Consider the following 261,504-nt stretch of genomic DNA (forward strand, 5'->3'; position numbering starts at 1 on the left):
GGGATAATAAGGCTTGCTGCTGGGTAATGCATATAAATTGCTCCGAGCAGCTCAGAGAAAGGTAGGCTTCTCCTGGGGAAAGCTGTCAGCATATTTTTTTTCCCTGATCTCCAGATATTTTCAGTATCTGGTACCCCTCGTTAGAGCATCAGGCCCTTTTTCAGAGAACTTAGACAAAAGCCAGAATAAATGGAGCAGAGAGGATCCCTTCTCTTGCATCTGCTGTAAAAGTGATATGTCAAGTTGAGTGATGAAGGATTACTGTTCTGTACTCCCTAACACTTTGTATCCTATTTTCAAATTAAGGAGCACATTGTTGGCATGCCTGAAAGGTTAAACACTCCCACTTCATGCCACAGCCACTAATCGGTGCTTTATCACCATTTTGGTGCAGGGAACGTTTTGTCTGCAGACTTTTCCCCCCACAGAGCAGGATGAGATTTCGAGAGCATCTTGAGATTCTAAAGTTAGATCATAAATCATCCTCCTGCTTGTAGGGAGGCATTACACCCAAAAAGACTCCAGCTGATCTTGAACTTCATCAAAATGAAATGATGTTAATATGTTATTTAAAAATTCCCTTTTTAATTTTATGGGAGTCTTTTCTCCCTCTACTTGTTTTATTTTTTGGACACAATGCAATCAATTTTATTAAAGAAATAATTCAAAGTAGTTACTGTGTAATATGTTCTCTGTGCTCTTACTGCCAAGTTATCATTGTGCACTGAGTTTTGAAAGTGGTCAAGTATGGGAGGGGAATGGGTTGTGAAAATTGGCCACATGAGGTCCCAGGTGGAAAATGGAAAGATGCTGTCCGTGACTTCTTGGGGAAAGTCTTCTATCTGACTCAGAATTCTTCTAATCATTTCCTAATGTTTCAGGAGAAAAAAATGTCTTCTCAAGACAAGACAAAGGCACCGTTGATCTTGGATGTCTGTAACTCTACCACCATGGGAAAATGCCTAAAAAAGACTTTGCGTTTTTAAATATATGAGTGTTTGTTTTTTTATTGACAAGCACACCCAAATTCTGATAGGTTTTAGGTACATGTTTATTTGGTACTGAAAATGGGAAGAGAATGACAAAATTTCTTGCACTATAATTTCCATAAAAGAATAAAAGTCAACTTCTAGAAAATAGAAAATCTAGAAATGTATCTTCTTCTAACAATTTTGCTTTAGCCAAAGTAAACCGTTGAGTTTACATGTTTTCTTTTTTCTTTTTGCTCTTTTCTTCAAAATGTTGGTTTTGAGTCAGATCGCACCATCGACCGCAGTGTTCTAAAACATGTGTGTCTTCCTTCTTCTAGGTGTCAGTGACTGAAATGGGACTGCACACTTGTAGTGAGGCTTGCGAACTCATTACACAGCTTACACATAATTTCTATCAAGCTATGAAAGAAAGACAGAGACAATGGGAAAGAAATAACTTGCTTCACCATAATGTTATGTTAGGACAATTTAAAACTTATCCTGTCTCTTTCCACAGAGAAGCACTTTAAGTAAGCTCAGTTTCATTCCTAATTTATAGGTAGGAAGGAACCATATCAGGATGACACCAGTTGCTGATAGAATTCTCTGGAAAATGTCCGGATTCTTCGCTACAATTTGCCATTCACCACTGTAGTGTTCAAAATGACTCTGCCTGTGATACAGACACGTTCAACTTACATCTCCTGATGGCTGACCCCATCTCCCAGCATGTCAGGAAGAAATATCTTTTGCTTTCTTTTCAAGCATCTCATGTGAGACACTTGACTGGAAGTTGTTTTCCTCTTTGGAATCTCAGGAACTTATTTCTGCTAAAATGGGAATTTCCTGATCTGCAGCTTCTGCTAGGACACCTGCTTTCCTCTCCTGCCGGAGCACCTCTTGACAGTCTTGTTGGACCAACCACTCGGAGAGAGAACAGGGGAAGTGCCTCGGGGCTGGGGGTCAAGTAGCTGGCTCCCTGTATGAGGAATTCTAAGAGGAAAGGAAGGAATGCTCTGTACTTCCTTCTTTATTAACATGTGATTCAAAAGTTGAGCTGAAAGCAGAATCTGTGATTACTACAGTTTGGGAGCTGGGCAGGAGGGGAGATCTTGGGGTAACAGAGGCTGAAACCCAGGGAGATGGCAGAAACAGCCAGGGGCCCTGCAGCACCGTGGGGTCACTATAGTTCACAACAATTTAGGATACATTTTATGAAGAACTAGCAGAGAGGAGCTCAAAGCTCCAAACGCAGAGGAAAGAAAAGGAGATGGAATGCTGATTACCCTAATTGCCGGAGTGCACGCTGTGTGCATGCAGGAATGCTTCCCATCTACATAGTGGGGGCTTCTGCCCTTTCCAAAATACTAGGAGGCAAAGAGGGGGTGATGTTCTCACAGCGCTCCAGTGAGAGGACCAAAGGGTTCCACTCTGGAAAACAGGCTTAGGGATAAAAGTCGCTGGACACTTTTGCTGGATTTATTTCCTGAAGCGGCAACACTGGGCTATGAAGACTATTTCTAGAAGTATGTCCAAGAGAAGCACCTACGCATTTTCATAAAAGAAGATATTAGAACGTTCTCAGTTCTCTAAATATAGAGCAAGGAAAGTCAGACAAAGAGCCCATCCAGCCCCTAGGGGGAGTGGTGACTCTGATTCTTGGGTAATAGTTACATGGTGTTTTAAATTTGTAAAAATATATCGATATATTTTATATATAATTTCTGGAATCCTGAAAAGTGGAGCACAAGTTAACAAATGAAATTCCCGTGTTCATTTTTAAAGAGGCAGAGGGTATGTGAACTGGGCAATTCAGCATGAATGCATCCTACTCCAGGCCCGGTCCAGTTACTGTCCCGCTTAGCACCAAGGAAAGGTGGAGCAGTGCTGGGCTCCTTGCACTGAATGACCAACCACGCCCTCCATCTCCCTCGCCCACACATCCCTGTGGACACAGCACTAGGCCCAATTTCTTGTTAAAAGATCCTGATATTAGCACCTGCCTGACAAGCATGAGGGCCTGAGTTTGATACCTGGCACCAAAAACAAACAAACAAAAAATGTCCTGATACTGAACACCAAGGATGTTTCTAGATGTTGGAAATAATACAGAGGCTCAGAAGGTAAAATAAGAACATTCCCAGTAGATGAAAAAGTGAAGTCTGGGTCCTGCAGTCTATTCCAACCCTGCGGTTGTAATTTTTGGCTGGCATGCAAGCTGAAATCTCCTTTTAGCTCTGAAACAGGTTTTGGGAGTTGGAAAGGAAGGGGACAGAACATAGTTTATTCACAGAGAGCTGTCAATGGTTTCCAAGGAGCGCAGTCTCCTGAACTGATAAGAATTCCACCAAGACTGTTAATTAACTGTGAACCATATGCCTCTTGTCTTTGAATGTGCTTCTTAATTCCAGACGAAATGATGACACAATTATGGGTGGGTGCAGAGACTGAACATCTATCCCAGGGCTTCTTTACTCCTGTCTCCTTCCCCATTCAGATTACAGCCTAACAATGGGAAGAAACTTATCCAGGACCAACCACAACACAGCTCCATCCACACAACACCCACTGCCAGAGGAGAGAACAGGAGTGATTCATGGAGCGAAGGTCACAGGTACAGGTGGTGTTTCTAGTTCAAATCCACAACACCTCAAGAGAGGGACTTCCCTCTGCTCTTTATCTGTAACTATGTGTGTTGACAAAAATGCTTTTTATTGCAATGCAAGGCCCCTATAAGCCTCTATGTGTGTGTGTATGTGTATGTAATTTGTCCCTTACATGAAGACACATTTTGATACTGAAACATCTTTTTAAGTGTTATATGTATATCCATAAAGGATTTGCAAACCAGATAAAAGCTGGCAAGAATCTAAGGCAGTCTGCACACTCCTCACCTGCTGATGGAAGAACCAAATGGTACAGACCTTTCCCTCAGACAGCCTGTTGCCCCAAACTTATGGCATAGCAGTCAGGAAACTAGGGAGTGCTTGCACCAGGCAGGTGCTCAGTTGCAGACAATAGACTCCACTCAAGTTTGAACAGATGATCAGAACAACCATTGAGAAATCTGAGGAGACTGGTGAGATGAGACAGGCTCCTCCAGATTGCTCTGTCTTTGGGGATCCCTAAAATCCGACCACAAGGGTGGTGTTGCCATTGATATCTCTCTGTGGAAATTTGAGGCCATCAAATATTAAGTGACCATCACTGATGCCCCAGGACACATGATGATAGGCACAGCTCTGGGTGACTGCTGTCCTGACTATAGCTGTCATTTGTGAATTTGAAGCTGATATCTCTAAGCACAGGTAGACCTGTGAGGTAACCTTCCAATTTATACAATGGGTATGTGATGGTTTGTGTTTGGATGTCTCCAAAAACCTCACGCAGTCATGGGGAGGGGGAGGTTTCAGAGGTGGCTGAATCTAGAGACTATGATTAATTCATGGTCCAATGCTGGAGTTAAGACTGTGAGTGCTGCACATGCTCTAGGGAAGGTGGCCTGCATACACTGTAAGGCACGGAAAGAGGCTTGCTCTCCCCTTCTCTCTGATTCATTTTTCTGTCTTCCACTGCCATGAACTGTTGCCCCTCAGTGATGCCATCCTGCCTTGCTGAGTGTGGACTGAAACCTCTACGAACTGTGAGCTAAACAAACCTTTCCTCCTTCAACTTTGGGTGTCAGGTATTTTGACTCAGCAATGAGAAAAATAGCTAAGACAGTGAGAAACAAGATGGGCCACCCTGCAGCTAGACAAGAGGTGAGGAAACTGTTAAGGAAGTCAGTATCTGCGTTAAGCAACTGGCTCCCACCCCAAGGCTGGAACACTCTTGCCAGTTCCTCTTTGGAACAGTGCTGCCCCACTGGCACTGAGTGCTAACACACCTTGGCTCGAGGGATGGAAAGTCACCGAGAAGATAGCAGTGCTGTGGAGCCACACTGCTGCAGCTCAGATTGTGTCCTCTGGTTGACGAGCCCTCTGTATGTCCCCAAGAGGATGACAGCACTGCAGGTGCTGGCATTGGCCCTGTGAGTCATGTGGAGCTGTTCCCAACCCAGCACGGTGGCTCTTTTCTCCTGCTCCCCAGGGTCTCAGCTGAAGCAATGTCTGTCTGTTGAACTGATGCATGAAGAGCTGGGTGAAGCTCTTCATGGGGACACGGTGAGCTTCAACATCAAGAATTTTCCTGTCAAAAATATTCATCACGGCAACATGGTTGGTGACAGGAAAATGACCCACCACCACCAGTGAAGGCAGGTAGTTCACTGCTCAGGTGACTATCCAGAACCATCCAGGCCAAATCAGTGCCAACTACATCCTTCCCTTTACTGGGATTTTGTGTGGCTCACTTTGCTTGCAGATTTACTGAGTAAAGGAGACAACTGACCACCACTCTACTAAGAAGCTGGAAGGTCACCTGAAATTCCTAAAAGCTGGTGACATTGTCATTGATATGACTCCTGGCAAGATCATGGGTGTTGGGAACTTCTCTGACTATCTTCCTCTAGGTCATTGTGCTGTTCCTGACATGATCCAGTTGTCCTGGCTGTCAACAAAATGTAGACGAGCAGGCTGTTGGAGCTGGCAAGGTCACCAAATCTGCCCAGATGTGTCAGGGGCTGTGAACATTACCTGCCACCCAGGCTGGAGGAAGAATAGTCTGAAGATTTTGTTTCCATTGGCCATTTAAGTTTAGTAATAAAAAGCTCATTAATGACAACAGTGCATGGAAAGCATTCAGAAGAAAAAGAGACCATTTTTTGGACCATTCGGGGTTTTTGTATGTGTGTGAGTGTGTATATATATGTGTGTGAGTTTTAAGTCATCAATTTTTATGCTCAGTGTTTTTTAGTGAGAACTATATGACCAAAAACCTGTCACAGAATTTTAAGGTCTATTAAAACAAAATTTATGAAAAAAATAATTGAAAAAAAGTAAGGCCCAGCATGACAAAGATTATCTAAGATTACATTTTGGATAAAGGAAGGAAGAAACCTGTAATGATTGTTTTTGTTCGGGGAAATGTAGAGGCATTGAGAAAGAATAGTGTTATTTATTTGTAAATTGGTTTCAGACCCAAAAGATTCAGATAAGTGACATCTTTGCCTGCCTAGCACCTCCCCCAGTTCTTATGACAGTACCTTGCTTTTCCTCTGAGGTACTGCTTTGTCCTCCCCGTGTACTCCTAGTAATCAAGATCCTGCCCCACAGCTGGGCCAGGCAGTGGGAACATGCCCTGAGGCAGGGCAGAGCTCCCCCTACCCAGAACCTAAATCTTAAGGCAAATGATACAAGATCAAAGAAAGAAGAGGAAAGAGAGAAGGAAAGAAAGAAAAAGAATCAGCTAGAACTAAATCATTCCCATATTAGTTCCATTAAAAGGCTGACATCAATCCTTGCTTCTGAGAGCCCCAGAGTTACCCGTTTCTGTCACTCTTGAACGCTTATTACAAAGCCACCCCATCCAGCCTGTGGGCTTTCTAATGCCTTTTACAGGATGCTGTCTACATTGTCCAGAATCTGTTTCTGCTGTCTGCCACCAAAGCACACTAGTGGATGCGCTGTAGAAGGAGGCTCAGTTTTCCCACTGGGGACACAACCTGGCTGATTCTTGTTCACCAGATTATAGGTTATAGGGACAGGTCCTCATAATAATGGTCCACAAGAATTCCATTCCCTTCTGCAAAGTAACATTGCTGTTCCTCACATCAAGACTCCATCCTGGGAGCTGTTTCTTCACCCTCGTGAATCTGGGGTGACTTTGGAGTTATTTTAGTCAGTAGAGTCTGGTTGAAGTGATATCATGTGGCGACATGAGGCTAGGTCCCAGGAGCTCTGGAGACTGCCAAGATAGAGGAAGCCATGCTGGAGGACTGAAAGGCCACTTAGGAGCACAGAGGTGCCCTCAGTAGCCAGGCATGTGAGAGGACATCTTGTATTCTTCAGCCCCAGCCTGGTCATCAGATGACCACAGCCCAAGCGAGACTGGCAGAAAAACCACCCAACTGGTGATCTCCAGAAATACAAGGAGAAATAAAGGGCTTTGTTTTAAGCCCTATGATCTTTTCAAAATTTAATTTTATTAATATCATCATCGTTATAGTTACACACATTAATGAGGTACAAATATATATTATATATGGGATAGATAGACCTATATGGATGATCAAGTTGAGCTAATTGACTCTGACCTTTGGTTAGCTATTGCCAGAAGTGACTTTCTCTTGCAGTCCCTCAAAGTTCGCTTCATTCTCTTTGACAACTGTCTTCTTACTGCTGGCCTCGTGTTTGGCTTAGCCTGGGGAGGCCCTGCCTTTAGGAACTGCTGAATGACCACCCTTTACTCATAACCTTGGGCAAACCTAATCCTCATCTCTTCTTCTTTCTCTTCTGTCCAGTTTGGATGCAATTATATGATTTTCTCAACTTCTCTGGGGATTACAATGGATCTTCAATGTCAGTAGAAAGATGGTGTGGGAAGAGCCAACCCGAAGTTCCTCAGCAACACTCTGTCACGCCACCACCAGCACTGCTGTGCGGCAGTTATTTGTAATGTAAAGCTCTGGCCTCTGTCATCTGATTAGAAATTCTAGTTGGCCTGGCTTGTGCACATGGGTGGGGGATGGAAGTGTCTGACCCATACTGCATTGAAGTTTATGTCACTTTCTGCCAGGCAAATGAAACTATTCTCTCACGTGCGAGTGTGGTGGTTTTAAAATGCAGCACTAAAATCCTTCTGTACGCCCTTTGTCAAGAGTGGGCTCTGTTTTCCCTCTATGGTGTAGACTTTGCAGCTGCTTTGAAGAGCAGAAGCAAGAGAGTGTGCCTTCTATGGCTGGGTTCAACAGGGCTGTGCGTCTTCTACCTGATTCACCAACACACCACCTCCAGGAGCCTGAACGAGCTTGAAGGAAATCCGTCCAACTGTGCAGACCCAGCTAGTGGCCTGCTAGGTATCTTCCTGAGAGAGTCAAAGACACCCTACTGCAGTGGTCCAAGCACTCATGTTTATAGTGATCACAATAGCCAAATCTTAGAAGCAGCCTATCTGTCCAACAACAGATCAACAGGCAAAGAAAGCATGGCATTTACATGCAATAGTGAAAAGGAAATTAAAATTTTAAATAAAAATCTGCGAAGGATGCTCACCATAGTCAGGCAGACATGTCCATGTCTGGATAAGCCTGGTAACAGAACATTCCTTCCTTTGAACAAACCCGTGCTTGTTTAACTGATAACTTTGTAATGTAATTTGAAATGTTTAAACTCCCTTGGAACTCACGATAATACACGTATCAAAACTAGCTAAATAACAGACAGATAACAGGAAACAGGAAGATCATTCTTCAGGAAAAGGGAAGGTAATCAAGACACGAGAGAGCAAGGGGAAGGAGAGGGGAAGGGGATGAAAAAGAACGAACTCGCGTTTGTATGTGTACCAACACCCCACAATGAATGGGATCATACTAACAAGAATTTTAGAAAGGCCACGCAGTTGGGAGGAAGCCCAGGTACACAGGAAGCCATGGGTGGGTTCAGTCCTGGTCTTTAGGTCTTCCCGCCCAAGCACTGGACAGGCACAGGAGGGGCATTTTGATAGCTCCAGCTCCCAGCTGTGGAACGGCCCCAGCAGTGCCACCGTCCGGCTGAGCACCGGAAGCAGAGATGTCACGATGGTGTGACTGTGGGACTGAATCCAGCAAGCATAATAAGCCGATTTAAGCAGCCACACCTGTGACTGCAGATGCGGACAGCGTGAGAGCTGCGTAAGTGAGCATGCGTGGAGAGCTGGTTCGGCAGCCGGGAACCTTGGAGGTCTCAAGGGGTGGCGCCAGTCCCTGGAAACACTGTCATGGAAGTATTTGGCCTGGGCTGGGGCTGGGCCTGGGAATTGGTACCCAAAAAAGGAAGCCGTCTCTGAGTGCACTGCCAAGCGAAATAAATGGTCAGCGTTTCCCAGACAGAGCTACAAATCGCTGAGGACATGCTCAGCCCCAAGGACTGTGGGGAGTGCAAGGGAAGGAGCCCTGTTCCTTTCGTTGTCTGGGGCCTCTGTGCTCTGACCCATCAGATACAAAGTCTGGGGCCTCCAGAGGGGAACTACTTTGTACTTCAGAAGACAATATGAACACTTAAGGCTTCTCTTAGGGTGAAAACATGCAGCAAAAATTCAGGCAGCTCTCTTTCAACTGGAGATGATGTGGCTAAAAAATAATATGATTTTTTAAAATGACAACTAATACATAGTTTGGGGATTTGCAACAAGATGCCAAAAAAACCAGTTCATACATGCAAAACTAATGCATAGGACCATGAGTTGCCATGCAAAATTAGATGGTTGACATGTAGTGAGAGTGATTCCAAAGGCTGTCTCATTTGGGTAATGGTTCTAGTGTCCAATTTTGCTGTGATATCCCTGGCTCAAATAAATTCTGAATCCTTCGTTAGAGCACCTAGAATCTGCTACGTGTGTATGTGCATGTGTGTGTGTGTGTGTGCACATCCACATGCATTCGAGGTCCTAGGGATTGAGCCCATGGTCTTCACCCTGAACTGCATTGCCAGGCCTTGTTAATTATTTTTGTTTTCCTTTAACATAGGGTCTCTCTAAGTTGCCCCAGGCTAGCCTTGAACTTTCGAGCCTCCTGCCTCAGCCTGACTCATAACTATGAATAGGTCCTGATCTATAAGTCAGGAACGAGACTGATTTACATCCAGGTACCCACTGGGCTCTGACGGTCCTTTCTTCCCTCTTCCTGCTTACTGGCGGGGACAGCTTCCCCTGCTGCAGGCAGGTTTCTGGTCCTCACCCCATGTCTGTGGTCTTGAGTCTTTATCATTTCCATAAGAGGTTCTTTTGTGGAAGTCCCCTGATTTAGTAAGATAGATTCGGCTTCTTGGCTACTGCTGTGGGTAAACCATATCTTTGGTCAGAGCAGATTTTAGAAAGCCTGATGGTTTTTCTGACAAAGTCCTCTACAAGCTTCCATGTCACTAGGTGACTTGGTTCTTCAAGAATCAATGTTCTTTGGATTAGGCTCATACACTTTCTCTAAGGGCCACATGAACTAAGCCCACAAACATTCAAAACAGCGACTGTGACTGTTTCAATAAAACTTTATAAAAACAGGCCACCAGGCCATGCCAGTCCTGGGCTGTTTTTCCTCACACACCAGGAAAGCTGCAGTGCGTGGTCATGGTGGTGTGGCAGCCTGCTGGCTGGTGCTATGTCACCTGCAGGCACAGCGGACAGGATGTGCCATTAGTTCGTACTGTCCCCAGTTCCTCTCCCCAGGGGCTGCCTGAGTGCCCTCCCCCAAGAAGCCATTCAGGAGCAAAAAGTCAAAGTTGCAATGCCTTCTCTGCCCTGCTCTGCAACTTCCATGCCATTTATGCTCCTGTGTCCTTGTGACCACAAAGGTCAGCACTGGTCCAGGGACAGGGGAAACTCAAGACCTGAATACCAGGAAATGACAGTCACCAGGAGGAGCCACCCGCAATGTCTGTTGGATGTGGGTTACAGGTCATGCCTCACTCTGGACAGCAAGTGAAAAGATAGGTAGGAGGAGACCCAACATCAGTAAAGGGTATGTGATGGATCACCTCCAAATACTTTCCTAACCACCCCTGTAACCCCCCAGCCCCAGTCCCAGACTCCTCTGGGGGTGGCCAGGAACACTTCCATGGGGAAGGTTCCTGCAGCCTGTAGGGCAGACAGTTAAGCGCTCTCTTAAGGCTACAAGCAGGGTGACAGTACTGTGACACATCCTGGGACAGAGAAGGCTAATACTCTGCCGTGAGCCAGGCTGACCCTGAGTGGCCAGGTCCCTCCTTGCTTCCAGTCTGATATGTGGAACCACCTGGGCTTCACTTCTGTGCCAGCTGCTACCTACCTTCAAGAGCACATTCCCAGCCCACCAGTCAGCTCCTCCGAGGAATCTGAAATCTGTAAAGGATGAGGGCACCTGGCACAGCCCTCAGACAGCACCACCCACCAGCATGGTAGAGACAGAATGAGACATTATGACAGCTGCCTCTTCTGCCACTCCTGGTCACAGCCTCCTTCCTACCCAGGGCCTCTCGGCCTGTGGTCGGCAAGCTCTGATGAATCCAAATCACTCATTTCAACACAGGCTCTCTGCTGCTGTCCTTGAGACTCTTTGCAGTGTGCCAGAGGAGCTCGCCTTCGTCCCAGCTGCAGATAAACTGGGGAGACACCTCAGCAGCATCCCACAAGGACTTCCTGCAGAAAATTCACCTGCCACAAATATCCTGGCAGTATCCCTATCTGATTTCCCATATTGTAATGACTGCTCCTCCAGGTTCAGAGAGCATCCGTACTTCTTGCTCAAGCCAGGGTGAAACCTTAGGCCTCTCCCTGCCTGTTGTGCATTGCCAGCCTCATAAATTCTTCCAGAAGGCCAAGCAGGGTCCTCCCGGGAAGAGAGAGGACAGAGTGTCTCTGTCCCATTGGAACCAGAATGCTGCATTGCAATCCTGGCTTCTCCCTTCCTCCCTGTGTGCCCTGAGGCTAGGTCCTAAGTAGAACCACACCTCAGTGTCTCATCTGTGAAACGGGGACCCCGATAGGGCTTTGCTTATAGGCCATCATAACCACAGAGCATGAGGACACTGAACAGGACAGAGAGCACCTGGACAGGTGACCCATCATCACAGGAGAGCTACTTTTGTGGGACAAACTGCATATATTTTTAATTTTTTCTTCTGCTTTAGGTTTAAGTTGCCCTTCCCTTTTCAGTTTGCTAAAATGTACACTTATCCATTTTACCTCTTCTAATCTGCTCATGGATTGCTATGCATTTCCCACTAAGTACGACTTTCACTCTACCCCACAAAATTTATTGTTATATTTCCATTTTCACAGAGCTCAATATATATAAAAATTCCTGCCAAGAACTCTTCTTTGACCCATGGATTATTTAGCAAGGTGTCTTTGGATCTTCAAATATTTGGGAATTTGCCAAATGTTCTTCTATTATTGATCCTAGATTAATTTCCTTTGCGATCTGAGAGCAGACTTTGTGTGAATACTATCATTTTTAATTTGTTAAGATACACTCAGCAACTCAGAACATGGTCGTCTTAGTGAATACACGTTTGAAGAGCACCTGTGGGTGTGGTCAGAGCCCCCTGCTGGCCCGAGATGCTCAGGTCAGCTGTGCGCATCCTGGTTGTCTTCCTGCCTCCTCTCCCAGCTGTTCGCAGGAGGCTGAAGTCTCAGTGGACACATCTATTTCTCTTTTCATTTCTATCGGGTTTTGACACTGTGCTATTGGACAGCTGTGTGGCCATGTCTCCTTGAAGAACCAATGGATTTATCACCTTGTGGCACCCACTTTACCCACTATAATTGTGTCTGTTCTTGTGTCTGCTATGAACACAGATCCTTCAACTTTCTCCCAGTCAGTGTGTGTGTGAGATGTGTTTCTCCACCTCTTTACTTTCAAGCCATCCAAGTCTTCCCATTCCAACTGGGTTTCTTGGGCCTGAGCCTCGCTCCATGGTGAGTCTTCTTCCCAGCCCATGCAAGACCCAGAAGCACAGTGAGTTTCTTACAGGAGATGCAGCTGCTGCCCTAGAGTGAAAACATACATTTTATACTCAGCGAAGTAACCTTTGAGTAACACTGTGCCACAGAGCGTGCTGGCTGCTCCAGGTGACAGCACGTCAGGGATGGGAAGAACACGAGGACACGCCACCATCGCCATTGTGACAGCTGCAGTTACCCGTGAGTGTCTTTAGAGACCAGGGAAAGGCCTTTAGCTTTGTCCCCAAAATCAGGATCCTGTTTGAAAGGCAGACTTGGTGCAGGCCACTGTAACCTCCACTGCAGCAGAGGAGAAAACCGTGGCTCAGGGCAGGGAGGAAACTCCTCCTAGGCCGATCCAAAGCAGCGAGGCAGCTGGATTTGTCACTGGATCCTGGACTCAAGGATAAAAATGCTTTACAAAAACACCATGGTGATAACTGACAAAATTAGAATACAGACAATCAAAGAAAAGTAAGTAAAGTTTCTGAGGTCGACAACGGAGAGGTGGTTATACACAAGGAGATGTTCCCTCTTAGGGAAGACACAGGGGTATTTCAAGGCAGAGGGTTATGAGCTCTATAACCCACCGTGGAATGTGACAGTGGAGAGGGGTCAGGAAAGGTGCCACCTAGGTGAAGAGGGAGGGGAGAAGCACAAGCACAAGGGTCCTGTGGGACCACCAATGACCCTGGGTCTGCACTTGGCTTGAAAGCAGGAGACGATGCACAGAGCAAAGCCTATTTTTTTCTGGGTGTTCTGGTTTCCATCAAAAACATCCTTCGCAAAGGCACCTGTGTTCAGAGTCCAGGTTTCCAGCAGGTCACAGGGTCACAAGGGTGCCAGTCTCACTTATGGATTCACCTACTCCAAGCTAAATGGGCTTCTGGGGGCAGGGGCAAGGTTGGATAGGTGGTGACCTGGGTAGTGGGCAGGGCTGGTGGGGAGGAGCCTGGATATCAGGCGTTTAGGTAGAGGCCACAAAGCTGACTGGCACACTTGAATACCACACTAACAGCCCAGAATGTGGCAAGATGCATCGCCCTGCAGGCTCAGAGGACCTCCTGGCCACAGAGGGCAGCAACTGGATGCTGGTCATACAGCAGGAAAACGGGTGACATTGCAAGGGGTGGAGCTGCAGCCAACCAGGAAAGGTGGCTGCCGCTGCTCAGGACCTTCCTGCAGCACGACTTGGTCCTTGGTGTCGCCAGTGTGGGGAAGGGTATTCGCACTCGTACTGCTGTGCTGGGAGTGACAAGGCCCATCCTGGCCCTGACTCAGTGCCTCCTGCTTTCTGCCAGCAGCAGGCACCTGCAGCCGGCCTGGTCACTTGGTCACCAGGGAAGATGTCCCATCCTCCGCGGCTACTGTCCTCCCTTTCTGAAGCTTGAGCCAGCTGGGAGAGCTGACGCAAGTGCAGGGCTCAGACTGGCTCTGGGGCAGGGTTATGTGCTGGAGCAAGCTGCTTGCTGGACCTACTTTGGTGAAACAGGCAAAATTAAGTATCACAGAAGGGTACTTAAAGCCCGAGGTAAGTGACAAGATCTACAAGAGTCTCTCACGATGTGATCTTAGAACACAGTTACCACTGAGACTTTGAAAAATATTTGCCAGAGGGGGTTAGGAAACTAAACATGTCTCAAAATCCCAGTTTCGATAAAATGGGCTGCAGATTCAGCCAACAGCCTAGTGAGATGTGGGTCCCCGAAAACATTCTGGAATAGATGGGTGGAAAGATGGCATGAAAGCCTGTGGAAAAGAACACAGTGATTGTGGGAAGCCAGATGAGTTCACAACGCCTCGTGCCATACTAATATTTTATGACAAGATTACTGAATTATCACCAACATGCTGTGAAATGGTGTGGTTTAGTTTCAGCAGGATGGGCACCGTGGGAAAGAAGAATGTGGGTTGGATGAGAGGTAATGCAGCTACTGATCCGAGGGCGACTGGTAATGCAGGACCAGCCCAATGCGCACTGTGTTCAGCAAGACAAAAAGACAGAGAAAAGCAGTCCAGGGATGCGTGCCAGGCGGCGATGTCTCATCAAAACAGTTCAGTGGGACGGACCATGCCAAGCCCATCAGGAAGACCATGAGGAACAGGGGTTCAGGAAGTGAACTGGGGGAATCCATTCCTGCCGGCTATGGGAAGGGTATGGTGGACACTCAGCACACACCCATCCAGTGCCAAGCCTGGCATGCTCTCAAGTGACCCACATAGCTGGGGATGTCCCCACTGGATGAGAGGGGGCAGGGAGTAGAAGCTCAGAGGATGAGGAAGTAAACAGTCCTGAATTCTTACAGCAGGTCAGCAGCATGGCCAGGATTCAGTCCAAGTCCAGACAGCCTGGTGACCTGCAGAGACATGACACCGCTGTCCTTGTCCAGGGGCCATGGTCACAGCACAATGGGACAGCTGCATCAACCCTTGAGCATCACAGTGAGAAGGACAACCTGCTGGACAGGGCAGCCTGGAGCAGACGGGAGGGGACAGGACAAAACCGAAGGGTGTTAGCAGGACTGGCCACACCTCTGCAGTCCAGTGCCACCTCCCTCCAAAGTCCCACTGGTCCCTGCCCCCTCCCCTGGGCCTCCTCTCTCCCTAGACCCAGGTCAGCTAGTCTCCCAGCAGTCATCTGAATGTCGCTTCTCACATACTCTGAAGCAGCTGTACCTGCCACTTCCTCCTTGGCCTCCTGGCCACCTCTGCCCTGTGGAGGGCACCTGTGTCTCCACTGCAGGTGGCCCCTTGTCAGGCTTCTCCAATTGCTTACTGCCTGTGTCACCAAGCCTTTAGGTCACACACCCTTGAGGGGAAACTCAAAAGCAAATTGTTGTAAGGCCCCTAAAAATAGCAACAAACTGCACAAGTTAAGGTATTAATTTAGATTTAAAATCTAAAATACTATCACTAATAGATAATTTCACAATGCTTAAATTTAAGGATGGCTTTCAAGACCTCCAAAAACTGAACACCTTAACCCTGGACTCCAGGTCAGGGTAAAAACAGAACCTTACTTTTTTTTTTTTTTTTTTTTTTTTTTGTCTTTAGGCAGAGTCTTGCTATGTAGTTCAGGCCAGCCTTGAACTCACTTTGTAGCCTGAGCTGGCTTTGAACTCATGGCAATCTTCCTGCCTCAGTCTTCTAAGTGGTGGGATTACAGGTGTGCACCACCACGCCTGTAATATAACCAAGTGGAGGTTCCATGAGTTGAGGTCCTTTAACTCTATTTTAAAAGGCTCCAGTTAGCAATGAGTTGCAAATGAATTATGAAAGTACCTGACTGAAAAAGGCAGAAAATGACCCATTAGTGTTAGAAAAGATTATCTCTCTGGCTTTAAATTACTATTAAGACAGAGGAATCAGAGTGTGGGTGGAAGTATTTGTTCTTTACATTGGAATTGGCAAAACCCCACCCTCTCTGTGTGCCAGCCAGTGCCCATCTATGGCTGGGCTAGCCTGGCAGGGCAGACTCCCTCCCTGGACCACCAGCCTGAAGCCTAGCCCCAGGTGATGCCTTTATTTGGTCTATGTTGTGTGTGGCCACAGAGCCTGGTCTCCTATAAAGTAAACCAGGAAAGGCAAGATTAAACGGAGCCTGCTCTCCAAAGTCATGGGCTCCACGCTCTGTTTTAAGTGCTGGGCCTAAACACAGCCAAGGCTTCTCAGAAAAGCCATACATGGTAGGGTTCTCTTCTCCCGTCCTCGTTCAAATGATGTTTTACTGGACAATAAACAGCAAGCTTTATAAACAAGCAGAATCAGGAGTCAGGGATGTTGGGAGGGATGTACAGACAGCACATTTTATGCTCTGCACACAGAACCCAGCTCTAATTTTAGCCATATTCCCACAGTAACAATTGGGAATGACCCATGAAAGGAGGCCACAGCAGGGTGGAAATTCCCCATGTTTTTGATGCCACTTAAATGCTGTATGCTCTCCTCTGACCCACTCGAGTCAGGCTAGAGGTTCTTCCTGCTGCTTCTCTGATTATGCTTCGTTCAATCCAGTGCCACCCAAGTAGTGAGCATTCTCTGACACTTGCCATGTTCTCTGGATACTCCCAGGATGGATTCTTAAACCAATTAATTACAAAAGATCTCCTTTTACAACAGATGTCACTGAAGTTCCGGCTAATACCACAAGCTCCCAGCATTGAAGCCAGTGTGTGTCAGTGCTAATCACACCCACTGCTCCTACTGCTGTTTCTGACCCTTTGTCTCTTCTACATTTTCAAATAGTCAGAAATATTCTCCCTGAGATAAAGAGCTCCAGCTCTCTTAGCTTTCCACTTGGCCCCGGACTGCTATCCACACTGAGTTTGGTTTGCATCTCTTTAAAATGGGATCTAGGCACAGGGCTGTGGGCAATGAGATGCAGGTCTCCCTGCACCAGGCAAGCGTCCAGCACAGTACTCATTGCTATGCAACCCCATCACTCCAGACGGCAGGAATAGGCTGCAGCTGCCCAGCAAGCGTAACTGGTGGTGCTAAAAAGTGGCGGCAGGAAAATGTAGGGCAGATCTGCTCAGCAAGTCCCAACGCTGTGGCTTCCAAAAAGGTTTAGGTAACTTGAAAGCAAGTTTGAATTCACTCTATGGAATGTAAGTTATTTAGGTAACTTACACAGGAGAACTTCCTGAGGCCCAGGCACCCCGGGGCTGGGGAGCTGACCAGATCTGCACTGCGATGCAACGCTTTCTAACCAGGAGATTCAAACTACGATCAGTTACACTGAACTACGGCACTGGCTTCGAACAAGGCAATCTGGAAAATCTTCCAACATCATGTTCCAAGTACTTGTTTTCTCTAGAAGGGCAGTTGGAATTTGAATCCAAGACCTTTACACTGAGTTACACCCCAGTCCTGTGTATTTATCTATTCATTCATTCATTTAGGGACAGCGTCTAAGTTGCTGAGTTGCCCCAGCCTCCCAAAGGACTAGGATTAGAGACATGTGCCACCACACTCAGCTATGTCAAGTATTTGAGTGTACCTTGGGGATGTCATTTGAGATTTTTCTCACGCTTTCTAATATGTTTCATGGGAAGCACATTACTGGGTCAGCCTAGAGGGACTTGAGTTATTATAAAGGCCATGGGTAGACAGCGCCAGCATTACTGACATGCCAGAGACGCCTCCTGTGTAGTTAGGCAAACATTTCGAGAGAGGACAACTCTGCAGATATCTTAATATATCAAAAATGCCCGCTCTTGATGTGCTGCCAGCAGGTGAACAGTAACCTGAGAACCACAGCAGTACCCTGTCCTCCTCCACACCATGCACAGTGGCACAGGTACGGGGAGAAGGGCGCATGTGCAGCGCAACAGGTGCTGTTCTTTGTCTTCAGGAGGAGGTGTGGCGGCTGCACTTGGTCTCAGGAAACATGGTTGAGCCATTCTGAAGTTGGATTCTCCGCCCAGCAGCACCCCCACTTTCTGTGGCCCCATTTCCAAGTAAGGGGGGGGAGACATGAATTGCTACAGACAGGTTCGCACCCAAAGGCCTGCAGGCCACGCGTAGCCAGCCTCCTGCATGACAGTCCTCTGAACAGCTATGTGTGGAGCAAAGGGGGCACCTCAAAACTGCTGATAATGCTCAGCGGGATTTGTTGGGTGATAGAGTGGTTTATGAGATTTAGGGTTTTATTATTTATTTTTAGAAAAAAGAGAAAATTTACAAGATGCAAACAAAGGTCTCGCGTGACACAGGAATGCTGAGGACTGCTCTCCTCGTGCCTGCCAGGGCCCTGGCTGCACCATATGGGAGGGATGTGGGCAGCGAGGGTGTGTTGGAGGCCACCTTGGACACGCAGAGCACACCACAGGGGACGCGATGACAGGCAATGGTGGGCTGGCTTGTTCTGAAGTCACACCAAGACACACTGCAAGCCAGGGAGGCCATCAGTGGGAGCCAGGGGAGCCCCCTCCACACATCCCACCCTGGATTAACCTCCAGCCACGGCAGCTGTGGGAAGTGCGGGGTCCTTTGGTGCTTCCACAGGGCTCCTCGGGCTCTCAGGTTCTAAGCTCTGTGTTCCAGTTCCCAGTCCTTAAAGCAGTGTAGGCGCTCGACTTCTTGAGTTTTTCGGAATCCAGTTCTGCCCAGTGGCAATGCTCTAGAAGCAACAAGGAGACATTTCTAAGAAGCTTTCCAAAATCTTCCTATCCCAGATTATCAGATCCTTGTCATGTAGGGTATCAGCTTTTAAAGTCAGTTGAAGATTTTAAAATTGTGCTCAGACGACAATGCCAGCTGACCACATTTCACTTTATTATGCAAAATCTGCTCGCTGCCATGTGTAACCCCAATACCTGCGTGCTACAGAGTCTCCAATTCACTCCACCGTTACTTAGGGTTCAAAAAGACAAAAAGCAAAGTATTTGAACATATTTCTATATGACCTTTGCATCGCAGAGAACTGCATCAGAGGCAAATCAGAAAACATTTTGAAGTAAATGAAAACACAACCTTTTACAATTTTTAGTATTTATTTAAGGCAGTATTTGCGGCAATTCATAGTATTTTGTATTTATATTAGAAAAAAGCTTTAAAGGCTGAAAGAATAAAAGCCAAATCTCCAATTAAGCAGGAGGCAGAGAATAAATATAGAAGCAGAAAACAATAAAATTTCAAACAGAAAGGGGGAAGAGAAAGGAAAAGATCAATAAAATTAATAACTCTCTTGCCAGACTTACCAAGAAAAAGAGAAAATGCAAATTGTTAATACGAAAAATCAAAGAAGTAACAACAGTACAGATCTTATAGACATTAAAACAATAAATGCTGTATCAACTTGATGCTAAAAGTTAGATGACAAAGATGTACGGGATAAAACCTTTCAGCTTCATTTCCAAAGCCTGTTACAGGGGCACTAAGGAAAGTACAGGCACAGACACTAAACTAGAAGCTAGTTCCTGGGGTAATTTTTAATCTGCTCCGAGAATGGCTGCTTCCTGGTTAAAATGTGCAAGGGTCTCTTGTTTCTCTTTGTAATTTGGAGGTTACAACAAAAACCAGCTGATAGTACCACATGTGTGATGTTGGTGACTGTCACTCAAGGAGTCACACTAAACCCCAAGGTTCAACCCAGCAGTTCTGTCCCTTGTATCTGCCCCCCGCCCGGACAGACTTTGTTTAGTCAGAGCCAAAGATTCTGAGGACAGTGGGGCTCCCTCGGGGACACCACTCCTGATACACAATGCTGGCTGTGGCTTCCAGAGTGGTATCAAGGTCCCACGCCCACGCAGGTAAGGCCAGGTGGAGCCACGCCTGGTCCCTGCAACCATTTAGGGACTGACCTCTCCCCCATCTCACCCTCCAGAGCATCCCTCCGCTGCCTTGATCAACTTCCCAAGAGACACCTGACACACTTGTGGGTGGACAGCAGGCAATGCCATGGCTGGGACAAATGACTTCCAGTTCTCTGGAAACATCCTGCTGGGCCCTGGTGGTGTACAGGAGATACTGGCTCAAACCTAAGAGCCTGGGACCTATTAATACCTCTGCCCACCCACAATACCAACAAACCAAACTCTGAATTTTTGTCCCACATTGGGCTTGGGGAACTTATCTTGGTGGCACAGATTAAAATCAAAATTTTGGCTGGGTGGGTGGCACATGCCTATAATCCCAGCACTCAAGAGGCTGAGGCAGGAAAATCACTGCAAATTCAAAACCAGCCTGGGCTACAAAGTGAGACTCTGTCTCAAAAAGATACACACAGTTAATAAGTAAATGAAAAATAAATTTTAAAAAATCTTTGTTTCTGAATGTAAGATGAGCTTTGCAATCCTTGTTGAATGTATCTTTTACATTTACTTCCATTATATATTCTACAACATTCTATATTCTTTATGCTTTGGGATAATGAATTTATGTTTCAAATGTCTGATGTACAGATGGAAATTATAAAGTTTAGAAGAATGAATTACTTGTAAAAATATTCATGATATTCTGTTAAATGAAAAAACAAGGTGACACGTGTACAGTATGTTCTAAACTATGGAAAATTCGATGAAAAGACACAAAGCTATCTGCTTAGACAAAATGTTACAAAAGCATTGTGTTAACAATGATTACGTAGAACAATGGACAGCCAATCGTGTTTATTTTCTTCTCTTAGTATTTTTGCATTTCTGAAATTTTCTATAGATTCTATAATTTAGAAATGGCTTTCAAAAGTAATTCCATATGAAAAGGATGGTTTAGGACCCCCAACTCCTTGCTAAATAAACACAGAATAGGATCTTGAGAGGTTGTGGCCCAGGGATTCCCAAAGTTTAAGGCAGCCCACGGGGAAGACAGACTCGGTACAGGGATGAGGCCCCCTCCTGAGTGAGAATCTGCCACGCTGCTGTGGGTGCCCAAGGGCCAGGCCGCAAACTGGGCCAATGCCGGTGTCATGAACGATGATGTTCCCGCTGCACGGGGCATCTCGGGCACTGGGCGCTGTGCCAGCCGCAAGCGCAGCCTTCACAACCCAGGCTGGTGCTGCTGTTCTCTGCCTCCATCTCACCCTGCTCTTGGATGTTGGGGTGCTGGCCAGAGGAGAGGCCCCAAGCAGAGGTCTGGCTCAAGCTGCTGAACACAGGATTCTCTGCAAAGGGTGGACTGCTGAGGCTTGAAATCTGGAACTCTGAGTGGGGGTACTGTGCCAGCCTGGGAGCTGCAGGGAAGATGACTTCACCTCAGATGCTTAGGGCCCAGGCCTGACACACTGCCCACACCACAGCCTTGCGGCCCAGGAAAGACACCAGGGCCCACTGGCTTCCTCCAGCTGCCTCAGGGATGCTCTTTCCCTGCCTGCAAGCTTCAGAGACTGCTGCGGTAGGGCAGCCTGGGACCAGAAACAAGGGAGCCCTCACAGCCCACGTCAACACTGAGACTCAAACACATCAACTTCAGCAACCCTGCTTCGTGCTGCAGGCACACAACTCCAGACACACAGCACACCAGGCCCAAGAGCCCAGCTCGGGCCATTCCAAGTCCCAGGCAGGAATCTTGTCAGGGGCTGGGAGAATGAGACTACCCTGTGGAAAGCTGGGGTGCCCATGCCGTCAGGAGGGACCCACTCTGACCTGAGCCCCACGCTGGGCCCTGGGCAGATGCCACCCTCCAGCACACATGCCCGTGGCCCTCATGTGACTGCAAGGAACAGGAAGAGTGATTTGAGCCCCTAGGTAAGAATGCAAAGATTGACATGATGTAGCCAGAAAAGAAGCAGAGAGGAAACAGATGTTACCGAGAGCAGAAGGAAAAAGCCAGATGGCAACTGGGTTTTATTTATGGTTGGACTTTGCTGCTTATCTCTCCATCTTGAATATTTGTATGTACTTGGCTATGTCAGTCTTACACAATTGAGAGTGGTTCAGGTACTGTCTCAATCGTAACATGCTCCCTCTGTCCAACAGGACTTCCTGCGGCAACAGAATTCTTCTGCACCAGGGCGGCCCAGTAAGGCAGCCACTAGCCAAAGGCAGAAATGTGATACTATTCACTTTATGTTTTATTTAACTTTAGTTAACTGACATTTAAATGCCCACATAAAGCTGGTGGCCACTGTCAGAGGCACACTGTGAGTCACCTTGTGAGCTTAGCTCTATACCGCAGTAAAAGGATCGCCACTGGTGGCCAGCGACCCGCCAATGTATTTTCTGATAAATAAGGCACAAGAGGTGAAGCCAAGTACGCCTGTAGAGAAAAGCCAGTGCCACTGCTGGTACAGACACAATATGCCTTCTCCGGACCACTGAGGAAGCAGCTTGACCTCATGCTTAACAAAAGGACAGCGTGATACACACTCAAGGCTCGGGAAGAGGAGCCCTCTCCAGGTAAGGGAAAGAGAATGGGCAGGAAGGTAGGTAGACAGGCAAACAGACAGAAGATGCATGCACAGATGGGTAGATGAGTGGATGGATGCACAGATGGACAGACAGATGGGGATGGGTGGATGGATGGACAGACACGGATGGATGGATGGGTGAATGGACAGATAGCTAGATAATTTATAGATTTAAAGATCTCAGTAATCTGAAATCTGTCATCAGAAAAAAACTCAGATCTCCGACACAGATGTTGAAACTACCAGACAGGAATTTACAATAATTATGGTTAATATGTTAAGAGTTTTAGTGAAAAAAGTAAACAATATGCAAGAACAGGAGGGTAATGTAAGTAGAGAAATAGAAACCTCCAGGAAAAAAGTCAAAAGAAAATAACAAAAATAAAAAACATTGTGAAAGAAACGTGCAGTGTCTTTGACGGGCTAATCAGTATCAATGCACTGCACAAAGCTGGAGGGAAAATGGGTAGGCCTGGAGACAGCTCAATACGAACTTCCCAAACCAGAGGGCCAAGAGAAAACTGATGCCCAAAACCAGGCTGCAGCAGAGACACCTGCCACAGCATTGCTCACTCACTGGCTGGACGCCGGTAATGGGACCGTTTTCCTAAAGCGAACCGCCCTCCTCTGCTTTGCACAGCCATGGGGAAGCCCCGTGACGCTCGCCTTGGTCCTCCGTGGGAAACGTGGGCTCTCTCTTCCCTGCCCCTTGACCCTGGCTTCTTTTTCATGTCAAAAGTACTATTTTCAAAATGTCAAGTATGAATTTCATACAAATACACAGTGAATCAGATTGATGTAACTCATCAATGAGAAAAGAAGATGATAAAGCCACTTCGAAGGAAGACACAACAGGCTGAGACCATGCACACACGGATATTATACATATATATTCAGTGACAGAGACATTGCTGGAATAAAATCGCAATGTTAGATCAATACCAGGGAACATCCGACAGGCAACAAAACTGTCATCTCTGGAGCTGTCTCTACTATTGGGAAGAAATTACTTGCAATGTACCGATTTTCTTTGTGTTTGCTTCCAGAGTCTAAGTAAAAGAATACGAAAAAGTCACACTCTCCACACACACCAGCTGCCCCTGAAGACACTCCTGCAGGATGTCTTTGTTTTTGTTTTTGTCTTTTTGATACAGTATCTCACTACCTGGCTCAGGCTGGCCTTGAGCTCACTTTGTAGCCCAGGCTGGTCTCAAACTTGCAACACCCTTCTGCCTCAGCCTCCCAACTGCCAGGATTACAGGCATGAGCCACCATGACTGGCTGCCCAGGCTGATCTTGAACTCACAATGACCCTCCTGCCTCCGCCTCCCAACTGCCAGGATTACAGGCATGAGCCACCATGACTGGCTGCCCAGGCTGATCTTGAACTCACAATGACCCTCCTGCCTCAGCCTCCCAAATGCTAGGATTACAGGCATGAGCTACCATGACTGGCTGCCCAGGCTGATCTTGCACTCACAATGACTCTCCTGCCTCAGCCTCCCAACTGCCAGGATTACAGGTGTGTGCCATCATACCCAGCTTAATACAGTATGTCTTTGAATGGGACGAATTGTGCCTTTTGGGTTTTGGATTTTACTCAGTAGTAGGTTCGGCTCTGTTCTGTTCTGTTTTGAATCTGTAAACTACAACCATATGGAACAAACCAAGTCAAGCACACTGAATCCACTGGGGAATGAGAAACATCTCCAAAGCTTTCTAGGGCCCTTGTGTACAATCTCATTGGTGGGCCTGGCCCCTTCAATTTTCAGGTGTATTCCAACCTCTGCAGTTCAGAGAAGAAAGGTTCCAGGAGCCCCAGGGAATCCTGATCAGATCCAGGCCTAGAGGCCAGGCCAGACCTTGGAGACAAGGCATTCATGGTGCCACCACGGCACCACCACAGTGCCACCACCACCACTGCCACCTCTCAAGCTGTGGATACTCGAGCAGTCCACAAACCCAAGGCAAGCTGAGGGGACCAGAGGCAAGCACTCTGCTTCACAGAGGAGGAAACTGAGGACCAAGATCACCTGCCTAGGAAGGTGGCAGAACCCAAGCCGTGTACACACGGCCTGGCTTTATTTAAAATTTCCTGCAGTCTGGATGGGATACGCCTGGGTATGCACCGAGCTTCCTGGGTTTGTGTTTTGTTTGGTATCTGTCAAGTTTGGAGAGTTCTTCTTGGCCATCACTACTCATCTTATGGCACCTTTTCCAGCTGCCTTGCAATTACTGGACAGCCTTCCTTCCTTCCTCCTTTCCTTCTTCCATTCTTTTCCCTCTCTGCCTCTGCCTCCATGCCTGCCTGCCGCTCTCTCTCTCACATTTCTTTTTTTTTCCTCATACTTCTCTCTTTGCTTTTTGTTGTAGGAAGTTTGTAGTTCTAGTTTCTGTTGCTGTTGTTACAGGATCTCACTATGTTGCCCTGAAATTCTCAAGCTCGCCTCCCTGATAGCCAGGATTATCTCTAGTTATTCCCAATAGCTAAGCTGTGCAAGCAGCAGATGAATAAAAAATGTGGCATATCAACACATCAGAATATTATTCTGCCACAAAAAGAATGAAATCCTTTCATCTGCAGTGACGTGGATGGAACTAAAGGGCATTCTGTTAAGAGAAATGAGCCAGGCAGGGAAAGACAAATACCAAATATTCTCACTTAATACTGTACGGGGAAGCTCAGAATGATCTCAAAGAAGCAGAGAACTGAATGGCATTCCCAGAGCCTAAGAAGGATATAGAGTAGTGAGAGCTGCACAGGTACAGCTGGGCAGGAGGGATGGCTACCCAGGTTGTACAGCACAGGAGGACGCTACTCACTGACTGCACTGCTGGGCGTAGGCGCATGCCTGAAATCCCACCACTCGGAGGCTGAGGCAGGAGGACTGCTGTGAGTTCAGAGTCAGCCTCGGCTATCTGGTAAGTTTAAGGGCAGCCTGAATGACCTCGCAAGATCCTGAACAAAACAAAACACCTGACTGAATATTTCACTAGTAAAGAGGATTTTGAATGTTTCCAGCACACACAAAAAAATAAAATAACACCTGCCTGAGGTGATAGATACACAATGACCTAGATGTGATCACTCCACACTGCCTGCAGGTCACATTGTGCCCTATAAATTTGTAAAGTTAGGCACAGTTAGAAACCAAAACGTATTTAAAATAAAATAGAATAAATGAAGAATAGCATATTTAAGTATTGAAGGGAAAAAACAGCTTAGAATTCAATACCAATGAAATTATTCTTCAAAAACAAAGACAAAATATAAAAATTTCCTCAACTATGTACTGCAAGAAACACAGAAAGAAGGTCTCTGGGCAGCATGGCACAGTAGGGAACCAGGACAGGGGACAAATGAAGGCCAAACCATGTCTTTACTTTTTCTTAACCTTAATTCATCTTGAAAATAACCATGTAAGATGGTGGTGACAGTAAGTCTCAATGACTGGGAAGTGACTCTAGAGACCCCGCTTCCCCAGAATGGGAGGGGAAGGGGCTGCCAGCATGGTGTCGGGGGTGCACCATGACTCCAGGGTGGACTCGGACAAGTTCAAGGTGTGTTTAACAAACTCCAGACAAGGCCTGAGAAACAACTGTTCTCAGCTGAAATACAAAAATATTTGTATTTCACCACCACCTTAGAGGCCTGGCTAGGGTTACAACACTCAGGACCAGCAGGCAGGTGTGGGAAAGTTGTCTGAATGGCCACACGGGACCAGCCCGACCCACACGGGCTGGGGGCAGTGACTGGGCCCTTTCAACAGAACATGCACACACATGTACACATGCACATGCATGCACACGCAGCTGGTCTGCTCTAGGGGAGTGATCTGATACAGGAATGATCTGGGACCTCCACATGACATAAGGGAAATACAGCTTCCAACCCGCCAGCTCTCTGATGCACTAAGTTCACATTCCCCACATCAAGAATGAATTCTAAGAACAGGAGAAACTGTTGAGGGAAAGACAGCTTCTCTCCAGGACAGTCAGAAGGGGACCTGAAAAGTGGGTCACCCAGGACCCCATTTCCCAGGGGAAATTTTACAGAGCAAAATCACGAGGCAGATATAAGGGGGACAAAACTATGATCAACCAGTAAGACTACAAGGATAGTCACTTAAGTAAACTGTCCAGCGGGAAGCAGTTCCTGAGGAAGTGAACATGGAAAGAACAAAGAATGTTTCAGGAAGACAGAAGGCCAGGGGTCTCAGTCACCGCCCCCCACCAGGTGACTGATGTCTATCGAGGCTTTATTAGACCAAGCGCTACCACTTATCTTAGGCCTGACCCCTTCATGTTTATCTTGCAGCTCAGCCTCCAGTAGCTGCCACATTTGTCATGAGTTTTTGTCTTTGCATTGACTCTCAAGGGCCCAGCCCTACCTGACAGCCTACAATACTCCTACCCACTCAGCTGTCTGGGATATTACACAACGTGTCTTGCTATTTAAGGTCAAGTTGAAAAAGCAGGCAGGTGGCAGCTCCCCAAACATGCCCCTTGCTTGGTTCTGAATGTGCTGATGTTTGAGAACAGAGAGGGCAGGTGCTGGTCCTCAGTTCCAGCAGCTAAGTAAACACTCAGAGGTGGCAGCCCTGGACCTGCAGCCAAAGCAGGACCTCGCGCTTGGCACAAGGCGAGGGCAGCAAGCATCGGGCTGCAGCTCTTAGGGAATCCTGAGCCCCCACAAAGGGAGGAGCCAGAGGCACTGAGGCAGAGGCTGAAACCACAGCTAACTCTAGCTTGTGTCCACTGGATAAAGAAGGGGCGCTTACAACATGATCAGAAGATGATGATTATCCGGATGGCCTCTGAGCCGTGGTGGTTTCTGACTCATTTTCAAAGACAAACAGGTCCCAGATAGGGTGGTTTCTCATTCTGTGTTCTTCTGCCTCTTCAGGCCTCTCATACCCTGCAAATGCAAAGTTGTTGCCCTAGGCCTGCCAGGCCCCAGGAGCTCTTTCTGTCTTTCAAGAAAAGCGCTGTGTCCTCTCTGGAATGGGCAGCTATGTTCCCACCAAGCACAGCCAATACCAACGTCACCTCCTGGCTGTCACCACCTTGCTCAGCTCTCATGGCTAGCTGAGCATCTGGGTGACACACTTCATCAGAAGGGGAGACAAACAATGTAGACCTGCGGCTGGAGCACCAGGCATCCTGCATCCACCCTGTTAGGGTCCTCGGCTGGATCTGGGAGGAGGGGGCACCGGAGCTGACAAAGGTGTTTCAGAGGTCACCAGGGGGCTCACAGGCCCCTTCACACCCTGCCACCATCCTGCCCTGGCTCTGCATCAGTGACTGCTGGAGAAGGTACTGCCTCTCGGTGCTGCACCCTGGCATCGCACCTGTCACAGCAGCACTGCTGAGGACTGGGAGCTTTGGTGGCATAAAGGGAAGAAACACCAAGGACACAGAAACCCTGTCACCTGGCCAACCTCACACAGAGACCACAGGGTGGGGATCAGGCCTCCTTGAACCTGTGTGGCTGCTCAGCTCCCTTAGCAAGCCCGAGAGCCACTCCAGCTCCTCATGCTTGGTCCCTGGGTGCCACATCCCTCTCTGCATTAAGGATTCCCCAGTAGATGGTGACAAAACCAACTGCTGACAGGCACAGTCTCTGTGAGGTTTTGGAAGGGCTGGGACTAAACACTACTCTGTAAGTTACCATGCCTTTGTGAATATGCAACACTGTTTGGACACCAAATGCCACCTCCTGATGGGTCTCCCTAACCCTAACCCACACCTGCGATTTCAGCCCATGAACACAAATGAACAACCTCAGGACTGAGCATCAAGGCTGAGGAAAAGCTAGACTCGTGGCTGTGACCCCACCATGAGGTCAGCACACGACTTCCCAGACCTGCGCATCAGCCTCCTCAGTGTGTGATAAGAGAGCATGGTCACACAGAGCTGTCACCTCCCTGAGGTCATATTGTGAGAAGCACAGTTCTCAGAGATGGGAGGGCCTACTCATTAGGCAGCACCAAAACTGTTAGGGTTGAGCTCCCATGTCCTGAGTGGGCACCATCATGACTGTGACTCACTGGCCGCAGTATCTGCCATGTGCACCTCGGAAGTCCCACCACACACACGCAGCCCCACTCCCTCAAAGAAGGCACAAAGTGGGGAGGCTCCTTGCTGGCACCCTCCTCTCTCAGGCCAGTACCTCCAGGATGAGCCTGGCTCTGCCCTGGTTTTTTGTTGCTGTTATTTTGGTTTTGGTGTCTTTTATAGGATTTTGTTATGCGGTTCAGGCTGACATTGGGCTCACTTTGTAGCCTAGGCTGGTCTCAAACTTACAATGATCCTCCCATCCCAGTCTCCCAAGTGTTGAGATTATAGGCCTGTGTCATCACACCAGCTTTCTGCCCTGGTTTGAACCTGATGTCTATGAGCTAAAGGCTTCAGAGTGCCTAAGACCTCACTCCTCAGCTCTCAACCTGGACTCCACTCACCAGTAACGCTGCCTTGGCTGCCAGTGGCCACCTCAACATACCATGACTCAGACGGGTACCACCAGCATCCCCCACTTGGCATGTGTCCTCTCTGTCCCCAACCATGCTATCCTCCTCCCACCCCCACCCCTGCACCTAAGTAGTCACTGAGCTGAAACAATGCCATCTCCTGTACATCTTTTATCTGCCTTTCCCCTCTACTCCCACCGTGACTTCCCCTGGGGACTCCCTCAGTGGCCAGCCACCCTTCAGCCCTGCCCAGGGACTGCTGGGTCCAACTGGGTGCAGGGAGTGGGGCTCACTGTTACAGCAAACCCCAGAACGGCCTGGGCATGGAAGGGAGGAAGAACAAGGCATCATTTCAGGAGTACAGTGGCCATGCCATGCAGGAGGAAGGCAGTGACAATAGTGTCAGGGGCCATGGATTATAAACTGATTCCAAGGGTGTCCAACACTGTCCTTGTCCTGCCCTGGGAATCAGAGTGCAATGAGGAAATCCGCCACTTTCTCCTGCTCATGGCTGAAGCCCAATGTGAGTGACACTGCAGTGCTCACAGGGTGAAATAAGACCTGCTGAGAACGACGAAGGTCTTTAAAGCAGTGGTAAAAAGTGTCACCTGGAGAAACTACAGTTCCCCTGTTGGCCCTGTCTCATCCTTGCAAGAATGCTTGGTGTTTCACAACAGCCCACAGTACTCACCACTGCTGTTTCCAGAATCACTGGCCACCCCTCCTGCGCACTGGCTGATATAATAGGGGTCAGGGGAGAGTCTTAGGCTTTGCCCATCCAAAGGCTCTGCCCTCTTGGCCCCCTTGACGCATCACTAAATCTGTCTCTAGTTCTTCGTTCACCCTTTCACCATATCCCTCACACAGGCAGCCGGCCTGTGACCGCTCCATCCTTGACGGATGGATACCAGGGCCCAGCCAATGGCCTCTTGCCTCCAAGGGCAGCCAGCCCGTTCCCCTCCCCGGACCCCCACCTTCGGCCTGAGCACCGTGGCTATGGCTCCCGCTCGGAGGATACATCACCCTCCGCCCCACTGCTGGCGCTGCAGTCTTCCTTCCGGGGGGCAGTGCGCTCCTTGCTGGATTCCGAGGGCCCCTTGGCTCTGATCTTCTCTTTCCTCTGCTGCTGCTTCTCCAATTTCGACAGCTGATTTAAAAACAGAGAAAGAAAAGCATTTACGTGTGTGAACACACACCTGTACGTCCAGCATATCAGTTACCACCCAGGAGGGACCCACTGATGTGGCCTTGCTGGATACCTAGCACAGCAGCTGGTCAGCCACACCAAGGACACAGAGGACGCTGACTGCATGGACACCTGAGCCACGAGCAAACTGCCACACACACATGTTCCCTCTGACTGCGCCAGGTTTAGCAGACTGGACAACACTGCCCGTGCTTGGTCTGTCACTGTCTAGTCCCCGCCCTGGTCCATTCAGTAGAGGGACAACATGGTGATCAGCTGGCACAGAAGAGCTCTGTCCACAGCAAAGCACTGAGCCCATCACTGTCTCCTTGACAGCTCTGTAGCTTATCCTCATCAAGTTGCCTTCCTACTTACTGCTTTCTAAAGAATGTTCCAAACATCCCACTATGTGCTGAAGAAAACACAGAAGGCCACGAAATGAGACACAGTAAACTCACTTCATGTCTTAGTTGTTTGTTATTTGAGGCCAAAGCCTGGCTCACCTGGGTCCCCGTTCCCAGCAGGCAAGTGGCACCCACACCCAGGGTGCCACAGGGACCTGCTCAGACTCCCGCCAGCCATCCAGAGATGCACCCACAGAGCCAGGGCCCATTTCTTCCCTGGACAAGTTCCCCTTCCTTCCACTTGTCTTGGTGTTTTGATTTTTGAGGCAAGGTCTCACTATGCAGCCCAAGCTTGCCTTGAGTTCACTATGTAGCCCAGGCTGGCCTTGTACTCCAGAAATCCTCTTGCCTCAGCTTTCTGAGTGCTGGGGTTATAGGTGTGCACCACCATGCCTGGCTCTTCCTGTTGGTGTTGAACCCTCTGTCTCTCAGGAAATGGAGAGTATCGGTGGGGTCCCTCTGTCTTTTCTTGTAAAATGACCTCAGATTGTATAGTGTGAAAATACCTAACACTATAGAGCCTATACACCAATAAAATGGCTTACATGGTGAATTTATGTGTAGTTTACTAAAATTTTTAAACGATTTTGGAAAACGAGTTGGTGATTCATTCTGAACTCTGTACTTTCTTTTTATTTTAAACCTAAAACTTCAGGAGTCAGTGTTCTGCAGTGAACTGCATGTGTTTTTGCCCATGAATATTTATTAAATGTGTGTAGCTGTAAACACACGTGTGTAAATAATCGTGAATGTGTTCCAAGGCAGATGCTGAGAAAGATGCCCTCTTCATTCTGCTTCTCCTCACTAGGTGGTTCACCTTCCTCTCACACTCGGACACTGGAGGACACGGCCTTCCTGGGGCTTCTCAGCCCCATACCACGCCCGCATAGCACAACACTGACTTGGTCACCACCGCACTCAGACGTGGCTCTGAACACCCTTCTCCTCCCCAAACCCAGCTTTCAAATCCTAACTCGTAACGACAGGTTTGCCCCACTTCCACCAGCTCTGCAAAGCCAACCCTTCTGCATCTTTGCCTTAAAACAACCTCACCCCCAGGGCTCCAGGCTATCACATCAGGCTCCCTGTGAGGATGCTGCAAATCAAACTGGGAAAGTGAGGCCTTTCTCAGAACACTGGGAAGCCAGAGGAGCAAGATGGTAGGATTTACACCATGAGGCAAGAAAGAAGCTGGACTTTTTTTTTTTTTTCCTTTGAGAAAACAAATGAAAAAGGAAGAAAGAAAAGGCAAACAAAACAAACACACAAGACAAAAAAACTGGCACAAGGTCTGGACTCACACAAAATGCCCACAGCTTTCAAAGTAATAGGAAATGCCCATTAAAGACAATAAAGAGTAGGAAACTCTACACCTGTGAACGCATGATGGGTGGACACAGTAACAAGGTCTTTTAGGGTCTGTTTGCTCTTTTCAGTCTACTGCCCTGATTCCACATGCACAGAGACGCCCATGCTGCAGACGTGGGTGTCTGGTGGCCTGGGGACTGACCTCCAGCCAGCCCATGCCTCTCCCGCTGCAGCCCTGGAAGGCAGTGGCTGATCCCAGGAAGACTGGCAGACCCATAGCCAACCCCAACTCACTGTTAGACTCACCGAGAAAACAAAGGGCTCTCTCTACTGAAGATGCCCAGGTTCTAACTACATGGCAAAAGCTTCAGCCAGTGGAGCAGGGTGTGCCACAGTGCTCAGCTGCAGGGCTCCATGCATTGAGGCATACCAGGCAGGTAGGGAAATGAACCTGATACCTACACAGCAGGCAACAGGGTATGGGGGAGACTGCAGCACACTAGAGGCACCCACATTTACTGCCAGACCTGCGTCTGGGCAGACACAATGTTAATGGGTGGATGAGTCACTTGCATGGTGACACTTCCCATTTCCACTATGAGATCCCAATGGTTCTTAAAATCCCGCTAAGAGCTGTGTCATCCACACCCCACAAGGAAGCCACTGTCAGCATCCTGTGCCACAGCCCAGTCTCCTCCCTGCTCCTTCCTCCCTGCTGCAGGCTCAAGCAGCGTGGTCCTCCTGTCATACATCACAGCCAACAGGATATTAGGGGGCTGTAGGAGCTCCAAAGAAAGGCACCCCTCCTAACACACACAGGTGCAAGGAGACACTACCCCTTCCAGACCTGGGTAAGGTCAAGGACAGGAGCTTCAGAATGGTGAGAAGGGGCCTCTCTGGTGCCCCAGACACTTCCAGAGTGCCCTGCAGGGCAGGGGAATCAGCTTCCTGCTGGGGGAGGCGATCGAGTCCCTAAGTGTTTAAGGCTATGGCACTCACAGCTGAACCCCCACTGCACTGAAAGAGAACACAACAGGCGGCAAGGTGGGGTGGCTTGCTTAGGGCTCTGCATAGCATGAGTGGGTAGAGTCACCAGGGCCCTGGATGAAGAACCCGCACTCTTTCCAGTGAGCCACGTGACCTCCCCACCCCATTAACTGCATTTCACAGCTACACCGAGCACCTCTCCAGTGCAGCTGCACTAAGGACACAGTATGGAGCCAGACAGTGCCCTGCCTTCTGGGCTGCCAGTCCACCAAGAAAGTAAATTGCAGCCTGCTCACCACAAGCCAGGCCTGTTTTGCGCACCCAAGGAGTCTTACGAATCCTGTCACAGTGCCATCTTCACACAGAGGAACTCTCCCTGCTCTCCCAGGACATATGCCTCGCTACCAGGCCCACAAGGGAGAGAGTAAAATGACAAGCAGAAGAGGCAGGCGACAAGACAGTTGGGGCCACAGGGAGAGGCCAAGGAACTGCAGGCCCAGACCAGGGCCAGAGCCCTGTGCCTTCACACACCCAGGGGTGCATGGCCACACACTGTGGCAACTACAGAGCACAGGACGGCTAAGTGAAGACCCGAAAAGGCTGGCGCTGTGTGAACAGCAGGCAGGGCCGTCAGCTAGGAGGGTGGGGTGCTGGCTTTGGGGACCTACAGAGCATGGGATATACACAGCACTACTGACAGATGAGGGCCCTGCTTTGGGAAGGTCTCGCTTTTAGGGGGCAGCAGTTCACTAGAAAGAGAAAGGGTGGCTCCAGGGCAGGACTCTGATGCCTCAGCTCCACTTGGATTCCAGTAAATGCTGTGTGGAGGGATGGTGGGGAGCAACTGAGAGACCTGTGAGGCTGGGATAAGTGCGAATCACCGTCATCTGTCCCAGTCTCCACACACACAACGTCACTCCTGGCATCTTACACACTGACCCCTTCACACTGCGGGACGATCCAGTGTGGCAATGACAGGTAAAGTGAGATGAATAGCTCCAGGCTTGCTTAGACAGCGACGAACACAGGGAACAGCACAGCGAATGAAAGGGGAGCTCAGCCCTGCAAGTGCAGTTGAGCTCCAGGCTTGGAGAAGATCGGACAGGCTCTGAGCACCTTGCCCTGCTGTCCCGTCTCCCACCAACCTCTCTGAGGGTGCCCGACCTAGCACATCATCAGACACAGACTGAGCTCTGAAGAGACCCACAGAACCAAATCCTTTGGGGCCTACTCTTAGAGTGCAATGGGGCTGTGCCTTAAAACTTGCTTCCAAGTGACTGGAAGGATGGTGAAGATTACAGCTGCCCACGACAACTCATGGTACACCACTGTGATCAGTCTCATAAAACCCAACTCAGGCCCTATCTTTTCTCTAATTTGAGTCTCCAATATAGAAAAAGAGCACCACTGTCCTCAAACAGCCCACGTGTATCACTTGAAATTTTAATTTCAGCTTTCTGGAGTCCATCTTCACACCTAGGAAATAAATGATCCTTGGATTCTGATAAAAAAAAAAACTTTTTCTCCTTGGGATTCTGGGAAATTTAGAGCAGACAGATTATTCCCATTTAGCTTCTGAGTGAGATGAAGTCAGTAGAGAGACCCACCAAGGCCACATTCAGGCCGTGTCAGTCTGGGCACAAGACAGGGCTGAGACTCCTGGCCACACCTCCAGGCAGCCTGCATGGGAGATTCCGGGGCCATCCAGGCCCCTGTTCTTGCTCTTGGAGACACCTGACTGAGTTGCTTTAGCGCTAATCACTCCCTGCCAGGTTTTTCCACCCTGCATCTGATCAAACTCTCTAACAAAGCAAAGAACAAAAGAAAAACTCAAGCCCATGAAGCCAGTGACTGATTTTTACAGACCGAAGTGCAGCTGGGGAAACTCTGTTTCAACCAATCCCTTGCAGAGATCCCAAGCAAGTCTCCTGGCACAAGTCATGAAGATCAAACACCTCCTCTGCAATTTGTTCTTAAAATACAATGAAGTAAAATAAATAAATAAATAAAATAATAAAATAAAATATAATGGGATGTGGTCACCTAGAGGGCACAGCCCACACCAGGGTATCTCGGATGGCAGGGGGGTCAGTGGGCCATAATGAGGGTCCAGAAGGAGGTGCAAGACGGAAGGCTGGGAACGGGAACGAGGTCTGAGCAAGGCGGAGCCAATGCAGAGTTTGCAGCAGGACTGCAAGAATAGAGGCAACCACACATTCCCGGGAAGTAAAAGACTGGCCAGCAATTAAAATCATAGGCTATAACTTGGCTTGCTGGTGACCATCGGAGTCAGGACAATATACATACTGAGAATTGCTTCAGTGACAAATAATAACAAAGTAACATTGGGAAGATAGAGGGCGATGGGAATAAACTGCTAAATTCTCATCTAGAATGGCATGAAAATGAGTGTCAAAGTTTAATAAAGAAATAGTAAGTTTGTTATTTAGGGGAGTGAGAAGCAAGGATCCAAAGCAATAGTTTGGAATATGTTAAAGATGGCTGCTTATGGGAAAGAGGAAAAGGGCAGAGGAACTGGCAGAGGTTAATTTTCATTATAAACCTTCAAGTACTGCAGACCTTTAATTATGTGCATTAAAGAGACAATGCATGCAGTGGATATAGCTAATGGAATCAATGCTATGGAAAAAGTAAATGACTGACAAATAGCAGTTCATGTGATTCTTCTAATATTCAGAGCAAAATGTGCTAAATGAAGAACAGACACTTGGAAATTCAATGCAGGAAATCCATAGGACAGGAACTGCAAATGGACGGGTCACAGCCTATGCAGGAAAAGCAATAAACAAATATATTATTGCAGGACATTCCATGCCCCTCCCCCACCAAAAAAAAGCCTCAGGTATACACTGAACCCAACTGCAAGGGATTTCAGAAAAGATCTGCACTGAGGTCTCACCTTTCTCTTCCACATCACTTCTCTTCCAGCACCAATACACAACCAGGTGACAGTGAAACACTGATCAACTACACCACTGCATGGACAGAAGAACAATTGCACAATGACAGATGAGTGAACAGGCAGAAGAATGTAATGAGGCCAAGCAATCATCCAGACACAGCCTGAGTTCTGGTAGTGACCCCAGCACTCTGGGTCAACCAAGACCCTCTCAAGCATGCAGGTACTGGAGAGAATACACCAGTTCCCTCCCTTGAAAAGTACATGAGTAGGGCAGCAGTGGAGCTTATGGGAAGAGCCCTTGCTTAGCATGCACGAGGCACTGATTCTCAGCATCACACCCCAAAATAAAGAAAAGCAAATTAATAAATTATGTATTCACAAAAGAACACCAGCCTCTTGAGAGAGTATAAGGAAAATTATGTTAAGAAATAGAACTGGTAAAATGAGTTAAAGCCTAAAACGAACTCTTAAATGAGAAAGTAACAAATTCCAATAAAAAGTAATCAAACATGTGTCTCAAATCCAAATGCATAAGAAATGCTACAAATGTGAAGAAATGCAAATACCTAGGGAGCTTACGAAAGAGAGTTTAGCTTCACTAGCCAATAAACTAATACAAACAGAAACAATGAGATATGATTTATGACTCATCAAACTGAAAAGGACACAAACAGTGATAACTTGGAGCCTCTATGGGGTTGAGGATGCAAACCTCACATTAAATGACGAGAAGTGTAACTTTAGATCTTCAGAAACACAATCGGGTCATATATACTTCAGGGCACCATGACTATACACGTTAGGACCCAGTCAGCTCACACCGAAGGCTTATCTCAGCAGAGCTGACTGGGTACCAAGCACAAAGACACAAGCAAATGAATGTTCACTGCATTAGCTTTTATAAAAGGGAAAAAAATGTGTGGCAATCTAAATGACCATAAAAAGAAGACTTTAAATAAATTATGAGACATTTCAAACAGACCGATGTGCTGTGTGAGGTCCCACTATGGGAAATACATGATACCGGTAATTAAAACTGGAATTCATGTCTCTTCATCATGAAAAGAAACAGCAGTGCCAGGCATGGTGGCACATGCCTGTAATCATGAGGACTCACGAGCACTCATGAGACTGAAGGAGGATCTCTGTGAGTTCAAGGTCAGCCTGCACTACATAGTGAGACTCTGCCTAAAAAAAGAGAAAGAAAAGAGAAAAGAGTGGTGTTTGGGGAAGCAGGTGAAGTCAGCACTGGCTGCCAAACGGGCCGGTCTGGCAGAGAGGACACAGTACTGACACAGATGAGCACAAGAAGGAGGGAGCAACATGGCAGATTTCTGACCTCGAAAAAAGGCACAGGAGTGAGGACAAGGCGAGAGCAGGAACAGGACCCACTTCTCCAAGACATCCTCTCAGTGGCCAAAGGATTGGGGGTCCCTTTGGAGCCCAAATTCTGACAAGGACAATTCCTGGCCACTCCAGCAGGGTGCCCTCAAACACCCCAGGATTTTTTAGTCTCTTCATGTCCACTGCAAGGCACTTGAATATCGTGACAACAGCTGACATTTACACAGATGTGTAACCAACTGGCTGAATTATGTTACAACCTGATAAGAAGAATCCCTCCTTCTCTGCGAAATTTATGGTGTTAGATTACTTTGTCCAGTCCAATACTGTGATAAGAATTAATGTCAATACTGAGCTCAGAGGCCAACAAATAAATTGCATGATTTTCAATTATTAAATCATAATCAGAAACATTTCTGGACAAATAGATGAAGAATGAGCTTGACAAAGCATGAAAAGAAAATGCCTTTGCTGTCACTAGGAAGGTCAGATTGTCAAGATGAATGTTTAAATTTCAGGTTCAATCAACTATGCACAGAACAGCTACACCAGTGGCCTCCCCACTACATACCTGAACGTTCAGATACATCCCTGAACCTGCGAGAGAATCTCAAACAAGTGACATGGGGACAATCCAATTACCCTGGCACACGCAAACACATGCAAAGATGCCAGCTGTCTAGAATAGCCTACAGTGTACAAATGGCCTGGGAAGACCAAAAATGAGAGTGGAAAAGAAGGGTGGCTCCCAGTACTGCTCAATGTCTATTCTAACCACCCAGAAGGTGACTGGGCACTTTGCCCATTGCTGGACAATACCTGATACCCACCACTTGCAGCAGGAAAAGTTTAATTTGGCTCATGGTTTCACAGTTTCAGTCCATGGTCAGCTGGCTCCACCATGGCAGAAGGTAATGGTTGAGTGAGGCTGCTTAGTTCAAGGCATCCAAGAAGAAAAGCACAGGGAAAGAGGGCTGGCAAGAGATACCTCCTCCAAAGGTGAGTTTCCACGGCCCCACTTTCTCACAATGCATCACTATGGAAATCAGTGGGTTAGTCCACTGAGGTGAACAGCACCCCCATGATGCAATCACCCCTCTAGGGGGCCCTTAATCCAGGGAGTTGACAACCAAGCTCAATCAGCACAAAGGTCCATTTGAATTCCAAGGATGAAGAACCATGCCAGACACAGACCAAGATGCAGCACAGAGAAAATGCTGCCAATCTCTTAAAGGTTTTTGTGAGGCAGCTGGTAAAATGCAATGAAAACTGGGAGGCTGAGTCTGTGGAAATACCAGCAAGCTAAGATGAGGGCACCAATGTCACTCAGAGGAGTTTTTTGAAGAGTGTCACCTGCACTGGGCTTTAAGAGTAACCTAAACCAGAAGCAACTCAGAGGGTTTAAAGTGAAGCTACGGTAGCACTGAACCCCAAAACACCAAGGCATCTTACAGAATGAATGCCACTGTCAGATTAGGGAAGCAAGCCAGAGCTGCCCAACAAAAACGAGCTAAGAAACCTCTGATGTCAGAACAGAGGCTAGGGACTGTGTTGGGTGATCAAAATATAAAGTGAATCTTTATTTTTTTAAATTTATTGCAGTAATAGACACATTACCATTGACTCCCCCCTCAAAACATGCTACCCCCCACTTAGGACACATTTATCCCATCATACCATCATACTTTGCCACTTTCTGAAGCAGTTCTGGAAATCCTCTTTCCTGAATGTCTTTAAAAGTTGTAGTAAAAATATGATGAATGCTGCTGCTGCGTGCCATCCAACAGAAAGGCAGGCTAGCAAAAACACAACAGTTCAGGAGGCTGAGGCAGGAGGACCATTGTAAATTAAAGGTCAGCCTGGGATCAGTGAGTTTAGTCCATAGGGAGTTCAGGGATAGTCTGAGCTACATATTGAGATTTTGTCTCAAAAAAAAAAAAAAAAAAAAAAAAAAACCAAAGAACAAAATACAAAAAAACCCACAACAGTGTGCACCTTAGTCACTGGGTCTAGCACCATGCAACTCCTGGCTCCCCTCCAAAGCTAAGCACCATGAGAGGGGAATGTTTTGAATCCATTTGAGACATCAAGCCGGCTGCAACAGCACAACTAATAGGAACAAATGAAGACTTCCAGAGCTGCTTCAGAAAGCAGCAAGAGCCATGGGCTGGGTGTTTGAAGCAAGGGGATTCGCAGCAATGTCTCATGTTGTAATACATTTTTAAAATGTGGACACATACCATATTTCTCAATCACATCTCACGGCTTCATAACTATACTGGTGCCTCTGTTAACAAATTTAATTCTTTCCATGATTCTGGTCACAAACCAAATGGGATGAGAACCAAATTAAATTTCTCTATAAGGCCGGGGATTTAGCTCAGTGGTTGAAGCACTTGCCTGGTAAGTGCAAAGTCATGAGCTCGAGCCCTGGTATCAAAAAAAAAAATCAAGTCACAGATGGCATAAATTTTCCCATAAGGTCAACACTGAACCTAACCACTGAAGATGACTTGGTTCTCATCCAATTTGGTTTGCAACCAGAATCATGGAAAGAATTAAGTTCGTGAATTGAGGGGCCATGTATTTTCCCATAAACAATAAATTAAAATATAAGCCCATATGTGGTCCAGTCCAGGATGAGAAGAACAAGCACTGGGCCTGCTGGGCCCAGCCAGCTTGGAGGTGAGAGAGGGCCCAGCCGGCTGGGAAGACCTGTACCAGGCTGCTGGCAGCTCAAGGCTGCCCTCCTTGGAAATCTCACCCAGAAATGAAACTGACCCCCATCATCTGGACCAACACAAAACTTCCTGACATTTGAAATCAGGCCAGGAGAGGGAGGACCCCAACTCTTTGGGCCAATATGAAGACAAATGAAAGTATATGTCATATTTCATGTCTGATATCCCAAGTCATTCTGGGTTTACATGTCATGTAAATGGTGGCTGACTTGCAAGGTGATGGTCACATATTATATGATTTTTATAATGAATAATTTACCAGTGGGATCTGCCTTTTTTGTTATTAAAGATGTTAAACTCAAGCGATCTTAGATCATGCCATTCAGATCAATTCATAAAACACCAGCTTGCATCATGGTGGGAGAACTAAGGTCTTGACTGTAGAATTTTCAAAGACTGAAGACAGTAAACATTACCACTCCTCACCTTTGAATCATACACAAAATACAAAAATGTGGCGAACACAGGCTATGCACCCTCTGCCCAGTCTCTACCCAGTGTGTTTTCCGAGCACACATAGGACTCCTGACCACTGAGCAGCCGCCTGAGCAGCAGGGCTGAGGCGGCTTTGCCACCAGGTATCTCCATGATCTGCCTCCTAATGCAGCCCCTGCTTCTCTCTGGCAGGTGAGGCCTAGGGCAGACAGGAGCAGTGCCCAAGGTGATGCACAGAAGCACGTCACCCCAAACACGGTCCACTTTCAAACTCACATCACCTTAGCCCAGCATTCCCATGTGAAGGCTGCCTGGACACGGAGTGTCTGCCTCCCACTCACCCTGCTGCTCCACCTCTCAACCAGAATCACCCAGATGTCACCAGAGCTGGTGGTGCGCACAGAAGTGCAGGGCTGGCGTCCATCGGCTTGCCTTGCATTCTCCCTCCTGTGCTTCTCCCCAGGCAAAAGGAATGCAGTCAGTCCAAAGTCCAACCTCTTCCTTGGACCCAGTTTCTAATAGAAAGGCTCACTGAGTACAGGAAAGACACTCACTGGCATGGGTCTCTCTGACCCCTCTTCCTTCTTTCATCCTCCACACAGTTTGGAGAGGTGCCAATGTGGGTTCCTCACTGAGTAACTACATCTTCTGTGTTTATTTAGATGTCATTACTGTGTGTTTCAGGCTCAGACACATGAAACCATCACTATGGTTCATATCTGGCGATCTCCCCAAAGCCTCCTGTGCTCCCAGGTGGGCTTCTGGAAGCTGATTGGATCATGGGTGTTGTGGCTGGCTTGCTGTTAAGAGTAGGGCCTGGTCTGAAGGGGAGGTCACTGGAGACATGGCTAGGGTTTATCCCTTTCCTGCTCCACTCTTCATCTCTCTGTTTCTTGCTGCCTGCCATGAGCTCTTTCTCTTCTGCCATGGAGCCGGCTGACTATGGACTGAAACCCCAATCCACTGTGAGCCAAAATTAAACCTTTTCTCCTTTACATTGTGAGTGTAGGTACTGTGTTCCAGAGGTGAGATGAACAGTGGGCAGTGAGCAAAGGTTTGTATTTACAGCCACTTGCATTACTTGCTTGCTTCACTTCCTGACAGATCAGCAGTGGTGGTATATTCTCCTAGGAGAGAGAACCCTACAGCTGTGCATGTAGAAATCTAGGAACACTCTCCTTGTGAGAACCTAATTCTGACAAGCTGAGGTGGAACTGAGGCAGTGCTGATAGCCCTGGGGAGTAGCTGCAAATCCAGATGAACATTAGCAGAGGGGTCTGGCTGTGCAGAGACTATAACATATCGCTGCTTGCACACTTGAATCAAAACCCCATTAATCTGGCCCTGAATCAAGGCCAGCACTTCCTGATGCCATTGGTTTCACGCAGGAGCCTAAAGAGATGTCTTTCTATGATCTGTTGGCTATTTCAGAACTTGGGTAGTGAAATGGTCAATTCATTAGAAAGAAACAGCTTGAAGCAAGCCCCCCCTCCCCCGCCACTCCCGTGAGCAGCTGTGAGCGGCTGTGAGTGTGGCAGGCTCCAGTGGCCTAGGACAGGAGCCACCAGTGTTTACTGGGACCTGTGCCATGCTGGGACCTGGAGAGCCGGGAAACCAAGCAACCCATCCCCACTGCCTGTTTTGTTTTGTTGAACTTCAATATACATGAAAATATGGACAGCTATTTTGAAGAGAAGGAGAGACTCTACAACAGCCATTAGTGACTTCCATGTTGTCTGGTTTTGAAGGCCTAAATTACCTTCCTCATTCTGTTCGGATCAGTTTTATGCTATGTTGTTTTGTATGAATTCTCTATATGCGAAGACATGGACAATATTTGGAAGAAAATAGCAGGCAATATGATAAGACAGTGAAGATCTCAGGTCATCTAGCTTATATGTCTTACATTGCTTTCTTATGTCCTATTTTGTTGTTTTGTTGTGTTTAATTTTATCCCCTTTAAAATTAAAAATTAAAAAATTAAATTTTAAAAAATCATTAATGAGCAGCTAGTGACAACTAAGCTGCAACTGGTGGCAGGCTGTATAGTGATGAGTGAGTTGTTGTACTTCAATTACACAGTTGCATCTAATGGCAGCTTTAAGTCAATATCCAACACTTATTTTAATCTGCCTATCATCATCCATGTTTTTTTCTCACACTGTGCACCTGACTTGTAAACACACAGTTAACGCTCACCAGAATGAGTAAAACATAAATGTTACTGGAAAGCTTCTTCAGAGAAGGGTAAAGGCCCAGTGATGAGACAGCAGAAGACTCTCAGATGCAGCCCTTCACATAATGTATGGTATTACTTCATATAATATATGGTATTACTTCATATAATATACGATAATCAGCTCCCCAGCAATGAAACTTTCAACACTGCTCCACCACATGGAAACCAAGCACCTCCCTTGAAAGGCAAGCTGTTGGGATTTTTTTAAAGACAAAAAAGTAAACATGAGCAATAGAAGGAAGTAATCAAGGCCACCACTTCCTCAAATGTGTCTGCACTGAGAGCACCATTCTCAGTGGCCAACTGCACTGCTAAAGCAGCTCTTGTTAAAGAAGAAGCAACCTGCCTGCTGCCAGGAAATCTGTCCTGAACTTTCAGGAGAGGCTGCAGCTCAAAAGGGGCATACATTCTTCTTTTGGCTAGCACCATAACTAGAGAAATTACGAAACTAGCAAAGGACACTGAGGCACAATTGTTCAAGGGAATTAATGACTTGCTGCAGTATATAATTGAGGGTGGTGAGTCTACCAATACTGGGAATAAAGATTGTTTTCACATACTAAATTTTTCAGGAGGATGTACACATGGGTATGCACACTCTTTTGCAGCCAACCAACACCACTGCTGAAGAGCTATTCAGGTCTTTGAATGATTACATATCAAGAAAACTGAATTGGTCATTTTGTGTCAGTACATGATGGGTGGCGTGCACAGCTTTCTGGTTTCATTAATCAGTCAAAAAGATGCTACTCAATGTGAGTCCACACAGCATGCCATCCACAGAGAAATGCAGGATGGGATGAAAGTATCAACAACATCAATCTGTTCACCCTTAACTCTCTTCTGTTCATGCAGCCCTGGGAGAAGACAGAGGCAAGCATACACATCTTTTCTATACACAGAAGTCAGTTAAATGGCTCTTTAGAGGTAGACTGCTGGCCAGAGTTGTTGAGTAACAAGATCCACTGCAGAGATTTCTTTTAGAAAAATAGTCATCCCTGACAGCAATTTCAGTGACACAGAATGGGTTGCAAAACTTGCTTACTCATGTGACATATTCAACCTGCTCAATGAACTCAATCTGTCACTTCAGGAGAATATAAGAACTGTGTTCAAGCTGGCAGATAAAATGCATGCATTCAAAGCCAAACTGGAATTATGGGGGCGGGAGGTGACTTGTAATTTGTGACATGCTTCAAACACTCACAGAGATTTTGAGAGACAGAGCCAAGACATTTCTTTCTCCCAGCTGGTGCAAAACCATCTATCTCAGCTTTCCAGAGGGTCTGAGCATTGCTTCCTAACTACGGAAGATGCCGGAACCAGGAAGGGATGATTCTATGAGCGTTTTGTGAATAAGCCAGGTGAATCAAGCTGGTGCATGCTGGGAGATCGGCTGTTTGAAATCACAAGAGATGGTGGCCTTAAAAGTACATCTGAACCAACTTGAAACCTCCACGCCTTCTGGATTAGACAGGGAAGAATATCCTGCAATTTTCATCAAGCACTGAAAGACCCGGTTCTATTTCCAGCATCCTATCTTGTGCAGCAGGGTTTTCCACAGCAACAGCAACCAAAGCGAGATTACAGACCGGACTGGACATAAGCGACACTCTGTAGTCTTGAAGGCAGCTCTGTATTCCAATTTTTCAAACTGTAAACACTTCCCCCTAAATCCTTTCTTCTCACTCTGGAACCATGGACTCTGCCACGTGTCAGCACATTTGGCAACTACAACCTCAGGGCTGTCACACTGGCCCTTCAGGGCATGCTGCCATCATGTGCCACCACACCTGATAATTTCATGGCCCACAGAGTTCAGAAATAGGAACAGGGTCTCCAGTTAACTCTGCCAAGTTTTGGCCAATTCCAGCTTCTCATCCAAAATAACTGTATTCAGCATTACTGCACATTAACATTACGGGACCCTCCAGAGCTCACTGTTCTTTCTGAATATTTTTAAAGAAATCAATCCAAGACTGTGTGGCATAAACTGTTAACAACTGATAAAGAAAAATCTAACTCTAGTCCTAAACTAAGTCCCCAATGCTTCTTGCCATATGGTTTTCTTTGACTGCTTCCCGAGAGGCTTCCAAACATGAGTCCTTGCTCATCCTAGATAAATTCTGACTTTTGTCTACATCCTTTTAGCCCTTTTGACTTTCTACATCAGATCCTGGATCATCAAATATTGCATTTTCTTCCCAGTTTAAAGGAGGTTTTTAACAACATGCAGTGACAACTTATTTAAAATTTTTAGATTACATTTAGCCTAAGCCCTAAGTTTTCAGAGGGGAGTGTCTGAATGATTAAAATAACAAGAACTCCGAAAATTGCAAGCCCAAAAGGAAATAAGCTGGTTTCATTATAGCAAATGAACTATTCTTTTACCTAAATTGAAATTTACAAATATACAGATTGGCTTTTCAGATTATTTTAAAAAATACTGTAAAATCTCTTTTCTAAAAACCTTTTAAAAGAAAGAAAGGCCCAAATATCTCCAGCAGGTTAGAGCTACACCTCCCAGGGTTGGAAAGAGGCCACAGGTCTACCAGCAAGCCCAGGTTGGTCAGAGACCCATGGGAGGTGGTGTGGGTCACAGGGAGAAGGGCGTGGAGGATGGCACCCTGCCCCGGTGAACCCACGATTCCACAGGTCTCCAAAATCTGGGTGCATTTCAGAGCTCAAACTCCTTCCCCACCTCCTCGCCTGGGAAATAGGGAAATGTTAGCTGACCTCTTCTTGAGGAGAGAATCCAAATGCTTCTGGGGTGTGGAAGGTTCAGACCCTGCATCAACATCTGGGTGGACTTGGGTTGTGTGTGCTTGAAAACACATCTGGTTCTGAACTTGGATGGAGAAGGTGCCATGGTCCATGCTGGTTTCAGTGAATGCCAAACGCCTGCAAAGCAGTCTGAACACCCTGAGAGCCGAGGGCACAGCGACACCAGCCTTTCCTCAGCACAGACTCTACTCTAGGAGCTCCAACCCTGAATCTCCCAGCTTGTTTCAAACACAACAGCTAAGAATTGGCACTGACAATAGGCTCCAGAGACACCCAGGATCATTGCACTCCGAGACCTGCACCAGAATCCCCCAAGGAAAGCAGTGAGGTTGGCTGAGCCCTGCTGTTTGCATGGAACAGAAGGCCTCAAATCACAACCAACACAAGCCTTGAGTGGATGGGGGACTTTTTCAATTTCAGAGTTCAAAGAATTTGTGACCAAGGAGGGATCAAAAAAATCTTTGCCAACTTTTGATTAGTCATAGTTTTATAGATTGTAGCTGCAGAAAACCCGTTTCAATTTAATGGTTTCCACGTCTTCCCCCACTAAAATGCCTACTTTATTCTGTGCCCCAGTAAGATGTAGCCTCCTCTGAAGTTTCTCTACCTGTCACACTGTATCCCGGTGCATGACCAGGGATGACTATTGCAACAGCTGGGCCTGCAAGAAGCAGAGGTGCAGAGGGGATCCCCACATCTAAAGCCAGACACTCCATGGCGTTGGCAGCAGCCTTTGAGAAAGAGTCAGACCATCCTTGAGAGAAAGTTCAGTCCCAAAGAGAAGGAATGAAAGACCAGGATGAGAGTGGGAGGGTCCAGGGCAGCCCGTGCAGAACCATTGAGGCTTGCATGGAGGAGGAGGAATGTGGTCAATGATGAGATAGGGATGGAGATGGACCCCAGGCAGAGACTCTCAGGCCTGAGTCCTGCCCCAGGGACCAGCCAGTCCCTCTGGACCCGAGAACTGGGTGACTCGACTGACCCTCCACCCTGAGGCCCTGTGACCCACCAGGCCTGTCCAGAGGGACACATTTCCAGGGGAAGTGTGGTGACTGCCAGGGCCCCTCATCCGTACCACTGCAAAATCAAGGCCCCACTGCATCGGAACCCCAGGAAGGTTGAGCAAGAGGACATTTCTGGGGGAGTAAAAAGGGTTGGGAAAGAAGACGGCTGTCTAAAAATAAAGCTTTTCATCATCGTTCAGTACACACCTACAAAGGCAGACACCACATGACACAGTTCCGGAAATGCCAAGGTCAGCCGCTCAAATGGAAGAGCAATTGGCAGAGGAACCCAAGCTGGCATTGATCAGAGAGTGACCCTGCAACTGGCTGGGCTGGCTGCAGGAGCCCAGGTGGCTCCTTGGGAAGGAGCTAGGGGAGGCCAAGGAGCAGGGGGAGCACTGGGAAAAAAGGGATCCGAGTCTGGAGAGGAGAGAGAACAGGTCCCTGTCATCAAGAGACCCAGTGGACAGCAAAAGCAGTCTCACGTGGCTTTGGCTGGGGTGAGGCAGGGGTCCCTAGAGCCTAAGCCTAGCAGCTGTCAGAGACCAGCCTCAGGGCAGGAGGTAAGTAATAGCAGCCATGCAAATTGCTCCCACCACTCCATCACTGCCCAGACTCCATTTGCCATCAGACAGCAGCGGCACTAATTCTCCTGGGGGGGAGCATGGGCCCTGCCATGAGCCAAGCAGGCAAGGGACCCAGGTATGTGCTTCTTAAGAGGCTCCAGCCCTGAAGCCACAGGGAGCCCCATGCTAAAGGCCTGGGAGGTGGGTCCCAGGGGCCACCACCCCTCAAGAATTACAGGCCTGGCATCTTACTAGGACCAAAGCTCAGTGAGTCCAGCCTCTGTTCCCTCTCCCACCTCCTCTCTCTTCCACTCCCGATACTGCCATACTTGCAAACGCTCCCACTGTGTGATGCCACCACCACGTTGCAACACAGCCAGGGGCCCTCCCCAGAGGCCAGGTGGCCACTCAACACTAGACTTTCAGCTTCCCAAACTGTGAGCTAAGTAAACCTTTTTCCTTATAAAGCATCCAGCCCCAGGTATTTTGTCGTAGTAATATACAACAGACTAAGATAGAGACTTATCAGAGGGATGTCCCATGTATCCTTTGGCCACAAAGTCAAGTACTCCCTCAAGCATCTGCTAGTACTTTATGGGCTTCTTATAGTACTAATCACGATGATCACTGAAAGTATAAACAAAAGCTCAAGAAGTTTGGGAACTGAAGACTTCTTGCTGTAAAACACAGATGAATCACTGCCAGACATTTCTCCCACTCACTGCTAATCTCTAAGTGCTCTAAAAAAGGAAAACCCAGGTGAACTCAAGTTGGTGGAGAAAGACTTGCAATGGGTGCTGGATCTGGGCCGTTTCCTCATCCTCACGAAGGTCTAGACCAGAGGGAGGCGCGCATTGCAGAAGGGAGGTGTGCACTGCAGGAGGGAGGATGCCCAGGCAACCAAGTGCACCCTCAGCTGGAGAGGAGGTTGACCCCAAAGACTCTGAGGAAGGAAGTGACACTGAATCGTGGTCTTTTTAGATGATGTCCTGAGACTTCTGCTTCCGCTCAAATGCAACAATAGGAAGATTTACCTCGCGCCAAACTAAAAGCCAAATAAAGCAAACATAACCTATCCAAGCACTGGACATCAGGCAGCAAAGCCCAGGGAGTGAGCAGGTGAGGCCTGTGGTCTGGAAAGAGTTTACAGTGGCAGCACGGAAAAGAAAATGAGACAGTGGCTGGAGGATTCATGAGCTGGGGAAATGGAGCAGGAGTTCTTGCATTCTGGAGCGGAGAGGGGTGAGCAATCTGCCCAAGGTAGAGAACAAAGCACTCAGAAGGGTCAGGGCTTCCAGTGCCTGGGGTTCAGACAGGGCCAGGAACAGGGCCTGTCCCCACCAGCCAGTTACAGATCCTCACAAGCCTCCCTGACAATGGTCAGGGAGCCCAGGCAGGACCCATGTCACTGGTGGAAAATAACCAGCCCCTCTGAGCATCGCTCTGGACCAAGCTCACAAGTCAGCCCCAAGAATCTAACTGACTCCATGTTGCATCACTAAAAGCTCCAATATGTTGACAGTAATATAAAATATCCAGTTCTTCACAGAGGGAAACCTGTTAGTCTGATATATTTAACCCTGAAATGGGCCAGGCAGGAGTACAGAGAAAACAGGACCATGACCCTCAACTTCCAGGGCACCTTCCTGATTCTGCACAGGAGATGCATGGCTTCAGTGGCATTGCTTTCACATCACAATCCAGCTCATGCTCTACCCTCATGAAAGAGCATCACTGCAAAAGCAGCACAAGGAGCGTTTTTCCTACTCATTGGAATAAGCCATTGGCAAATCTAAATTATGCAGTCTTTGCTAAGGCTAATTCTGTTAGATTAAGGTACTGACTTTTCCTTTTACATCTTACAAAGCTTATTGTATTATTGGATACAATTGTTTCATGTGGTAAAATTTTATTAGAAATACCAGTCTTACATAATAAGTTGACTATTAAAGATTGTAGTGAAATTAATTAACCTCAGAGATAGTTTTCAATGTGTGGCTTATTTTATATGTGAGTCTTTAACAAAATATAGACAATACTTATCTTCAAACACCATCCATAAAAAGAAACTTATCAAATATGTTTAAAAGATTCTGAAAACACAGTGCCATTTTTACTTTCTCAAAAGTTGTTAATTTTTAAGAATGACTGATGTTCTAGTTTAGATCTAAAAATATCCCCCTTAGAGCTTTAGGAAGATGACTGGGTCAAGGGGGCTCCAGTGCCCCAATCCATTGTTGAGTTCATGGTTGAATGTGCTGTTGGGAGGCGGGGCCTAGTTGGAGGTGGTCCCTGGGGTGTAACCTGGAAGGGTGTGTCCTTGTCTCTGGGTCCTCTCTTCCCTCTCTGCTTCCTGGTTGCCATGAGGTGAGCTTCCTTCCTCCAACAGGCTTTTCCATCATGCTTTCTGTGCCTTGGAGCCAGCCAACCACAGACTGAGTCCTCTGTAACTGTAAGCCAAAATAAATTTCTCCTTCTTTAAGCTGTGAGTATTGGGTACTATGTCTCCATGATCGGAAAGCTTAGGTATAGCTTTATTCCATGAGACTGAATCTACCTAGTTTAAATAGAAAGACATTGTACCTAATCTCTCAGTTCCGGCAAGGCTGCTGACTTTAGGATGAACGATCTAAACCAATCCTCGTGACCAAGGTTATCACGTGTTCTGTTTTCCCAGGACAACTGCAGTTCACATCTATTGTCTCCTCCACGCTCAAAAGTGCCTCAAATTTGGGCATACAGGGCTGCCCCATTTGTGATGGAAGTGAGCACACTGTACCTTCAAAAGCAATCAAATCCTCAAATAGAAGAGGAGTATTTGCCCCTAATAATGTCTAGAATAAAAAAACAAAACTAAAGCCTAAAGTTTCTAGATTGTCCATTTCCTATATGTATTTTCAGGCATTACACACACACACACACACACACACACACACACACACACACACACACAAATTAAATCATCTCACCATCCCAACCCCTAACTCTTGGGTGTAAGACAAATTGTCAAATCCTCTCCACTGCTCTGACCCCATTTTGTCAACTCTCAGGTTCCCCCCAGGAAACCTTGAAGAAAATTTATACCCATTTATACCAGCACTACAAATTGCATCATAGTACACAGGCTACAGCACATGGAAATTGACTAGGTTTTGGAAAATGCGTTTTCAAACTTATAGGATGGGGCAGGGGTCTTTGTTTTTGGCACCATCTTTTTTTTTGGGGGGGGGCGGTACCAGGGATCAAACTCACGACTTCATGCTTGCCAGGCAGACACTTATGCCACTGAGCTAAATCCCCGGCCCAAGAGGTCTTTGTTTTTGAAGTGAGTCCATTTTCATGACATGACTCGGGGAAGCTGGTGGCACATGGGCATCACACATGTACAATTCATTCATTCCTAGTAGCACAAAAGTGAATGAATGAATGAAGTAATAAGCCAGTCATCATTAAAATCACCTTCCTGCATTTAAAAACATATTTATACAAAATTTTAAGTAAACATAAGTTTCTTGCTCTCTTGCAATCAAAACATTTTATGATCGCAATGAATTTCCATAGTTTTTCTATAACATGCTCTATGAAGACAAAGAGAAAGAGGGGGAAGAGGAGAGCATACAGTTGGCAATTCAGATGGGACTCACTGTACGCTCAATCCTGCCAGCCCACCGCGTGTCCTCACCCCCACACACCTCCCCACATTCTCACCCTTTCCCTCAGTAGTCTTTCTGCTAAGAGTCCTGTTATGAGGCTGAGAGGCCAGCATGTGTGGCTGTGTCCACGCACCCTGCTCACAGGCTCTCCCGGTGCACAGCTAAAGCCCTTGGGCCTCAGACCAACACTGTCTGACGTAACACGAGCCACAGGTTAGGGCAATGTGTGGGACTGAAAGTGTCCTAGTGGGCATGTTAGACAAAGGGTCACATTTTAATATGCCACATTAGACAAAAATGAATAACCTGCCATTTCAGCTTCTTGTATACCAAGTCACTGAAATCCAGTGCATGCTTTATATCACCAGTACATCAAAGTGGGAGCCAGGCAGGGACACAGCCTCCTCCACAGGCTCCTGACCACCCTGGGATATGCAGGCCACAGCCCCAATCCTGCCCAGAGCCTGTGACACGGCTGGGACTGTGCCCACACCTGCATGCCAGAGCTGAGGGATGCTCACAGGAAAGCCCTGCCCCAGGAGGCCTGCAGGCCACTGGGACTGGCACAGGGCTGCAAGTCTTGACCTGGGCCCTGCTGGACAGCAGTTTCCTGGGGAACAGCAGCTTCCTGGGGGCCAGCAGTTCACAGCTCTGAGAAGCTGCCTTTCCGGGCCCTGTGCCTCAGCTAAGGCAGCCCTGAGAGAGTGTGTGTGTGTGTGTGTGTGTGTGACCTCACATACTGTAAACTTTTCTGTGCCAAAATCCATTTGCAGAAAAAGAAGCCGGCTCCGAGATTCGCCCCCCACAGAGGATAAGGTGGCTCTGGCTCGTGATGCCTGGGGTCCTTCTGGGAACCTGGTCACTGTCCCACCTGGAGAAGCGCTGCCAGCCACCAGACAACCAGGGCTCGCTGCCCTCAAAGCCCCAGTGCTGCCTGCTGCCCCAGTGGCCCAGGCTGCAGGGCCTCTGTTTCCCAGAGCTGTGCGGCTGGGAGAGGCAGGCAGATGCCTCTGGGGCAGAGAATAAAGGCATCAGAGCCACCTCTGTGACCCCCTGTGAGTTTAAACAGTATTTATAGGTTTACAGTTTGCTTGAAGGGAAAGAGGTTGTTTAAACTAAAGAACCTGACAGAGACCAAGCAGGTCTTGGTTTCCCCAACCACCTGACTGGCCAACAACTCGCTGTCCCTCTATAGGCAGCTGCAGTGCTGTACCAGGGCAGGGAGCACAGACAGGACCAGTGCAATGCTGCCTCCCCTTCCTCTGAACGATCAGGCAGAGCTGCCCAGAGGCCAGCAACACCCGGGTGAAAGCAACAAGCTGGGCTCCAGTCCAGTGCTAGCTCACACTGCAGTCAGCGCCTCACACCTGGGTCTCCCCAAAGCACCTGAGGGAGCCACCACTCAAAAATGCATCCCCTGCCAGGTTCTGAACACTCAATTAAAATGCAGAAATGCAAGGCTAAGAGGACTAAAAAGAACTCAATTACCAGGGCAGCACCTCCATGGGGGGCTGCACCAATTACAGACATGAGTCACGCCACATCCTGGGTGTCACCGGCACACAGTGCTGTTCGCACACAGTGCTGTTCTGCCAGAAACGTACCCCACTTAATCTGCCTCAGAGAACAGGCAGAAAAGTCGATTTTATTTTAATCTGTGTTACTTTCTCAAGAGATTAGTTACTAACTGGCCTCTGTGGAGGTAACTCCTTCGTTGTGGACAGTGCGGTACCTCTCAGTCCAGCACAGCAGTCATACCTGTAATCCCAGCTCTCTGGGAGACTGAGGCAGCAGGACCACAAATTTAAGTCCTGCCTGGGTAATTTAGCTACTTAGCGAGACTCCATCTCAAAACAAAAAAAAATAAGAAAAGGGATGGAGATGTAGCTAAATGCAAACGTCATGGGTTGTATGCAAATCACAGTAATTTTTTTAAAATGTTTACTTTTACCTTGCTGGGATTCGAACCTAGAGCCTCATGCTTGCAAGGCAAGCGCTCTCTGCTGAGTTACAGCCCCAGCCCAAAAGAAGGTACTTCTATTCCAAATGAAGAAAATCAAGAAGAAAATCTTAGCAGCAGCAGAGATTTCTGAGTTTTAATGTTTGTGCGGCCCTCCAGCTACAATGACGCTCCCATAAGGATTTTCCAGAGACCGACGCTCAACAATGCCCTGAGTAAACTTCCGCCAGAGAAGGCAAAGGCGGCACCAGGGGCGCAGCATGGCCAGCAATGCCATCCTCCACACGAGAAGCTGTCTGTCTTCCCCATGTCATAGGGGAAGGGCTGCAGTCTCATGCGCTAGTCACAACCCTAGGCCTGCCCATTCCGTGCCACCCACTCCTAGGTCTTCTGCACAAACCACACCTAGTGACAGCCATCCCCACATCGCTGACCCTCCATTCACAACTAAGGAAAGAGACACTGCATAAGCCAGCCACCCCCTCCCAGTAGCATCTCCTCTACAGGCTGCATCATCCATGTCCACCCTGAGCACAGCCGGGGAGCCAACTGAATGAAGTGTGCAAACTCCATGCCCCACAAACACAGGCTAAGGACACACCGAGCCACAGGAGCACAGTGAAATAAGTTAACCTTGGATAAAGTGAGAGATGATCTCTTCCTCCTCACCAGCTGCAGATGGGAGGTAGCTGCCCCAACAAATGGCCACAGGAATAGAAATGGTCAACAGCTGCACTCCAGTAGAATTACTGGACATCAGAAGCCAATTCATTACCTCTGCCACTTACAAAAAAGCAGCATGGAATCTGAAAACATCCAACTCCTGTCCTAGGCATTGTGCTACCCTTAACTACACATGAAGAGGGGAAGCGTCAACTAAGTCCTCGCACTGGCCCAGGTGCACCTTGAAGGCTAAGCGAGGGGGGCAGCACAGTCTGGAGTCAGGCTCACACTTCATGGTGTACACACGTATGCAGCCACACTTCTCCCTCTCTATCACTGGGCTTTATGAGGATACTGATTCTGATGCAGACACACCGTCATCTACCTTCCTCGCCACCCATGCATGACATTGGTGCCGAAAGGAACATGGTAGCCTAACCCTAGGTCTAGGTTAAAGACTCGAGACCCCAACACCGGGGCCATGGACGGGGATGGGTGTTGCCACACCCCCATTTAAATTCAAACTTAGTAAAACTGAGTTTCAAGTTCCACAGTCCCAACTGCACTTAAGAGTGCTCTGCAGTCACACGAGGTTGGGAGTCACTCACTGGACAGGGTGGGTACAGGACACAGTGGTGCCTCAGTTCACAAATGCTTCTGTTTACAAATAATTTAGTTTGCAAATAGAAGCATTTGGCAAAATTTTATATTTGTTTGCAGACTTCAAACATGTCTAAGCCATCTTTCCTGCACAAACACAATCTTTTCCAAAGTTGTAGAACAAATTAAGTTCATGAACCAAGATACCTCTGTATTTCCAACTCCACAGAAAATTCTGTTGGCCACTGCGGTCCAGATAAGTTTTGAAACAAAAAGAAAACTGACTCAAAGTCATTCTGGTTTTTACTGGAAATTGAAAATACTATCAATGACCAAGACTCCTGCACACCCCATGGCCCTGTCCAAGTAAACCTGTGCAGTGGTGGAGAAAGACTTTCCTCAAGTAGTACGCTAACATGGCAGATGCATCACCGCTGAAATGAATGCTAAAAAGGAAAGTTAATAAGGACAAAAAGACAAACACATAGTTCACTCTCTTTCTGTCCCTAGCAGAGATCCAGTTGATTCTATGAATATCTGGTATAAGAATCTATAAATACCAAGTTGCATATAACCCCTGAGAATTACACATAACAAATACACAAAAGGGGGTTAGAGCCAGGTCATCAAGAGCAAGCACTTTTTTGTTCTGCTGGGTTGTTTTGGGGGCAACACTGGGGACTCAACCCAGGGCCTTGTGTCCACCAGGCAAGTACTGTACCTCTGAGCTGCACAGCCAGGGTAGAGCACATGGCTCTTCACTTGATGCCCTTGTGCACAGAGGTCAAAGACATTTCTGACCTTGGGGGTCTCAGTCCTGATAGGGTCCACTTCCCCCACATTGGCCTAAAATAGAACCCCACTTCTGGAAGAAAAGCACAGGAAAAACCAGGCCACGGAGAGCAGTTCAGCTCTCTATTACAATGCATGCATTAAACATTAAAGGCTACGATCTTGTTCCTAGCAGAAATATTAAAAATGCATACAATGTTCTAATTTCAATTCCCATAATAGTCTGCAGTGCTTTCAGAGTTTCTGATTTCTCAGTCAGTCAGCCCCTCCCAGCCCTGCTAGCTCCACAGGCCACCCATCCTGACCCAGCCCCATCTTCTGGTCCCCCACACCCTCTCACCCATTGTATCTCCTCCCACTGCATGAGCTTCCCAGCAGGCACCACTTTCTCAGGAAGGAAACCTATCCTGTGTTGAGATCCCTTCCATAAAAGGCTTCCTACTGAAAGACCAAGTGCAAGAAAATGAAACAGGAGCAGCCCCACAAACAGCACACAGCACTCTGGCCTCATAGGGTAGACTTTCCTGGGCAGGGGCCCTCTGGACACACTCCAGAGGTAACGGCTCACACCCCAGAGAGGATGCGGCTATGCCTGAAGACCAGTACCGATTCCCTGACTTGATGTGAGGCAACCCAGTACCATCCTGTCCTTCTGTCTCAGGACCCTTGTATGGCTGCTTCTTCTCCCTGGAATGTCCATCCCATTCCACTTCCCCTCTTAGATGCCCCTCACACTTTAGCTCAATCTCCCTTCCAAGGACGCATTCCCAACACCCCAGCCAAGGCAACACTCGTCCCCTTGTGACACTCACAGGGCTGGCACAACTCAGATTGTAAGGATGTGTGGCAAGATGTCGTGCAGGTTTGCCCACCTCAAGCCCAAGCACTCCATGAGAAGCACTCTGAATAGTGCAACAGCCACCAACAATACTCGGCAAGGAATACCTTTGGAGGACAGGGAAATATTTTCTCAAGCTAATATAACTTTAGGTTCACTATAGATACCTGATACATTGCAGGCTTTCCCAAGTTTTTTTATTTTTAGATTTTATTTTGGGTTTTGTTTTGAGACATGTTCTCACTATGTATTCTAGACTGGCCTTGAACTCACTATGTATCCAAGCCCAACCTTGAGCTCATGACAGTCCTCCTGCTTCAGTTTTCTGAGTTTTGGGATTATAGATGTGTGCCACCAAACCTAGCAAGTTTTCTAATTTTAAAAGATGCTCTGTTTTACTCTTTTTGTTACCAGCTCCCAGTATCACATTTCTTGGTAAGCAGAAATAACTAACAGAACAATCTAAGAATCTAACAAGATAACACCTTGTTTAAAGATTGAGGAGGCAGAAATCTAATCAGCCTTCTATGATGAGCTTCCTCAAATTCCAGGAAACAAGCTGAGCATGGTGGCACATAACTGTAATTCTAGCATTCTGGAAGGCTGAGGAAACTTACTGACAGCAATAATCTGTTTCAAAACTTTAAATGTTGGCCAAGAAGGAACCATGTTGGGGTCAAAGGAGGGGTAGCTGCTAAAGAGACTGGCAACATTAAAAAAAAAAAAAAAAAAGCAAGTACTTTTATAGTGGGACTACTTCAGGGCATCTCAGGAATCAGCAATGCCCATGCACTGCAGGCTCAAGCGTGGAAAGTGTAAACCTTTCATTTGAGAAGAGAATCCCCATAGGCCTGCTCAAGAAGGGTCTCCTAAAGAATTAGTTCCCTGAGATTAATTTCACTATGCTCAGTCATCCTGGCACACAGAGGCTGCTGTAGCTGTGGTCCAAGTGGGCCCTGCCACTGCCCAAGCTGGCAGCCAAACTTGGCATCATCCACATGACACTGTTTTTACTGGCATGAAAGAACTATAGAGTCAGAAGACTTTCATCCAGGTTTCCAAGGAAGGTCTGGGGAGCCAGGCAAGGAACCTATATGAGCGCAGTGCTGAAAGCTGTGGGAATAAACCCACAAATGTGGGAATAAAAGTGCAGAGACAAAAAATGTCAGGAACATGGAATGTCTGCAGAGGAAAGCTGCAGCCTAGGAGTGGGGCAGCCAAGAGAAGGCCATGTAGGCTGCAGTAAGCAAGGCCATGCCACAGGGCTGCTCAAACCTCTGGAACTCATGTCTCACCACCAGTGCCATGGATACAGGGCGTGGAGGTGAAGAAACTAATGTTTGCCCTGCTGCTTTTCTATCTTATTTTTGTCCAGTTCCTTTCTCTTTCTCTAGTCTTCCCTATTGCAAAGACAATGTCTACCCTCATTCATTGTTCTTGAGATTATGTAGCTTTTTTTTTTTTATTTTTACAGAGATTCATTGCTAAGCATTTGTCTTGAGTCTCAGAAAAGACTCAGACTTCTAAAAAATGCTGGAACTCTGGGGAAGGCACTGTTGCATTTGCAGCTTTGTGCAAGACAGTTGTATTATGATAGGATGAACTATAAATTTCCTAATGTCCTTATTTGGAAATTAAGTATGGTTCATGCAGATGTGTTGGGGTGTGAAGGTGGCAAGGGGTGGACTGCATCCTTCAGTCCCAATATGCCACCTGCACTGGATTGTCTAGCAGATTAGGAAAGTATGCTCCTGGGTATGTCTGCGAAATATGAGCTAAAGGAGACTAGTACCCAGTGATGTTTTTGCAAATGATTTTTCCCTATCTCAAAAAAGAGTCAACTCAGCTTGCCTTCTCCAAGATAAGATCCTAATTTACATTTGCTGTGTTGCTGCAGAGTTCTGTGAATTGATCAGCTCACTATTCCGATTTGGTTAGGAAAGATGTGTGCTAAAGGCAGGATCCAAGTATGGGAATACTCTGCAAATAAGCCCTGCCTGTACCATCAGAAACTGAGAAGCATGCTGGGGCTGAATGAAGTGCAGTGGTCACACAGAACTCACAGAGGCCAGCTGAATAACCCAGAAAACACATGCAAAAGGCCAAACAAGTGGTAAAGTTCTCAGGAATGACTTTAGCAGGAGCCACCTGTGACATTCCACAGGCAACAAAAATAAAGTGCCTATCTTGGGACCCAAGTAAGAAGCCCAGCACCTCATCAAGTTGCTCAAATTCTGGAGAATGCAGAGCCCCACTCCCTGGAACACCACTAGCTCATAACAGTAAAACTAAAAAGAAGGTGACATTTGAATGGGAATCTGAGCCCCATCGGACTATGTCCAAATGACAAGCAGAAGCAGCTCAATCAAAGCCTTGAAGCCCTGTGCTCCACATGAAGATGACTTAGAGATGCCCTCGCCCCTCACTCACACAGGCTGACGCCTATGGCAGATGCCCATGGCCATCCAGCAACATCCAGTGGAGTTGTGGAGGAATGGCATGTTTCCTTTGAGAGACAATTACTGCCTTGCTATTGGGCATTCATGAAAATTGCCCCGTGACTACAGGACAAAAAATAACCTTGCAAGTTGAAATATCAAGAATTTCTTAGATAATGTCAAAGAAACACTCAAGTAAGGATGGCAGGTCCCAGAAGAGGCCCCTAGTGGAATGGACATGGTTTACACATGAATATGCTAATGGGGATGAAGCAGTTATTCCACCTGCTCAGGACCTAGGTTTTCCTCTAGGGCCAATGCTGTCACCAGCTGAAGAGCTTCCAGGCCCAATTTCCACACAAGCAGCACCCCAGAAACAGCTCTCTACTGCCCAGTAAAAAGCTGCCCACAATGTGCAAGCATTCATGATGGACCAACAGCCATCCGCCAGAAGGCCACTCCCTCCACTGCCTGATGGAGAAGCTCTCCTCAGAAGGAAGGGCCAGACCCTTGGCTCAGGGGCCTGGACCACTGCTCTTCCTCACAGACCAGCACCACCCTACAATGGTCATCTTTTTTTTTTCTTTTTAACTTCATTATGATGCAAAAGTGATATTCAACAAAAACCATACTTCAAATTTTAAACTTTGATATTTTCCCTAGGCTACTGATATGCAGTGCAATACTCTCTGTGATGCTAGATGGCAGCCACTCCAATCAGCCACATGGTCAGGAAGGGAAACGTCTGACAGATACCCGACTGCAATGTTCAGCAGGTCACGTGCACCGAGAACATCTCCCACTTACACTATTTCCAACTTATGGCTGAGATGTAATCCCATCACAAGCTGAGTAACATCTGTGAGGATGCTAGCACTAGACTCCTGAAGTTTGGCTGTAGACACACTGGCAGGCAGCACTCACAGCTTGTCATGAGGCCAGGCAGATGGAAAGCCAGGCTTTGGAAGGGCTGGTCACATAGGCACCGACCTGTGCAAGATACTACAGGAACTCGAAGGGTTTAAGAAACATACAGATGCCCACAAAAACCCTCCTTTAGGACAGAACAAGTGCATATCCTGGGATGCTCACCAGGCAGCCACCTGTGTCAATGAACCAAAGGGTACAGGGGAGCTGCAGACAGCAGAGATGTGCAGACTCCTGGGATGTCCATCCTGCAATCTCTGAGGCACAAAATGTCAACAGCACTGCCCTGCCTGCCAGCTAGAAACTGTCACAGGTGGCTCCAGTGCAGACTGGCAGGCAGACCCAGGAGGCCACATGCTGGGCCCAGAAAGACCCTAGGTCTGCACTGGCTGGTAGACAGCTAGCTCAAAATTCGGCTCTAGGGCTGAGCAGTGTGCCAGCAGTTGATGTTTCTTCAAACCAGGGATACACCTGACACACACTGAGTCTGACAGGGACCACAGAAATACCACTGAAGGGACACACATCATGTCACTCATTGCCCCTGGAGCAGGGGTGTGATCTAGAATTAAAAGAGGCAATGGAAGCATTTATTACCTAAAATGGCAGGAAATCAGCACACAAAGGGCTGGCCTGCACAGTTGCATAGACGCTTGCTTGCTCTATCAGTGGGTGGTGCTTCTTCCTAAGTTTTAGTAGACAGGCATGATGGTGCATGCCTCTAATCCCAGCACTCAGGAGGCTGAGGCAGGAGGATTGTTGCAAGTTCGAGGCCAGCCTGGGCTACAAAGTGAGCCCAAGGTCAGCCTGAACTGCATAACAAGACCCTGTCTCAGACAAAAAAAAAGTTTCAGTGATTGCAATATGTGTGTATGTAAATATATATACATATCACATGCCTATACCAGTACAGTATTGTGTTACACCTGGTAAATCCATTCTAGCAGCAACACCATACATGGAAAAGGCATGCAATGCACAAAAGCTACAGAGCACAGAGGCTTGGCAACACAGTGCACTGCAGGGGTCTCGGTGGGTTCCCCATGTGATCCCCTGGCTGGTTGGGAGCTGGAGCTTGGGGCTGCTGCCCTGCATGGAGAGAGAAAGCAAATCACAGCACATCACTAACTACTGGCCAGGAAAACGCCAAAGCTCAACACTCAGATCACTGAAGTGTGGTCTCCACTGGACCCATGGCGCTTCTACTCTGTCAGTAGTAACCAGGCTGTCAACTGGGGACATTCTGCGCTGCCCCCTCCTCCTCCCAGCCGTGACACTGCTGTCGGGCATCTCGCTCACCGACACACAGTGGTCGCCACGACAGCTTCCCTGGAACTGGGTTAAACAGTTAACTTCTGGGCCAACTAAGCATAAGAAAAATAGACCCTGTTAGGGCTGGGGATTTAGCTCAGTGGCATAAGTGTCTGCTTGGCAAGCATGAGGTCATGAGTTCGATCCCCAGTACCGGAAAAAAAATAAATGGACCCTGTTGCTTTACCTTCGTCTACTCCTTCTCTGAGCCTCTGCCTTTCGCTGTGTAGACCCAACTCTCCAACCTCACCACCTGCTACCTCTCAACATTTTCTACAGAACAGGTCTGCTGCCATGATTTCCCTCAGTTTTTGTTTTCCTGACAGTTAGTTCCTTTTCTTTTTCCCCAGTACTGAAGAGTAAATCGAGGGCCTTCATGCTGGATTAAACCCCCAGCTCTTTTTGCATTTTTTTATTTTGAAACAAATTCTCACTAAGTCACTAAATTCTCTAGGATGGACTGGAACTTGTGATCCTCCTGCCTTGTGGGTATTACAGGCATGCACCACCATGCCATCTTTCACTTTTCAAACGTAACGTCTTTGGAGTCACAGTTCTAAAATGGTGGGGTCTGGAGTTTTGTTTTATTTTGTTTTGTTTTTCTTTCAGTGCTTAAACTATTCTCCTCAACTTTCCGCTTGCTTATACGGTTTTCTGACAAGAAGCCTGTTCTCATCTTTCCCTGATTCCTCTCTAGGTAATAATGCTTCATTTCCATATTTTAAAACTTTGCAGCAAAATATCCTGCTTCCAAAAAACACTCTTTATGGATTCCTAAAGCCCCCAGTGAGGCAAACCTGAATCCAGGCCAATTAATGACGGCCCAGACAGACAGCATCTTCTTATAAATATGCACGTGAAAGGCCACCTCTGATTTTCATATTAAAATACTCAAAATAATTGCACACCTTGTCAGCAAGCCAGACTGTAAATGAATCTGACTGCTTATAAAATGTCCCAAATCTCTCAGCAGCTCAGCATGCCCAGCTGGCACTGGACCCCAGAACTGACAGACACCCTCACACACACCGCCTCCACTGCTTCCACCTGCCTCCTGCCCCATCAAGAATCTGAGTAAGAGCATGTGGCTCAGTCCTTGGGCTGGACAACTCTTGAATAATGCAAAGAAGTAACTAAAGAGAATCCTTGTGATACAGAGGAAGAACACTCAATACAACTGGTTATTTATTGATTTTATAGAAAAAGGCTGTCAAAACTTATCGTGAGTTGGGTGCAGTGATATATACCTGCAATCCCAGCTATGCGGGAGGCTGAGTCAAGAGGATCACAAGGTGGAGGTCAGCCTGGATGATCTAGTGAGACACTGTCTCAAAATAAAAGGAAGCCAGGCATAGTGGTACACTTCTGTAATCCCAGCACTCAGGAGGCTGAGGCAAGAAGATCCTCACAAATTCAAGGACAGCCTGAACTACAGAGAGACTCAGCAGCAAAAAGCCAAATAAATAAATTTCAAAAATAAAAAGGTTTGGGAGTGCAACTCAGTAGTAGAACACTTGCCTAACAAGTTCAAGGCCCCAGGTTCCACGCCCAGCATCTCAAGCAAAAATCACCAATAGCCCCGTTACAATCCCAGCAGGTGCCTGTCTGTACCAGTGTCTGAGGCTCAGGAGCCAACTGCAAATGTCCACAGTGCAGGAAACTGTGCCTGTGAGATAGATCAAATTGACAATCCAGGGAAGCATTTAACAGATACTGGCAAGGGCTGCAGTGCCACTCAGCAGCACAGCTCGGCCCTGAGTTCAGTCCCAGGTCTGTCACTACTCTTTGCCCCCAAGAGATGACACCACAGAAGTCCAATCCATCCCCCAGCACCACCCAGGTTCACTTCTGACCTTGGAGGGTCTCAGCCTCAGCAAGAAGGCAGCTCTGGGGTTGTTTTGCTGTCTCCCCTGCAGCAGAGACCCTGAGGCCTTGATCATCGCTCTGAAGGAGGGGCAGCCTGGGCTTTAATCAGGAGGCTATGCTCCAGGCAGTGATGCCAGCACCTGCAGTTACCCACAGTGTGGCAAGAAGCCACACTACAACAAAATGAGAGCTCGAAGTGGGCACTCAGGAGTAAAATTAATGCTTTGCAAAATCATGGAGCACTGTAAGAAATGGGTTCCCAGCGGTGAAATTAGCAGCACTGAGAAAATGCAACCTGGCTCCCCTCCCTGAAGCAGCTGCCAGTTCCTGCCTACATCCGAGACCCCACTCTCCAGGGAAGGTATCAATGGTTTAACTCCAAAGGATGCTAAACATACCAATCCTAGAGTAGTATTTCGAGGGCCAGACATTCATTCCGGAGTAACCACTCCTACCCATCTGTCTGTTCAACTTCTCATTGCTAGGACTCAGCCCCTGATACAAACAAACTAAAGAAGAAATTTATTTTGGTTCAAGGTTTTTAGAGGTATTGGCCCAGAGCTGGCTGGTTCTGGGGCAGCACTGTGGAAAAGCCTGGTAGAGATCAGGAAGCAGAGAGCCAGAGGAGAGGGGAGCAGTCACACTTTTCTGGCCATGCCCTCCACCCCGGCCAACCAGCCCCTCCTCCTAGAGCTGCATCCTGCCAGGATTCAAGCACTTTCCAAACGGCCCTGCTTGTGACTGCAGAGGGCTCTAGGGGGACATCTGGATATACACCCTAACGGCCTCGGTCTACAAGACAGAGCGGACCCGCTTTGCACCCTTTGGCTTGTACCTGCTTTATTAATGTCTCTCTCTAACCAACCCGCACTGGAGCCCAGGACCCCAAACTTTCTGGTAGAGATCCTAATCCTTACCAACCAGACCAACCGGAGTGAAGCACAAAGCACAGCACAGCCAATCTAGTCAGGCCAGGTCCCAAAGCAGCACGTTTTTACTCTTCCCCTACCCACCAGCCAGGTCAGGTCATACAGAAACCATATCAAAAGGGGTCATTATTTGAAATCTCATCTTTATTATCTACTCCTCAAAAAAAAAAAAAAAAACCAGTATCTCATGTTCCAAGACTGCCTAGAAAATGAAAGGCAAATTAAAATCACTAGCACCATCTGGGTGCGTCTTGCAGACCCTGATGACAATGATGGAGAGGAGAACAGACTGGTGCCCACCACCTGCAGAAGAGAAGTCATCCCATTACATGGCACCCAACAACACTAACCACAGGTGTCACTGCCATAGCAATGGTCAGCAGGCAAGTGGCCTTTCCGCGCAATCAAAGAAAATGTAAACCAAGCAAGGGTTTATACCCCTAAAGGGTGGTCTTAGGAAAACCAGGAATAAGTTGCTGGCTCCCTGGATGCCTTTTAGGTAAGGCTGTGGCTCACTGTGGGTTTAACTCTGAATGCTAAGAAATGGCAAATTCTCCACCAAAAGCCCTGACAGGTAGCCCAGAACCTCACCATTTTTTCTTCCATTCCTCACAAGCCATGGATGACCAGATAAACATGGTGGATGAAAGGAGGCCCAAACGGCTAAGGTGCCAGCCAGCGAGGAAAAGATACCACTCTGGAATAATCACTTACTAACCCAGCCCAAAACAGACTGGAAAGAAAATCACTTCTCTCTCATGGAATCTGGGGTGAGCAGGAAGAGAGGAAAAAAGGACACGAGGCAGTATAGGAAAAGGCGACAGGTGAGACGAGGGGCAGGACAGGAAATCAGGGGAGCGAAACAGGAAACTCTGCCTTCCCAGAGGGTACACACTGGGCACCTGCTTCTCTGCTTCCAGAGTTTGATGACCCTCTTTTAAACACTAAAACTTACTGCTGATACGCTTTACAGGCCTCTTTCAGCACAGGGCAGTTATAATATGGTCTCCAGTATAATCGAGTTTCAAAATGGGAACTCCTCAAAAGACAGTACAGCTGGGCGTGGTGGCTCACGCCTGTAATCCCAGCACTCGGGAGGCTGAGGTGGGAGGATCTTGCAAGTTCAAGACCAGCCTGGACTACAAAGTGAGCTCAAGGCCAGCCTCAACTGCGTAACGAGACCTCGTCTCAAAAAAAGACAGTACAGTGAGATCCCAGAAATGGCAAATGGCCAGACTCAGAGGCTACCATGTCACTGATGGCACACAGGAAAGCAGGCAGTGGTTCACCCCAAGATGCAAGAAATAGCCAACAGGGATCTGATTTACCAGTGGGGATGATAACTGTCCATCCTTCACAGAGAAGCCTTCTGAAACCAGCTCTGTCTTCCTGTCTGGGTACATGGGGTTAGTGCATGAGTGGACAAACAGCTGAGTGATTCCAGGCCACCAACCCACAATCTGTCCTTGTCAGGCCCCTTCCACACCACATGGTGCTAGCTTTTTGTCTTGACTGCTGTCCTTCCTGCTCTGTTGTCTTTGGGGCCAGCAGCTCTTGGCTTCCAATTACTTTTCAGGCCTTCCTTCTACACTGCTACTTAGAAGGTCCCCACGTGCATAGGTCTGAGGGCTGTATTTACAATTCATTCCCCTAAAACCGGAGAACCACGCATCAGTGCTGCAGTGGCTCCTTCAAAATCACACCCGTGTGTCCCCAGAGAAAAGCTGAGTTTCAATTTAACAGCAATCCTGTTTCTCACATCATGGCATAAAACTTGGGTAGAGAGATGCTCCTGACTTTTAATTTTTAGACATATTTGGATAAGATCTCAATCAGGTCTGAGAAAAGAGAGAAAATTCAGGCTCTGGTTATCTATCGGGCTCAGACTCAGTGACCCCTGCCCTCCCTGTAGTGAGGCAGAAGCAGGTGACCTTTGGGATAGGTCTGTGGGAAGTTCCGGACACCCTGGAAAGTAAGGCATCTTTATTCATCAGCCTTTGCTGGACCTCTAGAGCGAGGCCTCTGGAGAAGCATTTCCTGTGGGCAGGTGTCCACCCGGGCACCAACCCGGCCCAGCTCTACTGGGCCCAGGGCAGGTACTGTGGCATGATGGCCAGTTCCACTGCCCTCCCCGGTTCCACATCCACCCCAATTCCATGTTGCAACTGTATTCACGAACAAGAGGAACTGCTCTGGGAAGAGAAACAGCCAGCAAGATAACTCAGAGGCGCCTTTTCACTGAAAGGCTCCCTAAATAAGAGCGCCACACACAGCGCCGCACAGAGACAGCCTACAGTGTTCAGCCCCAGGGTCAGCAGGCAGGGCTCCAGGCCACAAAAAAAAAGAAGCCACATGCCACGCTATCTTGCCACAGTGGAAAAGTCCGTGTGTTTTCTTAGGGTTTACAGAAACAACACCCTGAAACCTCAAACCATTTATGATGCACATGGGCTGTGAAGAGCTGTAAAGGTCACAGCAGAGAAAACAAACACGCCAAGGAAAAAATATCCCCGGGCTCCCAAATTTCACATGGAAGAGAAAGTTTTAAGAAAATAGTACGTATAAAATGCCTCTTTCTTTTCTTTTTTTCGGGGTGGAGGAAATAATAAACAGAGAGCACCAGCGAGGAGGGCCTGGGTGTGGGTGAATGTCAGTCCCTGAGGAGACTCCAGTCCTCCCCTTTAGGCCATAGATGGGGTCTCCTCGAGGGCTCCAAGGACTTGGCCTATGCACGTGGGCTGAGATCCCAGGCTGGGATCCATAGACCTGGGATCCACAGCCTGAGACCCCAGGCTGGCCAGCCTCGGACCCCACAGCCAGCTGTGGGGACAAACAGGACCGTGATGCCACCGTCACAGGCAGCAGCAGCAGCAACAGCAGCAGCAGCAGCAGTGCAGGCGGCCAGAACACCTGCTTCCCTCAAGCTGAAACCAGACCGACCCTGTCCAGACATAAGACCCCTTGCCTCTGTGCTGGCCAATTCTGCTGCTTGGCAGAACCTGCAGATTCCAGGTAGGCTGAGGGGAATGAGGGCTAAGGCACAACACAATTTTCCAATCTGCTGGCTGTAGCCCGGGGTGGAGAACACAGCTTCATGCCAAAGAGCCGCTTGCATTTCTGTTTGAATCACCTGGCAGCTACCACACGGTCTGCACCCTCTCCTTCCTTGCCCCTCCCATTTCCTGGGCAAATAGAAAATAGCTGGCTTTCTTTTTAAAAAATGAAGCATACTCTAGAAGGGCAAAGTCTGCTTTATGACTCCAAGTTTTTCATTATCAAACTGGTAGAGACTCAAAATGATGCAATACATTTGAGCTGGAGACGGGAACATGGTAATTTTTGCCAATGGTGCAGTGGCAATGGCACTAACATCCTGTCAGGTATGGCAGCACATGCCTGGCAAGCCCAGAGTGCTGGAAGCTGATACAGGAGGATCGACACGAGTTCAAGGCCAACCTGAACTACATGGTAAATTCAAAGCCACACTACAGAACAAGATCTCTTCTCAAAAAAGAAAATAGTACAAGTGGCACTTGAGCTGTCTGTGTTCACTGCCCAGCAGTGGCAGGTCTGGGGTTTAAGCTTTCTGGGCCATACCACAAGACAGAACACCTCTGCTTCGCTGTAGCCCTGCTCTTAAGAGGAAGAGCCAGCACCCAACCCAAAATCCCGGCCACAATGAAATCTGCAACTGCAGGCTGCCATTACAACCAAGGCTCGAAAAGATCAGTTGATGATAAGCAAAAGTGTCCATGATGTCATACAGAGGAAGTAGGTTATAAAACAGTGTGGTGTGAGCCCCTCTTATGAATATATCCACAGATACAAAAGGGCATAAATGATATGTAAGGCCTAGAAATAAAGAAGTACACCAAGGAGAGATTACACACATTTTGGTACTGTGGAAAGTAGAATTAAAGATGATCCTGTTTTGTCCTTTGTAAAAACCATACTGCTGTCATCAATTTAAAGATAGCAAGTCTGAATTAAAAATCTGTCTCCAGCCTGAGCAGCCACTGATTGGAACTCAAAAAATCTGTGCCCAGCCAGCACTGTGTCGGTCTCTCATCTTACAGAGACAACGGCAGGACAGGCAATGCCACTGAGAGCTGTGTGGAAAGGGGTGCAGGAGCCCAACTGTGGTCTGGGGAGTCACTGCTCTGCAGTGATGTGCATGGTCTGACCAGAGGGCCCATGCTGGACACACTTCCCAGAGCTTCAGGCCTGGGAGCCTGGGAGCTCGGGAGCAGAGAGGACAGTGCCCCTACTGTCTGGGGTTCCTCGGAGCCCATAAGTGGTGAAGGAGGGCGCCCTGTGCCCCGGGGGCCCAGCATCAGACCCTACCCGCAGGGGCACTGGCAAACAACCTGGGGTCACAGATCACACAGGGCCCAGGGTGGAGACAAAACTGCAAAACCAACGACCTCCTGCAAAGGAGCATCTGCAACTAAGCATGCAGCCCACGATCTTCTAATGTACTTTTCAGTTTACTCAGACTTTCGGATAGTTGTTCCTGAAGTCCTCTCCAAGTAACACTATTTTTAACTCTCAGTATTATGACCATATATTAAGTGACCTCGGTTAACCGCCCTCTATAGGGCTGCCACAGGCAGCTTGTAATTTAAACTGCATTGTTTCCATTCCACACTCTCCCTCTTCCTTTCCTTCTTTAAATCATAAACTCTTGGTAATCATCTCAGGGTTGCTGCTTACTTTAAATGCTGGGAGCAACCATTGGGAGTCAAGCAGCCGTGCTTGCAAGGCAATAAAGTCACCTCTGCCAGATCTCAACCAAGACAGTTCCTGTGTGTATTTATATCCTTGAGTAAGTCAGTAAATTGAGGGGGGGAATCACCAAAGTACCTCATACAAGTCTACATAAAAATACACAACTCTGGCAATACAATTATGAAAAAAACAGAAACTAGTTTAATTTGATAATTTAAAAAGAAGGAAAATCAAGCATCACTTCCTATTCAAGGCCAATTTGTTGCTGCCACTGATGTTACTGTTTTATTTTATGCTGTTTTGTTTTTGAGCCAGTCTCACTAATTAGCCCGGGCTGGCCTCAAACTTCTAGTGATCCTCCTGCCTCAGCCTCCTGAATACTGGGACTACAGGTACATACCAGCATTCCTGGCCCAAGGCCAATATTTTTGAAAAGTCACTCTAAAATGGTTTGTTTCACAACAGAATGATCATATTAGAATTTTAAAACTGAATTTCAAATATAAAATATCTTAATGGAGGGTTTTATTTCATTTTAAGTACAAAGGTGTTTTGTTTTTTTTTTTTTTCTCACAGAATAAAACTAATGAGATAAATGTTGCTGGGGTGGCTTAGCAAGATGCGTGGTTGACAGCCATCAGCCTCTCACAGAAAGAGATGTCTGTCCCTGCACCTTATCGGAAACCAGAAGCACCTCTCCTCCACACTGGGGGTTTCAGTGTTGCTTTAGAGATGAATGGGCTTTAAAGAGTTAAAGTTCTTTCAAAGGTGAGGAGTGACAGTATTTCAAAGAAACTACTGTTTTTCCAACAATACTATTCTAAAAAAGCTAACTCAGCACTATTCTAAATAGGTCAAGAATCACAAACCTGACAAGGGAAGCATTCATCCCCCTAGACTGCTCCTTCATTTTACAAAGAACCTGGTAAGAATTAAGCCCCTCCCAGCAGCTCCCTCCCTGAAATGTAAGTAAGTAACAGAGTCAGGAAAGAAAATGTGATTCATGGATACATCCTGCCATGTGCTTGCATTTGTAGCACTCTTCCTGCCAGAAAAGTTCAGCATTTTATTCACTGTAAGGTTTTAGGTGGGAACAGAACACAAGAAAGCAGGAAAAGATTGATCAGTTGCTCTCAGACAGTTTAAGGTATCAAAGGTGAACAAGTCACAGGAAGATCGGAGAAAACCCAAGTGCTTCAGCTCAGGCAAACACACTGGACAGACAGAGCGGCTCTCCGTCAGCACTGGGGACACTGAGAGGGAGCCAGACCCCTCCCTTGAGGAGGAACCATCCCTGTGCAGGCCCTGACCACAGCCCAGAGCTCAAGGTGCTGGGACCCACAACAAAAGCAGGCAGCAGCCCAGCAGTGGGTCAACACACGGAAGCAGCAGCAGCGCTATGGGTGAGAGACTGTGGGAGGGAGGGAGGCTCATCCCTGACACCGCAGGCTCTCTCCAGTTCACCAGAACAAGCATTTGCTACACAATCACAATGGCCAGCTCCAACTTGGCTAATTTATCCGTTAACCAGCAGGGAGTGTGGGGACAGTCGTTTCCGGGGACTGGCGCTCTGCTGGCTTAGGGCTCTTCCGCCCCTCTGCTTGGTGAACTCTTGAGAGCTTCTAAAAAGGAAGCCGATGGGCTGGGTGTTACTCCAGCCACACGACTTCTTCATCCTGAGGCTTTCTGCAGGACTGATGGGATGCACCTATCTGTCAGCTGCCCACTGTGTGCACCGCAGTAAGTGCTGCACTGTGTTTGAGTTCTGCTTCTCCGGGCAGCAGCTGGTAATATAACTGCAGAGCATGGGATGAGCTCAAGATGTCAGATGGAAATGACACTGAGCGACACTAGAGCGCTCACAAATAGCTGCACCTATGAGCAGGACCCAGCTGGCCCAGGCTGCCCCTCGCACCCCAAAGCCGACTCCGCCAGGGGCAGGGCAGGCATGCTCCCTGTACCCCGACGGGCAAGGAGGGTGAGCGCAGGCTCAGGGGAGGACTCCCAGGTGAAGCGGCAGGGAATCTGCATCTGCAGTGATATCTGATCGAAACCCCAAGGATCAGGAGCTGCTGCAGATGTGCAGAGAGACAGCTGTGCTCATTGGGCACACACGAAGCAGGTGACACATGAAGCAGCCAGGTACAGTTGCCCTGGCGCGCAGACCTGGAGCCACCAGAGCAGCACAGAACTGAAGGTGCAAGGACTCAAGTGTGGCAGTAACACGATGGTCAGAAATACAGACACAGAAAGAAGGGCCAGGCCGGGCAAAGCACAGAAAAGCTGTTCCACTAGGCACATGAGCAACTACATGAGCCTGCATGTTTTGTCGTCTCTGACATGTTGACAACCAGGCTCGGTCACAGAGAAGGTAGGGCCCAGGGAGCAGGGATTCCAGGAGTCCAAGCCATGGTAGAGCCCTACTCCTGCTGGGGAGAAGGGGAACTTACTCGGCAAAAGAACCACAAAGACTAAGGTCAAGCAGTGCTATGACTTTACTGCAGGTCAAAAGAGACCTCTGAGAGGGGAGCAGCACCCAGGGCAGCCCAGACATCCAACTCCTGTGCTGCAGCCCCGCACTGCATCCAGGGCTCCTGGGGGCCGGGAGACCCCCTGCAACACACTCACACAGACACAGCTTGGCACCCTCTCTGCCTGTTACTCCAGATGCCACACCAAACCCATGCTAGCCCCGGTGTCTGGACAGAATTACACCTGTAGCAAAGTGTGGGACAGGAGCTCTGTGGAGACCCAAAGTGGTGACCCCTGCGGACAACAGAAGGAAATTCCTCTGAAGTACACCTTCCAGAACATGGCCACAGACATCGGAAACAGGAGGGCACAGCTGCAAAGTGCTCAACTCAACAACCTCTTGCTCATTGTAGGAAACCAAAGCAGGACGATCCACCAGAGGGTCAGGGAGGCTGCCTGAGTTTCCTTGAAAGAGAAGAGCAAGCAGATGGTGCCCAGGTGACAAGGACCCTTGCCACCCGCTTCATTCAGAGACTCTGTGTCCAGAGGGGACCCTGCACCAGCACTCCTGGGGGCTCCGGTCCTGTCCCCACCAGGCGCAGCAGCAGGCACAGCCACTATAGGCCATGCTCAAGATGAACAGGTGTGCTCAGGGAACACAGTGACCATGTAGGACAGCAAACAGTGCCCTGCCCCACAGCTCAGCTTCCTCCCCCTGCACAAGGGCCAAGCTGTTGTTCTTCCTGATGTTGCTTTCACAGGCCACCTTGTTTAGTCCACGAATCAGACTCTAACTTCCTGAAGCAGAAAACCCAGACAACAGACACCACCACCCCCATCCCACCTTACCCTCTCCCAGACACACAACACCACCCCACAGACTCCACTAGGATCAGGTAGCCTCCCACACTCATTTCTGCAGCAATAGCCCATATGTGCTAAGTTTCAAAACACAATTCAAAAATAGATAATAAAAACTGGTACTGCAGACAACGGGGGCCTTAGAAACAGAAACACATGGACAAACACATATGTTATTCTGTTCCACAGCATTCCAAGAGCCAAACACAGCCATGAGGACACCTTCCTTGAGTTGTGCTCAGAGTAACGCTTCATTTTTCTAGAAGAAAGAACAGGAGGCCCCAGCCTGAATGACTGACGACGCTGCTGTGCAGCTTTCCAGCCTCGGCCCTGGGCGTCCTGGTACCTCTGAGCACTCCTCACGCAGCATTCACAGGTTATTCCGAGCTGAGGCAGGGATGCATTTGTTCCCCATGGATGGGACAGGACAGATCAGGTGGCAAGTCACACACTGGAGACACAGCAGTGAGAGCACCCTAGGCAGAGCAGGGAGGAGAGGGCATCGGATGCCCTGGGGCACAATGGAGGTTTCCTGTGGAGCCCAGCTCAGGTAAGAAATGACAAGAATCCTGGCTGTGAGCGCACAGGGCAGGGGTTGGTCCAGGGAGGGTCAGCAGATCTGAGTCACAGTCACTGAGGTTGCTGAACATGTGGCAGGGTAGAAAATGAATGTCCTCATTCCAGTGACAAGCAATAAAGTGCCCACTGTGTGCCAGGCAGGCTCTCAGACCCAGGACACGAGCTCTCTCAAGTGAGCAGGGAAGAAGGCAAGAGGCAGAGGCCTCCCCTCTGCTGCCCATCATCAGGCCTCTGCCCTGGACAGGCCCATGGGGCCCTTCTGCCTGCTCCTCCCCGCCCCCCAGGAGGACCTCAGCTTCTGACAGGTACCAGCTGCCGGCCAAGAACAAGCAGCCAGCATAACTGTGGCTGCTAAGCTGCTACACTAATGAAAGGAAATGCTATCGGACGGGCTTCCAGGACATGAGATGTCTGGTTTTCCTTTCAGAGCAAGCTTCAGGGCTCCCCCAGCAAGCTCCTTCCCCAGCCCTCCTTCACTTTCACGTTCACTTAGCCACACTCGCACCTGCTGCAAGGCAGGGCCTTAAGCCATCCCCAGCTCTCGCCCTGCCAAGTCCAGGGGAGCCGTTTGCTAGCTGCTGCTGCTGTGCCCACGGCCACCGGGACCACCTCCAGGACCCTCTGCATCCCTCTCCCCTGCCCCTCCTGCAATCTGTGCCTGGAAATTGGGCACGAATCTCTTGTTTCCTTCAACTCGAGGTTTCATTTATTGGGGTTGGAAACTAATGTGCCTTTTGGCTCATGTAATGAGAAAATCCTCTGGCTAAAACACACACAAACAAATTCCTTTTCTCTTGAATCAAACAAAACAAAATTATTTTCCATGTTGCTCTGAAAGAAAATTAAGTAGACAAAATATCATCACTAAAGTATATCAAACTCTACTAGAGATGACAGAAATTGGGAAGAAAATTGTACCAAGATCATGGTGAAACCACACTGAAAATCAAATGAGGAGGGGAAGAGCCTAATCTTTCTCACAGGAGAACTCCAAACAATTAGGGTAGCAGGAGTGGACAAAATACAGATGCCCAGGGAGAGTTGAGATTCAGATATTATAAGAGACCTACACTCAGAAAGTATCCCTTGTTGGGCTATAGCAGGTCGCAGCTCATGCGGGACACTTGCCTAGCATGTAGGAGGCCCTGGATTTATCTCCAGCATTGCAAGGAAAAGAGTCTTTGTTTATCTGAAAATCAATTTTGCATACTCTACCACCATACAAATAAGATATGTAGGTATGTGGTATCACTGAAAACTCTGGTGTATGTTTATATTTTTTAAAAGTATTATAGAAGACATATTGTCATGAAACTCCTCAAAATCTTCCCCCTCGCTTCAAACATACTCATCCCGTGGTTCTTGCCACTTTCTGAAGCAGCTCTGGAGTCCTTTTTCTTGAGTGTCTTTAGTTGCACTGTGTGGCTGCCTTGATGTTCTGACCTAGGTGGAAATGCTTCCCTTTTATGGTCATTTTTGGGGAGGAGCCAGGAGTCACACAGTGCCAGATCCCGTGACTAAGGTGGGTGAGGATGTGGTATCATGTTTTTATGAGCTGCCTTCCTGCAGGATACGGGTAGCTCAGAGCAGTTTTCACCTATTTTCAACCACATCTCATAAAGACATAAAAATGGACTCCTGGAACTGGTTAAGTGCTTGAAGTAAGGGGGCATATTTTGAGGGGACGCATGGCAGCATGTTTTTCACTATAATGATTCCAAACATTCACTGTATTTTTTTTTTTCAGATCACCCCTTGTACTTCTCTCTCCAGGAAACAGGGCTTTATCCTCAGAGTCTCTCGGAGGCTGCGCTGTGCTCAGTGACTCACCTGGAAGCACAGAGGTGGGAAAGGGAACCCTGCAGCTTCACAGTGGAGGGACATAGCCAGCACCAGATTAGCCAGTGATTGAGGTTAACATCATCAGTGGAGTCATGAAGAAGTGGGGAGGGCTCCACCTTTGGGGTACTCTCTTCCAAAACCCAGACCCCCATCTGACAGCAAGAGAAGCCAAGACACCGTTCAGGGCATCTGGCCAGCTTGAGGCTGCAAGCGTCATGAAAAGCAAGGGAAGACCAAGAAACCCACAGGCGATGGGGTGCAGTGTGGCACCCTCAGTGGGTCCTGGGACAAAGGCAGGCATGGACGCAGACCATGGTGAAATTCAAACCAGGTCTAATTAACAAGGGGACACCCAAGATCCATTATGGAGTTTTTACAATGTGCTATGAAAATACAAAACAGTAATGAAGGGGAAAGCAAGTTGGGGGTATATGGGAACTCTATACTGTGGACAACATTTCTGTGCATTTAAAATTACCTCAGAATAAGGTTTTCCTAATTAAATGTAAGCAAATTAGAGGTTATGAGAATATCAAACAACTGCTTCAAAATTCTCCTGCAAAATGCAGGGAGAGAGCTGGTAAGACAAGTGCTGATAACCATAACTTTTAATGCAAGTATTTTTTAAAGGCACATGAGCAAATGACAGAAGACCAAGGCCAGGAACGTCACCCGAGGAACTTTCCAGGCCTCCCAAGTCCCCTTCATCTTTTGGCCCCACCAGGCTCCAGATCAGCCACCGCCCCATTTGTCTGGATGCAGAGGTCAGTGCTGGAAGTCCAACTCCCAGACACAACCTCAGCCAGTAGAACCTTGCACTCTTGCATGTGTCTGTGTGTGCCCCATATGCACTGGTGTGCACATGAATGTACACTGAGATGGCAGAGCTTAATACATAAAAAGCCAGGCGCAGCTCCAATATCCAGGTAACCAGTACAGCTCCCCAGAAAGCTCTGGCCTAGCGCAGCGCTCTCTGCTCTGCTGCACGCCTCCCACTGCTGTCTGTTTATGCTCAGCATCAACCCCACACAGACAGACATTCTTCGCAGTTGCTGTGAAAACTCAAGCACACACACAACCCCAGCTAGCACACCCCAGAGTTCTGGGAGGCCACCCCATGGCAGCAGGGCCGCCAGATGCACTGAAGCTTGTGTGCAGACTGAACAGTGGGGTCTAGGGTCTCCTGGGCACAGCCAAAACCATATACAAGAAGAAAGACCCATGCCAGGCATCTAGGGGCACGGAGTAGGGGGCCCTAGGAGTCAGCGCACCTGCACATGGAACCCAGAGCCCAGCAAACAGCAGGGACCCAGGGACAAGCTCCTTCTCCAGGAAGGAAGAGCACAGTACACAGCAGGGCCACACCTCAGGCACTGGTAGAACAGTACTTGCCAGAGGCCACAGGGGCATCAGGTACCAGGCCCCCAGCAAAGGTGCCAAATCACAACTCTGGGCACCGGGACTCTGGTAGTAGAACAGAACCACATCCAGTGGACTTCTGCAAACTTAGATTCATGCATTAGCAAAAACAGACTGAGGCGGAGACCAGAGAGCTGTGGCAGGTGCAATGGGGGGCCTGGTTTTGATCTGGAACCACAGGCGGTACCACACAAACAGTAACACCTTACTTTGTGTGCATGTGTGTACGCATGCATGTGTGCACTACAGGGGACTGAACCTCACAGTGAGCTCCTGCCCCAGCCCATTTTTATTTTTTGAGACAGAGCCTTAATAAATTGCCCAGACTGGGCTGGACCCTGAAATCCTCCTGCCTCAGCCTCCCAGAGTTCTGAAATTACAAGTTAATGACTTACTTTTAATAACTCTATGCTCACGACAGATGTTGACATTAGAGAAAATGAGATAGAGAATGTACAAATGTCCCATTAGTGTCTTTATGCCTCTTCTGTAAATCAAATTATTTCAAAATAAGATGATAAAAAGATACATTTTACAAGTAACATAGAAAAGATTATTAAGAATAAACCCTGGCAAACACAAGAATCCTTTAGTAAAGACATTTTACTCAATTACTGAGAGGATTATTAAAGCTGGCTTGTGTATTTCATTTTTCCAAATTGCAGACTACACAATAACACTCCCAAAGAAGGCTGCAGAGCCGGGTAACTTCAGCAGACACGCAGACCATGGCTGACTCAGAGCGGCATGTGGCCTCGACAGTTCACTCTGCGGTCCGTGTTCTTGAGGTCTTTGCAGCTCACAGCACAGTTAGATGGAAACATGTGGAACCACACTGGGTGAGCCAGGCACTCCCTGGAACCTAATTTGCCACAGGGGTCTCATGGCAGCCCCCTCCTGGCCCCTGGAGTCCATTCCAGTACTGCCCATGGGGGTGGTGGCAGGGAAGGACTCTCTGGCTGCCCAGGCCACAGACACTGCCAGCTGGGACCCAGTCAGCAGACCGGGTCACCACAGCCTGAGGTGGGCACCCACTGGCGACGGCCCTAAGGCTGCTGCTGGAGGGCCAGCTAGAGAGGTCGTGGTCACAGGACCAGGCCCTGGCACTGCTGCCAAGACTCCTGAGCAGGCCCCAGGGACCATACCTGTAACCCCCAACCACATGTGTGTATCTCCATGTGTAGACACAGGCGTGTGCACACACATTCATACATACACTGTGGCTCCACTTTCTTTGATTTCAGTTAACCATTGTTAAAACTGCAATGTGAAAATACGGAATGGAAAATTCCAAAAATAAACATCAGGACACCCCAGTAACTCCATGAGGGAGGGGTCCCAGGTGAGTTCTTGCCTCCCCACAGTGAAAAGCCTGGGGCAGGGAGGGGTCCTAGATCTGAAACACTGAGCCATGCAGGTAGATAGAGGCCTCTAGAAACGGGCTGGCTGGGCAACAGCAGTGGACTGCATAACTCTATACAACAACAGACACTATGTTAACCCAACGCAAAATCAAAGTTCAGTTCTAAAATAGTTTCAAAAATATCTTCAGTCACTTCCAGGTCTAGACACTGAGCAAATCTCCATGCATTTTTACCCCACCCACCATGATCGTATTTACCATTTCCAGAACTCACCAAACAATCACCCACACCCCTGACTTCCCACAGCACAGTTACACCAATCGGTAACCAGGGGGCAATGTGGGATGACGCCATGACCAGCAAGGCTGGGCCCTCAAGAACACTGTCACCTCTACCGTGTCCTCTCTGAGCTGTTTTCTCCTGCAGAAGCCACATCCAAAAGAACCGAGGCCTCCTGACCAACCCCAGCCCTGAGCTGCAGTGCTGTAGGGACCTGTCCTGGGGGTAGGACCTCCCATCTTTACCAGGCCCCTTAGAGGGAGCCCCTAGCTAAGCACCCCCAAAGCTCTTGAGGCACCTCACACTCCAGCCCACCAAGTTTCAGCTGTCACAGTGACAGGGGGCCAACACTTCTGCATTTCTTTCCAGGATTCCAGACCTCGGCAGGCAACCAGCACTTACTGACTAAAATCTACCCGTGCAGGGGTCCTAAGCGGGTGGCCCAGTCAGTCAAGATTAGAGTCTTCCTTATCTTAGACAAAGGTGCCAAACACATTCACTGGAAGAAAGACAGCCTCTTAATAAATGGTGCTGGGAAAACTGGCTCTGCACATGCCAAGATTAAAGTGGACCCGTATCTTTCACCACACACTAAACTAAATTCAAAATGGATCAAAGATCTAAATATTAAAACAACATTAAATCTTTGGAAGATAGAGTAGGTAAAATTCTTGAAGACATTGGTGTAGGCAAAGACTGAACAAAACCTCAACTGCACAGGAACTGTCACAAGGAATCAACAACTGGGATCTCATCTTATTAAAAAGCTTTTGCACAGCAAGAGAAACCACCAACACAGTGGAAAGACAACACACAATGTGGGAGAAAATGTTTGCCAGCTCTTCTTCAAGGGGTTACTATCAACAACATATAAAGAACTCAAAGAAATCAGTCCTCCCAGATTAAAATCCAATCTAAAAATGGGCACCTAAGACTTCTCAGAAGAGATACAAACAACAAATAAATATGTGAAAAAATGTTCAATATCACTAGTCATTCAAGAGATGCAAATTACGGGGCTGGAGGTTTAGCTCAGCGGCATAAGCACCTGCCTTGGAAGCAGGCAGTCGTGAGTTCGATCCCCGGTACTGATAAAAAGGAAAAAGACAAAAAAAAAAGAGAGATGCAAATTACAACACTGAAATTCTACTTCACCCTAGAAAGAACAGCTACTATCAAGAAATCAAGCAATAACAAATGCTGGAGGGGCCTTGGGGAAAAAGGAGCCCTTCACTGTTGGTGGGAATGCAGACTGGTGCAACCACTGTGGAAATCAATGTGAAGATTCCTCAAAAAAACTAGAATTGGAGGTCCCATTCAACTCAGCTATTCTCCTGCTGGGTATCTTCCCAGAAGAATTAAAAACATCATACCACAGTGATATATGTGCACCCATGTTAACAGCAGCATAACTTGTAATAGGCAGATCTTGGAAACAACCTAAATTTGCATTGAATGAGGAATGGATTAAAAAAGACGTGGTATTTTTATACAATGGAGTACTACTCAGCCATAAAGAAGGACAAAAGAGCTTTTTATAGGTAAATAGATGCAACTTGAGCCCATACTCATAGGTGAGTATCAGACATGCATGTTTAAACATTGTATTGTCTCACTAGTGTGAGAAGCTGAAAGAAACAATATACATATACATATATATACATAATATATAAAACATAGTTAAGATAGTTATACTACTGATTTCTCTGAGTTCAGTGAAGAGAAAGGTCTGCACTGGTACTATTTGGACAACTGAATGCAGATGTCTTGTGCTCTGGGTGACTGATTTGGGGATGGCAATGCACAGTGTATGCATCATGTTTTGAAATTTTGCTTTATCTTTTTTTCTCTTTAAAATAAAATAGATTTGGGGAAAAAAAAAAGATCTGGTGTCTTCTGTGGCCACCGAGTACTGAGGAGACCAGGGAAAAGTGATGGTCAAAGCAGAGTTTTAGGTCCAGTTTATCCTCAAAATCTCCCAGGCAATGGCAGCCCCTGTGTTGATTTTCTAAAATCAGAAAAGCACCCCCCCACACTTGTTACATTCTTTGTATGTGTGTCTGATTCGGGTGTCAGTGGAGGAGCAGTCTGAGAAGGCGTGAGGCCCAGGCTGGGTGCGTGTCCCTCACACAGAAGGTCCCCAAGCAACCCATGCGAACATGATGCAGATGGGCCGGCGGGAACCCAAGCACAGCTCCAGCTGAGGTCACGAGAGGATGGCCCTGGACAAGACTGGATAGGATCTGCCGGTAAGCAGCGGCCCAGTGCCCACAGCCGGGCTTACATCTCAGGCCACAGCCAGGAAACAAGTGACACAGAGCAACACTGCATGAGCGGACACCACACCATGCACACTGTTTTCACAACTGGCTGTCTTGTTCTGTTTTGTTTTGTCTTTTTGAAACAAGGTCTCACTATGCAGTCCAGGATAGCCTTGAGCTCATTTTGTAGCCCAAGCTGGCCTTGACTTCGCAGTGATCCTCCTGCCTCAGCCTCCTGAGAGCTGGGGCATGACCTCATACCTTTTTTTATGGCAAAGCTTATGTCAAAATAAAAATGTTTTTAAAACAGAATTTATGGAAAGCAATAACAAAATAATATTGCCATTAAAAGTGAAATGATACTCGACCCATTCCAAAGGGCTCCAGTACCAGTTGGTACCAGAACATACTGATGACCCAGCCTCGACTGAGGACGGGGTTGAGACAGGTAGGGTCAGGGCTGGTGTGTGGCATGAGATGTGACCACCGGCACCCACCCGCCTCCATGTGGCCCAGTGTTCACAGTCTCTCCTGGCAGGATGGCTCGGACAGGAGCAGGAGCAGAGATGACACATGAGTCCATGAGGCCCCTCCATCCTCCTGGCCCAGGACAGGCAGGCTGGTGATAGGAGCTAGAGGGGGCTGGACTCCTGGCCATGAAGGGAAGAGCCTCCTGCCCAGCCAGGCAGCACCTGGACACCCTGGTGCCAGGTGAGACCCTGCAGACACCCTGCAGCTGACACTTCCTATGGCAGTGCCAATGAAGACTCTTGCACTCCACCCCGGAACTCGTAAGAAAGCCAAATTGCTGAAGGTCATCAGGTCATAACAAAACCTTTATGGGGGAAAACAATATCATCCATGCCTTCTCGTCCTGAGATGGTCCTGCTTCCATCCTGCACAAGTAAGCAAACCCTTCTGCATGAAGAGGATGACCGCCACACTGCCCACTGGTGCTAGAGACAGAGCGAGAACAGAGTAAAAGCCCATGCACTGGGGAAAGAAATCTCTCTCGGCCCCAAACACTACCCTGACTGTGTGTTCCGCCCTCCAGCAGGGCCTCAGTCACCAACCCACAGGGGACACCCACACAGGGACACGCTTTGCACCACCAGTCCTGCAGTGCCGTCTCTGCCCCAGGGTGGCAGGCATGTGTTCCTCCATTAGAGCAGCCTCTCTTACATGGGTTTGGAGTCTGCAACAACACAGTTATAAAAATGAGTAGTTCAGGAAAACTGCCAGAGTGAAAGCATACTAGTCGTGGTAATAAACAGAAATTATTACACTCGGCAGAAGAAGAAAACAAATTTGGGCAGACAAAGCAACCAGTACACAGAAGGAGAGAGAAGGCCACTGATGGGTCGGGTGTCAGTTGGCAGGAATCACTCACAGAAACTGCACGGCAAGCAGAGCTGTCTGCACCTAGGGTAATTTAGGGTGTCCATGACCTTGTTTAGAAAAGAGATGCCCACGGGACCCTCATTTCCTACACCTCACTACAGGTCTTAAAATTCTGTGTTTGTATCCTGTTGAAATTAAAATCACACGAGTATCATAACACAGGTACACATTCTAATAACCAAAAGCACTCTTCAAACACAACTTGCTATCTTAAACTATTAAAATAAAACATAGAAACATCACCCATGAACAGCCATTTCCTAAATCATGATTTCTTTTTAAAATCATAATATAGGCCAGGTGTGGCCACCTGTATTCCCAACACTCGGAGGCTGAGGCAGGAGGATCACCACAAGTTCAAGGCCAACTTGAACTACATACCAAGGCCCTGTCTCAAAAAGTCATAATAAATAAAATAAATATAAAAATACAATAAAATCATAATGCAAATTCATCAAAAGAACACTGTTAATTTTAACTAATGCTCAGAACAGGAATTTCTGTTCATTAACACTGTATTAAATTTCTACTTGTGTATGTATAAAACCAAAACCTCTCCTATTAATTTAACCTCTTACACACACACATAAAACCCTGGTCAAACACAGCATGCCCACAGTGAGATCAAGGTCCCGGGTCCTGCCCATGTAACTCCCAGGGGCTCCCCTGGCGTGGGGGCTTCCTCGGCACAGGGTCTGGGGCCACATGTCCACTGCCCCTTGGCCATCACACAGTGAGCTCCAGTGTATGCTTGACAAGGGCACAGGCCCTCCCAGAGTGGCGGCCCCAGGGTGTGGATGGACCTCACTGGCAACCCAAAAGCCCAGGCAGCAGCCTTCGAGACACCTCTTTCAGAGCCCAGTGGCTCCAGAGCCAGAAAGAGGCCCTGCAGCTGGTTGTTCAAGAGGACCCGGCTTCTCTCCTCTCACAGGCCTGTGCGGGTCAGGGGTGTGGATACGGAACCAAGACTGCCAATCCTCGAATGTGATTTATTAACACATCTCTATTATTATTGTTAATACTACATTCCTGTTTAATAGAGTCCTACTAATATTCAGTAAATTCACATTTTCAAAACCAAGGATCCCTTTCAGAGTTAGATATTCCTAAGAACAGCACTTTGTCTCTCTCTTGCTCCCTCTCTTTTTTTGTTTTTTGTTTTCTTTGAGACTCGGTCTTGCTTTGCAGTCCCAGCTGGGTTCGAACTCGAGGCACCTTCTGCCCTCCCCCCCCCCCCAGGATGGCATGCATGTGCCTGGTCTGGGACATCGAGGGCCAGGGCTGCACAGGATGAGCCCAGCACTGACCACCCTGAGCCTCCCCGGAAGAGGAACTGCTGCTGTGTTCTCCACCCAGAACCGGCCCGCTCCATGCCCAGAGACACGGCCATCACCCGGGAGCCATGAGAGTCCAGTGCTGTGCTCTGCATGGGGAGTGAGTGTCCAAAGGTCCACCCCATGCCCAGTCGTGGTCTCTGCTGCTACGGTTGCTTTCAGACTGGAAGCCTTATCCTGACCCAGGCGTCACCACATGAAAACAAGAACCACATTCCGGGAGGAAATCTGCACCCTTCCCCTGGGACCCTCGCTGAGGGCAGCGCGAGGACCTTCCAAGGACACCAGCAGTGCTGTAACCCAAGCCCACCTCACCCCACAGTCTGCAAAGACACCTGCAAGCCAGCATTCACCGTGGCCCCATTCACAGTGCCCAAGATCAGAATCAACCCAGGAGCCCCGCAAAACAGGCACCGGGAAGCAAACAACACATAGTAGGGCAGCACTCGGCTGTGAAACACAGCGAGTCCTCCCTGAAGGACACACGGTGAAGGCACACACAGACAGAGCGGCACAGCCTCACCCACACAGGAGGGCGGAGCTGACCTCACAGGAACAGCACGGAGCTCACGGGACCGCTCCCACGGCTGGAGAGGAAGAGGAGCTTCCAGCACTCTGCAGCACAGCCAGGGGCACCCACTGACCACGCGTGCTCATTTCAAAAGAGCCCCAGAACTGCAATGCTCCCGGCACAGACAACTCATGAACGTCAGCGGAGGCAAGGACGTGGACACTGTAACACTGAGCACGGACACTAAGAGACACACTGCTCCCCATCAACATGTGTGGTGCCCTGTGCCAGACAGACCTTCTGCCAGGACCAGACACACAGAGGCCTTGCTGGCACCAAGACGGAAGGCACAACGGAGGGCAGAAGAAAGCAAAACAGGCAGACGGGATGGCAACCCCAACTTTTAACCGACCGTCCAGGGTTACCATCTCTGTACTCCGCAGCTGTTGTCTGTATTCTTCTTTCAGGCCCCTCACAAAGCCCTGAAAGACACCTCAATTCTCTCAACCCAGCCAGTGCAGAAGACAGGGGGTGGTGAGCCAATCACAGGACGGGGCAGCGGATTCATAGCAGTGAAGGAACACTTGCAGGCAAAACATCTCAGATCACCCACCCCAAAGGATACCTCTGACAACACAGACACGGACATGGATACAGATACGGATACGGCTTCAGATGGGTACATGGATTTAGACACAGATACAGATTCAAACACAGATACAGATTCAGATGCAGATATGGCATCAATAAAGCCCTCAGTCTGCTTAATCTGTGCACCTCATTAATGCTGCCCAATAAAATCTCTCTGGGCCTCCCACCAATACACCCTGCAATTCTTTTCCTGTACCAAGAGTCAGGAACCTACTCAACAGGCCACAGTACGGTCCCCACTCCTCCTCTGGGGACTCCCCGGATCCCATCATGACAGAGCTGGTGTCTGCGAGCACCACTTTCACGCCCAGGGTGGACACCTCAGACCTGAGCTGCACTTCCGGCAGGGGGCAGCGAGTGGCTGAGGACTGTGCAGCCCCGAGTTGCCTGCAGCGCACCCCACTGAAGCTACAGGAATGAGGTGGCAGGTCCTCTCCATTTCCATCTCCTCAGCTGAAAGCCAAGAGACTGGCTGAAAGTCCAGATGCTGCCAGGGGCTGTCACTCCTTGCAGGGGCCTGCGCTGATCCAATATTTAGTATACTTAGAACAGTTCAATTTTAAAAATAAATATTATAGCCAGTGTGCTGATACTATAGTCCCAGCACTCTGGGAGGCTGAGGCAGGAGGATCACAGGTTCCAGTCCAACCCAGGAAACTAACTTAGTGACTGAGACCCTGTCTCAAAATAATACAAAACAATACATTAAAAAGGACAGGGATGTAGCTCAGAGCAAAGGTCCTGGATTCAGTCTCCAGTACTGTAATTAAAATGAACGTTACAGCGGCGCACTGTCCTGTTATCTACAATGTCCACATCCCCAAGAGGAAGATATACAGGATTTGTGCAGCTTTGTAAATCTGTGCAAAGAGCCAGAGACAATGCAGGACACTCAGAGGGCAGAACTTCACCTTGCAGGGAAGATCAGTGCGCTGGCTGTGCACTTAACTAACAGAACCTGGCAGGGCTGGTGGGAAAGAGCGCTTTGGGGCCAAGGTGCAGTGTGGTGCTGACCATGCTGGTGCATCCCTGTTACCATGAGCCCAACCCCAAGGGAACGCCAGAGAAGCACAGATGGTCCTTGACACCAGCCTGCTCCCTCGCAGAGCCAAGGCCATGAAGCCCAGCGCAGGAGGAGGAGCCACCTCAGGGGGAAGGGCAAGGAGATCAGGCAGGGCTCTACAAAGGGTCCTAGCGCCAAAGAGAGGAAGCAGCTTGAGATGTGGACAGCGCAGGGGCCAGGACTCACCAGCATTACCACTAGGTTCTGGCTCTGCTGGTGCTAGGTTCTGAGTGACAACGCCCCGTCAACACCACACTACTCCTTCGTCCACAGGCGACGGGAACCAGATGGAGATTTGTCAGTGGTTCTCAGAAGTTCTCGGAAATCCCCACCTGTCTGCAGGTAGAGATGGGTCACACACCTGACATCACATATGAAAATTTACTCAGGGTGGACCGAAGATCTAAATGCAGGAGCTACAGCTACAAAATTCACAGAAAACGACACAGGGAAAAGCTCCATGGCCTTGGGTTTGGCAATGATTGTTTGGATGTGGTACAAGGCAACCAAAGAAAAAAGACGAACGATTTCACCAAAGTTAAAAATGTTTTGTGAGCTGAGCATTGATGTGTATCTGAGGTCTCAGCTACTTGAGAGGCTGAGGCAGGAGAATTGCTTAAGCCCAGGAGTCCAAGGCTAGCCTGGGTAGCATAGTGAAAACTTACCTCTTTAATAATTTTTTAAAAATGGATCAAAGGATACTATCAAGAGAATGAAAGATAGCTGGGCATGATAATTTTAGCACTCAGGAGTCTGAAACAAGAGGGTCACCACAAGTTCAAGGGCAGCCTGTGCTACAAAGTGAGTTCAAAACCAGCCTAAATTACAAAGCAAGATCCTGTCTCAAAAAAAAAGAAAGAACGAAAAAAAGAAAGAAAAAGAAAACCATAACATGAGAGAAATTATTTCCAAATCACATATCTGATAAGGGAATGATACACAGAAGATATAAAGAACTCTAACAACTTAATTAAATAAATTACAACCATATGTGAAAATGGGCAAAACGTTGGGGATTTAGCTCAGTAGCACAAGTACCTGCCTGGCAAGTATAATATCCATGAGTTCAATCCCCAGTACCAAAAAAATAAAAGGCAAAAGACTGAATAAACATTTCACAAATACACACATACACACGTGTGTGCACATGCACACACACAAACACACAAGTGGGCAACAAATGCATTAAAAAGATACTTAAGAACACTACTTAGTAGGAAACTGAAATCAGAATCACTATATCATATCTATCAGAGTGACCACTAAAAAAAAAAAATGCATGTTGGTGAGGATGGAGAGATAGGGACCTTGGGCAGTGGCAGTGAGAACACAAAACAGTACAGGTACTGCAGGAATCAACACAGCACCAGCAGTTCCTGAAACAATTAAACAAAGCACACTGCCACAGGATCCCCCGAGATGCCACTTCCAGGTATACTCCCACAAGGATTAAAAGGCCTTGAAGAGGCAATTGTGTCCTACTGTTCATCGGAGCACTATTAACATTGGCTAAATTTTGTACCAACCTGACCTCCACGGATGGATAAATAAAACATGGCACATACATACAATGGAATAGATGCTTCTGACGCATGCTATGAACATAAGGCGTGATGTAAATGACCCTTGAAAACACTATGCTAAGTGAAAAAGGCCAGTCGCCAAAGTACAACCAGCATATGGCTTCATTCCTATGACATGTACCAACAGCTGAGTTACCAGAGAGATGGGGAGTGCCAGGGTTGGAGGGAGGGAGAAGGGCTCCTTTTTAATAATGGGTACAGTTTCAAGAGTCTTAAAATGGATGATGCTAACAACGATCACACAAAAGAACAGGTGGGCTAATGACACTGACCCCAGGGCCAAACTATAAGTTTTATATTTTGCTTATTTTCCCCTAATATTAATTTTAAAAAGACACTGTATGTCTACACACCCAAGACACTTCAGGTTTCCCACAATGTGTGCAAAACTGGATCAGCACTTGTTCATGAAGCTGGCAGGGCTCAGCCTCTCTGAGAGATTATAGCCAGAAGAATTTTTAGTGTATCTTAAGCTGCTAAAATTTTTAAAGAACAACGATCTTACATATCATATGTAACAAAAGTTGATATAAAATGTTCTTTTATGGGCTCCTGAGAAAAATAAAAGACAAGAAAAGAACAGTTTCTATAAAAATACCTTTTCTACCCAGGAATACTATGAAAACATATTATTAAAAAACAGCATTTCTCAATTGGTGCTTTCCAGTGAATACATGCTTGCTTGCTTGAAATGTTTTCAAAGTAATAATCACAATAAGAGACTTGCTCTCCCCGGAGATGAAAAGGCAGAGGAGCAGCATGAATGGGCACCAGAAGCCCAAAAGCACAGGGTCGGCATTGGCCGGGACCCTGGAGGGAGCCATGCTCACCCCGAAGGCCTCGAGCCCCAGCCAGGGCACCGACAGGTGGCAGCAGCCTTTGCCCCACACAATCCCTGCCCGGGGACACCATGCTGCATTGTGCTCCAGCTGAGAAGGCGTGGAAATGGAAACAGGCCTTGAGCTCAGATCTTTCTGTTACACAGAAAGGTCGGCTTCCGGGCTTCACTTTCACAATCAGAAATGGAAAAAGTAACTGACTCCACATTTTATGGAAAGCAGTCACAGGTGAATCTTCACTTGAGGGGAGGCTTTTGTGCTTCCTAGCGACAGAAAAACTAGTTGAGATGTTGGAATCAGGTGTCCGGAGGTTGGCACCTGCACCCCCAGGCAGCCTCCCACCCCTGAGAATGACTACGCATAATGTCCAAGGCCAAGCAGCATCAGGCAGTACACATATCCTAAATAAATATTTTGTCTGACAAGTCTTAAAACTTAAATTTAAAATGAAGCTGGGCATGGAGGCACATACCTACCATCCCAGCACTCAGGAGGCTGAGGCAGGAGGATCACTGTGAGTTCAAGACCAACCTGGGCTACAAAGTAAGCTCAAGGTCAGCCTGAACTGCATAGTAAGACCTTGTTCAAAAAGATATTTTAAAAATTTTAAAAAATTTAAGATGAAATTTAGAAATTTAGGTAAAATAATACACACAAACTAAAGTCAATATAAATGCTGATTCTTGGGCTTTTTGCATTATGCTTCTATAATTAAAGTTTTCCTGCATTTTAGGGGGACTGGGCAGTAGCCAAACATCTGGCTCTCTGCTGACCTGAGGCAGGCAGCTGCCTGGAGCTCGTTGCCCTTCTGTTTGACCCCCATCAAACAGGTCCCTGCTTTGCACCTGGGTCTCTCAGCTCCAGATGAGCATGACACCCACACTGTCCAAACACCAGACCCATCACAGACAGTTTCACCACAGACTGCGCACTGCACCACCACCGCTGAGACGGAGTCTTTGTGCTCAAGCTGCAGGTGACAGAAACCTGACACACCATCAACAGAGCAGTGCCTCATGGCAGGGCTGTGTCCTCCCCAACGCCCTGTCCCCTCAGGCTCCAGGCCCATGTGGCCACCTTCCACTGCCTCATGGTCCCCCTAGAGCCTGCAGCCGAGGAGCCTCATGCAGCAGCTGGCCTTGCCTGTGCCTCGGCCCTGCCCTACACTGTGGCAGCGCCCTCAACTCAGCACCTTCCCCACAGGACTACCAGTTCCATGAGGACCAGCACACTGGCTGGAGTGCAGGGAAGTGAGTAGACAGAAGGATGGATAGGTGGACAGTACTGGGTGTGCAGACAGAGGGCTGAGCAGAGGCTCAACATGCAGACAAGGTAAGAAACAACAGACACTAGCTTCTGCCCAAGGGCACCACCAGCAGGGACCGGACAGCCAATGCTTCCGGGACTCAGGATGAGAAGGCAGGCCCGGCTGGCACCCAGGTTCATCCTGAAGGAGATGCTGCCCAAACCAGACCTCTGTAGTCGGGAAGATACAATGGCAGACAGGGAAGGCCTTCATTCCAGGTGGATGACATGAGACATGAAGGAGGAACAATAACGAGGCTAATTCAAGGAAGAGCAAATGATCAACAGTAAACTAGTCCCAGATGGCCTCACCACAGAAAGCTTCCCATGAACCACCTCGGCAGTTGATGCACTGTCAAACACGAGCCCTGTGAGATGATGTCCATGTGGGCTTAAGTGTGAAATTAAACCCCATCAGCCAGCTACCCGGGGCCGACACCCACGTTTCATTAAACATCGATCGTGCCCAGAGGTTAGCGCTGGGGCACCACTCCTCCATCAGCAGTGGGGGCGGTGCTCCACAGCCAGGACCCACGTGACCAAGAGCTGGAAGTGACGTTGCAGTTGCGAGAGGCTGCGCGGAGCACCCTGCACAGTGTTCCATACATCCCCGTCTGTCAGGCGTGGCTCACTGCAGAAACCAGGCACCTCCAGTCCACGTGTCGGGGTCATGAGTGCTGCCGCTCCATGGGCTTTTCCCCAACACCGCTGTACCTATGCAGAGCAGGCGCCGGGCCTGGGGCACATTTTCACCATCACTCAGGGTGCTGAGGACCGAGGGTGGTCTCACATGCAACCTCAATGACCAGGCAGAGCTGTCCCACCCATGGGCATTGCAGGGCCACAGGCACTACAGGGCACCAGGGTGCCAAGTGTTTTTAGACCTGAGGCAGCAGGAGGGGAGGGAGGGGGCAGAAGGAACCCACTTGGGAGCAGATGGAGGCAGTAACACCCAGGCCCCTGATGTGCTGAGGACCAGCCTGACACGGTGCAGAGCAGGCCACAATTGATATTACTGAACTGGCATAAAATAAACTGTCCTAGGCTTAAGTGACTTGTGGCAAGGCAAGGCAGGCTGGGGACAGAATTAACCCCCAGGCCAAAGACCGGCAAATAGTCTGTGAAGTCCTGGGGCCTCAAAGTAAGAGAAACACTACAGCTGAGGACTCTGGCTCACCCCAGTTCCTTCAAGCTCGGTAGTCTCAGTCAGCAGACAGTCGGGTTCCTAGTTTACCAGGACCTGCTCCTGTGTGCTTTTCCAAAACTGCTTTGCTCTTCGAATCCTACCTATATCAGCAGTTCACCCCACCGCTTCCCACCCCACCCCCCACCCCCAGCACACCCTAATCAAGCTGCATGCCTAAGAAAGGCCAGGGACACTGTGAAAATGAAAATGGCTGGGGATGGAACTCAATGCAGAGACTTCAATGCCAAAATGAATAAAATGAATAAATAAAATAAAGTTTTAAAACGAGATTAGATATAATTAACAGCGACACTGGCAAGCAGGCAGGCAGGCCTCAAACACGGATACCCTGCTTGGCCGAAGCCCCCTCAGCAGTCACACAACACCACTGCTCCACACACATTACCCAGCCAGGGTAACAGGTTCGTGTCCCTGTCAGAGCCAGTGTGGCACCTGCCAGCAGCAATCTGCTGCATAAATATGCAAGCTGCTGATGTGGCCACAGGAAGTCGCAGGGGCTGGCAAGGGATGACAAATGGTGGGCCACTCCCCAGCACGGTCTATACGGGGCAGCAGCCACCACTCAGCAGGAGAGACTGGGTAGTGAAATCCTGCTAGCCAATGCAGAAACCTGACAAGGCCAGCCGAGAAACCCTTCTCCATGTGCCCTGTTAAAGAGCCTGAACCTAAAGACAACAGGCCAATAGAATCTTTTCTCCACAATGCAGAAACATGCCAAAAGAACCACTTCCCTGCACTGTAATTGCAGCCATGGGACATAGTGGGAAAATAAAACACTCAAAGTTGAAAGTGTGGTTGATGGCAGCACCCGTTTATCCACTGGCCAAGCACGCCTGGCTGTGCACTCCCCTTCCACGTGGCAGCCGGCCATGTAGCTCTGCCTGAAGGGACAGGAGGGGACCAGCAGGCAGAGGCCAGCACCACAGGTCACCGAGGCTCCCCCAAGCCTCTCGCTGTCACCTGCTGGACAGCCAAGGGACACACACTTGCACACGTCTCAGGGGTCAGAGGTTGGAACTGAGTAGCCCAGGCAGTGATATGGGACTCCTCCTTCAGATTCAGAAAGAGCACAAATGTTTTACTCTAATAAGTGAACACCATTTGTCAGAAGTTGAGTTTGTCCTTTGTTTTGGTTTTTTTTAATTAATGTATTTCAGATATCAGGACATCTTTATACACTAAGCACAGAGAACTGGCCAACCAAACTACATGAGTTGCAAGTAAACTACAACTCAACCTCTTTTTTAATTTTCTGTCTCTTATTTAAGTTTTGTTTTGTTTTGTTTGCTGAGACAGGCTCTTACTGTGTAGTTTGGGCTGGCCTTGAACTCATTATGTACCCCACGCTGGCCTCAGACTCATGGTGCTCCTCCTGCCTCGGCTTCCCAAGTGCTGGGATCACAGGACTGCACCACCACTTCCAGCCATTAGTTATCTCTTCCATACAGTGTCAGTATCCAAAATCTCTCTAGCAAAGCCCAGCACAGCCTGGCATAAACTACTATTCTCAGGTTGCAGCCCACATCTCTAAATTTATTTATTTGGGAAAACTGCACCTTTGTACCTTTTAACCTAAACAAGAAAAAGCAGGGTAATTATTGAATCATTGCACTGCAGGTCTCAACAGTAAGAATGAAAGGGCCTGATCAGAATTTTTCTTGAAATAGAGTTAAAGCAGAATAATACATCAAAAAACCAGAATAACGATCAAATAAAGCCAGAAGTACAAGGAAAATCTGGACAGAAAGCATCCACGGACAGGGCTGCCAGGGTGGGGTAGCTCTAGAAACCCTGGAGCAGGGATTGAGGCTGAGGCCACTGTATGGAGATCCTGGCTGCCCTCTAACAATTCGTAATCTCCTGTCTCAGCCTCCCAAGTGCTGGGAGTACAGATCTACGCTGCCACACAGGTTCATTTTGATGTTTTTAATATTAATATTAATCCACCACCATCATCAGGTATGGTTGCACATGCCTGTAATCCTAGCACTCAGGAGGCTGAAACAGAAGGATTGCCATGAGTTTGAGGCTGGCCTGGACTACATCTTGAGTTCAAGGACAGCCTGAATCACAAAGGGAAACCCTGCTTCAAAATATATATATATATATATATAATTCTAAGACTGCAGTGGCCACCTGTGAAGTCTAGTACTCCTCAGATAGTCCGTCCGTCTGTGTTAGTGCAGCCTCCAAGCCAGAGGAGAAAGCTCCTGCCCCACTTAGAAGCATGGCTCTATCGGCACCAGCCATGGGGTCCAGAGCACAGCACCAGCCCCTCCACCACTGCTGCACAGAGAATCCCAACAGCTTGTCGAGCACACTGAGGCCACGCAGGCTACAAGCACGCGGAGCATAGCTCCTTCCTGCTTTAATTCCATTTTCTTTTCTTTTTTTTTTTTTTTTTTTTTTTTTTTTGGTCTGTTTCCTTTTTATCGGTACCAGGGATCGAACTCACGACTACCTGCTTGCAAGGCAGACGCTTATGCCACTGAGCTAAATCCCCAGCCCCTTTAATTCCGTTTTCTGCTGACAGCTTACAGAGCTGGCAGTAAATCTGGGCCAGCGATGACTTTAGAAACAGGAGGCTCCGCAAAGATTCAGGGGCACAGCAGCCACCACACCTGGGACCAAAGCCCTCCAGATACCCATTTTCCCGCAGGCAGAGGTGCCAAAGCTGCTGCTCTGCTGCCACCCAGTGGCAGATGGGTGCGTGGCACTCAACACGGGACCAGGAGCCCAGGACCAGGCTCTACAAGGACATTTTCTCTGATCACAGTTCCAGGAGCTACAGGAGAGGTATTATGATAAATACCAGGTAACATCGATGAAGAATTTCATGCATCACCAACTGAGGCCTACCCTGAAGCCAAGACACACTATCCACACTCAGGAGACGGAACGAGCCCTCGACTTACCTGCTTTGGGTCAGAGATGGCAGCACTGGGAGCCGGGGACTCCAGTTCTATGGTCACAGGTCCATCGTTTTGAATGTGCACCTGCATGTAGGCGCCGAACTTGCCATCTGAAAGAACAACACATGCCGTTACTGAGCTGGAGGCCCGGGCACTCCATCCAAAAAGCATCAAGGGATTCAAAACCTGGATAAACCTGGAGGTACAGCACAATGCTGCCGATTCCCAAGGTGTCCTCTAACCCCATAGGGGACAGGTGACAGAAAGTGGGGTGGTAGGAAGAAAAAAGACAGGTCCACCGTGTCAGCGCCAGTCCTAGATCTCCCTGCCCTATCAAGGAGAATGAGGCTGTTCTCCTGAGGGGCTCAGGCTGGTCCTACATGCAACTCCTCCAACCCAAGTGACCTCCATGAGCCTCTGTCTCTGCCAAGACAACCCTTCAGCTGCCACCTCTGATTTTCCACTGCTTTAACCTCAGGACTCAGCCAAAGGTAGGCACTGGCTGCTGGATCCCTGCAGCCCATGGAAGGGGCTGGCCCTGGAAACTGTACCAGCAGCACCCACACTACCCACCATTTTTACAGCAAGATGATAACTAATTTTCCCACCAGGGAGCAAACATGCCAGATAATGGTGACTTTCAGTGACCTTGTGTCAAACAGAAGAGGTCATTCACATCCAAAGCTTCTGTATGATCCATGTCAGCCTGGCTAAAAAGACATCAGCTGGGAAGGAAATCATGTGTTTAATTGTGTGCTAAAATTACAGTGACAATTAGCAAATTTCAGTGGTGCGCTCCTCCGGAGGCTGTCATAGGCTCAGGAGAAAAGGAATTATTTCCGACCTTGAGTTTCTGTTGCCAAGATATATGCCACATGCTTCACCCTGTTTATCATTCCAAGTAGCAAGAATTTATTTTCTTTTCCTGTTTTCCTTCAGTTAGGAACAGAACCATTATCTGAATTTCCATTTGTTCCCGCAATAAATCCAAAGACATGTTTTAAGAGGTCTTAAAATGGTAACATTTTTTTCCAGTGCAGATCAAAGGGTGAAGTCTCTGAGAAAAATCATACTGGCCACGGAAAATAAACAGTTTTTTTAAAAGGAAAGACAGAAACCTTTCTACAGATCTTCATCTGGGCTCCTACAATGATATAATCAAGTTGTTCTTAATCAAGTGTCAGGGTCCTTGTGCCCAGAGCAGCAGGGAGCAGGGTCATGGCCCCATGGCAGGCAGGACCCTCTGCTGGCACCCACGAAGGGAGCTGGGCACCACCAGTGCCACTAGGACCCCAGCCTGGCACCACGGGACTCACTGTCTACCTGACAAGGCTGGCATCCACAGCCCTCTGGACAAGGCCAATTGCTCGCCTCTCTGTGGTCCTTTGACTGCAGATGGGTGACCACAATCATGCCCACCATTGTCCACAGCAGCAGCACACGGCCAAGCCAGACGCAGCCCAGGAAATAACACCACCCAGAGCAAGCTGCTAGGGAAACGGGAAGAAAGGCACCAGCACTGCTGTTGGGCCTGGGTGGCCAGCCAGGGCGCTCTGCTCTCAGGAGTGCACATGACCCACTGGGGCTCCTTTATTCCGAGAGCGCAAAGGGGACAGCGGTTCTAGACACGGAGCTTCAGGCCACCCCAGTATGGGCAGTTCCCCCCACCCCTCTCCTCCTCAATTCCACTGCACATCTGTCCAGATCCAAGCAGGGTAGAGAGGTCAGTGCCAGGAGCCCCGAGACTAGGTACATGGGTTGGGTATACAAAGACTGAGCCCAAACCCTGGCCAGTTGTTGGGGGCGTCATGCCAAGAATGTGGGAGTAACATCTAGAGCAAGGCCTTCCTCGGTCGTGACGCCACTTTCCTGGCAACAGAGGGCACCTGGGCATCCTTGCCTCGCAGAGCACTCAGCCGGAGCTGCAAACCACTTCTGGCAGTGGGTGTGTCTGGACATCTGGCCTCAGTCCACTTGCGGGGACACTGCAGGCACCCAGGGCTGCCCGGGCTTCTGAGGAGGAGTAAGGAGCCATGTGGGGGCACTGCAGTATCCACGGCACTCATAGGGAGTCACACAGAGGAACCTACAAGGACATGCATGGGACACAGCTCAGACACGGCTGCTGAATGCATCCAGACTCAACTGGGTATCAACACCTACACCTGTAAAGAGCATGTAAGCACCAGGAGACGGCCTCTGTTCATCGCTCCACAGAATGTGACTTCAGACTTCAATTCCTATGGACCTGAATATGACATTGAACTGAACCATGGCCTATGATTCTCCATGGGGCTACAATAATGGGAGACTCAGCATGTTCTAGCCACTGGCATCCAATGGGGGTTCTTAGGTTCTGTATTACAGGGCCTCGTTAACATGTCACCAGTGGGCTGGGAATGTAGCTCAGCAGTGGAAGCACCTGCCTAGCAAGTGCAAGGTCCTGAGTTCAATTTCTCTTACCAAAAACAAAGCAAACAAACAAAAAAGACTTGTCCTTGCCCACAGCCCCTGCTGTCCGGGCTGGGCTGGGTACTGATACACGTGAGAAACATTCCAGAGAACCAGCCTCCACCTTCAGAGCAGAATGAGCCTGGGGCCTCACCAAGGCTCTGACCTGCTCACAGCTTCAGGGAACAAAGGCCACAGTGTGGGGACAGCCACTGCCGGAGTGGTGCTCAGAACCACTCTCCGTCCACTCCTATCCTCTGCAGGGGGAGAGCCACAGTTCTCAGAGACACACACACACACTCCTCCGGACTGCATGCATGTGCACAGGCAGACACACATATGCACACACTCGCACAGCTGTTCTTTTACTCACTGCAGAGCAGTGAGACCCCTGATCCTTCAAGCTCTGCCAACTTCACATCATCCCTGCAGTATCCACATCAGGGCAAAGTCCCCTCGGCCTCCAGTACTGGGCTGTGGCCTAAGGAAGACCCTGCTGGAGGTGGAAAGGGGCATTACAACCACTCAGAGGAGGGACGATGACACCTCGGGCTGGACAGTCATGGCAGAAGTGGCTCCATCCCATGCCCTGTTCCATGAGTGGATTTGCTGATGAACCAGACATCAGGAAGGAAGATCAAAAAATTCCAAAGCTCTAGGTCGTGGGCTCCCGTGTTACTTGTTCACTGACTACACTGCCAATGAAACCTACCAGGAAAAGAGCTGTGTGATAAAAAGTGAAGGTGATGAAACAGAGGACTAAAATGAAACAATGAGATAACAAATGCAGAAATGATGAGCTTTGATGAAGTAACTTTGAGCCAGTTTGCATTCAGGAAAAAGGGAGGTCTACATCACAACCTCAGCAATGAAGACAGAAGGTGTCTCTAAAACTTACTGACAGGATTATCTGCCAGTAAACTTGAAAATCCAGATGAGAAGACCACAGGCAGTGTTAGCTGCCCAGCTGGCCCGAGGGCTGCTGGGAAACTGACCACAACCAAGAAGGGTGGGCCCACGGGGTTTCACTAATGAATTCTATTAAAGCAAATAATTCTATATTATTGGAATTGGTTCAGATCACAGAAAAACAGTAAATGTTTTCTGATCTGTTCTGCAAGGCCAATATTACACTAATGCTAACTAAACTGGACATGAGTAATTTTTTAAAAATGAGCATAGGCCAAATTCTTCTTTGAATACAAATGCAAAACTCTCCATGGACACTCAGAAACTCTCATAGCCAACAGTGACTAGAGGATCCATCAGCATGGCTCCCAATTAGAAAACGAGTTCACTGAGTTAACACTTACAGGAAAAAATACTGAGGAAAAAATCATCTTCTTGCTTATTTTAAGACGAAACTATAAGCCGGGCATGGCAGTGCACTCCTGTAATCCCAGCACTGAGGAGGCCCAGACAGGAGGATTGCTGCAAGCTCAAGGCCAGCGTGGGCCTCACAACGTGAGTTCAAGACCAGCCTGAACTTCATAGCAAGATCCTATCTCAAAAAGACTGAAGAAAAAAAGAAAAATAAAATGAAACTCTAAGCCTAGTATGGTGACACACAACCATAATCTCTGCACTCAGCAGGCTGGGGCAGGAAGACCACCACAGGTTGGGTCCAGTTTGGGCTACATAGTGAGACACCATGTCAAAAAAAGAAGCTCTGACTTAGTAAGCAAGGGAAGCCCATGCCTTATGGAACCATCTTGCCCTAAAGCCAGGTGACTAAAATACCTAAACAATCCTCCTCCTCCCTTCAAAGTGCAAAGCAAGACACTGAAACAATGAGCCAAGACCTCCAGACTCCTGGCTGCAGACCAAGACTGGGATGGTGCCCAGGAGGGGGAGATGTGTGCTGAGAACCAGAATATTTGCATAGTGTGAGAGCATCACCTCACAGCATTTGTCCAATGACAAATAGACAGCAGAAGAGTCATAGAGAATGAGGCGCGCACACACCCTGTACCCGACACACTGCAGTAAGAAGGGTGCCTGGTCATTTGGGGGCACCTGCCCAATGCAGGGCACAGGCCTCTCTCAGGAGCCCTCACAGCAGCACAGCAAGGTGTCCTTACAAGCAACAGAGCATGCAACTCTGCCAAGGGGCCTGGGGAGAAAGACAAGAAGGGCCTGGGGTGTCTCTGCCTGTTGGAGAAGTCTGAGGAGCAGCCACACCAAAAGCAGCTCAAATGCTGGCCTGGATCCTGGTCCAGGCGAGGGCATGGTGGGACCAGCACAAAACCTGAATCAAGTCTGCAGCCAAATCCATGGTAAGCCATCAACATTTACATCCTGGTTTGGATAACTGCACTGCACATTACCAGCAGACATTGGAGAAAGTATTTGCCTGTGTAAACTTTTCCAGAACTCTAACTTACTCCAAAATAAAAAATTAAAAATATAAGTAATTCTTTCATATCCCATGCATCATCTTAGTTGGTTTGGCTTGAAAGGCTTTTAGCTTAAGCCACTGGAAGGCTGGTATTGTCACCACCTGAGAAGGGGCAAGCCCACGACTGGCACGCTGTGCCACAGGAGGTGACTGACTCACAACTCAAGTGACAGCAAAATTCTACACTGGACATGATCAAAGCATCAGGGCCTGATAGTGTAGCAAGGTGGTAGAGCATTTGCCTGGCACGTGCAAGGCCCTGGTTTCCACCCCAGAAGAAAGAAAAAAAGAAGGGAGAAGAGGAGGAAGGAAGAGAGGAGGATTCAGTTAGGAATGAAGAACATAAAATGAGAGTCAACTAACATCAAAATTCCTGACTTCCTAGGCCCTGGATCAGTAATACCCTGAGTGTTCCCATTCTTCCTGCCAAGTGATTCAGACTTTTCCTCTCATCTGCGGCCACCTCGTGTACTTCAACTGTGACAGTGGCAAACGGAAGCTTCTTTCCACCTACGCTTGTACTGTCTTTTAAAATAATGTCCCATTTCTCTCAAAGTGAACTCCGTAACAGAAGTCACAGGGCAAGAAGAAAGAGCTGAATCTACATTCATGAACACAGGTACAGAGTGTGCTTAGGAAATGAGACAAAAGAGATGAAGGAAATAAGAACATAAGGAGGAGCCAAGAAAGAAAGTGTATGACCCAGATCTTCATTACTATAACAAAATACCTGAGATAACCAACTTAAAAAGAGGAAAGACTTTAGTATGGTCTACAGTTTCAGTCCATGATTGCTTGGCCCTATTGATTTTGGGCCTAGAGCAAGGCAAAACAGGCACAGGGTGTGCAGTGACAGAAACTGCTCACCTCATGGTGGTGGCTGGGAGGCAGAGACAGGAAGGAGCAGGTCCTAATAGCCACTTCAAGGCCACACCCCCTCGTGACCTCACTTCCTCCCACTAAGCTCCACCTCCTAAAGGTTCTGCTTCCTGTAGGAGCACAGGCTGGGGAACCAGCTTTTGACAGTCAAGCCTTAGGGAATGATCAAGATGCAAACTGTCACAGGGAAGGAAGATGGATGGGACAGCTGAGCCACTGCGAGGTGCCTGTCCTTGTGTTCCTGGACCCACAGGCACACATCACACAAAACAGGGTTGGGAGTAGCTGGTATGTATACAAGACACCAGGCTCCACCCAGCAATACAAAAAAGAAAAAAAAAAAAGCAGTAAGCACTTCTTATGTGCAGGACACTCTGCCATCACTATGAGCCCACCAGATCGCCACCAGACACCAACACTGCTCCCAAGGCAGCACAGACACAGATTTCAGGGAGTAGAATGAACTGGGAAGGTGAGGTTGCTGTCCACGATGGAGAATAGGTAAGCAAACCATGGAAATCATGACAGGGAGACATTAAATATGAACGTGGAAGAGGGAAGCTAAGTTAGAGGGGTAACATAAGGGCAAGGCCAGAGCAGGCAGATGCAGGAATAAACAAGAGCAAACTACTGAAGAGACTGAAAGAACAACAAAGAAGGACAGGAAATGTTGACCAGTGGCCAAGAGCAGTCATACCTCCCTCAGCAGCAAAGTCCCTCAGGAGGGCACTGGTGCCACGCAGCCCACCCATCTCTCAAGAATACTGAAGACGCTGACCCACATCACAGTTTGCTAAACTGATATAAAAAATAATGGCTCTGGCATCCCAGTCTCTGCCAACGCCTATAAAATAGACTCTGCTGAAAATTCACTCATGCTGCTAAAATGATCTTGTGGTAAAAAGAGTAGAAACTTAAGCCGTGGAAATCTCATGCTAACCACAGAGCACGAGCTAGATGTGGCCTTGGGCTTTGGGTACCCTCCCTGAGTCAGGCAGCTGTGGGAGGCCTAGATGTCACACACAGAGGGCACCAGAAGCTGTGGCGCTATGCATCTGCCCATGCTCCTCTAGTTCTTTGATGCCTACAACACATCAGATCCTGCAGAGAACACAGGTAGCTTTCATTCACTCCATAGCAGCTTCTGATAGGCTGAACAAATGCTTTCCTGGACCTGGTCTGCATGACTTGGAGCAGGCCACAAGCTGTGGATAGCAGGGCCTGCTGTGGATCTCTGCACATGGTGTATTTCTAAACTATAAATGCAATGTATATTCAGCACCCAACTTGGAGAATGTTTTGTTTTGGAGGTCCACCTGAGGCTGGGGATCCCTGGTCCCTTCAATCCGGGGGCTCATGCACAGGCATTATCCTAAATCAGTCAGAAGAGGCAGAGAGGGTAAGGGACACTCAGAGAGTCACAGGGTCCTGAGCTGCAGGGGTCAGAGGCCCTTCCCTGGTGTGGGCCTCACTTCCCTTCGCATCCCAGCCTGACAGACCACAAAGCTGCTGGGATGGATGTATACCGCAGGCCCGTGCTGTGCTGCTCCCTTAAGGGACCGACCTTCACAGGTCCTGTCTCAGAGCATGATTGCCAGGATGTCAGCTAAAAGCCTAAAAGCCTGCACAGAGCAGGAAACTCAGCTTTCCTGAGATGCCTGGCTGAGGGGGAACCCCAAAAAGGGAAGAGGTGGAGCAGAGGAGAATGCACTAAAGGCACCAAAGCCATCTCAGAGGCCAGCAAAGGGAAGAGGGAATGCATGGGTCACACACAGAGCACTCTGACACCACGATCAGTCTCCTCTTGCCTCTGCTCTCCACGCAGACAGTGTTTCTGGTTGTCCTCGCTGCCAATAAACACAGTAACCAGTAGTGCCCTCAGTGACCAGGCTGTCCTGGCCAGCAGTGTCCCAGGGTTACTCTTCCTCCCACTCTTCCACTCACATCTGTCCCCGCCCCCTTCAGCTTGAGGCAGGCCCCCTTGAACTGGAGCTGAGTCCCCAACTTCCCTGGAGGCTGGTGGGTATGAGCCATCCTCCTCGGGCCCCTGCTCATCTCCTCCCTCGGGAAGTCATCCACCAAGGGGCCGATCTGTCACCTGGCCTGGGTACACCGACCACCACATTACCCTGCTTCTCAGGGTCATCTTCCAGCTTGCCTGCCTGGGGTTGGTTTCCAGGAATGGGGAAGGGGGCCAGGGCCCAATTTGGGGGGCTCTGCACAGCCTGATCCCTCCTCCAAGGCCAATGTGACAGAAGGAGAGGTCACAGAGCTTGGGATTGCTTCCAATATACACTCTGGCAGCCCCAATTTCTGTTTAACCAGGGTGAGGGTGCAGATGAGTATTGGGGCTACCCACGCTCTTGGCCCAATGAGTTGAGAAGGCCCCATAAATGACCCCCCCCCCCCAGCATGCAGCAGGAGCCCAGGAGCAGCTGCCCTGGGCTTCCCATTACCTCTGGCTCCAGGGGCAGCCTGGGCTCCAGTCCCTACAGGGCTGGCACTGCAGCGTGGCTGGCAAGGGGCATCTGGCTGGGCTGGGAGTGTTGGGCTGGCAGCGCGATATCAACATCTACAATCAGCCGGCCACTGGTCAGGGCTCGAAAAAACAGAGGGATGAAAGGGGCACCGAGCTTCTATTCACTCTTCAACAACACATAGGTGAAACAAGTTAAATAGAAATGGAAAATCAATATTCAGTCTTTCCAGGACAAGGAAGTGAAAAGAAATATTAAATGTTAACGAAATTACTTGAAGTTTTAAAGCTGCTGAAGGGCTTCGAAAATCCCCAAGTAAAATGAAGCACTTAGCAGTTCCCACACGCATTCTTGTAAAGCAGGGCTCTGCACAGGGACGCTCAGGACGAACTCCCCAAATTAACAGAGAAACAGCAAATGTGCAGAACTGGTGCTATGCATTTCACTGTCGAAACCTGCACAAGTGTTCAGGCCAAAAGAAAAAGCTGTGCACTGTGGATGTAACTGAAATCTTTCTGCAAGCCCAAAAGACTTGGAAATAGATTTCAATTATAACTCTGCATAACTCAGGTTGACTTTTCATACAAACGATCAGATGTATCACATCCCCTGAGCATGGATTCTGATCCATTATAAAATTATGTTATTTATAGTACATTACTCCAGGTACTTCCTATAATTTCCTAAATAAAATATGCATCATTTCAAAAAGGGAAAGGTATTTTTAGGAACACAAAGCACCTAAAAACATATAAAACATTGCTCTTGAAGGGCTCGAATGAAGGGTGTATTGTTTTCTCTCAAGTGTTTCATCATAACTGTCAAAGTGCTCACAGCCAAGTGCCTTCCTACACACATCCAAGATTTCTCAGAACCAGATGTTCTCATAAACAGGAACAGAGACAGCAGCTATTCTGGAGCTCAGCAAAGAAAACAAATTCCTTCCAGGCATGGTGGTGTATGCATGTACTCCAGCCCTCAGGAGGCTGAGGCAGAAGGATCGCTGTGAGTTCAAGGGCAGCCTGGGCTACATAGTGAGACCTTGCCCCAAAAAAGGAAAAAGAAAGCGAATTCTTCACAGGACCTGACTTAGTTCCACATCTGAGAAAAAACTGCTAGGGCAGAGTACAGACACCTGACGGGGTGCCCTGGATTCCCAGGAAAGGCGAGCACACTGTGGCCACCACCCGCTGGCAAAGGAGAGTCCTCTACCCTGGGCCCCACACCCATGTGACAAGTGGGCACATTTCACAGGAGCAGCAACTCAAATAAAATGCCAAAGGGACAAAGAGCAGCGAGCCTGGCTGCAGAAGGTTCTTGAGGAGGGCTCTGCCATGGCGCTCCAAAGCCTCTTGTCGGCATCAGCACCTGTAGGAAAAGGGCTGGGTGTGTATAGTGCAAAGAGAGAAAATTAAAGAACCTGGAACACTACAAAGTGAACAACACAAACTAGAAACCTGCAAAAGCATAGGACAGGAACAAGAAACACGGCTGTCAGAGGTTGAAAAAGATGTCCTACATTAGTGATCATGCGAGGCACAGTGGTGCATGCCTGTCATCCTAGTGGATGAGGGAGGAGGATCACCACAAGCACACAAAAGTCTGGGCTACCAAGGAAACCCTGTCTCCAAAAACAGAAAGTTTAATTTGTTTTAAAGTCCCAAGATAAAATGCATGGAGGAAGCCAGGCATCTGGCTCCTCCTGCCATGCCACAGGGCAGGTGCCAGGGCAGGGGAAAAGCCTAGGACTCAGTAACCAACTCTTTACTTTCATTGTTTTTCTTCTTCCTCTTTTCCTTTCTTTTTTCCTTTTTCTCTCTTTTCCTTTTTCATTCTCTTTTCCAAATGGCTGGGGAAAACTCCAGACAGAAAACTAATCCCATCCCCCAAACCCAGAGAGCAAGTTTGGGTAGTCCTTGAATTCCCCCCCCCCCACTCTTTCTTTTCACTCCCTTCCTTAGTTTCCTAAACCTTGCACAAACATCCTTTGTCCTCCGGCCTTGCTTCTACATCTTTTCCAATCAGCTTTGTTCTGTACACTGTCCACCTTAAATCTCCCCATCACAGGGTAAAAACAGCCTACCAAGGAGAAACCCTTTGCACAAACTCCTGATTAATGGCTGTTCTGTAGCTATAGACTTTGTGCCTATGATCTAAAGCACAAAATCAATAGTTACCACAGTTTGTCAGTTTCTAAAGTGTATCTGATGCTACAGTTACTACTAATTTTACTACTTCAGCTAGGATGTCATATCCATTGTAGTCAGTAGTTCTCCCTTCTGTAACATTACTGGGAAACTCTGGAGTAATAACCTCAACACAGCCTTACAAAAAAGAACTAGAGACTAAGCCAAAACAGATATCAACATCCCACTCATAATAAACTAGGAAGACAGGATCTTGGGACAGACACAAACCAAGACTCTCCCACACACAGAAGACATCCCTGAAGAACAGACTTTTCCTAGAGAAGCCTGCATACTAGTAATACACCTACCTACTAGAAAAACTCACAAAGGTCGTCACAGGAAATAAAATTAAAAATATTTTCAAATATAAAATGATAAGATGAAAAAGCAAAATGCAACCTCAGACCTCCAACCACCCAGAACAAGCCCAGGAGACATCAACATAGAAGAATTTGGAAGACATGAACATGAAATTTCTGAAATGATAGCAACAAATCCATGAGGCTATGGAGGAAATCAGATCAGAAATAACCTCTCAGGTAAAAAAAAAAAAATGTCAACATGTATACAAGAAATGCTCAGCAAAGCTGGACTAGAGATAGGTAAAGAACTAGATGAAGATAGAAAGAAGATGGAAACTGTGAAAGATCAAAAGCAGAACAAAATAAAATGCATGAAACAGATTCAAACAATATCCAGAAAGTTAAAAATTCTGTTGTAAGATGGCAAAACTGAAGACCAACGTTCAAACCTTGAAGACGGGATCATGGCTAATGATCATGAAAGGAAACATCTTGAACAAAATATCAGGAAATAACTGTAAGGAGCAGTGGAAGCTGTAGATTGATCACATGTGTGGGGCTAAAGCAAGGCTAGCCGAGAAAATACAGAAAGCTACTTAAACAAATTGTTCCAGCACCAAGAAGGCAAGGGACCCAGGCCTGCCAGGCAAGCAAGTTGCTAGGAAGTGGGGTTGAAACTGACATTCTTCTTTGGAAGTATACAAATAAATGTACTATAGTGGCTGAGCAGTTTCTTCTCTCCCATCCGAAGAGTAAGGGCTCCACCTGACTCCAGTTTTGTCTCTTATTTTCTCATCATCTCGTGATCCTTCACCCCAACAACCTCAAGAGCCACATGAGTCACGGCAAACAACAATTCAACAGCTTCAAGACGATGAAAAGAAAAATAATACAAGCATAACAGGTGTCAATGAAAAAGCAAGAGTCAACACAAATGACATTAAAAGAACTATTTGCAGAAGTAACAGCAGAAAATTTCCCAAGTATAGGAACAGAATCTGACATAAGGTAAGTGAGGCATATAGAACTCCACTTAGCATAACCAAAATAAAACTACACCCAGATATATAATAACCAAGATCCCAGAAATTCAGCACAAGAACAGAATATTAAGAGCTACTAGAAAAACGAAACAGGTCACCTATAAAGGTAAGCCTATCAGAATCATAGCAGACATCTCAACACAAATCTTCAAGTCAAGAAAAGATTGGAGTGAAGTATTTCAAGTCCTGAAAGAAAACAACTTCCAACCCAGACTTCCAACCCAAACAAGGTCTCACCATGTAGTTCAGACTGGCCTTGAACTTGCAGTGATCTTCCTGTCTCAGTCTCCCAAGTACAGGAATTACAGGCATGCACCACCAGGCCCAGCCTGTCTCAACATCTCTGGGAAGACCAGACTCCACGTGATGCCAAGACCACAGGCTGGTGAGGGTGGGAAGCACAGCGGGATCTCAACTTCACCACCAAGAGGACACCAAATGATATAGGAGGGCGCTTTCTCACTTAATAACCACCTTCTCAATACCTGATCTAGCAATCACAAGGAGGTGAAAAGTTATGTGTATACAAAAACCATACGTAGATACTTATGGAAGCTTCCTTCATAACTGCCTGAACTTTAAAGCAATCAAGATATCCTGCAATAAATGAGTAGACACATTGTGGGACAATTAGACAATGGAATATTAATCAATGCTACAAAGAAAGGGGCCATCAAGTGGTACAGAAGCTTTCAAGCCAGTTAGTAAGTGAAAGAACTGGTGCATGCCTGTAATCCCAGCACTCTGGAAGGCTGAGGCTGGAGGATAACAAGCTGGAGTCCAATCTGGGCAACTTGGCAGGTGAGACACTGACTCAGAAATTAAAAGGGGGCTGGGGATTTAGCTCAGTGGCACAAGTGTCTGCCTGGCAAGCACAAGGTCATGAGTTTGATCCCCAGTACAAAAAAAAAAAAAAAGAAGAAATTAAAAGAGCTGGAAATGTAGCTTAGTGCAGAGGCCCTGAGAAACTCCTGGAGAAAGACAAATGATCAGTGTTTGCCAGGGGCCTGGAGCCAGGGAACACAGAGAGGAGACTGTGTGTGACACATCACTGTCACTATATCCAAGCCCACAGGATACACAATACCACACTATATTTCATGGACTCCATAGACAACAGTGCCTAGCAGAGTCATTCAGGCCCATCAGCTGTGACACATGCGATGTCTCCATACTTTTTCTCACTTCTTCTGTGACTCTCACACCAGAAAAATGAATAATGGTAAGGTAAGCTATATCATAACTCTATATTGATCACATGGTAAAAACCATAACATTCTGTATCTACTGAATCACATAAAATACATTTTTATATTCTTCTTTGGGACACATCCACTTGGAATTAAGGACATACCAGGTCACACTAGTACAGTGCTGGCGAGGAACCAAGGAAATCAGCAATTTCACACCCCTGTGAGTCCCTCATTTCTACACGAGGACAGTGGGAAGAGACATCCTCCAGGCCTGGAGTTGAGCCCAACAGGGACAGTGGTGACCATGCTGGGGGACCAGGTAGGCAGGGACCACTCACGGTGCCTGCCTCACCCCGCCAGCACCCACCTTTGATGAGCTCGGGCCGGTAGGTCTTGCGCAGCTGCTCCAGGAAGCTGTTGTAGAAGCCCTCAGCCTGCTCAGCGGGCATGGCCAGGTGGAAATCAGGCTTGCTGCCCTTGAGGACACACTGCAGGGTGAACTGGCTGACACACAGCACCTCGAACTGCTTGTCCATCACGCTCTTGGACCAGTGCTTGCCACTGTCATCCTCAAACACTCGCAGGTTCAGGATCTTCCGGACCCTATGGGCAAACAGGTGTGGTGAGCACAACTGCAGGGCCCTGCACTCGGTGCACCCCAGCTGTCTCCAGCCTGCTGCCAAGGAAAGATGGAGCCCTGGCTCCCAGAAGGTGGGACCTGGCCAGGCTTTCAGGCACCACCACTAGGGCACAACCTCATCCTGGGCTGCTGCTCTGGGCTTGGTGTCCCACTGTCCCCAGAAGCTCCTGCCCAGCTGCAGCAACAGGCTGCATGGCCTATTCCAGGCGGAGGGCTGCCCAGGCACAGGGCCATGTCCCCACTGTGGCGGACATGAGACAGCCACCCTGGCAAGTAAGTGGGCAGGTCAGTCACAGGTCAGACTTGGGACCATGAACCACCTTCCCAGAAGCAGATCCTAACCCTCAGACTACGCATGTACCCTCCTGGGTGGGTGACGTTCTGGACCCCACCCTCACCACCAGCACAGGGACAGATGGGTGGGGTTGTCACAGGTTCTGGGCAGCAAGGGGTAAGCATCTAAAGCCAGCTTGCTATGGGAGTCGCCAGCTCCGGCAGGGCTGACTCCCCTACCCCCAGGCCAGTGAGCCTGACCACAGCAACAAGCTCTGATCTGGGGCTAAGACCTCCACTGTGCACACAGAGCCTGGGACAGGGAGCTGCTCCTCCAGGCTCTAGACCTTCTGTGGACAGTGAGCAAAGGGTGTGCCCAGTACCCAGGTCATACTGCCCAAGTGTCAAAAGGAGCCCATTGATAGAAGCTTCAGTTTTTGCATTAAGAGAAAAGGAGGCCAGGCTTGAGAACCGGTAATCTTAGCTCTGGGAAGCTGAGGCAGGAGGATGCAAAGTTCAAGCCCAGCATAGTGAATGTAAAAATTTTTTTTTGTACTGGGAATTGGACTCAGGACCTCATGCTTGTCAGACAGGTGCTGTACCACTGAGCTATATCCCTGGCACAGGAATGTAAATTTTAAAGTCAGGGAAGTAGCTCAGGGTAAAGGCCTTGGGTTCAGTCCCTGATACTGGGGAGGTTGGGGGAGTCAGCCTGCGGGTTCAGAAGCAAGAAATGGAGGCCAGGCTGTACCTTGTCAGGTGCTGACTTCAAAGCTGCCTTTCTTGGTGTCACCTGAGCCCCCACAGAGCTCACCTCCCTACAGAAGGTGCAATAACAATCAAAGCAACGGGGTTGCACATCATGCTTCCCCCCAGCCTACCCCAGCCCCAGCCCAGGTGCTCACATGTGTTCCACCTCCTTCTGTGAGTCCTCCAGGGAGATGCCCAGCAGCACACAGAGGCCCCGGCCGATGGCGCTCACCTGCTCGCCTCCAACTGGAAGGAACCAAAGGAGACTGGCTCAGAAGTGCCCCAAGTTCCTGATTCCCACAGTGCACTGCACTTGGCACACTTCTCTGGGAGGCAGAAACAATGGCAGTGCACAGCAGCAGCAGCGGCAGGTGCTAAACACTCCCATCCCTTCTGATGCTCTCCTGCGGTGGAACTGGGGATTGAACACAGGCCCTTTGTACTTCCCAGGCCTTTTCTTATTTTTCATTTTGAAACAAGGTCTTGCCAAGTTGCCAAATTGCCCAGGTTATGCTCGAACTTTCAGTCCTCCTGCCTCAGCCTCCCAGAGTGCTAGGGTCACAGGTGTGCACCACCATGGGCAGATCCATTCTGATTTGGTATTTGGAGAGAATGGGAGCAAAACTTTAGGGCCACACTTCCATCTGTCACCTGGCACGAGACACCTGAAATTTCCTGGGATCCGGTTTGTAAAAAGGGCCATGGCGTTGTTCTCCCTGAGAGAACTAGATTAGCTGGCAGAGGGGAGCTCTTGCCCTCCCTGGAAACCAGCAAATCTGGTGACAACGCAGAGAAGGATTATGTCCTATGAGCAATTCTGTTCCTCCTAATTACCACTAACATAAGCACAGTCTACCTACCTAAAATTCTGTAAGTTTCACCTGCCTTTCCACCTGGACTCCAGTGATACCAAACTGCTGAGCACCAAGATTTCTGAAATCATGCATCTTGTCCACAAACATCTCTGTGCACACTGGAGCGTGTGCATGTGTGTGTGCGCATATGTGTGAGTGCATACGTCTGCCCTCTACCATCAGAACATCTCTTAGATGCAGGTAGAGCACTTAGCCAACAACATTCACCATTCTGAGACTGGATCTGAATCCATATTTCTAATGGTGGTCCTGAGAATGTCGTTTTGTAGGCCAAGCTTCTGCCAATGTCGTTAGATTACTGTCCTTTATTATTTCATCATGTTCAGACCTAATCTTCCAAGCAGGGCTAGAAAGATCAACTCTACCATCTTCCTGACGCTTGTTCTGCTGGATAATATAGTCACAAACACACCTCTCAGGTCCGCAGGGCCATATAGGCCCCTTCAGCTCTCTACCCCGGAGGATACCAACATCAATCTGTTCCTGAAATGTCAGAAAAGCTTAATTCCTCATTGCTATTTCTTTGCCTATTTTCTTCAGTACCGCTCTTCCTATAATGGACTATGTGACTTACTGTCCTATAAGCCACTGACTCAAAAGCTAGGAGAGAAATAATGTTTCTTGAAATAGGCACTGAACAACAGGCCTTAGTTTGCTGGTCTGCTCTGCTTTAGAAAAAAGCCAGCCAACTGTGGTGTACACTGTAATCCCAGTGCCTAGGAGGCTGAGGCAGGCGGATCAACACAAGTTCATAGCCAAAAAGGGAAAAAAGAAAAAAAAAAAAAAAGTTTCCTGGCTTGGTTTGTTAAATCAACATTATTTTCTTACAATGTCAACACACTAAGTTTTCCCCAAATTTTTAAAAACTAAAAGTTACAGAGGGGAGGCTGGGGATTTAGCTCAGCAACATAAGCGCCTGCCTTGCAAGCAGGCAGTTGTGAGTTCGATCCCCGGTACCGACAAAAAGCAAAAAAACAAAAAACAACAACAACAACAAAAAAAAGTTACAGAGGTACCTATCCATATCCATATCCACATAGACCCATAATGCATATACATTACAGAAAACCTAAAAATTACAAAAAACAGAAAAAAAAAAAAACCCTGAAAAGCAAGCACCTTAATATTTTAATTATTTCTTTTTGATATTTTGTGTTCAGAGATTTGGCTTCATATTTGTTTTCAACTACTGTGATAATAAATTTCTTACAATTAGATAAAAACTACCTCATCTTTTATCGTTGCATAAGACCAGTTCACTGCCCGATTCTCTGGACATATAGCTTGCTTTGAAATTTTCCCTTCAACAAATCCAAGTATGGTGAAAAAGATCTCTGTAACATAAGGCTTTTTCTACAATTATGAATTATCTTCCTGGAGTCTCTAAAACAGAGTCACCATCAAAGAGCATCAACATTTCTGTAATTTATTATCTTCCCCCAAGCCCACCTGCAACCCAGATTGAAGACTTGTTTTGGAGCTTGCAGTGAGCCGCCTCCAAGGGCAAAGGGAAGAACTCCCAGGACCAAAGGGGCTCCTATTAGCACAAATGGTTTTCCAGTGAAAATAACTAAAAATCAACAGTTTTAGACAAAGAGATCACAGGCTGGAAAAGAGCTGTCTGGTCATTTCCTCCATAATGGGTAGCATGAGGTCTACAATTACATCAAGATTTCATGAGCTCGGAAATTTGGCCATTTGTTTGGAGACGAGGTCTTATTACGTAGCCCAGGCTGGCCTCAAACTCACAGTGATTCTCCTGCCTCAGCCTCCCAAATGGAGGGATTATAGGCGTGGGCCAGTGTTAAAACTTAGAGATGGGACGTAGGAGTTGCTGTGTTATTTGGTCCATGTAAACAAATGAGCATGTCTGAAAAACTTCTCTAACATAGCTTTAAAATTAGATTAGGGGACCAGGGATTTAGACCAGTGGCATAAGCGCCTGCCTGACAAGCTTGAGGTCATGAGTTCTATCCCCATCACCAAAATAAAGTAAGATTAGCATCAGGCTGGGGCTGTAGCTCCCTAGTAGAGCACTTGCCTAGCACCTCACTCAAGGCCCTGGTTTTAATCTCAAGCACCACAAAAAATAAAATAAAAATTATATTAACACAGTAGCTATGCTAAGGGATTAAATGTGTCAGACCAAATTCACAAAGTAAATCTGCCAGATAAAAATATATGATTACAGATACACTGTCTTTACCATAAAATAAGTGCTAGTTTAAATTGCCTAAAATAAAATGTCAACCAAATGATGCCACCTTTCAGTGTATCCAGGCATGTATTTTAAGAACCAGAAAATCTCTTCCACTGCAATGCAACTAAAAAACCTGGATAACTCCAGTGTCCCTCCCATACTGAAATTTCAGAGTTCCCTAACCCACATTATCCTTTTTAATACACAGATTGTTTAGTTTTAATTAAAAGCATACAATCTGGCCAGGCATGGTAGCACATGCCTGTAATCCCAGCACACGGGAGGCTTCAAACCCAACCTAGGCCACATTGTGAATTCAAGGCCAGCCTCAACTACATAGTGAGACCTTGTCTCCAAAAAATAAAACAAAACACAACCTTTAAAATATATTGTTTCAAAACTATTTCCAAAAGCAAAGTTACCCGAACAGCTTCAAATCATTAGGCAGGGCTGAAAAGTAGGTCTAACTGTATGGTTTTTGTTGGTTCATTAGGGAGTTTGGGTTTTTTAATACTTATGTATACATACATACACATGTACACTTTGTTTTGAGGAAGGGTCCCCCTCTATTGCTTAGGTTGGCCTTGAACTCAAGGATTCAAAACTGATCCTTTTGCCTCAGGCACCAGAATAGCTGGGACACTGATCCGGAAACAATGTAATTCTGACAATAAAAATGAAAAAGACTAAAAGCTAATGTGGTTCAGGCTGGCTTTGTCATTTAAACGCTCTGTTCAGCACCTATAGGGCCTATCAGCTCCGGTGTCCTACGATAACTACATCAGCTACAACAGGCTCTGGCCCTTGATGCAGGTAGCAACCAGACCAAGGGGCTCACGGGGTGACTAGGGCTGGATGGGCCAGAGATGTCCCCTCTGCTGGCTCTGGAGGACCACTGGCTGCAGGCTCCCTGGCGAGGGTCCCTGCGTAGACACAGATGGCCAGGTTCGGCTGGGCTCGCATCTGCGCGTTTTACGCATGGGAAACGGGGCTCCGCGAAGCCCAGACCGCCGGGGAGACGCAGAGGGGCGGGAGGAGGCCGCCCCGGAAACAATCTCCGCGCGTAAGTGTCACCGAGCGCGACGGGCGGCGGCGCGGCACGAATCGGTGCCGAGGAGGAGGCGGCCAGCACGTGTGCAGGCCTAGCCGGGCTGCGGTCAGTGCACCGAGGAGGCGCGGGGCCCCGACTGACCTGTGACGCTGGCCCGGGTGACGCGCTGCACCACGGCCTTCATGGCGGCGGCGGGACGGCGACTGGCGACGCGGGGCTCAAGGCCGGCGCCCTCTGCGGGGGACACTAGGAAGCGCGCGCGAGGCCTGGGCCGCCCGGACGCCGAAGCCCCGCCCCCGCCCGCCACGCCCGCGGTCCGATTGGCCTCGCTTTGGCCACGCCCTCCAACAGCCTGGAGTTGTCACGCCCCTGAGCCTCGGCCCCGCCTACACTCCACAAGGGGCCGCCCCCGCCTAACCTCAGGGCAGCCTAGATGCCTCACTCTGCCTCGACTTACAGTTATCTGAACGCTGGTGTCTCCCTCTGTGTCCCCAGGCCTAACAGCCGTCATCGCTAAACCCCCACTGAACTATTCCTGTGTTTCCACCTCCTGCTACTTACTCTCCCCCCAGGTCCTGCCAAATTGTTCTCCTTACCTTTCTCAGCGGCTAGGCAGAGGCGAAAGATCAGGGCAGATCTGATGAGGTGGAACCTCATCTATTATAGCACCCTACGAGGCTGAGGCAGAAGGACCGCAAGTCTGAGCCCAGCCGGGGCAATTTAGTGACATACTGAGACCCTGTCTCAAAAATCAAAGCAAAAAAAGAAAAAAGAAAGAAAGAAAAGAGACTGGGGATGGAGCTCAGTGCAAAGGCCCAGGGTTTAGTCCCTAGTAGTGCATGAATAAGTGGATAAATAAATATGTGCTTCTAAAATAGCCACTTAAATATATAACTCTTCATTTGACTTGGCCATGTCATGACGTGATAGTAAACAGTTGCATGATTCTCGAATTCTAATTCCCTCTTTATATGACTAGGGTGGTTAGGAAATCTGAATGAAAACAGACCACAAAAAACCACATAGAAGGCTGCAGAGGGCTGCACGATCTTCACCTTAACAAATTGCTACCGTTGATGAAAACAGTTTCAGCAGAGGTCCAGAGTGTGCTGGAGGCAAAGATTTCTTTCTTTTTTTTTTTTTTTTAAATTTTATTTAAGGAGGAAAAAAAAGCAGAGAAAGGGTACAAGTTATACAGATTTACAGAAAAAAATAAACAGTAGGAAATCACTAGTTAATGGATTACATATTGTCATCTTAGAAATAATTGTTCAAGTCACAAAATTAAAGCTTGTAAAGTGGACATTCCAACAGTGAGACTGCAAACAGTTCTGTTCAATGATCCAACAAAACTCAGTGATATCATTATCTATCTTATACACTTAAATATACATGCAGTTATATCGTTTAGAGCACTTTCTTTTCCTCTCTTTTGTACAACAACAATTACACATTTTGGGTTTTGTTGCTCCCACAGTTCTTATTACTTTTTTGGAAGGGAGTAGAACCAAATGTGACATAATAGAACAGAGTCAATCAAATCAAAAGGGTGGACATAATAGATAATGTAAAAGCATAATACAAGGTGATCAACAATGGTTACCATAATGCCTCCCGCTATCTCTAATAGAATTGCCTATATCATCAGTTATAATAAAATTGAACAATTACAAAGTCATGGCCAGCAAAAAAAAAAGAAAAAAGAAAAAAAGAAAAGAAAAGAAAATTGAACAAAACAGTAAAGAACAAAACCGACAAAACCAAAACATTGGAGACATTATAGGTCTTCAAAAGTAGATAATAGTCAACGAGAATGGGCGTCATAATGAATCTCACTATCTTCACAGCTGTTGCCTAAACTTTCGAACCTGGTACTATCAAACAAAACAGAATAGGGGGACATCAGTCAAAAACAAGATGGTGAGAGCCATACAGGGCTTTAAATCAAGATAATGGAAAGTCAAAGTGGGTTACTATAATATATCCTGCTACTTTTTATTTATTTTTCCCTTAATTAAAAGGATAAAAATAAAAAAGTAATTAATGAAGTGGAGATTGAGATAAAAGAGGGCATAACAGCAAAACAGCACAGATCAAGACATAACCATTTAAGCAGAATAGTGTTTCACCACAAGATAATCCTGACATAAAAGTAGTTACCATATTGGAGGCGAAGATTTCAAAGGGAAGATTTTGAGAGGAAGCAGAGAGCTCCAGCTCTGCGTCTCCACCATATATAGCACAGTACCAAAATAGAAAAGAGAAGAAGTCCATTATCAGGACAATAATTATAAATAACCCCTTCAATACTGACAGTTCACTGGAATGACTAACAAACTCAGCACTATTGCTAAAATTGAGTTTCGGTACAAAGGATGTAAGAGGGGTGACTCCCTAACAGAGCAGCTGCGCCCACTCCCTGGGGAATCAGGTCTCAGCTCCTTCTTGGCACACTGAGCATCACCAAGCAGGAAAGCAGGGCCTCCGTGGGCAGCGTATGGCTGGAACTCTTGGTGCTGCTGGTGCAAATTGTCCCAGGGAAGTTGTTCCGGTGTTTGGCATCTTGAACAAAGAATTAAGCAGTGCACTCAGAAAGCACAGCAAAAGTAAGATGTACCAAGGGCAAAAGTGCACTCCACAGAGTGAGGGCAGGTAGGGGAAGAGGCAGCCCTGAGTCTTGAAGGTCCTGTACCTTGGGGATGGCAGGAGTTGTGACCAGTGGAGCACCTGACTCATCCCGCTGTGGGGCAAAGGAGGTTTTGACCATATGAGGTTTCTAGAGGAAGCATCAGGATGATCACAGCCCACTGGGCGGTCAAAACTGCAATGCCAAGGAGACACAGGCCAAGGTTGTAACTGGCTTTTATGTATGCCTTGGACCTTTGGAGTCAGGGTGACCTTTCCCATTGGCCTTCTAATGGGTTGTTGTGGCTGTCCTCTCTGTCTGGCTTCTCTATTCTTGCAGCTTGCCGCTGTTTACTGGCCCTTGCTTCCCTGCCTCAGTAGTGTTAGCTTGACTGAACTGCTGGCCACTTGGTTGACCTCAGTGTTCAGTGCTGTCCCTCTCACTTCCGGCAGGTCAGGGCAGCTGCGAACTCCAACACCCTGACCACATGATCAGTCTTTCCCATGATCACCTCCCATCTGGACTGCCCTACTCGTGAACTCAGATGTGACAGGCAGCTCACTACTGTCACAGTGTTCACTGTGCAGTTCCAAGAGCTGCCCGTGCAGGAAACCGGAACAGCAGCCAGTCACACCTACGCAGCAGGGGTAGGAATCCAGCGGTCCCCTGAAGAAGTGAGCTGCTGTCCTCCCCAACCTTGCCAGCATTCCATCCTCCTTTGGAGGCTCAGGAAATTAACTTTGATTCAATATCATTACAGAATCCAGCAGCTCTCAAAGTGTCCTTTTTTAGGGACTGCTTTAGAGGCTTGGCAGTATTCAACTATTTTCCGTTTTGTTTTTTTTAGTTTTGAGACATTGTCTTGCTTCTTACTATGTATAGTTCAGGATGGCCTTGAACTCACTATGTTGCCCAGGTGGGCCTTAAATTTGTGGCAGTTCTCCTGCCTTAGCCTCTGAAATGTTGGAATTATAGAAGTACACCGCTACACCCAGGTATTCATTCTTTTTTTTTTTTTTTTTTGTCTTTTTCCTTTTTATCGGTACCGGGGATCGAACTCACGACTGCCTGTTTGCAAGGCAGGCACTTATGCCGCTGAGCTAAATCCCCAGCCCCCTAGGTATTCATTCTTATGTTTTCAGGAGTACATCATGGAGTTTTTCAGGGACTTTACAGCATGAACCTTATTGCTCTACTGTTAATATGCTAGGAATTTATTGTGGTTGTTATTAGAAATGGTACTTGGGGCCAGGTATGATGTTGCACATCTGTAATCCCGGCACTCAGGAGGCAGAAGCAGGAGGATCACTATGAGTTTGTGTGACAGCAAAGAGTCACATATACGTGGCCACAGAAATTTGAAATTCAGTCCTTACAGAGAAGAGCCACACAATGATTTAAAAGATGAAAGTAAGTTTATTATAAAAATACAGCAGACGAACATAGTCAATAATGTATTACAACAAAGGAGGGGACAACACCAAAGATGAAGGAGAATCCTCTGGGGAAGTTTTTTGTTTGTGGTTTTTGGTTTTTTTTTTTTTTTAGACACAGTTTTGCTATGGCTTTAGGCTGGCCTTGAATTCACTTTGTAGCTCGGGCTGGCCTCAAACTCCGCAGATCCTCCTGCCTCTGCCTTTCAAGTGCTGGGATTACAGGAATGCGCCTCCACATCCAGCTAGCAAAGGATCTTGTATCAGACCGGGCCTTTGGCAGGTGAGAGAGACAACAATGTGCCACACCCAGTTTCTCAGTCTCTTAAATGCTGCATTCAGACAAAAGTGACTTGGTGCCATCAGGCTGCATGGCTGGAAGGACCGTGCCTAGGCTTGGCAGACGCAGAATAATCAATCTTTCCCATGTTAACAGTTATCTCCGGACACGCCCTTTCCAGGTAGCCAGCACCCATGCAGGAAGGCACTTGGCCAAGGGCACTTGGGTGAACTCATTCCAGTTGACCCTCATCACTTTAACCCTTTCTCTGATGGTTTGAGACTGGTCTAGGCCACATAGTGAGACCCTGTCTCAAAAAAGAAAAAAAAGGTTGCTGGTAGGCAACAGTTATGCGGCATAACTAATAACTGGCAGTCCTGGTACTCCAAGGACGAGGACTCTTTCTATTTTTATTTTGAGATGGGGTCTTGTTAAATTCCCCAGACTGGCCTTGAACTTTCAATCCTCCTGCCTTATCCTCCCAAGTACGGTAGCTGGCAGTACAGGCATGAAAAACTGAATGAGTGTTGTCTTATTTTTAATTGACCAGTAATAATTGTATATATTTATATATGAGTTATATAATTTATATATGAGTTACATGATGCTTCACAACAAGTATCTATTGGGGGAAGGTTCAAACCAAGCTAACTGACATGCCTATCGCCTGACATATTTCTTTGTGGTGAGAACATTTAAAATCCTGTTTCAGAGCTGAGATTTTGGTGGTAGAGTACTTGCCTAGCCTGCATGAGGTTCTGTGTTGGATTCCCAGCACTGCAAGTATTATTATTGTTGTTATTATTATTTAAAACTCCTCTTTAAGCTCTTGGAATATAATAAAGTATTATTAACTGGTCCACGCACTGTGCAACCGAACCCAGTACCTGCCCCCATCTGTATTCTGACCAGATCTTCCTGTGTCCTCTGCTGACTGCATTCTCCCTTCTCCCAGAGCTGAGGTGCTTCCAGCAAGGAAACACTCTGAGATGCTTCAGAATAGATAGCCAGCTGTGCACAGTGGCTCCCTAGGAGCCCCAGTCACTCTGGTGGCAGAGGCAGGAGGGTTACTAGAGTCTAGGCGTTAAAGGTCAGCTTAGGCAAGGTAGCAAGAGCCCCATATCAAAAACACAAAACCTTTTTTATTTTTGTTTTTGTTTTGGTACTGGGGATTGAACTCATCACCTAGTACTTGCCAGGCAGATGCTTGTGCTGCTGAGCTAAATCCCTGGCCCCTATAAAACGTTTTTTAAAAATACGTTTTACGCATAAATGCAAACTTCAACTGTGACAGTGGCAGAAGGCAGACCAAGGTGCTCCCCAGAGCACTACTGAGCTACTTACTAGTAGAGGTCAGGAGATGGAGTGGGCATCACAATGTGCACAGGCTGGGGTGTGAGGAGCCAAAGGGGGCAGCTCATGAGGAGCTGAGTTGTTCCCCCGGAAATGGACAGTGCACAGGGGCTGGAAGCCACAGGTAGGGTGAGCTGCAGTGGCCATGGACACGGAGGACACTTGACTCTGCCGAAGCAGTAGCCCATGTCCACCCTCACTTCCTTCGGGAGACTGAGCTCTCTGCTCTGGCGCCCCTGGGTGCGCTGGCCAGAGCAGAAATGGGACTGAAAATGGAAAATCCTGATTTGAAACAAGTGCCCAAGTTCCTCCCACATCCAGCCTCCAGCAGCCCGGATGCAGGGACCCCAGCTGAGGCAGGAAGCTGGAGGGAGGCGCCTTCGCTGGGGGCTGACCTGCCAACGCCGATGTTTGTCATGGTAGTCACCTCCCTACCATCCTGTCAACCTCCTTCCTATCCTTGACATCTTCCTATATTTGACCTCAAATTTTCACATCTCTACCTTGAGTGTCAGAAAGTTTCTTATTCTGGGCTCCTTTGAGGAAAGAGCCAGGCCTGAGTTGGCCCAGTATCTGCAGAAGCACAGAGATGCAGAGGTGACTGATGACAGCAAGCCGCTTGGGTCTTCCGGGACTCCCTGCTGGCAAGACACCAAGAAAGAGGGTGGGCAGTGTTTGCACATCCCTGCCACATCTGGCAGCCCTGCACTGTACATTGGGAGAGCCACTGCTGCTGTGTTGTCCTCTGCCAGGCCCTCTATGTCCCAGGTACTCTCCAGTGTCCCTACCCAGATTCCTTTCAGCACAAAGCTGCTCAAGCTCTTAGGGCCACACTGGAAGCCAGATGCTACATCTTCCTGCGACAGAGAACACTGGTGGTCCTAACCCACCCAGCTGTGCACTGCAGGTTTCAGATTGATGCTGAAAGCGAGGGGGGACACAGCACAGACACCTCCACCTCCACACAGGACAGGGCAAACAACAGAGAGGAACTTGCAACAGTGCAAGAAGCAGCAAAAGTAAGTAGAATTCTTCCAGCCATGCAGAAATAGGTGCGCCAACATACAGAATGACTGACAACAAGGAAGAGCCCTTGAAACTTACAAATGATAGCAGTGTTAAGAATGTAAGGGCCAGGGTGAGGGTTACTGGCAGGGCCCTTGCTTAGGATGCACAAGGCTTGTGGGTTTAATTCCAACCGCCACACACACACACATACACAATTAAAAAGTGGGTTACAGAAGATATAATGTATATCTTTAATGCCCATCCCCCACTAGAACGTAACACTTCAAGGCACAGCCCACACTCAAAGCAGTAACTGGCAACAGTAAGGGCTCAGTACAGGTTCGCCTGCTCAAAAGACACCACTTTAAATGTAAAAATTATTTGGGTGTCTACAAATAAATGAAGAAATTAATGAATGAATAAATGGAAGGAAGACACTTGAATAGCAGGCACAGGCGGGGCGCTGATCTCTCTTTTGCAAGCAGAAAGTAAAGCTCTCAGGTATAAGATGCCACCCCCACACCAAGAAGAAAGCACTGCACACCCAAGGTGGAGAGTGGAGGCTATGAAAGTTCTGGCCAAGTAGGGAAGTGCACTGGTACTATAGCTTTAGCACTCAGAGGCTGAGGCAGGAAGATCGTGAGTCTGAGGCCACCCTGAGCTACATAGTGAGACTCTGCCTCAAAAAGAAGAAAAAAAAATCCATATTTATTTAAATAACTTTTAACTTCCATATCTTCTTATATTGTTTAGTTACTTTTCTATACCTGTCTTTCTTTCTTAAATCCAGTATGCTGTATCAACACTTAGGTTTTGACACTGCTTTTTTGTGGTTTTTGCTTTGTGAGACAGGGTCTTGCTATATGGTGCAGGCTGGCCTTGAACTCATGGCAATTCTGCCTTCGTCACTGGAGTACAGGGCATGGTGGCACATTGCCTGTAAACCAGCACTCAAGAGGCTGAGCAAGGACGACTGTAAGTTCAAATCCTGCCTGGGCAATTTAGCAAGACTCTGTCCAAAAATTTTAAAAAAAAAAAAAAAATGCTGTGAGGATAGCTCAGTATGAAAGCCCTGAGTTCAATCCCCAGTACTGCTACTACTGATTTTATACAACTAAGCAACATATTTGTGTTAAAACCTATTATTACACAGGAGCCAACAATTTTTTAAGTTTGTAAGGCAGAAAAGTTGCAGTAAGCTAATTTGCTACTGAAGCAAAGTAGTCTGGTGAGTTCAGCACAGCCTCAGGAGCATTCTGCAGCCTCCCTTCGCTTAGTGACAGCCAGAAAACCTTCCCGAGCAGGAAGCCCCATCTACATCACACGCCCGCCCTGGGGCAACTGCGTGCTGTTTTGCTGTGCTTTGTATGGGTCCACACATAGGGACCACTGCCTTCCAACGTAGCAGCAGTGCAGGTCCCCACTGGGCATTGGAGGTGCCCCTGGGGTTCCCGAGTGTGTGCTGTGACATTCATACCATGAAGTTACCTGGCAGCATGCTTTGAGGGATGTGCCCCTCATTAAGTGACTTGTGATGGTGTGTGATACTGAAGTGACAGGGCATGCAGATTAGTGAAGCGAGAGGAAGAGGAAGAAGTCTGGAGTGATGGATGTTCTCTATGAGAACACTGGAAAGGCAGCTTCTGAGCCCTGCAGGGCCTTGCACTTCAGTAGGGGGCAAGGGAAGCCAGGTAGGTTGGATGCACCCCGCCAAGTCCCAGGGAAGGCAAAGCCGAGGGTCACTATAGGCATCATGAACCTGCAGGGTAGTTCATGGTGCTGGGCAATGTCAGGGGCAAGCAGTCCCACAGTGCATCTTAGGTGTGATCTCCGAATGGCTCTCACTACCTGCCATCCTCTCAGCCCTGGCCTTTTCTTGACTGAAAAATCCCTATCTGACACCACCCCATTTTCCCACTGCCTGGCTCCTCTCATCTCCCGTCACTGCTGTGCTGTTTCCTGCTCATCTGTTGTGACGCCAACCAAAGCAATGCCACTGACCCTGGTCGGCTTGCCTCTCAGTCCTTCAGGCAGCTGAGGTCTCTACTGCTGCTAGCATTTGGGGCTCTGTGACTTACACTTTTTTTTTTTTGGAGACAAGCTTTTTCTATACAGTTTTGGATGTTCTTGAACTCACTATGTAGGTCTGGCTGGCCTCAAACTCACAAAGATCCTCCCACCTCAAGCCTCCAGAGCATAGGGATTACAGGAGTGAGCCACCTCACCTGGCTGCTAACTCCAAAGGGACCACAGCGGATTTAACATAAGCATCAAAGAAAGTTACTTACAACTGGTTTCAAAAAACTGAGCTTTGAGCTAGGGATTTAGCTCAGTAACACTGTGCCTACCTGGCAAGCACAAGATCATGAGTTTGATTTCTGGTACCAACAAAAAACAAAAACAACTGAGCTTATGGAACCTCACTGTGAAATTTCACACCAACCTTTCCCCATACTGAGAGGAATCCCTTGAATCACGTAGTTTCTATCAAAGTAAGATTTATTGCACATTTAACAGTAAAATTAAATATATACTTTCACAAACAAAAATGGAAAGCAAGGCTGGGCATGGTGGCTCACGCCTGTAATCCCAGCACTAAGGAGGCTGAAATGGGAGGATCATTGTGAGTTAGAGTCCAGCCTGGGCTACAAAGTGAGCTCAAGGCCAGCCTGAACTGCATAGTGCGATCCCATGGGGGGGGGGGGATCAAGGCATCTATCATATATAAATGCTGAACCGAAGTCCTTATTTGCAGAATTGAGCAGCCGATCATGGTTTAGAACCAGAATCACCAGTCCATTTTTTCACAGTATTGTGGATCCGTTCTGTAAGTGGTACATAATCTTCTATATACACGACAGACCTCTCCACGTAAAATCCTTTCAGGGGCTCAAGTACGATGCCACTTTCATCTCTTGGGAGATCCTTTTGCTCCACTTCACGACTTACTAAAAGAAAAGGAACGACTGAATTAAGAGATCGGTCATTCAAGTCTCAGAAATAAAGTAAAAATTTTAGCATCAGATGCCTGTTACCATTTTTTTTTTTTTTTTTTTTTTTGGTCTTTTTCGTTTTTATCGGTATCAGGGATCAAACTCACGACTGCCTGCTTGCAAGGCAGGCGCTTATACCGCTGAACTAAATCCCCCGCCCCCATTTTTATTTAAAAAAAGAAAAAGAAAAAGAAAAACATGGAAACACTACAGACATGTTTCCAAATATTTAACAATGCACACTAATATTCAGGCCACTGATAATACTCGTGATTTCTTCAACACAGGTTTTACATAACAGTTTTACTGAAATATATTTTACAATTAACTCACTTTAAAAGATGGAATTCAGTAGCTCTGTGTGTTTATAACGTACAACCGGCACCACAACTGCCTTTCGAACATTTCCATCCACTTAAGGCAGCTGTAAGTTCAACAGTCCCCGCCGATCTCCCACCCCTCAACCCGGCTCGCTCGGGACTTCCAGCGCCAACGTGCAGGCTGCGAAGCCCCTTCCGCCTACGAGCTGGGAGACTCCACACTCATCGGCCGCTTCCTCACGCCAGCTCCAGTTCTGAGAATGTGCACGGCCATATTCAATTAAAAAAGGTTTAATTGACCGTATTTAAAGGGCATCTGCTGGCATCTTTTTACAGACTGCATCACAAGATGCGGCACGCCACTGCCAGCCAAATCTGCAGAAGAGACCCAGGGTCAAACAGAGCCAAGAGGTCGCCTGTACGACCCCTGTGTACGCGGCGGAGGGCAAAGGTTCCGGAGTCTCGCCAGACAGCCCTACCTAAAGGCTCTTCCTTATTCTTCCCGTAAAAGTAAAACATGGTGCCAAACACAGTCCAGGCACCAAGTCCGTAGACCAAAGACATCCGCCGGTACCAGGCCAGGGCCTGCCAGGGCTGCATGGCTCCCCGCCGCGAAGGTCCAAACTGTTCGCCGCAGGGCGGAGGCGGGACTTCAGGCCACCGTGCGGCGATATCCGCCACTACCACCAATGGGAAGCTGGCGTCGCGGCCGCGATGCATGCTAGGTCATGTGGTCCGGTAGCGGCTCCTGGCTCCAGTTCTGAGGCGTGGAGCCTGGGATCAGTGCAGTGAATGCTGGAGGCGGAGCAGAGCGGGAGACGCTGCACGCCATTGATGGGGAGTAGTTGACAGTTTTTCTGAGCAGGAACTTCTCACTTGCAAAATTGCAGTGCCTGCCTTACGTAGGCCAGAAGGCATTTGAAAAGGTAATTCCTTTACCTCTAACAACCTACAGGTTTATGAGGATGCTACTCGCGGCTCCCTGCGACTCATCTTTCCGGTTTCCGTGTTTGGAACTCTGGTGAGCTTCGGGTTCTTAAAGTCAAAGCTAATGGCTCCTCTGACCTCTGGGTCTCATTCAACAGCCTCCGCTGGAGCCTCCCCTGCCTTACCACGCAGTCGTCCCCCCCCCCCCGTACCCCGTTCATTTTCTTCTGTTCACTTTATGTTAATCATGGCAACTGTGTCCACATCGCAAAAACGAAAACAATCTTGCTCTCTGCGTACCCTCGGCTTTTCTCTTATTCATGTGTTTCTTAAAGCACAATCCCTCCCGCGCTCCTTGAGACGTAGCAGCCCTCACTTTCCCCCATATTCACACTTCATTTCTAAAGAGCGTTTGACGTTGACACCCACTCTCCTCCTGCCACTTCCAAAGCATTTTCTTTAGTAACTTTCAGGGCTCCTTTCCACTGACTATCCTTTAAAAACGTGATCTCCCTACATAAATTACACCTCCAAAAATTAAAGGGATCACTGGCTTACATGTGAAGCTAAAACTATAAACCTAGAAGAAAGCATACGAGAAAATGTCATCTTGGGACAAGCAAAGATCTTTTAAAATACAAAAAAGCATGAACGACAAAGCAAATACCAGTAAAATTTCAAACTTAACTTTAAACTTTTCAAAATTAAGGCTTTTGCTTTTTGAAAGTCACAGGTGACAAAATGAAAGGCCAAACAGGCTGAAAATTTCAAAATGCGTGTATCTGACAAAGGACTTGTATCTAGATATGTGAGGGACTCTTAGGCTTATCAACAGACAATCCAACTAAAAACCCAACACACATTTGATTACAATGAAGGAAAACATACAACTGGCCAATAAACACAGGAACCTTTTAACTAAAGGAATGCAAATAAAAATGTTAGACATGGGCAGACCTGGAGATAAGGATCTGGGAGTACTTTTTCATGCGTGAATGCACACCCCCCAATCTTGCAGCCCAACAAGGTAACATCCTCTGCTATGCTGATAAGGTCAAAGGTGCTTTGAAGTCAAGACCATGGGTGAGAGGTTGGAAAGACCTCAAAGTTTCAAAACACACTAAACTAAACAGCAAACATCTACCAAGGGAGTAAACAGAGACAGGTCAACACAGCCCTGTCTTCTTTAGAGAACAGTGAGCCCAATTAATCACATAGGGATCCTGAGACCTCGGTCAGTGCTGCTGCCCTCTTGGTGCCTGGCTACCTTCTTGTTTGAGATACACTATGTGCATTTTCTTTTTGCAATAAGCCCTATCTATATTCTACCCAATGGCTTCATGTTCTTATCTGCAATCCTTCAACCAAAAAAAAAAAAAAAAAAAAAAAACCAAAAAGACGGAGGTACACTGCTAGTCCCTTTACATAGCCTTTACATAGCTAAGGCCTTTACATAGCTAAAATTAGACTGGAGAATACCAAAAAGCTAAGGATTTGATCTACCTGTAGCTCTTAACTCACGGAAACATGGACACTACAGCCTCTTAGCAAAGCTGGCAGTTACATAGTTACACACTCATCATATGAATCAGCCACTCCATTCCTACTTCCCTGGAAGTGGAAACCCTATGTCTGCTCAAGTACAGGTGCAGGGCTGTTCGGTTTTGTTCATAGTAGCAAAAAATGGAAAACACTCAAATGTCCACCAGCTAGTGAATGGGTAAATGAAATGTCTCTTTGCAATAAAAAGGAACTGACACATAATAACATGGGTGGTAACAGATGGATTGTGCTAAATGAAACCAGCCAAACAGAAAGCAGGAATAAAATTCTAGAGGATGGGATTTCCCATCTCTGGGGCCCCTGTCTGTTCTGCTTCTTGCAATAAATCTTGTTTTTCCTTGAAGGGGGGAAAGAATCTAGAGAACTTTCATTTTCTACAGAGTACTCATCTTCTAATAGATCATTTACTTCTTTTAACTGCTAGTCTTCCCCAACTTGAACCTCAGCTCCACAGGGGCAGGAATGTGTCATGGGCCATATTTCCAGTGCCTAAAGGCCTACTCTATGTGCAGCAAATACTCAATAGTTAACTGTTGAATGAATGAAATCATGGCCCCAGAGTGCTGACAGAATTATTTTGGACACAGAATTTTAGACACAGAAAAGTTGCCAATTATGAAAACATAATGGACTTGCATATATGCTTAGATTCAAAGTGCTTTGCATGTGCTCTTCAAAGGAAAAGTCATTAGAGACAGCAAAATGTCTTACACAATAAAAAAAAGGGTGACCCTACTGCAAGATTTCACACAAAAGAAATCCCTAGGCAACAGCTGTGCAGCAGGCCTAGAAAAACAGTTGGCTCATTAAAAGGGGGCACCAGAAGCCTTTAGAGAAAAAGCAACTTCAATAGGATAGGAAGGTGGCATCTCTTAATAAGGGAAAGGCAAAATAATTCTTTAAAATGTAACAAAAGAACTGGGTAAGCAATGTATACCTGTAACTCCAGCTACTTAGAAGGCTGAGGCAGAACTCCAAGTTCAAGGGCAACTTAGCGAGACCCTGTCTCCAAAGGGGTGGGGGTGTAGCTCAGTAGTATAGCAACCTAGGCTCCCTACCCTGGGAGAAAAAAACAAAAACAGAAAAAAACAAAAAACAACAACAACAAAAAAAACAACTAAAAACAAGAAACTGGAAAAAATAACAGCAAATCTAAGAAACTGTAAACCAAACAGGAAGCCAGCCAATATGCAGCATGACAATATATAAGAAAAAGAAGATTTTGATTTTGTTATGTGGAATGTTCTCCTCTAAGTGACATGGAGACCAACTGTCACACAAAGTCTTGGGAAAATATAATAATAAAATATGATCACCATCTGGTTTGGAGAGGAACAATATTTACATCAGCACAGTTGTGTAAATGTACTTTATTAAGCTTTCACAATCAACAGACAAAAATATAATTATAGGTTATAGGCTAAAATATAAATTGTACCAATCTTGATAATATAAAAATAATATAAAAACTGAGGGGTGGAAAGAAGGTTGCAATATCCTCATTCTATAAATAGAAATTCAAAGATACTGGCTAAAACTTCAACAACAAAACTACAAAATAACAAAAACGTGGAAGGAGCTGCTGAGTGCAGTTCTAGGATCAGGAAGAGAAAGGCACGGTTTATAAGCGTCCCAGGATAAGGTGTTTGCTCTGACCATATGTACTTATCACTTGGATTTTTAAAAAAGCACCTGAACAAGTTATTTTCCTGATGCCCAAGGCGCATGCATTGTCAGTGTTGGAGTTACTCGGGCTGTCGGCTGCTGTGGATGTCACGGGCTGGATTGTAGACAGGCCAGTCAATTGGGAGTCCGGCCCCAACCTCCTCTGCCCCAACAGAACTGTACACATGTCTTATTCCTCCTCGGTCACCCAGTGTTCAGACAGAGCATGACGATTAAGTTCAGGAGGTCACGTGGCCTGAACACACACAGGGATCTCAGACCCCCAAATGTGCCTCAGCAGGATCAGCCAGCACTTTCCTCGTCCAGTTTTATTTCCTTGAAGAGCCTTCAGACCTGCATCTAAATAAGCTGCCAAGAACTATCATCTCTGATTTCACAAAGGCTCAAAGTTACAACAAAAAAGTACATAAACATCTACTAAAACATTTATGATCTTTTGATTTTATGGTACAGAAAAGGGACATACACAGGTATACAAATAAATTATAACCTGCAGACACACAGACAAAGTTTGCTTTGATTACTTAGTAAAAGCGGCCAGGAAAGTGAAAAGGATCACAAAGCCTTTATAAACAATGGGGGGCACCTAGACAGGGTCCCACCTAACAGGCACTGGAAACAGCCAGCTTCTTCAGGTGGTCCATGAACACTTGCAGGCTAACGTCATCAGTGAGGATGGGAGCTCCGGTTTCCTGCAATGCAAGAAGGGGCTCAGTGGCAGAGAATTCTGGAGCTGTTAGCACCTGCCCGCCTCAGAGTGCCCACAGGCACTGCTCTCAGCTGAAGCCAGCCAGCGCCCCCCTACTACTGCAGACACAGGCTCCAGCATGTACCTCCCCTCCCAAGGTCGCTTATGCAGAGAAAATGAGGAAAGAGTACAGAGCTCATTGTTTTTATTGCTTCCTACAACTGCACATATTGGTAATTATCTCAAAAACAAGTTTAATTTTTAAAAAATATTAGAAGAAATCAGAAAAGTCCCAGACACACAAGAGGTGCTGGGAGCAATCACCTAGAGGAAGCATTCGCTGCAGGGAGGGAAAGCACTGCTCAGGGAGAGGGAGGGGAAAAGGGAACGGAGAGGGGGAGGGAGGGGCACTGCGAAGAGAGGGAAAGGCGCTGTGCCTCCAGGCAGAGCCTCACCCTGTGCCCTCACTGTGTACCCTGCGCAACCTGCTTCAGCCATGTCACTGCCAGGTGGGTGTCTTTCCCCCAGCAAAAATGCCCCTGTTACCCTTTCTGTCTCGGGACCAACTCATAGGATTTTACAAGTTTTTAACAAGCAGACTACTCTCCTTCCCACATCCCTGACGGTTCCTCACCTGTCCCCAGGGATACAGGTTATTGTGCGTCTGAGACGGGTTCACTTTGGACAAAAGGAACCGAGCCTTTAAAAAAAGAAGTTTAATGGTTAAAAGTGGCATTCATATCGGTATAATATAGCAAAATAAGCTTTTAAGTTCCTTCGGTGAAATTAGAAGCCTAACTGCACAGCAGCCTCACTGGTGCACGTGCACTGGCGTCCAATTGGAAAGCGCTGGTACGTTCCCTATCGCCCCCACCATTCTACAGCAGCACTCTAGGGGCAGAAGGAGGCAAATGGAATGGAGGTCTGTTCCCATCTGCCGGTTATTTCACCACATCCCGCAGCCCTGGGCGCAGTGCCTGCAGCTACCTGGCTGCCACCGTGCTCCGTGTGCACATAGCGTGGCATGGGGAAGCGCGCCTGCAAGATCTCCTGCGCGTCGTCCAGCGGAGCCTGCAGCAGGTGCTTGAAGTTCTCATACTCAGGCATGTCCTGGTAGCCGGCCTTCTGCCACTGAGCTATGGTCTGCACAGAAACAAGCCACAAGGCCTTTGTGAGGGGACTGCCAGGGAGGCTGCGGTGGCTGCCGCCAGTCCCACTCCAGGCCTTTCAGCAGTGCCTCCCTGGCCCGGCAGGGCCAGCTGCAGTGAAGTCACACATCAGAGTAGGGGTCCGGGTTGGGAGGAGGAGGAGGCAGTGGGGCCGGAGGAGGGGCGTCCAGGACACCACCTGGGAGCTCCTCCCAGAGATGCTGGCCACAAGCCTTGTCCTATCCCTTTCCCACCTGCATGGTGACTGGTTAAGCAAGGAGTCTCCAGTCAACTTCCCCAGCTACCCCTGAACCCCAGCTACCTCGTAGAGCCCCCAACCCCTCACATCCGAAGGGAAGGATCTACCTCATTGCCAGCCCCCTCTCTTTGCCCAACAGCACCCACACCATGCTCTCCTCAGGCAGGCAGACAGAGTAGTTGGCCAGGGGGACCAGCACAGCACAGCCCAGCCCAGCCCTGCTCCTCCCCAGGCAGGGGAGAGAAACACTGCAAGAGCTGGGTGCAGTGGTGCTTGCCTGTGATCCTGGCACTCTGGGACACTGAGGCAAGAGGATCTCAAGTTTGCGCCCAGCCTAAGCAACTCAGCAATTTAATAAAATCTTGTCTCAAAAAAAAAAAAAAAATGCTGGGTATGTAGCTCAGTACAAAGGGCCTGGCTTCACTTGCCAATACCACACAACATAACATAATAAACCAAAGCAAGCCAAAACACAAAACATCACAGTGACTGACATCAGAGGCCTCTCCTCAGAAGCCTCCTGCTGCACTCTTCTCTCCCCTCTGGGAGGTGCCAGCCACCACTGTTTGCATCTCAATCTTCTGACTCACTGGGGCCAGAGGAGGTGCCCACAGCTCCCACTGCTCCAAGAGCTCGAGAACACCCACAGCCAGCAGAGTGAGAGCTTTTGACCAAGAAACAAACAAATGGAAGGTGTCACATCTTCCCCTTTGGAACCTGACCAGAAAAGGTGCAAGATAAGTAAATGACAGGACCAAAGGCACAGCTGCAGTGCTCATTGGGCGGCCAGGGTCCTGGGCAATGGGTGGGCAGAGGTGAGTTTCAAGTTCTAAGACACCTGCTAGATCTGCAAAGCAAGACTTTCCAAGTTACTCAGGAAAGTCAGAAACGTAATCTGTATCCCTTCAGAACATCTGCAGTCACTTGCATTGTTTGGACGTTGGGAAGCCAAATCAATCACCAAAGCAACTTACTGAATGGCAACAACACATGGTATAAGACAAAGTGTCTTATAATGTGGATGTAATGTGGGCAGCATGGCACATGCCTGTAATCCCAGCTACTTGTAAGGCTGAGGCAGGAGGATCACAGATTCAAGACCATAGGAAATTTAGCAAGACTGCATCTCAAAATAAAATAACTTAAAAAGTGCCTGGGGGTGTAGCTCAGCACTCTCTGGATTCAATTCCTAGTGTGATTAAAACAAAAGACAAAACAAAAAGGATAACAACAACAAAACCAGAATACTTTCTCCTCTCATAAAGATGCAGAAATTCTGAGAAGCTATTCCCTCCCCAGGCACAAATCCCTAAGAAAGAGAAGACCAGAGAAGAGAAGTTTTGGAAAAGAGGGCTGGGGATATTGCTCAGTGGCACAGCGCCTACCTGGCAAGCGCGAGGTCATGCGTTTGATTCTCAGCACCAAAAAAAAAAAAGAGAGAGAGAAACTCTCATCCCTGAAGTGGTCCATGGCCACCTTAGGGACCCATGGAGCCAGACTGATGTCCCTATGCAAGGTTCTTCCATCAGAAAAGCTGTAGACTCAAACTCTACTCTCACAGAACCTTGGGAGAACATCAGTTATATACCACATGTTTAATGAGGAAGAGTAAACTCACTTATCTAACAATTTCAGAAATACTAAATTGGGGCTGGGGATTTAGCTCAGCGGCATAAGCGCCTGCCTTGCAAGCAGGCAGTCGTGAGTTCGATCCCTGGTACCGATAAAAACAAAAAAGACAAAAAAAAAAAAAAAAAATGAAATACTAAATTATAGTTAGGATTAGGGATATAGCTCAGCGGCACAGTGCCTGCCTGGCAAGCATGAGGTCATAAGTTCAATTCCTAAAAAAAATTTCAAAAAAAAATCGATTTAAAAGGACCACTTGAGATTTTCTCACAGTAAATACTACTCTTGTAAATTATACAAATACTACTGAATTCTTGCTTCAAATGTCATGAAAAACCCAATTCATAAGTAACCAGAAAACAGAAACAATAAATAGTTAGGAAACAAAGCAATGCTGTCATCTTACCTCGCCAAGATAAATGACAATCTGGAAGAAGGTGTCCATCAGTAAGATTCTGTCAGCCAGAATGCTGCTGCTGTCCAAGAGCACCGGCTGGAGAGAGGAGGGCGTCAGGTCTCACCCTTGCACAGAGGTGGCCATCGTGATCCCAACCCCACAGCACAGGCACCTGCACCCCAGGCCAGACCAGTGCTTCCTACCTCTCCACCTCCCCAGCCCAGGAGCTCCAAGTCTTCACCTCAAGTAGAAATGGACCCCCAACAACCAAGTAAGAAGAGAAATAAGTGGCTTCTTGTGACCCCAGTGCAAACCAGGACTGATTCTAAACATCCTTGGTTTTCTGTCAGAAATTCATCTTATCAGTCTGATCTCCCTCTCAAATCTACTTTAGCTGTACTTGAGACAAGCGGCACTTAGTAAGTTCTTGAAGTTCACTATAAAATATATACATATATATATTTTTTTGGTCTTTTTTTCCTTTTTATCGGTACCAGGGATCGAACTCACGACTGCCTGCTTGCAAGGCAGACGCTTATGCTGCTGAGCTAAATCCCCAGCCCCTATAAAATATATTTTATCAGGATTTTTGTAATAGTAAAATTAACTGATACTAAACTTTAAAATATGTACCCAAGTATAACAAATATCAACATTTTAGTTTATTTCTACAGAGTCACTTTTGAAGCTTTCTAAAAAACACAACTAGGGGATGGGGATTTAACATAGTGGTGTAAGTCCCTATCTGGCAAGTTCGAGGTCATGAGTTCGAGCCCCAGGACAAAACAAAAAAAAACTAAAAAATTTTTTTAAAGATCAAATGGACTTTATGGACAAACTGAGCACTGCTGTATTCCATATAGATAAATTAAAAAAGGTTTCTACTTTCTTTTTATGTAACATTTTCACATAAGGACTTGGTGTATCTTATGTTACATAAACTAGTATATCTTAGATTACTTATTTCTCCATTACCGAGTATTTGGATTATTATGTAATGTTGTTATAGGAGTTCACTTACTGTTTCTCTGCACAAAGCTTTTTCTTTTTCTAGCAATATTTTTTTAGACACTTTGTAAGACTTGAATTACAAAGAGAAGTATATGAACTCAGAAAAAAAACACCCTTGTTATTAAGTTTTTTGTAGCTATTACTGTCTCCTGCAAAAACACGGTTTTAATATATCTTTTGAGATTTTCCTATGGATTCTTCTTAAATGCTCAGAAATGTTAAATGCTGCTGGGAATTTAGCTCAGCAGCAAAATCGCCTGCCTTGCAAGATCGCAGTCCTGAGTTCAATCCCTGGTACCAAAAAAAGAAATATTAACGGCTACAAAAATTCAAAATTTCCTTGCTTTTTTTTTTCCAGCTCTGAGAGCAAGCTGCTAGGGAATGAACCCTCTGCCCTCCAGTGAGGGGGCATCTGCATGCTCACCTCTGGGGGGCCATGGAAGGAGTAGGAGTAGAGGATGGGTTGGATCATGATGAGTGACTGGGTCAGGTCCTGCCGTGCAAAGTGGTGCCTGTAGTAGGAGGACTCGTCAGGACTGTTGTTAAACACCTGCAGGAATGGCGACCTTCGGAGGTGGAACATGAACTGCATTCAGGACAGAGAGAACACAGACACACAGCTGTGAGCCTGAGCCTGGCAGGCACGGCCACCCAGGCACTGCAAGGCCACTGGGGTTACAGACACAGGAGCTGTAGATGTGGCAGTGGGGAGTCACTGTTTAAGGGGCTGTAAATGAGGACAATGGTCAATGGCATTTAGCTTTGTAAGATGAGTAACTTTGGACACTGCTGCACAATGATGTGAATCTATTTAACATCACTCAGTCACACCCTAAAAATATTAAGATGGCAAACTCTACCACAGCAAAAGGTTTTCAAAGTTTTTTTTTTTTAAAGTGGGCTTCTGGTTATGTCAAAGCCTCCTTATAAGCAAAAAAATCAAACAAAAATTCATTTTCAGAGTCCCTGACCTAAGCTGTGAAGAGAGACCACCTGCTCTCTAATACATGAAATAACATGAGGAAAAGGGACCGTTGGGACTTTAAGGATCCAAGGCAAGAAACTCCCACAGCAAGGGTAGCAGGGGACTCCCCAAAGCTAGGGGTCTGGAGTAACCTCACATGCAGACCCAAGGCAGAGGTAGAGGAGGCAGAGACGGGGGCCACAGGGACAGGAATGGCAGATGGTGCTCAGGACGTGGGCTGGTGAGGGAGGGAGAAAAGCATGAACCAAAAGGGGCCAGAGAAGACACTGGAGAGGTCACTTCTTTACCCCAGATGACAGGGGCAGGACAGGCTTAGCTGTCTCTGAGGAGCTGTCAGAAAAGAAAACATGCTTCTGCTAGATGCGTCAAGTTCCCTGGGCCTCTCTCCCCATGTTAGTTATATGCCATCATGGCTGGCAGGCAACCAACCCATGCACCAGGCACAGTGAATGCCTGACAGAACTGTGAGGCCACCCAGGAGCCAGGACAGCAAGGTTTCAGGCCATTCACGTCCTCCAGAGAAGAAACTGAAGCACAGCAACAAGGCCAAAGCCTCATGCGCTCCACATGGCAAAGCCACCCTCTAGCCTGGGCCAGGGCCCCGGGCACCAAGCTCTCACCGCCACCCTCAAATGCCTCACTACAGTGCACCGCAGCAGCCACCCCGGCTGGGAGCTCCACCAGGCTCTCCAGAGTCTCAGCTTGGGGCCCAGCAGCACCCGGGTGTCATGCCTGAGCCACAGGCTGGCTGTGAGGGGGGCCCCTCAGGAAGAATGGGTTTCCTGGCTTTAGAGACTGCAGACCCCTTCTGCAGACCAACACCTCCCTTCCACCTTCCACAGATGAGCAAACTGCACCAGGGCTTGGGATGCCATTGACTAGTGTCCTCATTTACAGACGACTACAGAGAGTCAGCAACGGTGTACTGACCTTCATCACCTACAGTATGAGACTCAAAGCCCAGGAGTCTTCATCTCACCCGCAAGTTTATTTCTCTGATGCTCACTGTTCTATGGTAAATGTGTATTTCTTTTTTGGTGGCTTCTTCCTTTCCTATCCCCTTCTGTGGTGCTGAGGGCGGGCAGGACCCAGGGCCATGTGTGCGTTTGGCATACACTGGTCACAAAGCCACATCCCCAGCCCCCTCACCTGAGGATACAAAGAAAAGGCATCTGAGAGCCTGAAAGAGGTGGGATCTTCTTTGTTATACTGTCCAAACTTCTGGCACTGTTGAGAGAAAATATATTAAAGGAAAAAAAAAAAAAAAAAAAGAAGAAAAAAACTTCGATTAGTGTCACTGGAAAACTGGACTAGGAGCGCTGTTCCCACCTGAACTCTGCACCCTCCCATGAGCTCCACAGAGCTGCAAGGGCAGACAGGGAGGAGCCCGTGGCTCCGATCCCTGCAGTTCCTAGGCAGCACTGGCCAGGCTGCCCCAACCTGCTGGCTGCTTGGCTCTGAGAGGCACTGTTTCCTGGGGCAGCCTGCGAGGACATGCTGACCAGTGGGGGGCACAGCCACATGCGTTCACCCTGTGCTGTGACGCAGTGCTTTTCCTCCTCTCCACGGCACCTCCGTGAACCAAAATGTTTGCTTTTCCTTTCCTGCCTCTATTTTGATCACACCTCTCCTCCAGCCAACAGACCTAAGCTGTCCACTGCTAAGAAGCTCGCCACTAGTGATGATCACCTTCCTATTGGATCTCATCTTCCTTTGCAGCTAACCCTCACCGCCTGAGCAAGCCTTCTCTGCCTTCCTCAGTGGCTCCCTGCTCTCCTCACTCCTCCTCATTGCGGCCAATCGCAGGTGGCCCCACGCTCATCCTTGCTGCCTTGGTAACACATGAACATTAGAACCACACCAGTCACTCCAGTTTCCCTGTGTCCAGTTCTGAGCACCAGTAAGGACTTTCACCTATTCGCCGGGCTGCTTTCTATATAAATAGAAATCTACTGCCTAGAGTGCTGTGATTACAGGCACCAGGCTAACTCTGATATATTTTTATAAGATTACATTCAACCTATCGAAAAGAAGCCACTATGTTGGAAAAAAAAAAAAAAACCAACCTCTGTCCACATTAAAGTTTTCTTCTTCCCCATTTTCTACCATGAGACTTGCGGTTACCCCCCTGGAAAGGTAAGACAGCAGTAACCCTTCTGACCTCAGTGCTGGGGTCTGAACTTGCCCTGTATACAACAGGCAAGGGTTCCATCACTGAGCTACATCCCCAGCCCGGGTTCTAATTCCTACAGTCACTTCACTGAGTCCCAGCAGCTCCCCTTTCAGCACATTTTCTGGCTCCATGTCTCCTGTTCCTCCACATCCATTGCCACTGCCTTGGTCTCAGCTTCCCGAGTCTACAGAATGCTTGGTCGCAGCACGCCCTTTCCCTGTGATCCACCTGCTGTGCCGTCGTTAGGTGTGAGTGCGAGCATTGTGCATATACCACATCCCCGCCTAAGGAGCCTCACCCAAGTCTATGTCCTCCTCCTGAGGTTAGGGCGTCTGTCCCCCATGGCCAGCACAGCCCCATGACACTGGTCCCTCCACTGTCCTCAGCACAAGCTGAAGGATACGGCTCCCTCCCTGTTGTCAGCCTACTCTGCACACAGGGGTCCCCTGTGAGGCTCATGGCCCACGTGAAGCCATTGCCAACCCCTTGCTCTTTGCTTGCCCGTCCTCCTTCTAAAATCCTAGAGGAACAGAAATACTAGCACTTTCTGAGAAGCCACTCTTAGAGACATCAAGGGGCAAACAAAAGGCTCACAGGGCCACCAGGCTTCCCTCGTCTGCTTCTGGTTACAAATACGCACCAGGAGCCCTCATCCAAGGCAGCCATTGCACAAGCAGATCTGCACCCTCCTGTGTATGCGCTATGCCTGGCTATTCTAATGTCAGCCCTCAGGGGAAACGCACAATTTATGCTCCTTCCACATTGCTCTCAGAGTACCCACTCTGGCATTCGTCTTTGCTGGCTGGATGTATAAAACAACAGGTTTAAGTAACAACTTAAGGCACAGACCAAGGCTGACCCCAGGGCCAACATCCCCAGTTTACCAATCGGATGAGCTGCCGGTCCAGCCACCGGAGCACGTCAGGGCCCTCCTCCGACTCCGCCCGGAACACGCCAAGCCGTGCCATCAGGACTGCTGCGGCCTCTTGATCAAACGCAGCCTCTATGAGCTGGAGCTGGCTCTGCACATCTGCCCAACTGACAATTCCACAGTTAGTGCAGCACCACATGCAAGGGCCACCACTGCCACACAGGCACAGATCCTGCTCCTCCGCTGAGAACAGCATGGATGCAAGAAATGCTCGTGCAATAGGGAAAGGGTGAGGCACCTAGCTTGTGCTCAGTCACCCTTATACTGTCTCAGATGCTCAAGCCCCACCATGTGCTGGAGACACCGAAAGACACAGAGGCTCTGTCTAAAGTTCCTTTCTCGACATCATCCTACGAAACCCCTAATGTTTACAGACTCAAAATGACCTTCTGGCATCAGCTCTGTGGAAAAAAGTGATTAGTGCGCATTCCATGTCTTCCAGATGAACAAAGATACTATGAACAAGTCCAGAAGACAGCAGCCAGACCAGGAACAGGTTCCAGACTAGAGAAAGAATCTGCACCTCAGGGGACAAGGAAAAGAAACAGGTTTTACAAAGGTGTACAAAGGCTAAATTCACACGACCAGGACACAGGAAGAGACAACTCAAGGACGGAAGGAAAAACACAGCTCCAAGTGAGGCTCTCGCCACTGCAGAGCACTGAAGCCTATACCATCCATCATTAAAGAAGTCGCAGGGCACTCACATCACCCTACTGCACAGAGTGCAAACCAGCTTCTCAGGAGAGCAGCTTTGCAGTATGCAAATACCACTGTGCAAAGAGGTTGGCAAGAGAATGCCTGTGTGTGCAAGGCCCTAGACACATGAACAGAGCACTTTGAGGGCAAGGCTTGAAATGTACTCTCACAGAGGAAAGCTGTGTGCCAGCCAAACTGCACACCACTGCGTGAGCACCAAAGTAAACAAGATCCAGGCTTGCACACTGTAGGTGTACACAGATACACACACAGCAAACGAACATGAACACTGGGAGAAGTTGCTGTACATGTGTACAATAAACACCTAGTGTATGTACAACTTCACAGAAACAGGATTGTGAGGCTGAACAAGGAGCCTTTACTCTGGGGAGGGTGCATGAGGAGCCTCAGAAACAGCTGACTCTGTACAATGTGTATGGAGACACAACGTATGGACGTAACTGGGATGGCATTTGCCAGGATCTACACAAACGCTCCTGTATGCACCAAATCACCTCTAGATCACTAGTATTACCTAATATGATGTGAACACTACGTGGACACTTGTTATGCTGCTGATTGGGTAAAAACATGGGAAGCTCTGAGCATGTTCACATAGGCACAATATTGTTTTTTCCTAGTATTTCCGTAGTATTGAAGGTGGGCTGAATCCTTGGACGTGGAACTCACAAATATAGATCAACAGCACTTATATCCTACCTGAATCTTTAACAAGGACAATGTATTTGAGTTGCTTGTTTAGTAAATTAAAACAATGAAAAATAACCCTTTGGAAGGGGTACCTAGAATTGAGTCCAAAGTTCTCACTGAGCTATATCCTCAAACCTTTTTATCTTTTAATATAGCATCTTGTTAAGCTGCCCAGGCTGGGCTTGAATTTGTAATCCTCCTGCCTTGTGCCCACACAGTGGTGGGAACTTTGAATGAACTATGTTTCAAATGAAAGCTGATTCTTCCAGGCAAGCACCTGTAGGCCCAACTGGGTTTTACCAAGGAGTGCTGCCTCCTTTTCTAATCGACTGAGCCAGGGAGGCCTGGGGAGCACATTAGAAGAAATCAGAAAGACCCACAGATGGATGTTAAAATATTTCTTCACCAGAAAATCACCAGTAAGGGGCTCAACAGAAAGGAAGCAGGTGACTCACTTCCGAGCAATGGTGGTTACACGGATGCGCTTCTGGGTGCTGGAGTGCTGATACTGTGTGACAAACTGGATGGCACCTCTGCTTCCCTGCGGGATCGGGGCGCTGGGCTGCAGGGCGAGAGGCCGCACACTAGTTACAGTCATAGACACAACCCAAACAGTCACAGAGCCTGCTGGGCTTGCCTAGAACAATAAACTACGAGGCTGGGGAGGTTCTTGCTGTGTTCTGAATGGTACACTGAACGCCTGCACTGTTTATGTATATAACCTCTGACTCAGGGGGAAAAAAAAAAAAAAAAAAAACACATTCATTACTGAACTCTCGAGGCTGGGAGTGTAGCTCAGGGGTACGGCATGTGTTTCTGTGTTTAACATACACAAGGCCCTGGGTTCATCGCCAGCACTGAGGGGAAAAACCAAACCAGACCACACTCCAGTGAAGAACATGCATGTTGAAGATGCATGAACTAAATGTATGATCACAAACTGCTTTAAAGTGCATAAAAAGTAGGACTGACCAACAGATACATAACAAAGCACTACCCTAAAAATCTGGTTACAGAATTGAGTTAGTGACTGTAGGGAAACTCACTGCAGAATTCTTCCAATTATTCATATGCTTCCAATTCATAGCCAGTGAAGACTGACACACTCAGAAACTCACTAACACTGTGAGGGTTGGCTGGTAAAAGCCCTGGCACTCCTTATGACTTATGAGTTCAGCACCAAAGCAAATTTGTGGTCTGACCAAACCCTGGAAGGGTAAAAGAAGATCAAGCCAGACCAGCATGAAGAATTGTACAATACCAAAGCAAAATGCACTTACCAAAAAAGCCCTGTGAGAACCCCAGTTTATAAAAAATCAGAAAATAGGACTCTATGCCATTAAAAAAGTGGAGAAATCCAACCCACTTGATTGATGACTTCAAAGTAGATGCCAAGGGTTGACGTGGGGTCCAGGCTGCAGATCTTCCACTGACTCGTGCCACCCACACCAATTTCCTAGGAGAGGAATTCAACATCAAAAACCAACCCTTGCGCCAGGGATAGAGCTCAGTGGTGTAGTGCCTGTCTGGCAAGCGTGAGGCACAGGGTTCAAATCCTGGTACAAAAAAATATCAACTCTGTACTTGACTGTTGATGACAGGTACTGATGATGAGCCAGATTATTCAAAACATCTACGAGGTGAAAATGTAAACTTAAGTGAAAAGTACATTTACAGTATGTTAGAATTAAGCTTTTTATACACTCAGAACAAGTCATAATATCAGACAGATTACACACACTGAAGTCAACAAAATCAAGATTGGCCAAGTCAAGATGGGGCAAGAAGTAATGGTAAGAGAAAGAATCATCTTAGACTGAAAGTTCCATGTACCCATGTACTTCTTTTATCATCATCAATACAAGAAAAGTGAGTTGCAGCATAATAGCTGTAAAGTATTAGTTTCTAACTAGATGCTTTTATACAGAATCCTCAGTGGGACTGCAGCAGCATGAAGGCTGCTTTTCACTGATAAACAAGAGGTCCAGTGAAATGGGAATGCAAGTGTCAGCAAGAGGAAAATACCTATAATCTCCAGCTGAGGTCACTAGACTCTGAAAAGTTCATTCTGTCATCACAGCAAAATAGACAGACAAAATAAAAATATGAGCTAAATAAAATATATGTCTCAAAATAAAAATATGAAAGGCTTAGGGTGTAATTCAATGTGAAGGCCTGGATTCAAGCACCAATACTGGCAAAAAAAAAAAAAAAAAAAAAAAAAAGTATTTCGGCATTAGGAGCTGCCTGTGCTGCCCTGAACCCACTCTGGCACAGACAGCCGGGCACAGTGGGCACTGTCTGGGCCTCCACAGAGCCCTGCCAGGGCTGAGTGCACCCAGCCTAGGAGCAGCCAGCCCCGAGTCACAGGGGGGAAGAGGTTCCCTGAAGCCGCACATCGGGGTGTACTCTGCTTGCCCATGCGTCCTAAGCAGGCCCAGGAGGCAGAGGGGCTGAGGCTCGCTTCGCCTTGCCCTCTCCAGGCCTCTCTTGCAGGGAGCAGAGCTTCTCATCACTGGATGCTCGAGGTCCATACCCAAGAAACACCAGCAGGTCAAGGAGCCTGCATTCCTCCCCACTGTGCCTCACTAACCATTCACTAGACACAGGGCACGGCATGACCCAAGCTCTCCTGTGCCCTGAAACATTCTTTCTGCAGTACATAAGTTCTTTACCCTCTAAATGCCTCGATGAAGACGCTGTAAAGACAGAATGAGAATCATCATCCCTCAATCTCCATAGACAGGACACTCAGGCCTCAGTGCGCTGGGCCTTGCCAACTACTCCTTCTGAACCCCACCCGACCCCATCTCTTCTGAACAGGCCACAAGGTGGATGCTGATATGATCCCCATTTCCCAGATGAACACGCCCTGCCCAGGCCATACAGCTACCACACGGGAGACCTGTTTTCCGAATTCTTGTCCAGCTCTATAGTCCAGCCTCCATCCACTGAAGATGACACTGATGATGGTCATGCCCGTGTCACCCAGCAAGGATACCCTGGGGAGATTGCACTGGCCCAATGGCCAAAGAGAGGAAATACTTATCCACATGATGGTAGACTTCCATGCTCACCATCTGTTACTAGAGAACACAGATGTTGGTGCGTGTCCCATCTGCTGTCCAACAACCTGTGGCAGCCTCTGCTGTCTGGCATCTCCAAAAGCACAGAACTAATCTTCCTTCCTGAAGTGCTCCGCTGGCTGGCCCCCTCTTGCACCCAGACTCGTAGGACCCTCGAGGCTCCCAGGCACAGCATCCTTTGGTAGGTGGCAGTGTGGAGACCTGGGACAGAGTCCCTCTGCTCGGCTCTGCCCCTCAGAAATACACCAAGCTCTCTGGCTGTCAGTCTCTCCCCCAATCTTTCGGACAGAGGGACGGACAGTGCTGCATTCCTTCCTCACTAGACTGTCATGCTCAATACTCTAAGGGTGTCACTGCAGGCCAGGCCCAGGCAATGGGGTTTTGCTTACGTTTTCTGACACACACGACCCCTTCGCGTTCAGAGACACACATGGGCCAATGGCTCCTGCAACCTTCAGCTCCCGAGAGGTCTGAAACAGATCACAGCAGAGTATAAAGGTTAGAGATAGCCAAAGGGATACTGACCAGGGTGGTGGCTGCCTGCCCCCAGGCCGCAGCACTGCTCCTGACACCAGCCCACCCCTCTGACCCAAATGAACTGGTAGAGCCACAGGAAGTAGCAGCCCCAGGCCTTTGGTCAGAACAGCCTTTCCGAGCCTGTGTCCAGCAGGCTACGGTCACCATCAGGTTAAGCGTGGGACTCACGATAATTCTTTGACTCCACAACACTTTAAGTCTACCATACCTTTACTTCCAAAGTAGCACCAAATGCCATTCGGAAATCTCCGTTAAAATCTTTGCTAAAAATCCTTTGGAAGGTCTGCTTGAACAGGGAGGTGTTGAATGAATCTCCCATCACCATGTGGCCTCTAGGTAGAAGACAAACAAGGAACATGAGCAGCAGGACTGGAAGCCATCAGCAATATAAAGAACCAGGAAAAGGCAGCATTATCACATTTTAAATGTGAGGTGCTCCCTAAGACCCCACCTCGAGAGCCGGACCCCCAGGTCAGCAACATTCAGAGGTGAGGCCTGGACAGCAGGAGGGGCCTGACTGGTTCCTGAGCCCCGCTGGCCCAGCTGCCAGGAGATGCAGGTCCGTAGGCGTGAGTCTTTGAAGGGACCCTTCCTCTCCTTTGCATCCCTACTTCCTGGTGGCTCGGAGGCGAGTAGCATTACTCTACTGGCCCTTTCTGCCACAAGTTTTGCCTTGTGTGGGCCTCAAAGCAATGGAGCCAGCTAGCTACATCCAAAACCTGACAGGGAGCTGAATAAACCTTTCATCCTGGAAGAGATTCACGTTAAGGACTTTGTCACAGCATCTGAGAGCTCCCCTGTTCCTCTGGCTCAGCACTCATTCTCTTTCCTTAGATAACACTCTTCTGGAGCTCCGTCTGGGTGCAGCTCAGCAGTACCGCACCCACCCAGGTGCATGAAGCACTGGGTTCAAGCCCCAGCACTGCAGATAAAAGGCTCTTTCTCCAGGTCCCCACTCAACTTACCCAGTAAGATTTGTACAACACTTCATCTCCAAAAGCCCAGTCTGATCAAGGGCACAGGCGTAAATGTCAATGCAGTGACCATTTGCAGCAGTTCGATTAGCAAGCATCTCATAGTGCTGTGAAGAGGAGGAGGGTGGCTGGTCTCAGCAAGAGCACCGCGCACACCTCTCCCTACACTGCCACAAGCGCAGCGTGAGGTCACACCCACCTTCATGGCCTTTTTCATGAAGCGCGCATTATCTTTCTCAATATCATGCCAGGAACGAATGGGAACCTTTAACTCATCTCCAACCACCATGCCGGGGCCCTGCGTGGGGGGTCCCCCGGTGAACAGCATGATCCTGGCTCCCGTGTTTGGAAAAGTAACCTACAACAGTAAATAGCAGTGCATCAGCTGTGAACGGCCCCACTGACAAGGGCAGGTTCACCCTCCCTGGAGAAGTACTCCAAAGACAACCTGTTTGAAAGTGTCCTTCAGGGTGTGCTGGGCATCGCACCCACACCCTCTTCAGCTGTTAATACCAGTGATACCTTGGAACCATGCAGGTGAAGGTGCAGAAAACCAGCATTTATTTTCTCCCAATCTGGCTTCATACACTATTAATTTACTGTGAGCACCTATTATTGCTCTAATTTATTTTTTAGCATTTCAAAAACATTATGGGGCCTCCTCCCTGTGGATAACAAGTAAAGCACTCCTTGATTTATGGCACAGGATGGCCTAGGTCATGAAAGAATTTCAGAAAGAGCCAATACATCAAAGTCTAGGTGCAAAGTGGCATGGCCGCCCGCCAATCCCAGATTACCTCCAGCAAGCCAACTGCAATGGACAATGCGACCCCTGTGGATCGCAGAGGCCTCTTTCCCTGTGTGACTGGCCATGGGTCCCTCTGCAGCTCCCCAAGGAGATCCGTGAAGGTCATGTCGATCTTGTGAATGGGCTGTAGAAACCTGGACGGTTTGGGGCAGACACACCAATGGTGACCTAATAAAGTACCCTGATAGGCAATTCTTGCTGACACATCCTAACTTCTCTATGAGATAATCATTCAGAGGAGAAAAAACTTACAACTGCTCAAGTTATCTCTGACTATAGGAACAAAACAATTCAGAGTAATCCTGCGAAAATGTATGTATTTATCTCTCATCTGGCTGAGCGACGGAAAGGGTCTCATCCAGCCTGGCTCTGACTGTGCTTTGGCACCTGGCTGGCCTTGAACTCGATTTCCCTATCTAGGCAGCTAGAGCGAATACCCTGCAGGCGTGCGTCATCACCTAGCCATGGACATAACTTAACCTAATATATAGTAATTTTCACATGTAGTGCAGGAAAAACATCAATTAGAAAATAAAGAAATCAGTGTAATTAAATTTTGAGTAGCAGAGGAATCCTAAGCACATGCCCACCGAAGGTCTGTCTCTGTAGACGACCAACATTGTGCTGAAGGTTCCATCTGTTTTTCCCCTTGACTCAGGAAAAACACTGGTAGTGACACTGGCCTGAGCAGAGCCAGAGATCTCCAACACGCTGGGTGACACAAGCTATCAAGTTTGCGTGTTAGCTCAGCCCAGAGGAGACTCAGGCACTCAGTGAGCTGAATGAAGTGAGGACCTGCTTGTGAGTCTGTTTGAGGTCACCCAAAGAGGCATTTCCAGTGCTAGTTTTATGGAAGATTCAAAAAAGACAACGAAGCTTGTCATGGTAGTATATGCCTATAATTCCAGAACTTGGGAGGCCAGGCAGGAAGACTGCTACAAGGTCAAGGCCAGCCAGGGCTAAATAGTGAGTTCAAAGCCAGCCTGAACTATATAGTGAGACACTGTCTCAAGAAACAAAAATAAAAGCAATGACAAGCATGGCTGGCTTGGACAGGCCCAGCATTTGCCTATAATCCCATACTCCAGTAGACTAAGGCAGGAGAATTGCAAATCTGAGTCCAGCCTGGGCAACAGGGCCACTCAGCAAGGCTGAGTCAAAATAAAACTTAAAAAAAGAGCTGGGGACAAAGGTCTCTGTAAAAGCCCTGAGTTCAAGGCCCAATACTTTAAAAAACAAAACCCAACCATGTGTCCATGAGGAGGAAAATGTTTGAGTATAAACTGCAATCTTATCAAAATGCTTTCCCATACACCACACTGACCAGGCCCAAGCCGGTTCTTCCCATCCTCAGCCGCCCCCATGTCCACTGCAGTTTGTTCTGCCAGTGTTCCCCTCTTACCTGCTGGAAACAAAAGCCTGCTCCTGCGGCTGCACAGGTCTTGTCTGCTGCGTGGGCATGGCTGGCTTGGATAGGCCGAGCATGTCCTGAAACACAAAAGGACTTCAATTCCTGAACAGAGAATGCTGACAATTGGTTCCATTATTAGGAATATTCCTGCTTCTGTAGAAACGAGGCGCAGACCTGTATTTGCTTTGCAGTTAAATCCTTGGTCCCGCGGAAGACGTAACTTTTGGAGATTCCCTCACAGCTCAGCTCGTGAACCTGCACCATCCTGCCGAAAGTGATGAGGCCCACCAGGGTCTCTGGGGGAAGGAGGCTCAGGGACATCTGTAGGGACTCTTGGAGGGCCTGGAGGTCATCGTCCTCTAGGCACGTGTCCACCACGTAGAGGAAGATCAGAGGGAGCTGAGGACCTCGCTTCGGGCAATGGAGAAAGCAGGATGATCAGTACGTGAGTATTACACAGAAACAGCTAATCTTAAAGCAAATCAGATACCCAACAGCAATCTTCATCTGCACTTACTGTCAGGGGAAAAGCACATATGGACCTAATCTAAACCTTCCCACAGTCATTACAGTCAGATGTGGCTACAAACCACCAACGGTTCATCCAACACTTCCCTGTTCCGGGTCCTGGGGACGCCTGAGTGAACACAAAAGCCTGCCTGACTGGAGAAGTGAGTTTCCAAGGGGAGAGTAAAAAGGACAGGGCCTGCTGTGAATGTGGAGGGTATCACAGAGGTCACCACAGCCTCAGTTGGGGTCACAAGGAGCAAAACCCCAGCGGCACTGATGAGGGAGGGAGTAGCACAGACGCAGAGAAAGAGGCACTTGGTGTGGAGGTGCCCAAGGCTCTGAGCCAGGTGTCGGTGAGAACAGGTAGAGCGATCTCGGTTCCCTAGTCCCCAGCTCCTAGAGACAGGCTTTTGCTCTGGTGGGAAAAGGGTGCCATAACCACTAACGGAGGTTTCTGAACAGAGAAGTAATGGATGTTTTCAAGATTTAAATTTTTACCATATAACAAATCCATATAACATTTTTTACCATATCACATTTCATTTTATAAAGAAAATAGAGAAAATGCAGATAAGCAAAAAAATAGGAACAGAAAAAAAGTTAAGTTTTAACAGGTATGCCATTTTTAAAAAACTAAAGACACATATTAATTGTTTGTTTGCAATTTTTTTTTTTTTTTTTTGGTACCGGGGATCAAACTCGACCTCACACTTGCCAGGCAGGCGCTTATACCATTGAGCTTAATTGAGCCCCTTGTTTGGAATTTTTGAAGCAGGGGCTCATTGTGTAGATCAGGCTGTCCTTGAATTCCAAGTATCACTGGAATTACAGGCATAAACCACCACAGCAGGCCACATACATTTTTAAGAAGTTAAGTTTAAGAATAAAACACAGAGCAGGGGATTTAGCTCAGTGGCGCAGCACCTGCCTGGAAAGCATGAGGTCCTGAATTTGATTCCCAGTACCAAAAAAAAAAAAAAAAAAAAAAAAGCACCAAGAATAAAACACAAAGCTAGGCAAGGTGGCGCACACCTGCTAGCCCTGCACTGGGGAGGATGAGGCCAGACTGCCTTTGAAAACCAAACAAACCAATGAAGAATAAAACAGGAATCACAGAGCTGGGCATGGTGGCTCAGTGATAGTGCTTATCTGGTAGGCCAAGGCCCAGGGCTCAATCCCCAGCAAGGTGAGAAAACAAAGTAAAGTAATAAAATACAAACAGTAATGTTAAAACCAAAGACAGCAGTTAGCAGACTGGTAAAGTAAGAGCTGTGGCTGGCCCAGGATAGGCAGAAGTAGAGAGAGAAAGGGTGGATTCCTAGGAAATTTTAACGATTGAAACCATGGGAGACTCCACTAGGTTAGATTTGAGTGGGGAAGGGAGAGGTCCAGGACGACTCTAAGTGTCTCAAACTGAACTAAACTAGAAGATGGAGTTGGATCAACTAAAACAAATGCCAGGTTTAGAGTTTAATCAGTTTCACCTTTTTACAGCCTCTGTCAAGACCTTAAAACACTGCCCAATATTTCCATCCTAGCGTAAGACCTGCTGTCCCCACAGCTTTCAGCCCCTGGATAGGGAAGGGCCACAGACTTAAACAGTTTCAAGAGAAAAATCGATTTTTAACACTGTTTTGTAAACACAGGATGGAGCAGTTACCTGTACCACATACTCAATTGTAGAGAACTGCGCCATGAGCTCGGCCGGCTGGTTCACTTCGGAGATGCCTGCGTATGCAGGGGGGAACTGCAAAGAGAACACAGAAGGCACATGTCACATCTGTTACTTCCACTGCTACAAGGGCCACGACTACCTGTTCACTCTTAACTCACTAGCAGAAACCAGCTAAGCACTGTCTTGCAGATTAAAAGGCTGAGATCTATCTGCCTTATCAGCACTCTGTATAGAAGACAAAAGCCTTTAGTTAGGTTTATTATTTTGGTCATTATCAATGAATTAATATGTTCAGTGCAGAAAAATTGGCAAGTTCAGGAAAAGAAAACAGGAGCGGAAAAAAAAAAAATCCTCTCACAGGCAGCTAACATGAACATCTTGGCATATTTCCCTCTAGACTTTTTCTCCTCATATTGCAATCGCTTGCTATTCACAATTTTGGAAATGCTTTTGGTATTTAGTAGCATAGACATTTAAAAAAAAAAACTGTGGAAGCATTTCCAATTTATAGTTTCTGAGCTGATTTTAATCCTACTACTCCTTAGCTTTATACAAAAGCTTAGGTGTCTCTCCCCAAGTTTACAGGGGCTCCCTGTAGGCCAGTGAGCCCAGAGTGACCAAATGCAAGTCCTGCCCAGTAGATGACAGCAGCTGTAGGGGCAGGACAAGGAGGGAGGGGACAGCTGAACCCCTGGTCAGGCGGGACTGCCCAATGGCTGCTCTCAGAGGGAGGGCTGCATCTGTGCATAACTCAGGCCTGCAGCCCCTCCCAGCCACCTTGGAGGCCCTGCTCACCCATCTAGGGTGTCAACTGCAGGGAGGACTTTGGGCAAGATCCCCTGGATTGCGGAGGGCCCACCTCTCTTCTGCTCTCTCCTCACTCACTGAGGGGTTAACCGCTTCAGGCTCAGCTGAGAGGGCCTCAAAAGCTCCCGTTTGCCTGTGGCACGGACCCCCCCAGGTCACACCTGTTAATGTGCAAGTGAAGGGCCCAGTAAACACCATAGCACGGAGCTCGCACACAGACCGTGTGCACCACTCCACTGAATCACTTACACTCTTGACTCAGTGTAACCCTCAGGGCAGCCCTGACAGTACGCACCACAGTGTTATTTTAATTTTCCAGATAAATTCACCCAAACTTACACTGGAAATAAAGGATATCTGAGAGTCATACCAAGCACTCTAGACACAGTATCCTGGCTTTTAGCTAATTACTCTACACTGCAGTCAAGTAAAATATAAACAACTGACGTATTTTCTCCACCTCCTACAGAAAATGTTCAAGAAGAGAACTGTATGGCTCTCCACGACAAATGACCAGGCCCCAGACAATGAGACCACATGACAGAAAAGGCCCAAGAGTTCCGCATGCAATACTGTGCTTAACGAAGCCATCACTTGGAGTAGCATGAACTGCTGCCCACCAGCAAGGGCAGAAATTCACATTCACAGTACTTTGTCACAGTGCAGCTAAAACAAAACATACAGCCTCTTTTAAAATAATTCACATACCTGGTTTCTTTGGAAACAGAAATTACAAGCCCAAAGTTTTGCTTGATAATCAACCTGACTGTGAGAAAAAAAAATTCCATCAGAAAGTACCATTCTTAAAGCTGTGAAATATAAATTTGAAACTCAATAAATCACAGACGTGCTTGATATGTGCGTATAAAGATAAAAGCCTGAAAAGTTTCACTGCAAACAGAATTCCAGCTGATTAAGTATATCAATAGTTTTCATCAAAGGTTGCAATGAAGAATAAGTAAATCTTTTCTTTTTTTTTTTTTTTTTTTTTTTTTGAGACAGTCTCTTGCTACGCAGTTCAGGCTGGCCTTGAACTTACGTATGTAACTTGGGCTCAAATTCACAGCAATCCTCTTGCCTCAGCCTCCCAAATGCTGGGGATTACAGCTGTGCACTACCAGGCCCAGCTTTTCTTCTCTATTCTAAACCCCTCAATAATTTTTAAATGGCTTCACTACCAGTATATGAATAAAGCAAAAAATGTTCCCTTACTTTGATACTCTCCAGCTGTTTCAAAATTATTTCAGCTGAGTGGGGTGCACTCTTGTAATCCCAGCTACCCAAGAGGCTAACAAGAGGACTATGCAAGCCTATAAGCTCAAAATGATGCTCAGCAACACAGTGAGACTCATCTCTTAAAAAAAAATTTTTTTAATAAGTCTTTCAAATAATGCCTATATGAAAAATATTATAGGTTACTATGTCAAGTAGTAAAAATTTACACTAACAGTAACATCATTAAGAGTTAAAATTTTTTCTGCCTACTATTTCTGTCCAAACAGGATCACTACACCAGGTAAGTGTGAAAATATGGCCTAAAGTTTTTGAATGCTCTTAGAAAATACTTTACAAGCCACTCCATGAAGTCTACAGTTAAGCCAAAAGTGAATCATAATCAGCAAAATAGTGACTTCCAAGTCTTCCCCTTCTACCTCTGCCCCTCATTCCTGTACGATTCCAATTTTATCAGGGGTGTAAGGCCAGAGAGATTTCTATAAGCACACATTCCCTGAGAATCCCATCAACTATTTATCTCAAACTGGATAACCTGCCCACACTGAATGATATGTACAAGTGGGTAACAATAGTAGCTTGCTATATTTGCCATTATAATGTTTTTAAAAGAATTCATACCAAAGTGGATTGAGGACAGCTTTGCAGGTGGGCCTGCTGCAAACCACAGGCTCATACTGCACGGGAGGCAGGTCCGGGCGTTCCTTCAGCGGAGTGAGGAGACACGCCAGAGGGACCACCATTCGCGTGGCCTCCAGACGGCTGGATGGCCACAGGTTCCAACTGAAGCGCACACCATCACGTTCTTCATTCTGCTGAATGAACTCCAGATACGTTGTCATCGTCTAAAAAGAAACTAAAGAAAAAGCTTTAGTTATATCTGAAGATCTCACTTAAACCCCCCAAAAAGAAGATGGTCTTCTAACATAGTGCTTTTTGAATGCCTAGTTGGGAAAGACCCCTCAGTCACTGCAGTATCTGCCTTTCCCTTGACCCCATGAGTCAGCTAGTTCACACTTGTCTTTTACTACTGCTCTTCTCTCAATCTTTCTCTCTAGCACTTACAAACAATAAAGTGGGAAGTTTACAATGATCTGATCATCTCTAATGCCATGTAGTTTACTAACTACTTTAAGCCTCCTCACAGATCCCACATCAGCTGACACAAGGCAACTTCAACCCTCTGCCGCAGGGCAAGTTTTGAACCCTGCTTTAGCACCTGTCTTTCTGACACCCTTCCTTCCTTACTCAGTGAAGGCAAATACTGCATTAAACATTATGATCCAAGTAATCATGTTGTTTTGGTGTCCTTTCCCCTCCCCATTTTGTTAACTGTGGAGAAAAGAATGACATAGTTATCAGAGTCCAATTCATTATGGGAACCATTCCTGACCCGAAGTCTTTCTACTTTTGTCACCAAAATGACAGAGGGAAGTTTGTTATTATGCCAAGTCTCACCTGGACCTCTTTCCTCACTAGGGTTGCTTGTGCTCAAGTCTTGAAAGGCTCTGGTCAATAAATAATCCTCAGACTACGCTTTCAAATCCAAATGATTCCCAGTTTCACTGTGTTCTTATACTTCTTATATATGCCCTAAAATCTAAGGTTCCAACATCCAAACTTGGGATTCAAGGGGACAAGTCTCTCAGGAAAAGCAGGGGGAAAAAAAAAAGCAAATTTAAAAATGTATGACAAGCTGGGGATTTAGCTCAGTGATGTAAGCACAAGGTCATGAGTTCAATCCCTGATACCAGAAAAAAAAGAAAGAAAGAAAAAAAAGAAACAAAACAAAAAGGAAAAATAATCCATGCCAATTGTGAAAGCAGCCTATATGTCCATTAACCAAGAATGGATAAAGAAAATGTATTTATACACAATGTAGCACTATAAAAAGGTTAAACTGGAGTCATTTGTAAGAAAATGGATGCACTTTAAGACCATGATATTCAGTGACATAAATCTGACACACAAACTTCTTGGTTTCGCTTCTATGAGAAACCCAAAGTATACATAAATCAAAGAGCAAAATAAAAGGTAACAGAAATAGGGAAACAGATCTTTTGGAAATAGGGAGATGGAGTTTTTGGAAATCTAAGCTAAAGGGAGAGAACGGAAGGGATGTAACAGCAATAAGGTGTGTCCCATACATGTACCAACTTTTCACAATGAATGTGTTCATGATGTGGCACAAGCATGCACTACCTGAAGCTTGCATACAAACAGGCTTCCGCAGCTTCCTGGAGAGTTCAGGAACACAGGATGGACGCGAGAGAAAGTTCTAATGCCCCAATTATCAGCAAATATTACATGAACACTTCCTTCTCAACACAGGTCCTTAAAAGTACCAGTTCTTAATTATCTACATAGTAAAATCTGTTTCCTTCTCATTGTCACCTTCTCTCACTTATCCAGATCACTGATTCTTAACCATGGGCACACAATGAACACTAGTTCACGCATCTTCTGAAGCTGTACGCAAAACTGTGCAGAGGAGAATGTTCATTTTTCTCGGGAGATGAGTCTATGGCTTTTACCAAATTTTCAAACAATAAGGGATCTGAGAGGTCGATAGTTGAATGAATGAATTGGTGAGTGAATGAAATATCTGGACAGATACTGCAAGGACATCTACCAAGAAATGTAAACTATTCTTATCTCACTAACACTTAACTTTTAGGATACAGAGATCCCGCTTGACCAGATTAAGAAAAATTTACTCCTCCTCGGGAGTGTGCTGCTACCTGTCACAAAACAAACCTCTAAAGCGTTTGAATTATCAAATGGGGGTGGGCCTTCGGGCCGGAGGCCGAGAAATCAGAATCCGGTCCTCGGCCGCCGGGCCGGGTGCAGGATGCTTCACTTTCGCAGATTCCTGGGTCAACAACTCCCTCCAGCTCCCCTGCCATTCAGGAAAAGGGATCATCCCAGAAGCAGCCCATCTCCCCGGGCATTTGATTGAGTCCTCTGAAGCGCGCGCTCGCCGCTCACTTGCCGAGAATCTCTCACCTGTCCTCAGCGTACGCGCCCACAGCTGCAAAAGTCCGGCTCCAGCTCCGGGTCTCCACAAGTCCAACTCAGCTCTCGGCCAATTGGTCAGCGCCCCATTACCTTACGCTACAGAGAAGTATATTGGCGAATCAGAAAGCGCGTCCGGGCAGAAGAACGGAAGTGACACTGAGAAGTCATGCCGCCATGATACAGCCGGCAAGCCAATACCGCCTTGCACTTCAAAACCACATTTCCTAGGAACACACGCGTCTCTATTTTACCTCTGGAGGTTCTAGCGTCGGAAAACTTCAAAAGCCTTCCGGGTCATTCTATAGATATAGTGAGCACTCCTGAAAATGTGGCCCTTATTGTGACGTGAGGAAACCCACCCTCATTGCCTTGGATACTGGGAAGCGAGACGGACGACGTGTAACGCCGGACGTGGGAGCGGCGGCGCCGAAGGAACAGAAGACTGCTGGGAAGAGAACACAAGCTTGCAGAAGGGGCGGGAGAGGGGAGGGTGTGTCCGGGAACGGGACGCATGCGCAGTTGCTTGTGGGCGCTGTCTTCGTTAAGTACCTTGTCTAGCTGAACTTCACGGGTTTCCTCTTGTCAGTTGCTATAATGGCTTCCTACGGAGCCCAGCACTACTAGTACAGTCCCTCTCTATGTGACTGTCCCTGTCATCCTTCAACTAGGACACGAATAAGGGCTTTCTGCACGCCGCGAAGGCCGGGAGTATCTGTATTGCGAGCAGGGACAAAAGCGAAACCGGAAAGAAGCCAGCTAGCTGCTCTCACTCGGCGGGAGAGACCTGCACAGCGCAGAAACTAAGGAGCGGGACGATCCTGGGGGCGATCGCCGCGGCCTAAGACACCTCACAAGGAAAGACGTCGCCGCCCTCCCTCTAGGCGTCCCCACCGCTTCCCCGAAGCTCCGCAGCCCAGCTAGGCACTCATGGTCGTGCCGGCCAAGGCAGTGATCGTGCCCGGGAATGGAGGCGGGGACGTGGCCACCCACGGCTGGTACGGCTGGGCCAAAAGGGCGCTGGAGCAGGTAGGCGACGGTTTTTAGAGCGAAAAGAACTGTGGGGATTACACAGCCCTTCCGCTGCCCGTTCCCACTTAGGGTGTCCCGACTTCATATCTTCAATGCTCACTGCTCCTAATGTTTATAAAAGATACTGTGTGTAATACTTACTACAGACAAAGCATGAATGCAACACATGCGTATAAACCAAAAACCGTAGGAAATTCTAGTAAGAATAATGCAATGAGTCACGAAAACATCCTGGTTTTTTCATTTGATTTTCTTAAAACTAATGTTTTACAACCTGTGTATATACCCTGTAAACAATACAGGGTAATTGTTTAATTTGGCCATAAGCTTTATCAACATGGTATCAACATGGTATCAACCTGTTACAGGTTGTCTTGTTCACGTAGATGTGGTCTTAAAACCCTGTCCCATATTCCAGCAGTTAGAGCACTTCCTGAGTTAACCCCTAGAAGAGAATTTCAGCACAGCAATAACTCCCAGTTGAGTAAATAAATTCTATTGCGGGCCTGTGAAATAGAATTTAGCGGAGTGGCAGAAAACCTCAGGCAGCCTTCAGCCCAAAAGGTCCATTCTGGGACCGGGGGGGGGGGGGAGATACCCAGATTTCTGTCCCAAGGTTCGTTAACTCCCTGGGGACATAGCGCACTTGGTTCCTGTCAGCTTAGTCCATACAGAACGCTTCCATTGCAGCCTCTCTGTAGGTGTATGCATTAGACAGAGAGACACAAATAGGCAAATGCAGGTAGTGTTCTATGTAGAGCTCTACAGAGCTGATAAGGAATAGGTACAGGTGGGGATTCATAAGGAGGGATGGTATATTCATGTGGACTCCTGGAGCAATTACTTAACCCACTTCATTTCAATACAAGCAAGTACCTATTCAGTTAATAAAGATTGTATCGTGTCATTTTTCATATTAGTAAAGTATTAGTTGCAGTTAAGCTCTGTATTATAGCTTTTTTCCCTCTTGTACTATAGATACCTGGTTTCCAGTGTTTGGCTAAAAACATGCCTGACCCAAGTAAGTTTTAAACTTGTTTCTTTTATTTTGTTTATTATATTTTTTGAGACAAGATCTCACTAGGTAGCCCAGGATAACTTAAAACTTGGAGCCATCCTTTTGCCTCAGCCTCCTAAGTGCTGGGATTACAAACATGTTGCCACCATGATGGGCCTTAAATTTGTTTTTAAATGGCCTCAGTTTTGTACCGCAAAAAAAATATATATATACATGGCCTCAGTTTGTGGTGGTTTGATCTCACCATTTGGCAGGGTAGGGAACAGGAATATCATAGTAAAGAAGTCAAAGATAAACATGTAACTACAAATGAATGAGGCAAGTAGCTTTGGGAGGACAGTATAAACTAAAACGCTTGGAAGATGCTAGTAAGTATCAAGAAGAACACTTGGACTTGTTAAATTTAATTTTAAACTTTGTAAGCAACTTAATTTTCTAGAAGTGTACTTTTCAGGCAGAATCTATGGGTGTCCTAGTTTAGGCAGAGATATTGATACTTTACAGTCTGAGAGCCTAATGTTTAAAAATGTGCTAGTGTTTATTGTTCTGGGTATACTTGTGGCTTGTCTCTGGAAAGAACATACAGATACATATATTTTACAATATTGTCAAGAGTTTTTAAGTTTGAAAGTTTACATTAAAACTTCTGAATTATATATATATACATATATATATATATATATATATATATATATATATATATATGTTTATTTTGTCTTTTTGGGACCAGGGTCTTGCTATGCAGTTTAAGCTGGTCTTAAGCTCTCATTGTAGCCCAGGCTGGTCTCGAATTTGCAATGATCCTCCTGCCTCAGCCTCCCGAGTACTGGAATATGAATTATGTTTTTATTCCCTCAGTATTTTTAAAACAAGAACACGGAAAAGCAAAACTATTTACACATAGTATAGACAGGTCTTTCAGCCGGCAACACATAAGTCTGAGCCACTATCAGAACAACTCCACTTCCTGGTCTGCAGTGCAGTTTAAAAGCTTCCAGTGTCTACCGAGTAGTCAGTGGTCTGTTAGAAGGTGGGGTGACCTTGGGCCAATCCTGTCCCTGTCAAATGACACTTTCTCATCCTGAACCTCAGTTACAGCCCGGGAGAGCATCTGGCTGCCCTTCATGGAGACGGAGCTGCAGTGTGACGAGAAGACCATCATCATAGGCCACAGCTCTGGCGCCATCGCAGCCATGAGGTGCGTGCTGCTGGCACCGTGCCTTCATGAGCCTGGCTCACCTAGTTTCTGTGGTAACCCGATTGTCTTAATTCCTTCCTGGTTTGGCTGGTGAAGTGAGAAAAGTAGGAATTGCTTGAACTAGGGTACAACGATACTTTTCAAACCCCAGGAGCTCTGGGCTCTGCCTGTCACCCTCTCCCTTCTTTCCTGCCACCGGGGCTCCTCGCCACTGCAGGAAACAGTAGGTGCATCTTGGTGGCACCTGCTCCTCTATTATCTCTAGAACTTTCCATCATACGATACCTTTTTATTTCCTGTCTCCTGCCAGTAGAACACAAACTCCATGAAGGTGGACTTTGTTTACTGTGAGGCTGAAACCCTAGGGCCTAAGAGAGCCTGGAATACAGCAAGTGCTCCCTAAGATTTGTTGGTGGTAGGGTCTGTTACCCCTAGCTACTGCAGCACTCCATCCTTAGAGTTCAGAGGTGTTCCCCATTGGAGCATTGTGTCTCCCTCTGTAGCTTAGGTCCGGGGATTTCCTGGCTGAGCTGGCCTGACAGGGTTGGCTTCTCCCATGTTCCCTAAGCTGGATGACAAAGGATAATAGTTTCATTTATATGGCTGCTGGTCCTGAGCCACGAGGCTGCTGGACCTGTAGGTCACGGAATCTTGCCCAATTCCGGAAGCTTTCAGCCATAGTGATCACAGCTGTGCTAATAGTTATGCCTTAGAGCCCAGAGCTACTCCATTGTGGTACAGTCCTGGCATACTGGATGTTAATAAGCTGCCAGGATTATTTGGAAGAAGAGATCCCTGTATTGCTTCCATCTGTCCCAACTCAAGGTGTTCTCAAGTCACTCCCTGGGGGGATTGGCCTTGTCTGTAGGACCCTTGAATTTACTGTGGAGTTGGCAGCAGCATTCTAAGAACCAACTTCTAAAACTAAGAGAGGGAAGGAGAAAAGCAAGTGTAAAACCCTCAGTGTAAATTTGGGGGGGGGCAGGAAAGGACACAATCACAGGGGACCCCCAAAGACTTCTTGTGAATCACAAAGTAGAAACTATGCCTTTACAATAGAGAGCACTATGGAGGTGACCTGGTGAGCAAACTTGCTCTTCCCAGTAACAGGACAGACTGGCTTCAGCCCTGACGGGATGGAGTGGGACAGACATGTAGCTACCTATCAAGCGATCTTGCCAGGAATGTTTGAGCTCAGTCTAATTATGAGAAAAACCAATCCAGGTTAGTGGGCAGTGTACAAACAGCTGCCCTGAGCTCTTACTGAACCATGTCAGTGTCATTTGTAAAAAATGGAAAAGTGACAAAAAAGTTATGAAAACCAAACATGTGCATGGTCCTCGACTGGACCTAGGATGGGAAAACTAGTTCTAAAGGTTGTTTTTAGTATAATTTGGGAAAAAGAGATACAGGTAATACTACAATGTCAATGTTAAACGTTGGCTATAATAATGGAATTGTGGTTAAAACAGTCTCCTTGTCCTTAGAAGATAGCTACCAAAGCGAGAGTGAACTATGGCAAATTTAACAAATTTAGATACTTTAGTCTTTCAACTTTGCTGTAAGTTTGCCATTTTTCAGCATTAAAGAGTAGGGGATAATAGTTTAGGCCCAAGAACAAAATGCTGACCCAAAGCGTTTCCTGGCACAGGAGGCTTCTTGAGACTATCCCTATCCCACGTCCCGCCTTGGCCTGGTCTCTGAGCGAGGCAGTGTCTTCAGTTAGCTAGTGCCACTTGCTGAGCAGCATAAGGGGAACCAGGGACTAAGACCAACAAGGCTTGCACCTGCCCTCACAGATGAGTAAGGCTGGGCCATAATGCAGTAATGCAGGTTTGTTTCTGGCACCACACCATTTCTTCAGATGGGGTTCCCAGACCACTTGCATTTGTCAGCTGGGTTAGGGAAGAGGGCATGCCTTAAAATGCAGATTTCTGGGCCCCAGCCCCAGCCCCTCTGCATCTGATGCTCTGGAGCTTAGCCTAAGTACCTGCTTGTGAACTAAGTAGCACATTAAAGGTGGAGGGATGTACATCGGAAAGAAGGATTACATATCTTTTGCTCTTTTGAGAAAGGAATGTACAAGAGGTCTGGGCTACCTGAAAAATGAATAGGAGTTTAGTTGAATGTGGTGGCCCATACCTGTAATCTCAACACTGTGGGAAGCTGAGGCAGGAGGTTCACAAGATCAAACCCAGTCTGGGCGTCTTAGCAATTTAGTGAGACCTCATCTTAAAAAAAACTAAAAAAGGGTCTGGGAATACAGCTCAGTGCAAAGGCCCTGGGTTCAGTCCCTATTTCACACACACACACACACACACACGGCTATAGCTCTGCAGTCTCTTTGCCACTTTCCCATCAACTTCAGTGGCCTATAGCACTGGTTTCCAGGAAGAGCTATCAAGTGACTTACATGGTCTGTTGACTCGTGGGTAACCAGACATGGCATATTTTGGCTGACACCCTTTTTCCCTCCCCAGGTATGCAGAGACACATTGTGTCTATGCTATTGTGTTAGTGTCGGCATACACATCAGACTTGGGCGATGAAAATGAGCGTGCAAGTGGTAAGTCTAAAGCCAGAAATCTCAGGAAAGCCTTCTGACAAACAGCTGTTCAGGTTGTGAAATGGGCCTAGCTTTCAGGCAGTAGGGACATCAAACAGCCCAGAAGCACTTCCGCCCAGCTCTGGCTGTATCTAGGTATGGCAGGTGGGCCTCTCTCCAACTATAGCTCAGCCCCAAGCCCTAGGGGTCTCCTTTTATTTGGCCACTTACTCTTCACAGGAGCACCGTGTCAGTATCCAGAAACAAAAAGTGCTTCCGACTCTCAGGAGGGTCTGGGCCTATGTCTGCAGGGTCCCCGCTGGGTATTCCGGGGTTCCCGAGGTGGTAGTGACTACCCGAGCACTGAGAGGTTATTTCTACTCCTTAGGATACTTCAGCCGCCCCTGGCAGTGGGAGAAGATCAAGGCCAACTGCACTCACATTGTACAGTTTGGCTCCACAGATGACCCTTTCCTGCCCTGGAAGGAACAGCAAGAAGTGGCAGACAAGCTGGGGGCCAAGCTGTACAAATTCACTGACCGCGGCCACTTCCAGAACACAGAGTTCCACGAGCTGATCAGCGTGGTGAAGTCCATGCTGCAGGCGCCCTCGTAATCAGGACAGTGCCCACTGCCCACAGCCCTGGGCAGAGAGGGCAGGGATGCCATCCCTGGCACCAGGCATCACAGGGGGTCAGACTCCAGAAGCACCTGAGAACACTCATTTCCTGCCTTGCTCCAGGTCACACACAGCATTTCATTTTCCACAGAATCTAAGTCTTCCTGAACTGCTGGGGACTACAGCAGGGCTCCTCCCATGGCCAAGGGACCCAAGGACACACAGCTGAGCTGCTACTCACCTTCAAGGTAGTCCTTAGGTATCTAGAGAGTAAGTTAGAAATGGGCCCCAGCTTTTCTCATCTCAGTCCAGATGAAAGCTAAACATTTTCATGTATGTTGGATATCTACAATCTTTTCCTTGTAGAAATAAAACTTTTCTCTTTTAGGGAAAGGAAATGTGAGTAAAGGTCCAGAGAATCAGCTTAGAGCTCGAAACATGACTAGGGTTTCAGCTGGCTCAGGATATGAAACCCTCCACAGGTGACCTTGCTCTCTGCTCCTTCAGACAGGGTGAGGGAGACTGACACACAGGGAGGCTGAGTCAGGCAGTGCCTGGGTCAGTCCAGGAACAGAAGCACAGCCTCATATAATATCCACCAGGTGACTGACTGTTGTACAGAAAGTTCAGCTCTGTCTGAGTTGTTGCCATGGGTAAGCATGATAAAGTCTAGCCAGTTTTTGGATTTTTCTAGGAAAAATTAACTTCATCCTGTAGTGTTTAAATTTGGGGAGCACATACATGTGTCTATAACCCTGTGTCCAGGAATTATAGTAAGTTATATCCGTATGGATTAGAGTAGTTGGGAGGCACACTGTGAATTAGAAGTTTTGCCACTGTGGCCAGATCCAAGTCATGTGTTTGAGGACTGTAGCCACAGGCATTAACTGACCCAACTGCTTTGGGGTAATTCTGATTAAGGATGGAAAAAAACCAAAATGAGCGTGTTGCAAGATAAAACACATGGCAATAATTGGAATTTGATACAAGTATTTTTTAAGATAACTTTTCTCTTGGCTGGGGACATGGCTCAGTGGCATATCATCTGCCTGGCAAGGTCGTGAGCTCAATTCCCAGTACCAAAAAATATAAGTAACATTTCTCCCCAAACAAGCAAACAAAAGATAACCTTTCCAGCTAGGCATTAAGTGCATACCTGTTATCTATACTCTGGGAGGCTGAGGCAGGAGGATCAGAAGCTCAAACATGGTGTGTCCTAGCATGGGCGATTTAGTGATTTAGCCAGACCCTATCTCAAGATAAAGTATGTTAACCAAGAGGTAGGGATATGAAGGCCTTGATTTTAGTCCCTAGTACCAGAAAACCCAAAAGCAACACAGAATGCCTTTCTATCCTTCACATTTTGTTCTGCAGAGTTCAACCTTTTAACTTCCAAAAGAGTTCTTTGAACCATTCCAAGATTTTTTTCTTCTGATCATATATACCTCAAACAAAACAATTTTTTAAATTCCCAACCTTTTTTTTTTTTTTTTTTTTTTTTTGGCTATTTGCTAAATATTGCCTCAATTTCCACTGAATTCACATTTAATGTTCAAGAATTTGGGTCTGAGGCAGAAATGGGATTTCCTAGACTGTTTATGCTTACAGAGGATTGAGAGGCACCGTAAGGCAAAGAGTCTTGGTTTCTAGACATGATCAAAGTCTGGAAAAGACATTTGAACTTTTAATAGCAGCTATCTTGGGGAATGAAAATTTGGCAGGTACATGTGACAAGTCTTCATTTTACTTTTTCCACCTGGGGATTATCTGAATTTATTACATTGAACAAAACTTATTTGACAAGTTAGTAAAAAGCAAATTAGATACATTAGTAGAATAATGTTCTTAGAGACTGGTTATCACTGATTTGACCAAACTTACAATCAGAATTTAATTTTACTTTAATCATTTGTAATTAGTAATTGCATTACTCTGCCTTGCTTTGTTTCCTATAAATGTATATAAACAACAACCATTTGTAATACTTTGTCTTCTTTCAAAAGAAAAAAAAATCCTAATATATACAGTTAAGAAAGAAAGACATTGTTCTGACAGTCTTCATTCCTACCATAATTAACTCAAGCCCACAGAACTGAGCAGTGCTGCCCAGCACAGGAATCCCAGGCAGAGGTAGCCAAAAAGAGCAAGATTCAGTTCAGTCTCCCAAGGCGGGTCTTGAGCTCAGATTGGCCAGCTGGCTCATGTTTGCCTCCCTGAACAGCAGGGATGGGACACTCATACAAGTCCTTTTTTAAAAGTGTCTTCATAAAAGATACTTAGTTATATATATATATATATATATATATATATATATATATACATACATATATATATACATATACATATATATATGTAATTTTGCAAAATTAAATCTAAAATACTGAAATTATTCAGTTTTACTGAACACAGGAGGTTCTGCTGCTGGTTTGACTCCATCCAAATTGCATTCAGAAAGCACCCGTCAGTATTCTTGCTTACATTGCTTGTATTTCAGTCCCACAGGCAGAAGTGAAGCAGCTAAATGTTCCCAGTGAACACGTTAACAAATTAACCTTAAACACTTCTGTGCTCCAGCCATTACCAAGTGCATGGTAGACTTCTGGCTTCTGAGTCATCCAAACCTCCAGAGCAGCAAAGGCCAAGGCTCTCCAGTGCTGCAGAGTGGGTTCTCCAGAGCCCAGCCCGTTTTTGGTGGTACTCTACCAGCACAGATTCAGTCTTCATAACATAAAGAAGCAAAGGCTGTCAAAGCAGCAAGTCTGTAGCCACGATGGTGAAGTATGTTTTCAAGGAAATTCAAAGTTCCGTTATAAACTCAATTAGTTGCTCTTGAAGTAACCTCATTTGCAAAATGTCAGTAAAGTTCATAGCTCTTTATTAAAATTCGAGCCACTCGGTCATGTAAATACAATTAGAGGGTGAAATCTCACCGCCTTCATGGCAGTCATCAAAGACCTTTAAAAAAAAAAAAAAGTTTATGCCCAACCTGACCTGGTCATGTGTTTGCAAACTGAAAGGAATTAGGACTGTAGTCCTCAGGATTCTGTACCAGCTTGCTCTTGAGCAGGAAGATTGTTTACCACAGCACACAGCAGAACAATATGAGAGACCTACACATTCAAGTGACTTAGTATTAACTCGCCAGATGCTCATGGTTAGCTGTCTTCCTTCCCATGAGCAATTCTGGACACAAATCTCAGTATGTGAGGCCTATTACCTGGAAGCTGAAATCAGGACAATGTGCACTTTGCATACAGATGGGGGCCAGGACAGAGACATTCAGCACAGATGAGCAGCCTACCAGCTTAATGCCCTCAAGACCAGACATTTCATGTTCTCTAGTGGCCTCTGTGCCTGCAGCACACAGGTGGTGCTAACCAGCTACCTGGACGTGAGTGAAAGTGCATGCCAGGGCATGCCAGAATGAGTTAACTGAGTTTGAATGTCAGCATGTGCTATGCTACCAAGCCATATCCCTCATCCCAAGCCCCTGCTTATAGGAAATACCACCACTCACTTCAAAGACATTAGGAGGATTCAATGCAGTCACATATAAAAATCAGTAAGAAAGGCCAGCCTGGCCACAAAAGATTCTGTAAAGCTCTCGCTGCCTTCTCTACCTCAGTGAAATGACTAGTGCTCATCAAAGGGTGCACTCAGGACAAGGAACAGAAAGTGCAACTGTCCCTAGCCTGACCATCCCATGAAAGAGGTAAGGCAAGGACTCGTTTTTCAAAAGGTCTGTTCATCAAAGTTATATGGAGGTTTTGGCAGGCCTTGGTCAGCCCTACAAGTCTGGAAAACTAGTGCACACTTGCTCTGCTTATTGAGGTGGCACCTGTGTGTGTGGTGGCTGAGGGTAAAGAGTTGCTCAGCTTACCGGGCAGAGGCCACAGGGCGCCCGCACCAAGCCCGTGGGTGGGAGGATCGGGCTGACGGCCCTGTACAGCTTCATGTGTCCGTCCACACTACCCACTGTGCCTTCTTTGGCAGCAATGATAGTCATTTCCACTTTCCCATCGTAAATGAGGGTGTTCAGGATGGTTTCGATGTCCTCCATGGACAGCTCTACCTAAAAAGGGACACATTAGAAAGGACACAAGATGAGGGACACCAGAGGGTAATAAGTCCACGTGACATGAGGAAATGGTGCTGAAGGAGTCTCAGGAAGCACACAGACAATGACAAAGGTCCCAGTCAGCACACAACCACTAAAAAGCCAGGGGCGGAGTCTTCATGAGCCAAAAGTCACCTGTTTTTATGAAGGTGGGTATAGACTCCAGGTCCTCACATGCTACACAAGGGTCCTGCAGCTGAGCTACGTCACCAGCTTATTTTGAGTCAGGCTCTTGCAAAGCTGCCCAGCTGGCCCTGGACTCACAGTTCTGCAAACATGGAATCCTGAACGGCTGGGATTACAGGCATGTGCCACCACTCCCAGCCCTGAAGTAATATGTTTTTGACAAGAATTTGATGGGAAATCTTAAAACATCTGAGCAGAAAGATAGCCTAGATAACAAATAAGTTCTGCACAAAGGTGTATGTCTGCAATCCCAGCACTCTGGGAAGGTAAGGCAAGAGGATAGCTGTGAGTTTGAGGCCAGCTTGGGCTACATAAGCAAGTTCAAGGGAGCCTGAACTGCACAGTGAGACCCTGTGTCAAAAAAGGCTGAGGATGTGCCTCAGTATAAAGATCTTGGATCTATCATTGCTGGCCCCTAGTATCCTACACACACAAACTAGCACCACACCTGCATAAAAACCAAAGCCAAAACAATAAACAAAAACAGCAAAACTAAAGTTCACAATTCATTAGAAGAGAGAAATCTGGGGCCCAAAAGTGAAGATGCCCTGTCCATGTGCCACCTAAGCGCTAATGATCATGACATGTCCCTCACAGGGACATGCTAACAATACCACTGACATCTAAGGAGGAAAATGCTGGTGATGACAAGTGATAAGGTATCTGCTATTATGTGCACTTCCTAAACTGTCCCCAAGAAAGTGTTTTGACTCTGGGTGATGAACTGCATGGCAGGCCTGCAGTCTGCTGCCCATGTCCCTATCTCAAGGACAGAGCAGACAGTGCCTGATGGACCCCAACCAGGTTCTGGGGAACACTCAGGGCCATCACCAGAAAATGGCGTGGATCAAACACAACAGAAGCACATGAGCTGCATCCTTATGATGGCAGTAAGTTCTACATGAAAAGCTAAGAAAGTTTAAGTTCTGACCTTACTGATTCCCAGTTCACAGATGTATTTCCATACTTCATGTGAAGACGCAAATGAACTATTTCTTTGGATCATTGGATTCTGTTTGCTTTCTCGAGCTGTTTCTGCCTGTATGGTTGAAATATAAGAGATGTAAGCAACAATACTGACACATGCCTTCTGAATGCAATTTATATGGAGTCAAACCAGCAGAACGTCCTGTGTTCAGTAAAACTGACCCATTTCAGCATTTTAGATTCAATCTTACAAAATATATGTAAGATTAAGTATCTTTTATGAAGATACTTTTTAAAAAAGTACTTGTGATATCCCCTCAATTCTGTCTCACCTTGGATTGTAGGAATTTAAAACACTGCTGGTTAAGCACCTCTACAAATTCAGATTCGAAATCCTGGTCACTATACCAGGCCCCACCAGTCACAGACCGGTCTGGCTGCAGGTTGTACAGCATGTACACTTTCTTTTTGGAAGCCTAGGGAAGAATACGCATAGTTAGTGTGTTTATGACAGTTTCTAAAACATTATATATATAAATTTTATTTTTTTGGTACTGGGGACACACAACCTCGTGCTTACCAGGCAAGCACTTGAGCTGCTGAGCTAAATCCCTGGCCCTCTAAAAGCTATTTTTTAAAAAACCTATATTTTAGAACAATTTTAGATGAACAAATTATTCCTATGTACTTTATTTCCTCTATTATTAACATTTTGAATTAGTATGGCACACATGTTACAATTAGTGACACATCCTCTTTTGAAGAAAGTGGGGTCTCACTATAGTATCCAGACTGCTCTGGAACCCCTGGACTCAAGACATTGCAGGTGCAGGGACTCCAGGCTCTCCCCCTGCACCCACCTGACAGCAACTCGCTCCAAACTCCATGAGTTTCTTCCTCATGACTTGTTCTCCAGAATCCCACCCAGGGGACCACATTACATGTGGCTGTCATCTCCTTAAGCTCCTTTCAGGTGGACAATTTCTTACTTAGTATCTGTGTGGACTTATAATATTTACTGAGCTCCAACCCAACACTACTTAGTTATTCCAACTGTTTCAGTTTTGGGCACTGAAAGCTTTTCAGTTAGTGCTGCATCCCTGACATGCCCCTGGCACTGTGTGTGCGTGCATGTGTGTTCATGTGTGCATATTACCACTCTTTTATGTGACCAGATATCAGGAGCAGCTTATATACTTTCTACCCAAGTCCTAGAATTAGCCCTTACTCAGAGGAGCCCTGGCTAACTTTATTGGAGAACAATATTAGAAACTGGACATGAGCATTAGGTGTGTTCCCAGCTCCTGGGCACTGCTGCTCCTAGGTCTTCCCAGCTGACAGGGTGAAGAGATCTGTGCAGCACCAACTCCAGTACACAAACACGTATCACGAGAATGTCTACAGGGACCGCTGCACTAAACCAAGGACAGAGCTGATTCCCTTACCTCTAATCCAATCTACATGCCCACTCTGGCCTCCTCCCCTTGTTTATCCATAACTTCCTACTTCAACTGTGAGAAAGCTGAATCTCAGTTGTTTCTTAAGGAAACAGCTAGTCTTTCTTCCCTCTATGGGAAGTTACCTCTTCATTTTTGGATCTTCCCCATAAGAGGACCCTTGTTCATGGCAGGACCCTTGGACCGCACCTGGGTCTATGCTAAGGGACCTGTAAGTGGCTCCAGGATGGGACTTGTCCGTGCAATTAATTAGAGGGTTGCAGCTTTGAGACATGTGATACTAGCCTAACTTCTTGCAGGGATGAGGGGATTATTTAAAGCTTGAATTCAGTTATGTGGCCAAGAATACAATCAGCCATGTCTACGTAATGAAGACCCAACAAAAACTATCACAGCTTGGGGAGCTTATTACAGTTTAGACTGAGGATATTCCCAAGGCCACATGCACTCATAGGCAGGGCTTTTGGAAGGTGACTGACTAATGGGGGTTGACAGCTGACTGTTAGGAGGTGGGGGCTGATTAGAAGGTTGTCACCAGGGGTGCGAGCTAGAAGGGTGCATCTACCTTCTCACATGAAAGGAGTAGCCCTTCCACCATGCCCTTCTTTCCTCGGAACCAAGTGACCATGGACTGAAAACAAGAGCCAAAATGAACCTCTCCTCCTTTAGGTTGTGGGTGTTGTGTATTTTATCTCAGAAATGAGACAGTGACTAAGACTGCTGCCATTGGTGGTGGTCACACATCGACCCATCAGGAAGGTGATGCATCCTCAAGATGTAGACGCCTCAAGATGTCAGAACACCTCTGTCCTTGCCCCACTGTTTTCTCCATCAGCTGGTTCTTCCTGTCCTCTATAACAGAACCATCACAGGAAGTATGGCTCTTTCTTGAATTCCATGAGCTGTTTTAGCAAATTAGCAAATCCAAAGGGGCCATGGAGTGCCCACATTCACAGCCCGGCGGCCAGTGCAGGTGTCCTGCACTTGGGACTGGGGGAGAAAGGGAGGATGCTCTGGAAGAGGCCTGGGCTAAGCACTGCAGCTGCAGCTCCCACTGTTTCCATGTTTCCTGTGCAGCACAGTAGCAACACAGTGATTAACCAGCCCCTCACAGAAAGACCATCAGCTCAACTTCAGTGCTGAGCACATTTCCTTTTGCCTTTAGTTTTATAGAAATCACTTCTTCTTTTCTTCTCTCCCCACCCCCCTTTTTTTTTCTTTTGAGACAGGATCTTGATATGTAGTCCTGGCTGGCCTTGAACTCATGGCGATCCTCTTGCTGTGCATTACCATGCCTGCCTACTTCCTTGTTCTGTTGAGACAAGATCTCACTATGTAGTCCATGCTGGCTTTGAACTCTGGATATAGCCATTTAGGCTGGTTTTATTCATTTATTTATTTTCAGTACTGGAAGTTGAACTCAGGACTTCACACTTGCCAGGCTGCTGAGCTACATCCCTGGCCCTAGGCTGGTTTTAAAACTCGAGATTCTCCAGCCTCAGTCTTCCAAGTGCTGGAATTATGTTTAAATCATAACCTAAGTCAAACAATAAAATTTGAAACATACTTGCAACAATAAATGTAAGTGGGTATTTTGGGGGAAAAAACAAAAATACTCACCGCTACAGACTTAACAGCTTTGATAAGTTTTTTACTTTCCAAATTCTTTAGAATTTTGTTGATTTCTGTTAATGGCAAGTTACTTTTATATCGGATATCTCTGCTCCATATTCCTATAACAAAGTAAAGTATGTTGAATTCTATTGTTTATGGACTTTTGTTTTCTTTTTTTTTGTAGTACCGGGGATCAAACTCATAACCTGATATATGCTAGGCAGGCACTTATGCTACTGAGCTAAATACCAAGCCCAGATTTTTGTTTTTATTCCTATAGCTATTTCTCATTCAAAAACTACTGAAAACAAAAGCTAACAGCAAGTACTTTGACAAAAAGCTTTTTCTTCTCCCAGTATTGGGAATTGAGCACTGGGCTGTTACCTTGAGCTATAACCCCACCCCTTTTACTATTTTGAGATGATCCCTCTAAATCACTGCACTGACCAGACTTGGCTCAAACTTGTGATCCTCAGGCCTCAGCCTCCCAGAGTGCTGAGATCACAGATGTGTGCCACCACACCTAGGGACATCTGCAATCTTGGCACAGTTCATCAAGAGGGTTAGTGAAGTAGAGCAATGAAGAACACAGGTCGAGACACTGCATTCTATGTCCATCTGGTTCTTGCCAAGATGTCATTATCCACAATTTACACCAAGACAAAGAAACAGAGGTTCACAAAATTTAAGTACCATGTCACCCAGTCAGCAGCTGTGTTCACCAAGTGAGCCTTTGCTGATGAACTTGCTGCTCACCATGGGACTCTACACTGCAGTCCCACCAGCAAGAAGGCGCTCACGAGATGTGGCCCAGGCCTTTGGACTTCCCAGCCTCCAGAACAGTACCAAGCAAATTTCTTTCCTTAAGAAAAGTACCTCATCTGTGCTATTTAACTAGGTAGCAACAGAAAATAAACTGAGGCAGTCATAGAGCTAAAAAATGACCCAAAAAATCTTAAGTTTTGAAAAGATAGTTTATTTATGTGGTACAGAATTCAGATGTTTCTTCCCATCAAGGCCACCCTTGAGTGTCCTTCAAGCCTACTACACATTAGGGGTATTCGCTCTGTCCTCTCCCTCCCTTTCATATGAATGGCACCAGGACACACTACCTGCTAAACTTCATCCACTTGTCCTCCATGGGCTTACCTTTATTCCCTGCATCCTCTATGATCTGATAGACCAGCTTTTCCTGGTTATCTGATCCTTTCATTTTACTGCAGGGGAATAAAATAGACTTAAGAAGGGAAAAGGACAATTAATGTAATAATCTACATGACTATGTAAATCAATCAGCAGACAAAGTCACCATAGTGACTTATTTACTAAATGGGCTTACCTTAAAAAGAATGAGACAGAGCTGTATGTACCGACATGAAAAGATGTCCAAGATACAGTAAGTGAAAAAGCAAGTTACAAACAGTATGGATAGCATGATCCCATTTTTGTTTAAAAAAAAAAAAAGAAAGAAAGAAAAAGATATTATATATAGATATATAATCATCTGTGAGTATTTATATGTCTATATATCTATTAAAAGGACACACACCACATCACTGAGAGGTTACACTGGGAAATGGAACATATGACAGGACACAGGGATGATACAGAGGACAAGTTTACACAGTTTTGTATCAACTATTTTTCTAACACATACATTACTTTTGTGGTAATTAAAGTTTTCTTAAAATTGAAAAGATAGGTACTTACCCTGCATTCTGAGAGTCCTTTATTCTGTATAAAAGGCCTGCGTTACTCCTTAAGAGATCCAACTGACCCTAAGCGATATTTTAATAGAAACGAAGCCAATTATTTTGGAGACATATTAATTCCAACATCAAATGTTAATGCATTAATATTCTTATTACCCAGACTAAAATATTCTACCACCAACACTTGTTATTTACCTGAAACTGAAGTTTTTGCCTGTATATCACATACAGTGTACTTTCATAATGTTAACTAACATACCTCAAAACATATCAAAGTATCAATATTAATAATGTAATAATGTAATAATGTAAGCATGCTAGATCCTGGTTTGGCCATACGATCAATACACACACAAAAAAGTTTAAAGGCGCTTTAAAACAACAAAACTCCATATTCGGATCCAAATAATATGTTACAGCTTGTATCTAGATGTCCCCCTAAAGCTTCATGTGATCAGAGGTGGAACTTTTCAGAAGTGGCTGGACCCAGCATGTGTAATGTTGGGATCAAAGATGTGATGCTGGTTAATGGTACAATGCTGGATTAAGGCTGCCCCACCCTGGGTGTGAGTGCTACCTGCGCTAAGGGTGGGTAGCCTATATAAAATATAAGGGACAGAAAGAGGGCTTCTGCTCTTTGCTTGTCACTTGCTGCTTGCTGCCTTCTATCTGCCATAAACTGTTTCTCCTCTGCCATGCCCCTCTGCAATGCTACTCTGCCTTAGAGCCAGCTGACTATGGACTGAAACCTCTACAAACTGTGAGTAAAAACAGACCTTTCTCTCCTTAACTTTGGGTGTCAAGTATAATATGTCAGCAATAAGAGAAAATAAATAAATGTAATAAAAATTAAAACATAATTTATTTAAGCTGGGTGTAGAGTTGCACATCTATAATCCCAGCAACAGGAGAATCATGTATTTGAGGCCAGCCTGGACTACTTAACAAGACTTTGTCTCGAATGATCAAAAGATAAAAAGTAAAATAAAAACATATGTGTAATAATATATAATCCACTTAAGTAAAAAGTTCAGAGAGGGCTATACAGTTAAACATGCAAAAATATTCAATAGCACAATGATAAAATTATAAATAGTGACTTTTACTGATGTGTATATTTTGTATTTTATTACATGAAAATCATGTGTAAAGGTCAACTTATGGAAAAAAGGTCCACGGTAGTAGTATCTTTACACCAAAAGCAAGACAAAGTATATGTTCTGCCACACTTCTGAGGTTCATTGGCTTTCACCTTAGGAGTTCCCCTGGGGGTCTCTGGGTGGCTTCCTGAAGACAAAGGAATTAGTGAGTCTAAGGAAAAACAGAAGAACCTTGCAAGGGAGGACAGCATAAGCTAAGGCCCAGATGTGTAAAGCAGCATAAGGAAGCAGGAAAAGAAACATAATCCGCTTCCTCTGGCATGAGGCAGATTGGTAAAGGACATGAGATTGCGGAGGAAGGCAGGGATGTAGTGTGGCAGATCAGGAGTTTGGATTTGTGTGGCAGATCAGAGGTCAGGGAGTAACTTGGTCCAAACACACTTAAGACAGATCAGGCTGGGCTCTTGAAGGCAAACTAAGCCCGGGAAGCCAGTTGGCATGCTGCTGCAATAGCCCAGGTAAAGTTCCATCACCTGAACACAGGCAGGGGCAGGAATGGAGAGAGGGGACAGCTGTGAACATTGTTTAAGAGCTAAGATCAGAAACACTTAGTGATCTATTAACAATCACTTTTGCTCAAAATCTTTCAACTGCTCCTGCTTATACCCTATAATCAATAGGACAAGTAGGTGGCAGGAACAAAGGTGGTGAAAGGGAGGAAGGCACTGAGACTGTTCTCCAGGCAGGAAGAGAAAGCTGTGATGAAAGTCAGATACCAGAGGAGTACTATCTTCTGCCACAACCTCTGCCCTTCTGGAACTGTACAGTTTCTTTGAAAAATCAGAGGGGAGCTATATTACACACAGAAGGGAGCTGATTTAGAGGAGAGCTCCAATACTGGCATCAGGAAGCAAACAGAAAAACAGACACTTATGTGATCTTGCCTACCAATTAGGTTAATAAATACAACTGTAATAATTCTTTCTTTTTTTAATTCAGGAAGTCTGGACTGATTCTTGGTTTGGGGTCTTACTTGACACAACTACAGTGTAACATATTTTCTAGGTTTATGGTTCATGTATTAGAGTTCTTCAGAGAAAAAATACACACATGTCTCATTAAAAAGAGAACATTTTACATGTTCAGGTCATGAAATGATGAACGTTGAGAGGTTCTGTGATCTGCTTTCTGCAAGCTGGAGACTTGAGAAAGTCAGTGACTGACTTTCAAAACTATAGTTCAAAACTCTGAGAAGCAGAGCCAGTGCTGTAGATTCCAGTCAGAACTTGAAGGCCCTAAGTACCAAGTGATGATGGCAGGAGATTGATGCCCCAGCTCAGACATGTAGAGTAGGTTGAAACTTCCTCTGCATTTTTGTTCTATTCAGGCCCTGAATATTATGTCCACTTACACCAAGGAGGACCAACTGAAATGCTAATCTCTGCCAGAACATTCCTAGAAAGAATGTTTAGCCAGATATCTGGGAATACCAGCTCTAGTCAAGTAAACAAAATTAACCATCACAACTACATAATGTGAGGCAATGGCAATCATAATAACTACCGTACAAGAAACCAATTGGATTCTCCTTACCATGGACAAGAGTCTATTGATGGCCACTGCCCGCTGTTGGGCTTCTATATGAGGCATTTCATTCTGAATTACTTGGTCTGTGATTCCATGAGGAAACTGATGACATAATTCTATAATCCTAGAAACAAAAGTTTTAGTAATATCATGTTTACTTGTTTCAAGGGATAGAGGAGGAAAAATACAAGCAAAACAGTTTGAATTGTGCCTTTTTCACATTTGGCAATCTGGTTTTTTATGACAGTTCTACACCAAAGCAAGTTAAAAAGATACTTAGTGAGAAAGATACTTAGTGTTGTTTGAAAGGGTTTGAAAGGATTTTTCTATTCTTCACAAATATGAACTTGAAATTAGAGCAAAGTCTAATAAAAACAAAGATTTCAATCTTATCTGCTGGGATATGCAAAATAAAGTCCTGAGTCTGTAAGCAGGAGGTAAATGTGGACATTTCTGGTGGGAAGCCAAATTTGTTATCATAACATTATAACTAGCTGGGGCTTGTCTGAGAGACTGTGCCTATCAAACAAGTCCAAATCTTGTCTTAGAGTCAATACTTATGTTATTCGTGATAGCATGAGAAATTTGGGCTCTTTTAAGACTATTTAAAAGAAACAGTGGTGTGCTATAAAATTGGGAGAGACTTTAGGTGCCCTAAAATCCTGAATTCAACAGTCCAGAGAAATCACCTGGCATTTGTGATCACAACCGCACTCTAACTTCTCCCAAATGTTCTGTTGCGGAAGCTACAGAAAATCCAAGACTACAACACATATCACAAGTATTACAGGAAATATGTGTCTTCTTTCATGCAATTCACTGCCTTAATGCAGAGGGAATGCAATAACACAACTTCCAGGTTTCAGGATAAACCGCACTGTCAAATCCGTTTTGAATTTAAGAGTTCCGCTCTCCAGGGCGTGGGGCGGTGTGTCCAGAATCACTGTCCCGGGTGCTATCCCGCCTCGACCGGCCCCTTCTGAGAACTCCTAAAGAAATGGTCCGATGCCAAAGTGACAGACCGCCTGTGAGTGTCCTGAATGGGGACCTAAGCCTCAATACTTTACCTATTTTCTATTTCGACCGGAACCGCGTCGGGTGCCTGCACCTTCACTTTCACCTCAGCCATGAGGGAGCAGTCCTTGGTCCTGGAAGAAGAGACGTGTCTGGAAGCCAACAAGGAAACCACAGGAACCCAGGGAGACAGCGCCGGATTGGAGACGAGGGACCTTTCTCTTCGCGTCGCAGCCGGTCCTTCCATGTCTGTGGATCTTAGGTGGCCAAGATGTGCCTGCTCCGCGCCACTTGCCGGCGCCGCTACAGCTTCTTACTCGTGATCGGAATGGCAACATCTGTCGGAAAGAGACCCCTGTTCGGTTGTGAGTAATGGAGACGGCACGTTTCAGCGTTTCAAATCTATGTGAAGGCATATTCTTGGATACCTACAGAAAAGTCTAAGAGAAGGAGTACCCGCAGGGTACCAGACAAGCCGCCTGGCAGAGAGGGCGGGGCTAGTTGCTAGGAAGCGGATTTTTCCGCCAATCATCTTCCTGGCTCCCAGTGGGCGCGCCGCACCTCGCAGCGTCTGTGGTAACGCGAGCAGTAAAGAAAGAGAAAGCTGGAAGAGGTGAGGAGCAGGCTACCGGTTCGGGGGCGGGGGCGGGGGTGCGTCGGGACTCCAGATCTCGGTCTCCGCTGCTGGAGAAAGAGGAGGGGGAGAGGAAGGGTCACCTTCACACCAACAAAAGGATGCAGGCGCCCTTCATTGTCCCTGATGGGCGGAGGACCGGACCGGGTCCTGCATCTGGAGAGGGTCTGGGCGGAGGGAGCTGGAGGTGGAGGTGGGTGCTGTGCACCGCATCAGCAGTTTGCGTCTAGAATTAGACTTTTTTCTTTCCTTTGCGTGAGGGCCAGTGGTCACCCCAACCTCTCAAGGTCAGCTACGAGTTTCCGTGCGCGAATTATTCTCTCGCTGTTTATTTCTAACTAAATTTCAAGCAATTTTTTTGTATTACTTGTACCCTTTTAATTTTCAAGCGTTTTTATTGTGACTCCTCCCATTTAAATGGGAATGTGGGTATAAGCAAGTCCCTCCATCCAACCACAATTCCGTGTGTCCTGGTGCTGCACTGTCAGTGCCCACAGTTTGTATTCTTCCTTCCATCCGGAGCCATCCGACCAAAGGTTAAGTCTCGCTTTACCCGAGTTGTCCTACTCTCGAGAATACAGTTCACTCATATCATGGCCATAACCAATGCCATAAAGATGCTAGAAACAGCCTAAACGCCCAGTCACAAATCCATAAATAAATTTATACAAGTAAATGGAAATTGTAGATAATAAAATGAATGTGCAGAGAGTAGACTATAGCCAGGTGTGGTGGTGCACACCTGTAATCCCAATACTCTGGGAAGCTAGGGCAGGAAGCTCTAAAGTGCCAGCCTAGATGGGTGTAGTGGTGCACATCTGTAATGCACTCTGGAAGCTGAAGTGGGAAGATCTCCACAAGTTTCAGGACTACAACCTGGACTACATAGCAAGACCCTATTTCAAATAAACTTTTCCCAACCTTGGCAACTTGGTGAGACTCTGTCTCTTTTTTTCTCTTTTTTTCATTAAAAAATGAAAAAAGTTTATAAAAGGGCTGAGAGCCAGGTGTGGTGGCACACACTTGTAATCCCAGCACTCAGAAGGCTGAGGCAGGATGACCAGCTTGTACTACAAAGCAAGACCCTGTCTTAAAAACTAAAATAATAATAATAAATTTTTTAAAATAACATTTCATGCTACATAGAGAGTTGCTTCTGTTTGCCTTGTGTAATGACTTCACCTGAGGTCAAGAGAGATGAACATTAACCAAGAAAAGGCTTCAATTTACCAGAAGAAAGAAAGGGGTCAGGAAATTAATGATGTCTCTGTTCTGTATTAGTAACTTACTTATTTTTATTCTTTGGTTTTTTGAGGCAAGGCTTCATTATGCAGTCCAAACTGGCTTTAAACTCACTATATAGCCCAGCCTGGACTTGAGTTCCCAAGGATCCTTCTGCCTCAGCCTCCCAAATGCTGAGATCACAGGCATGCATCACCATACCTGGCTGCTTTAGTGATTTAAAGTAACTCCTTCCCTCCATCATTCCTGCTTCCCGCTTAAAACTGAGATACTTAGATAAATTCCCACACAAGACCTCGTCAGAAGGTCAGGGCACAGTGACATATCTGTAATTCCAGCACTTGGAAAGCTAAGGCAAAGGATCACCACAACTTTGAAGCCAGCCTGGCTATTTAGTGAATTCAAGGCAAACCCTGCTCAAAAGAAAAAATGGAAAAGCAAAAATAACAATAATAAATGAAAATAAAAAATGTTTAATTTTTTTTAAAAAGCCAGCATCAGCAAAAATTCAACTGAAATGTAATAGTTACTTCAATTAAAAAGTCTGATATTTGCAGGTTGCAAAGTAACAATGTTGCCTTTAGATCTTACTAGTTCTGTTGCGTTTAAATGAGCAGCTGGTCTTCAGTTTTTGCATGATGGCATTTATTTTCACCTGGTCTTTTGATTTAAGGAGTGAACATGACAGCTGGTTCCGTGTGTGTTCCTCAGATCATCCCACTGCGAGTGCCTCAGCCTGGGAGAGCAAACCATGAAATTGATAATAACACTCTTTTGGAAATGAAATCAGGTAGGAATCTCATGGGTTTGAGAATAGTTTAAAAATAACGTTGTGACACTGTGTTCACATGGGTGCTGCTTGATCTCTTTGTGTGCTTCCTTTAATCAGGACTTGGGAATTTGTAAAACCTCCACAATTTGAAGCAGCATTGCTCTTTGGTGGCTTATGGAGTGGCATAGATTTGGATGAAAACAGTTAACTTTCAGCTAAACTGTCATCTGTACAGGTAGAGAGTTCAGTACTATCTTCACTCAGCCAAGGGAGATGTTCAATTGCTTCTCCCACTTTCTCAGGGTGCATTTTTCTGGGATAACAAATTCTTCCTATTAATGCAGGCTAGTATGTTATGTAATAGGCTAGCAATTAAGTTCAGGCTTTGACAACTTCTAGTGGCCTTGGGCACATGACAGTCTTTCTGAGTCTCAGTTTTCCCACAGTGAGATGAGGGCAATTGTATTTACCACTTAGAGCCACTGCAAAGGTTAAACGAGTTGGTACAAATATGAGGTGTTCGGGTATAGCATTTAGTGAAAGAAATCTTAACTATGGCAAAAAATAAAGCACAGAATGTATTTCCTGGTAATGTTTATTCTTCAAATTCTTAAATGTATATATGTATGTGTGTGTGTGTGTGTGTACATATATATGTAATTAGCACAGTAAGCCTTCCTAAATAAAACAAATATTTGTATTAAGAGACCTAGATTCGAGTATTATATGTTAATAACTGGAATGTATATAAGATGACTTACCTGCACTTGTGGCATGGCTCTTATGCTTCCTAGACTAAGAAAGACTTCCAGCAAGGAGTCTCTTACACTACACCAGTGATGGCAAACCTTTTATAGACCAAGTGCCCAAATTGCAACCCCAAACTCACTCATCACCAAGCACTAGCACTAGAAGTAACGTGAATATCTGAGGTTTTTGTTTAGCAAAAAACAATCATACATTGACGTCCTTTGTCTTAAAAGAAAAACACAATAACAGAGCTTTCAATGACAAAAAAAAAGCTTTTTACTTACGGTAAAAGTTGGCATTTGGCATGCATTTTTTTTTTGCACTGTTGTCTGATGCTCCGCTGCTGGGGTGATGCTAGGATACCTTGGCTCTTATGCTGACAGAGAGGGTGTGTATATCCACTGTGGCACACATGCCACAGGTTCCCCACTACTGCCCTATGCTATGTCCTTCATTTTAAAATCTAATATGGTTTTTAAAAATCATACACCAAAATAAAATTTTAATATAGATACTCATAGCTCCAAAGAGAAGTTATGTAATTATTAACAAATGATGATATGAATGATAGGGTATCCAAATTGTTTAACATTTAAATGTCAAATAAATAAAGAGGTTCTACAATTCAATACCAAAACCAAAAATAACCCTATAGAAAAATGGACAAAGGCTGTAAAAGGACATTGTCTAAGAAAGGAAATAGAAATGTCTCTTACCTAAATGAAGAGATAGTTTCTAGACCTGGTTTCTTCCCCTGCTTGCTGGCTGTGGGGAATCACTCAGACTGCTTCAAAGCTCAGGGGTATCTAATGACACCTGAGGATGTGACCCTGCTGGTCTAGCACAGGTGCACAGTGGGATACAGTTTTGTAACTGTGACTTAGCACAGGTAAACATACATGTGCTAGTCACAGCACTATGTAAGAATGTAAATATGTGATAACAACCTGTAAAGGGATTATACAATAAAGACACAGGTGGCTCTGGCCCTGGCTCTCTGCTCTGTTCTGTGTTTATAGCACATGTGCATTCTTTAGCCTTAGAGCCTCACCCTTGACAAGCTCCCTTGGGTCCCCCCAGCAGGCCAACATTGGCCATACCTTATCTCCTGCTTAATTTATTCCTGGGCATTTCACCATCTGGCAAACTGTATTTGCTTGTTTGTTTGTTTACTATTTTTCCATCCTTCCTGAGATATAAGCAGAGAGTTGGGTCACTTGTGTGCCCCCAGTGCCTAGAACAGTGTCTACTACATGACAGGTACTCAGGAAATATTTGTTGAATGAATTTAACTCATCCAGATACAAGGAAAGGGACTGAGGATGTAGCTCAGTGGTAGAGCATGTGCCTAATGTGAACAGGCCTCTGAATTTGACCCCCAGCATCACATTAAAAAAAAAAGAAAGATGGGTTGAAACTACAAATAGTATTTTTTTTAACTTTGAAAATTAGCAAAATGAAAAGACAAATTGATTCACATAGCTGGAGGTTGTAATCAAATAGACACTTCTGTGCATTGCTGATAACAGTGTAAATTGCTTAGCCACCCACGGAGAGCAGTTGGACAATATTAATTAAAACTGTAAGTGGAAATGAAGGCTTGTGATATGTGCTTGTAGTCCCAGCGAATTGGGAGGCTGAAGTTGAGTTTGAGGCCAGTCTCAGCAACATAGCAAGATCTTGTCCAAAAACAAATACACATATATTTTCACTCAGCAGTACCATCACTGCATATTTGTCTTACACCATACTTACAAGATTACTCATTACAGTGCTTATAATTGCAAAAGGGAAAGGAGGAACATGTGCCTCCGTGTTCATGTGTGTATGAACCGTCGATGGCTGCCAGAGAGACGGCTGGCTGCCTCCTGATAGCTACTGTAGAGGACTGGCAGGGAGAGCTGGTGTCCTGGGGCCCTTTTGAACCTTTTGAATTTTGAATCGTATGAATGTATTGCATTTTACAACTTTTCTAGTACAAGAATTATGTATCAAGTCCAGATAAAATATAACAAACCGTTCCTGAAGAAATGCCCAGGAGTCAGATCCCTGGCGACCTAGTGGCTTGAAATACGTAAGGTTTGGGTTGTAGCACAGTAATAAGAGTGCCTGCCTAAAAGCTAGGAGGCTGAGGCAGAAGGGTTGCTGCAAGTTTGAGGACAGCCTGGACTACATAGTGAATTCAAGGCCAGCCTGCACTGCATAGTGAAACCCTCTCTCAAAAGAACCAAAATAAAAAGTGCTTGCCTAGCATATGAGAGGCCCTGGGTTCAATCCTCGACACTCCAAAATAAAACAGAAAAGTACTTTTTAAAAAATTAAAAATTAGCCAGGTATTGTGGTACACACTTGTAATCCCAGCATTCAGGAGGCTGAGGCAATTGGATTGCTGTGAGTTTGAGGCCACCTCAGCTACAAAGTGAGTTCAAGACCAGCCTGAACTGCATAATGAGACCCTGTCTCAAAAAGACAAAGAAAAAAAAATTAAAATTAGCTTCTGCGTCCTGTTATTCAAAACCAACTCCTATCTGATTTATGCTAATGTCCTATTGATGAGAGACAAAGAGCTCAGTGGTTTAGGAGCTTGGACCATGGAGCCAACCTAGCAGAAGTCAGACCACGACATCTCTATTATTAGCTAGCTTGTTGATCTCTCAGGTGTTCACCTGCCTCCTCTGTAAAACCGGGTATGAAACACAAACCCTTCATGTTGTGCAGCCAAATAACACCATGCTCATATAGAGAAGGAACAGGGTTTCTGTTAGTTATTACTGTTGCTTCTACATTATAAATTCTCCTGGAATAAATGACCTATAGACTTTATTCGGCAACTTGCTACTTTAATCTTTTCTCTTTTGGATTTTTCAGACACCCCAGATGTCAACATATATTACACCTTGGATGGCAGCAAACCTGAATTTCTGAAGAAAATTGGTTATGGCGAGAATAACACATTGAAGTATACAAAACCTATTACCCTGCCCAATGGGAAAATACAAGTTAAAGCCATTGCCGTGTCTAAGTGAGTTAAGAACTCAGTGATTAAACTGACTCATGGGATGTAGTGACATCGAGTTCTAATGTTATTTCTGAGAGAATGAGTGCTGGGTTAAAGGTTGTTATAATCTCATCATCTGTATGTAACTTTTCTGCTTTATTTGCCTTTTATTGGGATAGACTGACTGTGAAGTGCACCAGTCCTAAGCGCACAGCTGACTGAAGTCTTACGATAATAATGTTTTTATTTCAAATTCCACACTGGGGTTTGGGGAAGCAGAGAGACCTTCTAGGTGGGTGAGGGTGAAGGCCTTGTTGAGTGAGTGATCGTTGTGTCCCCTGAGGTCCGTCTTCATCTCTAAATCATTTTCTGCAGTTGTCTCAGCTCACTGGACCTTAGCAAACTGAAAAAGAACCTGTGTCCTCTCTCCTCTGCCCAGGACCTCGTGTTTTCAAATATAGCAGCAACCCCTGTCCCCTGAGCCTTCCCCATGTGTTGTGAGGGAGGAAAAAATCCAGACCTCAAATGTTAAGCAAATCTGGGTGGCTGGGATACGAGAGTCACTTTGTGCAGCAAAACAGGTTTGGCCACTTTGGAGAAACATGCTTAATTAAACTTTAAACCAAATAGCTACATGGCTGTCTCGGCTGGATTATAAAAATCTCCAGGTTTCCTCTGTTGGCTGAGCTGCTGTGTGGCTTTTTGGGGAAGATCCACAACTTGTACACTAAAGATGATTTTTAGATTTGGCCTCTAAAAATAATAATTTAAAAAACCTTTATACACATACTACGATTGTTTTTACTGAGGATTGGAATGTCTGGCCTTACCTTGTGTGCTAGGTCACTTCTGTCAAAACAAGGCATCATGCTCTGGTCAGCTGAAACAGGAGGGCTGCAAGTTTAGCCACCACATGGGCAGCTTAGTGACTTAGTAAAACACTGTCTCTAAATCAAAAAATAAGAATAAGAAATGGCAGGGGCCAAAAAAAAAAAAAAAGCCAAATTTTAGGGGCTGGGGATTTAGCTCAGCGGCATAAGCGCCTGCCTTGCAAGTGTGTGATTGTGAGTTCCATCCCTAGTACCGAGAAAAAGACCAAAAAAAAAGGTAAAAAGAAATGGCGGGGGCTGTAGCTCAGTGCATCACTGTGAAGGTTTTAGGTTGGATCCCCAGTACTGTAAAACAAAACACCAAGTTGATTGATTTATACTCAATTTAGAGCAGCACAAAATGTTAAGGAGAGGAGGCAAGTAATTAAGAAAAGAGTTTAATGGGAAGTGGGCATAGAGGGAATCACCTCAAGGAAGGCTGTGGCAGCTCTCCCTGCAAACAAAGGGCAGGTTCTGCCTGATACAGGCTGTGGTAGGGATAGGGCTCTGGAGACTGATGTGAGCTGATTTATTTTGTGAGAGTGCAGGGGATTGGGTAAACCTTAACATGTCAGAGCTTTGGCAAACCATAGGGGCTTCTGGGAAGAAGGAGGTGTGCATTATCATGGCATAGCTTTGAAGCATTGCCATGATGATTGTGCTGTCTCTCAGATGGGGGACCTAACATTCCCACCTCTTTGGGAGTCTCTCTCTGGAGTTGCACTGTGGGGGGTCTCTGGCTGATTCCTGCTGTGAGGGGGCAATGTTGGGGCCTAGGGTAGAGGGGAATGGGATCGAGGGATCCATTCCGTCAGAGTCTGTGAGGTCGCAGTGTCGCTCAGTAACAGGATTTCTCTGGTATCTACAGTAATTAAGGGACTCATAGTGGGCATTAAGATGGGGGCCCATGTATCTAGGGAGCTCCACCATGAAGACCAGGAGGTAGATTTTGAAAAGTGGTATCTGCTGCATATATCAGTTGTCAATTTTTGTGAGTTTTGTACTGGTCTTTTACTATGCCCCATTGGTTAACAAAATAGTAGCATTCATCTCCCAACATGGCATAATATCCCTCTTTTACTGCGTGAGAATACCGAGTGCCCTTCCTTGTTGGAGAACTAATGTGGTCAGGGAGTTTATTTGATCTTGGAGTGAATTAACATTCTGGGAGACTGATTTTACGGTAGACACAGCCAGCAGCTAGGGTCTGAGATATTTAAAGCATATAATAGTTGAAAAGTGTTTAAAAGTTGAAATATGAGAGGGGTTGTAAGATATGTGTCTCTTAAGGTGAGGAAGGTGTTAAGAGTTGAGATGTGAGGACCCGTGTATTGGGGAGCAGTTGTTTGTGAAGAGTTAAGTTCAGAGGCAGACATGACATTGACTTCGAGGAAGTAGTGGAAATGTTTTCGGATTTTTTATGTGAATATGTAAGACCTCTGTGTAGAACATACATATGATAGTTATGTCTATGTAGATGTAGTCTCCATGGCAGGAGTAAAATTGAGGAGCATAGGTTGTCTGTTATGGTAAACTTTAAAGTGAGCACATGCCAACGGAAATCAAATATTAGGGGTCTTGAAGCCTAATTGACCTGAGCAACAGTTGTGTGGGAAGGACCTGCTGTTTAGTCAGGTAGAGTTGGTATTTGGGGTGTCTGAGTGTTGTAGGGTAAGGTGAAAGAATAGTTTGAGGTAGAGGAGGAAGCCTATCAAGTTGACTAAGGCAATTGAGGAATGTAAACAGTAAGATTATTAATATGAAAAGTGTGATAACTTTTGTAGAATGGTGTATTTTTTGTAAACCTGTGTAAACGTTTGTAGAATGGTGTATTATTATTATTATTGTGTAATAATAATAATAATAATTAGTGTAAGAGTTTGGTTATTTTTGGAGTAGATTGTTAGAGCGCCTGTGAGGAAGAGAAGTATAGAGCTGTATATAGGCCAAAGCTAGGTAGATGGGTGGGAGCTACTGGACATGAGGTCCATAAAGTACCTTTAATGTGTTCAGGATTGAGATTACCGGGCAGCAGATGATACCTCTTTATCTGGGTGTCATGAGACCAGCATGGGAATCTCTCTACCTTTACCACAGTTGGAGTCCCAAGATACACCAGATGAGGTCCATTTTACTTAGCTTGAAGAATTCAAGTTAAACCTGTAGGTTTAAGAATTTTAATATAGGGGCTGGGGATTTAGCTCAGCGGCATAAGCGCCTGCCTTGCAGGTGTGTGGTCATGAGTTTGATCCCTGGTACCAATAAAAATGAAAAAGACAAAAATAAAATAATAAAAAATAATTTTAATATAGATAAAGTCTCTTGAAGATGAAAGAGGATTTGGTGCATGTCCCTTGGAGGGTTGAGGGAGGCAAAGATCTGCGTATTGTTAAAGAAGGTGTCAAAGGAATGAGAGAACCAGGAGGCAGTCAGCTAAAGGAGGAAGATGAGAAGGTGAAGGCAAATTTTGTAAGACAGATGGTCTACTGTACATAAGCTGAAATGGACTTAACTGAGTAGGTGACCTGGGAAAAACTCAAAGTTTTGTAGGGGACAGAGGTTAGCAGCAGAGAGAGGAGAATCATGTATATGTGGGAAGAAAGTATAAGTTAATTGGAGAACATCTGTGCAGTCATGTAGAGGACTTATCTCTGTATCTGTTGTGGGAGTGGACAATAGGGTAGCTGGATTGAGGGTGTTGCTGGTTGAGACTGTGACAATGGAGTTGTATTAGAGTTAGATATACTTGTAGCCGTGATGGGGTCATTAGAGCTGGGAGTGTCTTGTGAGAAACTCGATTGACTAGATGGTGTGGTGAGTAGACTGATTGTCCTAAAGTGAACTTTTTGGCTTCTTGTGTCAGGATGACCGTCACTGCTATCATCTGAAGGCAGGAAGGCCATCCTCTAACTGTAGTGTCTAGCTGTTTTGGGAGGTAGGCTATGGCCTGGAATGAAGATCTTTTACTGTGTCCCAATACTCCCATCACATTATCTTTATCTGTTGTAGTGTATAGAATAAAGGGTATAGTAGGATTAGGAAGTGTAAGTGCACGGGCTCTAAGGAGGGCCTCCTCAACCTTTGTGAAGGGAGTGTCAATTGGCATAGTGGGGTTCAGGGGTTCTGAAAGAGGCCCCTTAGAGGCTTGATATAGTGGCTGAGCTAAGGAAGCAAAGTTGGGGATACAAGGTGAAAGAAGTTTGATCGGTCTAAGAAGAATAATATTCATTGTTTTGTGATTGGTGTCTGTAAGTCACAAAGGAGTCCTGTGATCAGAGGTTATGGACCGTGTGGTGAGTGTAAGCATGAGGCCTAAGTATTTGACCTTTGGTGAGGCGATTTGAGCTTTGGAGCAAGAGACCTTGTATCTTCTACCACAGAGAAAGTTGAGTAAGGCAGCTGTGTGTTGTGTTGTTGTGGCATAGGAGGGGGAGCAGAGTAGAAGGTCATCTATGTGTTAAATGACTGTACTAGGTTGTAGATTTATAGTTGTATGATCATTGGCTAAGGCTTGACTAAAGAAGTGAGGACTGTCTCTGAATTCCTGGGGTAGCACTGTCTATGTTAGTTGAGTAGACTGAAAAGTATGTTGATCCATCCATATAAAGGTGAAAAGGTCTTGGCATTGTGGATGTAAAGGAAGTGAAAAATGTATTTTTAAGTCTAATACAGGAAAGTGGAGGAATATGAGACAGTGTAGTGTAAGACTTTGGCATCACTGGGTAAACTGGCATTATTGTACTGATAGTAGCTCTGGGATCATGGATTAGGTGATAGGAGCTATTGGATTTAAGAAAAGGGAGAATAGGGGTGTCATAAGGCGAGTGAGTGACTTTTAGAAACCCATTAATTAACAAGCAGTGGATAACAGGTTTGAGTCCTTGTTGATGTTTAGGGGCTACTGAGTATTGGGGAACAGAAGAGAAGACCGAGGGGTGTTTGAGGTGAATTAGCAGCAGAGTAATGTGGTGGGCATGAGTGGGACTAGAGGTGTCTGAGACCGTAGGGTCAATGAAGGAGAAGGGAAGGGGAGAGCCTGAGTCAGTGGTGTATGATGGTTGGGATCAGAGTATGAGAGCCATGGGGAGAGGGAGAGAGTATAAGAGAAACTGAGTTTTTGGAGTAGAATTTTTATCAAAAACAGGTACAAGACAGGTTGGGATAATAACACAGCTGTGTGTAAAGGGTTTGGAATCTGCAGGGGGTAGGTTTTGTCTGAGAAGGACATGGAGGTTGGCTGTCAACTCCCAAAACAGACACTGCAGACTGGGAACATCGTCCTTAAAACTCAGGAAGAGCATTATGGGTGGCTTACTTGTCAACAAGTAAAAAGAAGGTTTTCCTGAGATGTCCAGTGAAACTCAGGGCTCTGAGGGAGATACCTTGGTGAGGCCGTGGGCCCCATCAGTCCTCTTCAGCAGGGATGCTGAGCAGATCAGCCGGTCTGAGGCGGCGGTGTCTTATCCATTCAGGGCGGAGAAGGTGATGACTTACAGGATCTCTGGTGGGCAGGGCATTCGCACTTCCAGTGACTTGGTTGCAGGTGGGACCAGTTCCCAGTCGTGGCTGCAGGGCAGGGCAGGCTTGGGTGTCCAAGGTCGGTTTTTCTGCTATACTTGAAGCATGATGTTGGTGGTGGGGTGCCTCGGGGTTTTAGATTATTTTTTCTCTAACCTGTGTTTTATCTCAAGCCCAGGTGCCGCTCACAGCAGCTATAGCTGCTGTGAGGCATAAATTGGCGTTAGAGTTTTATCCTGGAATGCACCCTTTTTTATGGCTGTCCTGGAATGTAACCATTTAAAGGTCATCCTATTGTTGTTGTTTTTGTCTATCATTGAAGACATGGAAAACCATATGTAAAAGGTCTCCCTGGGGGGATTGAAGACCAAGATCTGACATTCTGAATTTACTGTGAATGTTTGGTGCTGCTTGGGAAGCAAAATGGGATCGAGTATGATGGGCAAGGGGAGAGAGAGGAGGCGGCAGAGTTGGGTAAACAGAGCAGGAGCTCACAGTAGTATAGTCCTCTGAGAGTAACTTTGATGCATTCTTGCATCTCAGTGGGCAGAGTCCTTGAAGTATCCAGTGTGAATTCTCAGATGTTCCGGAACCTGCAAAATTCCTTGTCTGGTGCTTTTCAATGGTTTGAAAAAACCTGATCTAGACCAAGTTGTGGGATTCCCGTGGATCCAACTTTATAACTCCCACCTCATCTTCCTGTAATTCTGGTGCTTCAGAGGCTAGAGCTCCCTAAACCTGTTTTAAATGTACTTTATGTGGGTCCTCTCTAAGATATACATGTGAGGCCTCTAATTCCAATCCTAGCAGAAGTTTGTGTGTATTTCAAATGAAATTTGGGCTCCAAATGGGATTTTTAATTGTAATTCCAAGCTGAATGCTTTCACGGATTATAAGCAGGTGAAATCCCTGCTCGGCACTTGCCGTCCCTGGGCCGCTTCTGTCTGGCACTGAGCCATGAGTGAGGCCTTGGCTGTGTCCCCAAGGGAAGGGCAGCTGCTGTGAAGAGAACCTGGCTTGCAAGGACAGAGGTAGTAGGCAGGGGCAGCTTCTACCCAGGGCCTGAACCATCCCTGGGCAGAGTCAGGGGTGTCGAGGAAGTATGCTGACAAGGACAGGGGCTCTTGGGACCAAAGATGAGCAGGATACTAGGCAGATCCTACAGTGACTGAGCTAAGCCAGGGGTTGGTGGAAAATATTGTCTGTGTGTATCCAGGCTGACAGATCTGTGAGTGTAGTTGTCTTTTCTTTGCAAAGTGCTCCCCAGGCTCCGGCCACCTGGGGGTCACTCCAGCCACTGAACGTGTGATTGTCCTCTGAGCAAGGAAAACCACTCATTCGGTATTGTCACATAGATGCATTGCTTATTTCTGAGAAGTTTTTCCTCCATATTCTAAAATATAGCCTAAAACTTCTATGTCATTTGATGTTAAACATTTCACAGGTGTTTTGGAATTGATGGGTATTGTAGTCAGGGATTGTGAGAACAACTAGAATTAGGACATGGAGTTTATAATATTATTTTATGATGGTCACTGGGAGTTAACACAACAAAATGTGGGAAATCTATCCACAACACCAAAGACATAGAATATTTGGACAAGGGCCTGAATCCCACAGCAATGTCCCACATGAGTCCAGATGAAGACCCAGAGATCATGATACTGCCTCCCAATAGTCCAACAGGAGGTCTAGAGCCAACAAAAAGGACTCACCAGCCTCTTTTATGGAAGGCCCAAAGGTCAGTGGTGGAAGCTATGCCAGTGGGGTGAAGGAGCTGTGCTGATAGGTTGAGGGTTCTATGCTAGGGCCGAGAAGCCACACTCACAACAAAGACCAGGGCTGTCCTGCAAAGCACCACAGCCATTCTTAGTGACACATAGGCCCCAAGCTCCTCCTCCAATTAACACAGTCACATACATGCCAGGAAGCCAGCATGAGTTCATCCTGGGACCAAGCAGCACACGTCTTCCTCTCTGGAACTAGGAAGCAATGCTTGATGTGAGGACCAGAGCTTTTCCAGGAGTACTGACAGCTCAAACAGCAACTCATAGGTGAACTCACAATGCCTCAATACCTCAACGCAATATGCTCAGTAGCATGGTGATTTAATTCCAGTTTTTAATCCATAACAATGGATGTGACTTCCTAAGAATTTAAATAAAGAATTTTAAGCCTTCTGGGACACTTACTTATTTAAAGCTTCAGACATCTTAAGGCATAAATAAGGGGCTCCTTAGAAACCTGAGAAGTTGCTAGTGAAACAGATAAAATGTGAAGAGCAAAACAAGGACACTGAAGTAAGAAGGTAACTGAAATTAAAAAATGTTAGGTGTCCAGGCAAATCCAGCAGAGTCACTGGCTGGAAATGACCAGCAAGACAGTTGGGGCTACCAGAGGAAGAGAGGGGTTGACTGAGATTACTCAGCCAGGCTCTTGGGTTTGAAGGCTCTGTGTTTGGGGGCTGTTTGTTACACAGCAGCAGGAACCCTAAGCGAGAGCTGGGTGAGGAAAGGCTGGGCAGAAATCATGTCTTTTTTTTTTTTTTTTTACACAGGTTTTGATATTCAGATCAGGCTGGCCTTAAACTCACAGCAATCCTCCTGCCTCAGCCTCTCAAGCACCAGGATTACAGGCATGCACTACCTTGCCTGGCATAAATCATGTTTTAATAACACTGATTTATTTTAAAATACAGTAAATTTAGCAGATAGGCTAAGGAACTTTAAGTAAAGTCATTTTAATTGCTAGCCACCTTTTTCTTTTTCTTTTGTTTAAATATGTTTAGTTTCACAGTACTCAGGAGGCTGAGGCAGAAGGATCATTGCAAGTTCGAGACCAGCCTGGGCTATAAAGTGAGCTCAAGGCTGGCCTGAACTACATCGTGAGACCCTGTCTCAAAAAGACTAAAAACCAACAAAAAACAAAACAAAACATATATATATACATACATATATATACATGTTTAGTTTCAGCAGCAAACGACCTAATGAAGCTTCTTTGCACATTATGTAACACATATTATTTCCTTCCTTCCTTCTCCCCACTTTCTTCTCCTCCTTCTCTTCCTCCCCCTCTTTCTTCTAAATAACTGTTAGAGACAGCAGGCAGAGTGGCATTGTCACAAAGGTGTTCCAAGTGGACTGTGAGTCACCAAGCACAACCTCTTCTGAAGACAGAGCTGAAAGTGTCCCCAGAGGCTCTTCGAAGCAGGCAAGTTGCGAGGCCACAGCACCTTCGCATCCTCTCTGGTTTTTGTCCCTTCCCTCTCAGTGGGAATGTCTTTCCTGTCCCCTCGTCACCTCTGCTCAGTCAGGTCCTCAGAGCCGATGTCGGGGTGGACCATCGCACTGTCCCCAGGGATTCCCCAGCCTTTAGTCACCCCTGATGCCTCCTAGGAAACCCCAGAGCCTGGAATGCCATCTCCATGCCCTGTGGCTTCCGGGACCCTTCCTTACCCCTTTCCTTACTACCAAAGAAAGTGGAAAGCTATAGTTTGCCTCCCGAGGGACCTGCCCGAATCCTCGGTCAGCCTTTCACGGTGTCTGTGACCCTGCACCCCGACATACGCCACAGCTAAATTAAACTGCACTGCACCCAGCCTGCTGCACCCAGGCTTCCCCTGTAAACTGCTCTGCACATGTGGTGACCAGCTCCCTGCCAGTCCCTTCCAGGCACCAGGTGGGAGAGGTCGGTGGGTTTGTACTTAGGGAATACATTCATCAGGCTAGCAAAAGCCCCCAGTGCCTTAGACTTATATTATATTGAAATCTTTATGCACAAATCTTTGCAAAAGGGGTGTCTTTGGAGAGTCCATGTGACCTAAGAGGGACAGAGGGATGTCAGCCCCTGAGTCATCAGCGTCAGTGAGATAAAGGCAGTTGGCAGGGCCCCAGGAGGGCTGGCTTGTGAGCAGGCACCAGCCACAGAGGCTCAGTTGGGAGCAACACAGGAAGCCTTGGGATGTCCTGTAAGCTCAGGCAGTGGGCACAGGCGGCTGGCGAGCCTAACTATGGTCAAAGCAGAGCAAACCACAAGACCACATCCACACACCAGCAGGCACTGGGGTTTGAATCAGCCTGGGGTCAGAATCCAGGGAAGAAGGCCCAGGAGCAGGGTATCCAAGGGCTGTGTGGACAGATCATGTGTGCAGGTCCTGTCTTGGTGTCTCTTCATGCCACCTTCGCCCTGGGTCTGGTGGTCCCCGGATGTTGCTATCTCCCTGCTGCTTGTGCAAGTCCCTGCCCCCCATTGCAGCTATGTATTAAGTGGGAGCCCAGAGCCAAAGCTGTGTTTCCGGTGTGGGTGGAGAAGGGCGCTTTGTGGAGCCTGCTGCCAGCCCCTGCATGTCGTCAGCGCGTACTGCACAGTCATGTGGCTTTCAGTCCTCCAGTTCAAAATAGGTGTCAGGCGACACACAGCTCTTTATTCCTAGGAATTAAAACATGGATTTGTTGGACCAAATGTGAGGAAGAAATGTAAGAGTGCTGACAATAAGTGTGGCTGGAATGTCATCCTGCGAAAGTTTCCAGGTATGATGTGGTAGGATGAAGATAAGGCCTCCTATTCGAAACTGATTCTGTGTGTGTGCACTGTGTGTGTGTGCTTATCCTCAGAGAGTTGGAATAAGAAACCCTGGAGCCAGAAAGTGGGTAGAATGTGAAGTTTGGTACTGGCCTAGCTAACAGATTAAGGGTACAAGGGATAAACAAGCAACCCTACAAAGTTAGGTTGGTTTTTTTGTTGTTGTTTTTTGAGACAGGGTCTCTCTGTGTAGTTCAGGTTGGCCTTGAACTCATTATGTAGCCTCGGCCGGCCTCAAACTCATGGTGATCCTCCTGCCTCGGCTTCCCCAGTATTGTGATTACAGGCATGCACCATTATGGTTGGCAAGTTAGACATCCTGATGCATGCATGGCATTGAGGGAGGTCACATGCAGGCAACCATGACTTGTCTCACCAAAGGAAAAAACGAGTGGTAGCATTGGAAGGAAGGGTGGAGTTTGGATGAAATATGAATTAAAGCAGAGTTATTATATTCTCAAAGCAAGGCTGGGCTCCGTGTAAAGTGTCAACATCAGGTGTGGACTGAGATTCTGTTACCTTGGAAATTGCTGAAGTGGGTGTGCAGTGTTGTGTCAGACATTGGGAGTGGATCGCAGCCCTAGGGAGAAACAGAGGCTACTTCTCCATGTCAGAGGGACTTAGATCTTGAGGGTCAGGTGTCTTTCTTTCTTTCTTTTCTTCTCCCTTCCTCTGTTCCTCCCTGCCTCGTTCCCTTTCTATCTCTCTATCTTTTAGGAAGGATTTTGCTAAATTACTAAATTGCCTGGGTTGGGCTTAGATTTGCGATCCTCCTGCCTCACCCTCTCAGGGTGCTGGGATTACAGGCTCACTCCCCCACACCTAGCTAAGACTCTTATATTTTGCTCTTACTGATATGATTCCAAACAGCAAAGTTTCTGATGCCCTCTGATTTTAGAGAACAAGATTTCTCTGTGGTTACTTACCAGAGAAGAAGTTGCTATGACATTTTCAGCTGAGTGTGTCCTTGCGGGGAATGATATTCCTGCTTACCTTTACATTGAATCACTCTGTTTTCCCTGGCTGGCATGGAATGCTCAAGAATTTAGCAGAAAGATTAACTTCTCAGTCTGGGCTCATTAAGTCTTTCTTTCTACTTCACTGAGGTGGAAGGGGCCCTTTGTAGAAGTGTTGCTTCTAGGGAAAGAATGTGATGACCCTGGACCTCTAGTGAAAGCTTTCCCAAGCTGAAGATAAATTCACATGATTTTATGTAATCGCAGATGGTCACAGAGCAGTGTTTTTAATATAATTGCAGACCTCAAGGTAGGTGAAAGAACCGACCCCAGAGCTCTGAAAGATCTTCGCTTCCTAGAGAGCCCACGGGAAATCCCAGCTCACGGTAAAGAATCAGGCACTGGGCTGCCCACCTGCCTGTCCCAGGTAACGTGGGAAGAAGCTCTTTGGGTACCAGCTCCGCTCCTGTGTTTGCAGGGCTTCCCCAGAATGGCTGTGAGGCAGCCTCTGGCCCTGTGCTATACACTGCAGTGTCCACTGTCACGGGGCTGACGTTTGCCGGGGCTGCGGGTAGACAGACAATGATCTAGGAAACAGAAAAGGAAGAGAAGGTGGCACCAGAGACAAATCCTCCGCTTAGAGGTTGTTCACAGGAAGAAGAGCCGGAGAAGCAGGGAGAAATCAGAAGAATGTGGTGCCTCAGAAGCCAAGAGAAGCTCAGGTTCCCAGGAGAAGGCAGGGCCGATCGTGTCATTTGTCACTGAAGACTCAAACTAGACCAGAATGAAGAATCACTCATGGGCACAGACAATATGGACATGATTTGTGATCCTAAGAAAAACCATTCTCCATGCATTGTTATTACTTAGATTAAAAAAAATTCTCTTAGTAGTGCATTGATGTTTCATTGTTTGTAAAATGCACTTTAGACTTTTAGCCTCTAAGGGAAACCTGGGAACCCCTGCTGTCTTCCTCCTGTCCGGGTTGGAAGCAGAAGGTAGCAGGAGTCCCTGTTTCCATTTATCACATCTGCTGCCTGGATACTGGTGATTCCAAGGCTGTTCACGCTTACGGTCAAGTATGAAGACGGCCAGAGACGTAGTTCCCAAACCTGGTTGCCTATCAGACCCACCTTGAGGGTACACTATGTTCATATTTACAGCTGGCCCTCTTTGGAAACCATATTCTGAGTCCATAAATGTGGGTGAAGTCTACAGCAATTGGAGCAGACTGAGGATCACTGACAAGAACAGTGATCCCTATCCTGAAAGTAAGAAATGACCTTCATTTCCTGTCTTGAATACCTAACTACTGGATTCTTCCCTCTGCTCGCTCATATTTTTTCAAAGAATCACAAAGCCTAGGCCAGAGGACCACAGACCTGATAATGCCTGCTCGCAAACTCCACCAAACCATCTGCGCCACGGAAGGTTACCTCCCCAGTCTCCAGGATGGCAGCAGACCGATATTGTCCCAGAAACATAATCCCGAAAAGTGAATGCTAACTTAGGTTCTTCACTTCTAAAATCTGATCTGTATGATGGTAATTTCAGATAGCTTTTTTCAGTAAAGCTTCCTTTTTGACAAAATATACCTACCCGATTATGTATAGAATTTATGTTGTATATGGGTGTCCTATTCAGGTCCTTCCCGGTGGTGGTTTTAAAAGGATGAGTGCCTGGAATTATGCAGAGAACATTAAGATGAATTTTTAGTGGGGCTTTACTGACTTACGCCGAGGTTGTATGTGTACCTACATCAATCTGCATTCTTCATTTCAGTCTCCTGGATTTGCACACATACCGGCCCAAACGAGTTTGACAAGCACAGAGCTCATGAGAATCCAGAGGCAGACAGACTTTCTCAAGTACGTACCACACTCCTGACTCTGCCTAAACCCAACAGAGAGACACTGTGGTCAAAGAGGACTTAAAAATGGTACATACCACCAGGCATGGGGGCACACGCCTGTCATCCCAGCGCTCAGGAGGCTGAGGCAGGAAGCTGGAAGCCAGCCTGGGCTACCCAGTGAGACCCTGTCTCAAAAAAAAGTGAAACCGTTTGATAGATGTCTGTGTAAAACCATCAGCACCGATGAACAAGTGCATGTTCTCTAGAAGTTTCTATCCTGTACCTCTCACCCTCCCCTAGGCCCAGGGAGCTGCTCGGCTGCTGTCATCACCTTGTTGTCACCCGCATTTGATTCTGCTTTTTAGTGTAGGTGCGGTGGAGGGAAGCGCTTGGTTCAGTCTGTGCTCTCCCTCTGCCCCGCTTCTTTACCTCGTGAGCCGTTTGTGTCGCTGCCGGTGCCCGGTGTCTCTGCCCTCCCTGCCTGGTTGTGCGTGGTCTCCTTGGGCTTCCACTGTGCTCACTGCTCTTGTGTAGCCGTTCACTTCTTGCAGCTCACATGCTGTGTCACTGTGGCACTCACGCCTTAACTTCCCTGGGACACTGATCCCCTTGGAAGATGGCGAGGCCACACGACAGGTACACATTTAACTCGTTAAGAAGCTGTTCGTTTTCTGAAGCAGCAGTGCCATTTTTACATTCCTGTGAGCAGGGTTTGAGGATTCCTGATTCCTGATGTCCTCACCAATGCTTTTGAAGTTTTTTGATCATTCTTGTGAAATCATGGTGGTCTCTCGCTGTGATTTTGTATTTATATTTTCCCATGATCCAGGGATAGTAAGTATCTTTCTATGTGCTCATTTTCCACCCATGCATCTGCTTTAGCAAAATCTTGCTCTTTAAAAACATGAGTCCTGGGTGTTTTGTGTTTTTTCCTCACGTCAGATGGGTAACTTGCCAGCATCATAGCAAGGTGGGAGTCACTGTGAGGGTGGCACATTCGGCATGAACACCATGATCGCGCTCATTAACCAAGGCCTTTTATTAGAGTTGTACATCTTCTCTGTCAGATATGTTCCATGAATAGTTCTCTCTGGTCTTTGGCTATTCATTTTGATGACATTTATTTAGGGTTTATTTGTGGGCTTTTTTAATGCTTCATTCTTAGTTTCTTGTATATAGGAACTCTTTCCCAAACCCAAGATGTTTTCAAATGAGCTAAGGTTTATTTTTCTCCTATGTCCTTTCCTAGAAGTTTTTGTTTTTGAGACAAATTCTCACTATGTATTCCAGCCTGGTCTTGAACTCACTATGTAGCCCAGGCTCAAACTCACAGGGATCCTCCTGCCTCAGCCTCCTAAGTGCTAAGATTTCAGGTGTGCACCACCACACCTGGCTGAGTTTTGTAGCTTTGTCTCTTGTGTTTAGTCTGTGGTCTACTTTGAGTTTATTTTCACATTTGGATAGGAGTTGTATTTATGTATATGAATAGCAAATTGTTCTAGTACATTTTCTTTAAAAGATTGTATTTCTTTGTTGATTCATTTTGGAATATTTGAGAATCACTGATGAAATGTGTATGAGTCTGATTCCAGATCCTGACTTCTATTCCACTGGTGTTTCCTGGATTTGTTCACCCCTGCATGACTTTCATTACTGTAGCTTCATAAGAAGCTTCAAAATCAACTATTGTAAATCTCCTAGCTCTGTTCTTATGAAAAAAATTTTTGGTTATTCTAGGTTCTTCTCATTTTCAAATTAATTCTAAAATCAGCCTTTCAACTTTTACGAATATCTGCTGGGGCTTTTAAAAAAATTTTTTTTAGCTTTTTAATTTGGAGATGAAGTCATTAGTTGGAGTCTGTCTTATTTTCCAGTACCGCATAGGTACTTAGAGCTACCCACTTGCCTTTGAGTACTGCTTCACCTGCAGTGGCCAGATTTTGATGTTTTGTGTTTTCATGTTCATTCGTTCAAAGCATTCCTAATCCCCTCATTGTTTATTTCTGAGTGTGGGTTAGTTGGAAGGCTGTTGTTAAATTTCCAGATATTGAGAGTTTTTTTTACATACTTTGGACCTTTCAAATTCAATTCTATCTTGGTCAGAGGGTATATAAAATGGGATTTAAAATGCAGTGCGTGTTTAAATAAAATTCACTGCAGGAAGGGGCGCGTGGCCATGAGCCAGCTCCTTGCCCACTCCCGTCCTCCAGAGCAGCGGGTTGGTTCCATGTGTTTTAAGCCGTGTGCGTTCCGCAGGGTCGTCCCCGGTTTACCGCGTTCTGTTGCAGGTGCCCTCACTGCCTGGGCCCCCGCCCCTCGGACCCCTTCGCACGCTTCTGTCCCGCGTGTGGTGCTCCTGTCCCGCCGGTGTTTGGCTGTCGTCTTCCGCCCCCGGAAGGAGGGCAGGTGAGCCAGAGAGGCCTCACGGGATGGGGAGGGTCTTATATTATTACCTGGGGTGGGGCACAGTGCCCGGTGCGCGTGAACCACAGACAGAGGTACTTGTTGAAAGAATTACAAGCAGGTTAATCTCTTACTATCCAGATTCCTCTGGTAGAATGCAAAATCTAGCTGGGCACAGTGTACACACCTGTAATGGCAGCATTTTGGAGGCTGAGGCAGGAAAGAGGATTGCAAGTTTGAGTCCAGCCTGGGAAATTTAGGAAGACTTTGTTTCAAAAAAACATTTAAACAAGGTCTAGGGATAGTAGGTTAGTGCAAAGGCCCTAGGTTCAATCACCAATATGAGGGTGGGGGAGGGGAGGGGAGGAGGGAACTATTTACAATGCCATTTCTTTTGTGTGAAATTAAAGAGACTCAGACTCAAAAAGACATCGAAATGTTATTGTTTCAGTAAGACATTCATGGATAAGTAAATGTTACCCCCAGTTTGATATTTACACTCGTAACCTGGGCACAGTAAGGAAATAGATTCTGGAAATAAATGGGGGAAAATATGAATTACTTTATAGCTGTATATTCTTAAGATACATAATGCTGTTCAAACAAGTTATAGGTTGATCAGTATATTTAAATTTAAAGCTTTTGGCTGATTAAGTATGGTAATGACTGATGTCACCTTACCAATAATTTTGTAGTTAGTCCCAGAGAAGCCCAGCATAGTGCCACACACCTGTCATCCCACCACACTGGGAGCCTGAGACAAGTAGATCGCAAGTTCAAGCCCAGCCAGCAATGTAACAATTTTGTGAGACTTTGTGTCAAAAACAAAAATGAAAAAAAGGACTGGGCATGATGGTACATGCCTGTAAACCCAGTACTTGGGAGACTGAGGCAGGAGGATCTCTGCAAGTTTGAAGCCAACCTGACTGAGTTCAAGGCCAACCTGAACTATGTAGTAATTCTCAGAAATCCCCAGGGGAATAAAAAGCCTGGGGACACAGCTCCATGTGAAGCCTCTGGGTTGCATCCCCAGCGATGTGGCGTGTCAGAGGGACCCTCCGTGAGGCACAGAGCAGCGCTCACCTAACATCAAACTCCCTGGCCTCCCGATCTCCAAGTTACCAGCCCGCAAAACCCCAAGAAATAAATCTCTCTTATCATAAGCCACCCAGTGGCACTGGGTCTCTGGCGTTTTGTTTTAGCAGCCTGTATCACCTGTAGCAGTTCTCGAGCTGGTCGTGTAGCTGCTCTACCTGCAGAGACTGACTGAGTGGCCCCTTCTAGCATCGTAGCGTAACTCTGTCTTTAGAAATACTTCTTGTCCTAAAGCTGTTACTTCCTGGGATTTCCATACTGTCCAGCGTGCTCATGGTGATTGCCAGGCTCGTACGCCTTTCGCTGTATTTTTCTTTCCAGCTGTGTCTTTGAAGCCGGGGTAGTGGTTGGGTCCTGCTTTTCAGTCCGTGCCAACAGTGTGTCAGTCTGTGCGTGCTAGGATTCACTGATGCCAGTTGGCTGTTTGTCTTCTGTTTGTTTCATGTCTTTTTTTAATTTTTGGTTTTTCTGTTTTCCCTTTCACTGCTTTCTTTTGTGGTAAGTAATTTTTAGGGTAATGTTTTAATTACTCTGTTGATTTCTTTAAAGCCATTTTTAGTTATCTGGTATTTTGGGGATTACAGTATGAATACACAGTACAACAGTTTTTCACAGTAGAATAGTTTAACTCCAATAGAATAAAAAATTTTTGCTCCAATATATCTCCCCATTCTCTTCCTTTTATCTTTTACACAATATAGATGTAATATAAATGTAAATAAGTGTATGTAATATAATGTAACACATAGAATATATGTTATAAAACTGAAAAATGCACTTATACAATCTCATGTGTGAAAAAGAAAAAATGTCTGTGGATTCATTTGTGTTTATGCTCATATTTATTATACCTGGTCCATTGACTTCCTCCTATGAATTCAGATTTTCATTTTATTTCATCTTATTTCTTATCATTTTATTTCTCATGAGACATACATGCTGCCATTTCTCTGTCTTTGTTTATCTGAGATTATTCTTCATCATTGAAAGATAGTTTGCTGGGCATAAAGGTCTTTCTATTTTATTTTTTGGGCATTTTTGTTTGTGTCTTTTTGAGACAGGGTCTCATTGTGTAGCCCAGGCTGGCCTCAAACTCACAGCAATCCTCCTGCCTCAGCCTCCTGAGTGCTGGGATTACAGGTGTGGGCTGCATGTGGAATTCTTGTTTGGAAGTTACTTTTCTTCCAGATTTTGGAGTAAGCCATTTTACTGCCTGCTGACCTCCACTGTTTTTTTTTTTTTTAGTACACATTTGCAGTGCATAATGACATTTTAATTCCCTTTTCTGTCTCCTTGCCCTCTCCATCCCAACTCCTTCCTCCTCCTCTTGATCCCCTTCCCCGCTGAGAAAGCTCTACCTCCCTACCTCCTTACTGTCTGTCTTTTATTTTGTTCTTTATGTAGACTTTGGGTTTCTCAAATAAGAGAAACCAGGTGATATTTAGGCTCACGTGTCTGATTTATTTCACTTAATGTTATGATCTCGTGGTGCATCCACTTTCCTAGATGACTAAAGTTTGTGGCAGAGTGTACTCCATTGTGCCTATTGTTCTTAATGTACATGATTAGTATTTTTTTTCTTTTGCAGCTTTCAAGATTTTCTCATTATCTTTAACATTCAACAGCTGGGCATAATGGCCCACACCTGTAATCCCACCACTAGGGAGGCTGAGGCAGGAGAATCCCCATTGGTTCAAGGCCAGCCTGGGCTACATAGTGAGCCCCTGTCTCAAATTTTAAAAAAAAAGTATCTTATGTTTGATGTTGCTCCACATCATGCTTGTGGTCTGCTCATTTTCTTCAATCTTCTTTTCTTTCTGTTGTCATACTGAATAATTTCTATTCAGGTTCACTGGTTCTTTCCTCTGTCATCGCTGATCTGCTGTTGAGACCCTCTAAGGACTTTTTACTTGCCAGTCATTTATTTTTTCAATACCAGGTTTTGATGTTTCAATTTAGTGTTGTCTGGTTTTTCTTTTCTTTTCTTTGGGGGGGGGATTTGTTTTTGTTTTTGAGGTGCGTTTTACCAAATTGCTGAATTATCCAGGTTGGGTTTGAACTTGTAATCCTCCTGACTCAGCCTCCTAGGGTGCTGTGATTATAGGCATGAGCTATCACCCCTGCACTGGAGACTGAACCCAGGCCACATGCAAAGCAGGCAAGAGTTTTACCGCTGAGATACAGCCCCAGCCATAGTTCTTTTTAAAATCATTTCTATATTTTTATCGAGATTCCACATTTATCAAATCTTGCCATCATACCTTGTTTATTTTATTTTATTTTTGGTGCTGGGGATCCAACTCATGACCTCACGCTTGGCAGGTAGGCGCTTATGCCACTGAGCTAAATCCCCAGCCCCCATCAAGCTTTGTTTAATTTTAAAAACATAATTTCCTTTAGCTGTTTAACTTTTTTTTTAATAGCTGCTTTGGAATCTTTATGCATTGGTGTCTGAGGTTAGTGAGACCATTTCTTTTGTTTTGTTGTTGGTTTTGTTTTTTATGGTTTTTGTCATTGTTATTTTTTGAGACAGTCTCACTATGCAGTTCAGGCTGGCCTTGAGCTCACTTTATAGCCCGGCTGGTCTCAAACTCACAACGATCCTCCTGTCTCAGCCTCCTGAGTGCTGGGATTATAGGTGTTTGCTCCAGGCCCGGCTCAGACCATTTCTTGTGACTGTTTTTCTCTCGATGTGGCCCATACTTTCTTGGAGTTCTTTCATGCCTCTTAAGTATTTTTTGCACACTGCTGGGTATCTGAGATAATAAATACATTGTCCCAACTCTGAATTCTGACTCTGTTCCCTGGGATTGTTGTTTGGTTTGGTTGTTGACTTGTAGTAAATATTTGCTGTCTCCACTGCAATGTTCGGCTGTTTTATATCAATCCTGGAAGTGCCCAGGGTCTGTCTATCTTAGTGTCCACCTATCATAGTACTCACACATCTCGGGTTCCTGCTGCTACCGCTGGGCCTGTGTGAGCTGGTGGGATGTCACATTTCCGACCCTTTCACCAGGGCCCTTTAGGTGGCTAAGGTAACGCCGATTTATGCCTCCAGAGTCCCTTGAGGGCATCTCCTGGTTGACCCCTCCTTGGACGTCCCGTTAGATCCCCAGGCACTTGTGGATCTGCTGATCATGTGCCCAGACTGTAGTCTCATGTAGCGGAGCCCTGGCTCTCGCTGCTGGCTGCCACCCCGACTGTGACCCTCAAGGGGCTCCCGAGCACGTGCGCCCAGCCCAAAGCAGCCACAGACCTGTGCTTTTTAGGGTCTGTCCTGCCCCTAGCCCATGCAGGCACCACACAGCTCTGCGCTGTCAGCATAGGTGCGGCCGCTCCCGGGAACTTTGTAGTTTATCATTCGCCTCTGCTGACTCCCCCGCCACCGTGCTCAGCTCTGGGTAGCTTTCTACAGCTTCATGATTATCTTTCGGGGGAGGATTTTAATCCCCCCCCCCATCGTGATGTGAGTTACATGCTGATCGATGTTTTTCTTTTTTAATACTTTGTTTCAAGAAACATATTTTTACTCTTAATGGGAATAAAGTGATAATAAAGATAATTATTTTAAACTTGTTTCAGACAAGAAGGTAAAGCCTGACTTTCTGAGACCTCCTCATGGCCATGTCTGAGCACCCTTCTCCCTTTTTCCTCGCACAGATGGGCTCGTGCACAGAATGTGGCAACGTGGTGCCCACAAACACCCCCATCTGTGTGGTGTGCGAAGCTCCGCTGGCTCCCCAGCTGCGGCCGCAGGCCAGCCTGCACGGGAAGGTAAGGAAGTGACTCTGCCCCACAGGAATGAAGCAGGTGGGAAGTCCTGCCGCACCGGGAACACGATCCATCTGCTATAGGAAAGATGTACTGCTCAGGCATTTAATTTGCTAATGGGAGCTGTAATGTTAAGAGAGGTACTGAGAAATGTGTTCCCTGGACATGAAATCGGAGGACAAATTACCCTACAGCTGACAATCTCAACAGAACCAACTCTTACTAATACATTTACTCAGGGTGTTCAGAGACAATATTTTTCCAAACACCTTGTGATATTCAAAACAGGAAGAATAGCGGTGTGAACTGTGACATAAAGTCAACAGATGTCCTGCTGTCTTCAGTGTTTGAAACCCACATTTCCTCCCCTATTGTGGCTAGCAGAGAAATACCAAGGTGTAAGTAGCTTTCCCCTTTAATTTGTTGTGAATCCTACATGGAGGATAAACTCCAGATTTCTGTGTTGATTAATGCTATTAAGCCCAGGTGGAGCCCTGGTCTCCTGGGCAGGGAGGAGTGGCTCCTGCCTATGAATTTGGGGGGGGCCACTGGGGAGAAGGGACGTTCTAGGCAGGTTAAGTCTGAGTGGCCTAATAGTTGGTTCTAACACTACAGCTGCTCCTCCACCTCCGCTGCCTCCGCGTCCTCCTCCTCCACGTCTTCCTCCTCCATCCTCCTCCTTTCTCCTCCATCCTCCTCCTTTCTCCTCTGCCTCCTCTTCCTTCTTTTTTCTTTCTTCTTTTTCAGTCAGGGTCTCCCTATGCAGTCCAGGCTGGCCTTGCCCTCACTTTGTAGCCCAGGCTGGTCTCAAACTCGCAGGGATCCTCCTGCCTCTGCCTCCCAAGTGCTGGGATTATAGGAGTGCACCACTATGCCCAGCACCCTTCCTCATTTTATTGTGTAACTTAGAGCTTGTTATTTGGGATTTTGACAATTGTAGTAGGGATCTATTTCCCCTCCAAATCTTTCATGAAGACAAGTTTTACCTCACTAAGTCGGGTCTGCTGCCACAGATTGCTTGAACTCAGTAATTCTGTCTGTGACAATGGCTGCAGAGGAGATGGCCGATGAGGGCGCTGACCCCTGAAAGTCCTCATCATCGCTTTTCTACACCTTCACTGGGCCATCAGAGGGGGCCCAGACCCCGTGTCCCTGTGCGTGTCTGCAGGTCAAAAGCCACCACAAAAACCACAGAAAAATCTCTTGACCAAGAAAACTAAGTTGAGCACCCCTGATGCAGTGACATCGACCACTACTTTGAGAGAGTCTTCTTTTTAACAGGTTAGCAGAGATGCGAGATGAAGGGGAAGGGGCTCAGGATTTATTGTAGAGTTAGAGGAGGGCTTTTCATGAGCAGCTTCTGGTGTGAACCAGGGTCCCCAAGTGACAGTGCAGTGTCCCTGTCCATGGGCACAAAGCTGCACCTGGGGCGATCATGTCTACAGGAGGGAGGCAAAGGTTTATAGGAATTGTCTATAATTTTTGCTCAACTCTATTGTGAGCCTAGAACTTTCTAAAAAATAAAATTCACTACTTAAAATGGAAATCAGAGGGTTTTGCAAGGCAGGACTGGGGCCAGGGAGCACTTGAACTGGGCAGAGCTTTGATGTGCAAGGTTGGTACTTTGAGCTGCCGCCTTGAAGGAAGATGCTGGGTTTGACAGGCAAACAACTTTTTCACCTCATGTCCCTAGTGGAAGGACTTCCTGCAGTGACAGATTCCTTTTGTTTTTAACACGGGCAGGAAAGTTAGCTCATTTCTCATTGTATTTCACCAGATCTTGTCTAAGACATCATCTCCAGGCAGCATGCTCCTGTAATCCCACAGCAGAGCCCCAGCACCTGCAGCTTGTGTTGTTCCCACATTAAGCAACTGAAAAGGTGGGGACCCAGGCAGGGCTGGGGATCAGGGGGAGCTGGACTGCAGAGAGAGGCCCTCTGCCCTTAGGGTTCCTCCATGCTCAGAACTGCTTTCCTGAGTGGCTGCAGTGTCTTGTCCTGTGGGTCCCTAAGGACGGGGTAAAGCAGACCTGGAGCCCCTGCGACCTCTGGGAACTACTTACTGGGGTTGGGGACAAAATCCCAGTCACCGGCCTTGGTTTTTCTTGTTCGTCCTCTTTACCTGTGCTGGCTGTGGGACTCTGGCAGCTTCAGGACCCATAAGGACCCTGGTAGACAATTCGAGCATTGATGGTCATAGGAAACTGAAAGGCAGTGTCCCCAGCACAGAACAGTGCAGTGACAGTGGTGTTAGGACACAGAGCTGTGAAGTTAGGCTAGGAGCAGTCAGGTGAGGCTATTCTCATCTCCCTTCTTACCCCTCAATCTTCTCTGTTGCAACTTAGCACCAGGGTTTCCCTGACTTGGAAAGTGACACTTATTAAAGTCCCTTTCTAAGATCATCTTTTCACTTCTTCTGTTTTTACGTGAGAAACTGCAGCACCACCTAAACATACGTTTCACACAACCCCAGTCTGAGGCCAGGTCACGCACACTCCTGGGTAAGCTCTCAAAGGTCTGCAGTTCCCGGTTCACATGGAGCGTGGGGTGCTAAGCCTGCTGCCTTGCAAGAGCCCACGTTGCCAGGGCGGGCACCTCCACATGATCTGTGCAGAGTGCTCAGATTGCTCTCTCCAGCCCCTGAGAGCATTGTTCAAAGTCTGTCTGTGATTTTTGCTTCCTTTCAATCTGAGTTCATTTCCCTGCACTGTGAGTGTCGCAGTAATTCCAGAAACCGGCCCACTGCGCAGGGCGCAGGTGGCGTCGTGGGGCCGAGAGAGGTCAGGAGGGTTTCTCTGCACCTATTTGCTCAGCTGGGCTTTCTCATTCTCTGCGGTCAGGCGAAGGTGATCTGCCGCTCCTGTGGCACAGGGAACCCTGCTCACCTGCGATACTGTGTCACCTGCGAGGGGGCCCTGCCTTCACCGCAAGAGGTAGGTGGGCCGCTGTGCCACGAGTGATTTCATGGTGCTGATGTTCGTTGTCAATGGAGAAATATGATGTTCGGTGCAGGGTGAAGGACTAAAGGGAGAAGATCCTTCTCACAATAACCATAAGACAGCGGCGTTCTGTGTGCAGAGAGGGCTTTTTGTGTCCATCAGGGCAGACCAGTGATTGGGAGGCCTGTGGGACTGGACCCCACACCTGCCACTGCTGTGTGTCCACCCTTTGCTGCTTTGTGAGGTTAAGAGCAGCACAGTCACCTGGTTTTTAAGTCTCCTGCCAACCCACTTTGTTGAGATGAAAGAACAGAATATGCACCATACATACTGGGAGTGGGTTTGGTTCCAGTGATTTATTTCATGTTTATAAAATGCTTCTCATGAGATTGAAAATTACCTCCAGGTACTGTAATTTCTCCCCATCCTAAAAGTATTAAGAAGTTACACTTACTGCTTAGTTTGAAAGAAATAGCCTTGCTTTTGGGGGACCACTATGTGTGTTTTTTGTATTTTTGGCTGTGAGTTCGTCCCCATCTCAAAGATTCTTCTGGAAACTTCTCACTGCAGTGATCAGCCTGGTCAGTGTCCAACAGGAGAATACAAGTTTCTCCAGACTCCCAAAACAAGCCACCACCAGCCAGGTGGCTCCAGATGGCAGGGCTGCTGTCCCACAGTGCTGAAGGCTGAAATAGAGGTGTCACAGGGCTCCTCCCTCTGAAGGAGCTGTCCGGGGCCGTTCACACATCTGCTGGCTTAGTGCTTCTCATGGATCCCGGATGCCTCACTCCCATGTCTACCTTTGCTGACGCAAGTAGGACGCCATGTGTCTGCCCGCGTGCTCTGATTCCTTCTCCGCAAGGCTCTGGTCACACTGAGTCAGGGCTGCCAACCCCAGTGAGCACAGCCTTGTTGGGTCTCCCACCATGTGAAGACACTGTGTCCGGCCATAGTCACGCTGGGAGGCTCTGAGGGTGAGGACATCAGCAGATTAACAGACAGCTTCCTGGGGAGACACAGTTCAACCCGTAACTCAGGGGCTGGACACAAAACCTTTTCAAGTTGTATCTGATCACTGACAGGCTGAGACCAGTTGATTTGAAAGAACTATTTTTGTTCCCAGCTTCCATGAGGTGTAATTATATGCTGTTCAGCTCACCAGTCTTAATTGTCAGGTTTGATGAATGCTGGTAACTGTTATGGCTTGGAAGGGTCCAAGTGCCAAGGACCTAGCACCCAACCTGCAATGCTACTGGGAGGTGGTGGGACCTACAAGGGACAGGACCTACTAGCAGGGAGTTATATCACTGGGGGCGTGGCCCTGCAGGGATAGTGAGCCTTGGTTTCCTGGCCACATTGGATGCGCAGGCCTTCTCCCCTGTGTGCTCCCTGCCGTGATGTACTTTGCCTCCCAAAGCAGCAAGGCCATGGGGTGAAACTTCAGAAATTATGAGCCCACACAAACCTTTCCTCCTTATGAATTGACTGGCTCAGGTGTTTTGTCACAGTGTGGCAAAGCTGCCTAACACACAATTATACATAGTCATTTTAAGTACAGCAATCAGTAAAGATGTCAAACAGTTAATTTATGCTAAAAAGCTTTCTCATGCCCCTTTGCAATTGAGCCCCTCTGTGATCGTTAATCCCAGAAAATGCCCATTTCTTTTGACAGAAAGAGATAGTTTTGTCTTTTATAGAAATCTGTAGTTGTGTGTGTGTTTCCTTAATTTAGCAGAAGTTTGAGGTTTGTTTACACTGTGGCATTTGTTAATATATTTTTAAATAATTTTGATTGTTGAAGGCCAATCTTTAGTATGGATATACTTTTTATTGATAGTTACCTAAACTATGATTTCAGACTTGATATCACTCTTTCATCATGAAATTAGCTAGTAATGTTTTCTAAAGCACCAGAAAGGGTAATAGTGAGTTTGGGAAGGCATTGATACAGATAACAGTGGCACTTGGGAATCATTCTTGGAATGCTCCACAAGAAAAAGATTTATTTTCTCAGATTCCCTTTCTCAGGCTTCTGGATTTATACAAATTGTTAAAATTTAGTGATATATTTGTTTCTAGGTCTCTCCTATCAACAGCATGTTTTAGGAGCAGTCTCAAAATTGAGGTTTTTAAAAAATTGTATCTGAATGATTTATGAGAATTTAGATGTAAGAAGGTATTTATTATAGTGCCATAGAAGCAGCAACCCATGTTCAGTCTGATAGGTTTATGTCTTCTCTTCGTGGTGCAGCATTAATATGACTGGGTAAGATAACTTTCCTTTCTTTAAAGCAGTGTCATATTAGGAACCCACTTGAACAGTAGATGTCTTTCAGTGAAAGCTTTGGCAGCTTTGTTTTAGAAACCCAGGTCATCACATTGATTAGTTATCTCTAATCACACAGAAATGAGGGGTCCCGTTAGGGGCTTAGGTGGCTTCTTTCCAGAATAGTTTCTGTTTCAGGGTAACTGAAGCCAAACAGCTGGTCAAATCCAGCTGTTAATGTGCCAGGAGACCTGGGCCTGAGAAGATGTTTCCCGAGATTGCTTTCTTGACATGGTACACTGGACACATGGCAGTGCCCTCCAGCCACCCAGTCAGTTATATGATGATTCTGTAAGCAACTTCCTTGTGCGGGAAGACACGAAATTCTCTTTTTGCTTTTGAAGAAATCAGGGTCCACTGGACACCAGGATGGGGAGGACAGGCGCTGACGCCTGGAACCTGAGTCTGTCAGCGTCCCTGGGCGCTTACTTGGCATCTGTGGCCCACAGATCTGCAAGGAGCTGTTGTTCTTATGGGGCTGCGTACAATGCTGGATGATAGACTTTCGTGTCGGGGACCTGGGCTCAGATCTTGGATCTCACCCCTCTGTGCTCCCACTTTGTAAAGTGGGACAACAGTGACACCCAGATTGTTGTCAGGTTGGCAAGAGAGCACAGGGACCATGCTTAGAATGGTTCTGGCACATGGTAGGTGAGTGGGCAGCTGTCACTTTAAAATGACATCCACGCTTGGGAAACGGGACTGTCTTACCAGGCCCTGGATTATGTGGCAGGAGTGAAGATCCAAGCTCAGCCTGCTCTGCAGAGCCTCAGAGATCCCTGTGAAACAGTTGGATCTCCCTTTCTGAAATAAGAGAATTCTTTTCCTGCATCAGGAGTGGAAAATAACCCATGTTTCCCACAGAAACGAGAACCTGAGGACAGAGGCCCATCCTGCACTGGGGCCCCTCTAAGAAACTGAGCTCTCCTGCACTACCGTCCCCTCAAGGCATTGACGGGGGGTGGGGCTCGCTGCCTTTGACAGGCAAGGGGCTGAGACCATTCCTATGGGAGTGAACAGTTCCACAACTTCCTGTGATCTCCGTGACTGAGTATGTGAATTAATTCCTGAAACAGTGAAGAGCACTGTAGATATATTCTTAGGCCAAAAAGAACTCTGTTCCAAGGCTGGATTGTTTGGGGGCTTGCACTGTTTATTCCTTTGTGGGGTTGGGTCGGGAAGCCGGGCGATACCTGACTGATCCTGCCTATCCATGCTGCTTTGGTCACCAGCCCCTGCATGGAGGAGAGAAAGCACCCCCTCTGCTGACCCAGAAAGGGGAGGCAGCTTGCTGCTGCAGCTGTGGCCACCACAACCTCCAGGAGGCGACCTTCTGTGACTGGTGTGGAAGCCTGGTGAGTGGCACAGCACCACCAGCCTGCAGGGGGCCAGGCTTTCCTGTGGCTGAAAGCAGGCACAACAGAGCCTCTTTCCCGGAGCACTGGCCCCCTCCCACTGCCACTTCCACCTGTGTCTCTTCGAGGTTAAATTTCTGTACCTTTTTATTGACCACTGGTATTTCTTCTTTGTGAATCATGTTTGCCTACCTTTTACACAAGACATGGAAAGTTTTTTATCTGTTTATCTGTCTGAGTCCCTTACAAAGGTTCAGAGGGAGAGAGTTACCCTCCTTGTCCTCCAGCCCTGCCCGTTCGTTCCCTCTTAGCTTCCAAGCTGCTCTATAGCTGTTAGTGCATTTATGAAGGAGCTAGTGTTGACCGTGAACTGGGGTCCCATCCTTTCCCATGTCTTTGTCAGTGGCCTTTTCATCCTTCCCAGTAGCGTCCTAATATCCTGCGCCTGTGTGTACACACCATGATACATTTAGGCCACTGATCCCCTATTGCTGGACACACAGGTTCTTTCTAGTTATTGGCTCTAAAATTCCTCTGCTGCAAGAGATGCCCCAGAATATGTTTCTCTGAGGACTTGTCCACGCGTGGGATGAATTCTGGAAGGTGGCACCGCTGGGTCAAAGGTCTTGGGCATACGTTATTTTTCTATGGCTAGAAGATGTATGGTGTGAAAAGAATTTTGTGGGAAAATTTTAGCTCTCATATAAAAATATCCTCTATCCTCTAGGTTGGCCTTTCTGCCAGCTGCGCTGTATGCCCTAAATGTGGGGCCAACAATCACCCATCTGCTCGGTTCTGCACTTGTTGTGGCATTTGTGTGGATTCCATGGCAAGATGGAGTCGGGATGGCAGCCTGGGGGTCCTCGCTGAGGAGCTGCACCCCCCTTCTCAGGTGAGGCCTCCACTGTCATCAAACATGGTTCTGAACATTTGCAAGCTGCACTGTGACTCGGCCCAGGGTGGGGCGGCTGGAGCCCTTAGGCCTTCCTCATGGACTTTGAGCTAGGTGTTCGTGACTAGGCTCAGTCCTTGCAGGCTTTACACACTCAAGTGGTTTCTTCAGGAATCAAAGATCCAAGTAAGCATGTGTTAGGCCAGTGTGCCAGCCAGCAGCAGGATGGCAGTTATGCTGTAAAGTAGACCCCAACCTCCTGGGGTGGGACGAGCCTCCCTCAAGCTGCTCTGCGGTGTCCTAGGACTGGTCCCCCCACACACCTTTTATAACACAGAAAGCTGACTTCAAGTCCCGTGTGGCTCTTGTGTTTATGCCACTGGGAGAAGCTCGAGGAAGACCTTGCACGGTTGCTGACACAAGTGCTTGAGTGTTAACATACAGTTTCCCGTCAGGCTTAATGACCTTTTCTGATCTCTGTGAAGATTTTCCAGGCTTTTCCTCTCTCCAGTAAAAGGATCTGCAGGCTGACAGTGATGGGAGGGAACACTCAGGCGCTCACTCGGTGCCTGGCACATGGTTTCAGGAGTTCATGGCAATCCAGCTTAGAAGACTCCTGGGACTCTCACCACCCCCATAAAGATGGTCTTTTCTCAAGACACTTGAATTCCATCTATTGGAAATTGATTGTAATGTATGAAGTTTGTTAGGCATTTTCTCCCCTCTCCCGGAGAATTCGTCCTAATATGCAGATATACTCTGTTCAGCATGAATGGCGCCCCTTGAGATGAAGTAACATTGCACAGTGTGCAATGGCGCCCTCTCAGGCCCCCAGGTCCAGATGCAGGAGACAATAGCAGAGAAAACTATGGTGCCCGGGAATTGAGTATGGATTGTTGAATAGTCGCAAAGGGAAGTCTTAAGTTCTGTTGGACTGTGAAACCAAAAGGGTAGATATCTCCTAGGATCTGGACAGAACAGGAAACACTCATTATTTTGCTGAATTTAAAATAATAAATGGGCTAAGAAATGGGATCAGCTTAGGGGCTGGAGGTTTAGCTCAGCAGCATAAGCGCCTGCCTCGCAAGCAGGTAGTCGTGAGTTCAATCCCCGGTACCGATAAAAAGGAAAAAGACAAAAATAAATAAATAAATAAATAAATAAATGGGATCAGCTTCATGGATCAGGCTAAGGATATCCAGGAAAAACGGAAGCAAAGGAGATGGGTAGGGCTGTCCTTCAAAGAACAGGGTTTTAGAGCTGCCTTTCTTTCTGATGAGACTCGCTTTCCATGAATAAAATGGAAGCGGAAGTTAAGTAAATCATGCTCTAATTTTAAAAACCTTTTCTGCTCTCTCTAGCCCCGATCTGCGTGGCAGCCCCTAACCATACCTCTGTCCAGCACTGACACCGGAGCAAAGAAGCACACGAGCACCCAGACCGTGGGCCTCTTCTACCCATTCGGCAGGCAGCTGGCTGTGAGGGGGCCGGAACCGGAGGGACGTGGCCGGGGGCCCCCGCTCACAGCCATCAGCCCAGGCAGAGGTGAGCTCGGCAAGGGCTCCTCGCACCCAGGGACATAGCTTCTCCCTGGTGAGTGGTGTCTGTGGGCGGGCAGAAGAAGCGAGTGCCTGGCCCTCCTCTCGTCAGATCATTTCCTCCAACCTTCAGCCCTCTGACACTTTAACTCATAACCCAGAGTCTGTCATCAGACAGTGGCACACGTGCAGCCCTCCCACCCTGTCCACATGACAGAGGTGAGCTGAGTCTACACCTCAGCTGTGGCCACTCCAGCCCTCTCCTTTCAGTCAGGGTTGAATTCACTCCCTACACAAGCCAGCACATCACCCGCTGGGAGATGAGTTCCAGCCACAGTGTCCTGCATCCACCACCAGCCCCAGAACTCCTGCGTCCCCCCAGAAGTCACCTGTGCTCTTGAAGGGGTCACTGCCCATGTCCCATCTCCCAAGGGCCTGGAACCTCTACCCTACTCTGTCTTCAGGGCTCAGGGCTTCACCTCTGCTGGACGTTGCCTACAGATGAAAGTGGCCATGAGGTGGCCCTCCCAGCTGGCTTCTCCTGTCCGGTGCAATGTTGTGGTTCATTCTTGCTTCAGTTCCCTTTCATGGCTCCCTCACAGGAGTCCATGTGGTCCCACCTCTCCACTCACCAGCTAATGAGCATCAGACTTGTTTCCGTGTCTTGACTCTTAGGAATCATGCCCCTGTGAATGTCTGCTTTTCTGCAGTTGCATCTACCTCTCTTGGGGTTACACACAGATGTGCAGTTGCTGGGTTGCGTGGTATCCTTGCATTTGACTTCTTGAGGAACTTCTGGGTGTTTCTCAACAGCTGCACGGTTCTCCATCCTGACCAACAGTGCACAAAGGTGCTGACTTCTCTCCATCTTTGCCAACACTTGTTAGGATCTAACTTTTTCATTGTGGGTTCCCGCATGGGTAGAAAGCAGCCTCTTGTTTTCCCTAGCGGGCATGGTGGTTTGTGCCTGTGATTTCATCAGTCCTGCAATGGATCACGTTCGTCCTGGGCTTAGCAGGAAGGGCCAGTTCCCCTCTTCTGGGGTCTGAGCTGGCCTTGTGACTGCTTTGGCTATCAGAAGTAGCAAAGGAGACATGATCATTTTGGGCTTAGATCTCAAGGACAAGGGCTTGCACATCTTCCCTGGAGAGCCAGCACTGTGAAGTTCAGCATGGATTCACTATGGTGTGTGGTCTGTGGCCAGCTGATGGCCCATCCCTTTGGGGGCACTTGACCCATGTCACCATTGTGTGTAGAAAAATGGGCCCAGCTGAATTGTCTGCAGCCACAGGAGAAGCCAACATGCAGCCTTGCATGGTGCCTCCCACACTTAAGCAGAAATTAAGCTTAGCATGTTCCAAGCCCCACGCAGACCAGAAGGGACCCAAGTTACTGTTTGGAGTGATGAAAATGTTCTCTGTGTTCATCAGGATATATACATTTGCCAAACCCTAAGTGTGTATTTATTTACTTATTTATTCATTTCAAACCAAAGTCTTGTTATGTAGCTCAGGCTGGCTTTGAACTCACTATGCAATCCAGGCTGGCCTTGAACTCATGACAGTCCTCCTGGCTCAGCCTCCCCGGTGCTGGGATTACAGGTGTGCCCCACCATGCCCAGCTCCAAAGTATATATTTAAAAACTGTGTAAGTTACATATGAGAGAAAATAATAGATAAGGGTTTCACACGTGGCAATCAGTGTTGCTTTGCGATCTTCTAATATTCTGTGACTCTTCGTGTGTAATAAAAAGCTGGAGGGGGAGGATGGCGTGAATTTCAGGGCACAGCTGAGGTTCAGTGAGGAAAAAGCATCACAAGGTTTGGCAAAGGAAAATAGCCTCCCTGAGCACGTGTGTCCCGCAGTACTGCATCTTTTTCTCAGGCTGAGAACAATCACCCGTGCGTCAGGCTTCTCTTTTTTTTCAGGCTACTGGAGGAAACAGCTGGACCACATATCCGCTCACCTCCGGTCCTACGCTCAGAACAACCCTGAGTTCCGGGCCCTGATCTCGGAGCCCAGGATGGGCAAGGTGGGTGCAAGGCCCCATGCTCTAGCGCACGCCGGGTCCAGCTTCCTGCAGGGCTTGCGCGGCTTCCTGTGCTTTCTGCTGTGCCCTCTGCAGACTGTCTCAGGCTCTGCTTCCGGGGCCCGGAAGACCCTGAACATCTCATGCTTTCAACCCCACACAATATGGCAGAAATTCTAGTGGCTGGAGCTGAAAGCAAAACCCGCAGAACGTTTAGTACAGACACATGGTGCGTTAAATCAGGGCTGTTAACAGCCAGCAGCTCTCGTGTCCGGCCTCAGGCTTTCCATGTAGCCCTGTATTTGTAAGGGCATCAGCCCAGTTCTCCCAACGACCCTGAGAAAAAGGAGGATTATCTTGGTGGCTTTTTAAATTAAAAATAGCCTGCCCTCAGGCAGATATCTCTGTGAGCTGAGTGGGTTTGTGACCATTCAGATAACCGCATGGTGGGAGAGGTGCTCCTGGCTTCCGGATTCCATCACACAAGGCCATGTGACTCCCCCACCTCTGCTTGAGCCCAAGCTCCCTGCTGCAAGAAGTACATGCCACAGGTGACAGACAGGTGTGGGTGGCGGGTGTGTGGCCTGAGCTGTACCCAGTCCTAAGTCACCCCAGCTCAGGCCAGGCAGCTGACTGCCAGACTTTAGATGGTTCCAGTCCCCAGCTTCCCACCACCTCCGCCTGCGTCAGTTTTCCCAGCTGAGGCCGCTTGAGCCCCTTGCACCTGATCAGTGGAGGGTGTTGCATGGCACAGCCTTCCACCTGCTGGTTCACACGGCAGTGGGTGTGCAGAACAAGCCTTGTGTGACACACGGCCACTTTGCCCTGCTGAGTTTCAGATTTGAGGTGAGGCCATCAGATCCCCAGCCCCAGGCCCCTGTGTTAGCACCACATTCCTGTCACAGGAGCACAGCATGACACGTGGATTTGCCTCCCAAGACCTGAAAGAACATTTTCAAATCAGGCTGTCTGCTCCTCTGCCACCAAATGGACCAACACCCAGACCGCCTTATTTTCAAGCATTGCTCAGCTTCCTTTGGGAAATGGTTCTGGCACATTGTAAATTCTCTGGCCTCCTCTGGAGCTCTGCCCTCTGGGATGAACCTGGCCTGCTGCTCAGTTTAAAGATACAGTGTTACGGGTCTGAGCTGCATCCACTCATTTTGGTGTTCTGGTGGCTGCCTTGAGCTACAACATGATATTAAGCTTCCTGGTAGAGAATTACAGCCCTCAGGACCTCACCGGGCATTATTTGACTCTTCTCAAAATCATTTTCAGCCTCTGTTTGAATCTGAGCGGCCCTTTCAGAGAAGGCCGCTCAGCTGTGACTCTTGTCCTTTAGTGCCAAAGTCTCCCCCTCAACCACCTGGTCACCTTTTCCAAGGTGATGACATCTGGTCACCTGGTTTGATTAAAGCTGATCTCTGGAAGAATGTATAAATATGGATTTTGTCGTCTTTTCTTTCTTTTTTTTTTTTTTTTTTTTTGCAGTACCAGGGATCGAACTCAGGACCTTGCACTTGCCAGGCAGGCACTTATACCGCTGAGCTAAATCCCCAGTCCTGGATCTTGTTTTCTTATGCAGGCTGAAAATCTCTGTTCTTTGATTGAAGGATTTTGCTCAGTTATAATCAAATATAGATATGGCTAGATTTGGGTCTTCCATCTTTCTTTCTTTCTATCTGTCATATGGGGCACGCTATATAACCCAGCCTGACCTTGAACTCACAACTCTCTGCCTCACCCTCCTGCGTGCTGGGATTATAGACATGTGCTCAGCTGTGTGTGTGTGTGGGAGGAGGTAGCATGTACCCATGATATTGAAGATTGAGCTCAGGACCTTGTGCATGCTAGGCGAGTGCTCTGCCACTGAGCTACATCTCTGGCCCTTCTCTAAAATGTTTATTTTACTTGAAGTAGGATCTCACTAAGTTGCCCAGGCTGGCCTCAAACCTGAGATCCTCCTGCTTCAGTCTCCCAAGCAACTGAGATTCTTGGCTTGCTATTTTTTCTATTCATCTGTTTTGAGACAGCGTCTCACCATGTAGTTCAGGCTGGCCTTGAATGTTTTCTGTTTATACTGCCAGATATCTGATCCCATTTTTCTTCTCTTACCTTCTGTGTTAAAAATATGTGATGACAAATCAAAAGGGCTGGAGATGTAGCTCAGAACTACCTAGGCAATTTCTAGTACCACTAAAAAAAAAAAAAGAAAGTCTGTTTTACAACTGATTTGAAGAAAAAAAAGTTGATTAAAACTAGAATTTAACATCTCCGAACTGGGCTATTGTGCAAGGTAGTAAGTCTAAGTACCCACGTGGTGAATTCTCTTTAAAATTCTTTTAAAAGCTTATCTCTGCCACCGTCCATGAAGATGGCTGTGAAGTCAGCATCAGGCTGAATTATATTCAAGTCTCCAACAAGGTACAGAGACCCTCAGAAGTTCCAAACCTGAAACAGACCGAACCAGTGAGTTGTGGAATCGCTTTCTTGTCGCCAGGAGGAAGGAAAAGTGTCTGCAACATTAGGAATGTGGCAGTAGGCGAGGCTTCTCCTACGTGAGAAAACTGAGGTATAGAGCAGTCAAGGTCCCTCAGCTAGTGGGTGACAGAGCCAGGAATCTCACTGCAGCCACAGAGCTTCCCACCAACTGCCAGGCTGAGTCCAGGACATTGATGGAACCCCAGCAGGAAACACAGCTCCTTGGTCATGGGCTGATGGCCAACAGAGGCCTGTTGGGCTCCCATAGCAGAGAGGGACCATGGCTGTCTGCTGCCTGAGAGGAGCCAGAGGCCACATGGCCAGGGAGGGAGGAGGCGGCCAGGCCAGGGCCACCAGTGAGGACCAGGTTGGCAGGAGCTTTTAACAGGACATCAGCCTGATTTGGATTTTTCCCGACCAGAACCTGCACCGCAGCAAAGCAGCCGACCTCAGCCACCACGTTCTCAGCAGTGTCACCGAGTGTGGTGATGGCCTCTACGGCAGCACGTCCAGCTTGGGTGAGTTCTGCCCTCCCAGGATCTTCCAGCCAGAGACGCAGATGTCCAAGGACAGCAGAGACTCGCACACAGCTCTCCAGCCCTGTCATGAATCTCACTTCTCTTTGTCCGGCTCCTCTGAAGTCAAAGGAAACCTTGACACCCTCACAGGGCTGTGGGCAGCCACAGCTGGGCGACAGCTGTGTGCCCTCCAAAGTCTGAAAACTGGCGTCTGCTCTGTGTCCCTCCTTCCCCTGCACACTGGCGCCTGGACTGGCACTTGTCCCTCTGACCTTCAGGCGCAGCTCTGTGGCTCCTTCTGTGGGGGAGAGGGAAGTGGCCATTGTCACTCTCATCTCTGCCGTTTCAGTGAGTGACTGCAGCCAGAGTCCCTCGGATGCCATGGAGCAGCCCAAAATAAGGAGGAACCGCCGGACCAGAAACTTCCAGAGAAGGAAAGAGGTACGCACAGTGCATGTGCCCCTGCCTGGGCGGCCCGCCCCTCCTGCTGGTCCTTTCGTGCTTCCTTTGAGGTTTTCTAAATGGGACGCTTCTCCATCTGTCTAGTCTTTATAATGGTCTGTTTTTATTTCATGGAAGCTGAATCCTTTAATATGGCCCCAGATCGTGAGTCAGCGTCCATCAGCTTCCTGAGTCACTGCTTGTCCTGAGGTTGGTTAGATGAGCATGGGCGCCCGACACAGGTGTGAGGTCCCAGGTCCTGTGTGGAGGTGGACAGTCCCTCTGTGGACAGGCCTCCGGTGGCAGAGAAGCACTGAGTCCCCTGTGTTGCAGTGCCCCAGGTCCTGACACTGACAGCCAGGGTGGTGGTACTGTGACACGTTTGTGTCCCCGGGTGATTTCAGGCTCTGAGCTCAGCCTTCGTCTCTCCTTGGTCCCGAGTAGAATTCTTCGCTGGGCAGACCCCGTCCCTGCAGGACTCAGGCACAGCACAGGAACCGCCTCCCTTCTCTTGGCGCAGGCCCAGAGGAGATGGACACCAGCGACTTGGGCTGCTCATAGTTGGCCCAGTAGGAACACACCTGTGTCCAGGGTGATCAGCACCAACCCCCGTGGGAGGAGGACTTCACAGTGGCTCTAGACTCAGTGGTGTGTGGTTCCACATGCTTCTCTGCTTTCACTCAGTTCAGAATGTCATGCTGAGTGCAGAGCAGTTTAAAGCTCCCTGAATTTAATTTTCCAGCTTCAAGACACGGACCTCCAAGGAGAGGAACTGAGCCCTATTGGCTTCTTGGCTTTCTCATTTGCATTAGGTGCTGGGTTCATTCACTAGTTCAGAGGTTGCTTTTGAGCACTCTCGCTCCAGACATGGTTTTACTTGTAGGAAAGAAAACATGAGCCGAAGATAGAGGTGTCTCAGCCTCCTGACATTGACCTTCTATGCATTTTTCCCATAAGGGACAGAATTTGGTGCAAAGAGGCCCCCTGCCAGCGAGGTGTGGTGGCTCACGCCTATAATCCCAACACTCGGGAGACTGAGGCAGGCGGATCATTGCGAGTTTGAAACCAGCCTGGGCTACAAAGTGAGCCCAAGGCCACCCTGAAAAGCATAGCGAGACCCTGTCTCAAAAAGACAAAAAAAAAAGAGGCCCCCTGCCCTTCCTGGGGCTAGGGATCAGAAACGGGGGAGCTTGGGCTCTGAGAATGGAGGTAGAGAATGGGGGACGTGGGGCAGATCCCACAGGCAGCAGGAGTGGGTTTTCTGTGTACTCTTCCCCAGGTGGTGCTGGTTCTGTGACCAAACAGTCGTCCTGGGGACCCAGGAGCAGAATCTTCAGGAAGGTGACATGTCCTGCTTTGTGGACTGCTTCCTTCAGTCTGCCAGCATTTGAAATCGCATAGAAAAACTATGTTTAAAGATGAATTTGTAGCCTCTTAAAATTAAGAAAGGCAAATTCTCCAGACTACTGGTCATAAACAAGCGCGCTCCTTGCTGGGTGAGAGGCTGGTGCTATGGCGCTCCCCACTCCTCAAGGAGTGCATGTTCCAAGGGTCACGCACAGACGGGCCATGAGCACCTTAGGGTTCACCCAGCTCTTTCTTTTTTTTTAAATTTTATTTAAGGAGAAAAAGAAAAAAAAGCAGAAGAAGGGTACAAGTTTACAGAATTTCAGAAAAAAATAAACAGTAGGAAATCACTAGTTAATGGATTACATATTGTCATCTTAGAAATATTTGAAGTTACAAAATTAAAGCATATAAAGTGGACATTCAGACAGTGAGACTGCAAACAGTTCTGTTCAACTGAGCCAACAAAACTCAGTAATATTGTCTATCTTATACACTTAAATATACATGCAGTTATATCCTTTAGAGCACTTTCTTTTCCTCTCTTTTGTACAATGACTATTACACATTTTGGGTTTTATTACTCCCACAGTTCTTATTACTTTTTTTGGAAGAGAGTAAAACCAAATGTGACATAACAGAACAGAGTCAGTCAAATCAAAAGGGTGGACATAATAGATAATGTAAAAACATAATACAAGGTGATCAACAATGGTTACCATAATGCCTCTTGCTATCTTAAAAAGAATTGCCTATATCATCAGTTATAATAAAATTGAACAAAACAGTAAAGAATGAAACCAACAAAACCAAAACATTGGAGACATTACAGGTCTTCAAAAGAAGATAATAGTCAACCAGAATGGGCGTCATAATGAATCCCACTATCTTTATAGCTGTTGCCTAAACTTTCAAACCTGGTACTATCAAGCAAAACAGAATAGAGGAACATTAGTCAAAACAAGATGGTGAGAGCAATACAGGGCTTCAAATCAAGTTAATAGAAAATGAAAGTGGGTTACTATAATATATCCTGCTATTTTTTATTTTTCCCTTAATTAAAAGGATAAAAATTTAAAAAATAATAAAATGGAGATTGAGATAAAAGAGGGCATAACAACAAAACAGCGCAGGTCAAAACATAACCATTTAAGCAAAATAGTGTTTCACCACAAGATAATCCCGACATAAAAATAGTTACCATATTGTCTCTTTCCTTGAAATCTTTGAGTATAACTTCATATACTGTAGCATCAAACATATCAAGACAATGTAAAACCATTCAAGAGAATGACAGTATTACAGGGCATTTAGAATCAACTAACAGAAAATGAACAATGGTTTCTGTATAATTTCCTTGTCTATAAAAGTTTTTGTTTATACTATCACATATAATAAAATCCAGTCAGATACAACATGTTAAGACCTATGGAGACAGAAGAACAAAAGCTTGATGGGACTTCAAAACAAAATGATATTAAATCAGCATTACCTATTATGATGTCGTTTTCTCCAAAATAGCTGTTCCTACCATCCAATCTTCTCTGCCTCATTTCTGTTGAGCTCTTTTTCTGTCATTAGTTGTCAGTTTGTCTTCTTCATTTTGTTTTCTGCTCCATTCATTGTGGCCTCTCTGCCACTATTTCTGGAATCGTGGTATTTTTCTTTTTTAGAATATCCTGTAGTATTCTCTGTAGAGTTGAATTGGTGGTTGCATATTCCCCTAGTTCCTCTTTATCCTGGAAGCACCTTGTTTTTTCCATCAATTTCCAGGGATAGTTGTGCAGGATATATCAATCTTGGCTGGAGGTTATTATCTTTCAAAGCTTGAATTATTTCCCCCCACGCTCTTTGTGATTTGATGGTTTGTGCTGAGAAGTCTGCTGTAATTCTGATGTCACCCAGCTCTTTCCTAGCAGTGAGCCTGATGGAGCCGGCATAGGGCTCCTAGGTGTCTGAGAGGTTCCTCACAGCCTGCTTGTTCTTGGACACAGGACAGGGTCAGTGCAGGTCTGTGCCCAAGGCAGGGTTTTGGAGACCAAGGTTGATGTTCAATATAGATGTTTGTGCTGCTGGTCCTTGAAGACTATGTACATGCACACACACACATAGGACATGCAAGTGTTCACACACACACTCATACACAGCACACACAGATGTTCACACACAGCACATGCAGGTGTTGACACACACACACACACACACACACACACACACACACACACTGCGGTCAGCACTGCACTCAGCTTGGAGAGGAAGCGTCCTCAGCCTGGGGCTCTATGGTGCAGGGCCTTGGGAGTGACAGGGGGTGCGGGATTTGTGCTCCTGCAGCCCAGAAGCAGACTCCTGCTGCGGGACATGGATGTGTCGGGGAGCAGAGGAGCCTCTGTGCTGAAACACCTGCTGGACCAGGTGAGCGGCACAGCAGAAGCCCTGTCCCCAGGGTGGACCCCTGCACCTCGGGCCACCCCACGAATGGCTCACCCAAAGCTGATTGTTACCTTTGGTGGTTCTTTTAGCAAAGAAAATAGTGGCACAAGCACACATGAGCCCAAGTACAGACGTGAGGCTGGACAGGGAGGGGGAGTCCCTGGTTCCTGAGCCCATGTGACCTTCCGCCTGTTTCCCAAAAACCAAAATGATCAGGACGGTGCCCCTGCTGACTTGGGGAGCAGGGGTCTCCCTGCTCTGGGGCACTGGCAGCTAGGGGTATCATAATAATAAGGTTGGGTCTTGAGGTTCCTGGTTCTTCTCTCTTTGGTCTAAAGTCAACCTAATTTCCTCTATTTTTTTCCCTTCCCTCTCTTCCTCCCCTCTCTCCTCCCCCCACCCCAGTACTAGGGGTTGACCCAGAGGTCTTTGCACTGAATTACTTCCCCAACCTTTTCTAAATTGCCCAGGGCTAGGCTGGAATTTGCTGTGCTCCTGCCTCAGCCTCCCAGAGCGCTAATATTATAGGTGTGCACCATCACACCTGGCTCTGTCACTTCAGAATTTGTGTCACGCTTCCTAGGGCGGTGCTAGGAGATGCTGTGGTCAGGGTTCTGTGCCAAGCTCCGCCTTCCCTGTGTGTCACAGGGCACAGACCCCAACCAGAGTGACAGCAAGGACCCGTCCACTGTGGTCATGGCAGCTGTGAACAAGCACCAGGAAGCCATTCGTGTTCTCATGGGGAGAGGGCAGGAAGCTGGCCCAGATCAGCAGGGGCTCTGAGTGGGAGGGGGCCGCTGGGTGCCAGGTGGCAGAGCTCTGGGCGCCAGGCCTGTGCTGCAGTGGACTCCGGTGCCCCCCTGCCCTGTCCATCTGAACTTTGGGGCCATCCTGATCAGCTTCCTCCTTCATTCTGGGCTTCGCGGTTCTATTATTCTAGTTGGGTAAAACAAAATACTTAAATTGGCCTACTGAGTGGCCTAGTTCAGTCACTTTTATAAATGGTAACACATTTTGTTAGTTCACTAGAGAGACAGAAAATAAACCTTCTGAGGTTTTTGTTTGTTTGTAGTGCTTAGAATGCAATCCAGAGAATGCTAACTGCTGCAGAGAAAATAAAGGGTGGCAGGAGGGCAGGGACCAAGGTTGGAAAGCACCACCACCAGCCTGACCCAGCTAGGGCGGGAAGCAGTCGGGACCATGGCGCTCTCCACCAGCAACCTCTTTTCATTTTGATCCACAGTGAGGTTATTTATGATGCATCTGGCAGGAAGGCTTTTAAAATTGTATGTGTTGGGGCTGAGGATTTAGCTCAGCGGCATAAGCGCCTGCCTTGCAAGCAGTGGTCATGAGTTCGATCCCCGGTACCAATAAAAAGGAAAAAGACAAAAAAAAAAAAAAAATTATCATAAAATTGTATGTGTTTCCCGAAAACAATTCATACCTGTCAAATAACTTTAATTTTATCAAAGTAAAGTGTGCACATGATTTAAAAAAAAAAAAACTCAAATCCAGAGGGAGACAACCTTCCCGCCTTGGAGACTGCTGCGTGGCACATGTACCCTTCCTGGGGAGCCAGTGACAACCGGCATGTTTCTATCACTGCTCACACACCTGACCCCACGCCAGGCTAGATTGCTCAGGCATCCTCAATTTGCTTGCTGGTTTCCCTGGTCTTTTCTACCTTGTCCTGCTTCTGCATTTTGACCATCGCCTTTCAATAGGAGCTCTCAGGTGCCTTGTGTGCAAAGGAAGGATAGGAGCACTTTACTGTTAGCTTTGCTGACCATTACCTCTGCCCCATCCCACCTCACAACTTCTGGTTTGGTTTGGTTTGGTTTGATTTGGCTGAGACAAGGTCTGACTGTGTGGTGCAGGCTGGCCGTGAACTCACAGCGATCCTCCTGCCTCTGCCTCCCGAGTGCTGGGATGACAGGTGTGTGCCATGACATCCAGCCCCACCTCACAGCTTCCACCAGCACACATTTAACTTCTACAAAGCTGACCCAGTTGTCTCCACTCCTGTTAATGTAATAAACTTCTGTCCTTTGTCCACAGGCTGATTGCAACAGTTCAAAAGCAACAAAGGATAACTGCATTGTAATAGCTCCAAAAATACTGTTCACTGCAAAACCAAGTAGTGTGCTGGGATTTTTATTTTCTTGGTGTAAGATTGCTCCTGATCCTTAGGCCAAAGTAGAATTTTCCTAGCAGACATGTCAAACAGATTCGCCTTACACTCTACAAATCATTCAAACTCATGTCATGTTTCATTTTCTTTCTCAAACCATAAACAACTTGTGCAGGTTTTCTTTGAAACATACAGTTCAGACCAGCCTTGATCTTCCTATATAGGCCAGGCTGGCCTCCTGTGGCAATTCTGCCTCGGCCTCTGGAGTGATAGGATTACAAACCTGCACAACACCAGGCTATTTGTGCGGTTATTTAGGTCTTTAATTTTCCTGGAGTTTCTGAGTCCTTCCCTTCAACTACAGTGCATCCACTATTGCATCTGTTTCTTTCTCTTTAAATGTCTTTCTTTTTGAAAACTTTCTATTTGGAGTACACATTCGACACAGACATGGTCTGGCAGCTTTTTACACTGACATGGGATTTCTTTCCATTGGCATTCATCTCTTTCTTGGTTTTGACTCCTGTCAGGCGAAGTGACTTCAGTCACTTTTTCAGAAAGGATGTGTAGGGCGCTGGAAGGCAGAGTGCTCGCCTAGCATGGTGGAGCCTTGAGCTTGATCCAGAGGGAGAATATAAATTTCTGAGGTTTCTGTTTGCAGCACTGAGCTTTGCACCCAGCACTGCATGCCCGCTCAGCTCTACCTAGAGCTGCATCTCTGGCCCCGGCCTTCACTCTTGATGAATAATGTGAAATTGACATTTGTGTTCAAAATAAGTTTTCTTTGAGGCCTGGAAAGTCTTGCTGTATGGATTTCCAGCATCCATCTTATGTCATGAAAATCTTGTTGCAAATTCTTGCTCCTGTGTAGGCTGTTGTTTTTTTCCTGGAAGCATTTCCCCTTGGCAGTTAAATTTCCTGAGTGTGTTATAGACACTGTGTTTTTTCCTTCACCCAGTAGGTCCTTCCATCTGAAAAGTCATGTCTGTCTTCAGCTCAGGACAGTTTTTTCCTGTTATCCCTTTTGTATTTTTTCTCTAGTCCACTCTTTCTGTTTTCTCCTCCTGGAGCTATTAGTTGGTGGGGGAGGGGGGGCTTTGGACCGATTCCTGATGTCGTCTTTGTTTTTCTTTGCCCAGATTTTTTATCTTTTCTTCTGTTTTAAGAGATTCTCCTAACTTTGCTGCTGAGCAGTTGTCATTTCAGCAGCCTGTTTCCCCTTGCATTCTGATTGTCTCCTTTTTATGTGCTCATATTTTGACATTGGCTTAAATCATTCTGAGACCAATTGGGGTTTTGTGTTTTTAAAAAGATGTCCTGTGTTTGTTTAGCTTGCTTTTCTCTTTGATGTTGCAGACTTTCCTGAGACATCTGGGACCCTCTGTTTGCTCTGTTTCTACTGTGTCAGGAAGGGAATGGGCTAAGGATTAGGAGCTCTGTACCCTTGGGGAGCTCTGTGGGAGGCGATGCTTGTGGGCTAGGAGGGTGACTCTGCTCTGCAGGGCGTTCCTGGGCCCTGAGCCCTCCCACGGCCCCTGAGGTTGTTCCAGGGAGCTGGCTCCTGATGGGTTGTGCCTGTGAATGTCCAGGTCACTGGGGCTTTTCAGAGCACCCTGAAAGCATGGCCACATTCAGTACACTTGGCTGGGGCTGGGCTGGGGAGCCAGAACCAGGAGAGGAGTCAGGCACTTGGATCCCAAGCGAGCCCTCCAGGGCCTTCTCTTTGCCCATTTCCTTCACAGATGCGGCGTGAGGCAGCAGGTGACCACTCAAGACCAGACAGCCCACAGCCTGGCTCTAGAAGTGGGGGACAACCTCATCACCTCACTGTTTTACACTGAGTTCGACCCAGACCTGGGGGACCATCTCAGCCAGCCTGAGAGCTGCAACCCAGATGACCAGTGTGCCCAGAGCAGCCGAGGGCCCTTCCTGAAGGGGCCACTTGGCAGTGGTTGTTCTGTTTCTGAGGTGTGCGTCTGAGACTGAGAGCTGAGATTGAGAGAAACTCTTCACATTCCTCTGTTTCTTTAGAGATGGGCATGATGCTGCACACCTGTAATCCCAGTTTGTGAGAAGCTTGAGGCAGGAGGGTGATGAGTTCAAGCCCAGCATGGGCAACTTGGTGACATTAAAAGACCTTGTCTCAAAATAAAGATAATTGTAAAAGGCAGGAAATATAGCTCGGTAGGAAGCCCCTGGGGTCAACACTCATACCACATGGGCTGTTCCCAGAATGCCTTTGTGGGTGATGAAGTTAATGCCTGGCTTTTTTGGAGAGAATTTACATTTGACTTTTAATCTTTATTTTTCAGTAGATAATAATTGCACACTATTCAATAATTGCACATGATCTCTCTGTCCTCAGGGGTGCCTGCCAGGGAGCCCAGGCCCAAATGTGTCGTTCCATGGTTGAATGACAACACACAGGACACACGTCTGGGCCCACATGGGCCACGCACAGTGTGTGTGTAACACATGTATGTTCTTTCCCTTGACACAATACCAACGAAGTGCACACTGTTCCTGATCGTGTGGGTAAAGACTAAACTTCACACTTGTGCGCCAGACTCAACGCTTGCCATTTGCTGCTGCTGACCAGGAGGCCAGCTTCAGTGAAAGCCAATGTCAAGCAGGAACTCGGGATGCTGGCCTCTCTAGAACTAGAGGTCATGACTTGAGTCTGGGTCAAAGTGCTGGAGTAGCAGAGCCTCCGAACTGTTCTGCTAATGTGCGTAAAAGGGACACGTATTAGTGTGGAATGGTTCATTCAGGACAATAAACAGTAGACCCAGTGGTGGTGGTTGCTGTTGCCTTGACCTGTACTGCAGTGGTGCTGTGTTGTCCCCAGAGCTCTGGTCACCCGAGAGAGGGACTGCTGCCCGGGCATCCAGCATCAAGAAGGACCAGGGAGCCTGGCCATGTGGCCTGGCTGCACAGCTGGGCCCACCCTGCCCACAGTTACGGCTCCCTTCAGGGCTGGACCAGGGGAAGAGGTGTGCGGTCTGAAGCATCTGTGCATTCTCTTCCGAAGGAGGAAGCAGCTCAGTGTCCTGCAGCTCAGTGTGACCCTGATACTGCTGTCCCTCACCCCCTGTGGGCTTGGGAGCCACGGTTTGGGGGTATAGGGGAGGCAATGGAAGCTGGGGCTTCCCCTGAGAATGATGGGCTCAGGGGCTCTGGGTTTTCTGTTCCCACCTTGAGCCCAAGAGGCTCCCGGTGCCCACCAGCTGGACTGAGGCACCTCACACCAGAGCCGCCTCTGTTCTCTAAAGCTCATGACCACCCCTGCCACCCTCAAAGTTCCCTGGGACATAGTCAAGCCTCATTAATGGGGTGCTAAGTGTGTGAGATGCAGGAACACACTTGCTGATGAAACCCCTCAGGGCCACGTGACAGCCTTTATAAATACTGAGCTGCACGTTTCAGGAAAATCAAGCACATTTTAAGGTCAGGCCTTTTCAAGTTCAAAAGTCATGTTTCTTGTCCTTCAAGAAGCTTTCTTCTTCCTAATGACAGCACATCTGTGGTGGGGTCAGAGCCACAGTAAATAAGATAGAAAAGGATTTGTTAAAAGGCAAGGTCCAAGGTCAGGCAGGAAAGGTGGGCGTGAGGCAGGAATCAGTGCAGATACATGGGGATGCCTGTCCTGGAGGCCACAAGTGACCTGCAGGAGGTGCTCGTGAGGACTGCCCTTCTCAGTGTCCCTGTCCAGTGGTGCTTCTGTAGCTGCTCTGTGCCATCTCGGCCACTGGTGGCCTTGTTACCCTCCTCCCTACAGCTGGCCCTGCCCAAGGGGGCCGCACAGGTGTCCCTCGCAGACAAGGGGGAGCTGAAACCTCACTGCTCAGGCTCAGCCCACTCTGCAAGTGGTGCCTGGGGGGGCTAAGCCTCACGTTTGTGAGCAGGGTGCAGCAGCTGACCATCCAGTGCGGATGATGTGGGCCACTGTGTTGTCCCTGCAGCTGAACCCCCTGCTGTCTCTACCCAAGGCCCAGCTGCTTTCAGAGGGGTGGCCCCTGTGTTGTGCCTTGTCCATGTCCCCACAAGGCTCCACTCTGATCTTCCCCAAGGTGAGAAACCCCATGTTTATTGGCAAGTTGGGTTCCTTATTTTTTCTTACTAGTTTGGAAAACTTTTCCCCTGCTCTAAAATCAGAATACCTTCCAGTCCCTTGGCCAGCACTATTGTAGTTCAAAGTGTGGCCCACTTTTGGAGTACTCTTAAAAGCCCCAGTGACCGGACACTCACAGGGACAGCTGTTCAGGAGCCGGGGGGTCCCAGAAACCCCCCGCAGAGTGGCTCACCCTGCCTTTCCAGCCAGGCCGGGCAGGGCTGCTTTGGGGAGAGCTGCATTTCCAGCCTGGGCAAATCCTTAGTTAACAATGTGAGGGGACCAGCCCACATGCTGCTGTGACTGTGGTGATCTTGGGTTTACTCACTGACCTGTTTCACCAGGGAAAAAATCTCTCTAGGATCTCCACTTCCCTGGGAGAAATACTGTCATGGGGTCAGCTTTGATCCACAATGGAAAGCAAAAGGCTAGAAATAAAAATGAGCCACAGAAGCAATCACAGACTTTCTTTTTTTAATTTTTTTACCGGTACCGGGAATCAAACTCATGACCACATGCTTGCAAGGCAAATGCTTATGCCACTGAGTTAAATCCCCAGCCCCCAATCACAGACTTTCTAGTGGTCATGTTTTTAGAAGTGCAAAAAGAGGTGAAATTTTCATATTTTATGTCTTCCAATATATTGAAACTATTTCAATGTGGAATTACTCTCTATAATGATTAATGCAATATTTTACACACCTTACATTCCTTTTCTGTGTTAAGTCTGACTTTTACATTCATAGCACATCTATGTTCAGACTTGCTGCAGTCTAAGTGCTCGTAGCTGCTGTGTGTGTGTGTGTGTGTGTGTGTGTGTGTGTGTGTACATGCGTGTGTCAGCAGCACAGTTCTGGAAGCTGCTGCCTGGGTAATGACCTCCCTGGAGATCGCTGTGTTCTTCGAGTCCCACCCCACCTATCCAGAGCCATCTCGGCATGGCCAGCAAATTTCCTGTGTCCAGGCACCACGGCCACTGCTCGCTGCAGGATGAAGGTGTCCCAAGTCCTGCATTTCAGCTGTCTTCAAGGATCTCACCTCCAGAATGCACATGATGGACTGGAGCCTCCAAACCTGGCAGCCAAACTAAAGTGTTTCTCTTTAGATGCTGAATAACACAGGGCTGTCTGTAGTGGCAGAGAGCTCTGTACTCACCTGTTCATCTTATGTCCCCTGGGGAGACTGAAGAGCAGTACATGCTCAGTCTCATGCATAATTCCTGATGTACAGTGGGCTCTCAGAAAATAGTTATTGAAAAAATACACTGTGTGGTTTGGGGCATGGGTGAAAGATTTTTTGAGCCAAAAGTAAGGATGTTTTCACTGTTGTCCAAGGAACATTTTTTTAACCCAACAGTTCTGATAAAAGGTTGTACATAAAAAATAAAAATATCAATGCAGTAAACTAGAAAATATTGGATTATCAGCTAGGTGTGGTGGTGCACACCTGTAATTCCAGCACTCAGGAGGTTGAGGCAGGAAGATTGCCATGAGTTTGAGGCCATCCTGGGCTACAAAGTGAGTTCAAGCCCAACTTGAACTGTATACCCAAAAAACAAAATAAATCTGACAGGTGAAAATGATATCTTGTTTTGGTTTTCATTTTTAACTTTATGAATGTTCAGGATATTTCCAAATACAAAAACACTTCCTATAATGATCCTATATTTTGAGTATCTCCTGTTGCTCTGTTGATTTTTTTCAGACTTCACTTCTATTTCCCCTCATGTCTTGTTTTGGGTGAAGGTGTAGTTGCCTTGCTATTTATCTTCCTGTAAAAAATGTGATCTTCCAGGAGAACATGGAGGATAGATAATAGCAGCTATGGAGGCTCTCTGAGATAGCCAGTCTAGAATCCAGGAATGGTGCATTGTGGGGAGTCCTAAGCAGTGGGTGATACTCCCTGCCGACCCAGGAACGAACTAAGCTGAGAAAAAACAGCTGGAAATGCAATCTCGGTGCTATAACCAGAACAGATAAAATCTCAGCACCGAAGCTGGAACCCGCGCCTCTGAAAACCGTGATTTGAATTTCCTGCCGCCACTGCTGCATCTGAATCGGCACAGTAGGGACAGAGATGTGAAAGCTCTGAGAGCGGGAATCGGCAAACAGAGTTGAGAGCGGGACTGGCAGGGAGCCCTGCATTGAACTGTGGTGAGTGAGAGGAACGGGGACCCTTTCATAGACTAGGAGGCTCCAACAGAGGACATTCTGGGACCAGGCAGACTAGCCAGAACAGAACGCTGCAGTGACTTTAGTCACATACTCCCCTCTCAAGTGGGATTGGTGGAGAGCCCTTGGCCTGGGTGATGCCGCGGACTAAGAACCAGTAGGCTAGCCAAAACCAGGTCCCAGCACCTGGCGCGGCACCCTAGCAGTAAAGCCTTCAGTAGATTGACCTGGAGGGGCAGGCCCAGCAGAGGCTGCCCAGGTCTGTGTCTCCCTAGTACACTGCAGTGGGCGGAAACACCTAGCCGGCGGATTCAAACAAACTGTAACACACAAAGATACTGGGCCTCCTATATATGCCTGTATGGAAGGAACAAGGAGGAGGCAACAAAAAAGGGTCCTCGGCCCACAATCCTGAGAACACTGATCCAGGAAAGGTAAATGCAAAGGAGAATGAGGACAGAAAACATGCAGTATCAGACACGGCACCAATAGACATAAAACAATATCTCCGGAGCCTCATAGATGAGTTCAAAGTGAAGTATTTAATGAAGTAAAGCAAGATATAAGTAGAATAGTTAGAGAAATGCTAAGCACACCCAAGCAAAAACAAATGGTGGAATGGAAGAACAGAAAAATAGGGGAGAATTGTTTGATGGGGAAAATAGAGAAAACATAGAATATGTGAAGCAGGTTCAAAGAGATTACCAGGAAACTAAAAACTCTATTGAAAGCTGGCATAACAGCTTGAAATAAACTAAGGATAGATTATCTGAACTGGAGGACAGATTTGTAATGTGGCAGCATGAAATGAAAAACTTCTTAAAAATAACAAGGAAACAAACAGCAATAATACAAAGGCTAGAAGATGATTAGAGGACCTGTAAGTTAAGAATTAAGAATGTAAAAGAAGTAGGGACACAAACAAATGAACTACAAAAGCTATTCACAGAAATAATCCAGGAGAATTTCCCTAATTTAGCAAAAGGTAAAGATACTCAGATGTATGAGGCATACAGGACCCCAGCCACCTACAACCCAAACAGACCTACACCCAGGCATATAATAATCAAAATTCCAGAAATCCAATATAAGAACAGAATATTAAAAGCTGTCAGAGACAAGAAACAGATCACTTACAAGGGAACACCCATCAGAATTACAGCAGACTTCTCGGCACAAACATCAAATCACAAAAAGCATGGGGGAAAATAATTCAAGCTTTGAAAGATAATAACCTCCAGCCAAGATTGATTATCCTGAACAACTGTCCCTAGAAATTCATGGAAAAATAAAGTGCTTCCAGGATAAAGAGGAACCAGGGGAATTTGCAACCATCAATTCAACTCCACAAAGAATACTGCAGGATATTCTGAAAAAGAAAAATACCAAGATTCCAGAAACAGTGGCAGAGAGGCCACAATGAATGGAGCAGAAACAGAAATGAAGAAGACAAATGGATCACTAACGACAAAAAAAGAGCTCAACAGAAATGAGGCAAAGAAGATTGGCTGGTAGGAACAGCTATTTTGGAGAAAACAAGACATCATAATAGCTAGTGCTGATTTAGTATCATCTTGCTTTAAAGTCCCATCAAGCTTTTATTCTTCTGTCTCCATAGGTCTTAACATGTTGTATCTTATTGGATTTTATTATATGTGATAATATAAGCAAAAATGTTTATAGACAAGGAGATTATACAGAAACCATTGTTCATTTTCTGTTAGTTGATTCTAAATACCCTGTAATACTGTCATTCTCTTGAATGGTTTTACATTGTTTTGATATGTTTGATGCTACAGTATACAAAGTTATACTCAAAGATTTCAAAGAAAGAGACACTATGGTAACTACTTTTATGTCAGGATATCTTGTGGTGAAACACTATTTTGCTTCAATGGTTATGTTTTGACCTGTGCTGTTTTGTTGTTATGTCCTCTTTTATCTCAATCTTCTTTTTTTGTTATTTACTTTATTTTTATCTTTTTTACTTAAGGGAAAAAATAAAAAATAGTAAGATATATTATAGTAACCCACTTTGATTTCCGATTAACTTGATTTGAACCCCTATCTTGTTTTGACTGATGCTCCTCTATTCTGTTTTGCTTGATAGTACCAAGTTCAAGAGTATAGGCAACAACTGTGGAGACAATAAGATTCATTATGATACCCATTCTGGTTTGACTGTTATCTTCTTTTGAAGTCCTGTATTGTCTCCAATGTTTTTGTTTTATTGGTTTTGTTCTACTGTTTTGTTCAATTTTATTATAACTGATGATATAGGCAATTCTTTTTAAGATAGCAAGAGGCATTATGATAACCATTGTTGATCACCTTGTATTTTGTTTTTACATTATGTATTATATCCATTCTTTTGATTTGACTGACTCTGTTTTGTTATGTCACTTTGGTTTTATTCTCTTCAAAAAAAGTAGTAAGAACTGTGGGAGTAATAAAACCCAAAATGTGTAATTGTCATTTTACAAAAGAGAGGAAAAGGAAGTGCTCTAAAGGATATAACTGCATGTATATTTAAGTGTATAAGATAGACAATGATATTACTGAGTTTTGTTGGATCATTGAACAGAACTGTTTGCAGTCTCACTGTTTGAATGTCCACTTTATATGCTTTAACTTGAACAACTATTTCTAAGATGACAATATGTAATCTATTAACCAGTGATTTCCTACTGTTTATTTTTTCTGAAATTCTGTATAACTTGTACCCTTTTTGGTATTTTTCTCCTTAAATAAATTTTTTTTAAAAGACAAAAAAATGTGATCTTTTTTGTTGTGATTTTGTGATTCTGAGTCATAGTTAAAGAGTCAACCCTGGGTTATGAAGGCATCCAATCATCCACTGCTGTGTAGCAGGCAATCCTACAGTTTAGGGCGCGGACGTTAACTTCGAGATCGTTGACCCTGCTATGCCGAAAGCTGACAGCACATCTGAATGGTTCTCACTGAGTTCCCTCACGTGGCTGCAGCTGTCAGCCAGAGCCTCAGTCATCTACAGGCCTGGCAGGACAGGAGATCCAATGACTTATTCAGTGACGAGGTGGCATTGACCAGGAGGCCTCTCTGTGTGCCTCAGTTTCCATAGCATTGCAGCAGGATTCAAAGAACAGATATCAGGCTCCACATGGACCAGCTTCCAGGGTCCTGTATGTTAAGGTTCAGACCCAAGGTGTCCCCCCAAGGCCACATGCTGGGGGCTTGGTTGCCAGCCAGCGGGCTTCTGGAAGGTGACTGTATACCAATGGCTTTGCTTTACCAGTAGGTCTACTGAAGGATTTGTAGTCTGATGGCATCATTGGTGAGTAATGGAAACCGGAGGTGGGGCCTAGCAGAAGGGAGTTACAAAAATACATCCTTGGGGACATCACCTCATCTCCAGTCCCTTCCCCTCTGACTCCTCCCCTCTCTGGTTTCAGCTGCTATTAGGTGAGCAGTGTTCTTCCAGCCCACCCTTCTGCCATAACTTTCTACCTCAGCTGGCCCTCAAAAACTGCAGAGCCAGGTGACTGTGGGCTGAGACTGCTAAAACTGAGCCAAGATAAACCTTTCCTCTTTTGCTATTCTTAGGTATTGTGTCACGATAGGAATCGAACAGTGTCACTTTTATCAGAATCCAGATCAGGCAAAGTCACTGAGGCTGGCCCAGACCCAGGCTAGGTGAGCAGCTGCCTCCGGTGACACAGAGTGGGGAAGGAGGGATTCAGCGTTTGTCCCAGAAGCTGTCCCCACATCTGCCTCTGAACACCAAACTTCCTGTCTGTCCCTTGGGAAATACATACTCATCCCTCCCCCTGAGCTGCCCAAAGCTGTCGAAAGTCTTCCCTCACCATGGCATTGGCTCTGAATTAAGGGTCTTGCCCTGCAAATCAAGTAAAAACGTAGATGTATTTTACCTTAAGACCCATTAACTAAAGAGGTGACTCTAATGTCCTGTTTTGACTGAAAGGCAGGGTAAGATCAATAAATGTTTCTGTTTTTCAAAATGGGACAACAGGGGGCTGGGGATTTAGCTCAGCGGCCTAAGTGCCTGCCTTGCAAGCAGGCAGTTGTGAGTTCGATCCCTGGTACCGATAAAAACGAAAAAGACAAAAAAAAAAAAAAAAAGGGACAACAGGCAATAGGTAAGGGCTCCACATTCTGAAATTCAGGGACCATTTTGTCAGTGTGGAGTAACATATCTTCCTGGAGCCTTAAAACAGTCTCACAGCCACACCCAAGACAATCTTTAAAAGGTCACCTACTTTGGACTGGAACACATTAGATGTGCGGCTTAATAATCTTTCAGTGTGGCAAAATATCTTCAGTTCTGCAACCCGGGAACGATCAAGGGTGGGAGTCGGGGACCTCAGACCAGTTAACGGGAGGCTGGCAGGGGCCCCGAGTCCTGAGAGGGGATGCTGAGGGGCATGGCCGAGTCATACTCTGGTGTCACAGGACTGATCCGGGTGTGGCTTTAAGCACCATATCTCTGTCATTTGAGGCTCAGGAAGACCACATGGTTATGCTGCCACAGTTACTGCACTCTTGAGCAGGCAGAGCTACATGACCAGGCCCCAGAGGGCTGGGGACAGTGAGACCCCGGGATGGGATAACCAGGGGCAAACCTAAGGAAAGCAGTAAAGGGAGTTTGGGATGGACCAGAAAAGGCCACCACAGAGAAACAGAAGGGCTAAGGAAAAGCAAGCCAGGGGCTGCCTCAGGCCACACGCAAGGGGTGCCCAACATGGAACCGGGCAGGGGGGAACCATTTCTTGGGGGGGAGGGGTGTTCCCTCTGACTGCAGTCTCTGTCCACTGTCTCCCAATTTTCCGCACACAAAGGCCCAGGCTGTCCATTCCTGTGCCGAACCAAGGACCAGGAGCCTGCGGTGTCTGTGCCCGTCCTTCTGTCCCGGGACGCGTGAGTGAGGTACACAGCCGAGGCTTAGATCTGGAAAGAAGTGCTTTATTAGCACAGAAGGCCACAGAACATGGGAAAAACTGGAAGAAAGAAATCAAGTCAGTGTCCAACCACTTACAGAACAGTCGTTCCCACTCCCTGCCATGGCAGGAAAGACACTGACTAGCGGTGCCCCGCGCCACCTTCCTTTTCAAAGCGAAGCCCAGTGGCCTCAGTGCCGGCCTGCGCCAGGGGCCTGCGGAGGCCACACCCCGTCATCCGGTGCCGACTGAGCTGAGATCGTCGCCTGAAGCCGCGCCCGCAGGCTGGGCACACACAGGGCTGCGACCCCTTGTGCGCCCGCGGGTGTGGAGCCAGGCGTGGCTTTCGGAGGGGACCCTGGCTGCGCTCACTGCGCATGCGCGCCTCCCCTTCCGTGTGCGCCCTCCTGTGCACGATGAGGGCAGCCTTACTGCCGAAGCCCAGCCCGCACAGCCGGCACGAGTACGGCTGCTCCTTCAGGTGCTTCCGCCGGTGCCGGACAAGCCCGGCCTGATGGCTGAAGCCGCGGCCGCACTCGCGGCACACGTAGGGCTTCTCCCCCGAGTGCGTCCTGCGGTGTGCCGCCAGGTTGGACTTCTGGCGGAAGCCACGGCCGCACTCCTCGCAGGCCAGGGGCTTCTCCCCAGAGTGCGTGCGCTGGTGCCGCACGAGGTTGGACTGCTGGCTGAAGCCACGCCCGCACTCCCCGCACACGACGGGCTTCTCCCCGGAGTGCGTGCTGCGGTGCCTGCTGAGGTGTGACTTGAGGCTAAAGCCGCGACCGCACACAGAGCACACGTAGGGCTTTTCGCCCGTGTGCGTCCTGCGGTGCGAGATGAGCGTGGAATTCTGGCTGAAGCCGTGCCCACACACCCCGCACACGTACGGCTTCTCCTTGGAGTGCGTGCGCTGGTGGTTGACCAGCGTGGTCCTCTGCCGGAAACAGCGGCCACACTCTGCGCACGCGTACGGCTTCTCGCCCGAGTGCGTCCGCTGGTGCGAGACGAGGTTGGACCGGTCGCTGAAGCCCAGGCCACAGTCGCCACACACGATGGTCTTCTCCTCAAGGTGCGTGCGCTGGTGCCGCACCACAGCCGACTTCTGGCTGAAGCCCTTGCCGCACTCGCGGCACACGTAGGGCTTCTCGCCCGAGTGCGTGCGTTGGTGGATGATGAGGTTGGACTTCTGGCTGAAGCCGCGCCCGCACTCCCCGCACGCATATGGCTTCTCCCCAGAGTGCGTGCGTGCGTGGATGACCAGCGTGGACTTGCGGTTGAAGCCCCGGCCACACTCGCTGCACACGATGGGCTTCTCTCCTGAGTGCGCCTTCTGGTGCCGTGCCAGGCTCTTTCGCAGGCTGAAGCCCTTCCCACACGTCCCGCACACGTATGGTTTGGCGCCTGCGTGCACACGCTGATGGCTCAGCAAGTTGCTCATCTTGCTGAAGCCCAGCCCGCACTCACTGCAGCTGACTGTCCCAAACCCTAAGACCTCGATGCCAGTCAGCAACTTGTCTGCGTGCTCAGGTGGCCCTGGCAAAGCGGTGCCAGCCTCCACCTCTACCTCCGCCCCGCAGAGGTCTCTGCCCAGCTGGCCCTGCAGAGGCCTGGAGAACATGCCCAGAGTCATCCTCTGCATCTTCCCAAAGGCAGGCCTGGGGCCCTCGTTGTTGCTACCCTTGGCCTCTGCACTCCAGGTGCGCCCCTCCAAGGCTGGCAGCTGCTTCTTCTGCTCCTCCGGATCCTCCGGGCCCAGAGCCCCTGGCAGGACAGCACTTCCTGCGCACAAGCAGGTCAGCAGCCAGGGAGGCTGGCCGCACAGCACATGCTGCACTGGGAATCTCTGAGCCGAGAAATCCGGACCACCAAAAGGACCCAGCTGAAGTTCCGGCTTTGCTTCTGCTGCAGAGAGAAAAGCCCAAGTCAGAACGAAGGCCTCTGAGGGCAGCCCAGTGATGCTGCCTACACAGGACTGAGCCTCATCCTGTGCTTCAAAAGCCTGAGCATTAGGTGAGATCTGCCCAAGACGTCTCTTCTGGCACATGTCTCCAGCTCTTGTCTGCTGTGCACTTCACACCACAGGCTACAGCACATCACAGGCAGCTTCCAGAGTGCAAATATGCAAAGGTCTGCACAATCGCCACTCTGGTTCCATCCTAACTCACAACCACACCCCAACGGAAGCCACATCCACAGCTGTTGTTTAGACTGAGACCTATCCAGACACGCGACCCATTTCCCCATGTCAGGAAGGCTCACAGTAATCATGCCGATAGGAGGGCCTTCCTGAGGAAGCTGCATAATGAGCACTCAGGTAAAGGGTGTGAGACACATGCACTGGCACAGCTCTCAGGTGACATGTGTGTGCGAGGGTGACAGTGCACAAGGCGACATAGCCTCGGCCCCTCATGTCTCAGAGAGAGAGAGGCTTCCTCCTGGTGCCCCCTGCACTTACTAAGCTGTTAACATCCACAATTATTGTAGCTCAGAAGTAGGACAGTTGGCCTGCACGTGCAAGGCCTCAGATTCAGTAACCAGCACTGTAAGGAGAGAGACAAAGATAGACAGACAGTGAGATAGAGAGGAGAGAGAAAGAAAAGGGGGTAAAGAAGAAGAGACTGAGAAACTAGGATCACTCTTATTGTATCTCCCTATTCTTTTCTAGACCAATGAATGATGAACTTATTAGAGCTGGGTAGCCATCTGTGTTCCAAAATTATTCCCTTCTAAACACTCCACCTGAGGACCGCCAGTCATCTGTGGAACCTCAGGTCCAGTCTGCCACCTGCCACCGTCCCTCCCTGCCCTGGGAGCGGTGCCCATGGCTGTTCAGGGCTCTGGCCCAGCGACTCCCTCTCTCAGCAGAGACTCAACCCTGGCTGCTGTCTTATTCTTCATAAGTTTATTCCCTAATCCAAACTGCCTGAGGTTCCAGCACTGAGAGCTGACCTGGGATTCCATCCTCTTCCCTGAGTGTTTTCTGAGGCCATCTTCAGGCTGTTTCCCTCTGGACCCAACAGAAGGGAGTGCTGCTAACACCCTGGGTCTGCTCATGCATCTCAAAGGCACTCCTGTATCTCTGTTCTGGGGACAGTGACTTTGAAAAGGGAAATAACCCGCACCCACCATGTGGGAACCAAGGCCTCCAGTACGGATACTAACTTCTATGCCCATATAGTGAGCGGCCGGCTTTTATCTGCAGGAAGCAGAACTCAGAATCACTGTGGGCCCTTAGGAGAAATGTCAACATTGATATGGAGGAACAGGAAAGCAAAATTTCAATTTTCCATAGGTCAGTCTTTTCAGACAGTTGTAAAACACTGTATGTGTATACTCTAGGACTAGTCTGAAAAACTGAACACAAAATATTACCAAATTTAATTAATTCATTTATAAACTATTATTTATTCTCTCAGACAAGGTCTCGGTATGCAGTTCAGACTGGCTTTGAATTCACAACTGTCCTGCCTCAGCCTCCTGAGTGCTGGGGTTACAGGTATGTGCCACCATGCCCAGCAGTTCATAAACTATTTTAAATCTACAGGTAATCCCATACTGACAGGCTTAAAGGCTAATAATTGAATTTAAAATTCAGGGCCATGGATTTATCTCAGTGGCAAAGCACCTGCCTAACAAGCGCAAAGTCCTGAGTTTGATCCTCAGTACCAAAAAATTAAAAATAAAATAGAATTTAGAAACTCAGGAGTCCAAATTCAAATTAAAAACTGAGGACAGAAGGTGCAGGTCAGTGTTATAGCACCTGCTTAGCACACACAAGGCTCTGGGTTCAACCCCTGCAACAAAAGTAAGTGACAGAAAATAAAAGTCAAACTCGTGGTGACTTCAATGGGCTGGTTTCTGAAGGAACTCTGTTTCACTTCAGCTAGAACTCGAAATGAGAAGTCCGACCAGCAGGTTACACAGGAGATGGACCGAGAGGCCCTCAAGCTCCCACCTGCATCAGGAACCCTAACAGCGGGTCTGCACTCTGAACTCCACTGCAGGCTCTCAGATGGCCTTTCAGTGTTTCTTCCTCGACGGGTTTTACCTTCCCTCCCTAGCTATAGCTTGTTATATTCTTGTTTATCTTTTTAATAAAGACAAGAGAAAGAAACCCATAAATGAGGGAGGACAAAAGGCTGGAGGAAGAAGTCAGGAGACACCAGGGAGCCCTCCTGTGACTGAAGATGCCAGCCAAGAAGGGGCTACACCAACCCAGGAGTCTGGAGTGGCCTCCCTTCCTGCACCCCACTCACCTGGACAGATGGCTGGTGGACATTTTCTCTTCTCTTGCCACATCTCTTGACCCTGCTCCAGCTGTGTGATGAGTTTTGGTTTAGAAAATGGAATTCCTGCTCATGTGAGAAATAAACAAGGTAAATACAGGCCCTGGAGGCCAGGTGCGGTGATGAACACCTGTAATCCCAGCTACTGAGAGGCTGAGGCAGGAGGATTGTGAGGCCAGCCTGGGCCACACAGTGAGTTCAAGGCCAGCCTCAACCACCTAGCAAGACTCTGTCTCAATAAAACAAAGAAAACAAAGCAAAAATTAGGCTCTGGGGTCATGGGCCCACTGAATAAGGACATGCCAAAGGTACAACAGGGACCTGTGCTGGGGGCAGGTAAGCTCTACCAAGTGAACCCGGCATGTCTGTGCTGGGGGAACCACCTCTGCCAGCTAAAAAAGTTAATCCAGGAAGAGAACCCCCAGCTAGGAAGAAAGCCTAGAAAAACTAGAAATTGAAGGTGTCTCTCTCACACAAACACACACATACTCACACATGCACACCCATGCACACACCTACCCATTTTCAACTCTCCATATTCAGACCTTTCTAGGGAAACAACAAAACACCTTTGCTTTTTGGTCCAACCCAGGGCCCAAGTCAGAAAGCAAGACGACAGTCCACACAGCCCAAACTTCCCAGCAGCGTGGGCTCCATTACCCAGAGACACCAGGTGGCTGTAGGTCTCCAGCATCACCTCCCTGTACAGCCTCCGCTGGGCAGGACTCAGCAGGCTCCACTCCTCCTGGGAGAAGTCCACAGCCACATCCCTGAACGCCATGTGTGCCTGGAACACAAGACACTGTGCATTCACCAGGGAGCCAGCCTGGTTGCCAGGCCCCGGGAACCTCTCTGCATCTGCTCTGGAGTGTGATACCATAGATTCCCCATCTACACCTGGCCAGTGGCATTCAAAGTCTGGCTGGGCTGCTCGGGTATTCACACAAAAAGAGCCCTGAAGTTTCAGGAACTTTACATCCAGGCAGAAGAGCTAAACACACAGAAAAAAGAAAACAATTAAGCCTAACGGATGTTCTGAATTTATGAATTTAGATCAAATAGCCTAACCCAGCGATGGCAAACCTTCTAGAGCTTTCAACACTAATAAAGAGCCAGCTGCGGCTCCCATGTCCTGGGTCCCCACCAATGGCCTGACCTAATCAACAGGAGCAAAGCATTTGGGCCATGAAGTTCTCACTATGCCACACATACAAGGTAAACGCTGCCAATCCCTCTCCAAATCCAATAGCCACAGCCTTCTTGGTTTGGGCAGGGACAGGTGGGGTACAGGGAAGCTCTTGAGTATCTCAAGACCACCCCTGCCACCAACAAGTGCCTCAGGTTTCCCACTCACGCGAGGTGGGTGGCACACTGAACTTCCTGTCATGTGCTGGATGCTCACAGGGAGCTGGGCCATTTAACCTGGAAACACATCTGTACCCATTCTCTTCCCCCTGCCTGGTGTTAACCCTTTCATCACCTTCGCACCATTTCAGAGTGGAGGGCACCCTGGGACGGGGCTACCTAACCCTTAGGCCTGGGAGCATGGCCTAAGAGAAAGGGGGAACAGAGGGAAGAGGAAAGCGGGGAGACCCTGGGTGAGATAGTGGGGAGCAGAGACGAGGGTCCAGCAAGCAAAGCATGTGGCCACTGTGGGAGGAACCTCGAGGGACAGAGCCCAGGTACTGGCTGAATTGTGACAGGAGGAGCAGCCTCTACAAGGGTATTATTTTTTACTGTGGCCAAAATACACAGAACGCAAGTTTACTCTGTTACCCTTTCTTTTTTTTTTTGTCTTTTTCATTTTTATCGGTACCGGGGATCGAACTCACGACTGCCTGCTTACAAGGCAGGTGCTTATGCCACTGAGCTAAGTCCCCAGCCCCCTCTATTACCCTTTCAAAGCCTACAGTTCCAGAAGATAAGTGCACTCATGGGGTTGCAGTGACCATCACCAATGCATCTTCTGCATTTCCCCATTGAAGGCCTGGGACCTCAGACAATAACCCCAACTCCCATCCTCCCCTTCCCCCAGCTCTGGTGGCAGTCACCTTGCTTTCATCTCTGTATGGTTGGCTCTAAGTGATTAAAATAACTGGAGCCACAGAAGGCATGTCCCTTTGTTTGGCTTATTTCCCTTACAGTTGTCACTCTAGGATTCCTCCATGCAGAAGCATACACTGAGCAGTAGTTCACTGTGTGTGTATTTATTTTGCTTATCTATTCTTTATCAATGGGCATGTTTTGTGGCCACTGTGAATAGTTCTGCCACATACACTGGTGTATAAACATTGAGTTTTTACTTTCAGTTCTTAGGAGTACACTGTATATCCAGGAATGGCCATTCGAGGTTTGGTTTTTCTCATCCTGTGATCCTGTTTTCCATATCATTTCCACTGGCAGGGTACAAGGGTTCTTCCCTCTCTACATCCTCCCCAACACGGACTGCTTTCCATTTCTCTATGCTTCACCATTTCCATTTCTCTAATGATAATGACACCGAGGATCTTTGGATCTTTTCATGTGCCTACAGTATGCCACTGGCTGGATGTTGACTGAGGTCTCCAGGTAGTATCGGGAGGCAGTGGAACATACAGCAGTCGGGCTAATGGGAAGTCTGTAGGTCACTGGGGTATGTCCCCCAGAGAGGACTGCAGGACTCCAGACTTTCTCTTTGTCCCTGGCTCATAATATAAGCAGTTTTGCTCTGCTATGTGGTAGTGTCTTAGACACATGCAAACCAATGGGACCAACTAGTCAGACAGAAAACTCTAAAACTAGCAGTGAACCTTTTTTCTTTGTAACTTATCTCAGGTATTTCAGTACAGTGATGGAAAACAGACTGACCTACTGGCCATCTGTGTACCTTATCTTCAAAAAAGGCTATTCACACTATTGTCCATTTTTAAATCTGGGGTGTTCTTTTTTTGTTGTTTATAGGCATTTTATATACTCGGGATAGTAATCCTTCATCACATATGACCTGCAAATATATTCTTTTCCTTTGACAAACAAAAGGCTTAAATTTTTTTTAAGACAGGGTGTCACTATGTAGTTCAGGTTGGCCTCAAACTTGTGGTGCTCCTCCTACCTCGGTCTCCTGAGTGCTGGAATTATAGCCATGTGCCACCATGCCTGGCCAAAGTCTTAAATGTTGATGAAGTCCAATTTATATTTTCTTTTGTTGCTCGTTGTTTTGATGTCATTTTCAGGAAATCACCAAGTACAGTCAGTTAATTTTTACTGATGGTTTTAGGCAGATTTCTACCGTCATTCCCTCAGTTTGTTGAATACATTCTTTCCCACGCTTGGTCCTCCTGCTAATTCTTTTTTGCCTATATAAGCAAGGGCTTGTCCTGTGCTACTGGTCTAGTAAGTTTCTCTTTACACCAGCACCAAATCTTGAATTATTCTTGCTTTACAGCAATTTTGAAATCAGGAACTGTGAGTCCTTCAACTTTGTTCTTTTTCATAATTAAAATATTTAAAGTTCCTTGACATTCCATATGAACTTTGGGATGAATTTTTCTGTTTCTACAAAACAGGAGTGGACTGTGGTGTAGAGTACACTGAATCTGTATTTAGCCTTGGTAGTAATGCCATTTTGACCTTCACAAGCAATCTAAAAACATGTTATGTCTTTTCATTTGTTTAGTTTCTGTCAGCAGTGTTGTGTACTTTATAAGCCTTTCATCTCCTTGGTCAACTCCTATTTTCTTCTTTTGATCCTAAAATGGAATATTTTTCTTATTTCTTTTGAGGATTATTTGTTAGTGTTCAGAGACAGAAGTGATTTTTAAGTTTTGCTATTACATATTCTGGTAGGTCTACATTTCATACCTGTTTGTGTGTACACATGTGATCTTTATGGTTTTTGATGTACAAGGTCATATCTGCAAACAGATCCCCCCCCCCGGTACTGGGGATTGAACTCATGACCTTGTGCTTGCCAGGCAGGCACTTATGCCACTGAGCTAAATCCCCAGCCCTATTTTTTTCAATTCAGTGTCTTTTCCCCACTTTCCTCACCTACTTTCTCTGATTAGAACTTCCAATTCTCTATTGATTGTAAGTTGCAAAAATGGACATCATTACTCTGTTCCTGATTTTAGAGTTTTCCGTCTTTTATGTTAGAGTATTTTAGCTGTGAGATTTTCATACGTGATCTCTACTCTGTTTAGTTTCCTTCTATTCCTAGTCTGGTGAGTATTTTTCATTGGAAGTTGAATTCTTTCAAATGCTTTTCTATATCAAGTAAGATGATCATCAGTGTTTTTATATCATCTGTTAATGTATTACCTTTGACATTCTTATGGTGAATTAATATCCTTGCATTCCAGAAATAAATCCTACTTTGTCATGGTATACAATTTTTTTCCTGTGCTGTTGAACTTGGTTAGTATTTTGGCTTTTTTTTCTTTCATCAACTGTTCATGTTTGTGGTGTCCCTGTCTGTGTTGACAGAGTAATGCTGGCCTCCTAGAATGTGCTAAGCAGGGCTCCCTCTTCAATGTTCTTAGAAAAGTTTGAAGACTGGTGTTAATTCTTTGTTAAATATCTGATAGGATTCACAGTAAAGCCACCAGTAAAGCGCTTTTCTTTGTCTAGAGAGTCCTAGTTACCAATTCAAACATGTCCTAGAATTACCCAGAATTTCTACTTCTTCATGATTCAGTCTTGATGAGTTGTGTCTAGGAATTCATCTAATTCTTCTCGGTCACCCATTTTGTTGGTGTTTAATTCACACTACTCTTATAAGTTTGTTTGTTTCAGTAGATGCAGTAGTTATTTCCTCACTTTTGTTTCTGATTTTAGTAATCTGAGTTTCCTTAGTCAATCAAGCTGAAGGTTTATGAATTTTGGGAAACCTTAGAAGAAGGTTGCTTTCTGGAGATTTTTGTTTTGTCCTGTTTTTCCAAGACAGGGTCTCACTATGTAGTCCAGGCAGGCCTTGAACCTACTATATAGCTGAGAGCAGCCTCAAACTTGTGGTGATCTCCCTGCTTCAGCTTCCCAAGTGCTGGCATTATAGATGTGTGGTACCACGCCCAGCAGATTTTTCTTTTTTAATGTAAGTACTTCAGCTAAACATGTCCCCCTAAACACTTTTACCACATACCATAAACTTTAGTATTTTCTGGTTTTGTTTTCCTTGTTCCTAATTTTCTTTGTAGTTTCTTTTTTTACCTATTAGCTAAAAGTACACTATTTAACTTACACATACTTGTGAAATTTTCAGTTTTCCTTTGATCCTGGTTTCTGACTTCATTTTGTAGTTGATACTTTCTATGCTATCTGTCTGGATTTATTGTCTTTAATTTCCTGCATGATTTTTTCCTCTTGTCTTCATTGACTTTTTTTTTTTTTTTTTTGTCTTTTTTTTTCTTTTTTATTGGTACCGGGGATCGAACTAACGACTGCCTGCTTGCAAGGCAGGCACTTATGCAGCTGAGCTAAATCCCCAGCCCCTTCATTGACTTTTTATACAACTTTTAAATTTCCTTCTTATTTCCTTGTCTATTTCTATGGCTATTTTCTTTACCACAAGATCTACGTTTAACACTCTAATACCCCTGGTGCTTAATTTGTCACCTAACACATACTTTACCCTGGCAGATGTCCCATGTGTACTTGAATGTGTGTCTTGGTTCTGCTGGTAGAATGTTCTATTGGATCTAGGTGGCTTACTGTGTTGTCCAGGTTCTTAACTCTTTACGTTGTCTTGTTCTGTCCATTATGGAGTAGGATACTGAAACCTGCAACTATTACTGTAGCACTGTTTACCTCTTCGGTTCTGTCAGTGTTGCCTCATACACGTGGCAGGTCTGTTATCATGGTGTGTATACCTTTTATGTCTTCTTGCTGTATTCAGTCTTTTTTAGTACATCATTTCTCTTACACTTTTTTTTTATACTGGGGATCGAACTCATGACCTTGTGCTTGCCAGGCAGTCTCACACGCTTTTTTGAAGTAGTAAAGTTTGTTTTTTTCTTGCATTATATAGCCATGTCACTCTCTTTGGTCATTACTTATATTAAGCATTTTATTCTTTCAAACTTTGTGTCTAGTGTTAAATCTTTCGTAGACAGTATATTACTGCATCATGTTTCTGTTTTTTTAATCTACTATACCAAACTCTGTCTTTTAATTGAAGTTTAATCAATTCACATATAAATCACTGATGAGCAGGAATTTGTTCCTGCATTTTGCTTGTTTTTTATGTGTCTTGTAGCTTTTTATTTTTATCTTGCTCTTTTTGAGACAGAGTTTCACTGTGTAGCACAGGCTGGCCTTGAACTCACAACAATCCTCCTGCCTCAGCTTCCTGAGTGCTGGGATTATAGGTGTGTGCCACTGCAACCAGATCTTGCAGCATTTTTTCTTTCATTTTCTGTATTTCTGGGTCTGCTACTCTTTACTTGATTTTCTTTTTTTAGCACAACTTTTAAATTCCTTTCTTATTTCCTTTTCTATTATTTTATGGCTGCCTTTCTGGTTATCACAAGGACTACATTTAACATCCTAAAGTTCAAAGCCTGCTGAATTTATCAGCTGCACTCTATACAGCATTCAAAAACTGTTTCTCTACAACTCTTTCTTCATCTCCAGTCACTTACCGATGTCACATCTTTCTGAACTGTGGGGTCAAAACCAAAAACTGATTACTGTTGTGTGTATGTGTTTTTTAATACAGTAGTCCCCTGAGGCACGCAGTAAACAAAGTTACAATAATCCTGGCTCATACTGCCATCTATATATTGATCTTTAACAGACAATTTTCTTTATATGGCTTCGACTAACTGGTGTCCTTTCATCTCAGCCTGAAAGACTTGTCAGAATTTCAAGCAGGGCCAGGTCTACAGGAGGAAGTTCCATCAGTGTTTGATTGTTTGAGAATGGCTGTATTTTTCCTTCAGTTTTGCCAGATATAAGGTTCTGTTTTGACGGCATTGTTTTTTCTGTTAGCACTCTGAATGTATCAACTCAGTGCTTTCCCCTCTCAAATTCTAATGAGACACCTGCTAACAGCCCCAGGAGGAGGCCCTGGACATGGGGCTGCTTTTTCTTGCTGCTTTCAAAATTCTCTTGAATGTCTCTGGTGCTTGATATTTTGATTCTAATGTATCTTGGGTAGCTTTTTCCTACTTGTACTTCTTGAATGTTTGTATTCGTGTCTTTCATCAAATCTGGGGCACTCTGGCCATTATTTCTTTAGATGACCCTGCCTCCTCCTCCTCTGTTTGCCACAGCCAGTCCACTTGGTAGTCTGCTGCAGATCCCTAATGCTCCATGCTGTTCCCTTAGCCTTTGTCTCTGTTTCTCACACCTCATTTGAGCTACTCTGTCTCCAGGCTCACTGATTCCTGCTCAAGTCTGCTTCTAAAACTAAATTCTAAGACATCCAAGGAAATGAAATGAAACCATTATGGGAACTGGAGAGCCAGAGAATAACAATAAAAAAGTGAATAAAGAAGAAAAAAAGAAGTAAAAAGGTCCAGAAAGAGGTTGGAATAGCAGGTGTACATTCTCATAATTACTATCTCTGAAAACATAAACAATGAAACAAAACAAATATTTAAAAGTATAATCTGAACTGGGTGTAGTGGTACACGCTTGCAATCCCAGCACTTGGAGGCTGAGGCAGGATTGCTGTGAGTTCAAGGCCAGTTTGAACTTCATAGTGAGACCCTGTCTCAAACAAACAAACGGTGTAATCTAAGAAAACATTTTAAAAACAGATAACCAGAACCACTATATGAAAGGTGTATGAGATTACAAATGCTGACTCCCTCGTCCACACCATCCTCTACAAGATGATCATTAGACTGAAACACGCTGACCTCCATCAGATTGTTCACAATCGTAGCTAAACTACTGTCTGTTACAGTGGGTCTATAGAAGGGTAGAGCCACAAAACAGTGTAGGAAAAGACCAGGGCTTACCCTTGATGACTGTTCAAAACAAGACAATTATACATCAATTATCCTTTACAAATATTAAAGCAAAATTATAAATAAAATACTCAGGAACACAGAAACACAGTGAGTTCAAGGCCAGCCTAACACAAGTGTGTGTCAAAACACCAAGCAAAAAAATTATTCTGGCTTAGGAGCTTCTTCAGATTGGCCTTGAGTATGCTGTCCCCAGTGGCTGGGACAGGTAACATGTACCACATATTAAGACTACGATGTACAAAGTTCACAGCGTGCATAAGAGACAGCAAGTCAGCATCGCTCTCCCCCTGCCTTCCAGCCAGCCTACTCGGATGCATGAGAGGAGCCACCTCACATGATGCAACCAAAGTGAGTCCCCAAGTGACTCCCATTGAGGGCTACAACCCAGGAGGGACGGTGGCCTGGAGCACTATGGAGGCAGCAGGGTCGGAGACAGCCAAGGTGTACAAGAAAGGTTGACTCCGAGGGTACACAATCTGAAGGAGGAAGTCACCAGGTCTCTGCTTCCCTTGAAAGAATTATCTGTGCCCCACTAGGTGCAGAAAGTCTGGGATGCCTGTGAGATGTCTAGGCAGAAATGTGGGGTGCACAGCAAGTGACCTGCATGTGCAGCTGAAGGCAGAGAGCTGGTGCCTGCAGCCTTGAGAGTCAACCCTACCATTCATATATGAGTCAGCACTTGGATCATGAATATAGCCAGAGAGCAGAAGTCTAAAAACTTGAGAAGGCCATACGAGGCACAGGAGAGAGGAAAAGCCAGCAAAAAAGGACATAAGAGGTAGGGAGACAACTAAAAACCCGGAAGCCCAGAGCAACTACGTGAGGGATATTAAAGAGAAAGTAAGCAACTCCATAAAACACTGCTGAGAACTGTGGCAGTTAGTCACAGGGAGAATACAGGTGATCATCACGAGGACTATTTCCCTGGCAGGTAGAACTGAGACCTCGTTAACAGCAAATATACATGATTCTGTCAAGTTTAGCTTTAGTGGAAGGAAGGGCAAGGAGGTCAGGATAAGGCAGAAGGGGAAGAGACAAAGGGAAGAAGGAGTCGCAGAGTATACACAGGTGGAAGGGCCAAGAGCCAATCAAACAGAAAGAGAGTCAGGAAAGAACAAGGAAAACTCAAGGCAGGAGCTACAGCTGTGAGCAAGACAGCAGAGAGGCAGGGATGGGAGACCATCACAGAGTTCCAGATACTTCCCTCTCCCCTGCTTCTGACCAGGGTTGTTCTTTCTAACTGGGGTTAAAAAGATATTTTTTTTAATTGATAAAAACTAAAATTTCAAGCATATTAAATAATATTAATGAGCAAATAATTTTGTTAGGTGTAACACTGAAATTGTGCCTCTGTTTAAACTATGTATTTGCTGTAGTAAAATTGTAGATATGTACATATATCCTTTCTGGTTTTGTTTTTTGTTTGTGTTTCAGTTTTGAAACAGGCTCTTACCATGTAGTTCAGGCTGCCTTGAACTCACTATGTAGCCCAGGCTGGCCTCAAACTCACGGTAATCTTCCTGCCTCGACCTCCCAAGTGCTGGCGTCACAGATGTACAACACCCAAGCCTGGCTGTTACATCCTTATGTGTTAGAGATGCCCACTAAAGAATCTGCAGGTGAGATGCTATAGCTGGGATGTGCAGCAAGCCGCTCAAGCAGGAAGAGTTGTGAGGGTGACAGAAAGCACAGGAAGTGAACTGGTATAATCACAGCGCCTGAGGTGCCCTGGGAATGAGCAGTCTGAGGCAATGCCGAGGACAGGAATGCCCGGCCCAGGACAGAGGGATAATGCACGGGGGCAGCATGCCTGAAGAACACTCCCTGTGAAAATATCACCCTCCAAAGGGGCCACTTTTCCTACAGGAACCAGCTGTGGCTCTGGTCCCTGACAGGACACTGCAGGAAACATGATGTCAACACTGGGAAAACTCATAGTTTAGATGCAAAAGGTAAATTGCACTCACCTGCAGCTGGGCAGCTGACAACCCAGGAAGCCTCCCTTCCCCAGCAGGCAGTCCACCCTGGGCATTCAGGGCCCACAGGAAGCAGAAGAACAAGAAAAAGCTCAGGAAAGGAACCAGAAGTCCTCAAGCTCCAATAGGGCAGCGCCTCTTCTTTCTTAAAGGCATCGGGAATGAATCTGGCATAGAACAGAAGGAAGAAATTGTGGGCTGCTTCCTAAGGCTAGGATGTGGTCAGGCTGCCCCAACAGGCTGCTATCACTGGGCATGAGGTGCTCTGCATCCTGTTACCAAAAATGAGAGGGAAGATCCACCAGGCACTGAGTAGATACCAGAGACTGAGCCGGGCATCAGACAAGACTGACCTCGTTCCATCCTTAGCGCATCCCAATGAAGCAGAAGCAGCTATCGTTTTATACATGAGAACCTTAAGGCACGATAACAGTCTCCTGGTCAGGATGACAAAGCTATCAACTGACAGACAGTAGAAATCTGGCTGTGGCGACCAAACTGGAAGGCTGTAAGGATTCTCCACGTATCCACTTGGGAGATAAACCCGTCTCTGTCATGAGGTGGTTAAGCATTCAGTCTAGGTAACAAAACTGCGGAGTTCTAGCTACTTCTAGCTGTTTGAAATTTCTCCATAATAAAGCATTTAAATAAAGTGGCATTTAAAATCCTGTGATTTTTGTGGTCAATGATTGTCGTCAGGGCCTTGAAAAATCTTGGGAGTAGGCCCCACAGCTAGACTTCCTCCTCCAAGGGCGGGAACCCAGAGGCAGCCAGAGAAAGTGAGACCCTAAGGTCGCGCCACGGCGGCCACCGAGCACCCATGGGGCCCAGGCTTGCTCCGCTAAGCTCCGCCTGCCCTCCCTGCCTGGGTGAGACGACCAGCACCCAGCCGACAAGACCTGGGACGCCAGGCCCTAGGGATGGTCCCACCCACCGTCTACGGACATCGTACTCTAAAAGCCCGGAAACTTAGCAGGAACGGCCCCTCTCCCTAAACCGCGATTTCAATTTAGTCCAACTCTGTCCCCACCCTCAAAAGCTCTGGGACAGAAGCCTAAGCCTAGCACCCACCTACCCCCCGCCTTCACGGCTGAGGATCACCCCAGACGTGTGCCGACACCCTGAAAACATTTATGCTTCAAGAGCAAGTAATTTGAGAATTAATCACCTCATGCCCAGTGACGCCCCGGTGCGTCTCCACCGCACTCCACTCCCGCCCACTCGTACCGACCTGGGCTCTTGCCACAGATCCTTCCTTTCCCAGCAGAAAACAGCATGACTGTAGCAAGGTTCCCGACTTGAAGCTCCACTCACCAGCGCCACCAAAGAACAAGCAAGGGGTCGCTCCAGCCACCAGTTGGAGATCGCGTACAACAAGGCACCGGGACTACACCTCCCAGGATGCTCAGCACAGGGCCACACCTCCCAGGATGCTCCACCCTTGTGCCGCATCTCCCAGGATGCTCGGCGCCGTCTCTGGGTAACGGACCCAGGCCAACAGCAGTGACCAGGCGCTGGGTAACGTGGCTACGTCTGCAGGAAAGTCGCCGCTGCGTATCCCCGGATTTCTCTTAAAATCGCGTTCGTCATCCAAGTGAAGCTTCTCATTCTGCCGTGACCCTCGCTCTCAACGCCTTTTCTTCCAAGACCATATTCCCTGGTGACCCCTGCAGTGACTTATACTTCCGGTGTCTGGTGCACCCCGCGGGAGCGGAAATAACGTGTCAGGGGCGCCTCTTTTGGCTTCCAAGGGCAGCCTGCCTCTGTGGCCTCTAGCTTAATTTTGTATTGGGGTGGTCGCTGGGTCTCCACCGCGTACACCAGATTACTGAGACTACGTTCTGAAACCTAGTGCCCTCTGGGGTTCCCTAAATGTTGGCTAAGAAGTCATAGGTTAGCTTCATTTTCTGGAGATAGAATCCTCAAATTTGAACCACACCTTCTAGCCGCGCCTGTTGGCCTGGTTCCGAGGATTTTTGTGCAGGATCCTAGTACGATTTGGGAGCTCAAGAAAAGCAGTTCTTGATTCCTGAGGGGGCTTTTTCTCCTGGGGAACCCACCTTCCATGGATTCACTTCATCCCTCTTCAGGAAGACCAAGGATATGGCTGCGTGGCTAGGAGATCCTGGGGGAGATGAGACTGTTGTCAGATTACTTGCTCTTGAAGGATAAATGTTTTCCCCTTCACTTAACCTGCATCATGATTCAGTTCAGTTCTGGCCCCTGATTGCCCAGTATCGTGGAGCCCATTCCTTGACAACCTTCTATGCTCCACCCATGACTCGCTCACCAAGTCACTCAACTCCTTTTGGATCTCCGAGTATGTACATACTAGACCATTTGCTATTGCCCCATTTGAGGTTCTATCCCATTTTCTTCAATATTTTTGTCAGATTTGTTAATCTCTGTTGATTCAAGTTTATTTGGTAAATTCAGTCTTTTAAATGTATTTGGTGAATTTTTTTTCTCGGGTAATATAGCCAAACTTGGTGAATTTTTAAATCTCACTTATTAGATTTTTTAGCTCTAGAATTGCCACTTGAGTTGGACATGGCGGTGCACACCTGTAATCCCAGCGTTTGGAAGACTGAGAGAGGAACATTGCTCTGAGTTTAAGGCCAACCTGAACTACATAATGGGACCCTATCTTTAAAAAAAAGAATCCTTTTTTTTTTTTTTTCAGTTTCTGCTTTTCAGCAAGGAGTTCCACCCCATTTGTTCATTTAATGTCTTTATAATAGGTGATATAAAATTGTTGCTAAGAGCCTTTAGAACATCTCAGGGTTTGGGGGGGGGGCAGTGTTGGCCTGCTTGTGTTATAGTTGAATGGGCCAAAAACAATCCAGGTTTTAGGGTATGACTAGGAAAAAACTGTGGAGCATACACCTCATCATATATAGTAAGTAGCCACAATTGTTGAAGATCACAGGATGGTAATAGAAACGGGAAGGGAAAAAAGAGGTTGAAGGAGGTAAGGCATTTGAGGGCAAAAGGAGAAGGGATGCAATGGCTCAGGCTTCTGGTATTTACAGGGTCGGACACCACTGAGCCAAGCTGCCTCCCACTGTCTTTCTCCCTGATGTCAGCCATCTAAGTTTAAACCTCGATAATCATGAGGGGCGTTTGGCTTATGGTTGAATGGAAAGAAGGGGAGTATCTCGCACAGCCTGTCTGTTTTAAGAGAATGGAAGCCTGGATAATCATTAGGGTAGAATGGTGTTTACAGTTGAACAAAGGGAGGAGAGTGACAAGCTCCTTTGTTTCTAACTATACTCTTCTCTCTTGAGCGTCCTGATACCCAAAAATCTTTGAGGGGAGTTGAAGAAGTTCGATCTGCTATTGCTACTTCTGACTGAGTAGGGGCATTGGCTCTACCTATGCAGAGACCAAGGAACTTTCTCCCTGATTGATCTAGGAGCTCCAGGAAGGGAGCCCTTCCTCTGAAGATTTCTTGATGAGGATGGGGATGTAGTTCAGTGGCACAATGCCTGCTGGGCAAGCATGGGGTCCTGAGTTTCATTCCTGGTACCAAAAATTTTTTTTGTTGAAGAACCATAGACATGGAAACTTATAGTCATCACCAGTAGTTTGGTTTGTCTGACACCTTTACCATAGATTATCATAGATTTCATCTGTGTGATCACTTGAGGTTTGGCAGTCTGTAGGCAAGAATAAACAGACTTTTCCTTGAGATGAAGACACGTGTGACCAAAGCATGAGCTAGGATGGAAAGGTAGATGGGGAGGAAGCCCTGTCAGATGCTGTCCTTAAGGGATTGAAATAGCACTCATATCTAGCTGGCTCTTGGACCTGTCTACAGGTATAGCTAGAAACTGTTAGCAGGGCAGTGATTAGAGCTCTTTTTATGTTTAGCCTGTATTTGTTACTTTTATGTATCTTTGGTTATACTCTTCTACTGAGTGTTCTCCAAAACCAGGTTAAAGAGAGACCTGGTCGACCAAAGCTTACCGCTTGCCGTCTGGGAAGGTGAGTTAAGTCTCTTCAGGCATTGCTTCTGGAGCCATGTACAGAGCCAGTTGGTGCCTCTGTCAGTGTGAGCCACCAGGATGGGTCAATCTTGCTGACCTTGTGGCTTCCTGTGACAGCATGGAAGACTTTTCCTCTTTGGTGATGTTCCTTTTTGGCGCACTGTGTATTGGTTGACTCCTGTTCTTTGGAGTCCAACAGTCCCTTGTTTAGGGGTTGAGTGACTCACCAAAGTCTTATGATCCTGCAGAGAGCTTTCAGGTCCTGGGTCTTTGTTGACCTTGGAAAGCCAGGGCCAAAATACAGGCTGCCTTGTAAGCCTCACTAACTTGTGTTTTATTTTGTTTTGTTTCATTTTGCTTTTTTAAAAGACCAGGGACTTACTTTGTAGTGTAGGCTGGATTTGAACTCACTAAGTAAGCCATGCTGGCAGCAAACTTGCAATAGTCCTGCTTCAGCCTCCTGAGTTCTGGGATTACAGGCATGTGCCACCACACCTGGCTCCAGTTCACTTTTAACTTTGGTTTCCAAGCCTTAGTTGTTGAATATCCAGAAAGTCAGTTGCACCAGTATTTAAGTGGGATTAGTGAGTTTAACTATTATATCATCACCTGGTTATCAAGCACTTTGAAATATAAAGTATAGCCAGAGTATTGTTATTTTCTTACAAATCGTGTTGTCTTAGAAGTCAAAAGACTTCTAAGTAGCTTGTTAACAAAGTTTTCCAGTTCTAAAACTTGATCAAGAACCATGCACATTTTATTTCTCCAATCAGATTTTATCAGTACATTTTAGATACACATAATGATCCATTCATCATAGAGAATGTGTACATTCTGTATATAACTTGTTTCTTTTTTTCTCATTCCCAAATCCTCCCAGTAATGCTTCCCCTCCCCATGTGCAAAAGCTTTGTTTCCAATTTTTCCTTATTTTCTCTTTTTTTACTTTTCTTTCCTTGCCCCTCCCTCTCTGCTTTGTTTCCTCCCCATTTGAACATTTTCTTACTATTTCACAATACTGTTATGTATTTTGGTCCTTATTTATACTTTCGGTTTCTCACACCAGAGAAACAATGTGGTATTTACACGTGTCCAATTTATTTAACTTAAAGAGTGTGGTCTCAAGGTGTATCCACTTACCTAGAAATGTCTTGAACTTCTCCTTCTTTATGTAGAGTAGTACTTCATTATTATATATATATATAGCCTTATCCATTCACCAGTTGATGGGCATTTGGGCTGTTTTCAAGGTTTGCTTGTTACAAATTATATTGCTACCATATAATGCTGTGATATGATGCTTTTAATTCTTTTGGGAAGATACCAACAAGGGGAATTGCTGGGTCAAATGGGACCTCCAAACCTAGTTTTTTTTTTTTCTTTTTTGAGGAATCTCCACACTGATTTCCACGGTCTGCATTCCCACAAACAGTGGAGAAGTTTCCTTTTTCCCTGCAGCCCTGCCAGCATTTGTTACTGGTTGATTTCTTGAAAATAACTATTCTTTCTTAAGTGAGATGGAATCTCAGCATTATTTTACTTTATATCTCTTGAAAGACCAGGGATGTTGAACATTATTTCATGTATTTATTTGCTGTTTGTACTTCTTAATCTGAGAATTATGTATACATATCAGATGCCCATTTTTATATTGGGTCTTTAAATTTGGGGGCTCTGATTTTTGGGGGTTCCTTATGTTTTCTCAATAGTAGCCCTTTGAGAAACACTTGGCAAACATTTTTTCCAACACTGTGGATTGTCTCTTCACTGTGATGGTGGTTTCTCTTGCTTGCTGTTCAAAAGCTTTTTAATAAGATGAGATCTCAGTTGTTGATTCTTTGTGACAGTTTCTATACAATTAGGGTTTTGTTCATAAAGTCTTTGCTTACACCAATGTCTTCAAGAGTTCTGCCTCTGCTATCTTCCAGCAGATTAGTGTTTCTGTTTTAATACTTAGATCTTTTATCCATGTTGATTTTAGTTTAGTGCCTGGTGAAAGATATGGGTCTAATTTTAATCTTTGGCATGTGAAAGCCAGTTTTTCTGCACCATTTATTACAGAGATTATCTTTCTTCCAGTGAATGTGTTTGGCACCTTTACCAAAGATAAGGTGGCTAAGTATGTATATTGTCTAATCTGTTCCATTAATTTTCAGGTCTTTTTTTTCCCAGTACCACGCTGCTTTTATCACAGTAGCTTTGTAGTATAATTTTGAGTTGGGGATCACATATGCCATTTTAGCATGACAATCATGATGATAATATTATCTTTGTTTTGAGAGCTTGTTGTGTACTTCAGGCTGCACTTGTCCTCACTATGTAGACTAGGCTGGCCTTGAACTCATTTCATCTTCCCATTTTGGCATTCTGAGTACTTGAATTATAGGCATACAATACTATTCCTGAAATTATTTTTGTTTTTTGTTTTGCTTTTGGTACCGGGGATTGAACTCACGACCTCACACTTGCCAGGCAGATACTTATGCCACTGAGCTAGATCCCTGGCCTGAAATTATCTTTGAAACACACTTAAATGTCCATCTTAGTGCAGAATAGTCTTTTAATCAGTCATCTTCATTTATTCACAAGACATTATGGGGCACAAAGAAGCGCTCATCTAGCTTCAATAGAATATCACCAAAGGACAATGTACCTGTCTGTAAGTTTTTAATGTCGTCTTTAATTTCCAGTATATAACGTTGGACTGCTCAGTACCTGACCCTAAGTGTGGTGACACATACATAACATACATGTCACATAAACTTCTTTAAACATTATCACTTTACTGGTAGTCTCATGCTTGCTTGACATGCACTTATTATCACAAGTAGCTGGAACACAAGAGCAAGGCAGGTATCTCAGGCTAAAAGAAAAGATTGTCACCATAAACAATCCCAGTTTTATATCCTAGAAGACCTGTATACCCAGGAATCATACATACATTTAGTACACCATGAACTATAGCAATGATAAGTATCACAGCTATGTAGAGATCTTAATCTCTTAATTTAGTTTTGTACTCAAAGCATCATTTAATAAGAAAACCTTACTGTTTACCCACAAAAACTTATGTTTTGATGATAGTGAATAATATATTTAGCAATGTTTATTGGGATGTATCTCCCATAAGGGTATAGAAATTTTGGTCTCCTAGTAGTAAATAATGGCTGGAATAAATGTTTCAAGCGGCTGCTTCTTTAGTCACAAACAGGAGTCTTATCCATCAGTTTTCTCAAGTCTAAGTTATAACAGTATTTTTGTTTTTAGATGACCCATGAGAACTACATCATAGCAATTAGCACATTATTTTAAACCAGTGAAAGACTCCCAAATTATTATTCACAAACAACAACAGGCATTGCATTTGTAAAACTAGTCTTGTTTTTTTTTTTTTGAAAGGACAATATATATTTATTTCTTTAAAATTTCATGTGATTCAGTTTGTAATTGGATCTTGGAAACAACCTAAATGCCCATCAACTGAGGAATGGACAAAAAGATGTAATATTTTTATACAGTGGAATGCTACTCAGGCATAAAAAGTGATAAATGGAGACTTTTATAGGTAAATGAATGCAAGTAGGGACTACAGTCATAATTGAAATAAATAAGACCCACATGTAAATATCGTATCGTCTTACTAGTATAAGAAGCTAAAATATGTATATGCATATGTGTGTACAAAAAAGGTAGTTAAGATGGTTACACTACTAATTTGTCTGAGTTCATGGAAGAGAAAGATTTGTGCTAATATTGTTCAGATAATTGCATGTAGATGTTTTGTGCTCTGGGTGAATGATTTGGGGATGACAATGCACAATGTATGTACTGTGCTGATGCTTGTATTCTAGACATGTGCCACCATGCCTGACCAAAAAAAAATTTTTTTTTAATTATACTTTAAAGAAAAACTGTAGCCTCAAAACACAAGTCCTATTTACTTTTTTCCTTCTCCCAAAACACCAAATATGGGCAGCTCCCTTTCAGCTGCAATCTGGTCTGCCTATCCCTCTTTTGGGCAAATGGCCCTCTTCCACCCATGAGTGAACTACCCTTTTGAGATTTTCCATAGGAATAGACCATTATCACTAGAGGCAGGCTATCCCTTCCTACCCACAAAAACTAGAGATTATCTGATTCCACAGATTTCCACCTCCCATAGAGGATCCCCAGTGCCCAACTGTAGTGTGCTTACTTCTTTGAGCACCTACATGCACTCTTGAGTTCATCCTTTTTTTAACCTATCTTAACTATTTTTATATACCCATATACCTATACGTATACCTACACATCTGTTGTTTCTTTCAGCTTCCCTTGAGTTCATCCTCTATCTCCCTCTATTAAATATTTTTTACTGATATGTCCTGAAAATTCTTTCTCCTTGATGGGCATCAGGATTAGTTAAGTTCCTTGGGGACCCTTAGACCCAGGCCACAGTAAAGCCTTCAGGAAAATATTGCCTAATACAAGAACTTGCAACCCTATTAGCCACTTCTTTTGTCACTAAGATACAGGAAATAAATTCTCTTCTCCAGGGTAAAACCTGAACCACCTGAGGCTCCAGAAGACAAAGAAGTGCCATGAACTTCATACAGTTTTTTGCCAGGCATGGTGGCATGATCCAGCCCGCGAATCAATCCGTGGGGTATATACCTGGAGGGGGATCAGGGGTGAAATAAAACAAGGTGGGAGACAAAGAGAGATGGAGACAAGATGAGGAGTCCAAGTCTCATTTATTCAGGAAGTGATTGCATCCTTTATAGGCCAAGGGTGGGCTGGTGGGACAGGAAGAGGCTACAGGGTGGTTTCTGATGTGTCATCATCACGTCCGGGTATGTGACGTAAGCAGGAGAGGATTATGGTTAGTGTAGGCAGGCACATTATGTGCCCATAGTAGAGGGAGGTGGGGAGGCAGCAATGGGGCTGTCATGCTGCTCCCTACAGTGGCACATGTCTAGAATCCAAGCATTAGCACTCAGGAGGCTAAGGAAGGAGGATCACCATGAGTTTGAGGCCAGCCTAGGCTACATAGTGAACTTAAGGCCAGCTTAAATTACATAGTGAGACATTGTCTAAAAAAAAAAAACAAAATTCAGTCTTCATGCCAGGCATGGTGGCACATGCCTAGAATCCAAGCACTAGCACTTGGCGGACTGAGACAGAAGGATTACCACAGATTTGAGACCAGCCTGGGCTACACAGTGAGTTCAAACCAGCCTGAACTGCCAAGTGAGATCCTGTCTCAAAAGAAAACGTAAATAAATAAATAAATAAATGTTCAGTTTCCTTGTCTCTTTTCTTATCCAGTTCTCATTTGTCCTTTACTTCATCATGGTTATTGAACAACCAAATAACCTTCATTACCACATGGCTTATGCTATGGTTTATGACTGGATATCCCCCAAGTCTGTGAAGTCATGGTGGGGGTGCTTTTTGGAGGTGACTACAGTTTGTGATTGATTCTTTGTCTAGTGCTGGGATTAAGGGTGTGAGTCCCATGCTCACCCTAGGGCAGGTAACCTACATATAAGAGACAGAAGGTCTTGTCTCTCTCCTTCTCTCCCCCTCTCCCTCTTCCTTTCCTTCTCTTTCTTCCTGTCCCTCATTCCCTCTTTCCCTGTTCCTTGCTTCTTTTGCTGTCTTCTGCTGCTATGAATGGTCGTCCATCTGCCATGTGCCACACAGCCTTGGAGCCAGCCAACTGTGGACTAGAAACTGTGAGCTAAAGAAATCTTTCTAATCCTTACACAGGCAACTCATTTTTCACATTCAACCTGAAATGTATAAAAAACTGTTTTGGAGTGTTGGATTTGTTGTCCTTCTTCTGGAATACCATTTTTTATTAGGGTCTTCTTCAAAAACTGTGGTAAGATTCATACACTAAAAATGTTAATTTAAGGACTAGGGATATAGATCAGGGGCACAGTGCCTGCCTTGCAAGTGCGAGGCCCTGAGTTCTATTGCTGGTACCTAAATAAATAAATAAATATTTTTAAAACTAAAAATTAAAAAATAAAAATGTTAATTTATGTTTCTGCTTGACTCATCAAAAATATTCCTCAAGAGCTAATAACATTCAGTAACTACCTTTGAAGTAAAGCAAAATTAATATGTTAAAAATGTTAAATATATATGACAAGAGTATTTGGAGAATCCTTTCAGAGAACATGATCCTGCCCCTGAACAGTGGTTATGTCATTATTTAGGCTACTGGGTCCACAGTGCTTGCAGAACTCTCAGGAGATTTCACTCATTCACCACAGGATGGGACACTGTCTGCCTTGCTGGCTGGCAGCGCTGAGCCACCTGTGCTCCTTGCTGGCAGGACGCACTGACCCTCTCTCATCGAGCACAGGCTCCACAGAAGACTCAGAGATGCTGGTTTCCATTGTCTGGCACCCAGGTTTCCCTCTTGAGTTTTGAGCATGTGGCTTTAGTACGATACTCTCTGTTTTGCTTTTGGTGCTTAGGATTGAATCCTGGGCCTGGTGTGTGCCAAGCACTTGCCCAGCCACAGAGCTGCTCCCCAGGACTCTGCAAGATATATCTAAATCCTGTCCCTACAGTGACCACCAAGGTGCCCATGACCTGGATCCACTGTATAAACTTTAACTCATATGCTGCAAATATGCTGATGAGGAACTTATTTAGGGGAGTCATAGACCAAATGAGGGGTCACCTGCAAGCTGGCTCTCCCCTCTGGTGCTATTCAGGCTCAGGCTTCTGAATGGTAGAGATCAAGAACGAGCCAATGGATTATCCAGGTAGAGAAACTCAACTGTTTGATTCTCTTTTACAAGGCTTGGTCTGGCCTAATAGGGAGCTGGCTGAGGATTCTTTACAAGTGTTGGTTATGTTATTCTTTGTGCTTGTTGCTAACTCATACTGCTGCCAGATATACTGTTCACAGGGTGTTAATGCTTTGGTAAAGCTGCCAGCACATTTGTTCAAACCACAGATGATCCTGTGTCAAAAGGAAATGAGGTGACTGATAGACACAACGCTGAAAGCCATCTAGATGTGTGGAACTGAGAATTGATAATTTGGGTTTTTATCTGTGTGGTCACGTCCTCATTTTAGGAAAAGGAAAGACCAAAAGAAGGGGCAGGAAACAGAAAATATTCTGCTCACAGCACAGTTGCTTGGAAGATAGTAAAACAGCGTTGCCTTCCTTCAGCTGTGTCCCTTGGGAGCCATGAACTCTTGAGTGACCCTCTACGGCCAAACCTTCCGGGCTCTAACATGAGGATTTTTTCTGACTTCTGAAAAGTAGAGCCTCTCTCAGCCATTCTGCTAACAGTTCTATGCATTCATTCTGACCCATCCTTCGCAAGCACACACAGTGAGACATTCTGCTCTCCAGCATCTTAAAACTTCTCATAATCCAGGAAACTATTTCAGTGGTGCATGTAATAAACTCCACCTTTCTTTAAGCTTTGGTTATTTTTGTTTTACATTAGAAACAAAAACAACTGTGGCCCCTCCAGGGAAAGAACCACCAGTGTCTCCTGAGATCCACGCCATGTTGGAACTTAGGACCCTGGGAAACCAAGCAAGCAGCTCGCCTCCCTGGTGAGCAGCTGTGGTGTGGCAGACTGCAGCCTTTCCAGGGGGAGAACCACCAGTGTTTCCTGAGATCCGAGCTATGTTGGAACTTAGGACGCTGGGAAACCAAGCAACCAGCCTGCCTCCCTGCTAAGCAATTGTGAACCTACTGGTGCACAACCTACAGTCATACATCGCACTTCCCCTACCCACCTTCCCCTGCCCCCCGCCCCGTTAGCAAATGGGGACCAGAAATCTGAGCATCTCTTGGGAGGTTGATCATAGCAAATAAGGGGGATTTCCTTCTACCATCTCTTTGAAGGCAAATATTTTTATTACTGTTTTGCTTTATTCTGATTAATGGTACTGCTCTATTCAATATTCTATTTTGATAAGTTCTATAATGTTCTGTAGTTCATTTTATTTTGATATACGTGATTGAAAGAACAACTATTGTAAAGATAACAAAATATACTGTGATACCTATTACTGTTATCCTGGTAGCCTGCTGTGAAGTTCTGTACCAATTTCACTACATGGTCTCAGTTGGCTTTATTCTGTCTTATTCTGTTGTATTTTACTACTTTCAAAGTAAAAAAAAAATTGCATTTCTCAAAAAAAAAGAAACAAGAACACTACTTCTGAAAACCACACTTCTAACAATAGCAAATTCATTATATTAAATGACTGTTATTGTAGGAAGAAATATAAAGGTAAAGTAAAGGCTGCAGCTTGTATTGTTTGGTTGATTTTGCCAGTCTGGGGCTGGTGGTCTGGGCATCTATGTGGAGGACGGCACTGTGCATTGTGTCAGTGGGAGGGATTTCCTTTTCTCCTAGTTTTGAAATCCAGTGTTTTGTTCCATTTTACTGTTTTGTTTTATCCCTGAGTCTGGTAACTTGAGCAAGTATTTTGAAGATAACAGTGTGCCATATTGTTCTCACTTCTGTTTTGTTCCAATGTGTTTATTTTATTTAGTGTTGTTTTGATTGGTCTTAGTCTGTTTTGTTTTGTTTGGTTCTACTATGTCTTATGGTATAGACAGCTATTGTGAAGATAGCAAGATACATTATAGTAGCCATTGTTGATTTCCCATTATCCTGTTTCAAAGTTCGGTATCACTTTCACTGCTTTCTTTTGATTGGCTTTATTGTGTTTTGTTTTGTTGGGTTTTATTCTCTTTAAAATAAAATAAAAAATAAATAAAGTTTTGAACCCAAGTTAGAAAAGCACTCACACCACCAATCTGAGCACTAGACAATGAGCCAATCACAAATGCTAGATTTGTTCGCATCCATAATTGCATGAGGCTTGGGGGCCACTGACATAAACCATGACACCCCATATCAATAAGGGTTTACTAGAGAAACAGACGTAATACAAGATGTACAAATACATAAGAAATCACAAGGATGGCTCAATGGTCAGCTGCAGAGTTGGATGAAGGAGCCTACAGAGTGTCTGCACACAGGAGGATGAAGAATTTGATCTAAGAGTGTCCCGTGCAAGTCCATATTAGGGAGCCATGGGTCTATGACAGAAGGCTGAAGGGTCTACAGTGGAACACTCAAGGATCCAAGGCAGAAGCCAAAGAGTCTGTGCTAGGAACCAGGAGATGATGTCCAAGCTGAAGGCGAAGATGGGAGCTCCTTCAAAGAACACAACCTGGCCATCCTTCCTCTTTCTCTTTTATACCGCCCAGGAAATGAGGCACCCTAGGGTGGGTCTTCTATACTGTAAGGTGTAGAATTGCTAAACTGATTTAGTTACATTTCTAAACTTTTCAAGTTGACACAATCAATCAACAACTACACTCTATGAGAACAGATTCTGTCTTGAGCAGGATTAGGGTTAGTTACCTTGCCCTCAGAATCTGAAATGTGTATGTGTTTTATTGGTTCTGCCTTTTGTGACAGTCTGGAGTACAAGGTGCTTTTCTTATTTTTATTTTTTATTTTGAAAGTAGTAAAAATGCAACAGCATAAGACAGAACAAAGCCAATCAAGACAATGCAGTGAGATTGGTACAGGATTTCACAGTAGGATACTGGGATAGTAGTAATATGTACTATGGTATATCTCTTTAACTTCACAATAGCTGTCCAGTCTATTAGGTATAGTAAAATCAAACCAAAAATAGAACATTATAAAACCAATTGAGAATACTGAATAGAGCAAAAGAAATATAATAAAACAGTGAAAGCAACCTATGCCTTCGAACAGAAGATAGAAGGAAATCCCCCATATTTGCTATACTGCACATGGTCATCCTCCCAAGAGATGCTGAGACATCTATCCCCAGTAGCTATGGGGGGGGGAGGGTGCAGGTTGAGGAAAGGTGCTTGATTTTCAGCCCACGTGGCAGTAGGCTCACAGCTAATGGTTCTCCTCCAGGCCCATGCTGCAGGCGCTTACCAAGAAGGCTGGTGAATAAGCTGCCTGAGTCCCTCCATGGCCGGATCTCGGGAGCTCTGTTCTCCTCCTGGTCCATGAGGCCAAGGTGCTTTTCACTAGTTGGACATTTCTTTGGAGGGAGTGGGTAAGGGCTTCAGGGTAAGGGCTCCACATGGTTCCATTCAAGTTCTGTGCCCTGGTCCCTCCTTATGGAAATGGCGCTGGGTCTTTCCTCGGGTACATCACACTCGGCTGTGCCCGATGTTTGCCTAGCACCGTGAGCTACAGGGTTTTCCCTGGCTCCACGGCCCCTACTGGGAGCTGCTCTCAGACCATGCATTCCTGCTGGTTCCCAGTTATGACTGCCAGTGCCAGTGCTCCTTCTGTTGCTACCAGGTATTCAAGTGGGTGCTGCTTTAAGGAGAAAGGGTGCCAATGAGAGATGACAGTGGTCACAGTGTCACGGAGCTGTTCAGAGATGCAAAGAACCCTGAGAACCTGGAGGAAAGAACCTGAGAGGGTGGCACCCACCTGTTTTCCCAGCACATCAGAGGCTGAGGCAGGAAGTCACTGCAAGTTCAAGGTCAGCCTGAGCTACATAGTGAGACATGTCTCAAAAAAAAAAAAAATTGCCATTCTATGTGGGAGCAGTGTATCCCCCACCTCACGGGGGCATCGAGGGCTTACAGATGTCAACACCTGGCCTAGGGTTAGGGGGGCCCAGGCATCCTACCATGAACCTTTGTTACTTTTTAGTTTTTCAAGATACTTAACTGGAGTATTACATTAATTTTCTATAAAGCTGTGCAGACTGAGCCCCCTGCCACCGCACTGTGGCTGTTATTAGGTAATTATAATGGCCAGCATTTCTAGCATGTTTACCACGTGACAGTTACTGTCATAAGTGGTTTAAGTTTTTAATTTCATTTGACAATATCTGTGGCATAATGATAAATGTGTTGATACTTTTTAAATGAGAAAATGCATTCTTTACTCTAATGTGGGCTTTGTTTGGTAGATTCAGAACCTTCAGGCAGGCCATGGTGTTGGCACACACCTGTAGTCTAGGCTACCAGGGAGGCTGCAGCAGGAGGACTGCAAGCTCAAAGCCAACCTGCCTCAAAATTAAAAATACAAAGGGCTGAAGATGCCAACCCGTGGTGGGCAGCTTGTCCAGCATTTGCAAGGCCTGGCTTTGATCCCCAATACTGCGGGGAGGGGTTGGCTTCAAAATATGAGGCTTTTGAAAGGAGAATGCAGGCAGAGGTGATCCCTCCAATTCTTAAGGAAATCCGTGCCAGTGGGGCTTCTGCCATCCAAAAGCAGTGATTTGTAAAGTACCAATATAGCTGTGATGCCAAGGGCATCAATCTAAAGAAACAGGCACAATAGATTATGGGTAACCATTAATTTGCACAAAGGCGGAAGAGATTGGAATTAGGGTTCAGCCCCCTAATGTTAATTAATGGGAAGCACAGGTCAGGAATCCAGCTTCTTGCCCTCTAGACTTAACTGGCTGCATGACCTCAGGAAAGCCAGGTGACCTTTCTGGGCCTCAGTCTCTCCATTTATAGTGTGTGTCTCCAGGGGCCTTCCTGGGGTGAAAGGCTGGTTCTCTGACCTTTGACCTGAGGTCATCTGACCTTTAATCTAAAGTCCTCTGACCTTTGACCTGAAGTCCTACAGGGAAAGCCTTGGCATTTCCTGCACGTGCTTCCTGCCCGTGCCAGCAGGGGCCACCCTAGGCACAGTATTCCCCACTGCAGCCCCAGCTGCCGGTTCAGCCTGGCTGTCCTTCAAGGCCCTGCTAGACTGAAACTTTTGATCTGTTGTAACCTGAGATATCCTTGAAGAAGGCGGGAGAGAGACACTGTTAATGTTCCATAAGAAGGTGCTGCTCTGACTGGGGACAGGCCTCAGTGACACAGCTCCAGGAAGGCAAGCAGGAGGTTGTGAGTTTGATTCCCAGTGCTAAAAAGAATTATGATAATAATAGCATGCTCCTCCAAAATAAAACACATATGAATTAAGAAAGGCATTTTCTGTCTTGGAGGGGGGTAGGTATCACATATTGTCTCGGAGTGCTAAGAGCAAGGATACTTTCATTCACTCAGCAGGGGCTTGGTTTGGTCTTGTTGCTGGCCTTTGCACTGAGCGACATACTCTCTTTTCTGTTTTGTACTCTGAGATAGGGCCTTGCTAAGTCACTAATTTGCCCAGACTGGACTCGAACTTGTGATCCTCCTGCCTCAGCCAGAGCCTCGGAATTACTCAGTGTTTTTGGGGAGGTGTACTATATGTCAGCTGCTGTTTGTTTGTTTGTTTTTTGTCTTTTAAAGACAGTGTCTTGCTGTGCAGTTCATGGCTGGCCTTGAACTCACTCTGTAGCCCAGGCTGGTCTCGAACTTGCAACAAACCTCTGCCTCAGCCTCCCGAGTGTTGGGATTACAGACATGTACCACCATGCCCAACTATTTATTTATTTTAAATTTTTATTTATTTACTTTGGGAGATACCAGGAATCAAAATCAAGACCTCATGCTTGCTGGGCAGGCACTGTGCCACTGAGCTATAGTCCCTAATTTTTTTTTTTTTTTTTTTTTTTTTTTTTTGTACCAGGAATGGAACTCAGGACCTTGTGGTTGCCAGGCAGGTGCTTGTGTTGCTTAGCTATATACCTGACCTCATGCTGTTTATTTTGCAGCATTAGCAAAGCACAGCCCTTGTCCCCACCAAAATTTCTATCAGAGGAGCATTTCAAAAATAGCGCTCCAAAAACAAGTGAGGCGCTGCGACTTCTTCACCACTGACCTGGCACCGCCATCCTCCCTGCTGCCCGCCCAGCTCTCCTGCTCCTGTCCCCTCCGTGGCCCTGTGTTCCACTGTGTGGGAAGCACCAAGGCTCTGCAGGCTCCAAAGTCTATGCGACTGTGTGCGGGCACGAGGTCCACCCACAGTGATTTTCAGCCGTCTTCTAGCGCCGGTGGGCATCTTTGCTCGAATGGCCCAGTCAGACTCACCCCAGTGTCTGTGGGAACGAACCCTTGTACCTCCGACTAGCATCTCCTCGTTGCCCATCCCCAGCCCCCGCCGCTTTCCCGGCCTCCACCCACAGCCCTGTGCTCTCTAAGTCTCACTTTCTCGAGGTCCTCCCAGGTGAGGTCAGCCAGGCCTGTCTTTCCCTGTGACTTAGGGCGCTCAGCTTAATGGGCTTTATTTGGGTGTTTTCTATTTTCCACTGTTACCTCCCTTTCATCTTCTGTCATGCCCCGAGGAAGAGGCTGTGCCCCAGGAGTCATTATATAGAAAGAGAAACCAAGGGATAAGTAACTGTAATTACTTTAATGTTTTTAATTAAGCCTTTTTATAGGCACTCAAAAATACTAGCATTGCACAGTGAGGTCACTTAACATTAAACAGAAGGCTAAGGGCCAAAGTTGCCCTGGATGGGTGAGGAGTGAGGCTTTTCGGTGCCTACACATTGGTCCCACTTCCTCTATTCTACTTTTTCTACGGTAGAAACAAGAAATACATAAATATTTGTAAAATAAATAATTGTATTTGTAACTACATTGTATTGTCAACATATTAAGTGAAAAAAATCAGTAGCTATGTATTTTTTAAAGTACACTGTGTGCATAGGAAAGAAATGTATGCATAGGAAAAACCTAAGAAATAACATTAAAAAATAAAGATGAAAATATTACAAAGATGCTATTAGATACTTACACTAGAAGTGGTATACTAGTATTTGAAAGTGGACAAAGAGTAGTTTAAATGTAAACTCAAGGAAGCCACTAAACAAGTTTTGAAAAATTAGTTTATTAACATGGGGGGAAAAAAAGAAAATGGAATCATACAAAATGCTCAGTTAAAACCACAGAAGGTAGAAAAAGAGAAGACAAAAGTCAAGGGGAATGAGCAGGAAACAAATGTGGTAGATATTCAAGTATATCAGTTATTACTTTAAGTATGTAAAGATAAGTACAAAAATTGAAAGAGGATGACAAGGTGAATAAAAAGAAATGACACAACTATACATCTTTGTAAACTATACACTTTACAAAGACACAAACCTTAAAAGTAAAGGGGCAGAGTGAAGTATACCACATTAACACTATAAGGAAAGCAGAAGAGCTGCACTGACTATTTAATTTTTTTATTATTTTTTGACACAGGATCTCACTATGTAGTTCAGGCTGGCCTTGGACTCAGTATGTGGCCCAGGTTGGCCTCGAACTTGCAGTGAACCTCCTGCTTTAGCCTCCAAGTGATAGGATTACAGGTGTGTTCCACATGCCCAGCACCTACATTAATTTTAAACAAAATAGATTTGGGGGGGTTGTTTGTTTATTTGTTTTGAGACAGATCTCAATATGGAGTTCAGGCTGGCTTTGAACTCACTAGATAACCCCAGCTTGCCTCAAACTTGCAAGAATCCTCCTACCTCAACCGCCCAAGTGCTAGGATTACAAATCGACAAAACATATTTTAAAGCAAGGAAAATTACCAGGCACAAAGAGAGGTATTGTGTGGTAAGGGGGTTAACTCTAAATAAGAAAAACAAACAAACAAACAAAAACCCACAGTGCTATCTTGTTGCCTAACAACAATGCTGAAATATGTAAGGAAACATTGTAGAACTACAAAGAAAAATCCACTCTTCGAGTTGGAGAGTTCAATACCACTTGCCGGTAATTTATAGACCCAGGATGTAGGTATCAGTCAGAGAGAGCTAAATAGCACCATCCATCAACTGATACAGCTGAAAATGACTGCATTCAACAACTGCAGAATACAAATTTTTGTCAAGTTCACATGGAGCGTTAACCAATCCAGTTCATTCACATCCCAGGTCATAAAGCACACCTAAAAAATTGAAATGAATGGAAGTCATACAGTGCAGCTCTCAGACTAGGTTGGATAATTAGAAATCAACAAATGAAAAAGAGCTAGAAAAGCAAGCCAAAATATTTTGATGTTTAAAAACACATTTCTGTAAACAACACCTGGGTTAAAAAGTCTCTGAAGAGAAATTTTTCAATATTTTAAATAAGTGAAAAGAAAGTACAATTTATCAAAATTGGTGGTACATAGTAAGAACAATGCTGAAGGGAAGTTTATAACACTGGATGCACATATTAGAAAAAAGAAAAACCTAAAATCAACAACACACCTTAGGAAAATGGAAAAAGAGGAACAAATGAAATCCAAAGTTAACAGAAGAAAAGAAGTAATAAAAATTAAAGCAGAAATCAATGAAATTGAAAATCAGAAATTAATAGAGAAAATCAACAAAATCAAAATCTGATTCTATGAAAAGTTCTATAAACTCTAAACAGGCAAATCAAGAGAAAAAGAGAGCTGGGCATAGTGGCACACACCTGTCATCTCAGGGAAGCTGAGGCAGGAGGATCACCACAACTTCCAGGCCAGAACCAAGACCAGCCTGAACCACACAGTGAGAGCCTGTTTCAAAAAAGAAAGAAAGAAAAGAAAAAGGAAAAGAGAGAAGATAAAAGTTACTAATATCAAAAATGAAAGAGATGACACCACTGCACACCCCATGAATATTAAGAAGACAATAAAAGAATTGGGTTCATCCTATTTTATTTTATTGTATGTGAAGATATCGGCAGCTGTTTTGAAGAAAACTAGAGACATTGAAGTCCTGTATTGCTTGCATTGTTCTGTTCTGATTTGCTTTATTCTGTTTTTGTTTTATTCTCTTTAAAAGAAAAAGCACCAACTATCATTTTCCAGCATTCTTCCTTTATTTGCATTTACCTTTTTTCCTCGAGGGCCTCTACTTTTTGTTCTCCATGTGGGTAACTTTTTAAATGCTTAAGACAAAAATCTTCTTTACTATGCTCTAGCACAAATAACTATAATTATTTTTATAATTTATGTGTCTAGTAATACCTGTCACCCTAGAATGCAGGCTTCCTGAGATACAGGCTATCGTTCTTTGGATTGCAGGTTTCCAAATCTTAGCACAAGACCTAGCTCATGATATGTTCTCAGTAAATACTTGTTGAATGAAAGAAAAGAACGCAATTTCCTAGCCTCCGCCTGCACCTCCTGACCTCGGCTCTGTGGGTACACCAAGCAGTCTGCTGTAAAAAGCCGTCTGTGTGACTCTGCCGCAATCTAAAGTTTGAGAAGCACCGCAGAGCAACGCAACTTGCTTTTCACCTTCAAGCCT

General features: G+C 46.5%; 7 protein-coding genes, 1 long non-coding RNA gene and 1 other non-coding gene across 26 annotated transcripts; 4 read left to right on the top strand and 5 right to left on the bottom strand.

The window, feature by feature from the left end:
* Nucleotides 1-18,160: 18,160 nt before the first annotated feature.
* Dtd1 (D-aminoacyl-tRNA deacylase 1) lies at nt 18,161-110,369 on the bottom strand. 4 transcript variants are annotated; one of them, XM_063248634.1, is made up of 7 exons: nt 110,210-110,369; nt 106,098-106,188; nt 104,647-104,882; nt 91,351-91,457; nt 29,862-29,985; nt 27,150-27,286; nt 18,161-18,642 (listed from the first exon to the last, which is right to left on the bottom strand). In XM_063248634.1, the coding sequence occupies exons 1-6, from the start codon at nt 110,250-110,252 to the stop codon at nt 27,171-27,173; spliced, it is 717 nt and encodes a 238-aa protein (XP_063104704.1). In that variant the 5' UTR covers nt 110,253-110,369; the 3' UTR covers nt 18,161-18,642; nt 27,150-27,170. The 4 variants fall into 4 exon arrangements, with proteins under 4 accessions (XP_063104704.1, XP_063104705.1, XP_003476540.1 ...); XM_063248635.1 differs by lacking the exon at nt 27,150-27,286; XM_003476492.5 differs by lacking the exon at nt 27,150-27,286 and having other exon boundaries at nt 29,813-29,985; nt 110,210-110,368.
* On the top strand, nt 41,505-41,640 carry LOC111753472 (small nucleolar RNA SNORA2/SNORA34 family). The gene has a single exon (XR_002788263.1). It is a non-coding gene; the product is annotated as a small nucleolar RNA SNORA2/SNORA34 family (small nucleolar RNA).
* Nucleotides 72,942-73,742, top strand: LOC134476040 (uncharacterized). Its single transcript, XR_010047473.1, has 2 exons — nt 72,942-73,037; nt 73,124-73,742. It is a non-coding gene; the product is annotated as an uncharacterized LOC134476040 (long non-coding RNA).
* Nucleotides 110,370-119,249: 8,880 nt separating the features above from the next.
* Smim26 (small integral membrane protein 26) lies at nt 119,250-120,816 on the bottom strand. Its single transcript, XM_023560075.2, has 2 exons — nt 120,561-120,816; nt 119,250-119,716 (listed from the first exon to the last, which is right to left on the bottom strand). The coding sequence occupies exons 1-2, from the start codon at nt 120,799-120,801 to the stop codon at nt 119,538-119,540; spliced, it is 420 nt and encodes a 139-aa protein (XP_023415843.1). The 5' UTR covers nt 120,802-120,816; the 3' UTR covers nt 119,250-119,537.
* Nucleotides 120,817-123,925: 3,109 nt separating this feature from the next.
* Sec23b (SEC23 homolog B, COPII coat complex component) lies at nt 123,926-149,433 on the bottom strand. 3 transcript variants are annotated; one of them, XM_013159769.3, is made up of 21 exons: nt 149,307-149,433; nt 148,936-149,043; nt 146,551-146,774; nt 145,405-145,462; nt 143,875-143,961; nt 141,879-142,115; nt 141,696-141,781; nt 140,283-140,427; nt 139,685-139,843; nt 139,477-139,592; nt 138,720-138,843; nt 138,364-138,444; nt 136,255-136,344; nt 135,344-135,450; nt 133,432-133,585; nt 131,524-131,601; nt 129,814-129,975; nt 128,388-128,474; nt 125,933-126,088; nt 125,580-125,645; nt 123,926-124,949 (listed from the first exon to the last, which is right to left on the bottom strand). In XM_013159769.3, exons 3-21 carry the CDS (start codon nt 146,769-146,771, stop codon nt 124,860-124,862), a joined length of 2,304 nt encoding a protein of 767 aa, XP_013015223.1. In that variant the 5' UTR covers nt 146,772-146,774; nt 148,936-149,043; nt 149,307-149,433; the 3' UTR covers nt 123,926-124,859. The 3 variants fall into 3 exon arrangements, with proteins under 3 accessions (XP_013015223.1, XP_005006635.1, XP_023415950.1); XM_005006578.4 differs by having other exon boundaries at nt 146,551-146,785; XM_023560182.2 differs by having other exon boundaries at nt 146,551-146,785; nt 149,199-149,343.
* Nucleotides 149,434-149,471: 38 nt separating this feature from the next.
* Nucleotides 149,472-157,327, top strand: Rbbp9 (RB binding protein 9, serine hydrolase). The gene is made up of 5 exons (XM_003476499.5): nt 149,472-149,973; nt 150,955-150,997; nt 152,087-152,192; nt 154,673-154,758; nt 155,126-157,327. Exons 1-5 carry the CDS (start codon nt 149,875-149,877, stop codon nt 155,350-155,352), a joined length of 561 nt encoding a protein of 186 aa, XP_003476547.1. The 5' UTR covers nt 149,472-149,874; the 3' UTR covers nt 155,353-157,327.
* Nucleotides 156,998-169,301, bottom strand: Polr3f (RNA polymerase III subunit F). 2 transcript variants are annotated; one of them, XM_013159995.3, is made up of 10 exons: nt 169,123-169,301; nt 168,062-168,179; nt 165,367-165,434; nt 164,996-165,016; nt 164,806-164,873; nt 163,663-163,775; nt 160,918-161,061; nt 160,590-160,697; nt 159,236-159,427; nt 156,998-158,310 (listed from the first exon to the last, which is right to left on the bottom strand). In XM_013159995.3, exons 1-10 carry the CDS (start codon nt 169,182-169,184, stop codon nt 158,233-158,235), a joined length of 972 nt encoding a protein of 323 aa, XP_013015449.1. In that variant the 5' UTR covers nt 169,185-169,301; the 3' UTR covers nt 156,998-158,232. The 2 variants fall into 2 exon arrangements, with proteins under 2 accessions (XP_013015449.1, XP_003476552.1); XM_003476504.5 differs by lacking the exon at nt 164,996-165,016 and having other exon boundaries at nt 169,123-169,299.
* Nucleotides 169,302-169,390: 89 nt separating this feature from the next.
* On the top strand, nt 169,391-221,632 carry Dzank1 (double zinc ribbon and ankyrin repeat domains 1). Of its 6 annotated transcripts, none has more exons than XM_063248640.1 (18): nt 169,400-169,682; nt 171,619-171,735; nt 175,336-175,489; nt 183,951-184,065; nt 185,288-185,384; nt 186,695-186,819; nt 188,175-188,260; nt 190,533-190,650; nt 195,403-195,516; nt 198,353-198,445; nt 202,010-202,132; nt 202,860-203,024; nt 204,386-204,569; nt 206,491-206,594; nt 208,941-209,015; nt 209,494-209,590; nt 209,940-210,031; nt 211,311-217,674. In XM_063248640.1, the coding sequence occupies exons 2-18, from the start codon at nt 171,627-171,629 to the stop codon at nt 211,326-211,328; spliced, it is 1,869 nt and encodes a 622-aa protein (XP_063104710.1). In that variant the 5' UTR covers nt 169,400-169,682; nt 171,619-171,626; the 3' UTR covers nt 211,329-217,674. The 6 variants fall into 6 exon arrangements, with proteins under 6 accessions (XP_063104712.1, XP_063104710.1, XP_063104709.1 ...); XM_063248639.1 differs by lacking the exon at nt 211,311-217,674 and adding an exon at nt 217,682-221,632 and having other exon boundaries at nt 169,403-169,682; XM_063248641.1 differs by lacking the exons at nt 198,353-198,445; nt 211,311-217,674 and adding an exon at nt 217,682-221,632 and having other exon boundaries at nt 169,404-169,682.
* A 5,532-nt stretch (nt 221,633-227,164) lies between these two features.
* On the bottom strand, nt 227,165-243,205 carry Znf133 (zinc finger protein 133). Of its 7 annotated transcripts, none has more exons than XM_063248638.1 (5): nt 242,604-243,205; nt 241,364-241,539; nt 232,102-232,228; nt 231,412-231,472; nt 227,165-229,054 (listed from the first exon to the last, which is right to left on the bottom strand). In XM_063248638.1, exons 4-5 carry the CDS (start codon nt 231,452-231,454, stop codon nt 227,298-227,300), a joined length of 1,800 nt encoding a protein of 599 aa, XP_063104708.1. In that variant the 5' UTR covers nt 231,455-231,472; nt 232,102-232,228; nt 241,364-241,539; nt 242,604-243,205; the 3' UTR covers nt 227,165-227,297. The 7 variants fall into 7 exon arrangements, with proteins under 7 accessions (XP_063104708.1, XP_023415862.1, XP_013015402.1 ...); XM_023560094.2 differs by having other exon boundaries at nt 231,412-231,507; XM_013159948.3 differs by having other exon boundaries at nt 227,165-229,057; nt 231,412-231,507; nt 242,687-243,204.
* Between the last annotated feature and the right edge of the window lie 18,299 nt (nt 243,206-261,504).

This window comes from Cavia porcellus, unplaced genomic scaffold (genome assembly GCF_034190915.1).
Source record: "Cavia porcellus strain 051 isolate PalLab524CR breed Dunkin Hartley unplaced genomic scaffold, mCavPor4.1 scaffold_5, whole genome shotgun sequence".
Taxonomy (NCBI): Eukaryota; Metazoa; Chordata; class Mammalia; order Rodentia; family Caviidae; genus Cavia; species Cavia porcellus.

Bases quoted from the DNA above. Each gene is read 5' to 3' on its own strand.
- Dzank1 (XM_063248639.1), top strand. From the start codon at position 171,627: ATGACAGCTGGTTCCGTGTGTGTTCCTCAGATCATCCCACTGCGAGTG. The intron at 171,736-175,335 runs GTAGGAATCTCA...TGGATTTTTCAG, and splicing joins TCTTTTGGAAATGAAATCAG to ACACCCCAGATGTCAACATA. The intron at 206,595-208,940 runs GTGGGTGCAAGG...TTCTTTTAAAAG, and splicing joins CGGAGCCCAGGATGGGCAAG to CTTATCTCTGCCACCGTCCA.
- Rbbp9 (XM_003476499.5), top strand. From the start codon at position 149,875: ATGGTCGTGCCGGCCAAGGCAGTGATCGTGCCCGGGAATGGAGGCGGG. The intron at 150,998-152,086 runs GTAAGTTTTAAA...CCTGAACCTCAG, and splicing joins TAAAAACATGCCTGACCCAA to TTACAGCCCGGGAGAGCATC. The intron at 152,193-154,672 runs GTGCGTGCTGCT...TTCCCTCCCCAG, and splicing joins GGCGCCATCGCAGCCATGAG to GTATGCAGAGACACATTGTG.
- Smim26 (XM_023560075.2), bottom strand. From the start codon at position 120,801: ATGCATCGCGGCCGCGACGCCAGCTTCCCATTGGTGGTAGTGGCGGAT. The intron at 119,717-120,560 runs GTAGGGCTGTCT...CTTTTCTTTTAG, and splicing joins GAATAAGGAAGAGCCTTTAG to TAAGTCGTGAAGTGGAGCAA.
- Polr3f (XM_013159995.3), bottom strand. From the start codon at position 169,184: ATGGCTGAGGTGAAAGTGAAGGTGCAGGCACCCGACGCGGTTCCGGTC. The intron at 163,776-164,805 runs GTAAGCCCATGG...ACTTTGTTATAG, and splicing joins AGAGGATGCAGGGAATAAAG to GAATATGGAGCAGAGATATC. The intron at 159,428-160,589 runs GTCAGAACTTAA...GTCCCTTTTTAG, and splicing joins GTGAACTGGGAATCAGTAAG to GTAGAGCTGTCCATGGAGGA.
- Sec23b (XM_013159769.3), bottom strand. From the start codon at position 146,771: ATGACAACGTATCTGGAGTTCATTCAGCAGAATGAAGAACGTGATGGT. The intron at 141,782-141,878 runs GTCTGCGCCTCG...TTTGTGTTTCAG, and splicing joins TAACTGCAAAGCAAATACAG to GACATGCTCGGCCTATCCAA. The intron at 140,428-141,695 runs GTAAGAGGGGAA...CAAACCGTCCAG, and splicing joins CAGGCTTTTGTTTCCAGCAG to GTTTCTACAGCCCATTCACA.
- Znf133 (XM_013159948.3), bottom strand. From the start codon at position 232,222: ATGGCGTTCAGGGATGTGGCTGTGGACTTCTCCCAGGAGGAGTGGAGC. The intron at 231,508-232,101 runs GTAATGGAGCCC...TCACATGAGCAG, and splicing joins CAGCCACCTGGTGTCTCTGG to GAATTCCATTTTCTAAACCA. The intron at 229,058-231,411 runs GTGAGTGGGGTG...TTCTCTCTGCAG, and splicing joins TCCACCAGCCATCTGTCCAG to CAGAAGCAAAGCCGGAACTT.
- Dtd1 (XM_063248634.1), bottom strand. From the start codon at position 110,252: ATGAAGGCCGTGGTGCAGCGCGTCACCCGGGCCAGCGTCACAG. The intron at 106,189-110,209 runs GTCAGTCGGGGC...GGTTCCTTCCAG, and splicing joins CACCCGGGCCAGCGTCACAG to TTGGAGGCGAGCAGGTGAGC. The intron at 91,458-104,646 runs GTGGGTGCTGGC...TTGTTCTTTCAG, and splicing joins CCGGCCCGAGCTCATCAAAG to ATGGCAAGTTCGGCGCCTAC.